This window comes from Patella vulgata, chromosome 3 (assembly GCF_932274485.2).
Source record: "Patella vulgata chromosome 3, xgPatVulg1.2, whole genome shotgun sequence".
In the NCBI taxonomy this organism is placed as follows: Eukaryota; Metazoa; Mollusca; class Gastropoda; family Patellidae; genus Patella; species Patella vulgata.
The window spans coordinates 2,116,619-2,367,642 of record NC_065881.2 but is presented as its reverse complement, the minus strand read 5'-3'; the positions used below and the strand labels follow the sequence as shown (position 1 = coordinate 2,367,642).

At 37.6% G+C, this 251,024-nt stretch overlaps 9 protein-coding genes and 6 long non-coding RNA genes across 20 annotated transcripts; 5 read left to right on the top strand and 10 right to left on the bottom strand.

The window, feature by feature from the left end:
• Positions 1-9,398: 9,398 nt before the first annotated feature.
• LOC130012188 (E3 ubiquitin-protein ligase TRIM33-like) lies at positions 9,399-103,958 on the bottom strand. The gene is made up of 2 exons (XM_056099609.1): positions 103,297-103,958; positions 9,399-11,394 (listed from the first exon to the last, which is right to left on the bottom strand). The coding sequence occupies exon 2, from the start codon at positions 11,192-11,194 to the stop codon at positions 9,707-9,709; it is 1,488 nt and encodes a 495-aa protein (XP_055955584.1). The 5' UTR covers positions 11,195-11,394; positions 103,297-103,958; the 3' UTR covers positions 9,399-9,706.
• LOC130012196 (uncharacterized) lies at positions 16,832-32,594 on the top strand. Its single transcript, XR_008787569.1, has 7 exons — positions 16,832-16,986; positions 17,241-17,311; positions 17,551-17,604; positions 17,830-17,925; positions 28,467-28,669; positions 28,889-29,011; positions 30,260-32,594. It is a non-coding gene; the product is annotated as an uncharacterized LOC130012196 (long non-coding RNA).
• On the top strand, positions 45,503-48,411 carry LOC130012194 (uncharacterized). Of its 2 annotated transcripts, XR_008787564.1 has the most exons (4): positions 45,503-45,696; positions 45,870-46,072; positions 46,291-46,413; positions 47,671-48,411. It is a non-coding gene; the product is annotated as an uncharacterized LOC130012194 (long non-coding RNA). The 2 variants fall into 2 exon arrangements; XR_008787563.1 differs by lacking the exon at positions 45,503-45,696 and having other exon boundaries at positions 45,787-46,072.
• Positions 49,233-51,520, bottom strand: LOC130012192 (uncharacterized). The gene is made up of 2 exons (XM_056099613.1): positions 50,978-51,520; positions 49,233-50,682 (listed from the first exon to the last, which is right to left on the bottom strand). The coding sequence occupies exons 1-2, from the start codon at positions 51,326-51,328 to the stop codon at positions 49,810-49,812; spliced, it is 1,224 nt and encodes a 407-aa protein (XP_055955588.1). The 5' UTR covers positions 51,329-51,520; the 3' UTR covers positions 49,233-49,809.
• LOC130012312 (zinc finger protein 667-like) lies at positions 60,636-66,632 on the bottom strand. The gene is made up of 3 exons (XM_056099923.1): positions 66,345-66,632; positions 64,342-64,731; positions 60,636-61,514 (listed from the first exon to the last, which is right to left on the bottom strand). Exons 2-3 carry the CDS (start codon positions 64,687-64,689, stop codon positions 60,636-60,638), a joined length of 1,227 nt encoding a protein of 408 aa, XP_055955898.1. The 5' UTR covers positions 64,690-64,731; positions 66,345-66,632.
• Positions 82,552-85,103, bottom strand: LOC130012189 (E3 ubiquitin-protein ligase TRIM33-like). The gene has a single exon (XM_056099610.1). The coding sequence runs from the start codon at positions 84,288-84,290 to the stop codon at positions 82,803-82,805; it is 1,488 nt and encodes a 495-aa protein (XP_055955585.1). The 5' UTR covers positions 84,291-85,103; the 3' UTR covers positions 82,552-82,802.
• Positions 89,576-237,755, top strand: LOC130012195 (uncharacterized). 4 transcript variants are annotated; one of them, XR_008787565.1, is made up of 7 exons: positions 89,576-89,986; positions 90,241-90,311; positions 90,551-90,604; positions 90,830-90,925; positions 233,909-234,111; positions 234,330-234,452; positions 235,692-237,755. It is a non-coding gene; the product is annotated as an uncharacterized LOC130012195 (long non-coding RNA). The 4 variants fall into 4 exon arrangements; XR_008787566.1 differs by lacking the exon at positions 89,576-89,986 and having other exon boundaries at positions 90,126-90,311; XR_008787568.1 differs by lacking the exons at positions 89,576-89,986; positions 90,241-90,311; positions 90,551-90,604; positions 90,830-90,925 and adding an exon at positions 223,118-223,173.
• Positions 101,598-103,271, bottom strand: LOC130012190 (E3 ubiquitin-protein ligase TRIM33-like). Its single transcript, XM_056099611.1, has one exon. The coding sequence runs from the start codon at positions 103,178-103,180 to the stop codon at positions 101,735-101,737; it is 1,446 nt and encodes a 481-aa protein (XP_055955586.1). The 5' UTR covers positions 103,181-103,271; the 3' UTR covers positions 101,598-101,734.
• Positions 112,870-115,459, bottom strand: LOC126814706 (uncharacterized). The gene is made up of 2 exons (XM_056099615.1): positions 114,767-115,459; positions 112,870-114,472 (listed from the first exon to the last, which is right to left on the bottom strand). The coding sequence occupies exons 1-2, from the start codon at positions 115,115-115,117 to the stop codon at positions 113,690-113,692; spliced, it is 1,134 nt and encodes a 377-aa protein (XP_055955590.1). The 5' UTR covers positions 115,118-115,459; the 3' UTR covers positions 112,870-113,689.
• On the bottom strand, positions 117,555-134,921 carry LOC130012193 (uncharacterized). Of its 2 annotated transcripts, XR_008787562.1 has the most exons (8): positions 134,788-134,921; positions 131,696-132,029; positions 125,553-125,718; positions 124,335-125,056; positions 122,377-122,526; positions 121,027-121,082; positions 120,189-120,405; positions 117,555-118,744 (listed from the first exon to the last, which is right to left on the bottom strand). It is a non-coding gene; the product is annotated as an uncharacterized LOC130012193 (long non-coding RNA). The 2 variants fall into 2 exon arrangements; XR_008787561.1 differs by lacking the exon at positions 125,553-125,718.
• LOC130012191 (E3 ubiquitin-protein ligase TRIM71-like) lies at positions 181,034-183,197 on the bottom strand. Its single transcript, XM_056099612.1, has one exon. It carries the CDS (start codon positions 182,606-182,608, stop codon positions 181,262-181,264), a length of 1,347 nt encoding a protein of 448 aa, XP_055955587.1. The 5' UTR covers positions 182,609-183,197; the 3' UTR covers positions 181,034-181,261.
• On the top strand, positions 183,565-192,563 carry LOC130012197 (uncharacterized). Its single transcript, XR_008787570.1, has 4 exons — positions 183,565-183,832; positions 188,675-188,745; positions 188,985-189,038; positions 189,264-192,563. It is a non-coding gene; the product is annotated as an uncharacterized LOC130012197 (long non-coding RNA).
• Positions 214,308-216,846, bottom strand: LOC126814696 (E3 ubiquitin-protein ligase Midline-1-like). The gene has a single exon (XM_050540036.2). The coding sequence runs from the start codon at positions 216,047-216,049 to the stop codon at positions 214,544-214,546; it is 1,506 nt and encodes a 501-aa protein (XP_050395993.2). The 5' UTR covers positions 216,050-216,846; the 3' UTR covers positions 214,308-214,543.
• LOC130012198 (uncharacterized) lies at positions 216,884-222,896 on the top strand. Its single transcript, XR_008787571.1, has 3 exons — positions 216,884-216,968; positions 222,533-222,603; positions 222,843-222,896. It is a non-coding gene; the product is annotated as an uncharacterized LOC130012198 (long non-coding RNA).
• An 88-nt stretch (positions 237,756-237,843) lies between the features above and the next one.
• Positions 237,844-249,655, bottom strand: LOC126814699 (uncharacterized). Its single transcript, XM_056099614.1, has 5 exons — positions 249,587-249,655; positions 246,302-247,054; positions 244,344-244,493; positions 239,070-243,047; positions 237,844-238,775 (listed from the first exon to the last, which is right to left on the bottom strand). Exons 4-5 carry the CDS (start codon positions 239,418-239,420, stop codon positions 237,903-237,905), a joined length of 1,224 nt encoding a protein of 407 aa, XP_055955589.1. The 5' UTR covers positions 239,421-243,047; positions 244,344-244,493; positions 246,302-247,054; positions 249,587-249,655; the 3' UTR covers positions 237,844-237,902.
• Between the last annotated feature and the right edge of the window lie 1,369 nt (positions 249,656-251,024).

Here is a 251,024-nt window from a genome sequence, read left to right as displayed (position 1 = left end):
AAAGCTATATGTAAATTTCGAAATCCAAAATGGCAGCATTATAAAACGGTCGATTTTAAGTTAATCAACATTTTTAGGCCGATTGTCAAATGAATATGAATTGCACGATATGTTAATCCCAAAATGACATATTGTTAACGCGCTTTAAAAATCTGGATGCAGTAGACTAGATGTAGAAAATTCTAGATACATTAAAATGTTGGCACTAGAAGGTATTTCGTGCTATGGCTTGTTTGTGGTTTAGAATATGATTTATTGTCTTGAATATAATCACAGTATTAAACAATAGATTATAATCTCCCCAACTGATTATTGTAATTCCAGAATATTGGTTGTCTTTGATTTCATAGGTGGATATCCTTACGTTATTGATTTTAGGGTTTATTGTGCTACTTGGAGGGTATGTGCAACCGTTAGCCACCTTAAATAAATTAATATAATTATAGTTTTTAATTAGACACCGTTAACCACACAATGATTTGTTAATGACAATAAATCATATAGTTTATTCAGCTTGGCATAAGACTTAACAATAAATAGATACAGTTGGTTTAACTTGAATGAAGATTATTATCTATGTTGCATATATATCACCTTCCAGTTAAATCACGTTATATATCTTATGTATTGATGTTCATATCGTCTTACGTATTTGTCAAGTAGGAGCCGGATCTCTCAACACACTTCATTAAAGTAACAGTTTGTAGACTTTTCTAGATTGAACGTGTTTGCGGAGATGAAGTTTAGGTAGAAAAAAAAGATATACCCTTAATATCACGGTGCTTACTACCACACTACTTTTCAATTCATACATCGGCGTGCACGTAAAATACATTCGATGAACGCCGCTGTCCGGGCAAAATTGTTCTCATTAGTATACTAAATATATTACAAGCTAAAATAAATATTAATAAATCATGTATTATATATCTGACATACGCCATACAGTGTGCTATGAGGGAAATTTTGCACGGACAGTGACTCTACAGCCTACTCTTATTTCCAATTCCAACTGTCAAGGGTTCTTTTACGTGCACGCCACTGTGTTCGCGGAACCTCACCTCGGTTTTTCGTCCCATCCAGAAGACTTTACGGTGTCCATTGCTAGGCCCTCCGTCTTACACCACTGACATGGGAGGACTTTCTCGATCAACGCATTGGTTAAACACGGGGCCTCCAGGTTAGCGAGTTAATGTCTTACTCACTGATCCAATGTGGCTCCCATGTGGAATGAATCAGAATTGTAACAAATGTTAATCTAAGCTATAATGTACTAGTGATGTAATTATTTATAATGGGTATAATGAACTTCTATTCAAGTGAAATGAATCAACATTAAAACACCTGCTATCATAAGACGAGTAATATAGTATTTTATGACTAAACGAGGCATCATAACATATAATTTCATTGATTAGTAGTAGAGGTCTAATGATATTGTAATGATATCAGTCAGGTATATAATACATGATTTATTAATATTTATTTTAGCTTGTAATATATTTATTCACAGAATATAATTATACATTATAATATTGATAGTATTTTATAATTTCCACACCTTTAATTTATTTTTTACTTATTCACTGTTACTATATAAGACACACAGGCAAAGTAAAATACAGTAATATACAATAATAAAAACAGGTATTTTTGATTATTTATAATATGTATAGGATAAGAGTTGAGTATGTATAAAAGATTAAAAAGTAAAATATAATATATACAAATAAAATCATTGCCTGTATCTTGCACACCTATATACAATAGAGCATACAGATTTTAAGTACATTTAGTGTCAATAAGAAAATCTGGTTTTAAATACTAATTATAGATTTCAATGTTTCAATTATTGCAATATTTGATGACTTTACGTCTAAATGAAGATTATATAGAGAAAAAGAATTACATTAAATAAATAATTTGCAGATATTTTCTAATTAAACAGGTTGGCAGTGGGATTTTGGAGTGTAGAGTTTTTTGGCTGTTGAGTACATAGTGTCTATCTGAAAATATGCTTCAAATTTTAAAATATGGCTCTTAATGTTTCAAAAGTTAATATATTTGGTGACTTCAATAGCAAATAAAGATAATGTAAGCAAGAAAATTGTTTATAATTCAGAGGTGGCTGAGAATATCTTGTGAAAAGGTTTACAATAACCAATTTCCATGGTAATTTTTTGAGATGACTGGATGAGCAAGACTAATATGATTTGTATAGTTTAGAAAGAGCTGGATAGTAGGGGCTTGTATCACTGACAAACATTGGGTGTTTATGTTAGGGGTTAAAAGATGGGTCGAATGCTTGCAGACGGCAATTCGTCTGCTATTCTAGAGAGATATTTTCATAAAGGATTTAAGTTGTCAGTTATATCAACTTTAAGGGTATCTAATTTAGTAACTTTAGATGTTATATTTGGGATTGAGTTTTTTTATTGTGATTTCTAAGTATGACAATTACCCTTTAGCCTTATTTCATATCTAAAGTTATTTCTTAAACAAAGTAGATTTGTTCTATATTAGATTGAAATAGATGAAAGACTTCGAAGCTCTTCGGAGTGGATCACGGTGGCTAGGTGGGTAAGACGCTGGCTCGCTATCCTGGAAGTCGGTTTTCGATCCCTGCATTGGCCGAGAATGTTCATCCAGATTTTCCAGCGTGGTTTCCCCTTGTCAGTAATGCAGGACAGAGGGCCTGACAAGCACGGCTGTCTAGTCATTGGCGTGCACGTAAAATATCCCTTGACAGTTGGAATTCTATATGAAAGTAGGCCGTAGTGCCGCTATCCGGGATAAATTTCCCCCATAGCACACTGTATGGCGTATGCCCGTCTTCATTAGTCGAGTTCGGAGCATTTCATTTCATTTCGAAGCTCTTCGGATAAGGTGTTAGAAGGAATATTTAGGGATGTTCTGGAATATTCAAGCATTCTCATCAATAAATTTTTCTACCTTAAAGAAATCTAATAAGGATGTTTGAAGGTTTTGATCTTATTATATTATATTAACAATATAATATTTAATTACAAGTTTTTCGGAAGAGGTGTTCGAGGGAATAATCATTGAATAGTTATCAAAGTGAGAGAGAGATGGGATTTAACGTCCACTCGACACAAACTAGGTCATTTCGGGACTAACATATGGTTGAATTTTATTTCCATAATTTCCATAACGGGGTCTTTAGCTGTGAGAGTAAACCGGAGGACCCGGAGAAAACCCACGAGGTTGGACAGGCGACCCTACCCCTTGTCACGTACAACCAGGGAATCGAAACCCCACCAGTTGACTCAATGACAGACTGTGTGATACAGCGTGCGGGTGCTAACAAGTGAGAAATAATATGAGATTCTAAATAAATTAGAAACCAAAAAGATTTCTCAGGTATGGAGATTTTGACTTTAATAGGTTCAACGATAGAAGAATTAGATGCTCTTCGGCAAAAGTGTAAAATATGAAGAGATTCAGAGTGAAATGAATTGTTTTGAAAAAATTATTAAGATTACGCAAAAGCTTTTGAATGTTTTGTCTATATTACATTCAGAGTTGAGAAATGGATTCCAAGCTCTTCAGACAGTATATCAACATACTTTTAAAAAGTAATTTTAAACTAAGTTCGGGAATACCCGACCTCGAAGTTCGAAAGATCTAAAAGTTTCGAGGTAATAAAGTGTCCCGAATAATATTTGTAATAAAAGTAAACTGAACTTCCACTTGATTGATTAAAATCAGACTGATTTAAGAATAATATACACATAAATTATTATATTCTAAAAATTAACAAAGATTTAACTCCCTTGCAATATTGACTAATGATTAGATTCCACTTAATTGATTAGATTCAGACTGCATTCAACAGAGAGAGAGAGAGAGAGAGAGAGAGAGAGAGAGAGAGAGGAATAGGGTATGGGAATTATTTATTTTTAGATATATATTTAGGATTGAGCTTGTTCAATGTGTATTCTAAATATGACAAATATATTTAAGTATGGCAACTTTCATACCTAAATACGACAAATGTATTTTAGTGTGATAAAATCAACTTTCATACCCAAAGGTTATTTCTTAAACAAAGAGACATATCATTCATCAAATCACTTTTCTCACTTTTATTTTAATGGTACAAGTCAAATAGAATTCTGTGCTGGTTAGGAGAAGTCGAGTTCAATTTCTCCATTATAATTATATTTAACAAATAGGGATGAATATTTCTCTAAATGTTGTTTGGTTATTTTTATAATACTTGCTAATGTAATATAGGTTTTATTGAAGCATTCTATGAAAATATTTAATAATATCAATATTATAATGTACCGTATCTATCATTGTCTTGCACTGATTAAATAAACAGGTGGATTGTTACACATATAATAATAAAATAAAATAAAGGAATTTAATACAATATCATTTAAAGGTACAGGTAAAATATATGTTATGACATCTTGAATAAACGAAATCAAAATAAATAAATCAGTCGTGATATAATCATATTTATTTATAACTAAACGACGCAACATACCATATAATTGATATAGGATTGAAAAATAATGGAATTCATGGCTATCGAACTTCAAAGTGGGTGATGTCGGATGTGACCCTGGGTAGTTTAAATAATCGTCCCCCGTGGGCTCACAAACCAGTAAGTCCCTCATCCTCATCCGTATTATCCCGGGTTGGTGACAAACAGTAGAACGTTAAACCCCATTTTATTGCAATTGATATGTTTAAAACAGTAGACCCTTAAACCCCATTTTATTTCAATTTATATGTTTAAAATGAATGATATGTATTATTGCAACTGTTTGTGGGTTTCTTTTAGAACGTATCTTACGATATGATAAATGAAATGGAGTTTAACGCCCTACTTCTTTGACTGGGCAAATAAAAACGGACATACGCCAAGCAGAGTGCTATGAGGGAAATGTAACCTGGACAGCAGCGCTACTGCCTATTCTAATATCGAATTCAAACTGCCAAGGGATCGTTAAAGAGCATGCCAATTTGTACATGTGACTCGTTTTTTCGTCCCATCCAAACGACTATTCGTTGATGTCCGTGATTTGTTAAGAGCTCTATCTAATATTTATCAATGGAAAGCCTCGTGTTTACCGAGAATCTGATAAAAAACAAACACGATATTACTATGGACAAGGAACTGACTATACTAATTTTATCATAACATAACCACCGATACAGGGTTCGATATCACATTTGTACGTGATAAAGTTTTGATAATGTCATCTGTTCAATCTGTTGGGTTTCATCCGAAATGAAATCTGGTTGAAAGGGACCATTCCGATTTGAAAAAAAAGTCTCAGAAATAAATGTCCGTGTTTTTATGCAATGTATTTACCTTGTCTAAAGATATTGAATCGTTTGGACGTGAACGTTAAAACCGCTTATCCGGACGCGTCCTACTGTTCTGCTACAACTGGGCATACGCCATTTGGTGCTACGGCCTACTCTAATATCGAATTCCAACTGCCAAGGTTCTTTTACGTGCACGCCAATATGTTCATGTGAGCCAGCATCTTACTCACTTAGCCACTGTGGCTCCCAGGTTTTCATACGAAACTTCCGTTTCTAGTTTAAAAAACACAAAAACAAAAACAAACTGGCAACTAAATTTTTGAATTAAATCAAACACATTACATGTTTGCTCTGTCTGCCTTGCTGTTGGGATTGCCGGATTTAGATGAAGCCCCCTCCCCACCCACCCTCACGACAACAGGAAGATCAAAGTATCTGTTAAACACTATTGACGATGGTGACGAATGTTTAAGACTACAGTCAAAATATTATACACCATGGCCCGATGACCCCACCCCTATCTTGGTCCGATGAGCCCCCCCCCTCCCCTCACCACTATCTTGGCCCGATGACCCCCATATCTTGAGGCCCTCCTATGTTTCAGCATGCCAAGCCTATAGGTAAATCTAGCACTCTCTGTTAGTTAACGAGAGAGAGAGAGAGAGAGAGAGGGGGGGCGGTGGGGGAGAGAGAGAGGGAGAAATGAGGTTTGACGTCCAATCGACACAAATTAGGTCATTTCGGGACAGTGGTTCAATATTATTTCAATAATTCTCTGGTGTGTACGGGTCTTTTGCATTGGGAGGAAACCGGAGGCCCAGAGAAAATCCACAAGGTAAGACAGGCGACCCTACTCCTACAACCGGGATATCGAAACCACGCCAGTTTATTCAATTACAGTGCGCACTAACCATTTGGGAGAATGTCCAACAAATGTCAAATTACCGGTCTTAATACGAGGTTCCAGTTATTGTGTCATACATCACTGGAAAGTGTGTTTCTATGGCTCTTTGAATCTTTGAAATGAGGTCTAACGTCCACTCGACTCAAACTAGGTCATTTCGGGACTAACATAAATGGTTTGATTTTATTTCAATAATTCGCTTGAGCGAAGGGGTCTTTAGCAATAGTAGGAAAATGGAGGATCCGGTGAAAACCCACGATCTTGGCTAGACGACTCTACTTGATCAATGGCAGGCCATCTATTAAACGCGCACGCGTTAAGCATTCGGTCAACCAACCTCCGAATATCTTTATAGTGTTCGTACTGGCTTATAAATAGGAGAGGGAACCATGGTGGTCAAGTGGGTAAGACACTGGCTCGCTAGCCTAGAGGTCGCCTGGTTTCCCCTTGAAAGTGATACAGGACCGAGGGCCTTAAAACAACCCGCGTATACATTGGCCTACACGTAAAAGATCCCTTGGCAGTTGGATTTCTTCTACGTCAATCAGGTTTAATACGTTAAACGTCATTTTATTTCAATTTATATGTTTAAAATGAATGATATGTATTATTACAACTGTTTGTGGGTTTCTTTTAGAACGTATTTTACGATATGATAAATGACATGGAGTTTAACGCCCTACTGCTTCGACTGTGAAAATGAAAACGATCATACGTCATGCACTGTGCTATAAGGGAAATTTAGCCCGAAGAGCGGCGCTACTGCCTATTCTAATATCGAATTCTTACTATCTAGCGATCTTTAAAGATCATGCCAATTTGTACATAAGATTCGTTTTTTCGTCCCATCCGAACGATTATACCAAAAACAAACTGGCAACTAAATTTTTTAATTAAATCAGACACATTACATGTTAGCTCTGTCTGTCTTTCTGTTGGCATTGCCAGATTTAGTTGAAGCCCCTCCCCATCCTCACGACAACAGGAAGATCAAAGTGACTATTAAACACTATTGAAGATATTGACGAATGTTTAGTTGATGCCCCCCCCCCCCCCTCCTCCCATACCTCATCTTGGCCCGATGACCCCCCCCCCCCCCAATCATGGCCCGATGAGCCCCCACACCACCCTCCACTCACCCATATCTTGGCCCGATGACCCTCATATCTTGAGACCCTCCTAGGTTTCATCCTGTCAAGCCCACAGGTCAATCTAGCACTGTCTGTTTGTTAGCGAGAGAGAGAGAGAGGGTGAGAGAGGGGGAGACAGAGACAGAGTGTATATTCCCATGCTCCTGTACACTATGTGCCGATACAGTGTCCAGAGATGTACGACAATTTAATCTATATGACATTTTCAGCTCTTAAGAAACATTCCTATCGGAGATAAAGCTCAAGTACCACTCTTAACATTTACACATTTTAAATCAGTGTAATAAACAGTGTTTAGCGCAATAGTAGAGTTGTCACTCTGCTTTATGCGCCACATTTTACATGGCATGAGCCTTGTTTCCCGGGGTGTGAAATTTCAGGCATCGGGTCAATGCCGACGTCTGATTGATTGGTTGATTGGAATTCGGGTGGACATGATAAAGACGGGCATGCGCCATACAGTGTACTATGAGGGACATTTTGCAGTCTTCACGTTGTCGGGCACGTAAAAGAATCCATGGCAACTGGAATTCGAAATAAAAGAAGGCCCCTCATTGCAGTCGGTGGTGATTAGTAAGACGTTAAATGTTGTCGGACACGTAAAAGAACCCATGACAGCCACGGTTGCTCAGTGGGTAGGACGTCGGCTCGCTAACCTGGAGGTCTCATATCGTTGGCCAAGAAAGTTCATCGTTTTTTTTCCGGCATATTTCCTCCTTGTCAGTGGTACGGCCACGGGGCAACATGTGTAGGCGTTCGGATAGGACGACTATACGGGGACCCGTAGACACATTGGCGGGGACCTTAAAAAAACCTTAACAATTGGAATTCGAAATAAGAGTCAGCTCCGCTATCCGGGCAAAATTTCACTTATAACACACTGTTTGTCGAATATTCCCGTCTTCATTAGCCCAGTCGGTGCAGAACAGTAGGACGTTAAACCTTATTTCATATCATTTCACTTGTCTACCTTCAACTTCACCAACTCGAGTGGATGTGTTATCATAAACTAGTTTAGAATTATAAGCGGGTGTATTTGAGGGGGGGGGGGGGCTCTATACTAATTTTGGCTTTTTAACATGTTTTTTTTATGTGTCAGAGTCTTATATAGCAGCTGTATAGTTTCTTACAGTTCATATCAGATATATATTGCTAGCTGTGTTATATAACGTGACATGACGACATCAGTACAACTTGTATGGTGGGTTATACAAGGATAGCTAGTAAGACAGAGCAATAATCTGTTAGTGATATCTACTAATTGGATAGACTAACATGCTATTACCCATGCTTAAGGTAAACAGCTACCATATTTTGGCTTGTTTTACTAATTGGATAGACTAAACCAGTATTAACCATGCTTATGGTTAATAGGTACCATATTTAGGCGACATTTCGAAGAATATTTTATATAAGAAGAACAATTCCTGATAATTACTTAACCCTTGGTACAATCTTGTAATCTCACCAATATATAGAGACTTTGCTTCACTTTTTTACATAACGATTCACAATGCAATGCACAGGGGAGAATTTAGTCCGTACAATGGCGTTTCTACCCAATTAAGTCAGCTATTAATTTAAAGTAGGTATTAATACAAATTTGTGATCAGATTTGTAACCCTCTATCCTATCTTCTAGTGAGAGGTGGTTGGGTTGCCTAATGGTTAATGCGTGCGCGTGGCATCATAAGGTCTCTCATTGAGTGAAGTGGCGTGGTTTCGATTCCCCGCTTGTTCATGACAATGAGTAGGATCGCCTGTCCAACCTCTTGGGTTTTCCCTGGGTCCACCGGTTTCCTCCCACTGGTGTACCTTTAACAGTAAACTGCTACCTCTATATTAACGGCGCACAGGTTTTTTTCTTATTGCATTAATGTAAGTTAACAGACTTCAAGATCAAGAACTGTTTTAAAAATGGTAACTACACGTTTTTCCTAACAAAGTGGAAAACAGGCTGGAAATTGTTCAACTTTCTCAGTCAAAGCCGGTGTCGAACAAGAATGGGTTGGAATGCCTGTGTTCAGTAACTTGTTTTGTTTCCCTTGACCTGTTGGTTACTACCAGTGCTTCATAATAAAACAACAATACAAAGAGTTTACAATTATTATTCTAATATGGAAAGATATTATACACGTATTTTAGCTCCATCTGGAATCATTTTTTATTATAATATGGAATGATATTATACATGTATTAAAGTTCCATCTGAAAAAAACTATCAACTACTTCTTCCAGCGATTGACCATAATTTATTCCATTTCGGATAGAAATAATGTTATCTCCCTTACACCGTAAACAAAACATTATTTAACAATCATTCAGCCATAACAGTAGTCTAATTATTAACGTCTTTTAATGTCAGTTATATTATTAATTGTTGCTTGAATTGTAAAGTTTCTATGATCATCAATAAATCCACTGCCAGGATTACTGAGTCTCTCCCAGTCAATAAGATCAGTATTCCAGTATATCAAACCACCAGGTAAAACAGTCTCATTACGTTGTTTAACTACAGATTGTCTATCATCTGTTTTATTTATAACTTTACATGTGACGTCAACTTTACATGACGTAATACTTTTATCTTCTACGTCATCCAGGTATAATCTAACAAGTAATGAAAATGATCCTAGTTTACACACACCAATACTCCATGTAAAACCTGAAACTACATGTTGTTTACCATCATACCAACCATCATAACCTTCTCTCACAGTATCCACATTAAAAACATCTTCAAACATATTCTGATGACAACTTACAACTTTACCAATCATATTCTGATGACAACTTACAATTTTACCAAGTTGATTAGTTAACAAAGTTTTATCTATCTCTCCTACTTGAAATGTTGAATATCTTACATCAGGTATATCCAATTTTCTACAACAACTTTCATCTTTTTCCTGTCTAACTTTAGGTATTCTTTGTAAAACTTGAACAACGGATGAATCTTCTAAAACATTCACTGAATATTTAACACTAGCTTTTAAATCTTCCGTTAGTCTTTTAATGTCCTCCATTAATTTCCTGAATTTGTATTCTTCCTCTTCACTAGTTTCTTGCATTTCCTTTTTAATATTTTCTCCGATTTTATGAAATTTTGAGCAGATTTTCTCAACTTGTGCATCTACTTTGTCACATTCAGTTTTTGTGCAGTTTTTGACTTCAGTTAATTTGCTATTTAAATTATCATAATGTTTCTGAAAATTAGTGATTTGTTTTTTTAATTCATCATTCAGTGATTGTAAGTCGTGTCTGATACTTTGTCTGACTTCATCCTCCTGTAAATCTAAATAATTGTGTCCATTATGATCGACCAAGAAACATTTCAAACAAACGGCTACAGTACAATCTTTACAGTATACTTTTACGGGCTCCTTTTCATGGCGCAGACAGAAATCTTTAGGATTTGTGATAGACGAAGCCGAAGCTTTTTCCTTTATTGTTTCGTGTGAAGTAGGCGCTTGATAGATCTGTGTTTCATCATATCGAGACACAACGTGGTCTTTACAAATTTTCATCTTATCATGCATGATTTTACATGATTTACATAAATATTGATCACAGTCTCGACAGAAATATTGACATGTATCTTCCGTACATACATCACATTGAGGAATATTAATTGGTTTAGGTTTAAATCGATCCAGACCTCCGTCACTAAGATTTATAAAGCTACGGCATAATGGACATTGGAACTGATCTTTAGTGGAGGTTTTGTTCACATAATCTTCTAAACAGATAAAACAAAAGGGGTGTTTACAATCGAGTACCACGCGTTGTTGAAAATCGTTCAAACAAATACTACACACTTCCTTCTCCGCCATTTTGAATAGCTGTATGTTGCACTGGTTGTATAAAATACGAGTTGAAACTGGACAAAATAACAACAAACAATTAGGCTAATATAATATACGATATCCTAGAAATCAAAAGTATTAAATTTAGCCAAATCGTCTAAATCCCATAGCAAACCACGCCTGCCATCTTCTCGCACAGTTTATCTTCCTTGGACTGTACACTGAACCTGCATAAACTTGCTATAGTTTCTTATAAATGCTCACCAAAACGTCTAAGTCACATATCTGTAGACAATACGAGTTCAAACTGGATGAAAATACAAAATCAAACAATTAGCCCAATATGGTACTTGATATCGAGACAGATGAACTAAAAATCAAAAGTATTTAATTCAACCAAAACGTCTAAATCCCATAGAAATCCACGTCTTTCATCGTCTTGCAAAGTTTGTCTTTCTTATACTGTAGACTGAACATGCGTAAACTTGCTACAGTTTCTCGGAAATTCTATTTTTATTTTCGTTTTGATATAATGACCTTCGACATTAGCCTTTGTCACCCAGACTATCACTGTGTGTATCAACTACCACGGATATTGTTAGTGTGGGTAACAGAGTCTACCACTAGCACGCCATGTCATGTTGACACTATATTTAGCGGTGTACGTCTATAATACCATCGTCTTACACAATTTATCTTCCTCGGACTGTAGACTGTACAAGTGAAAATTTGCTACAGTTTCTCGGAAATTCTATCGAAAACGTCTAAATCACATAAAAATCCACGTCTTTCATCGTCTTGCACAGTTTGTCTTCCTTATGCCGTAGACTGAACATGCGTAAACTTGCTGCAGTTTCTCGGAAATTCTATTTTTATTTTCGTTTTGATATAATGACCTTCGGCATTTGCCTTTGTCACCCAGACGATAACGGTGTACGTCAACCACCACTGATATAATATTATGAATGTATGTTATGTATGCATGTCAAGTTCAACTGATATTGTTAGCGTGGGTAACAGAGTCTACCACTATCACGCTATATCATATTGACACTATATCTAGCGGTGTACGTCTATAATTATAATATTATGAATGTATGTAGTATGAAAGTAGGTCAACTTATAGTGAGATATAATATAATGTATAATGTTTATACGTTTACACAGCTATAATTCCACGTGTTCCTCTGTATGTCTCCAACTTGGTATATTCAACAATGTAGTAATATATCAACTTGGTATCTTTAACAATGTAGTAATATATCAACTAGTTAATAAACCTCTAGATATAATATACACGGCTGGGTCCACATGGCGCTATATCCTTACTTAGAAAGTTCATCGGGACTCTCTGATTTTAGTCCCATGCTCCATCCGAACGACTAGACGGTGTTCCTGCAGGACTGACAGAGGGACACCAAGCCGGAAAATCCCGAATAGCTTTCTCAACCAACACTGGCATCAAACCCATAACCCCCTGGTTAACGAACGAGTGTCTTACTCACTGAGCCACCGCGACTCGCTTGATAATATAATACTTGACGTAATATCAAGGTTAATTTACGTCCGCTTCCATTGAGATGATACCGTAGACAATAAATCAATGTCTAAGTATTCTGATATTAACATATTGACGGTCGTGGTAGTCAACGAGTCAGGGGATTGAGTTCGAATCTCGAGGCTGGCTCGCTACCCTGGAGGTTGGGTGTTCGATCTCTGTATTGGTCGAGAAAGTTAAATTCATCCAGATTTTCCGTCGTGATTGAGGACGGAGGGCCTGACAAGGACCGCTGTCTAGTCGTTCGGAGGGTCCGAAAATCCGAGGTTCCGTGTACACATTGGCGTGTACGTAAAAGATCCCTTGACAGTTGGAATTCGATATAAGAGTAGGCCGTAGTGTCGCTGCCCGGACAGAATTTCCCTGAAAGTACACTGTATGGATATCCGTCTTCATTAGCCCATTTCGGGGCAGAACAGTAGGACGTTAAACTTCATTTCATTTCATTTCATGTCATTTCAGAAAAAAGCGGGAGTAGTGTGTTGTGTTTTTTGTGGTTAACAGTAATATCAAGATAGGCCAAAATTGATACCGGATACTAGGCGGACATTTTTTTATATTCTTACGGTGGAAAGAGCGATTACTTCCTAATGTCAAAATAAATTATTATTTCCATAATTATGTGCTGTGGTTTATTGTTTAAAATAAACTTATTTTATTACAATTGTTGATGCGGGGGGGGGGGGGGATTTGAGAACAAACAAATAATCAGTATTTTACAATGGAGAGGGAGAAGATAGGGTTAAACGTTCACTCGAAACAAACTAGGTAATTTCGGGACTAACATATACAGTGTATTTCAATTTTTTCAATAATACGCTTGCACGTAGGGCTGGGACCGGGGGACAAGGAGATAACCCAAGAGGCTGGACAGGCGACCCTACTCCTTGTCACATACAACCATCGGCCGGTCAGACAAAAAATGAAAAAAATAATTTGGTGCAATTCGTCTAATAAAACCTTTTTCTTCTGAACATTATATGGGGGGGGGGGTGTATTGAACCGGTCATGCAGCGATGATGATCATGTTGTATGTGGCCGGTAGCTTTAACGGGCCACCACGCCATCACTGGAGTTTGGAATGGGCTGGTATAATAGACTTTCTGGGCCGGGTGTGCTGGGTGTGGGCCGGAATTCGGAATCCGAAAATTTCACCGGATTCACCAGACACTTTCACCGGCAAATTTACTAATTATTAAGTCCCCTGTACCCTGTTTCTGGGGATACGTCAGAAACGTCTGCCGATCGTTTGTAACTCCAAAAACAATTTCAATTTTAAGGCCTCAGCAAAATTTGATGATAGCTAGTCTGCTTGCTGAATATGAGTGCGAGACGATTTCCTGAGACTGGTGTTAAACATTCCTTAACATTTTTATTAACTCGTTATTTACAGAGATGAAATTACAGAATTGGGATGTCGGGAATGGTCTCAAATTGCGGGAAATGGCCTCCCATTTTTCAAAATTTTCCCGGGGGAGAGCACCCGGACTCCCCCATCCGGGCTCCGCGATCAGTAAAAGGGGCCGCTCCGACACGGGACCTCGGGCCGTTTCCCGGCCCCACTCCGCCCCTGGATACAACACGCACGCGCTAACCATTCGGCCATCCAACACCCTATTTTACAGTGGGTAGCGACTAATAAAACATAATTAAGGTGAAAGAGAGAAATGGGGTTTAACGTCCACTCGTCACAAAGTAGGTCATTTCGTGACTAACACATGGTTCAATTTTATTTTAATCATTCGCTTGTGCGTAGGGGTCTTTAGCAGTGGGAGAAAACCGGGGGACCCGGAGTAAAGCCACGAGGTTGGACAGGCGACCCTACTCCTTGTCACGTACAACCGGGGAATCGAAACCCCGCCAGTTCACTCAATGACAGGCCGTATGGTACAGCGCGCGTGCTAACCATTCCGCCATCCAACCCCCCATAATTAAGGTCGAGAAAATTAAAAGAAGGTATAACAGCTGTTTTGATGTAACATCATTTACAGTTAAATATTACTTAAAATTGCGTTTTAGAGTTCGAATCACGCCATGGGCCCGAGAAGAACTCGTTCTCGCTTTTCAGGGTGGCCCCGGCGGAATTGACAAAGGAAATGTGCCTAATCCATCGGATAGGGTAAAAAGCGGCATTCCAGGCAAAGTTCACCATCGTATTGCACGCCTGGCGATTGAAAAGAAAAATACATTAACTAGTCTTAAATTGAGGAGACGTAAAACCCCATTCTAGTATTTTTATATATTGGGTGTGACTGTGATAAATACGGGGTTAAATGTACTGTCATGAACTGGCGTGGTTCCCCCGTTTTCCATTGTGCAGGACTTTGGGCCTGGCAATAGATAACACCTAGTTGTTCCGACAGTTCTTGTCTACTCAGGCGTGCAGGTATTGGAATTCCGTGTAAGAGTAAGCTGTCGCACCGCTCTCCAAGACAAGATTATTTATATATAATTATATATCAATAGGTGATGTATTTTTATTATATATTCTCACCTGGAACAATAATTGATTGTTTTATAAACTTGGACGACATTAGTCACCCTATCTATTTTACTATAAAACTGCAACAATGCAGGATAAATGGATATGGATCATCCTGTCAAGGTTTGTAAATTTGTGTAACGAAACAGCTGACCGACAGCCGACAACTCTATACGCCTATATTACGCGTGGGTGTATATAGAAAAATTGCAAATAGAAAAAAAAGTGAGGAGTCCTTCCGTATTCGTGACTGAGACATTCTCCTATTGAACACCAAAACCAAATTTAAATAAAAGAAAGATGGTCAAATTCACGCTGATATGGATTTTAGCAAATTTCATGAAATTCGGGCAATAACTCAGCCCTGTATATAGCTTTGATACGTTTTATGTGAAATCAAGGGCTATAACTCTAAGCATGTTCATAATTATGATGTCAGTAATTAGTAATTAGTAATTCTTTCCCCAGGTGATTTTAATGTTAAATCTATGACATGCCTTGGCCTATAACATTTTTTTCTAATATGCCCCGACCGGGCGTATTGAATTACCCAATAACACCCAATTAATAATACCCAATAATTCCAACTGCCAAGGCATACGTGCATGCCAATGTATACACGAGACCTCGGTTTTTCGTCCCATCCGAACGACTAGATAGCTGTCCTTGGCAGGCCCTCCGTCCTGCACCACTGACAAAGGTAAACCACATCGGAAAATCCAGATGAACCGCGACCTCCATGCTTACAAGCCAACGTCTTACTCACTTAGTAAGCTAGCACCCTTTGGCTCCCTGTTTAGAACGGAATTAGGTTAATGTCTCGATCTGCCACTTTAAGCGATTGGAATCACTTGTAAACTACAGCAAACTACTGTTCTGCTCCCACTGTGCTAACGAAAACGGGCATACGCCATACAGTGTGCTATGAGGGACACTTAGAGCGGACAGCGGCGCTGCGGCCTACTCTCAAGGAATCTTCAACGTGCACGCCACATACACGAGACTTCGGTTTTTTGTCCCATCCGAGCCATTTCGTCCCTGGTTAATTAGTATTTTGTATTATTTGATTTTTTAGGTTAATAGATGATCCAGTGCCCGCAGATGATACGTGTACAACAAAATTTACAATAAAATTCAATATAAAGTGTACAATAAAATTTCAATACATAACAATTTCATAAATATAACAAATTCAATGATTCTCTGTGGCAACAATTCCATGGCGATTCTTCCCCACACCGATATCCCGCCTGAAAAATCCTTCGTTAATGCTTTTTTGTTGTAACTGAAAAAATAAATATTTGATTGTTAATATATTTTAGTGTACAATTTACTTTGTTGTTTATTAATAAACGGGCCCGCTCTAGCGTGGAGATGTTCCGAAATGATAAAGCGAATGTGTCCCGAAAGTAAACTATATCGTGTGGACGACTTAACCAACGTATTTGGGCACACAATTGTACTTTGTAAAAATTGTATAAAAAAAATATTGTGTTCGTGAATGTGTCCAATTTAACAGCGAATTTATTATTATTATGTAACATACTAAGAACCTAACTACATTTTTTGGGCACCAACCACCACCGCCCGCCCCCCGCCCCCCAGTCAAAAATTTCCCCGTACGCCTATGTGGACGACTGCACCAACGAGTGTGGACGACTTCACCAGATTTTTCGTGTGGACGACTTTGCTCGTGGACGACTTAACTGATATTCCTCTTGCCATGCCTTCGAACCTGCACCTGCTTCTTTTTTTTCTTTTGAACATACAATTATTTCGGTGGGTGCATGGGTATTTTGTTTATACGACACAGTATGAAAGTGCCATTTAACGAAAACGAAAGATGATTAAGATGCCAAGTTATGGCAACTTAAAAGTAAATAGCACGATCTGCTTAGTCACATAATAGAGTAATTAATTTAGAAGCTTCACACAGAACGATAATTTGCCTTAAACCAGAGAATTTAGTAAGGCAGAGTAGGGTGAAGCTTGGTGATTTTATTTATATTTTCTTTTCGTTTCTTTTTGTATAGAATTGGTATATCAGATGGTTGGAGATGTTGTTGATATAGGGATGCATTCTGTTGGACCATATGATCCAGAGGTAGAGATACATGATATGGAAGGATTTTGTGGAATGTATATTGTTTATATGTGTAGCAGCAAAGGATTTAAAGTGCTGTAATTTAGGGCAGTGTAGAAATAAGTGACTGTAGGTTTCATTATTTTTCTTGCAGTATTGACATTTATAGTCATCTACGTAAATATTTCGAGTGTGGAGAATATCTTTTGTGGGAAATGCATTGTGTATTATTTTGTGCATAAATTATTTTTCTATTTCAGATAGTGTTGGACATTTATATAAATTATGCCAAACTTTTTCAAAATTTATATGAGGTAGGTGTTTGTTTATTTTTGGTTGTATGTTCTTACTATCAATGAGTGACCAGTACAAGTACAGACTTTTTCTTTAATCGATAGGTTGTAAGTAGACCAGTGACTAATAGTTGATTTAATCGTCATGATGAGGGGTAACCAGATTTTTTTCCATTTTATTGATCTCAAAACAAAAGCCCAGTAATTTAATTGTGTCTGTTTTAATGTTTATGTTTATATTTTCAGGAAATGAGTCATGGGATGGTTTACGAACACCAACATGGTGGATTTCGGTTTTATCTTAATTTAGTTGAGAGCTATATACGGAGCCAACATTTATACGTAAGGAATAAAGAATCGTGGACAACCTTGACGGATCGAACGATTATTTTTGATATTTTGAGAGAAGGATCCATTTACTTGAACTTTACTTTTCAAATTTTTAAACAGTATTGTAACCCAATTTACAATGTCATTTGGAAAATTCATATGTTTTAGTAGGGTTTTTATATAATTGTGTTCAATACGGTCAAAGGCTTTTTTCCTAATCAAACGATAAGATATAGGCATTAGTTTCATGTGTGTCTAAATAATTTAGGATTGAATCAATTAAATACAGGTTATCGAAGGTGCTTTTATTTGGTCCGGCTCCCGTTTGTGTTTTAGAGATCAATTTGTTAATAACTGTGTTCATTCATATACTTAATATTTTTGTGATGATTTTATAGTCGACACATAACAGGCTTATTGGTCTATAGTTCTTAAATAATCGGTGGTCGCCTCTATTCTTATAGACAAACAATTTATTCTTATAATTAATTATTATTATACCGGTTCTCATTGGGTTAGATAATTCACCCTGTAGATAGATGTTGTTTATTACTTCTGTCAGGTCGGTTCCTATTGTGTCAAAGAATTTGATATAGAAATCTCCTGGAATACCGTCGATGCCTGGGCTACGGTTTGATCTGAAACTTTGTAACGCCTTCAGATCTTCATCTTTAGATATGAAATGAGACAGGGAATCTCTTTCCGTGTTAGTTAGGGTATTTATGTTACTGTTTTCAATATAGGAGTTTATTAGGTTTTCGACAATGTTTTGGGTAGTATATAGTTGTTGGTAATATTGGTGAATTGTGTCTAGAATATCTTGTTCATTATCAAATACTGTATTATTTTGATTGATTAATTGTTTAATTTGCTTTTTAGCACTGTTTTTGACCTCAGCTAATTTATATATTTTAGAATATCGTAACCTTGTATTGTATTTTGTTCTATTATTTCGATTTTTGTTTGAATTTCATGCATTGAGTTAGTATTCATAGGTAGTATGGAAGTAGATCAACTTATAGTGTGATATATATTGAGACTATATTTATGTTATATATATGAATGCATATCTAGCGGTGTATTATGAATGTATGTTATATTAAAGGACGACGGATATTGTTAGTGTTGGTGACACGGGCTACTCCTAGATCTATCTTTATAATAGTATTAACATGTCACGTTTAGATTATATTTAGAGAGAAAGATAGATAGATATGGGGTTAAGTGGAGGGAAACCGCAGTTCAGGACCCGGAAAAACCCACAAGATTCGTTGACACGTATATGCGGGGAACCTACTCCATGCAGATTGACTCTATGTATATGATAGACCAGGAAAAAACCCACGAGGGTGGACAGGCTACCCTATTCTGTGTCACGTACATGCGGGGAACCGAGTCCACGCCAATTGACTCTATGATAGACGTTACTCACTGAGCCATCGCGACTCCCTTGATAATATAATACTTGACATAATACCAAGGTTAATTTACGTCCGCTTCCATTGAGTTGATACCGTAGACAATAAATCAATGTCTAAGTATTCTGATAATAACATATTGATGTCAGGGAATTAAGTTCGATTCTCGAGAAGAACCTTGAGGTTTGTCAAGCCTGAGTTTCACCTGTCAGGGGTATAACGTCCATTGGGCTGACTAGTCCTTCGGATGGTTCCTACGTGTATACATTGGCGTGCACGTAAAATACATTCGATGAAACGCCGCTGTCAGGGCAAAATTCTTCTCATTAGCATAACATCCCTTAATAACAGAATAAAAAGCTGGTAGTATTGTGTTGTGTTAACGAAATGTTAAATTACATTCCTATTTTATTTTGTGGTTATATGACTAAAACGTCAGTTATATCAAGATAAGCCAGAATATTTTAAAGATACTTCACCGAAAACAAACCGTTCGATCAAGAAATAACAACCTCTCCCTCAGTTAAACTAGCATACAATAAGCCGTCGGGTTGGCTGTTAGTGATACCCTGACATTTTTGCTCAGTTCCTGTTTTTCGCGTAATCCAGTATTTTTCTAGTAAGATTGGGCGTCTAAACTTTTCATATATATCATGTCATACTGTTACTGGGAATAACTACCTGATAAATACATATATATCATGTCATACTGTTACTGGGAATAACCACCTGATAAATACATATATATCATGTCATACTGTTACTGGGAATAACCACCTGATAAATATATTTGTGACAATGTATCTTTAATATCCTTATGGTTGAAGCCGATGTTTAGTTGAGAGATTAATCTTCCAAATATTGCGGGAGGTTGCGTGACCGAAAGGTTAACGCATGCGCGTTGGATCATAAGGTCTGCAATGAGTCAAGTGGTGTGGTTTCGATTCCCCGCTTGTACGGGACAAGAAGTAGGGCCCATCCTCTTAATTTTGCTCCCACTTCTAAAGACCCATACGCATAAGCGAATCATTTACATAAAATTGAAAAATATGTTAATAACGAAACTCTCTCTCTCTCTCTCTCTCTTTCTCTCTCTCTCTTATTAAGGTGAATAATTTCTGTACATGTTAACTATTACCTACATCCTATATTATTTATATTATATGAACTATTATAGATGGCCAATTACTACTAAACCAAGCATATCATAGTATGATGTACTATTAATATTATATGAACTATAATAGATGGCCAATTAATACTAAACCCAGCATATCATTGGTTTATAGTTGAGAATAATTAACATCAAAGTTTACTGTATTACAAGATATGATGGGAATTATTAATGTCTATAATCAGTATATTTCAAGTGAAATGAAATGAAATGGATTTTAACGTCCTACTGTTCAGCTCCGACTGGGCTAATGCAGTGTGCTATGAGATAAATTTTGTTCGGACAGAGGCTCTACGGCCTACTCTTATTTCCAATTCCAACTCTCAAGGGTTCTTTTATGTGCATGCCAATATGTACAATGGACCTCACCTTGGTGTTTCATCCCATCCAAAGGACTATACGTTGTCCTACATCACTGACAGGTTAGCGAGTTAACGTCTTACTCACTGAGCCACCGTGGCTCCCATGTGGAATGAATCAGAATTGTAACAAAGGTTAACCTAAGCTATATTGTACAAGTGATGTAATTATTTATAATGGGTATAACGAACATCTATTCAAGTGAAATGAATCAACATTAAAACACCTGCTATCATTAGACGAGTAATATAGTATTTTATGACTAAACGAAGTATCATAACATATAATTGATTGATCAATAGTAGAGGTCTAATAATATTGTAATGATATAATACATGATATACTAATGATATTGTAATTATATCAGTCAGCTATATAATACATGATATACTAATGATATTTATTTTAGCTTGTAATATATTTATTCACAGAATATAATTATACATTATAATATTTACAGTATTTTATAATTTCCACACCTTTAATTTATTTTTTTACTTATTCCCTGTTACTATATAAGACACACACAGGCAAAGTATTCGCTGTTACTATATAAGACACACACAGGCAAAGTATTCCCTGTTACTACATGTATATATGACACACAGGCAAAGTAAAATACAATAATATACAATAATTAAAACAAATTATATCAGTCAGCTATATAATACATGATATACTAATGATATTTAGTCGTTTGGACGTGAACGTCAAAACCGCTTATCCGGACGCGTCCTACTGTTCTGCTACAACTGGACTAATGATCGAATTCCAACTGCCAAGGGTCTTTTACGTGCACACCAATGTGTTCACGGAACATTGGACAACACCGGGATCAAACCCGCTACATCTATGCGAGCCAGCGTCTTTCTCACTTAGCCACTGTGGCTCCCTGGTTTTCATACGAATCTTCCGTTTCTAGTTACCCCCCCCCCCCCCAAAAAAAAATCCAAAACAAACTGGCAACTAATTTTTAAATTTAATCAGACACATTGCATGTTAGCTCTGTCTGTCTTTCTGTTGGCATTGCTGGATTTAGATGAAGCCCCTCCCCACCCCACCCTCACGACAACAGGAAGATCAAAATGTCCGTTAAACACTGTCGAGGATAGTGACGAATGTTTAAGACTACAGTCAAAATATTATACACCATGGTCCGATGACCCCCCACCCCCCATCTTGGCCGGATGACCCCCCCCACCCCTATCACATGGCCCGATGAGCCTCCCCACCCTCCACTCACCCATATCTTGGCCCGATGACCCTCATATCTTGAGACCCTCCTAGGTTTCAGCCTGCCAAGCCCACATGTGAATCTAGCACTGTCTGTTTGTTATATGATGAATGAATATAAGAGAGAGAAAAGAGAGAGGGTGAGAGAGAGAGAGAGAGGGAGTGTACATTGTGTATATTCCCATGCTCCTGTACAGGATGTGTTGATGCAATGTCGAGATTTACGACAATTTAATTTATATGTCATTTTCAGCTCTTAAGAAACATTCCTTTCGGAGATAAAGCTCAAGTACCACACTTAACATTTAACATAAAAAAATATAACAACTCTTCCAGATCCTAGTGTAATAAAGACAAGTAAAACGAAATTTTGAACTATAAATACCGAAACGAAATAGGATCTGTCTTTTACAACTCTTCCAGATCCTAGTGTAGTAAAGACAAGTAAAACGAAATTTTGAACTATAAAAAACGAAACGAAATAGGATCTGTCTTTTAAGTGGATTGTGTGTGACACTTTCAGATATCCACCATTTTGTTTATTATCAAGTTTTCGGGAATCCAAATTATTTAAAATTGATCTATGGGTACAAATCTTAAATCAGTAAAATACACAGTGTTTAAAGCCATTGTAGACTTGTCACTCTGCTTTATGTGCCACATTTTATTGGGCATGAGCTTTGTTTCCCGGGATGTGAAATTTCTGGTGTCAGGTCATTGCCAACGTCTGATTGATTGGTTGATTGGAATTCGGGTGGAAATAACATGGGATTTCGGTTGCAAAACCAAAGAATTTTTTTTTTTCGGGCTCATCATTTCTGCCCCTCCCACTCATCCGGCTCATAAACCTACACAAAATGTCGCATTTCGTTTTATTTTGGAATGAGTCATAAAGTAAGAGGGGACTGGTTGACTGAGGGTATAGTATAGTCTCGATTTACCGGTGGAAAAACTCAAAAAAAGTCGCGATCAAAATCTCCAGCTCAATTTAGAAAAGAAATGAAATGAAATGGGGGTTAACGTCCTACTGCTCTGCACCGACTGGGCTGATGAAGACGGACATGCGCCATACAGTGTACTATGAGGGCAATTGTACAGTCTTCACGTTGTCGGGCACGTAAAAGAAGCCATGATAACTGGAATTCGAAATAAAAGTAGGCCCCTCATTGCAGTCGGTGGTGATAAGTAAGACGTTAAATTTCATTTCATTTCACTTTGTCAAGTTTCAAAAGGAAGCCACGGTTGCTCAGTTGGTAGGACGTTGTCTTGCTCACCTGGAGGTCTCATTATCGTTGGCCAAGAAAGTTCATCGTTTTTTTCCGACATATTTCATCCTTGTTAGTGGTACAGACAAGTGGCAAAGTATAGTCGTTCTGATTGGACGACTATCCGAGGACCCGTGTACACATTGGCGGGGACCTTAAAGAAACCTTGACAATTGGAATTCGAAATAAGTGTCAACTCTGCTGTAGGGGCAAAATTTCACTTATAACACACTGTTTGTCGTATTTTCCCATCTTCATTATCCCAGTCGGTGCAGAACAGTAGGACGTTAAACCTTATTTCATATCATTTCACTTGTCTACCTTCAACTTCACCACCCCTGCATTGGCCGAGAACGTTCATCCAGATTTTCCGGTGTGGTTTCCCCTTGTCAGTGGCGCAGGACGGGGGGGGGGGGGGGAGTGCTGACAAGGACAGCTGTCTAGTCGTTCGGATGGGACGAAAAACCGAGGTGCCGTGTACAAATTGGCGTGCACGTAAAAGATCCCCTGGCAGTTGGAATTCGATATAAGAGTAGGCTGTAGCGCCGCTGTCTGGGCACAATTTCCCTCATATCACACTGTATGACGTATGCCCGTCTTCATTAGCTCAGTTAAGGAGCAAAACAGTAGCACGTTAAACCCCATTTCATTTCATTGTTTTTCCTGATCAAACTTGTTCAATTTGTTTTATCTGAAATAGAGAAAAAATATTTCTAAATGTTTGAAATGAAATCAAGATTAATGTCCTACTGTTCTGTTCCGACTGGGCTAATTAAAATGGGCATATGTCATACGGTGTGCTATGCAGGAAATTATGTCCGGACAGCGGCCTACTCTGATTTGGAATCAAACTGACAAGTGTTCTTTTATAGGCTCCCCATCCCCATTCTGCACCAGTGACTAGGGGGAACCCTGTGGAAAATCCATGTGAACTTTCTCGGCCAGTGTAAATCGACTGGTCTTGTCCAATATCTGCTACTGCACCACACACAAGACACAGAAATCACAATTTACAACAAATGTACACAGGCCTGCCTGGAAATAACGGTTTTACGTGTACCTGACAAAATGTCAGGCACTAATGAAAGAGTACATGTACCTGACATTTTCAACTTAGCGCCGGACATGTATTAATAATATCAATAAAAAAGACAAATCAGTGCCAGACAAAATGACAGGCATCAGAGGTTTAGTGTCTGACAAAGCCTGAATCGGTGCCTGATATTGTCAGTGACAGGTGCCTTATAGTCCAGGAGCTAATGACAAAATAATATGGTCATCAGTTACAAAAGGTTTGAACCCAAATTCGTAGCAGGTGTCCATACGAGTAAAAATCAGTTGGTCAGATCGGGCACTGGTGGGGTGTATAGCCGCAGCAGCACCTTAAAGTAGGCCTAAAATTAAGTCATAAGTTACATGGCTGAAACTTTGTAGGGACAATGGTATCCATAGTCGGAGTAAATATTTCACAAATCTAACCAAAATTTCCGGGGCTTTCCCCAAGTCAGACCACACACAATATCGCCTCGTGGGGCTAATAATATGGTCATCAGTTACATGGCTGAAACTTACCAGAAACAAAGATCCACACTTGGTAAATACAATTTTCAAAAATCTAACCAAAAATTTGGGGGCTTTCCCCAAGACAGATCGCTCTAAAGTATGTCCGACCACACCCTAAAAATGGGGCTTTTTATATGGTCACAAGTTACATGGCTGAAACTTACTGGAAACAAAGATCCATACTTGGAAAACATATTTTTCAAAAATCTAACCAAAAATGTTGGGGCTTTCCTCAAGTCAGATGGTCCTAAAGCCCACCTGGCCACGCCCTAAAAATAGGACTTTTTATATGGTCATCAGTTAAATGGCTGCAACTTACCAGAAATATTGTTCCATGCATTTAAAATTAAAAAACAGTGTAGTTTTATGGTTTATAACTTGGATCTGGCAGTTCCCATGGTAATCATTAGAACAGTTTATCTCTGTGCCACCAACAATGAACTTTTTTATCTCATAATATAAATGAGAGAGAGACAGAGAGAGAGAGAAATGAGGTTTAACATCCACTCGACACAAACTAGGTAATTTCGGGACAAACATATATGGTTTAATTTTATGTCAATAATTCGCTTGCGCGTAGGGGTCTTTAGTAGTGGGAGGAAATCTGAGGACCCGGAGAAAACCCACGAGGTTGGCGAGCGACCCTACTCCTTGTCACGTACAACTGGGGACTTGAAACCACGCCAGTTGACTCAATGACAGACCTTATGATACAACATGCACACGTTAACTGTTCGGCCATCCAGCTCCCCTGTACAGTCCCTGGACTGTAGTGATGCAGACAACAGATTTACTCAAAATGAAAAAGATAGGTTACCAGGCAACGAAAGATACGCCCACAGCAGCTAAATCATCCGGGCAGTCACATATTTTTACTTTTTTTAGTAATGAAACAATTATAATACACTAATATCCGATTAAGAGTAACAACTCATCAATTAATTATTAGAAAATCATTAAAATTTGTTTGGTTTGAATGAAGTTCTGCCCCATGCTAACGATTAGTATACGAAACATTTAATATCATGGATTTAGCTGTTCAAGTTATCAAAATTCATTGAAAATCAATATACTTGTTCATCTCAAGACCTTAAACTGAAGCCAATCCGATGATAACTTTAGCCTCTAGAAAGTCACAAGATTTTTCAAAGTGATCAAGGGTCATAACTTTGGCAGTAATTATCAGAAATGTTGAAAATCAATAGGATTCTTCGTCTCATGACCTCAAATAATGCGCGTAAATTTGAAGTCAATCCGATATCATCTTTAGCTTCTAGAGCATCTACAAGATATTTTGAAGTGATCAAGGGCCATAACTCTGGCAATAATTATCAGAAATTGCTGAAAATCAATAGGCTTCTTTGTCTCATGACCTTAAACAATGTGTATAAATTTAATGTCAATCGGATATTTACTTTGGCCTCTAGAGCGTCCATAAGCAATTGTGGACGCCGGACCGACGAATGGGCGGACGGACGGGGTGACACAATTGAATATATGACCACATTTCAATGTAGGCGTTTAAAAAACAAACTAAGAATAAGGGGGAATATTTCCCAAAAGTTATATAAAGCCAGTACGAGTCATGATCGACTATATGCTACATGAAATATTTAGGCACATTGAAGGTATTAACGGCTCTTTATAAATCATATTTCGTTTCATGTTTTTTAATAGTACAAAATTTTGTTTTCTTTTCTTTACTACACTGGAAGAGTTGTTATGTAACAGGCGTTCTAGTTGATGTGAGAAATTAGCTAATGAAACGGTCTGTTACGGCGAGTTCTTGGCGTGATCTTCACGGAACTGTGGGTAAACCCCTAGAAAGGTTAAAGCTGATTGATTAATCAATGTCTTTCATAGGGTCAAAAGCCGTTTGTATGACACCTGACATGACCTCCCAGTACAACTGGTCAGATCTTCATGTAGTGTAAGCCGATTCCTCTGCCCCCTCTCCCAAAAATCCATACGCGCATGTGAATTATTGAAATATAATTGAACCAAGTGTTAGTCCCGAAATGAACAATTATGTGAAATTTACAAAGAGCCAAATTAAATCTAAAAGGCGTATGTAGTAGTCATTTTTGGTGTATTTAAGGAAATTCATTATTAATATTAATTATGCAAAATATATGTAAACAGGGAAGGGATTGCGGGCGAATTCTGATATTTTGAAAGTGAATTCCGGTGTTTATATGTTTTTAAAAGTAAATTCCGGTGATCATCGGTGTTTTTAAGTTATTTATTATTAATATTAATGCAAAATATATGTACAGAGGTAGGCCTTGGGGTCAAATTTTGATATTTGCAAAGTGAATTCCGGTGATTTAGTATCCGCTCAAAATCTAAACAAAACAACTCGACGCAGCCAAATGTTGACAACTGCTTTGCTTCTTTCAGCTGACGGCAAAATTCGTAATTTTCAGTTACCTGCACTAGTAACACGTTAAACTTACATATCATATTTATTTTTTTTTTCTCAAAATATTTTTTTACTGTTGATTTTTTATTAACGAAATTTCCAAAAACTATACTGCAAACTGATAAACAGAAATTGACCTTTTGAACTCTAGCAAATTCAAATTTGAAACACAGAATTTCACACGAAACGAAATTTATCTATTTTTCAGTTATTTTCAATATTTTCAATATGCCCAAAAATATTCACATTTGGTTAAATGTGCCGGAAGGACATATTGCCGAAAACACTGCAACATTAAGAATATAAAATTATATTTCGTTTCGAGAAAAATTTATAGGAAGATAGGCACAAAGGGTTAAATCTAATTAATAAGGACAACTTCAAGTTTGGCAAAAGGTCACGAGATGTAAACAGGGTTAACGCTAATCTCAACCCTAACCCTTACCCTGGACCTAGCCCTAATACTTAATCTAACCCTAACCAACAATCACACGCTCTACTTATTACATCTCAGCGACATCGACGAGAATTGAGTTGACCTTAAGAATAAGATCTAGCCATGGCAAATCTAGTTTCATTTTGTTAGCACAGTTTTATTTATTTGGTCACAGACCACTAAAGATTTCCCCATTCACAATGTTAATTCTTGTATCTTAGACAGATGGAGCAAAATGTGGAAACCCCTCGATTTACTTCATTCTCAGCCAAGTTATCATTGTTTGTCCATAGGCGTACGACCTGGGGGGGGGGGGCGCCCCCCCCCCCCATTTTGGGCACCAAATGCTGGGAAAATTTGGGCACACAATTGTACTTTGTAAAAGTTGTATAAAAAATAGTGTGTTCTTCAATGTGTCCAATTTAACATCGAATTTAAATTCAGAGTGTCTATAGTTAGGCAATTAAATAGAAATCTGAAGACTCATACCCTCTATTGTTTGGAGTACAGTAAGCCACGAGTTACAGTTACATAAACAACTGTTTTTAGTTGTGTATATTACAAGTTAATAAAATTTAGTTCTCTTTTAGTAATACTATTTATAACAGCGTAAGCATTTTTCATAAATCCCGGTTTTCTCATATTCTAGTAGTAAATTTATTTTATATTTTCTATCTATCAGGAAAATGGGTACAGAAAATCTGCAGACGCCTGCAAGAATCGCATAAAGAATATGAAGCATTCTTATAAAAAAAATAAAGGACCACAACAATAAAAGTGGGAGTGGCAAGAAAACTAGCAAGTTTTTTGACGCTATGGATAAAATATTAGGAACCAGACCCGCTACCCGTCCAACACATATTCTGGAGACAAGTATTAATTCAGGTAAGCGAACATGTTATTGTTATTATATTGTCAGGAGCAAGACTAAATCGATGCGATAGTTGGCAGGCAATATAAGCCTACAAACATGGGATCAAACTCACATATACACACAAAACAAATTAAATCAAATTTTTTTGCATAATAGCCATTGGAGAATTAGTGTTTTAAAATCAAAACTTATGGAAATTATATAATGGTATTTTTTTTAATTTTTTATAGAAACACAAGATTTGGATGATTTTGATGATGATGATAATGATGAGGAACCAACAAGTGTCAATTTGGAAAATGAAGAAAATGAGCCTACAGAAACCGTCCTCCGTAAACAGCCAGAAAAAAAAGGTTCAGTTGCTATTTATTCTAAATGGTTATCAATATTTGAAAAGAGTACAACACTGGAGCTGCTTTCTGTCTAAGAACGTGGTAAACCGGTCACTAATTCCTTCTGTGATTCAATATAAATTTTAAAAAATGCTAGAATAACATCCCACTGAAAACTAGCTGTACGTATAGATGAGTGTTGTGCAGGACAAATGGTATGTTTACTGGTTATAAAGTACACGGAACATTTGATTTTGTATCCCAATCAAATTAGAAAATGAAATGAAATGGGGTTTAACGTCCTACTCTTCTGCACCTAACCTGGGCTAATTGAAGACGGGCATACGCCATACAGTGTGCTATGAGGGAAATTTTGCCCGGGCAGCGGCACTACGGCCTACTCTTATATCGAATTCCAACTGCCAAGGGATCTTTTACGTGCGCTCCAATGTGTACACTGGACCTCGGTTTTTCGTCCCATCCGAATGACTAGGCAGCTGTCCTTGTCAGGCCCTCCGTTCTGCATCACTGACAAAGGGAAACCACGCCGGAAAATCGAGATGAACTTTCTCGGCCAATGCAGGGATCGAACACCCGACCTCCAGGCTAGCGAGCCAGCGTCTTACCCACTTAGCCACGTGATCCCCCCAATCAAATTAGAAATTATAGGTGTTCAAAAAAGTCATACCTGTGACAACGCCCTTAACTACTTTATATAGCTATTATTTACCTAAAGAATTTTGTTTATGATTTTAATACATAATAAGATCGAATTCAAAATAGTGTAGCCATGAATAGGTAAAACAAAACAGAAGAGTGACTTAATAAGGTGTATACCTATATGGAAATAAAATGCAGGACTTGAAATGTTCTCTGACAGGTCTGACAGGTAGTAAGTAGGTGGACTAAATTTACTAATGTTCAGGAAATTGACTCCAGACCACAATAGGCCTACTCATTATGATGTCACATTTATTTAATTATTCCTTTACAATATGGTTATTTTTGGTACATGCCTGACCTCCAGGGACAGAACCACGCCCAATTATTGTATAAGAACTTTAACACACCATCCACACAAGTTTTCATCTATAGCATTTTGAAGTATCTACACAGAAGTACATGTGTAACGGCACCATGGTAAATATTGTGGTTGTTTTTGGATAATTAAGAGTGACAGGTTAGTTACTGAAGGGATATTTCGAGGCCCGAATTGTCAATCATTGTTCATTTATTTAAACATTAAAGAGTTATTTTATTTACTTACAGGACCAGAAAAGAAAAAAAGAAACAGAGAGGATATAATTCAACGTGTTCTGAATGAGAAAACAACCAGCTTTATAAATTATCAAAGAGAACAAGAAAGATCATATTTTGAATTCGAAGAAAAAAGAATGAGAATGGAGGCAGATTCAGAGAGACTTAGAAAAGATCAGAGACGGGAGGATTGACTTAGAGCTGAGGAACAACGACGCGAGGATAGGGAAAGAGATAGGCAACATGAATTAAGATTATGGAGTTTGTTTGCCAATCAGGGATTTCAGCAGCATCAATTTTCTCAACAACAAAATGGACATGTTCCGCAGCCACAATTTTTACAAAGAGCTAATGGACACACATATACAAATTTATAAAACCATATTATTTTCAAGACCTATCATTTTGTGCCAAAAGTTCTGCTATGTAGAGCATTTATTTTATTATTATTATTATTGTTCGATTTATATAGCGCTTCATTACATGTGAAGTGTTTCTAAGCGCATATCACAAACATATACTTCAAACACACAGAAACAATCAAAATCAGGAGAACATAATTAAACACAGCTGCCTGTTAGGCGCTATTATTCAAAGGTTCATTGATAACAGTTAATTTTTGTTTGTAGAAATACATAGTTTTATTTATCATTCCATTGTGCCAAGGCTAGAGTTTTAATAAATTAATTTCCATGTTTTAATTATTAATATCCATATCATTTAACTTAATGTATCATGAAGCTGAATCATATTATTTTCAAGATATACCATTTTGTGCCAAAATATCTGACATGTAGCGCAATTATTGTCATTGATAACAGTTTATTTTTGTTTCTACAAATACATGAATTTTATTTGTCATTCCATTTTACCATGGCTCAAGTTTTAATAAATTTATTTCCATGTTTAAATTATTAATATCCATATCATTATCAAATGTGTCATGAAGCTGATATATGTACTTGGTTGTGAAAGTTAACTGTAGTTGTAACATGTTTTATGTGATTTCAGTTTTTATGAATTTAAATTACCAGTATGAGATTAATTGTTTCAATGGCATTTAGCAATTGAACTGGGAATACACAGGACAATCCTTGTTTATATCTAAAGCAAAGTTTTGACTTGGCTTCTTATCGTTATCAAATAATGCGAAACGGTATGAGGTGGGTGTTTTCTTCTTTGTAAGTCAATTGATAAGCCCCTAATAAGAACAAAACAGTCTGTTATGTTTTCAAAAATGGTAAATTCTCTTTTATTTAATACATTAATTGAAAGACATAAATTAAAAATTGATCAATAACTTTATAGTGTAGGCTTGTACAGTGGACTCGGAATATTCCGAATTATTAGACCAATCTGGGGACCCCCGTTAAACGATTTCTGTTGAATTAACATTGGATAATCCTGCCTTCAATCAGTGGGTGTTAACCGACAAGCAATCAATTATCGGTGAGCTTAAAGTATGTGTCAGTCTTTGTTAATAAAACCTTGATAATTTTATAATTTCTTGTAAGAGAGTGCTTGGTATTTCATTTGATTTTTTCACGTCAAATACAACAACATTAAATATAAATTGCTGAGATGAAGAATCACTATCATAATAATATTTTGTTCATAACGACGCACAAGTGTTTTGTACGCACCCAAAGTAAAAACATAATAATTTTATATAATAAAGTTTCAAATGTACAGAAAGGTTTATCATATTTTTAAGTTCTGGGTATTCGAAGGTGCATTAAAATAATACTTTGGTATTCGAGGTACAATAATACTTGCGGTTTTGAGACAATTAAGTATTCCGTCATGGTGTATAATCCGGCATTGTATCGGTCCTGTACAATGTTGAAAGTGAAAGAGTCCACTGTATATTTTTAATTACATACACTTCTTCAATGATGGACAACAAAGATGACAATTGGACCTCTTATTATATAATCCAACTCTGGCTTAATGAGATGCATGGATCAAAAAATCAAGATGCCAAAAGGTGTCAATTTAAATTCTGTATCCAAATACCTTTAAATTAGTATGTGACTTAGAAATATGCTTGGAATATTTAAATTTGAATGTACCATAATATTACTTTTAAGAAAGAAGATATTGAAAATTTTGGAAACAAATTGACTCCATAGCAACCATTTGGCCAGAGCTGATCACATATATAGTTATAATAGACCCACTGTGTTATAAGATTATCAGTTATTTTTCTGTTGTATGATTTTTATTATGAAAATAAACCAATTTAGTTTGACCATTTTTTAGTTTTCTGCAAACACACAAAATGAAACAATAAAAGTAAACAAAAGATGGCATATACACATAGAAATTCTTTGTAGTGAGTGTATGTAACAGTATGGCCAATTATTACTTTCTTAATTATTTGTTTTGTAAGGTTAAATTATTCCTGGAAGTATTCAGCCAGGATATTTCTAATGTTAGTGCAGTCTGCATTAATTGCCTCTTCGTTACTTTGATTTGGCTGAGGCATTTAGTTTTCTTCCTTTGCTACATCCTCTAGCCATTCAACCCTAAATGGGTCTTTTGCTTGTTCGCATATGTTATGAAGTATGCAACAGGTCATAATAATATTGGGGACCTTGTCAACATTCATATCCAATCGCTTTAATAAGCAGCGCCAGCGACCTTTTAGGCGACCAAAGGAATTTTCTACCGTCATGCGTGAACTACTTAGCTTATAATTAAATGTCTTTTGTTTTTGGGTCAGGTATCCATTGTCTGTGTATGATACAGCGATCATAAAATGCAAAATAGCCTACCTGTCGCTCAACAGATATTGGTTCCCTCATACTTGTTACTTGTTTCTCAAGAAATGGTCTCAAAATTCTGCACAGATATTCAAATGTACATTTTGACATTCTGAAGTTTTCTAAATACTGTATATCATCATAAAAGCTGAAAATAAAATGTAAAGGAATAAGATTAGGTAAATAATTAAACTTAAAGTAGTCAATATCATCCAAAATCTGCGACATTGAAAACACAAAGTATTTGTCAATTTCAATCAACATTGATCTTGTGATCTTAACGGGGAAAAGATGGGTTTCTGATATCCAATATTTGAGACAAAACAAACATTTAACCATTGGTACACGAATTGTGTAATGCATTTCAGTGTCATTTGTAACAAGGGACTAGAAGAACGAGGCTAGACATATTCCCACAAGTCATATTCTTATCTGGAGAGCATGCACAATAAATACTATCAGTGTAGACTGGAATTACCAGTTGCTAGACATTGCCATTCGATTTAGACATCTAGAGTATTTCGACGAATATAACTAATTAGAAATTATGTGTTGCGACCCATTTAAGTGTCAATTTCTAGATCCCAAATATTAACAATTTAGCTCTTTTAAGCATGCAACTATTATTATTCGAAATTAAAAATTGTCTATATGGCACATATAATAGCACAGGCCTATTTGTGTGAAGATTGTTTTGTTTTTTTAGGTTGTTTTTTTTTTTTGGGGGGGGGGGGGGACGTTATATTTTCTATAAATATTTAATTGATGACCCCTTGGTTAATATTTGTTTTATACACCTTGTCCGTGTACATATTTGACTACATTATAATGATTATAAATTTTAAAACAATATATATGAATATATCAAACCAAACCTGTATGCGTGATTCCACCAATTGCCACTGTGATACCGTGACCATATTCTCCTGTTGGTTGGCATGAATATCACAGAAGTGACACTCATTAGCATCAGAAAGAAGTACCTTTGTTGACTCTGTCGTTGTCTAAACTGTTTAATTCTATGTCTCAAAGCATTAGTATTCATTTCTAGGAAATGTGTATAAACTATCCGAGAGTAAGAGAAACAAATTTCGCGGATTTTTTTTTCACAGGATGTTTACATATTCTACCAGGAAATGGTATGTACGCATGCATAGTTAACTCTAACCTCCGACCGAAGAGGTCAGAATAGTTAAACAGGTTTGACTTATAGTACGTGTGAACGCAACACGACGCTGTCTTAAAAACCCCGGCGATTTTGAACTGGTTTAAAAATAAGCGTCTGAACGGGGTATTAGACATGCGTGAACCGAATCCACGCCAATTGACTCTATGATAGACGTTACTCACTGAGCCACCGCGACTCCCTTGATATTATAATACTTGATATAATATCAAGGTTAATTTACGTCCGCTTCCATTGAGATGATACGGTAATCGAGTAGTTTCCTAGTAAGATTGGGCGTCTAAACTTTTCATATATCATGTCATACTGTTACTGGAAATAACCACCTGATAAATACATTTGTGACAATGTATCTTTAATATCCTTGTGGTTGAAGCGGATATTTAGTTGAGAGATTAATTTTCCAAATATTGCGGGGGGGGGGGGGGGGGGGGGGGGGGGGCGAATTGTTAACTCGTGCGCGCTGGATCATAAGATCTGTCGTTGAGTCAAGTGGCGTGATTCCCCTCTTGTACGTGACAAGAAGTAGGGTCAAACCTCGTGAGTTTTCCCCGGGTCTTGCGGTTACCTCCCACTTCTAAAGATCCCTAAGCGAATCATTTACATAAAATTAAACCATATATTAGTCCCAAAATCTCTCTCTCTCAGCCCCCCCCCCCCCCTAACCGTTTGTGCAATCTGACATTTTGGGCTGGAATAGAAGAAAAAGGAGTCCGTGGACTGTGAACGATTGGTTGGTATTCGAGTCATACCTAAGTTAGGGTATATTAGATCACTTTGAAGTTGCTGCATTCGTGGGCTGGAATAGCAAGAAAACACATTTGCGGGAAGGGGTGCTCCTTCGCCTATCGCAGACGACTGGAACTACCGTCTGTAACCGAAATGTTTTCGGGCATTTCAGATTCTGCCCTTTTAACATTCATCGACCCGTATCCCCCCACTTACTAAACCAAGCATATGATTGGTTTATATTGGAGAATAACTAACATCAAAGTTTACTGTATTACAAGCTATGATGGGAATTATTAACTTCTATAATCAGGATATTTCAAGTGAAATGAAATGAAATGGATTTTAACGTTCTACTGTTCAGCTCCGACTGGGCTAATGTAGTGTGCTGTGTGAGAAATTTTGCTTGGACAGAGGCTCTACGGCCTACTCTTATTTCAAATTCCAACTGTCAAGGGTTCTTTTACGTGCACGTCAATGTGTTCTAGAACAAGTCTGATTTGAGCATGTTCAATTTGCTGAAACCATTATTGCCAGAATTGCGAAATTGAATACAAATATAAACGACATAAAATGAAGATAATGGGGTATGAGCCGGTTCCTTTTTCTAAATGTTTGGAAGCAAACAGATCAACATCATGTAAGAAAAAATGATTACAAATCTTTGTTCTTAATATTTTTGTGATGATTTTATAGTCGACACATAACAGGCTTATTGGTCTATAGTTCTTAAGTAATCGGTGGTCGCCTCTATTCTTATAGACAAACAATTTATTCTTATAATTAATTATTATTATACCGGTTCTCATTGGGTTAGATAATTCACCCTGTAGATAGATGTTGTTTATTACTTCTGTCAGGTCGGTTCCTATTGTGTCAAAGAATTTGATATAGAAATCTCCTGGAATACCGTCGATGCCTGGGCTACGGTTTGATCTGAAACTTTGTAACGCCTTCAGATCTTCATCTTTAGATATGAAATGAGACAGGGAATCTCTTTCCGTGTTAGTTAGGGTATTTATGTTACTGTTTTCAATATAGGAGTTTATTAGGTTTTCGACAATGTTTTGGGTAGTATATAGTTGTTGGTAATATTGGTGAATTGTGTCTAGAATATCTTGTTCATTATCAAATACTGTATTATTTTGATTGATTAATTGTTTAATTTGCTTTTTAGCACTGTTTTTGACCTCAGCTAATTTATATATTTTAGAATATCGTAACCTTGTATTGTATTTTGTTCTATTATTTCGATTTTTGTTTGAATTTCATGCATTGAGTTAGTATTCATAGGTAGTATGGAAGTAGATCAACTTATAGTGTGATATATATTGAGACTATATTTATGTTATATATATGAATGCATATCTAGCACTATGCATATCTAGCGGTGTATTATGAATGTATGTTATATTAAAGGACGACGGATATTGTTAGTGTTGGTGACACGGGCTACTCCTAGATCTATCTTTATAATAGTATTAACATGTCACGTTTAGATTATATTTAGAGAGAAAGATAGATAGATATGGGGTTAAGTGGAGGGAAACCGGAAACAGGACCCGGAAAAACCCACGAGATTCGTTGACACGTATATGCGGGGAACCTACTCCATGCAGATCGACTCTATGTATATGATAGACCAGGAAAAAACCCACGAGGGTGGACAGGCTACCCTATTCTGTGTCACGTACATGCGGGGAACCGAGTCCACGCCAATTGACTCTATGATAGACGTTACTCACTGAGCCATCGCGACTCCCTTGATAATATAATACTTGACATAATACCAAGGTTAATTTACGTCCGCTTCCATTGAGTTGATACCGTAGACAATAAATCAATGTCTAAGTATTGTGATAATAACATATTGATGTCAGGGAATTAAGTTCGATTCTCGAGAAGAACCTTGAGGTTTGTCAAGCCTGAGTTTCACCTGTCAGGGGTATAACGTCTATTGGCCTGACTAGTCCTTCGGATGGTTCCTACGTGTATACATTGGCGTGCACGTAAAATACATTCGATGAAACGCCGCTGTCAGGGCAAAATTCTTCTCATCAGCATAACATCCCTTAATAACAGAATAAAAAGCCGGTAGTATTGTGTTGTGTTAACGAAATGTTAAATTACATTCCTATTTTATTTTGTGGTTATATGACTAAAACGTCAGTTATATCAAGATAAGCCAGAATATTTTAAAGATACTTCACCGAAAACAAACCGTTCGATCAAGAAATAACAACCTCTCCCTCAGTTAAACTAGCATACAATAAGCCGTCGGGTTGGCTGTTAGTGATACCCTGACATTTTTGCTCAGTTCCTGTTTTTCGCGTAATCCAGTATTTTTCTAGTAAGATTGGGCGTCTAAACTTTTCATATATATCATGTCATACTGTTACTGGGAATAACCACCTGATAAATATATTTGTGACAATGTATCTTTAATATCCTTATGGTTGAAGCCGATGTTTAGTTGAGAGATTAATCTTCCAAATATTGCGGGAGGTTGCGTGACCGAAAGGTTAACGCATGCGCGTTGGATCATAAGGTCTGCAATGAGTCAAGTGGTGTGGTTTCGATTCCCCGCTTGTACGGGACAAGAAGTAGGGCCCATCCTCTTAATTTTGCTCCCACTTCTAAAGACCCATACGCATAAGCGAATCATTTACATAAAATTGAAAAATATGTTAATAACGAAACTCTCTCTCTCTCTCTCTCTCTCTCTTTCTCTCTCTCTTATTAAGGTGAATAATTTCTGTACATGTTAACTATTACCTACATCCTATATTATATGAACTATTATAGATGGCCAATTACTACTAAACCAAGCATATCATAGTATGATGTACTATTAATATTATATGAACTATAATAGATGGCCAATTAATACTAAACACAGCATATCATTGGTTTATAGTGGAGAATAATTAACATCAAAGTTTACTGTATTACAAGATATGATGGGAATTATTAATGTCTATAATCAGTATATTTCAAGTGAAATGAAATGAAATGGATTTTAACGTCCTACTGTTCAGCTCAGACTGGGCTAATGCAGTGTGCTATGAGATAAATTTTGTTCGGACAGAGGCTCTACGGCCTACTCTTATTTCCAATTCCAACTATCAAGGGTTCTTTTATGTGCATGCCAATATGTACAATGGACCTCACCTTGGTGTTTCATCCCATCCAAAGGACTATACGTTGTCCTACATCACTGACAGGTTAGCGAGTTAACGTCTTACTCACTGAGCCAACGTGGCTCTCACGTGGAATGAATCAGAATTGTAACAAATATTAACCTGAGCTATAATGTACAAGTGATGTATTTATTTATAATGGGTATAACGAACTTCTATTCAAGTGAAATGAATCAACATTAAAACAATTACTATCATAAGACAAGTAATATAGTCATTTATGACTAAAGAAGTATCATAACAATTGATTAATCAATAGTAGAGGTCTAATTATATTGTAATGATATCAGTTGTGTTGACAACGTATTCCAATATAATACATGATATACTAATGATATTTATTTTAGATTGTAATATATTTATTCACAGGGGGGGGGGGATGGCTGAATGGATAGCTGCCCGTGCTGTATCATAAAGTCTGTCATTGAGTAAACTGGCGTGGTTTCGAATCCCCTGTTATACGTGACAAGGAGTAGGGTTGCCTGTCCAACCTCGTGGGTTTTCTCCGGGTCCTCCGGTTTCCTCCCACTGCTAAAGACCCCTACGCGCAAGCGAATTATTGAAATAAAATTAAAACCATATGTTAGTCCTGAAATGACTTAGTTTATGTCGAGTGGACATTAAACCCCATTTCTCTCTCTCTCGTATTTATTCACAGAATACAATTATACATTATAATATTTACAGTATTTTATAATTTCCACACCTTTAATTTAGTTTTTACTTATTGCTGTTACTATATATAATATACAGGCAAAGTATTCACTGTTACTATATAAGACACACAGGCAAAGTAAAATACAGTAATATACAATAATAAAAACAGGTATTTTTGATTATTTATAATATGTATAGGATAAGAGTTGAGTAAATATAAAAGATTAAAAAGTAAAATATAATATTTACAAATAAAACCTTTAGTGTCAATAAGAAAACCTGGTTTTAAATACTAATTATAAATTTCAGTGTTTCAATTATTGCAATATTTGATGACTTTACGTCTAAATGAAGATTATACAGAGAAAAAGAATTGCATTAAATAAATAATTTGCAGATATTTTCTAATAAACAGGTTGGCAGTGGGATTTTAGAGTGTAGAAGTTTTTGGCTGTTGAGTACATAGTGTCTATCTGAAAATATGCTTCAAATTTTAAAATATGGCTCTTAATGTTTCAAAAGTTACTACATTTGGTGACTTCAATAGCAAATAAAGATAATGTAAGCAAGAAAATTGTTTATAATTCAGAGTTGGCTGAGAATATCTTGTGAAAAGATTTACAATAACCAATTTCAATGTTAATTTTTTGAGATGACTTGATGAGCAAGACTAATATGATTTGTATAGTTTAGATAGAGCTGGATAATAGGGACTTGTATCACTGGTGTTTATGTTGGGGGTTAAAAGATGGGTCGAATGCTGGCAGACGGCAATTCGTCTGCTATTCTAGAGAGATATTTTCATAAAGGATTTAAGTTGTCAGTTATATCATCTTTAAGGGTATCTAATTTAGTAACTTTAGATGTTATATTTAGGATTGAGTTTGTTTACTGTGATTTCTAAGTATGACAATTACCCTTTAGGCTTATTTCAAATCTAAAGTTATTTCTTAAACAAAGTAGATTTGTTCTATATTTGATTGAAATAGATGAATGACTTCGATGCTCTTCGAAGGGGATCACGGTGGCTAGGTGGGTAAGACCCTGGCTCGCTAGCCTGGAGGTCGGTTTTCGATCCCTGCATTGGTAGAGAAAGTTCATCCAGATTGTCCAGGGTGGTTCTCCCTTGAGAGTGATGCAGGACGGAGGGCCTGACAAGCACAGCTGTCTAGTCATTGGCGTGCATGTAAAAGATCCCTTGACAGTTGGAATTCTATATGAAAAAAGACCGTAGTGCCGCTGTCTGGGCAATATTTTCCTCATATCACACTGTATGGCGCATGCCCGTCTTCATTAGTCGAGTTCGGAGCAGAACCGTAGGACCATTTCTTTCATTTCATTTCATTTCGAAGCTCTTCGGAGAAGGTGTTAGAAGGAATATTTAGGGATGTTCTGGAATATTCGAGCATTCTCAACAATAAATTTTTCAACCTTAAAGAAATCAAATACGGATGTTTGAAGCTTTTGACCTTGTTATATAATATTTAACAATATAATATTTAATTAAAAGTTCTTCGGAAGAGGTGTTCGAGGGAATAATCATTGAATAGTTATCAAAGTGAGAAAGAGAGAGAGAGAGAGAGTGAAATGGGATTTAACGTCCACTCGAAACAAACTTGGTCATTTCGGGACTAACATATGGTTCAATTTTATTTCCATAATTTCCATAAAGGGGTCTTTAGCTGTGGTAGGAACGTATCTTACGATATGATAAATGAAATGGGGTTTAACGCCCTACTGCTTCGACTGAGCAAATAAAAACGGACATACGCCAAGCAGAGTGCTATGAGGGAAATGTAACCTGGACAGCGGCGCTACTGCCTATTCTAATATCGAATTCCAACTGCCAAGGGATCTTTAAAGAGCATGCCAATTTGTACATGGGACTCGTTTTTTCGTCCCATCTAAACGACTATACGTTGATGTCCGTGATTTGTTAAGAGCTCTATCTAATATTTATCAATGGAAAGCCTCGTGTTTATTCTTTACTCAACTTTATATTCGGGATCCCAATATGCAACTAGCCGTGACTAGAATGGATGGGTGCCAAGTATCCCCCAGTAGTATAAAACTGGGCCTTAGGGTTCTTCGAAGAGCGCCACCCCAGTTACTGGTCCAAGTTCTCATAAAAACGTCCAGTCGTTCGCAAATTCTTGAAATTTGGACTTGATGAAGAGTCCGTGCAAAAATTTAATCATGGCGTTAGCCCGTCGCCATTAAATCGATTACTGCCGAAAAGAAGGGAGCTAACTGTTCTATTTAATTTTTGCATTTGAAGGAAAGTGAACTAACTATATCATAAATTTACCACCCATACAGGGTTCGATATCACATTTGTACCTGACAAAGGTTTAATAAGGTTACCTGTTCAATCTTTTGGGTTTCATCCGGAAATGAAATCGGGTTTAAAGAGACCATCCCGATTTTAACAAAGTCTCCGAAATAAAAGTCTGTGTTTGTATGCAATGTATGTACCGTGTCTCGCGATATTGAGTCGTTTGGACGTGAACGTCAAAACCGCTTATCCGGAGGCTTCCTACTGTTCTGCTACAAGTGGACTAATGACGACGGGCATACGCCATTTGGTGCTACGGCCTACTCTAGTATCGATCGAATTCCAAGGGTCTTTTACGTCCGGACAGCAGCCTACTCTGATTTAGAATCAAACTGACAAGTGTTCTTTTATAGGCTCCCCCCGTCCCCATTCTGCACCAGTGACTAGGGGGAACCCTGTGGAAAATCCATGTGAACTTTCTCGGCCAGTGTAAATCGACTGGTCTTGTCCAATATCTGCTACTGCACCACACACAAGACACAGAAATCACAATTTACAACAAATGTACACAGGCCTGCCTGGAAATAACGGTTTTACGTGTACCTGACAAAATGTCAGGCACTAATGAAAGAGTACATGTACCTGACATTTTCAACTTAGCGCCGGACATGTATTAATAATATCAATAAAAAAGACAAATCAGTGCCAGACAAAATGACAGGCATCAGAGGTTTAGTGTCTGACAAAGCCTGAATCGGTGCCTGATATTGTCAGTGACAGGTGCCTTATAGTCCAGGAGCTAATGACAAAATAATATGGTCATCAGTTACAAAAGGTTTGAACACCCAAATTCGTAGCAGGTGTCCGTACAAGTAAAAATCAGTTGGTCAGATCGGGCACTGCTGGGGCGTATAGTCACAGCAGCACCTTAAAGTAGGCCCCAGGGGGCCTAAAATTAAGTCATAAGTTACATGGCTGAAACTTTGTAGGGACAATGGTATCCATAGTCGGAGTAAATATTTCACAAATCTAACCAAAATTTCCGGGGCTTTCCCCAAGTCAGACCACACCCAATATCGCCTCGTGGGGCTAATAATATGGTCATCAGTTACATGGCTGAAACTTACCAGAAACAAAGATCCACACTTGGTAAATACAATTTTCAAAAATCTAACCAAAAATTTGGGGGCTTTCCCCAAGTCAGATCGCTCTAAAGTATGTCCGACCACACCCTAAAAATGGGGCTTTTTATATGGTCACAAGTTACATGGCTGAAAGTTACTGGAAACAAAGATCCATACTTGGAAAACATATTTTTCAAAAATCTAACCAAAAATGTTGGGGCTTTCCTCAAGTCAGATGGTCCTAAAGCCCACCTGGCCACGCCCTAAATCTGGGACTTTTTATATGGTCATCAGTTAAATGGCTGCAACTTACCAGAAATATTGTTCCATGCATGGAAAATGTATTTTTCGAAAATCTAACCATTAATGTGGGGCTTTCCCCAAGTCAGAAGGGCCTTAAAATTGCAGCTCCACCCACCCCCTCTATATAAATCATCTAAACATATTTACATTTAAAATTAAAAAACAGTGTAGTTTTATGGTTTATAACTTGGATCTGGCAGTTCCCATGGTAATCATTAGAACAGTTTATCTCTGTGCCACCAACAATGAACTTTTTTATCTCATAATATAAATGAGAGAGAGACAGAGAGAGAGAGAAATGAGGTTTAACATCCACTCGACACAAACTAGGTAATTTCGGGACAAACATATATGGTTTAATTTTATGTCAATAATTCGCTTGCGCGTAGGGGTCTTTAGTAGTGGGAGGAAATCTGAGGACCCGGAGAAAACCCACGAGGTTGGCGAGCGACCCTACTCCTTGTCACGTACAACTGGGGACTCGAAACCACGCCAGTTGACTCAATGACAGACCTTATGATACAACATGCACACGTTAACTGTTCGGCCATCCAGCTCCCCTGTACAGTCCCTGGACTGTAGTGATGCAGACAACAGATTTACTCAAAATGAAAAAGATAGGTTACCAGGCAACGAAAGATACGCCCACAGCAGCTAAATCATCCGGGCAGTCACATATTTTTACTTTTTTTAGTAATGAAACAATTATAATACACTAATATCCGATTAAGAGTAACAACTCATCAATTAATTATTAGAAAATCATTAAAATTTGTTTGGTTTGAATGAAGTTCTGCCCCATGCTAACGTTTAGTATACGAAACATTTAATATCATGGATTTAGCTGTTCAAGTTATCAAAATTCATTGAAAATCAATATACTTGTTCATTTCAAGACCTTAAACTGAAGCCAATCCGATGATAACTTTAGCCTCTAGAAAGTCACAAGATTTTTCAAAGTGATCAAGGGTCATAACTTTGGCAGTAATTATCAGAAATGTTGAAAATCAATATGATTCTTCGTCTCATGACCTCAAATAATGCGCGTAAATTTGAAGTCAATCCGATATCATCTTTAGCTTCTAGAGCATCTACAAGATATTTTGAAGTGATAAAGGGCCATAACTCTGGCAATAATTATCAGAAATTGCTGAAAATCAATAGGCTTCTTTGTCTCATGACCTTAAACAATGTGTATAAATTTAATGTCAATCGGATATTTACTTTGGCCTCTAGAGCGTCCATAAGCAATTGTGGACGCCGGACCGACGAATGGGCGGACGGACGGGGTGACACAATTGAATATATGACCACATTTCAATGTAGGCGTTTAAAAAACAAACTAAGAATAAGGGGGAATATTTCCCAAAAGTTATATAAAGCCAGTACGAGTCATGATCGACTATATGCTACATGAAATATTTAGGCACATTGAAGGTATTAACGGCTCTTTATAAATCATATTTCGTTTCATGTTTTTTAATAGTACAAAATTTTGTTTTCTTTTCTTTACTACACTGGAAGAGTTGTTATGTAACAGGCGTTCTAGTTGATGTGAGAAATTAGCTAATGAAACGGTCTGTTACGGCGAGTTCTTGGCGTGATCTTCACGGAACTGTGGGTAAACCCCTAGAAAGGTTAAAGCTGATTGATTAATCAATGTCTTTCATAGGGTCAAAAGCCGTTTGTATGACACCTGACATGACCTCCCAGTACAACTGGTCAGATCTTCATGTAGTGTAAGCCGATTCCTCTGCCCCCTCTCCAAAAAATCCATACGCGCATGTGAATTATTGAAATATAATTGAACCAAGTGTTAGTCCCGAAATGAACAATTACCGGTATGTGAAATTTACAAAGAGCCAAATTAAATCTAAAAGGCGTATGTAGTAGTCATTTTTGGTGTATTTAAGGAAATTCATTATTAATATTAATATTAATTATGCAAAATATATGTAAACAGGGAAGGGATTGCGGGCGAATTCTGATATTTGAAAGTGAATTCCGGTGTTTATATGTTTTTAAAAGTAAATTCCGGTGATCATCGGTGTTTTTAAGTTATTTATTATTAATATTAATGCAAAATATATGTACAGAGGTAGGCCTTGGGGTCAAATTTTGATATTTGCAAAGAGAATTCCGGTGATTTAGTATCCGCTCAAAATCTAAACAAAACAACTCGACGCAGCCAAATGTTGACAACTGGTTTGCTTCTTTCAGCTGACGGCAAAATTCATAATTTTCAGTTACCTGCACTAGTAACACGTTAAACTTACATATCATATTTTTTTTTTTTTCTCAAAATATTTTTTTACTGTTGATTTTTTATTAACGAAATTTCCAAAAACTCTACTGCAAACTGATAAACAGAAATTGACCTTTTGAACTCTAGCAAATTCAAATTTGAAACACAGAATTTCACACGAAACGAAATTTATCTATTTTTCAGTTATTTTCAATATTAAGTCATTGTAGTTATCTAATGTTGGCCTACCATGCCCAAAAATATTCACATTTGGTTAAATGTGCCGGAAGGACATATTGCCGAAAACACTGCAACATTAAGTATATAAAATTATATTTCGTTTCGAGTAAAATTTATAGGAAGATAGGCACAAAGGGTTAAATCTAATTAATAAGGACAACTTCAAGTTTGGCAAAAGGTCACGAGATGTAAACAGGGTTAACGCTAATCTCAACCCTAACCCTTACCCTGGACCTAGCCCTAATACTTAATCTAACCCTAACCAACAATCACACGCTCTACTTATTACATCTCAGCGACATCGACGAGAATTGAGTTGACCTTAAGAATAAGATCTAGCCATGGCAAATCTAGTTTCATTTTGTTAGCACAGTTTTATTTATTTGGTCACAGACCACTAAAGATTTCCCCATTCACAATGTTAATTCTTGTATCTTAGACAGATGGAGCAAAATGTGGAAACCCCTTGATTTACTTCATTCTCAGCCAAGTTATCATTGTTTGTCCATAGGCGTACGACCTGGGGGGGGGGGGCGCCCCCCCCTCATTTTGGGCACCAAATGCTGGGAAAATTTGGGCACACAATTGTACTTTGTAAAAGTTGTATAAAAAATAGTGTGTTCTTGAATGTGTCCAATTTAACAGCGAATTTAAATTCAGAGTGTCTATAGTTAGGCAATTAAATAGAAATCTGAAGACTCATACCCTCTATTGTTTGGAGTACAGTAAGCCACGAGTTACAGTTACATAAACAACTGTTTTTAGTTGTGTATATTACAAGTTAATAAAATTTAGTTCTTTTTTAGTAATACTATTTATAACAGCGTAAGCATTTTTCATAAATCCCGGTTTTCTCATATTCTAGTAGTAAATTTATTTTATATTTTCTATCTATCAGGAAAATGGGTACAGAAAATCTGCAGACGCCTGCAAGAATCGCATAAAGAATATGAAGCATTCTTATAAAAAAAATAAAGGACCACAACAATAAAAGTGGGAGTGGCAAGAAAACTAGCAAGTTTTTTGACGCTATGGATAAAATATTAGGAACCAGACCCGCTACCCGTCCAACACATATTCTGGAGACAAGTATTAATTCAGGTAAGCGAACATGTTATTGTTATTATATTGTCAGGAGCAAGACTAAATCGATGCGATAGTTGGCAGGCAATATAAGCCTACAAACATGGGATCAAACTCACATATACACACAAAACAAATTAAATCAAATTTTTTTGCATAATAGCCATTGGAGAATTAGTGTTTTAAAATCAAAACTTATGGAAATTATATAATGGTATTTTTTTTTTTTTATATAGAAACACAAGATTTGGATGATTTTGATGATGATGATAATGATGAGGAACCAACAAGAGTCAATTTGGAAAATGAAGAAAATGAGCCTACAGAAACCGTCCTCCGTAAACAGCCAGAAAAAAAAGGTTCAGTTGCTATTTATTCTAAATGGTTATCAATATTTGAAAAGAGTACAACACTGGAGCTGCTTTCTGTCTAAGAACGTGGTAAACCGGTCACTAATTCCTTCTGTGATTCAATATAAATTTTAAAAAATGCTAGAATAACATCCCACTGAAAACTAGCTGTATGTATAGATGAGTGTTGTGCAGGACAAATGGTATGTTTACTGGTTATAAAGTACACGGAACATTTGATTTTGTATCCCAATCAAATTAGAAAATGAAATGAAATGAGGTTTAACGTCCTACTCTTCTGCACCTAACCTGGGCTAATTGAAGACGGGCATACGCCATACAGTGTGCTATGAGGGAAATTTTGCCCGGGCAGCGGCGCTACGGCCTACTCTTATATCGAATTCCAACTGCCAAGGGATCTTTTAAGTGCACGCCAATGTGTACACTGGACCTCGGTTTTTCGTCCCATCCGAATGACTAGGCAGCTGTCCTTGTCAGGCCCTCCGTTCTGCATCACTGACAAAGGGAAACCACGCCGGAAATTCGAGATGAACTTTCTCGGCCAATGCAGGGATCGAACACCCGACCTCCAGGCTAGCGAGCCAGCGTCTTACCCACTTAGCCACGTGATCCCCCCAATCAAATTAGAAATTATAGGTGTTCAAAAAAGTCATACCTGTGACAACGCCCTTAACTACTTTATATAGCTATTATTTACCTAAAGAATTTTGTTTATGATTTTAATACATAATAAGATCGGATTCAAAATAGTGTAGCCATGAATAGGTAAAACAAAACAGAAGAGTGACTTAATAAGGTGTATACCTATATGGAAATGAAATGCAGGACTTGAAATGTTCTCTGACAGGTCTGACAGGTCTGACAGGTAGTAAGTAGGTGGACTAAATTTACTAATGTTCAGGAAATTGACTCCAGACCACAATAAGCCTACTCATTATGATGTCACATTTATTTAATTATTCCTTTACAATATGGTTATTTTTGGTACATGCCTGACCTCCAGGGACAGAACCACGCCCAATTATTGTATAAGAACTTTAACACACCATCCACACAAGTTTTCATCTATAGCATTTTGAAGTATCTACACAGAAGTACATGTGTAACGGCACCATGGTAAATATTGTGGTTGTTTTTGGATAATTAAGAGTGACAGGTTAGTTACTGAAGGGATATTTCGAGGCCCGAATTGTCAATCATTGTTCATTTATTTAAACATTAAAGAGTTATTTTATTTACTTACAGGACCAGAAAAGAAAAAAAGAAACAGAGAGGATATAATTCAACGTGTTCTGAATGAGACAACAACCAGCTTTATAAATTATCAAAGAGAACAAGAAAGATCATATTTTGAATTCGAAGAAAAAAGAATGAGAATGGAGGCAGATTCAGAGAGACTTGGAGAAGATCAGAGACGGGAGGATCGACTTAGAGCTGAGGAACAACGACGCGAGGATAGGGAAAGAGATAGGCAACATGAATTAAGATTATGGAGTTTGTTTGCCAATCAGGGATTTCAGCAGCATCAATTTTCTCAACAACAAAATGGACATGTTCCGCAGCCACAATTTTTACAAGGAGCTAATGGACACACATATACAAATTTATAAAACCATATTATTTCCAAGACCTATCATTTTGTGCCAAAAGTTCTGCTATGTAGAGCATTTATTTTCATTGATAACAGTTAATTTTTGTTTGTAGAAATACATAGTTTTATTTATCATTCCATTGTGCCAAGGCTAGAGTTTTAATAAATTAATTTCCATGTTTTAATTATTAATATCCATATCATTTAACTTAATGTATCATGAAGCTGAATCATATTATTTTCAAGATATACCATTTTGTGCCAAAATATCTGACATGTAGCGCAATTATTGTCATTGATAACAGTTTATTTTTGTTTCTACAAATACATGAATTTTATTTGTCATTCCATTTTACCATGGCTCAAGTTTTAATAAATTTATTTCCATGTTTTAATTATTAATTCAGTTTTTATGAATTTAAATTACCAGTATGAGATTAATTGTTTCAATGGCATTTAGCAATTGAACTGGGAATACACAGGACAATCCTTGTTTATATCTAAAGCAAAGTTTTGACTTGGCTTCTTATCGTTATCAAATAATGCGAAACGGTGTGAGGTGGGTGTTTTCTTCTTTGTAAGTCAATTGATAAGCCCCTAATAAGAACAAAACAGTCTGTTATGTTTTCAAAAATGGTAAATTCTCTTTTATTTAATACATTAATTGAAAGACATAAATTAAAAATTGATCAATAACTTTATAGTGTAGGCTTGTACAGTGGACTCGGAATATTCCGAATTATTAGACCAATCTGGGGACCCCCGTTAAACGATTTCTGTTGAATTAACATTGGATAATCCGGCCTTCAATCAGTGGGTGTTAACCGACAAGCAATCAATTATCGGTGAGCTTAAAGTATGTGTCAGTCTTTGTTAATAAAACCTTGATAATTTTATAATTTCTTGTAAGAGAGTGCTTGGTATTTCATTTGATTTTTTCACGTCAAATACAGCAACATTAAATATAAATTGCTGAGATGAAGAATCACTATCATTATAATATTTTGTTCATAACGACGCACAAGTGTTTTGTACGCACCCAAAGTAAACACATAATAATTTTATATAATAAAGTTTCAAATGTACAGAAAGGTTTATCATATTTTTAAGTTCTGGGTATTCGAAGGTGCATTAAAATAATACTTTGGTATTCGAGGTACAATAATACTTGCGGTTTTGAGACAATTAAGTATTCCGTCATGGTGTATAATCGGCATTGTATCGGTCCTGTACAATGTTGAAAGTGAAAGAGTCCACTGTATATTTTTAATTACATACACTTCTTCAATGATGGACAACAAAGATGACAATTGGACCTCTTATTATATAATCCAACTCTGGCTTAATGAGATGCATGGATCAAAAATCAAGATGCCAAAAGGTGTCAATTTAAATTCTGTATCCAAATACCTTTAAATTAGTATGTGACTTAGAAATATGCTTGGAATATTTAAATTTGAATGTACCATAATATTACTTTTAAGAAAGAAGATATTGAAAATTTTGGAAACAAATTGAACTCCATAGCAACCATTTGGCAAGAGCTGATCACATATATAGTTATAATAGACCCACTGTGTTATAAGATTATCAGTTATTTTTCTGTTGTATGATTTTTATTATGAAAATAAACCAATTTAGTTTGACCATTTTTTAGTTTTCTGCAAACACACAAAATGAAACAATAAAAGTAAACAAAAGATGGCATATACACATAGAAATTCTTTGTAGTGAGTGTATGTAACAGTATGGCCAATTATTACTTTCTTAATTATTTGTTTTGTAAGGTTAAATTATTCCTGGAAGTATTCAGCCAGGATATTTCTAATGTTAGTGCAGTCTGCATTGATTGCCTCTTCGTTACTTTGATTTGGCTGAGACATTTGGTTTTCTTCCTTTGCTACATCCTCTAGCCATTCAACCCTAAATGGGTCTTTTGCTTGTTCGCATATGTTATGAAGTATGCAACAGGTCATAATAATATTGGGGACCTTGTCAACATTCATATCCAATCGCTTTAATAAGCAGCGCCAGCGACCTTTTAGGCGACCAAAGGAATTTTCTACCGTCATGCGTGAACTACTTAGCTTATAATTAAATGTCTTTTGTTTTTGGGTCAGGTGACCATTGTCTGTGTATGGTTCCATTAGAAAGTTGGATAATGGATAAGCCGGATCACCTAACAAGACGATAGGCAGGCGCACATTATTGACATCAATCATCTTGCCGGCAAATAATGTCCCAGACAGCCCTTTTGCATATATTTTGGAGTTTGCATAGACTCGTGCATCATGAACACTTCCTGGCCACCCGATATTTAGGTCTGTGAATTCATAACGATCATTCACAACTGCTTGAACAATGATGGAATACCACCCTTTTCTGTTATGGAAGTCAGCATGGTTCATGCTCGGTCCTAATATAGGAATATGACTGCCATCTATTGCTCCACCTGCATTTGGAAATCCCCATTTCGACCGATACCCATTTACAACTCTATTCAGTTCTTCACCTGATGGAAATTTAATGAATTTGTCCTTGATCGAAATCAGGGACTCACAAAATATGTGTATAATTGAAGACACGGTTGACCGGCCAACCCCAAATAATGCAGCCACAGTTCTGTACTCAGCATTGGTCCCTAAAACCCATAAACTTATGCCAACCTAAAAAAAAAAGGGTTACCATACTTTAAATGGGAGGGGTAGAAGATTGTTCTCAATATTTCCAATCATTTTAGTTCAGTGATAAAATCTATTATTCAGTCTAGTATTAAATTGACAAAACTAGATTTGTTTTTTACTAAGGCCATCTACATGTACAAACAAATATCTACTTCCAATCCAAATCAGTAGGCGGCCAACATAGAAAATAATAGTATGTGTTGCATGTTCTTATATTCTCCAAGCAGAAGTGAATATCTCAACCAATACAGCGATCATAAAATGCAAAATAGCCTACCTGTCGCTCAACAGATATTGGTTCCCTCATACTTGTTACTTGTTTCTCAAGAAATGGTCTCAAAATTCTGCACAGATATTCAAATGTACATTTTGACATTCTGAAGTTTTCTAAATACTGTATATCATCATAAAAGCTGAAAATAAAATGTAAAGGAATTAGATTAGGTAAATAATTAAACTTAAAGTAGTCAATATCATCCAAAATCTGCGACATTGAAAACACAAAGTATTTGTCAATTTCAATCAACATTGATCTTGTGATCTTAACGGGGAAAAGATGGGTTTCTGATATCCAATATTTGAGACAAAACAAACATTTAACCATTGGTACACGAATTGTGTAATGCATTTCAGTGTCATTTGTAACAAGGGACTAGAAGAACGAGGCTAGACATATTCCCACAAGTCATATTCTTATCTGGAGAGCATGCACAATAAATACTATCAGTGTAGACTGGAATAACCAGTTGCTAGACATTGCCATTCGATTTAGACATCTAGAGTATTTCGACGAATATAACTAATTAGAAATTATGTGTTGCGACCCATTTAAGTGTCAATTTCTAGATCCCAAATATTAACGATTTAGCTCTTTTAAGCATGCAACTATTATTATTCGAAATTAAAAATTGTCTATATGGCACATATAATAACACAGGCCTATTTGTGTGAAGATTGTTTTTTTTTTTTTTTTTGGGGGGGGGGGGGGACGTTATATTTTCTATAAATATTTAATTGATGACCCCTTGGTTAATATTTGTTTTATACACCTTGTCCTGTACATATTTGACTACATTATAATGATTATAAATTTTAAAACAATATATATGAATATATCAAACCAAACCTGTATGCGTGATTCCACCAATTGTCACTGTGATACCGTGACTATATTCTCCTGTTGGTTGGCATGAATATCACAGAAGTGACACTCATTAGCATCAGAAAGAAGTACCTTTGTTGACTCTGTCGTTGTCTAAACTGTTTAATTCTATGTCTCAAAGCATTAGTATTCATTTCTAGGAAATGTGTATAAACTATCCGAGAGCAAGAGAAACAAATTTCGCGGATTTTTTTTTCACAGGATGTTTACATATTCTACCAGGAAATGGTATGTACGCATGCATAGTTAACTCTAACCTCCGACCGAAGAGGTCAGAATAGTTAAACAGGTTTGACTTATAGTACGTGTGAACGCAACACGACGCTGTCTTAAAAACCCCGGCGATTTTGAACTGGTTTAAAAATAAGCGTCTGAACGGGGTATTAGTCACGTACATGCGTGAACCGAATCCACGCCAATTGACTCTATGATAGACGTTACTCACTGAGCCACCGCGACTCCCTTGATATTATAATACTTGATATAATATCAAGGTTAATTTACGTCCGCTTCCATTGAGATGATACGGTAATCGAGTAGTTTCCTAGTAAGATTGGGCGTCTAAACTTTTCATATATCATGTCATACTGTTACTGGAAATAACCACCTGATAAATACATTTGTGACAATGTATCTTTAATATCCTTGTGGTTGAAGCGGATATTTAGTTGAGAGATTAATTCTCCAAATATTGCTTGGGGTTGCGTGACCGAATGGTTAACGCGAGCGCGTTAGATCATAAGGTCTGTCATTGAGTCAAATGGCATGGTTTCGATTACCCGCTTGTACGTGACAAGATGTAGTGTCCAACCTCATAAGTTTTCCCCGGGTTTTGCGGTTACCTCCCACTTCTAAAGATCCTTAAGCGAATCCTTTACATAAAATTAAACCATGTTAGTCCCGAAATCTCCCTCTTTCTCTCTCTCTCTCTCATAGGTGTACGAGCCAGGAAAACAGGTTTGCGGCAGTTAAAGTTTCAAAATTTTCTCCCGACTTTCCCGTCTCCGTGGAATGTGAATGATTTGGTATTCGAGTCATCTACCTAAGTAAGGGTACATTAGATCACTTTGAAGTTGCTGCATTCATGGGCTGGAACAGCAAGAAAACGCATTTGCGGGAATGGCCTCCTTCGCCGCTCGCAGACGACCGGAACTACTTTCTGTAAACCGAAATGTTTTCGGGCATTTCAGATTCTGCCCTTCTAACATTCATCGACCTCCCACTCCTCTCGCTGACAGGGATCCCGGACAAGTGGGATGTGACCCTGGGCGTTCTAGTTGAGTTTTTTTTAACACCGTCGACATATGATATTTCTCTAATCCATCAATTAATTAGCCTGCACGTGTACAGGTCTTTAGCACGACGGTGGCCAGTAATAAGCTGGGATCGAACCCACACCACTTGATTCAATTAAAACGGACGTTAACCTAATCGTCCCCCTATTGACTCATCCTGGGTTGGCAGTGGTGTAAGCCTTCAGACCTGGCAAGAAAAAAGGTGTAGTCATTCGGATGGTACAGAAAACTGAGGTTCCGTGCAGAACCCTTGACATAAAAGTAGGCCGTAGCGTCGTTGACTGGTTAAATTTCCCCTCATAGCGCCTTGTGTGTGGCGTATGTCCGTCTTTGTTAACCCAATCGGGGCAGAAGAGAAGGGCGGGTATTATAGACTTGATGATACTTGATATATTTGATACTTTAAAAAATGGGAGCCGCTGTGGCTCAGTTATTCGTTGACTAGGGGCAAGTGGTCCAATCCCGTTGTTGATTTCGAAAGTTCTCCGTGATTTTCCGGTGAACACTTTGACGTACATTTGACAGTTGGAATTCGATATAAGAGGAGGGCGTAGTGGCGTATGTCCGTCTTCATTAGCCCAGTTGGAGCAAACTCGTAACAGGTTAAATCTCATTTTACTCCCTTTAATTTCATGTATGCAAACTGGTACATAGAAGAGGTTGATTTATGACATCATGAATCACATCGATATTAACTGAACAAAAACAAGCATATTTGCATTTCATTAAAACAGCGATTGATTATGTTTACTTTTATATTTACTTTTATATTTACGGTCACTTTTATCATGGTCTTCAAGTCAATGAAACACACCACACCGCCTGGTTAGGTTAGGGCGCCGCGATGGAAATGTTTCAGAGACAATAAAACAGAGGTCGGATTCAATTTAAAGATAAATTTATTTTCCTCAACAACCCAGTATTTTAACTAAACAGGCCCGGATTTCCCCACCAACCCAATATTTTAACTAAACAAGCCCGGGGTTCCCTGCCAACCCAGTATATTTATTAAATAATCACGGGGTGTCCCCCACCATCCAGCACTTTAACTAAACAATCCGGTGTTTCCCCCACAAACCCAGCAATAAAAGCACTATCAATAATTGGTATTTGGAACTTGTGGTATATTCTACTGATATCTTTCCGCTACTCTTGGCCTTAAATCTCTCCACCAACTCAGCATCTTGATTAAATAAGAACGGGTTTTCCCCACCAATCTAGTATTTGAATATAATAAGCAATCAACCCAGAAAGAGCTAAATCTCTATTCTGTGGCACCCAGTAATGGACACAAATAGATCGCAACAAATAATAATGTATTATGAATATATATAACCTGATTTACATTCAATCGTTTCTATTATACTGTAATTTATAATCAGTTATGTTTGGCAAAATACGCGAAGGGTCTGAATTTAAAAGGTGATAATCTTCTACGTGGGATATATTTAGTCTCCTTCATCGAGTCCCTTAATGCAAATGGTACCCGAAGCATTCTACACGCGATTCAAGTGCCAATGTTAATATTTTCATTTTGACTGAAACATCAATCGTTTCTGTTTGCATTGTCGAAGACTGGATGATATTGAGTTAGTTAGCGACTTGACTCCTTCAATAAGCACGGGGGTTTCGTCATCCATAATTTCATCTAGATAAGCACTGTCAATGATCAGTATTCAGGACTTGTTGCCCTACACCTCGCCTTATATCTGTACGTGGTTAATTTGTTGTGAAGAGCTTGATTAATGGCCACGTTCTTGTCCTTTGACATTGCTACACAGTAATCTGAAATGATTAACATACATTATAAAATGGCCATTGTTTCAGTCTAGTTGGCTAATATGTATTAGGTATGGGCTGGGTAACCCCACACTGTAAAAAATATCCATTTTTAATGTGAGCGAATTCAGTAGTTTAGCACCTTTTTTTGTCAATTGATGACTTTTTTAGAGAAATTGTGTTAATAGTATAAATTATTTCTTCAAATTACGTGTTTTATCTATTTCAGTGGAATATTCAATATTAAACAGGAAATTTCCGTGACATTTAGGGAACAATGTTTTAATCCCTTCTATAATGGACTTAATTCTGTTATTTTACGGAATAAATGGTGGAATGACCAGGAGGTTTCGTGAATATTAGGGATATAATGTTTTATTCCCTTCTGTAATTCTGTTATCGGTACCGATAAGTAATCGTATACATATATAATCATTCCTAATAATTATCATGTTAAAGTACTCATTTCAATATATTAACCATAATATGAAGAATCATATTTTGTACCGTTTGGTATATTAATTGACATGTATATCTAATTTCCATTATTTATAAGATCTATAAAGTTTATTGTTATTCATCATACGGTAATCAGATTGTAAGTATTTTCATAAATGTGTAAAAATATGTTTTAACGCTGCATGTGTGAAAAGGTAGTATCTGGTAATCAAGCACGCTTGAATCTGGATAGTATAACCGGTTGGCCAGTGTAAGTCGGTTTGTCTCTATGACAGCGTCTACATACCTGCAAATTGATAATACCGCAAACTCACATCTGAAAGCCTCCAACCACCGTCGAGTAGCGGTTTGTGATACCTTGCTCTCGATTCTTATATTAGCGAACAGAGGTTACGTTTAAAGATTTCCTGCGATATCACTTCGGTGGAAGCGGACAGTAAATAAAGTCATTAATGCACACGTATAAAGTCAATGGTTCGTTCAATGAAATTTTTATCACCTTCATGCTCAGGAAACAAAATTTACCAAATGGAATTTATGTTAATTGAAGGAATTTCTGTAAATTAAAGGATAAATAAATACGGATAAAATTTTCATGGTAATTTTTGTTTCCGTAATTTTTTTACGTTTTTACATGGATATGTTTGTTACAGTGCAGGGTCTGAACCAACTGTCAAGCGCCTTTTTTAGCATGACACGGATTAATCCCGATTTTCTGTTAACCATTTGAGCTAGAGGCGTGTCCTTGTCAGACATCCCGGCTAGCACCATTGACAAGAGCTAGATTATGACCTTGTCAGACACACCGCCCAGCACCATTGACAAGAGCTAGATTATGACCTTGTCAGACACCCCGCCCATAGCACCATTGACAAGAGCTAGATCTTGTCCTTGTCAGACACACCACCCAGCACCATTGACAAGAAGAAACCGGAATGGAAAATTTCGAAAAATATTCTCGGCCTACACCGAGATCGAACGTGGTGTTAATATGCTGGCACCATAGTAACCATGCCACACTTTGAAAACAAAATTTTACCTCTAATGACTTGAACTACGGTTGCATCCAATGACATCAGACCAGGTTTAGGATCTTTTGATACTGAACCAAAACATAGCTCTTCTTTTGTAAACATGACGCTCAGAAGGTGACGAGTCACGGATTGTCCACTCTTTGTTTTCTCGAATAATTTCTTGACGTGGACGAGATCTGATGGATATATGAACACACCATACCCATGATAGAGTTCAATCATCTGAAACAAAATAATATAGCTATGTATACAAATAGATGTGTGGGCGGGGAGAGAGAGAGAGAGAGAGAGGGGGGGTGTCAAACCTAGGTCATTTCGTGACTAACATATGATTCAGTACTACTTCAATAATACGCTCGCGATCCCACTCCTTGTCACGTACAGGCGGGGATTCAAAACCGCGCCACGTGACTTAATGGCAGACATTATGATCCAACGCGCATGCTTTAAACCATTCGACAACCCAATCAAAGGATGACGTCACATCTGTCTAAGTGAATGGGTTCGGGGTTCCAACCCAACCGTAACCTCCAACTGTGTTGTATAGTCCTGGGATTGTAATGATACAGGCATCACTCAAAATGAAACAAAAGTGGGGGGGGGGAACTAGGGGGCGTTACTACAAATGAATTATAAATAGGCCTGCTTATTGGGGTGGGGGTGGGGGACTTTACTCAAACTGAAACAACAAATTAACAATGAATGAATTATAAATAGACTGGGGGGTGTTGCTCGTAGGGGTCTTTAGCAGTGGGAGGAAACCAGAGGACTCGGCAAAAACCCACGAGGTTGGACAGGCGACCATACTCCTTGTATTCGAAACCACGCCAGTTGACTCAATGACAGGCCTTATGATACAACGCGCACGTGCTAACCATTCGGCCATCCAACCCCCCGATTTATAAATAGGCCTGCTTACTTTATATTTCTCTGCTGCTCTTTTATTAACTCTACAGGCTCAGGGCAATACGGTGTCTGTAAAAAATATAATAACGACTCGTTAATCAGAATTTACATGTTTTAACGATAGTTTCATATTTTCTGAATAATGGTTTATATTTTCTACACAATAATACTTAGAAATTGTATTATATTTCACTTGAAAATAAAAGCTACATAATGGAAGTGTGGAGGTCTACTTGGTCGAGGCATATTACTTTCCTTGTTTTGAGGTGCCTCTACCTGTCCCAGCAAACATTCAAAATTAAAACATTTTAGTTTTGAAAACTGACTTAGAGGATTATAGGATTGTAAGGATTGTCTCCAAATGAAACGTGGTTTAACGTCCTACTGTTCTGCTACGATTGGTCTTATGAAGACTGGCATACGCCATACAGTGTAGTATGAGGGGATTTTTGCCATGACAGTGGCTCTACAGCCTACTTTTGTATCGAATTCCAACTGTCAAGGGATCTTTTATGTACACACCAATGTGTACACGGGACCGCGGCGTTTCGTCAAAATCCGACCGGCCATACGTTGTTCCGTTGTCCTGCACTACTGACGAGGAGGAACCACGCCGGAAAGACGCGATGAACTTTCTCGGCCAACACAGGGATCGAACATGGGACCCCAGATTAGCGAGCCAACGTCTTACTAAGGCACCATTGCTCCCTAAATGGTCAACAAGATTTACATCAGTGGAGCAAACCATCAGTATTGCTTTCATTCGAGACAAATCTAGCTTTAGCCAGACCATGGCTTAACAAGCTATCGGACTTGTTTCTTCATGATCGTAATAACACTACAGAATCAATGATTTTACAACTTTATTGCTAAGCTGTAATGGCTTTAAATGTTCCTCGTCCTCAATAATAATAGCTGCTAGGAATATCTGAATGAGCTTTGATCCATTTCGCTCTACACCCTAATTTATACCCTCTAATTTCTGTACGTCTTAGATAGCCTTGACGTTAATTTCCATCCCAAATATGGAATAAATCTCTTTATTTCACAGGACTAAAGGAGGAGACATTACATTATTTAGCCTACCAACCATAGGTCAATTAACAGACAGAACTTGATGGATATCTTGACAATGGTTATGATTTTACCAAAATATCACTGGGTTTTTTTATGTATAACTATCTATTCACGTTCATTAAGTACGTGTGATTTGACTCTATAGACAGAGTAAAGTAACAATTTTTCAAAGAACCAAAATTGTCTTAAGGACCAAAGTGTTACACATGTTCCAGTGCGTTTTTTAAAATTTGAGTGAAAAATCTGAATTTTGATAAAACACTGTAGGTATATATAAATGTACATACCTGTGTAGGTATTGACAGGTATATCAACATATCGACTATCTTCCAATTTATTGTTGGCTTTATCCAGCTTCGCTTCTAATTCTCTTATCTGCTTCTGAAGAACCCCACAGTGTTCACAGAAAACTGTTTTGGATGTATTTTCTTTTGAATCTGGGGAATAGTTAAAGATACATTAGTTAAGAGTTTAATAAAGAGTTGGCCATTCTTGCTATAATAATTCAAAATTAGATGATGAAAAACGAAATATTGAAATCGGGACTTAGCCTCGCTTTCCCAATTTTACATTAAATTTTTAAATGGCGAACCGTTCTAATCTAGTTAAAATCTCGAGTATCCGATGCCATCGAGAGTCGATTATGGTCTTGTTTTGTTAATAAATGTGTAATTAATAATTTAGATAACATTTTAGGCCTAAAGAAAAACCTGCAATAGACAGATTTAGCTCTTGCATAATCTATGTTTAATATGATTATTACAATGACATCATTATTAATGTGACGTCATAATGTATGTTTAGTTTAACAAATGTAGTTTAAACAATGCAAGCATTTATTCTACATTATTGCTATCTCAAAGCTGTCCAATATTTAATCAAAAAACATACATGGTTCAAATAATGTGTTAGACATTACGTTTATAGAATACAAACATTTCACTCCAATCCGATTAAAATACAGATCTATATTTCGTTTCGTTTTTGATACTTTCGACGGCCTCTACTATTCGAAGATCTGACGGTAGTGGGGGGTCGCTTTAGGGGTTATATGAGTGTCTTTTCACCCTTTACGTCAGACATTGATTAATCAATCAGCGTTGACGTTTCTATAGTGTTCCATTCACAACACGCCAAGAAGTCGCTGTAACAGGCCGGTTCATTGGCTAATTCCTCACATCAAGCAGACCACCTGTTATATAACAACTCTTCCAGATCGTAGTGTTGTGAAGACAAGTAGAACGAAATTTTGAACTATAAAAAACGAAACGAATAGGACAGTGTTTTAATCAGATTTAAAAGTATGGGTCCTTTTACATCAAAGTCGTACAAGGAAGTAATCCCATCTTAATTTTTATAACCACTGCCCTTAATGTGTCATATTATTTGGGTTTAGACATGTATTTTTGCGACGACCCATCAAGCAAATACATTTATTTGTGAACTTTTCAATACTAAGAACCATTTTCTAAACTGGTCAAGGAAATGAAATGAGTTAGTTCGCCACCGCGGTTAACCAAATAAAATGTTCTGCTCTGACAGGGCTAATGAAAACGGGTTTACGTCATGCAATGTGCTATGAAGGCAATTTTACCCGGACAGCGGCGCTACGGTCTACTCTTATATCGAATTCCAACTGCCATGGAATCTTTTACGTCCTCCAATGACAAGAGAACATTTCTCGGCCAACGCCTGGATCGAACCCGGACCTGCTTGTTAATGCTTCAGCGACTTAAATCACTGAGCCCCCGTGGCCCCGATTTATAAATGACCTGTACAAAATACAAATGAAATGAAATGGGGTTTAACGTCCTACTGTCCCGCTCCGAACTGGGCTAATGAAGACGGGCATTCGCCATACAGTGTGCTATGAGGGAAATATTGCCCGGACAGCGGGGTTAAGGCCTACTCTTATATCGAATACCAACTGTCATGGGATCTTGTACGTGCACGCCAATGTGTACACGGGACCTCAGTTTTCCGTACCATCCGAACGACTAGACGGCTGTCCTTGTCAGACCCTCATTCCTGCACCACTGACAACGGGAAACCACATCAGAACATCCTGATGAACTTTCTCGGCCACTGCAGGGATCGAACTTGCGACCTCCAGCGGCTTACCCACTTAGCCACCGCAGCTCCTAAAAGGTTTGTCTAAAGGTACAAACAATACACTGATGGAAAGGTTTAACATCGTTAGTTTCCTATAACATAGAATATACATTAAATATACATGTACCTAATGGAAGACCTAACTCTGCCTGTACATTGATATCCATGAAGTTTACAATGTTCTTCCAGGTCAAAATATTGCTCAAAGCAAATTTGACATAATGTACATTGATATAAAGTACTTGCAATAGATTCGCTTTCTTTAACATTTTGTCCTATGATAGGAGATTCTTCATATTCCATATGTATTTTACAATGTTCTTCTAAATCAGGGTATAAATCAAATTCTCTTTCACACAAGTTACACTGAAAATAATTCAAGTTATCAATTTCCTCTTCTTTAACATGTATCTTGTCGAGTTTTTCCACATCAATTTTTTTTCCTTTAACATGTTTCTTGTGAAGTTTTTCCACATCAATTTTTTCTTCTTGAACATGTCTTTTGCGGAGTTTTACCGCATTATCAATATCGTCTTTTTTAACATGTCTTTTGCGGAGTTTTACAGCATTATCAATATCTTCTTTTTTAACATGTCTTTTGCAGAGTTTTACAGCATTATCAATATCGTCTTTTTTAACATGTCTTTTGCGGAGTTTTACAGCATTATCAATATCTTCTTTTTTAACATGTCTTTTGCGGAGTTTTACAGCATTATCAATATCGTCTTTTTTAACATGTCTTTTGCGGTGTTTTACAGCATTAGCAATTTGCCCCGTTTTAACATGTCTTTTGCGGAGTTTTACAACATTAGCAATTTGCCCCGTTTTAACATGTCTTTTGCGGTGTTTTACGATACTGTCAATTTTTTCTCCTTCAACATGGATCTTCTTGTTCACGTGTAGTTCATAGTGAAGATCTAGATCACTGTACTCTTTAAAAATCTCATCACAAAAAACACAATGATGGAATGTTTTAACATTATTAGTTTCCTGAAATATACGAAGGTTATAATATCATTAGTTTCCTGAAATATGTAAGTTATAACATCATTAGTTTCCTGTAATATATAAAAGCTATAACATCATTAGTTTCCTGTAATATATAAAAGTTATAACATCACTAGTTTCCTGTAATATATAAAAGCTATAACATCATTAGTTTACTGTAATATATAAAAGTTATATTATTAGCTTCCTGTAATGTATAAAAGTTATAACATCATTAGTTTCCTGTGATAAGTTATATTATTAGTATCCTGTAATATATAAAAGTTATAACATCATTAGTTTCCTGTGATAAGTTATATTATTAGTATCCTGTAATATATAAAAGTTATAACATCATTAGTTTCCTGTGATAAGTTATATTATTAGTATCCTGTAATATATAAAAGTTATAACATCATTAGTTTCCTGTGATAAGTTATATTATAAGTATCCTGTAATATATAAAAGTTATAACATCATTAGTTTCCTGTGATAAGTTATATTATTAGTTTCCTGTAATATATAAAAGTTATAACAATGTTATGTATTGAGAGAAAGTGGTTTTAACATCCACTCAAAACAAACTAGGTCATTCCTTGAGCAGTAGGAGCGAACTGGCTGAATGGTTCATTGAGTCATGATGTGGTTTTGAATCCCTGCTTGTACGTGAAAAGGAGAAAAGTCCCCTGTGGGTCATTCCATGTCAAGTGCTAAACCCTATTTCTCTCTCTTCAGGGATCACGTGGCTAAGTGGGTAAGACGCTGGCTTGCTAGCCTGGAGGTGGGGTGTTCGATCCCTGCATTGGCCGAGAAAGTTCATCCATATTTTCCAGCGTGGTTTCCCCTTGTCAGTGATGCAGGACGGAAAGCCTGACAAGGACAGCTGTCTAGTCGTTCGGATGGGACTAAAAACCGAGGTCCCGTGTACACATTGGCATGCACATAAAAGATCCCTTGGCAGTTGGAATTCGATATAAGAGTAGGCTGTAGGGCAAAATTTCCCCTCATAGCTCACTGTATGGCGTATGCCCGTCTTCATTAGCCCAGTTTAGTAGCAGAACAGTAGGACGTTAAACCCCATTTCATTTCATTTCTCTCTCTTCGATTCTTCTACAACCTTTGTCAGTAGGATGCACTATTCCTGTACAATAATGGAAACAAGACTTTAGAGAGAGAGGGAAACTGGGTTTAATGCCCACTCGACAAAAACATATGGTTTAATTTTATTTCAATAATTCGATTCCCCGTAGGGGTCTTTAGCAGTGGGAGGAAACTGGAGGACCCGGAGAAAACCCACGAGGTTGGACAGGCGACCCTACTCCTTGTCACGTACAACTGTTGACTCAATGACAGGCATTATGATACAGCGCCCACGTGCTTACCAGGGACGTAAAAAAAATTTGGAATCCACTAGATGGGCTACTAGTCTACTGTCAGACACTAGCTCGGCATTAATTTCCACTAGTCCGTAGTTCGACAAGGTACAAGCTTTGATCTTCAATATTTGGGCGCCTGTTTTGTTTTGTTACCTGCCAACCTATGTTTTTGAATAAAGATCGTAGACTTCATTGCCTAACAATTAAGGATGTAAACGGCTACTCAGTTTTTTGTAATATATCACGGGAAATTGACGTCTATAAATTCCCACTTGAAGTTTTGTTGTATAAAGAATACGGTGCGTTATGTTATTGTAAGTACTCACTGCAAAGCATGAGACAGTCTCGACTGATTGACAAGTTAATTGTTTTACAGTATTTATTAACTTGGTCACTCTATAAACAGTCTCAAAAGGAAATCAGTTTGATGTGCTGACATAATATTAAAATAGACAGGATAGTAAAATTGTTTACATTATCACTCGAGCACGATGCTGTGTGTCGATAGGGTCAAAGTTGACGACACATGAGTTACTGGTACCATTGAGCATGCCATGTGCAACGAACACGTGTAGTAAATTCTTTGGAAATACCGGACATGTTAAATAATCAAAATTATTTTGTATTTGAAAATCCAATGGCATGCTTTCAAATATTTATGTCAAAACCAATCTTATAAAATATTATGTAGGCTTTTTTTAAAAAAAAATCAACCTGATTTCAACTGGTGAATACGTGACTTGTCAAAGAGTGCAAGGTGGAGAAAAATGTCAAGAATGAATGAATCGACGAGGTACTAAAAATGTCCATACTGCCCTAGGTTTTAGACAGAAAATCTATTGTTATAATAGAGTTTTGTGTGGAATTGGAGAAATAAATGTAGGATGTTTTTACAGTTTATTTATCTATATCTCTAGATTAATTTACAAACCAGTAAAAGGGCACTAGCCCAGGACTAGTACGGTTAAATAGATCACTAGCCTGTAAGTTAATTTTGGTAGGCCCGGGCGTCGGGGTATAGATTGTTACAAGCCTGCTTCAACTGGGCTTATGAAGACGGGCATAAGCCATACAATCTTCTATAAGGGAAGGATTGTCTGAAAAAATACTGATGAAATAAAATGGGGTTTAACGTCCTACTTTTCTGCTTCGACTGGGCTAACGATGATGGGCATATGTCATACAGTGTGCCATGAGGGCAATTTTGCCCGGACAGCAGCGCAAAAGCCTACTCTTATATCAAATTCCAACTGCCAAGGGATCTTTTATGTGTGCACCAGTGTGTACACAGGACCTCAGTCTTTTGTCCCCATCCTGCACCACTCACAAGGCGAAACCACGTCGGAAACAGCTGATGAAATTTCTCAGCCCCAAAAAAAAATATACAACAAAAAAAAAACATGAACTGCTTTTCTTTTTTTGTAGATAAGCTTACATGTAGATATCAAACATACCAGTTGATCTGGTGATCCTTTAAGGAGTTCATCTCTTGAAGCAGGAAGGGGTTGATCTGGTGAAGCAGCAAGGGGTTGATCTTGTGATCCAGGAAGGGGTTCATCACGTGATCCAGGAAGAGGTTCATCTCGTGATCTCGGAAAGAGTTCATCTCGTGATCCAGGAAAGGGTTCATCTCGTGATCCAGGAGGAGGTTGATCTTGTGATCCAGGAAGGGGTTCATTTGTTGAATCAGGAAGGTGTTCATTTGGTGAATCAGGAAGGGGCTTATCTGCAATGCTATCACGCCATTTACGCCAATGTTGTTGTAAATTTTTAATCAATTTGCTCCTTTTTCTTCTAGGCATTGTGATAGTTTTTCCTTATCAAACTTGTTCAGTTTGTTTTATCTAAAATAGAGAAAAAAATATTTCTAAATGTTTGAAATGAAATCAAGATTAATGTCCTACTGTTCTGTTCCGACTGGGATAATTAAAATGGGCATATGTCATACGGTGTGCTATGTAGGAAATTATGCCCGAATAGCGGCCTACTCTGATTTGGAATCAAACAGACAAGTGTTCTTTTATAGGCTCCCCGTCCCCATTCTGCACCAGTGACTAGGGGGAACCCTGTGGAAAATCCATGTTAACTGTCTTGCCCAGTGCAAATCGACTGATCTGTCCAATATCTGCTACTGCACCACACAACAACCGTACATGTCAGATCGAGTGAATGGATCCAGGAGGTCGGCTGTAAAAGTCCAGAGAAATGAAAGGAAATGGAGTTTTTACGTCCTACTGTTCTGCTCCTATGCTGGGTTAATGAAGACGGGCATACGACATACAGTGTGCTATGAGGGAAATTTTGCCCGGGCAGCGGCACTATCGCCTACTTCCAACTGCCAAGGGATCTTTTACATGCATTCCAATGTATACACGAGACCTCAGTTTTTCGTCCCATCCACATGACTAGACAGCTGTCCTTGTCAGGCCCTCCGTCCTGCATCACTGACAAGGGGGAACCACGCTGGAAAATCTGGATGAACTTTCTCGGCCAATGCAGGGATCGAACACCCGACATCCAAGCCAATGAGCCAGAGTCTTACCCACTTAGCCACATGATCCCTGAAAGTCCAGAGAGAGAGGAGAGAGAGACAGAGAGAGAAATGGGGTTTAACATCCACTCGACACAAACTAGGTCATTTCGGGACAAACATATGCTTAATTTTTTTCAATAATTCGCATGCACGTAGGGGTCTTTAGCAGTGGGAGGAAATCAGAGGATCCGGAGAAAACCCACAAGGTTTGACAGGTGACCCTACTCCTTGTCACGTACAACTGGGGACTCAAAACCACGCCAGTTGACTCAATGACAGACTTAATGATACAGCGCGCACGTGCTAACCACTAAGCCATCCAACCCCCCTGAAAGTGAGAGAGAGAGAGAGAGAAATGGGGTTTAACCTCAACTCGACTCAAACTAGGTCATTTCGGGACTAACATATGGTTCAATTTTATTTCAATAATTCACTTGCGCGTAGGGGGTCTTTAGCAGTGGGAGGAAACCGGAGGACCCGGAGAAACCCCACGAGGTAGGCCAGGCGACCCTACCCCTTGTCACGTACAACCGGGGAATCGAAATCCCACCAGTTGACTCAATGACAGACTGTATGATACAGCGCAGCGCGCACGTGCTAACCATTCGGCCATCCAACCCCCCCATTTTTTTTAAGTGAATTCCGGTGTTTATATGTTTTTAAAAGTGAATTCCGGTGATCATCGGTGTTTTTCAATTATTTATTATTAATATTAATGCAAAATATATGTAAAGAGGTAGGCCTTGGGGTCAAATTTTGATATTTGCAAAGTGAATTCCGGTGAATTCCAGTGATTTAGTATCCGCTCAAAATCTAAACAAAACAACTCGATGCAGCCAAATGTTGACAACTTGTTTGCTACTTTCAGCTGACAGCAAAATTCACAATTTTCAGTTACCTGTACTGCTAACACGTTAAACTTACATATCATATCCATTTTTTTTTTCTCAAAATATTTTTTTACTGTTTATTTTTTAACGAGATTTCCAAAAACTCTACTGCAAACCGATAACTGGATCTTGACCGATCTGTAGAATATCTGTCAGTGTTTATACCCACAAATCTAACCCTAACCCTTCAGAATAGTTTTAGCCACAATCCACCGTTGTTACAGCTTCAATTTGTACGTTTGACATGTAATTTATAAACCTAACCCTAACCCTCGAGAAGATATTCTCCAGATGACACAATGATCTAGTATTATTCCTTTGGCGAACTCTAGCAAATTCAAATTTGAAACACAGAATTTCACACGAAACGAAATTTATCTATTTTTCAGTTATTTTCAATATTAAGTCATTGTAGTTATCTAATGTTGGCCTACCATGCCCAAAAATATTCACATTTGGTTAAATGTGCCGGAAGGACATGGTGCCGAAAACACTGCAACATTAATTATATAAAATTATATTTCGTTTCGAGTAAAATTTATAGGAAGATAGGCACAAAGGGTTTAATCTAATTGATAAGGCCAACTTCAAGTTTGGCCAAAGGTCACGAGATGTAAACAGGGTTAACACTATAATCCCAACCCTAACCCGAACCCTGGACATAGCCCTAACCTACAATCTCGTCAACAATCACGCGCTCTACTTATTACATCCCAGCAACATCGACGAGAATTGAGTTGACCTTAAGAATAAGATCTAGCCGTGGCAAATCTAGTTTCATTTTGTTAGCACAGTTTTATTTATTTGGTCACAGACCACTAAAGATATCCCCATTGACAATGTTAATTCTCGTATCTTAGAGAGATGGAGCAACATGTGGAAACCCCTTGATTTACTTCATTCTCAGCCAAGTTATCATTGTTTGTAGTTTTGACAAGATGTATGCACAGTGTTAACCAGGGCACTGATAGTGATATAGCCTGATCGGGATTTTTAAATTAAATTTTTAAATGGGGAACCGTTTTAATCTAGTTAAAATCTCGAGTATCCAATGCCATCGAGAGTCGATTAATGGTCTTGTTTTGTTAATAAATGTCTATTCAATAGTTTATATAATATATAACATTTCACTCCTATGACATCATTATTAATGTGACGTAATAATGTATGTTTAGTTTAACAAAATGTTCTGTTTAAACAATGCGAACATTTATTCTACATTATTGCTATCTCAAAGCTGTCGAAAATTTAATCAAAAAACATACATGGTTCGAATGTGTTAGACATTACGTTTATAGAATACAAACATTTCACTCCAATCCGATTAAAATACAGATCTATATTTCGTTTCGTTTTTGATACTTTCGACAGCCTCTACTATTCGAAGATCTGACTGTAGTGCGAGGTCGTTTCAAGGGTCATACGAGCGTCTTTTCACCCTATGACGTCAGACATTGATTAATCAAGCAGCGTTGCGGTTTCTAGTGGTTTACCACAGTTCCATGCACGGAACGCTGTAACAGGCCGGTTCATTGGCTAATTCCACAAATGAAGCAGAGCGCCTGTTATATAACAACTCTTCCAGATCATAGTGTTATGAAGACAAGTAAAACGAAATTTTGAACTATAAAAAACGAAACGAATAGGACCGTGTTATAATCAGATTTAAAAGTACATGTCTGGGTCGTTTTACAAGAAAGTCATCCATGGAAGCAATCCCATCTTAATGTTTATAAGCCATGCCCTTAATGTATCATATTATTTGGGTTTGGACTTGTGTTTTTGCGACGACCCATCAAATATTGACGTATACATTTATTCATGAACTTTTCAATTCTAAGAATCATTTTCCAAACTTATCAAGGAAATGAAATGAGATTGTTCGCCACCGCGGTTAACCAAATAAAAATGTTCTGCTCTGACAGAGCTAATGAAAACGGGCATACGTCATGCAATGTGGTATGAAGCAATTTTGCCCGGACAGCGGCGCTACGGTCTACTTTAATATCTAATTGCAACTGCCATGGGATCTTTTACGTCCTGCAATGACAAGGGAAAACCACACCGGAAAATCTCGACGAACGTTCTCGACCAACACCGGGAGCGAGTCTTCTTTGTCACACTATCCGTGCTACACCACTTATAAATCCTATATGGACATTTCTCACCCAACACCGGGAGCGAGTCTTCTTTGTCACACTATCCATGCTACACCACTTATAAATCCTATATGGACATTTCTCGGTCAACACCGGGATCGAACCCGGACCTGCTGGTTAATGAGTCAGCGACTTAATCACCGAGCCCCCGGTTTATAAATGACCTGTATAAAATATAAATGAAATGAAATGAAATGGGGTTTAACGTCCTACTGTTCTGCTCTGAACTGGGCTAATGAAGACTGGCATGCGCCATACAGTGTGCTATGAGGGAAATTTTGCCCGGACAGCGGCAATACGGCCTACTCTTATATCGAATTCCAACTGTCAAGGGATCTTTTACGTGAACGCCAATGTGTACACGGGACCTCGGTTTTTCGTCCAATCCGAACGACTAGACTGCTGTCCTGCATCACTGACAAGGGGAAACCACGCCGGAAAATCTGGATGAACTTTCTCGGCCAATGCAGGGATCGAACACCCGACCTCCAGGCTAGCGAGCCAGCGTTTTTTTTTTGTAAATATGTTTATTCAATAAATATATAATCATACATTTTAATCATGGAACAGCACAAAATATTCTTAATCAATTAAAAGCATTATTTTTTTATTTTATTTTTTATTTTTATTTTTTTAAAAAAACAAGAAAAATGAAAAGAAAAGAAATACATTCCTGAATCAAAATACAAAACCATTGACACATTAACACATTGATGAAATAATACATCAATAAATCAATGGATCCATACATTAATTCATAAATTTATTTAAAGATGTTTTGGCTATTTTGATATTCAGTAATGGTAATCTAAGTCAATACGAATAGTATAATTTATAGTTTAAAATTAAATATTAATTACTTCATCGTTTTCTAATCATTTATATTAATTGGATTCAGTCGGATTAAAAACGGGTTTGTCATTAAATTGTCGCGTCAACAAAATGGCCGCAGGCGTACTTCATAGCGAGTAACATAGATCGATGGAATTTCTATATTGTATATATCTTTGTAAATACTGAGCAAAATTGAACCAACTTATAACTGATATTACAATTAGATATTTGTCTTCCACCAGCGAGCCACGGTGGCTGAGTGGGTAAGACGTTGGCTCACTGACCTGGTGGTCCCGTGTCAACACAGAGAAAGTACCCCAATGTAGTTCCTCCTTGTCAGTGGTGCAGGACTGCAGACCTGACAAGGGACAACGTATACTGGCTCGGGTGGGACGAAAAACCGAGGTCCCATGTATGTGGCGTGTACGTTAACGATCCCATAAGAATAGGCCGTGGCGCCAATGTCCGGTCTCAATATCCCTCATGAATCTGGATTATCTAGTTTAGGTAGCGTAAACAGAATTAAACCGGTAGCTGAAAGAAACGGCAGTGGCACCTGAATTAAATGGAGGTATGGTCTTAATCATCTAAATTTCACATATAAAAAATTATATAAAGTAGTTTTTAAATTTAAATCATTGAAGTCACTTTATATAGAAAATACAATTTATGATCCAATGTTCCTCTGATTTTTAAGCATTCCTGGCTGATAATGAAGTGTGCACCTTTCCGGATTTTGAACATGGCTCTACACGTGATGAGATTCCACTTGAATCGGACGAATCGGAAGAGGAATCTAAACGAGAGGAGCCTGCCTGTAGTTAGTATTTAAAAATGGAAATCATCGAAATTATATTTTCTACAGGGGCTCGCTGTGGCTAAGTGGATAAGACGCTGCCTTAACAGGTTTACAATAGCCCTTTTCAATGTTAAATTTTAAGAGCACTGGAAGAACTGGACTTATATGATGTCTTGTGATAAAAAAAACTGGAAAGTAGAGTCTTGTATAGAGAGAGAGAGAGATAGGGAGAGAGAGATGGGAGATAGATAGAGAGAGAGGGAGAGAGAGAGAGGGAGAGAGATAGAGAGAGAGAGATGGAGAGAGATAGAGAGGGAGATATGGAGGGAGAGGAGATAGAGAGAGGTGGGAGATAGAAAGTGTGTTTAACGACCACTCGACACAAACCAAGTTATTCGGGACTAACATGGTTCAATCTTATTTCAATAATTCGCTTGCGCGTAGGGCTCTTTAGCAGTGGGAGGAAACCGGAGGACCCGTAGAAAATCAACGAGGTTGGACAGGCGATCCTATTCCTTGTCACGAACAGCCGGGGAATCGAAACTACACTAGTTGACCTTATGATACAACGCACACACGCTAACAATTCGGCCACCCAAGACCATCGATGTGTGCTATGGGGGGGCAGCTTTGTCAGACAGGCGGCGATACCATCTGCTCTTAACCAATTCCAATAGTGGTGGATTCTTTTACATGCACAATGTCCTCGTTTTTTAGACCTATCCGATCGACTATACACTGTTCTGGAGCCACGTTGGCTCATTGAGTAGGACTTTGGAAGACGTTGGAAACGTACATTCTTATTTGCCAGTGGTGTATCCGACGGACCCTATTCATTGTCACGTCCGTTGTTAAAAGATACAGATTAGATTTTTTTTTATCTTTTTTTCAAAGTAAGGAGCCAGGGTAGCTAAGTGGGCGAGACGCTGGCTCGCTATCCTGTATGTCGCGTGTTCGATCCCTGCACTGGCCGAGAAAGTATGTCGGGATTTTCCTTCGTGCTTTCGCCTTGTCAGTGGTTGCAGGACCATGGCTTGACAAGGAAAACTGTCTAATCATTCGGGTGTACACATTGTCGTGTACGTAAAAGATCCTTTTGCAGTTGGAATTCGATATAAGAGTAGGCCATAGTGCCGCAGCCCGGGCAAACATTCACTTTTAGCACACTGTATGCCCGTCTTCATTATCCCGGTCGGACTGGAACAGTAGGACCTTAAACACCATTTCATTTCATTTTTTCAAAGTATGTAAATATAAATGTGCCAGAAAATTATTTAAATATTTGAAAATAGAAATGAACGTGCGTTTCAGTGATACCTAACATGATATCTAGAATTCGTATTAAGATCATACGAGACGAAGGATCGAGACTTATCGAGTAGAGCCTAGCATTACGACGGCTGTATTAACATATTCTATATCTATCTTAACACATCACTGGTTTGAACGAATCAAATAAATAGTCAGACCTTTAATTTAAAGCTATATGTAAATTTCGAAATCCAAAATGGCAGCATTATAAAACGGTCGATTTTAAGTTAATCAACATTTTTAGGCCGATTGTCAAATGAATATGAATTGCACGATATGTTAATCCCAAAATGACATATTGTTAACGCGCTTTAAAAATCTGGATGCAGTAGACTAGATGTAGAAAATTCTAGATACATTAAAATGTTGGCACTAGAAGGTATTTCGTGCTATGGCTTGTTTGTGGTTTAGAATATGATTTATTGTCTTGAATATAATCACAGTATTAAACAATAGATTATAATCTCCCCAACTGATTATTGTAATTCCAGAATATTGGTTGTCTTTGATTTCATAGGTGGATATCCTTACGTTATTGATTTTAGGGTTTATTGTGCTACTTGGAGGGTATGTGCAACCGTTAGCCACCTTAAATAAATTAATATAATTATAGTTTTTAATTAGACACCGTTAACCACACAATGATTTGTTAATGACAATAAATCATATAGTTTATTCAGCTTGGCGTAAGACTTAACAATAAATAGATACAGTTGGTTTAACTTGAATGAAGATTATTATCTATGTTGCATATATATCACCTTCCAGTTAAATCACGTTATATATCTTATGTATTGATGTTCATATCGTCTTACGTATTTGTCAAGTAGGAGCCGGATCTCTCAACACACTTCATTAAAGTAACAGTTTGTAGACTTTTCTAGATTGAACGTGTTTGCGGAGATGAAGTTTAGGTAGAAAAAAAAGATATACCCTTAATATCACGGTGCTTACTACCACACTACTTTTCAATTCATACATCGGCGTGCACGTAAAATACATTCGATGAACGCCGCTGTCCGGGCAAAATTGTTCTCATTAGTATACTAAATATATTACAAGCTAAAATAAATATTAATAAATCATGTATTATATACCTGACATACGCCATGCAGTGTGCTATGAGGGAAATTTTGCACGGACAGTGACTCTACAGCCTACTCTTATTTCCAATTCCAAATGTCAAGGGTTCTTTTACGTACACGCCACTGTGTTCGCGGAACCTCACCTCGGTTTTTCGTCCCATCCATAAGACTTTACGGTGTCCATTGCTAGGCCCTCCGTCTTACACCACTGACATGGGCGGACTTTCTCGATCAACGCATTGGTTAAACACGGGGCCTCCAGGTTAGCGAGTTAATGTCTTACTCACTGATCCAATGTGGCTCCCATGTGGAATGAATCAGAATTGTAACAAATGTTAATCTAAGCTATAATGTACTAGTGATGTAATTATTTATAATGGGTATAATGAACTTCTATTCAAGTGAAATGAATCAACATTAAAACACCTGCTATCATAAGACGAGTAATATAGTATTTTATGACTAAACGAGGTATCATAACATATAATTTGATTGATTAGTAGTAGAGGTCTAATGATATTGTAATGATATCAGTCAGGTATATAATACATGATTTATTAATATTTATTTTAGCTTGTAATATATTTATTCACAGAATATAATTATACATTATAATATTTATAGTATTTTATAATTTCCACACCTTTAATTTATTTTTTACTTATTCACTGTTACTATATAAGACACACAGGCAAAGTAAAATACAGTAATATACAATAATAAAAACAGGTATTTTTGATTATTTATAATATGTATAGGATAAGAGTTGAGTATGTATAAAAGATTAAAAAGTAAAATATAATATATACAAATAAAATCAGTGCCTGTATCTTGCACACCTATATACAATAGAGCGATACAGATTTTAAGTACATTTAGTGTCAATAAGAAAATCTGGTTTTAAATACTAAATATAAATTTCAGTGTTTCAATTATTGCAATATTTGATGACTTTACGTCTAAATGAAGATTATATAGAGAAAAAGAATTACATTAAATAAATAATTTGCAGATATTTTCTAATTAAACAGGTTGGCAGTGGGATTTTGGAGTGTAACGGTTTTTGGCTGTTGAGTACATAGTGTCTATCTGAAAATATGCTTCAAATTTTAAAATATGGCTCTTAATGTTTCAAAAGTTACTATATTTGGTGACTTCAATAGCAAATAAAGATAATGTAAGCAAGAAAATTGTTTATAATTCAGAGTTGGCTGAGAATATCTTGTGAAAAGGTTTACAATAACCAATTTCCATGGTAATTTTTTGAGATGACTGGATGAGCAAGACTAATATGATTTGTATAGTTTAGAAAGAGCTGGATAGTAGGGGCTTGTATCACTGACAAACATTGGGTGTTTATGTTAGGGGTTAAAAGATGGGTCGAATGCTTGCAGACGGCAATTCGTCTGCTATTCTAGAGAGATATTTTCATAAAGGATTTAAGTTGTCAGTTATATCAACTTTAAGGGTATTTAATTTAGTAACTTTAGATGTTATATTTAGGATTGAGTTTTTTTATTGTGATTTCTAAGTATGACAATTACCCTTTAGGCTTATTTCATATCTAAAGTTATTTCTTAAACAAAGTAGATTTGTTCTATATTAGATTGAAATAGATGAAAGACTTCGAAGCTCTTCGGAGGGGATCACGGTGGCTAGGTGGGTAAGACGCTGGCTCGCTATCCTGGAAGTCGGTTTTCGATCCCTGCATTAGCCGAGAATGTTCATCCAGATTTTCCGGCGTGGTTTCCCCTTGTCAGTAATGCAGGACAGAGGGCCTGACAAGCACAGCTGTCTAGTCATTCGGATGGGACGAAAAAACGAGGTCCCGTGTACACATTGGCGTGCACGTAAAAGATCCCTTGACAGTTGGAATTCTATATGAAAGTAGGCCGTAGTGCCGCTATCCGGGATAAATTTCCCCCATAGCACACTGTATGGCGTATGCCCGTCTTCATTAGTCGAGTTCGGAGCATTTCATTTCATTTCGAAGCTCTTCGGAGAATGTGTTAGAAGGAATATTTAGGGATGTTCTGGAATATTCAAGCATTCTCATCAATAAATTTTTCTACCTTAAAGAAATCTAATAGGGATGTTTGAAGGTTTTGATCTTATTATATTATATTTAACAATATAATATTTAATTACAAGTTCTTCGGAAGAGGTGTTCGAGGGAATAATCATTGAATAGTTATCAAAGTGAGAGAGAGATGGGATTTAACGTCCACTCGACACAAACTAGGTCATTTCGGGACTAACATATGGTTGAATTTTATTTCCATAATTTCCATAACGGGGTCTTTAGCTGTGAGAGGAAACCGGAGGACCCGGAGAAAACCCACGAGGTTGGACAGGCGACCCTACCCCTTGTCACGTACAACCGGGGAATCGAAACCCCACCAGTTGACTCAATGACAGACCGTGTGATACAGCGCGCGTGCTAACAAGTGAGAAATAATATGAGATTCTAAATAAATTAGAAACCAAAAAGATTTCTCAGGTATGGAGATTTTGACTTTAATAGGTTCAACGATAGAAGAATTAGATGCTCTTCGGCAAAAGTGTAAAATATGAAGAGATTCAGAGTGAAATGAATTGTTTTGAAAAAATTATTAAGATTACGCAAAAGCTTTTGAATGTTTTGTCTATATTACATTCAGAGTTGAGAAATGGATTCCAAGCTCTTCAGACAGTATATCAACATACTTTTAAAAAGTAATTTTAAACTAAGTTCGGGAATACCCGACCTCGAAGTTCGAAAGATCTAAAAGTTTCGAGGTAATAAAGTGTCCCGAATAATATTTGTAATAAAAGTAAACTGAACTTCCACTTGATTGATTAAATTCAGACTGATTTAAGAATAATATACACATAAATTATTATATTCTAAAAATTAACAAAGATTTAACTCCCTTGCAATATTGACTAATGATTAGATTCCACTTAATTGATTAGATTCAGACTGCATTCAACAGAGAGAGAGAGAGAGAGAGAGAGAGAGGGTATGGGAATTATTTATTTTTAGATATATTTTTAGGATTGAGCTTGTTCAATGTGTATTCTAAATATGACAAATATATTTAAGTATGGCAACTTTCATACCTAAATACGACAAATGTATTTTAGTGTGATAAAATCAACTTTCATACCCAAAGGTTATTTCTTAAACAAAGAGACATATCATTCATCCAATCACTTTTCTCACTTTTATTTTAATGGTACAAGTCAAATAGAATTCTGTGCTGGTTAGGAGAAGTCGAGTTCAATTTCTCCATTATAATTATATTTAACAAATAGGGATGAATATTTCTCTAAATGTTGTTTGGTTATTTTTATAATACTTGCTAATGTAATATAGGTTTTATTGAAGCATTCTATGAAAATATTTAATAATATCAATATTATAATGTACCGTATCTATCATTGTCTTGCACTGATTAAATAAACAGGTGGATTGTTACACATATAATAATAAAATAAAATAAAGGAATTTAATACAATATCATTTAAAGGTACAGGTAAAATATATGTTATGACATCTTGAATAAACGAAATCAAAATAAATAAATCAGTCGTGATATAATCATATTTATTTATAACTAAACGACGCAACATACCATATAATTGATATATGATTGAAAAATAATGGAATTCATGGCTATCGAACTTCAAAGTGGGTGATGTCGGATGTGACCCTGGGTAGTTTAAATAATCGTCCCCCGTGGGCTCACAAACCAGTAAGTCCCTCATCCTCATCCGTATTATCCCGGGTTGGTGACAAACAGTAGAACGTTAAACCCCATTTTATTGCAATTGATATGTTAAAAATAGTAGACCCTTAAACCCCATTTTATTTCAATTTATATGTTTAAAATGAATGATATGTATTATTGCAACTGTTTGTGGGTTTCTTTTAGAACGTATTTTACGATATGATAAATGAAATGGAGTTAAACGCCCTACTTCTTTGACTGGGCAAATAAAAACGGACATACGCCAAGCAGAGTGCTATGAGGGAAATGTAACCTGGACAGCAGCGCTACTGCCTATTCTAATATCGAATTCAAACTGCCAAGGGATCGTTAAAGAGCATGCCAATTTGTACATGGGACTCGTTTTTTCGTCCCATCCAAACGACTATTCGTTGATGTCCGTGATTTGTTAAGAGCTCTATCTAATATTTATCAATGGAAAGCCTCGTGTTTACCGAGAGTCTGATAAAAAACAAACACGATATTACTATGGACAAGGAACTGACTATACTAATTATATCATAACTTAACCACCGATACAGGGTTCGATATCACATTTGTACGTGATAAAGTTTTGATAATGTCATCTGTTCAATCTGTTGGGTTTCATCCGAAATGAAATCTGGTTTAAAGGGACCATTCCGATTTGAAACAAAAGTCTCAGAAATAAATGTCCGTGTTTTTATGCAATGTATTTACCTTGTCTAAAGATATTGAATCGTTTGGACGTGAACGTTAAAACCGCTTATCCGGACGCGTCCTACTGTTCTGCTACAACTGGGCATACGCCATTTGGTGCTACGGCCTACTCTAATATCGAATTCCAACTGCCAAGGTTCTTTTACGTGCACGCCAATATGTTCATGTGAGCCAGCATCTTACTCACTTAGCCACTGTGGCTCCCAGGTTTTCATACGAAACTTCCGTTTCTAGTTTAAAAAACACAAAAACAAAAACAAACTGGCAACTAAATTTTTGAATTAAATCAGACACATTACATGTTTGCTCTGTCTGCCTTGCTGTTGGGATTGCCGGATTTAGATGAAGCCCCCTCCCCACCCACCCTCACGACAACAGGAAGATCAAAGTATCTGTTAAACACTATTGACGATGGTGACGAATGTTTAAGACTACAGTCAAAATATTATACACCATGGCCCGATGACCCCACCCCTATCTTGGTCCGATGAGCCCCCCCCCTCCCCTCACCACTATCTTGGCCCGATGACCCCCATATCTTGAGGCCCTCCTATGTTTCAGCATGCCAAGCCTATAGGTAAATCTAGCACTCTCTGTTAGTTAACGAGAGAGAGAGAGAGAGAGAGAGAGAGAGGGGGCGGTGGGGGAGAGAGAGAGGGAGAAATGAGGTTTGACGTCCAATCGACACAAATTAGGTCATTTCGGGACAGTGGTTCAATATTATTTCAATAATTCTCTGGTGTGTACGGGTCTTTTGCATTGGGAGGAAACCGGAGGCCCAGAGAAAATCCACAAGGTAAGACAGGCGACCCTACTCCTACAACCGGGATATCGAAACCACGCCAGTTTATTCAATTACAGTGCGCACTAACCATTTGGGAGAATGTCCAACAAATGTCAAATTACCGGTCTTAATACGAGGTTCCAGTTATTGTGTCATACATCACTGGAAAGTGTGTTTCTATGGCTCTTTGAAATGAGGTCTAACGTCCACTCGACTCAAACTAGGTCATTTCGGGACTAACATAAATGGTTTGATTTTATTTCAATAATTCGCTTGAGCGAAGGGGTCTTTAGCAATAGTAGGAAAATGGAGGATCCGGTGAAAACCCACGATCTTGGCTAGACGACTCTACTTGATCAATGGCAGGCCATCTATTAAACGCGCACGCGTTAAGCATTCGGTCAACCAACCTCCGAATATCTTTATAGTGTTCGTACTGGCTTATAAATAGGAGAGGGAACCATGGTGGTCAAGTGGGTAAGACACTGGCTCGCTAGCCTAGAGGTCGCCTGGTTTCCCCTTGAAAGTGATACAGGACCGAGGGCCTTAAAACAACCCGCGTATACATTGGCCTACACGTAAAAGATCCCTTGGCAGTTGGATTTCTTCTACGTCAATCAGGTTTAATACGTTAAACGTCATTTTATTTCAATTTATATGTTTAAAATGAATGATATGTATTATTATAACTGTTTCTGGGTTTCTTTTAGAACGTATTTTACGATATGATAAATGACATGGAGTTTAACGCCCTACTGCTTCGACTGTGAAAATGAAAACGATCATACGTCATGCACTGTGCTATAAGGGAAATTTAGCCCGAAGAGCGGCGCTACTGCCTATTCTAATATCGAATTCTTACTATCTAGCGATCTTTAAAGATCATGCCAATTTGTACATAAGATTCGTTTTTTCGTCCCATCCGAACGATTATACCAAAAACAAACTGGCAACTAAATTTTTTAATTAAATCAGACACATTACATGTTAGCTCTGTCTGTCTTTCTGTTGGCATTGCCAGATTTAGTTGAAGCCCCTCCCCATCCTCACGACAACAGGAAGATCAAAGTGACTATTAAACACTATTGAAGATATTGACGAATGTTTAGTTGATGCCCCCCCCCCTCCTCCCATACCTCATCTTGGCCCGATGACCCCCCCCCCCCAATCATGGCCCGATGAGCCCCCACACCACCCTCCACTCACCCATATCTTGGCCCGATGACCCTCATATCTTGAGACCCTCCTAGGTTTCATCCTGTCAAGCCCACAGGTCAATCTAGCACTGTCTGTTTGTTAGCGAGAGAGAGAGAGAGGGTGAGAGAGGGGGAGACAGAGACAGAGTGTATATTCCCATGCTCCTGTACACTATGTGCCGATACAGTGTCCAGAGATGTACGACAATTTAATCTATATGACATTTTCAGCTCTTAAGAAACATTCCTATCGGAGATAAAGCTCAAGTACCACTCTTAACATTTACACATTTTAAATCAGTGTAATAAACAGTGTTTAGCGCAATAGTAGAGTTGTCACTCTGCTTTATGCGCCACATTTTACATGGCATGAGCCTTGTTTCCCGGGGTGTGAAATTTCAGGCATCGGGTCAATGCCGACGTCTGATTGATTGGTTGATTGGAATTCGGGTGGACATGATAAAGACGGGCATGCGCCATACAGTGTACTATGAGGGACATTTTGCAGTCTTCACGTTGTCGGGCACGTAAAAGAATCCATGGCAACTGGAATTCGAAATAAAAGATTAGTAAGACGTTAAATGTTGTCGGACACGTAAAAGAACCCATGACAGCCACGGTTGCTCAGTGGGTAGGACGTCGGCTCGCTAACCTGGAGGTCTCATATCGTTGGCCAAGAAAGTTCATCGTTTTTTTTCCGGCATATTTCCTCCTTGTCAGTGGTACGGCCACGGGGCAACATGTGTAGGCGTTCGGATAGGACGACTATACGGGGACCCGTAGACACATTGGCGGGGACCTTAAAAAAACCTTAACAATTGGAATTCGAAATAAGAGTCAGCTCCGCTATCCGGGCAAAATTTCACTTATAACACACTGTTTGTCGTATATTCCCGTCTTCATTAGCCCAGTCGGTGCAGAACAGTAGGACGTTAAACCTTATTTCATATCATTTCACTTGTCTACCTTCAACTTCACCAACTCGAGTGGATGTGTTATCATAAACTAGTTTAGAATTATAAGCGGGTGTATTTGAGGGGGGGGGGGGGCTCTATACTAATTTTGGCTTTTTAACATGTTTTTTTTATGTGTCAGAGTCTTATATAGCAGCTGTATAGTTTCTTACAGTTCATATCAGATATATACTATTCAAAAAAAGTAGGGGATATTTGATTTTGGGGGCATAATACTAAAATATGCAAATGACTACGAAAAAAGTCACTATAGAACCTAACAGAAGAAACATTTCCAGTTACATGTGACGCCCAAACGCACCAATAGCTACCGCATGGAATGCAGGTGATGCTTGGGATCATCATGGGGGTCCAACCCAAGATTTGCACGACTCTGACTTTGAATGTTACAGTCATTGTGGCATTGAATTCCAGGGTGGAAACATCAGTTTAATTGTTTTAGTGACCAGAAAACAAATTTTGATATGCGTCGGCTTACCCAAAATGAAAGGTTACGTGCCCTTGGCATGCTACAGATCGGCACAACACATGCGGTTGTGGCGCGGACGATGAATGTTTCTCAGTCTGTCATAAGCAGGCTATGGTCCAGATACCGTGATACACAATCTGTACAGGACAGACCACGCCCAGGTCGACCAAGGGCGACAACTCAAGCCCAGGATCGATTTATCCGTACCTTGGCCTTGAGAAATCGTGTCATCACAGCAAATCAGATCAGCGCTTGTCTTCAAACAGACACTGGAGTGAGAGTGAGTGGCCAGACGATTCGGAATCGACTGCATAGGGGTCACCTTCGCGCCCGACGTCCTCGCGTGATCCCTTGTTTGAGAGATCATCACATTCAGGCAATACGTCGTTGGTGTAGGGATCGTCAACACTGGGATAATCGACGCTGGAGCAATGTGATGTTTTCAGATGAGTCAAGGTTCACTGTTGATTTTTTGGACAGACGTAGGAGGGTGTGGCGTCGTCGAAACGAGCGCTTCCAAGACGTTAACGTCATCAGACATGATCGATTTGGGGGTGGTTCTGTTATGGTGTGGGGAGGCATCACTGTTGCTGGAAGAACGGCTTTACATGTTGTTGCAGGGCGTGTTACAGGCCAGTACTACCGGGACAACATCTTGGCAGTCCATGTTGTGCCGTTCGCACGACGTCATGGCCGCCGTTTCATCTTCCAGGATGACAACGCAAGATGTCACAGGGCCAGGATCGTTACAGGTTACCTCCAACAACAGAACATCACCACATTACCATGGCCAGCACTGAGTCCCGACCTCTCCCCCATCGAGCATGTCTGGGACATGCTTGGACAGAGGTTACGTCAACGTCAACAACGTCCTGCCAATGTCCAAGAACTTGCTGCTGCGTTGCAACAGGAATGGGACAATCTGGACCAAAATGACCTTAGACGTCTCATTAGGAGTATGCCACGTCGGATCAATGCTTGTTTGGCAAACAGAGGAGGATTTACCCTTTACTGACTTGGTTGTGATGCTGTGGTAACTTTGCTGTTTGACCCCGGGTATCATTTTACCCTTGTAATGGTCAGTCTGTGCCTTACTTAGTCTAACGAACATTTGGAATAAATCGATGAATGTGAACTTCATTTCATTTTGTCATTTGTTTCTTCGTCAGTTTCATTAGGTGACTTTAATAACACTTAAAAATCAAATATCCCCTACTTTTTTTGAATAGTATATATTGCTAGCTGTGTTATATAACGTGACATGACGACATCAGTACAACTTGTATGGTGGGTTATACAAGGATAGCTAGTAAGACAGAGCAATAATCTGTTAGTGATATCTACTAATTGGATAGACTAACATGCTATTACCCATGCTTAAGGTAAACAGCTACCATATTTTGGCTTGTTTTACTAATTGGATAGACTAAACCAGTATTAACCATGCTTATGGTTAATAGGTACCATATTTAGGCGACATTTCGAAGAATATTTTATATAAGAAGAACAATTCCTGATAATTACTTAACCCTTGGTACAATCTTGTAATCTCACCAATATATAGAGACTTTGCTTCACTTTTTTACATAACGATTCACAATGCAATGCACAGGGGAGAATTTAGTCCGTACAATGGCGTTTCTACCCAATTAAGTCAGCTATTAATTTAAAGTAGGTATTAATACAAATTTGTGATCAGATTTGTAACCCTCTATCCTATCTTCTAGTGAGAGGTGGTTGGGTTGCCTAATGGTTAATGCGTGCGCGTGGCATCATAAGGTCTCTCATTGAGTGAAGTGGCGTGGTTTCGATTCCCCGCTTGTTCATGACAATGAGTAGGATCGCCTGTCCAACCTCTTGGGTTTTCCCTGGGTCCACCGGTTTCCTCTCACTGGTGTACCTTTAACAGTAAACTGCTACCTCTATATTAACGGCGCACAGGTTTTTTTCTTATTGCATTAATGTAAGTTAACAGACTTCAAGATCAAGAACTGTTTTAAAAATGGTAACTACACGTTTTTCCTAACAAAGTGGAAAACAGGCTGGAAATTGTTCAACTTTCTCAGTCAAAGCCGGTGTCGAACAAGAATGGGTTGGAATGCCTGTGTTCAGTAACTTGTTTTGTTTCCCTTGACCTGTTGGTTACTACCAGTGCTTCATAATAAAACAACAATACAAAGAGTTTACAATTATTATTCTAATATGGAAAGATATTATACACGTATTTTAGCTCCATCTGGAATCATTTTTTATTATAATATGGAATGATATTATACATGTATTAAAGTTCCATCTGAAAAAAACTATCAACTACTTCTTCCAGCGATTGACCATAATTTATTCCATTTCGGATAGAAATAATGTTATCTCCCTTACACCGTAAACAAAACATTATTTAACAATAATTCAGCCATAACAGTAGTCTAATTATTAATCTATTTTAATGTCAGTTATCTTATTAATTGTTACTTGAATTGTAAAGTTTCTATGATCATCAATAAATCCACTGCCAGGATTACTGAGTCTTCTCTCCAAGTCAGTAAGATCAGTAGAACAGTCTGACCAAACACCAGGTCTAACAGTCCCATTACATTGTTTAACTACAGATTGTCTATCATCTGTTTTATTTATAAGTTTACATGTGACGTCAACTTTACATGACGTAATACTTTTATCTTCTACGTCATTCAGGTTTAATCCAAAAGAGAATAAAGATGATCCTAGTTTATACACATCAATACGCCATGTAAAACCTGAAACTACATGTTGTTTACCATAATACCAACCACCATAACCTGGCACAGTATCCACATTAAAAACATCTTCAAACATATTCTGATGACAACTTACAACTTTACCAATCATATTCTGATGACAACTTACAATTTTACCAAGTTGATTAGTTAACAAAGTTCTATCTATCTCTGCTACTTGAAATGTTGAATATCTTACATCAGGTATATCCAATTTTCTACAACAACTTTCATCTTTTTCCTGTCTAACTTTAGGTATTCTTTGTAAAACTTGAACAACGGATGAATCTTCTAAAACATTCACTGAATATTTAACACTAGCTTTTAAATCTTCCGTTAGTCTTTTAATGTCCTCCATTAATTTCCTGAATTTGTATTCTTCCTCTTCACTAGTTTCTTGCATTTCCTTTTTAATATTTTCTCCGATTTTATGAAATTCTGAGCAGATTTTCTCAACTTGTGCATCTACTTTGTCACATTCAGTTTTTGTGCAGTTTTTGACTTCAGTTAATTTGCTATTTAAATTATCATAATGTTTCTGAAAATTAGTGATTTGTTTTTTTAATTCATCATTCAGTGATTGTAAGTCGTGTCTGATACTTTGTCTGACTTCATCCTCCTGTAAATCTAAATAATTGTGTCCATTATGATCGGCCAAGAAACATTTCAAACAAACGGCTACAGTACAATCTTTACAGTATACTTTTACGGGCTCCTTTTCATGGCGCAGACAGAAATCTTTAGGATTTGGGATAGACGAAGCCGAAGCTTTTTCCTTTATTGTTTCGTGTGAAGTAGGCGCTTGATAGATCTGTGTTTCATCATATCGAGACACAACGTGGTCTTTACAAGATTTTAACTTATCATGCATGGTTTTACATGATTTACATAAATATTGATCACAGTCTCGACAGAAATATTGAGATGTATCTTCCGTACATACATCACATTGAGGAATATTAATTGGTTTAGGTTTAAATCGATCCAGACCTCCGTCACTGAGATTTATAAAAATACGGCATAATGGGCATTGGAACTGATCTTTAGTGGAGGTTTTGTTCACATAATCTTCTAAACAGATAAAACAAAAGGGGTGTGCACAATCGAGTACCACGCGTTGTTGAAATTCGTTCAAACAAATACTACACACTTCCTTCTCTGCCATTTTAAATAACTGTTTGTTGCACTGGTTGTATAAACTGGACAAAACAACAACAAACAATTAGGCTAAATATAATATATACGATATCCTAGAAATCAAAACTGCTAAATTTAGCCAAATCGTCTAACCTCGCCTGACATCTTCTCGAGCAGTTTATCTTCCTTGGACTGTACACTGAACATGCATAAACTTGATATAGTTTCTTAGAAACGTCTAAGTCACATAATTGTAGACAATACGAGTTCAAACTGGATGAAAATACAAAATCAAACAATATAATACTTGATATCGAGATAGATGAACTAAAAATCAAAAGTATTAAATTCAAACAAAACATGTAAATCACATAGAAATTCACGTCTTTCTTCGTCTTTCGCAGTTTGTTCTTCTTATGCTGTAGACTGAACATACGTAAACTTGCTACAGTTTCTTGGAAATTCTATTTTTATTTTCTTTTTAATATAATGACCTTCGACATTAGCCTTTGTCACCCAGACTATCACTGTGTGTATCAACTACCACGGATATTGTTAGTGTGGGTAACAGAGTCTACCACTAGCACGCCATGTCATGTTGACACTATATTTAGCGGTGTACGTCTATAATACCATCGTCTTACACAATTTATCTTCCTCGGACTGTAGACTGTACAAGTGAAAATGTGCTACAGTTTCTCGGAAATTCTATCGAAAACGTCTAAATCACATAAAAATCCACGTCTTTCATCGTCTTGCACAGTTTGTCTTCCTTATGCCGTAGACTGAACATGCGTAAACTTGCTGCAGTTTCTCGGAAATTCTATTTTTATTTTCGTTTTGATATAATGACCTTCGGCATTTGCCTTTGTCACCCAGACGATAACGGTGTACGTCAACCACCACTGATATAATATTATGAATGTATGTTATGTATGCATGTCAAGTTCAACTGATATTGTTAGCGTGGGTAACAGAGTCTACCACTATCACGCTATATCATATTGACACTATATCTAGCGGTGTACGTCTATAATTATAATATTATGAATGTATGTAGTATGAAAGTAGGTCAACTTATAGTGAGATATAATATAATGTATAATGTTTATACGTTTACACAGCTATAATTCCACGTGTTCCTCTGTATGTCTCCAACTTGGTATATTCAACAATGTAGTAATATATCAACTTGGTATCTTTAACAATGTAGTAATATATCAACTAGTTAATAAACCTCTAGATATAATATACACGGCTGGGTTCCACATGGCGCTATATCCTTACTTAGAAAGTTCATCGGGACTCTCCGATTTTAGTCCCATGCTCCATCCGAACGACTAGACGGTGTTCCTGCAGGACTGACAGAGGGACACCAAGCCGGAAAATCCCGAATAGCTTTCTCAACCAACACTGGCATCAAACCCATAACCCCCTGGTTAACGAACGAGTGTCTTACTCACTGAGCCACCGCGACTCGCTTGATAATATAATACTTGACGTAATATCAAGGTTAATTTACGTCCGCTTCCATTGAGATGATACCGTAGACAATAAATCAATGTCTAAGTATTCTGATATTAAAATATTGATGGTCGTGGTAGTCAACGAGTCAGGGGATTGAGTTCGAATCTCGAGGCTGGCTCGCTACCCTGGAGGTTGGGTGTTCGATCTCTGTATTGGTCGAGAAATTTAAATTCATCCAGATTTTCCGTCGTGATTCCCCCTTGTCAGTGATTGAGGACGGAGGGCCTGACAAGGACCGCTGTCTAGTCGTTCGGAGGGTCCGAAAATCCGAGGTTCCGTGTACACATTGGCGTGTACGTAAAAGATCCCTTGACAGTTGGAATTCGATATAAGAGTAGGCCGTAGTGTCGCTGCCCGGACAGAATTTCCCTGAAAGTACACTGTATGGATATCCGTCTTCATTAGCCCATTTCGGGGCAGAACAGTAGGACGTTAAACTTCATTTCATTTTTATTTCATTTCGAAACTTGAGAAGGACCTTGAGATTTGTCGATCCTGATTTTCGTCTGCCAGGGACAGCGTCCGTTAAGCTGACTAGTCCTTCGTCTGATACCGGATACTAGGCGGACATTTTTTTTATATTCTTACGGTGGAAACGGACGTTTAGTTGAGAGATTACTTCCTAATGTCAAAATAAATTATTATTTCCATAATTATGTGCTGTGGTTTATTGTTTAAAATAAACTTATTTTATTACAACTGTTGATGCCGGGGGGGGGGGGGGATTTGAGAACAAACAAATAATCAGTATTTTACAATGGAGAGGGAGAAGATAGGGTTAAACGTTCACTCGAAACAAACTAGGTAATTTCGGGACTAACATATACAGTGTATTTCAATTTTTTCAATAATACGCTTGCACGTAGGGCTGGGACCGGGGGACAAGGAGATAACCCAAGAGGCTGGACAGGCGACCCTACTCCTTGTCACATACAACCGGGGAATCGAAACCACGCCAGTTGACTCAATGACAGATCTTATGAAACACCCAGGGCTGGATTGGGCCATCGGCCGGTCAGACAAAAAATGAAAAAAATAATTTGGTGCAATTCGTCTAATAAAACCTTTTTCTTCTGAACATTATATGGGGGGGGGGGGTGTATTGAACCGGTCATGCAGCGATGATGATCATGTTGTATGTGGCCGGTAGCTTTAACGGGCCACCACGCCATCACTGGAGTTTGGAATGGGCTGGTATAATAGACTTTCTGGGCCGGGTGTGCTGGGTGTGGGCCGGAATTCGGAATCCGAAAATTTCACCGGATTCACCAGACACTTTCACCCGCAAATTTACTAATTATTAAGTCCCCTGCACCCTGTTTCTGGGGATACGTCGGAAACGTCTGCCGATCGTTTGTAACTCAAAAAAAATTTTCAATTTTAAGGCCTCAGCAAAATTTGATGATAGCTAGTCTGCTTGCTGAATATGAGTGCGAGACGATTTCCTGAGACTGGTGTTAAACATTCCTTAACATTTTTATTAACTCGTTATTTACAGAGATGAAATTACAGAATTGGGATGTCGGGAATGGTCTCAAATTGCGGGAAATGGCCTCCGATTTTTCAAAATTTTCCCGGGGGAGAGCACATGGACTCCCCCATCCGGGCTCCGCGATCAGTAAAAGGGGCCGCTCCGACACGGGACCTCGGGCCGTTTCCCGGCCCCAATCCGACCCTGGATACAACACGCACGCGCTAACCATTCGGCCATCCAACACCCTATTTTACAGTGGGTAGCGACTAATAAAACATAATTAAGGTGAGAGAGAGAGAGAAATGGGGTTTAACGTCCACTCGACACAAACTAGGTCATTTCGGGACTATCACATTGTTCAATTTTATTTCAATCATTCGCTTGTGCGTAGGGGTCTTTAGCAGCGGGAGGAAACCGGAGGACCCGGAGTAAAGCCACGAGGTTGGACAGGCGACCCTACTCCTTGTCACGTACAACCGGGGAATCGAAACCATTCGGCCATCCAACCCCCCATAATTAAGGTAGTGGAAATTAAAAGAAGGTATAACAGCTGTTTTGATGTAACATCATTTACAGTTAAATATTACTTTAAATTGCGTTTTAGAGTTCGAATCACGCTATGGGCCCGAGAAGAACTCGTTCTCGCTTTTCAGGGTGGCCTCGGCGGAATTGACAAAGGAAATGTGCCTAATCCATCGGATAATGTAAAAAGCTGCATTCCAGGCTAAGTTCCCCATCGTATTGCACGCCTGGCGATCGAAAAGAAAAATACATTAATTAGTCTTAAATTGAGAAGACGTTAAACCCCATTCCAGTATTATATATATTGGGTGTGACTGTGATAAATACGGGGTTAAATGTACTGTCATGAACTGGCGTGGTTCCCCCGTTTTCCATTATGCAGGTGTGCAGGTATTGGAATTCCGTGTAAGAGTAAGCTGTCGCGCCGCTCTCCAAGACAAGATTATTTATATATATATTCTCACCTGGTACAATAATTGATTGTTTTATAAACTTGGACGACATTAGTCACTCTATCTATTTCACTATAAAACTACAACAATGCAGGATAAATGGACAGGTATCATCCTCTCAAGGTCTGTAAATTTGTGTAACGAAACAGCTGACCGACAGCCGACAACTCTATACGCCTATATTACGCGTGGGTGTATATAGAAAAATTGCAAATAGAAAAAAAAGTGAGGAGTCCTTCCGTATTCGTGACTGAGACATTCTCCTATTGAACACCAAAACCAAATTTAAATAAAAGAAAGATGGTCAAATTCAGGCTGATATGGATTTTAGCAAATTTCATGAAATTCGGGCAATAATTCAGCCCTGAAGATAGCTTTGATACATTTTATGTGAAATCAAGGGCTATAACGCTAAGCATATTCATAATTATGATGTCAGATTAGTAATTCTTTCCTCAGTTGATTTTAATGGTAAATCTATGACATGCCTTGGCCTATAACATTTTTTCTACTATGTCCCGACCGGGCGCACCGAATTGCCCAATATCACCCAATTAATAATACCCAATAATTCCAACTGTCAAGGCATACGTGAATGCCAATGTATACACGGGACCTCGGTTTTTCGTCCCACCCAAACGACTAGGCCCTCTGTCCTGCACCACTGACAAACGTAAACCACGTCGGAAAATCCAGATGAACCGCGACCTCCATGCTTACAAGCCAACGTCTTACTCACTTAGTAAGCTAGCACCCTTTGGCTCCCTGTTTAGAACGGAATTAGGTTAATGTCTCGATCTGCCACTTTAAGCGATTGGAATCACTTGTAAACTACAGCAAACTACTGTTCTGCTCCCACTGTGCTAACGAAAACGGGCATACGCCATACAGTGTGCTATGAGGGACACTTAGAGCGGACAGCGGCGCTGCGGCCTACTCTCAAGGAATCTTCAACGTGCACGCCACATACACGAGACTTCGGTTTTTTGTCCCATCCGAGCCATTTCGTCCCTGGTTAATTAGTATTTTGTATTATTTGATTTTTTAGGTTAATAGATGATCCAGTGCCAGCAGATGATACGTGTACAACAAAATTTACAATAAAATTCAATATAAAGTGTACAATAAAATTTCAATACATAACAATTTCATAAATATAACAAATTCAATGATTCTCTGTGGCAACAATTCCATGGCGATTCTTCCCCACACGGATATCCCGCCTGAAAAATCCTTCGTTAATGCTTTTTTGTTGTAACTGAAAAAATAAATATTTGATTGTTAATATATTTTAGTGTACAATTTACTTTGTTGTTTATTAATAAACGGGCCCGCTCTAGCGTGGAGATGTTCCGAAATGATAAAGCGAATGTGTCCCGAAAGTAAACTATGTCGTGTGGACGACTTAACCAACGTATTTGGGCACACAATTGTACTTTGTAAAAATTGTATAAAAAAAATATTGTGTTCTTGAATGTGTCCAATTTAACAGCGAATTTATTATTATTATGTAACATACTAAGAACCTAACTACATTTTTTGGGCACCAACCACCACCGCCCCCCCCCCCCCCAGTCAAAAATTTCCCCGTACGCCTATGTGGACGACTGCACCAACGAGTGTGGACGACTTCACCAGATTTTTCGTGTGGACGACTTTGCTCGTGGACGACTTAACTGATATTCCTCTTGCCATGCCTTCGAACCTGCACCTGCTTCTTTTTTTTCTTTTGAACATACAATTATTTCGGTGGGTGCATGGGTATTTTGTTTATACGACACAGTATGAAAGTGCCATTTAACGAAAACGAAAGTTGATTAAGATGCCAAGTTATGGCAACTTAAAAGTAAATAGCACGATCTGCTTAGTCACATAATAGAGTAATTAATTTAGAAGCTTCACACAGAACGATAATTTGCCTTACACCAGAGAATTTAGTAAGGCAGAGTAGGGTGAAGCTTGGTGATTTTATTTATATTTTCTTTTCTTTTCTTTTTGTATAGAATTGGTATATCAGATGGTTGGAGATGTTGTTGATATAGGGATGCATTCTGTTGGACCATATGATCCAGAGGTAGAGATACATGATATGGAAGGATTTTGTGGAATGTATATTGTTTATATGTGTAGCAGCAAAGGATTTAAAGTGCTGTAATTTAGGGCAGTGTAGAAATAAGTGACTGTAGGTTTCATTATTTTTCTTGCAGTATTGACATTTATAGTCATCTACGTAAATATTTCGAGTGTGGAGAATATCTTTTGTGGGAAATGCATTGTGTATTATTTTGTGCATAAATTCTTTTTCTATTTCAGATAGTGTTGGACATTTATATAAATTATGCCAAACTTTTTCAAAATTTATATGAGGTAGGTGTTTGTTTATTTTTGGTTGTACGTTCTTACTATCAATGAGTGACCAGTACAAGTACAGACTTTTTCTTTAATCGATAGGTTGTAAGTAGACCAGTGACTAATAGTTGATTTAATCGTCATGATGAGGGGTAACCAGATTTTTTTCCATTTTATTGATCTCAAAACAAAAGCCCAGTAATTTAATTGTGTCTGTTTTAATGTTTATGTTTATATTTTCAGGAAATGAGTCATTTGATGGTTTACGAACACCAACATGGAGGAATTCGGTTTTATCTAAATTTAGTTGAGAACTAGATACGGAGCCAAAATTTATACGTAAGGAATAGAGAATCATGGATAGAGGACAACCTTGACGGATCGAACGATTATTTTTGATATTTTGAGAGAAGGATCCATTTACTTGAACTTTACTTTTCAAATTTTTAAACAGTATTGTAACCCAATTTACGATGTAATTTGGAAAATTCATGTGTTTTAGTAGGGTTTTTATATAATCGTGTTCAATACGGTCAAAGGCTTTTTTCCTAATCAAACGATAAGATATAGGCATTAGTTTCATGTGTGTCTAAATAATTTAGGATTGAATCAATTGAATACAGGTTATCGAAGATGCTTTTATTTGGTCCGGCTCCCGTTTGTGTTTTAGAGATCAATTTGTTAATAACTGTGTTCATTCATATACTTAATATTTTTGTGATGATTTTATAGTCGACACATAACAGGCTTATTGGTCTATAGTTCTTAAGTAATCGGTGGTCGCCTCTATTCTTATAGACAAACAATTTATTCTTATAATTAATTATTATTATACCGGTTCTCATTGTGTTTGATAATTCACCCTGTAGATAGACGTTGTTTATTACTTCTGTCAGGTCGGTTCCTATGGTGTCAAAGAATTTGATATAGAAATCTCCTGGAATACCATCGATGCCTGGGCTACGGTTTGATCTGAAACTTTGTAAGGCCTTAAGATCTTCATCTTTAGATATGAAATGAGACAGGGAATCTCTTTCCGTGTTAGTTAGAGTATTTATGTTACTGTTTTCAATATAGGAGTTTATTAGGTTTTCGTTAATGTTTTGGGATGTATATAGTTGTTGGTAATATTGGTGAATTGTGTCTAGAATATCTTGTTCATTATCAAATACTGTATTATTTTGATTGATTAATTGTTTAATTTGCTTTTTAGCACCGTTTTTGACCTCAGCTAATTTATATATTTTAGAATATTGTAACCTTGTATTGTATTTTGTTCTATTATTTCGATTTTTGTTTGAATTTCATGCATTGAGTTAGTATTCATAGGTAGTATGGAAGTAGATCAACTTATAGTGTGATATATATTGAGACTATATTTATGTTATATATATGAATGCATATCTAGCACTATGCATATCTAGCGGTGTATTATGAATGTATGTTATATTAAAGGACGACGGATATTGTTAGCGTTGGTGACATGGGCTACTCCTAGATCTATCTTTATAATAGTATTAACATGTCACGTTTAGATTATATTTAGAGAGAAAGATAGATAGATATGGGGTTAAGTGGAGGGAAACCGCAGTTCAGGACCCGGAAAAACCCACGAGATTCGTTGACACGTATATGCGGGGAACCTACTCCATGCAGATTGACTCTATGTATATGATAGACCAGGAAAAAACCCACGATAAATATATTTGTGACAATGTATCTTTAATATCCATGTGGTTGAAGCGGATATTTAGTTGAGAGATTAATTCTCCAAATATTGCGGGAGGTTGCGTGACCGAAAGGTTAACGCATGCGCGTTGGATCATAAGGTCTGCAATGAGTCAAGTGGTGTGGTTTCGATTCCCCGCTTGTACGGGACAAGAAGTAGGGCCCATCCTCCTAATTTTGCTCCCACTTCTAAAGACCCATACGCATAAGCGAATCATTTACATAAAATCGAAACATATGTTAAAAACGAAACTCTCTCTCTCTCTCTCTCTCTCTTATTAAGGTGAATAATTTCTGTACATGTTAACTATTACCTACATCCTATATTATTTATATTATATGAACTATTATAGATGGCCAATTACTACTAAACCAAGCATATCATAGTATGATGTACTATTAATATTATATGAACTATAATAGATAACCAATTAATACTAAACCAAGCATATCATAGTATGATGTACTATTAATATTATATGAACTATAATAGATGGCCAATTAATACTAAACCCAGCATATCATTGGTTTATAGTGGAGAATAATTAACATCAAAGTTTACTGTATTACAAGATATGATGGGAATTATTAATGTCTATAATCAGTATATTTCAAGTGAAATGAAATGAAATGGATTTTAACGTCCTACTGTTCAGCTCCAACTGGGCTAATGCAGTGTGCTATAAGAGAAATTTTGCTCTGACAGAGGCTCGACGGCCTACTCTTATTTCGAATTTCAACTCTCATGGGTTCTTTTATGTGCATGCCAATATGTACAATGGACCTCACCTTGGTGTTTCATCCCATCCAAAGGACTATACGTTGTCCTACATCACTGACAGGTTAGCCAATTAACGTCTTACTCACTGAGCCACCGTGGCTCCCATGTGGAATGAATCAGAATTGTAACAAAGGTTAACCTAAGCTATATTGTACAAGTGATGTAATTATTTATAATGGGTATAACGAACATCTATTCAAGTGAAATGAATCAACATTAAATCAACTGCTATCATTAGACGAGTAATATAGTATTTTATGACTAAACGAAGTATCATAACATATAATTGATTGATCAATAGTAGAGGTCTAATAATATTGTAATGATATCATTCAGGTATATAATACATGATATACTAATGATATTGTAATGATATCAGTCAGGTATATAATACATGATATACTAATGATATTTATTTTAGCTTGTAATATATTTATTCACAGAATATAATTATACATTATAATATTTACAGTATTTTATAATTTCCACACCTTTAATTTATTTTTTTACTTATTCCCTGTTACTATATAAGACACACACAGGCAAAGTATTCGCTGTTACTATATAAGACACACACGGGCAAAGTATTCCCTGTTACTACATGTATATATGACACACAGGCAAAGTAAAATACAATAATATATAATAATTAAAACAAATATTTTTGATTATTTATAATATGTATAGTCTAATAGTTGAGTAGATATAAAAGAGTGAACAGTAAAATTATTTATAATGTGTATAGTGTAAGAGTTGAGTATGTATAAAAGAGTAAAAAGTAAAATATGATATATATAAATAAAATCATTGCCTGTATTTTGCACACCTATAATACAATAGAGCGATACAGATTTTAAGTACATTTAGTGTCAATAAGAAAATCTGGTTTTAAATACTAATTATAAATTTCAATGTTTCAATTATTGCAATATTTGATGACTTTACGTCTAAATGAAGATTATATAGAGAAAAAGAATTACATTAAATAAATAATTTGCAGATATTTTCTAATTAAACAGGTTGGCAGTGGGATTTTGGAGTGTAGAGTTTTTTGGCTGTTGAGTACATAGTGTCTATCTGAAAATATGCTTCAAATTTTAAAATATGGCTCTTAATGTTTCAAAAGTTACTATATTTGGTGACTTCAATAGCAAATAAAGATAATGTAAGCAAGAAAATTGTTTATAATTCAGAGTTGGCTGAGAATATCTTGTGAAAAGGTTTACAATAACCAATTTCCATGTTAATTTTTTGAGATGACTGGATGAGCAAGACTAATATGATTTGTATAGTTTAGAAAGAGCTGGATAGTAGGGGCTTGTATCACTGACAAACATTGGGTGTTTATGTTAGGGGTTAAAAGATGGGTCGAATGCTTGCCGACGGCAATTCGTCTGCTATTCTAGAGAGATATTTTCATAAAGGATTTAAGTTGTCAGTTATATCAACTTTAAGGGTATTTAATTTAGTAACTTTAGATGTTATATTTAGGATTGAGTTTTTTTATTGTGATTTCTAAGTATGACAATTACCCTTTAGGCTTATTTCATATCTAAAGTTATTTCTTAAACAAAGTAGATTTGTTCTATATTAGATTGAAATAGATGAAAGACTTCGAAGCTCTTCGGAGGGGATCACGGTGGCTAGGTGGGTAAGACGCTGGCTCGCTATCCTGGAAGTCGGTTTTCGATCCCTGCATTGGCCGAGAATGTTCATCCAGATTTTCCGGTGTGGTTTCCCCTTGTCAGTAATGCAGGACAGAGGGCCTGACAAGCACAACTGTCTAGTCATTCGGATGGGACGAAAAAACGAGGTCCCGTGTACACATTGGCGTGCACGTAAAAGATCCCTTGACAGTTGGAATTATATATGAAAGTAGGCCGTAGTGCCGCTATCCGGGATAAATTTCCCCCATAGCACACTGTATGGCGTATGCCCGTCTTCATTAGTCGAGTTCGGAGCATTTCATTTCATTTCGAAGCTCTTCGGGGAAGGTGTTAGAAGGAATATTTAGGGATGTTCTGGAATATTCAAGCATTCTCATCAATAAATTTTTCTAACTTAAAGAAATCTAATAGGGATGTTTGAAGGTTTTGATCTTATTATATTATATTTAACAATATAATATTTAATTACAAGTTCTTCGGAAGAGGTGTTCGAGGGAATAATCATTGAATAGTTATCAAAGTGAGAGAGAGATGGGATTTAACGTCCACTCGACACAAACTAGGTCATTTCGGGACTAACATATGGTTGAATTTTATTTCCATAATTTCCATAACGGGGTCTTTAGCTGTGAGAGGAAACCGGAGGACCCGGAGAAAACCCACGAGGTTGGACAGGCGACCCTACCCCTTGTCACGTACAACCGGGGAATCGAAACACCACCAGTTGACTCAATGACAGACCGTGTGATACAGCGCGCGCGTGCTAACAAGTGAGAAATAATATGAGATTCTAAATAAATTAGAAACCAAAAAGATTTCTCAGGTATGGAGATTTTGACTTTAATAGGTTCAACGATAGAAGAATTAGATGCTCTTCGGCAAAAGTGTAAAATATGAAGAGATTCAGAGTGAAATGAATTGTTTTGAAAAAATTATTAAGATTACGCAAAAGCTTTTGAATGTTTTGTCTATATTACATTCAGAGTTGAGAAATGGATTCCAAGCTCTTGAGACAGTATATCAACATACTTTTAAAAAGTAATTTTAAACTAAGTTCGGGAATACCCGACCTCGAAGTTCGAAAGATCTAAAAGTTTCGAGGTAATAAAGTGTCCCGAATAATATTTGTAATAAAAGTAAACTGAACTTCCACTTGATTGATTAAGAATAATATACACATAAATTATTATATTCTAAAAATTAACAAAGATTTAACTCCCTTGCAATATTGACTAATGATTAGATTCCACTTAATTGATTAGATTCAGACTGCATTCAACAGAGAGAGAGAGAGAGAGAGAGAGAGAGAGAGAGAGGGTATGGGAATTATTTATTTTTAGATATATTTTTAGGATTGAGCTTGTTCAATGTGTATTCTAAATATGACAAATATATTTAAGTATGGCAACTTTCATACCTAAATACGACAAATGTATTTTAGTGTGATAAAATCAACTTTCATACCCAAAGGTTATTTCTTAAACAAAGAGACATATCATTCATCCAATCACTTTTCTCACTTTTATTTTAATGGTACAAGTCAAATAGAATTCTGTGCTGGTTAGGAGAAGTCGAGTTCAATTTCTCCATTATAATTATATTTAACAAATAGGGATGAATATTTCTCTAAATGTTGTTTGGTTATTTTTATAATACTTGCTAATGTAATATAGGTTTTATTGAAGCATTCTATGAAAATATTTAATAATATCAATATTATAATGTACCGTATCTATCATTGTCTTGCACTGATTAAATAAACAGGTGGATTGTTACACATATAATAATAAAATAAAATAAAGGAATTTAATACAATATCATTTAAAGGTACAGGTAAAATATATGTTATGACATCTTGAATAAACGAAATCAAAATAAATAAATCAGTCGTGATATAATCATATTTATTTATAACTAAACGACGCAACATACCATATAATTGATATATGATTGAAAAATAATGGAATTCATGGCTATCGAACTTCAAAGTGGGTGATGTCGGATGTGACCCTGGGTAGTTTAAATAATCGTCCCCCGTGGGCTCACAAACCAGTAAGTCCCTCATCCTCATCCGTATTATCCCGGGTTGGTGACAAACAGTAGAACGTTAAACCCCATTTTATTGCAATTGATATGTTTAAAACAGTAGACCCTTAAACCCCATTTTATTTCAATTTATATGTTTAAAATGAATGATATGTATTATTGCAACTGTTTGTTGGTTTCTTTTAGAACGTATTTTACGATATGATAAATGAAATGGAGTTAAACGCCCTACTTCTTTGACTGGGCAAATGAAAACGGCCATACGCCAAGCAGAGTGCTATGAGGGAAATGTAACCTGGACAGCAGCGCTACTGCCTATTCTAATATCGAATTCCAACTGCCAAGGGATCTTTAAAGAGCATGCCAATTTGTACATGGGACTCGTTTTTTCGTCCCATCTAAACGACTATACGTTGATGTCCGTGATTTGTTAAGAGCTCTATCTAATATTTATCAATGGAAAGCCTCGTGTTTACCGAGAGTCTGATAAAAAACAAACACGATATTACTATGGACAAGGAACTGACTATACTAATTATATCATAACTTAACCACCGATACAGGGTTCGATATCACATTTGTACGTGATAAAGTTTTGATAATGTCATCTGTTCAATCTGTTGGGTTTCATCCGAAATGAAATCTGGTTGAAAGGGACCATTCCGATTTGAAAAAAAAGTCTCAGAAATAAATGTCCGTGTTTTTATGCAATGTATTTACCTTGTCTAAAGATATTGAATCGTTTGGACGTGAACGTTAAAACCGCTTATCCGGACGCGTCCTGCTGTTCTGCTACAACTGGGCATACGCCATTTGGTGCTACGGCCTACTCTAATATCGAATTCCAACTGCCAAGGTTCTTTTACGTGCACGCCAATATGTTCATGTGAGCCAGCATCTTACTCACTTAGCCACTGTGGCTCCCAGGTTTTCATACGAAACTTCCGTCACAACAGGAAGATCAAAGTATCTGTTAAACACTATTGACGATGGTGACGAATGTTTAAGACTACAGTCAAAATATTATACACCATGGCCCGATGACCCCACCCCTATCTTGGTCCGATGAGCCCCCCCCCCTCCCCTCACCACTATCTTGGCCCGATGACCCCCATATCTTGAGGCCCTCCTATGTTTCAGCATGCCAAGCCTATAGGTAAATCTAGCACTCTCTGTTAGTTAACGAGAGAGAGAGAGAGAGAGGGGGGCGGTGGGGGAGAGAGAGAGGGAGAAATGAGGTTTGACGTCCAATCGACACAAATTAGGTCATTTCGGGACAGTGGTTCAATATTATTTCAATAATTCTCTGGTGTGTACGGGTCTTTTGCATTGGGAGGAAACCGGAGGCCCAGAGAAAATCCACAAGGTAAGACAGGCGACCCTACTCCTACAACCGGGATATCGAAACCACGCCAGTTTATTCAATTACAGTGCGCACTAACCATTTGGGAGAATGTCCAACAAATGTCAAATTACCGGTCTTAATACGAGGTTCCAGTTATTGTGTCATACATCACTGGAAAGTGTGTTTCTATGGCTCTTTGAATCTTTGAAATGAGGTCTAACGTCCACTCGACTCAAACTAGGTCATTTCGGGACTAACATAAATGGTTTGATTTTATTTCAATAATTCGCTTGAGCGAAGGGGTCTTTAGCAATAGTAGGAAAATGGAGGATCCGGTGAAAACCCACGATCTTGGCTAGACGACTCTACTTGATCAATGGCAGGCCATCTATTAAACGCGCACGCGTTAAGCATTCGGTCAACCAACCTCCGAATATCTTTATAGTGTTCGTACTGGCTTATAAATAGGAGAGGGAACCATGGTGGTCAAGTGGGTAAGACACTGGCTCGCTAGCCTAGAGGTCGCCTGGTTTCCCCTTGAAAGTGATACAGGACCGAGGGCCTTAAAACAACCCGCGTATACATTGGCCTACACGTAAAAGATCCCTTGGCAGTTGGATTTCTTCTACGTCAATCAGGTTTAATACGTTAAACGTCATTTTATTTCAATTTATATGTTTAAAATGAATGATATGTATTATTACAACTGTTTGTGGGTTTCTTTTAGAACGTATTTTACGATATGATAAATGACATGGAGTTTAACGCCCTACTGCTTCGACTGTGAAAATGAAAACGATCATACGTCATGCACTGTGCTATAAGGGAAATTTAGCCCGAAGAGCGGCGCTACTGCCTATTCTAATATCGAATTCTTACTATCTAGCGATCTTTAAAGATCATGCCAATTTGTACATAAGATTCGTTTTTTCGTCCCATCCGAACGATTATACCAAAAACAAACTGGCAACTAAATTTTTTAATTAAATCAGACACATTACATGTTAGCTCTGTCTGTCTTTCTGTTGGCATTGCCAGATTTAGTTGAAGCCCCTCCCCATCCTCACGACAACAGGAAGATCAAAGTGACTATTAAACACTATTGAAGATATTGACGAATGTTTAGTTGATGCCCCCCCCCCTCCTCCCATACCTCATCTTGGCCCGATGACCCCCCCCCCCCAATCATGGCCCGATGAGCCCCCACACCACCCTCCACTCACCCATATCTTGGCCCGATGACCCTCATATCTTGAGACCCTCCTAGGTTTCATCCTGTCAAGCCCACAGGTCAATCTAGCACTGTCTGTTTGTTAGCGAGAGAGAGAGAGAGGGTGAGAGAGGGGGAGACAGAGACAGAGTGTATATTCCCATGCTCCTGTACACCATGTGCCGATACAGTGTCCAGAGATGTACGACAATTTAATCTATATGACATTTTCAGCTCTTAAGAAACATTCCTATCGGAGATAAAGCTCAAGTACCACTCTTAACATTTACACATTTTAAATCAGTGTAATAAACAGTGTTTAGCGCAATAGTAGAGTTGTCACTCTGCTTTATGCGCCACATTTTACATGGCATGAGCCTTGTTTCCCGGGGTGTGAAATTTCAGGCATCGGGTCAATGCCGACGTCTGATTGATTGGTTGATTGGAATTCGGGTGGACATGATAAAGACGGGCATGCGCCATACAGTGTACTATGAGGGACATTTTGCAGTCTTCACGTTGTCGGGCACGTAAAAGAATCCATGGCAACTGGAATTCGAAATAAAAGAAGGCCCCTCATTGCAGTCGGTGGTGATTAGTAAGACGTTAAATGTTGTCGGACACGTAAAAGAACCCATGACAGCCACGGTTGCTCAGTGGGTAGGACGTCGGCTCGCTAACCTGGAGGTCTCATATCGTTGGCCAAGAAAGTTCATCGTTTTTTTTCCGGCATATTTCCTCCTTGTCAGTGGTACGGCCACGGGGCAACATGTGTAGGCGTTCGGATAGGACGACTATACGGGGACCCGTAGACACATTGGCGGGGACCTTAAAAAAACCTTAACAATTGGAATTCGAAATAAGAGTCAGCTCCGCTATCCGGGCAAAATTTCACTTATAACACACTGTTTGTCGTATATTCCCGTCTTCATTAGCCCAGTCGGTGCAGAACAGTAGGACGTTAAACCTTATTTCATATCATTTCACTTGTCTACCTTCAACTTCACCAACTCGAGTGGATGTGTTATCATAAACTAGTTTAGAATTATAAGCGGGTGTATTTGAGGGGGGGGGGGGGCTCTATACTAATTTTGGCTTTTTAACATGTTTTTTTTATGTGTCAGAGTCTTATATAGCAGCTGTATAGTTTCTTACAGTTCATATCAGATATATATTGCTAGCTGTGTTATATAACGTGACATGACGACATCAGTACAACTTGTATGGTGGGTTATACAAGGATAGCTAGTAAGACAGAGCAATAATCTGTTAGTGATATCTACTAATTGGATAGACTAACATGCTATTACCCATGCTTAAGGTAAACAGCTACCATATTTTGGCTTGTTTTACTAATTGGATAGACTAAACCAGTATTAACCATGCTTATGGTTAATAGGTACCATATTTAGGCGACATTTCGAAGAATATTTTATATAAGAAGAACAATTCCTGATAATTACTTAACCCTTGGTACAATCTTGTAATCTCACCAATATATAGAGACTTTGCTTCACTTTTTTACATAACGATTCACAATGCAATGCACAGGGGAGAATTTAGTCCGTACAATGGCGTTTCTACCCAATTAAGTCAGCTATTAATTTAAAGTAGGTATTAATACAAATTTGTGATCAGATTTGTAACCCTCTATCCTATCTTCTAGTGAGAGGTGGTTGGGTTGCCTAATGGTTAATGCGTGCGCGTGGCATCATAAGGTCTCTCATTGAGTGAAGTGGCGTGGTTTCGATTCCCCGCTTGTTCATGACAATGAGTAGGATCGCCTGTCCAACCTCTTGGGTTTTCCCTGGGTCCACCGGTTTCCTCCCACTGGTGTACCTTTAACAGTAAACTGCTACCTCTATATTAACGGCGCACAGGTTTTTTTCTTATTGCATTAATGTAAGTTAACAGACTTCAAGATCAAGAACTGTTTTAAAAATGGTAACTACACGTTTTTCCTAACAAAGTGGAAAACAGGCTGGAAATTGTTCAACTTTCTCAGTCAAAGCCGGTGTCGAACAAGAATGGGTTGGAATGCCTGTGTTCAGTAACTTGTTTTGTTTCCCTTGACCTGTTGGTTACTACCAGTGCTTCATAATAAAACAACAATACAAAGAGTTTACAATTATTATTCTAATATGGAAAGATATTATACACGTATTTTAGCTCCATCTGGAATCATTTTTTATTATAATATGGAATGATATTATACATGTATTAAAGTTCCATCTGAAAAAAAAACTATCAGCTACTTCTTCCAGCGATTGACCATAATTTATTCCATATCGGATAGAAATAATGTTATCTCCCTTACACCGTAAACAAAACATTATTTAACAATAATTCAGCCATAACAGTAGTCTAATTATTAACGTCTTTTAATGTCAGTTATGTCATTAATTGTTACTTGAATTGTAAATTTTCTATGACCATTAATAAATCCACTGCCAGGATTACTGAATCTCTCCCAGTCAATAAGATCAGAAACATAAGTATAACCACCACCAGGTACAACAGTCCTATTACATTGTTTAACTACAGATTGTCTATCATCTGTTTTATTTATAACTTTATATGTGACGTCAACTTTACATGACGTAATACTTTTATCTTCTACGTCATTCAGGTATAATCCAACAAGTAATGATGATAGTTTACACACATAGATACTCCATGTAAAACCTGAAACTACATGTTGTTTACCATAATACCAACCACCATAACCTGGCACAGTATCCACATTAAAAACATCTTCAAACATATTCTGATGACAACTTACAATTTTACCAAGTTGATTAGTTAACAAAGTTTTATCTATCTCTGCTACTTGAAATGTTGAATATCTTACATCAGGTATATCCAATTTTCTACAACAACTTTCATCTTTTTCCTGTCTAACTTTAGGTATTCTTTGTAAAACTTGAACAACGGATGAATCTTCTAAAACATTCACTGAATATTTAACACTTGCTTTTAAATCTTCTGTTAGTCTTTTAATGTCCTCCATTAATTTCCTGAATTTGTATTCTTCCTCTTCACTAGTTTCTTGCATTTCCTTTTTAATATTTTCTCCGATTTTATGAAATTCTGAGCAGATTTTCTCAACTTGTGCATCTACTTTGTCACATTCAGTTTTTGTGCAGTTTTTGACTTCAGTTAATTTGCTATTTAAATTATCATAATGTTTCTGAAAATTAGTGATTTGTTTTTTTAATTCATCATTCAGTGATTGTAAGTCGTGTCTGATACTTTGTCTGACTTCATCCTCCTGTAAATCTAAATAATTGTGTCCATTATGATCGACCAAGAAACATTTCAAACAAACGGCTACAGTACAATCTTTACAGTATACTTTTACGGGCTCCTTTTCATGGCGCAGACAGAAATCTTTAGGATTTGGGATAGACGAAGCCGAAGCTTTTTCCTTTATTGTTTCGTGTGAAGTAGGCGCTTGATAGACCTGTGTTTCATCATATCGAGACACAACGTGGTCTTTACAAATTTTCATCTTATCATGCGTGGTTTTACATGATTTACATAAATATTGATCACAGTCTCGACAGAAATATTGACATGTATCTTCCGTACATACATCACATTGAGGAATATTAATTGGTTTAGGTTTAAATCGATCCAGACCTCCGTCACTAAGATTTATAAAGCTACGGCATAATGGACATTGGAACTGATCTTTAGTGGAGGTTTTGTTCACATAATCTTCTAAACAGATAAAACAAAAGGGGTGTTTACAATCGAGTACCACGCGTTGTTGAAAATCGTTCAAACAAATACTACACACTTCCTTCTCCGCCATTTTGAATAGCTGTATGTTGCACTGGTTGTATAAAATACGAGTTGAAACTGGACAAAATAACAACAAACAATTAGGCTAATATAATATACGATATCCTAGAAATCAAAAGTATGAACCTGCATAAACTTGCTATAATTTCTTATAAATGCATAAATTGGCTACCGTTTCTTAGAAATGCTAGCCAAAAGGTCTAAGGCACATAGTTGTAGACAATACGAGTTCAAACTGGACGAAAATACAAAATCAAACAATATAATATTTGATATCGAGACAGATGAACTAAAAATCAAAAGTATTAAATTCCACCAAAACGTCTAAATCCCATAGAAATCCACGTCTTTCATCGTCTTGCAAAGTTTGTCTTTCTTATACTGTAGACTGAACATGCGTAAACTTGCTACAGTTTCTCGGAAATTCTATTTTTATTTTCGTTTTGATATAATGACCTTCGACATTAGCCTTTGTCACCCAGACTATCACTGTGTGTATCAACTACCACGGATATTGTTAGTGTGGGTAACAGAGTCTACCACTAGCACGCCATGTCATGTTGACACTATATTTAGCGGTGTACGTCTATAATACCATCGTCTTACACAATTTATCTTCCTCGGACTGTAGACTGTACAAGTGAAAATTTGCTACAGTTTCTCGGAAATTCTATCGAAAACGTCTAAATCACATAAAAATCCACGTCTTTCATCGTCTTGCACAGTTTGTCTTCCTTATGCCGTAGACTGAACATGCGTAAACTTGCTGCAGTTTCTCGGAAATTCTATTTTTATTTTCGTTTTGATATAATGACCTTCGGCATTTGCCTTTGTCACCCGGACGATAACGGTGTACGTCAACCACCACTGATATAATATTATGAATGTATGTTATGTATGCATGTCAAGTTCAACTGATATTGTTAGCGTGGGTAACAGAGTCTACCACTATCACGCTATATCATATTGACACTATATCTAGCGGTGTACGTCTATAATTATAATATTATGAATGTATGTAGTATGAAAGTAGGTCAACTTATAGTGAGATATAATATAATGTATAATGTTTATACGTTTACACAGCTATAATTCCACGTGTTCCTATGTATGTCTCCAACTTGGTATATTCAACAATGTAGTAATATATCAACTTGGTATCTTTAACAATGTAGTAATATATCAACTAGTTAATAAACCTCTAGATATAATATACACGGCTGGGTCCACATGGCGCTATATCCTTACTTAGAAAGTTCATCGAGACTCTCTGATTTTAGTCCCATGCTCCATCCGAACGACTAGACGGTGTTCCTGCAGGACTGACAGAGGGACACCAAGCCGGAAAATCCGAATAGCTTTCTCAACCAACACTGGCATCAAACCCATAACCCCCTGGTTAACGAACGAGTGTCTTACTCACTGAGCCACCGCGACTCGCTTGATAATATAATACTTGACGTAATATCAAGGTTAATTTACGTCCGCTTCCATTGAGATGATACCGTAGACAATAAATCAATGTCTAAGTATTCTGATATTAACATATTGACGGTCGTGGTAGTCAACGAGTCAGGGGATTGAGTTCGAATCTCGAGGCTGGCTCGCTACCCTGGAGGTTGGGTGTTCGATCTCTGTATTGGTCGAGAAAGTTAAATTCATCCAGATTTTCCGTCGTGATTGAGGACGGAGGGCCTGACAAGGACCGCTGTCTAGTCGTTCGGAGGGTCCGAAAATCCGAGGTTCCGTGTACACATTGGCGTGTACGTAAAAGATCCCTTTACAGTTGGAATTCGATATAAGAGTAGGCCGTAGTGTCGCTGCCCGGACAGAATTTCCCTGAAAGTACACTGTATGGATATCCGTCTTCATTAGCCCATTTCGGGGCAGAACAGTAGGACGTTAAACTTCATTTCATTTTATTTCATTTCGAATCTTGAGAAGGATTTGTCGATCCTGATTTTCGTCTGCCAGGGACAGCATCCGTTAAGCTGACTAGTCCTTCGGATGTAACGATAAACAGAGGTCCACCCGTGTATAATTTGGTGCAATTCGTCTAATAAAACCTTTTTCTTCTGAACATTATATGGGGGGGGGGGTGTATTGAACCGGTCATGCAGCGATGATGATCATGTTGTATGTGGCCGGTAGCTTTAACGGGCCACCACGCCATCACTGGAGTTTGGAATGGGCTGGTATAATAGACTTTCTGGGCCGGGTGTGCTGGGTGTGGGCCGGAATTCGGAATCCGAAAATTTCACCGGATTCACCAGACACTTTCACCGGCAAATTTACTAATTATTAAGTCCCCTGTACCCTGTTTCTGGGGATACGTCAGAAACGTCTGCCGATCGTTTGTAAATTTCAATTTTAAGGCCTCAGCAAAATTTGATGATAGCTAGTCTGCTTGCTGAATATGAGTGCTAGACGATTTCCTGAGACTGGTGTTAAACATTCCTTAACATTTTTATTAACTCGTTATTTACAGAGATGAAATTACAGAATTGGGATGTCGGGAATGGTCTCAAATTGCGGGAAATGGCCTCCCATTTTTCAAAATTTTCCCGGGGGAGAGCACCCGGACTCCCCCATCCGGGCTCCGCGATCAGTAAAAGGGGCCGCTCCGACACGGGACCTCGGGCCGTTTCCCGGCCCCAATCCGCCCCTGGATACAACACGCACGCGCTAACCATTCGGCCATCCAACACCCTATTTTACAGTGGGTAGCGACTAATAAAACATAATTAAGGTGAAAGAGAGAAATGGGGTTTAACGTCCACTCGACACAAACTAGGTCATTTCGTGACTAACACATGGTTCAATTTTATTTTAATCATTCGCTTGTGCGTAGGGGTCTTTAGCAGTGGGAGAAAACCGGGGGACCCGGAGTAAAGCCACGAGGTTGGACAGGCGACCCTACTCCTTGTCACGTACAACCGGGGAATCGAAACCCCGCCAGTTCACTCAATGACAGGCCGTATGGTACAGCGCGCGTGCTAACCATTCCGCCATCCAACCCCCCATAATTAAGGTAGAGAAAATTAAAAGAAGGTTTTGATGTAACATCATTTACAGTTAAATATTACTTTAAATTGCGTTTTAGAGTTCGAATCACGCCATGGGCCCGAGAAGAACTCGTTCTCGCTTTTCAGGGTGGCCCCGGCGGAATTGACAAAGGAAATGTGCCTAATCCATCGGATAGGGTAAAAAGCGGCATTCCAGGCAAAGTTCACCATCGTATTGCACGCCTGGCGATTGAAAAGAAAAATACATTAATTAGTCTTAAATTGAGGAGACGTTAAACCCCATTCTAGTATTATATATATTGGGTGTGACTGTGATAAATACGGGGTTAAATGTACTGTCATGAACTGGCGTGGTTCCCCCGTTTTCCATTGTGCAGGACTTTGGGCCTGGCAATAGATAACACCTAGTTGTTCCGACAGTTCTTGTCTACTCAGGCGTGCAGGTATTGGAATTCCGTGTAAGAGTAAGCTGTCGCGCCGCTCTCCAAGACAAGATTATTTATATATAATTATATATCAATAGGTGATGTATTTTTATTATATATTCTCACCTGGTACAATAATTGATTGTTTTATAAACTTGGACGACATTAGTCACCCTATCTATTTTACTATAAAACTGCAACAATGCAGGATAAATGGATATGGATCATCCTGTCAAGGTTTGTAAATTTGTGTAACGAAACAGCTGACCGACAGCCGACAACTCTATACGCCTATATTACGCGTGGGTGTATATAGAAAAATTGCAAATAGAAAAAAAAGTGAGGAGTCCTTCCGTATTCGTGACTGAGACATTCTCCTATTGAACACCAAAACCAAATTTAAATAAAAGAAAGATGGTCAAATTCACGCTGATATGGATTTTAGCAAATTTCATGAAATTCGGGCAATAACTCAGCCCTGTATATAGCTTTGATACGTTTTATGTGAAATCAAGGGCTATAACTCTAAGCATGTTCATAATTATGATGTCAGTAATTAGTAATTCTTTCCCCAGGTGATTTTAATGTTAAATCTATGACATGCCTTGGCCTATAACATTTTTTCTAATATGCCCCGACCGGGCGTATTGAATTACCCAATAACACCCAATTAATAATACCCAATAATTCCAACTGCCAAGGCATACGTGCATGCCAATGTATACACGAGACCTCGGTTTTTCGTCCCATCCGAACGACTAGATAGCTGTCCTTGGCAGGCCCTCCGTCCTGCACCACTGACAAAGGTAAACCACATCGGAAAATCCAGATGAACCGCGACCTCCATGCTTACAAGCCAACGTCTTACTCACTTAGTAAGCTAGCACCCTTTGGCTCCCTTTTTAGAACGGAATTAGGTTAATGTCTCGATCTGCCACTTTAAGCGATTGGAATCACTTGTAAACTACAGCAAACTACTGTTCTGCTCCCACTGTGCTAACGAAAACGGGCATACGCCATACAGTGTGCTATGAGGGACACTTAGAGCGGACAGCGGCGCTGCGGCCTACTCTCAAGGAATCTTCAACGTGCACGCCACATACACGAGACTTCGGTTTTTTGTCCCATCCGAGCCATTTCGTCCCTGGTTAATTAGTATTTTGTATTATTTGATTTTTTAGGTTAATAGATGATCCAGTGCCCGCAGATGATACGTGTACAACAAAATTTACAATAAAATTCAATATAAAGTGTACGATAAAATTTCAATACATAACAATTTCATAAATATAACAAATTCAATGATTCTCTGTGGCAACAATTCCATGGCGATTCTTCCCCACACGGATATCCCGCCTGAAAAATCCTTCGTTAATGCTTTTTTGTTGTAACTGAAAAAATAAATATTTGATTGTTAATATATTTTAGTGTACAATTTACTTTGTTGTTTATTAATAAACGGGCCCGCTCTAGCGTGGAGATGTTCCGAAATGATAAAGCGAATGTGTCCCGAAAGTAAACTATGTCGTGTGGACGACTTAACCAACGTATTTGGGCACACAATTGTACTTTGTAAAAATTGTATAAAAAAAATATTGTGTTCTTGAATGTGTCCAATTTAACAGCGAATTTATTATTATTATGTAACATACTAAGAACCTAACTACATTTTTTGGGCACCAACCACCACCGCCCCCCCCCCCCCCAGTCAAAAATTTCCCCGTACGCCTATGTGGATGACTGCACCAACGAGTGTGGACGACTTCACCAGATTTTTCGTGTGGACGACTTTGCTCGTGGACGACTTAACTGATATTCCTCTTGCCATGCCTTCGAACCTGCACCTGCTTCTTTTTTTTCTTTTGAACATACAATTATTTCGGTGGGTGCATGGGTATTTTGTTTATACGACACAGTATGAAAGTGCCATTTAATGAAAACGAAAGTTGATTAAGATGCCAAGTTATGGCAACTTAAAAGTAAATAGCACGATCTGCTCAGTCACATAATAGAGTAATTAATTTAGAAGCTTCACACAGAACGATAATTTGCCTTACACCAGAGTATTTAGTAAGGCAGAGTAGGGTGAAGCTTGGTGATTTTATTTATATTTTCTTTTCTTTTCTTTTTGTATAGAATTGGTATATCAGATGGTTGGAGATGTTGTTGATATAGGGATGCATTCTGTTGGACCATATGATCCAGAGGTAGAGATACATGATATGGAAGGATTTTGTGGAATGTATATTGTTTATATGTGTAGCAGCAAAGGATTTAAAGTGCTGTAATTTAGGGCAGTGTAGAAATAAGTGACTGTAGGTTTCATTATTTTTCTTGCAGTATTGACATATATAGTCATCTACGTAAATATTTGGAGTGTGGAGAATATCTTTTGTGGGAAATGCATTGTGTATTATTTTGTGCATAAATTCTTTTTCTATTTCAGATAGTGTTGGACATTTATATAAATTATGCCAAACTTTTTCAAAATTTATATGAGGTAGGTGTTTGTTTATTTTTGGTTGTACGTTCTTACTATCAATGAGTGACCAGTACAAGTACAGACTTTTTCTTTAATCGATAGGTTGTAAGTAGACCAGTGACTAATAGTTGATTTAATCGTCATGATGAGGGGTAACCAGATTTTTTTCCATTTTATTGATCTCAAAACAAAAGCCCAGTAATTTAATTGTGTCTGTTTTAATGTTTATGTTTATATTTTCAGGAAATGAGTCATGGGATGGTTTACGAACACCAACATGGTGGATTTCGGTTTTATCTTAATTTAGTTGAGAGCTATATACGGAGCCAACATCGAACGATTATTTTTGATATTTTGAGAGAAGGATCCATTTACTTGAACTTTACTTTTCAAATTTTTAAACAGTATTGTAACCCAATTTACAATGTCATTTGGAAAATTCATATGTTTTAGTAGGGTTTTTATATAATTGTGTTCAATACGGTCAAAGGCTTTTTTCCTAATCAAACGATAAGATATAGGCATTAGTTTCATGTGTGTCTAAATAATTTAGGATTGAATCAATTAAATACAGGTTATCGAAGATGCTTTTATTTGGTCCGGCTCCCGTTTGTGTTTTAGAGATCAATTTGTTAATAACTGTGTTCATTCATATACTTAATATTTTTGTGATGATTTTATAGTCGACACATAACAGGCTTATTGGTCTATAGTTCTTAAATAATCGGTGGTCGCCTCTATTCTTATAGACAAACAATTTATTCTTATAATTAATTATTATTAGTTTAAACAATATTTTATTCAATAAACTGAATTGGATTGAACAACAGGCAAGGCCTATATAAGTTCTCTCCAAACATATAAAATAGTTAACTCTTATGTTTACAATACAGTGGTGACATATGTACAGACAGTGAGTAACAAACATATATACATTTTGAAGTGTAATTTTAAGTTTTAAATGTTAAAGTTTTAAAATCTCTTGCTGTCTTTTATGTATTTTTGCACTATTTCAAATATGTTGGAATTGGTATTATCTGAAAGATTATTATTATACCGGTTCTCATTGGGTTAGATAATTCACCCTGTAGATAGATGTTGTTTATTACTTCTGTCAGGTCGGTTCCTATTGTGTCAAAGAATTTGATATAGAAATCTCCTGGAATACCGTCGATGCCTGGGCTACGGTTTGATCTGAAACTTTGTAACGCCTTCAGATCTTCATCTTTAGATATGAAATGAGACAGGGAATCTCTTTCCGTGTTAGTTAGGGTATTTATGTTACTGTTTTCAATATAGGATTTTTATTAGGTTTTCGACAATGTTTTGGGTAGTATATAGTTGTTGGTAATATTGGTGAATTGTGTCTAGAATATCTTGTTCATTATCAAATACTGTATTATTTTGATTGATTAATTGTTTAATTTGCTTTTTAGCACTGTTTTTGACCTCAGCTAATTTATATATTTTAGAATATCGTAACCTTGTATTGTATTTTGTTCTATTATTTCGATTTTTGTTTGAATTTCATGCATTGAGTTAGTATTCATAGGTAGTATGGAAGTAGATCAACTTATAGTGTGATATATATTGAGACTATATTTATGTTATATATATGAATGCATATCTAGCACTATGCATATCTAGCGGTGTATTATGAATGTATGTTATATTAAAGGACGACGGATATTGTTAGTGTTGGTGACATGGGCTACTCCTAGATCTATCTTTATAATAGTATTAACATGTCACGTTTAGATTATATTTAGAGAGAAAGATAGATAGATATGGGGTTAAGTGGAGGGAAACCGCAGTTCAGGACCCGGAAAAACCCACGAGATTCGTTGACACGTATATGCGGGGAACCTACTCCATGCAGATTGACTCTATGTATATGATAGACCAGGAAAAAACCCACGAGGGTGGACAGGCTACCCTATTCTGTGTCACGTACATGCGGGGAACCGAGTCCACGCCAATTGACTCTATGATAGACGTTACTCACTGAGCCATCGCGACTCCCTTGATAATATAATAACGCCCAATTATTGTATAAGAACTTTAACACACCATCCACACAAGTTTTCATCTATAGCATTTTGAAGTATCTACACAGAAGTACATGTGTAACGGCACCATGGTAAATATTGTGGTTGTTTTTGGATAATTAAGAGTGACAGGTTAGTTACTGAAGGGATATTTCGAGGCCCGAATTGTCAATCATTGTTCATTTATTTAAACATTAAAGAGTTATTTTATTTACTTACAGGACCAGAAAAGAAAAAAAGAAACAGAGAGGATATAATTCAACGTGTTCTGAATGAGACAACAACCAGCTTTATAAATTATCAAAGAGAACAAGAAAGATCATATTTTGAATTCGAAGAAAAAAGAATGAGAATGGAGGCAGATTCATAGAGACTTAGAGAAGATCAGAGACGGGAGGATCGACTTAGAGCTGAGGAACAACGACGCGAGGATAGGGAAAGAGATAGGCAACATGAATTAAGATTATGGAGTTTGTTTGCCAATCAGGGATTTCAGCAGCATCAATTTTCTCAACAACAAAATGGACATGTTCCGCAGCCACAATTTTTACAAGGAGCTAATGGACACATATATACAAATTTATAAAACCATATTATTTTCAAGACCTATCATTTTGTGCCAAAAGTTCTGCTATGTAGAGCATTTATTTTCATTGATAACAGTTAATTTTTGTTTGTAGAAATACATAGTTTTATTTATCATTCCATTGTGCCCAGGCTAGAGTTTTAATAAATTAATTTCCATGTTTTAATTATTAATATCCATATCATTTAACTTAATGTATCATGAAGCTGAATCATATTATTTTCAAGATATACCATTTTGTGCCAAAATATCTGACATGTAGCGCAATTATTGTCATTGATAACAGTTTATTTTTGTTTCTACAAATACATGAATTTTATTTGTCATTCCATTTTACCATGGCTCAAGTTTTAATAAATTTATTTCCATGTTTTAATTATTAATATCCATATCATTATCAAATGTGTCATGAAGCTGATATATGTACTTGGTTGTGAAAGTTAACTGTAGTTGTAACACGTTTTATGTGATTTCAGTTTTTATGAATTTAAATTACCAGTATGAGATTAATTGTTTCAATGGCATTTAGCAATTGAACTGGGAATACACAGGACAATCCTTGTTTATATCTAAAGCAAAGTTTTGACTTGGCTTCTTATCGTTATCAAATAATGCGAAACGGTATGAGGTGGGTGTTTTCTTCTTTGTAAGTCAATTGATAAGCCCCTAATAAGAACAAAACAGTTTGTTATGTTTTCAAAAATGGTAAATTCTCTTTTATTTAATACATTAATTGAAAGACATAAATTAAAAATTGATCAATAACTTTATAGTGTAGGCTTGTACAGTGGACTCGGAATATTCCGAATTATTAGACCAATCTGGGGACCCCGTTAAACGATTTCTGTTGAATTAACATTGGATAATCCGGCCTTCAATCAGTGGGTGTTAACCCACAAGCAATCAATTATCGGTGAGCTTAAAGTATGTGTCAGTCTTTGTTAATAAAATCTTGATAATTTTATAATTTCTTGTAAGAGAGTGCTTGGTATTTCATTTGATTTTTTCACGTCAAATACAGCAACATTAAATATAAATTGCCGAGATGAAGAATCACTATCATTATAATATTTTGTTCATAACGACGCACAAGTGTTTTGTACGCACCCAAAGTAAAAACATAATAATTTTATATAATAAAGTTTCAAATGTACAAAAAGGTTTATCATATTTTTAAGTTCTGGGTATTCGAAGGTGCATTAAAATAATACTTTGGTATTCGAGGTACAATAATACTTGCGGTTTTGAGACAATTAAGTATTCCGTCATGGTGTATAATCTGGCATTGTATCGGTCCTGTACAATGTTGAAAGTGAAAGAGTCCACTGTATATTTTTAATTACATACACTTCTTCAATGATGGACAACAAAGATGACAATTGGACCTCTTATTATATAATCCAACTCTGGCTTAATGAGATGCATGGATCAAAAATCAAGATGCCAAAAGGTGTCAATTTAAATTCTGTATCCAAATACCTTTAAATTAGTATGTGACTTAGAAATATGCTTGGAATATTTAAATTTGAATGTACCATAATATTACTTTTAAGAAAGAAGATATTGAAAATTTTGGAAACAAATTGAACTCCATAGCAACCATTTGGCCAGAGCTGATCACATATATAGTTATAATAGACCCACTGTGTTATAAGATTATCAGTTATTTTTCTGTTGTATGATTTTTATTATGAAAATAAACCAATTTAGTTTGACCATTTTTTAGTTTTCTGCAAACACACAAAATGAAACAATAAAAGTAAACAAAAGATGGCATATACACATAGAAATTCTTTGTAGTGAGTGTATGTAACAGTATGGCCAATTATTACTTTCTTAATTATTTGTTTTGTAAGGTTAAATTATTCCTGGAAGTATTCAGCCAGGATATTTCTAATGTTAGTGCAGTCTGCATTAATTGCCTCTTCGTTACTTTGATTTGGCTGAGGCATTTAGTTTTCTCCCTTTGCTACATCCTCTAGCCATTCAACCCTAAATGGGTCTTTTGCTTGTTCGCATATGTTATGAAGTATGCAACAGGTCATAATAATATTGGGGACCTTGTCAACATTCATATCCAATCGCTTTAATAAGCAGCGCCAGCGACCTTTTAGGCGACCAAAGGAATTTTCTACCGTCATGCGTGAACTACTTAGCTTATAATTAAATGTCTTTTGTTTTTGGGTCAGGTGTCCATTGTCTGTGTATGGTTCCATTAGAAAGTTGGATAATGGATAAGCCGGATCACCTAACAAGACGATAGGCAGGCGCACATTATTGACATCAATCATCTTGCCGGCAAATAATGTCCCAGACAGCCCTTTTGCATATATTTTGGAGTTTGCATAGACTCGTGCATCATGAACACTTCCTGGCCACCCGATATTTAGGTCTGTGAATTCATAACGATCATTCACAACTGCTTGAACAATGATGGAATACCACCCTTTTCTGTTATGGAAGTCAGCATGGTTCATGCTCGGTCCTAATATAGGAATATGACTGCCATATATTGCTCCACCTGCATTTGGAAATCCCCATTTCGACCGATACCCATTTACAACTCTATTCAGTTCTTCACCTGATGGAAATTTAATGAATTTGTCCTTGATCGAAATCAGGGACTCACAAAATATGTGTATAATTGAAGACACGGTTGACCGGCCAACCCCAAATAATGCAGCCACAGTTCTGTACTCAGCATTGGTCCCTAAAACCCATAAACTTATGCCAACCTAAAAAAAAAGGGTTACCATACTTTAAATGGGAGGGGTAGAAGATTGTTCTCAATATTTCCAATCATTTTAGTTCAGTGATAAAATCTATTATTCAGTCTAGTATTAAATTGACAAAACTAGATTTGTTTTTTACTAAGGCCATCTACATGTACAAACAAATATCTACTTCCAATCCAAATCAGTAGGCGGCCAACATAGAAAATAATAGTATGTGTTGCATGTTCTTATATTCTCCAAGCAGAAGTGAATATCTCAACCAATACAGCCATCATAAAATGCAAAATAGCCTACCTGTCGCTCAACAGATATTGGTTCCCTCATACTTGTTACTTGTTTCTCAAGAAATGGTCTCAAAATTCTGCACAGATATTCAAATGTACATTTTGACATTCTGAAGTTTTCCAAATACTGTATATCATCATAAAAGCTGAAAATAAAATGTAAAGGAATTAGATTAGGTAAATAATTAAACTTAAAGTAGTCAATATCATCCAAAATCTGCGACATTGAAAACACAAAGTATTTGTCAATTTCAATCAACATTGATCTTGTGATCTTAACGGGGAAAAGATGGGTTTCTGATATCCAATATTTGAGACAAAACAAACATTTAACCATTGGTACACGAATTGTGTAATGCATTTCAGTGTCATTTGTAACAAGGGACTAGAAGAACGAGGCTAGACATATTCCCACAAGTCATATTCTTATCTGGAGAGCATGCACAATAAATACTATCAGTGTAGACTGGAATAACCAGTTGCTAGACATTGCCATTCGATTTAGACATCTAGAGTATTTCGACGAATATAACTAATTAGAAATTATGTGTTGCGACCCATTTGTGTCAATTTCTAGATCCCAAATATTAACAATTTAGCTCTTTTAAGCATGCAACTATTATTATTCGAAATTAAAAATTGTCTATATGGCACATATAATAGCACAGGCCTATTTGTGTGAAGATTGTTTTGTTTTTTTAGGTTGTTTTTTTTTGGGGGGGGGGGGGGGGACGTTATATTTTCTATAAATATTTAATTGATGACCCCTTGGTTAATATTTGTTTTATACACCTTGTCCGTGTACATATTTGACTACATTATAATGATTATAAATTTTAAAACAATATATATGAATATATCAAACCAAACCTGTATGCGTGATTCCACCAATTGCCACTGTGATACCGTGACCATATTCTCCTGTTGGTTGGCATGAATATCACAGAAGTGACACTCATTAGCATCAGAAAGAAGTACCTTTGTTGACTCTGTCGTTGTCTAAACTGTTTAATTCTATGTCTCAAAGCATTAGTATTCATTTCTAGGAAATGTGTATAAACTATCCGAGAGTAAGAGAAACAAATTTCGCGGATTTTTTTTTCACAGGATGTTTACATATTCTACCAGGAAATGGTATGTACGCATGCATAGTTAACTCTAACCTCCGACCGAAGAGGTCAGAATAGTTAAACAGGTTTGACTTATAGTACGTGTGAACGCAACACGACGCTGTCTTGAAAACCCCGGCGATTTTGAACTGGTTTAAAAATAAGCGTCTGAACGGGGTATTAGTCACGTACATGCGTGAACCGAATCCACGCCAATTGACTCTATGATAGACGTTACTCACTGAGCCACCGCGACTCCCTTGATATTATAATACTTGATATAATATCAAGGTTAATTTACGTCCGCTTCCATTGAGATGATACGGTAATCGAGTAGTTTCCTAGTAAGATTGGGCGTCTAAACTTTTCATATATCATGTCATACTGTTACTGGAAATAACCACCTGATAAATACATTTGTGACAATGTATCTTTAATATCCTTGTGGTTGAAGCGGATATTTAGTTGAGAGATTAATTCTCCAAATATTGCTTGGGGTTGCGTGAACGAATGGTTAATGCGAGCGCGTTAGATCATAAGGTCTGTCATTGAGTCAAATGGCATGGTTTCGATTCCCCGCTTGTACGTGACAAGACGTAGTGTCCAACCTCATAAGTTTTCCCCGGGTTTTGCGGTTTCCTCCCACTTCTAAAGATCCTTAAGCGAATCCTTTACATAAAATTAAACCATGTTAGTCCCGAAATCTCCCTCTCTCTCTCTCTCTCTCATAGGTGTACCAGCCAGGAAAACGGGTTTGCGGCAGTTAAAGTTTCAAAATTTTCTCCCGACTTTCCCGTCTCCGTGGACTCTGAATGATTGGTTGGTATTCGAGTCATCTGCCTAAGTAAGGGTACATTAGATCACTTTGAAGTTGCTGCATTCATGGGCTGGAACAGCAAGAAAACGCATTTGCGGGAATGGCCTCCTTCGCCGCTCACAGACGACCGGAACTACTTTCTGTAAACCGAAATGTTTTCGGGCATTTCAGATTCTGCCCTTCTAACATTCATCGACCCCCCACGCCTCTCGCTGACAGGGATCCCGGACAAGTGGGATGTGACCCTGGGCGTTCTAGTTGAGTTTTTTTTAACACTGTCGACATATGATATTTCTCTAATCCATCAATTAATTAGCCTGCACGTGTACAGGTCTTTAGCACGACGGTGGCCAGTAATAAGCCGGGATCGAACCCACACCACTTGATTCAATTAAAGCGGACGTTAACCTAATCGTCCCCCTATTGACTCATCCTGGGTTGGCACTGGTGTAGGCCTTCAGACCTGGCAAGAAAAAAGGTGTAGTCATTCGGATGGTACAGAAAACTGAGGTCCCGTGCAGAACCCTTGACATAAAAGTAGGCCGTAGCGTCGTTGACTGGTTAAATTTCCCCTCATAGCGCCTTGTGTGTGGCGTATGTCCGTCTTTGTTAACCCAATCGGGGCAGAAGAGAAGGGCGGGTATTATAGACTTGATGATACTTGATATATTTGATACTTTAAAAAATGGGAGCCGCTGTGGCTCAGTTATTCGTTGACTAGGGGCAAGTGGTCCAATCCCGTTGTTGATTTCGAAAGTTCTCCGTGATTTTCCGGTGAACACTTTGACGTACATTTGACAGTTGGAATTCGATATAAGAGGAGGGCGTAGTGGCGTATGTCCGTCTTCATTAGCCCAGTTGGAGCAAACTCGTAACAGGTTAAATCTCATTTTACTCCCTTTAATTTCATGTATGCAAACTGGTACATAGAAGAGGTTGATTTATGACATCATGAATCACATCGATATTAACTGAACAAAAACAAGCATATTTGCATTTCATTAAAACAGCGATTGATTATGTTTACTTTTATATTTACTTTTATATTTACGGTCACTTTTATCATGGTCTTCAAGTCAATGAAACACACCACACCGCCTGGTTAGGTTAGGGCGCCGCGATGGAAATGTTTCAGAGACAATAAAACAGAGGTCGGATTCAATTTGAAGATCAATTTATTTTCCTCAACAACCCAGTATTTTAACTAAACAGGCCCGGGATTTCCCCACCAACCCAATATTTTAACTAAACAAGCCCGGGGTTCCCCGCCAACCCAGTATATTTATTAAATAATCACGGGGTATCCCCCACCATCCAGCACTTTAACTAAACAATCCGGTGTTTCCCCCACAAACCCAGCAATAAAAGCACTATCAATAATCGGTATTTGGAACTTGTGGTATATTCTACTGATATCTTTCCGCTACTCTTGGCCTTAAATCTCTCCACCAACTCAGCATCTTGATTAAATAAGAACGGGTTTTCCCCACCAATCTAGTATTTGAATATAATAAGCAATCAACCCAGAAAGAGCTAAATCTCTATTCTGTGGCACCCAGTAATGGACACAAATAGATCGCAACACATAATAATGTATTATGAATATATATAACCTGATTTACATTCAATCGTTTCTATTATACTGTAATTTATAATCAGTTATGTTTGGCAAAATACGCGAAGGGTCTGAATTTAAAAGGTGATAATCTTCTACGTGGGATATATTTAGTCTCCTTCATCGAGTCCCTTAATGCAAATGGAACCCGAAGCATTCTACACGCGATTCAAGTGCCAATGTTAATATTTTCATTTTGACTGAAACATCAATCGTTTCTGTTTGCATTGTCGAAGACTGGATGATATTGAGTTAGTTAGCGACTTGACTCCTTCAATAAGCACGGGGGTTTCGTCATCCATAATTTCATCTAGATAAGCACTGTCAATGATCAGTATTCAGGACTTGTTGCCCTACACCTCGCCTTATATCTGTACGTGGTTACTTTGTTGTGAAGAGCTTGATTAATGGCCACGTTCTTGTCCTTTGACATTGCTACACAGTAATCTGAAATGATTAACATACATTATAAAATGGCCATTGTTTCAGTCTAGTTGGCTAATATGTATTAGGTATGGGCTGGGTAACCCCACACTGTAAAAAATATCCATTTTTAATGTGAGCGAATTCAGTAGTTTAGCACCTTTTTTTGTCAATTGATGACTTTTTTGGAGAAATTGTGTTAATAGTATGAATTATTTCTTCAAATTACGTGTTTTATCTATTTCAGTGGAATATTCAATATTAAACAGGAAATTTCCGTGACATTTAGGGAACAATGTTTTATTCCCTTCTATAATGGACTTAATTCTGTTATTTTACGGAATAAATGGTGGAATGACCAGGAGGTTTCGTGAATATTAGGGATATAATGTTTTATTCCCTTCTGTAATTCTGTTATCGGTACCGATAAGTAATCGTATACATATATAATCATTCCTAATAATTATCATGTTAAAGTACTCATTTCAATATATTAACCATAATATGAAGAATCATATTTTGTACCGTTTGGTATATTAATTGACATGTATATCTAATTTCCATTATTTATAAGATCTATAAAGTTTATTGTTATTCATCATACGGTAATCAGATTGTAAGTATTTTCATAAATGTGTAAAAATATGTTTTAACGCTGCGTGTGTGAAAAGGTAGTACCTGGTAATCAAGCACGCTTGAATCTGGATAGTATAACTGGTTGGCCAGTGTAAGTCGGTTTGTCTCTATGACAGCGTCTACATACCTGCAAATTGATAATACCGCAAACTCACATCTGAAAGCCTCCAACCACCGTCGAGTAGCGGTTTGTGATACCTTGCTCTCGATTCTTATATTAGCGAACAGAGGTTACGTTTAAAGATTTCCTGCGATATCACTTCGGTGGAAGCGGACAGTAAATAAAGTCATTAATGCACACGTATAAAGTCAATGGTTCGTTCAATGAAATTTTTATCACCTTCATGCTCAGGAAACAAAATTTACCAAATGGAATTTATGTTAATTGAAGGAATTTCTGTAAATTAAAGGATAAATAAATACGGATAAAATTTTCATGGTAATTTTTGTTTCCGTAATTATTTTACGTTTTTACATGGATATGTTTGTTACAGTGCAGGGTCTAAACCAACTGTCAAGCGCCTTTTTTAGCATGACACGGATAAATCCCGATTTTCTGTTAACCATTTGAGCTAGAGGCGTGTCCTTGTCAGACATCCCGGCTAGCACCATTGACAAGAGCTAGATTATGACCTTGTCAGACACCCCGCCCATAGCACCATTGACAAGAGCTAGATCTTGTCCTTGTCAGACACACCGCCCAGCACCATTGACAAGAAGAAACCGGAATGGAAAATTTCGAAAAATATTCTCGGCCTACACCGAGATCGAACGTGGTGTTAATATGCTGGCACCATAGTAACCATGCCACACTGTGAAAACAAAATTTTACCTCTTATGGCTTGAACTACGGTTGCATCCAATGACGCCAGACCAGGTTTAGGATCTTTTGATACTGAACCGAAACATAGCTTTTCTTTTGTAAACATGACGCTCAGAAGGTGACGAGTCACGGATTGTCCACTCTTTGTTTTCTCGAATAATTTCTTGACGTGGACGAGATCTGATGGATATATGAACACACCATACCCATGACAGAGTTCAATCATCTGAAACAAAATAATATAGCTATGTATACAAATAGATGTGTGGGCGGTGGGCGGGGAGAGAGAGAGAGAGAGGGGGGGTGTCAAACCTAGGTCATTTCGTGACTAACATATGATTCAGTACTACTTCAATAATTCGCTCGCGATCCTACCCCTTGTCACGTACAGGCGGGGATTCAAAACCACTCGACAACCAAATCAAAGTATGACGTCACATCTTTATAAGTGAATGGGTTCGGGGTTCTAACCCAACCGTAACCTCCAACTGTGTTGTACAGTCCTGGGATTGTTATGATACAGACTTCACTCCAAATGAAACAACAAAACTAACAATGAATCTGAAATAGGCCAGGGGGGGAGGGGACTTTACTCAAACTGAAACAACAAAATAACAATGAAATGAATGAATTATAAATAGACTGCGGGTGTTGCTCGTAGGGGTCTTTAGCAGTGGGAGGAAACCGCAGGACCCGGAAAAAACCCACGAGGTTGGACAGGCGACCATACTCCTTGTATTTGAAACCACGCCAGTTGACTCAATGACAGGTCTTATGATACAACGCGCACATGCTAACCATTCAGTCATCCACCCCCCACCCTTGAATTATAAATAGGCCTGCTTACTTTATATTTCTCTGATGTTCTTTTATTAAATCTACCGGCTCAGGGCAATACGGTGTCTGTAAAAAATATAATAACGACTCGTTCATCAGAATTTACATGTTTTAACGATAGTTTCATATTTTCTGAATAATGGTTTATATTTCCTACACAATAATACTTAGAAATTGTATTATATTTCGCTTGAAAATAAAAGCTACATAATGGAAGTGGGGAGGTCTACTTGGTCGAGGCATATTACTTTCCTTGTTTTGAGGTGCCTCTACCTGTCCCAGCAAACATTCAAAATTTAAACATTTTAGTTTTGAAAACTGACTTAGAGGATTATAGGATTGTAAGGACTGTCTCCAAATGAAACGTGGTTTAACGTCCTACTGTTCTGCTACGATTGGTCTTATGAAGACGGGCATACGCCATACAGTGTAGTATGAGGGGATTTTTGCCTGACAGTCGCTCTACAGCCTACTCTTGTATCGAATTCCAACTGTCAAGGGATCTTTTATGTACACACCAATGTGTACACGGGACCGCTGCGTTTCGTCAAAATCCGACCGGCCATACGTTGTTCTGTTGTCCTGCACTACTGACAAGGAGGAACCACGCCGGAAAGACGCGATGAACTTTCTCGGCCAACACAGGGATCGAACATGGGACCCCAGATTAGCGAGCCAACGTCTTACTAAGGCACCATTGCTCCCTAAATGGTCAACAAGATTTACATCAGTGGAGCAAACCATCAGTATTGCTTTCATTCGAGACAAATCTAGCTTTAGCCAGACCATGGCTTAACAAGCTATCGGACTTGTTTCTTCATGATCGTAATAACACTACAGAATCAATGATTTTACAACTTTATTGCTAAGCTGTAATGGCTTTAAATGTTCCTCGTCCTCAATAATAATAGCTGCTAGGAATATCTGAATGAGCTTTGATCCATTTCGCTCTACACCCTAATTTATACCCCCTATTTCTGTACGTCTTAGATAGCCTTGACGTTAATTTCCATCCCAAATATGGAATAAATCTCTTTATTTCACAGGACTAAAGGAGGAGACATTATATTATTTAGCCTACCAACCATAGGTCAATTAACAGACAGAACTTGATGGGTATCTTGACAATGGTTATGATTTTACCAAAATATCACTGGGTTTTTTTATGTATAACTATCTATTCACGTTCATTAAGTACGTGTGATTTGACTCTATAGACAGAGTAAAGTAACAATTTTTCAAAGAACCAAAATTGTCTTAAGGACCAAAGTGTTACACATGTTCAAGGGCGTTTTTTTAAAATTTGAGTGAAAAATCTGAATTTTGATAAAACACTGTAGGTATATATAAATGTACATACCTGTGTAGGTATTGACAGGTATATCAACATATCGACTATCTTCCAATTTATTGTTGGCTTTATCCAGCTTCGCTTCTAATTCTCTTATCTGCTTCTGAAGAACCCCACAGTGTTCACAGAAAACTGTTTTGGATGTATTTTCTTTTGAATCTGGGGAATAGTTAAAGATACATTAGTTAAGAGTTTAATAAAGAGTTGGCCATTCTTGCTATAATAATTCAAAATTAGATGGTGAAAAAAGAAATATTGAAATCGGGACTTAGCCTCGCTTTCCCAATTTTACATTAAATTTTTAAATGGCGAACCGTTCTAATCTAGTTAAAATCTCGAGTATCCGATGCCATCGAGAGTCGATTATGGTCTTGTTTTGTTAATAAATGTGTAATTAATAATTTAGATAACATTTTAGGCCTAAAGAAAAACCTGCAATAGACAGATTTAGCTCTTGCATAATCTATGTTTAATATGATTATTACAATGACATCATTATTAATGTGACGTCATAATGTATGTTTAGTTTAACAAATGTAGTTTAAACAACTCCAGCATTTATTCTACATTATTGCTATCTCAAAGCTGTCGAAAATTTAATCAAAAAACATACATGGTTCAAATAATGTGTTAGACATTACGTTTATAGAATACAAACATTTCACTCCAATCCGATTAAAATACAGATCTATATTTCGTTTCGTTTTTGATACTTTCGACGGCCTCTACTATTCGAAGATCTGACGGTAGTGGGAGGTCGCTTTAGGGGTTATATGAGTGTCTTTTCACCCTTTACGTCAGACATTGATTAATCAATCAGCGTTGACGTTTCTATAGTGTTCCATTCACAACATGCCAAGAAGTCGCTGTAACAGGCCGGTTCATTGGCTAATTCCTCACATCAAGCAGACCACCTGTTATATAACAACTCTTCCAGATCGTAGTGTTGTGAAGACAAGTAGAACGAAATTTTGAACTATAAAAAACGAAACGAATAGGACCGTGTTTTAATCAGATTTAAAAGTATGTGTCTGGGTCCTTTTACATCAAAGTCGTACAAGGAAGCAATCCCATCTTAATTTTTATAACCCCTACCCTTAATGTGTCATATTATTTGGGTTTAGACTTGTATTTTTGCGACGACCCATCAAGCAAATACATTTATTTGTGAACTTTTCAATACTAAGAACCATTTTCTAAACTTGTCAAGGAAATGAAATGAGTTAGTTCGCCACCGCGGTTAACCAAATAAAATGTTCTGCTCTGACAGGGCTAATGAAAACGGGTTTACGTCATGCAATGTGCTATGAAGGCAATTTTACCCGGACAGCGGCGCTACGGTCTACTCTTATATCGAATTCCAACTGCCATGGAATCTTTTACGTCCTCCAATGACAAGAGAACATTTCTCGGCCAACGCCTGGATCGAACCCGGACCTGCTTGTTAATGCTTCAGCGACTTAAATCACCGAGCCCCCGTGGCCCCGATTTATAAATGACCTGTACAAAATACAAATGAAATGAAATGGGGTTTAACGTCCTACTGTCCCGCTCCGAACTGGGCTAATGAAGACGGGCATTCGCCATACAGTGTGCTATGAGGGAAATATTGCCCGGACAGCGGGGTTACGGCCTACTCTTATATCGAATACCAACTGTCATGGGATCTTGTACGTGCACGCCAATGTGTACACGGGACCTGAGTTTTCCGTACCATCCGAACCACTAGACGGCTGTCCTTGTCAGACCCTCATTCCTGCACCACTGACAACGGGAAACCACATCAGAACATCCTGATGAACTTTCTCGGCCACTGCAGGGATCGAACTCGCGACCTCCAGCGGCTTACCCACTTAGCCACCGCAGCTCCTAAAAGGTTTGTCTAAAGGTACAAACAATACACTGATGGAAAGGTTTAACATCGTTAGTTTCCTCTAACATAGAATATACATTAAATATACATGTACCTAATGGAAGACCTAACTCTGCCTGTACATTGATATCCATGAAGTTTACAATGTTCTTCCAGGTCAAAATATTGCTCAAAGCAAATTTGACATAATGTACATTGATATAAAGTACTTGCAATAGATTCGCTTTATTTAACATTTTGTCCTATGATAGGAGATTCTTCATATTCCATATGTATTTTACAATGTTCTTCTAAATCAGTGTATAAATCAAATTTTCTTTCACACAAGTTGCACTGAAAATAATTCAAGTTATCAATTTCCTCTTCTTTAACATGTTTCTTGTGAAGTTTTTCCACATCAATTTTTTCTTCTTGAACATGTCTTTTGCAGAGTTTTACCGCATTATCAATATCGTCTTTTTTAACATGTCTTTTGCAGAGTTTTACAGCATTATCAATATCGTCTTTTTTAACATGTCTTTTGCAGAGTTTTACAGCATTAGCAATTTGCCCCTTTTTAACATGTCTTTTGCGGTGTTTTACAACATTAGCAATTTGCCCCGTTTTAACATGTCTTTTGCGGAGTTTTACAACATTAGCAATTTGCCCCGTTTTAACATGTCTTTTGCGGTGTTTTACGATACTGTCAATTTTTTCTCCTTCAACATGGATCTTCTTGTTCACGTGTAGTTCATAGTGAAGATCTAGATCACTGTACTCTTTAAAAATCTCATCACAAAAAACACAATGATGGAATGTTTTAACATTATTAGTTTCCTGAAATATACGAAGGTTATAACATCATTAGTTTCCTGTAATATATAATAGCTATAACATCATTAGTTTACTGTAATATATAAAAGTTATAACATCATTAGTTTCCTAGGTCATTTCTTGAGCAGTAGGAGCGAACTGGCTGAATGGTTCATTGAGTCATGATGTGGTTTTGAATCCCTGCTTGTACGTGAAAAGGAGTAAAGTCCCCTATGGGTCATTCCATGTCAAGTGCTAAACCCTATTTCTCTCTCTTCAGGGATCATGTGGCTAAGTGGGTAAGACGCTGGCTCTCTAGCCTGGAGGTCGGGTGTTCGATCCCTGCATTGGCCGAGAAAGTTCATCCATATTTTCCAGCGTGGTTTCCCCATGTCAGTGATGCAGGACGGAGGGCCTGACAAGGACAGCTGTCTAGTCGTTCGGATGGGACTAAAAACCGAGGTCCCGTGTACACATTGGCATGCACATAAAAGATCCCTTGGCAGTTGGAATTCGATACAAGAGTAGGCTGTAGGGCAAAATTTCCCCTCATAGTACACTGTATGGCGTATGCCCGTCTTCATTAGCCCAGTTTAGGAGCAGAACAGTAGGACGTTAAACCCCATTTCATTTCATTTCTCTCTCTTCGATTCTTCTACAACCTTTGTCAGTAGGATGCACTATTCCTGTATAAAAATGGAAACAAGACTTTAGAGAGAGAGGGAAACTGGGTTTAATGCCCACTCGACAAAAACATATGGTTTAATTTTATTTCAATAATTCGATTCCCCGTAGGGGTCTTTAGCAGTGGGAGGAAACTGGAGGACCCGGAGAAAACCCACGAGGTTGGACAGGAGACCCTGCTCCTTGTCACGTACAACTGGCCTTTCGAAACCACGCCAGTTGACTCAATGACAGGCATTATCAGATACAGCGCCCACGTGCTTACCAGGGGCGTAAAAAAATTTTTGAATCCACTAGATGGGCTACTAGTCTACTGTCAGACACTAGCCCGGCATTAATTTCCACTAGTCCGTAGTTCGACAAGGTACGAGCTTTGATCTTCAATATTTGGGCGCCTGTTTTGTTTTGTTACCTGCCAACCTATGTTTTTGAATAAAGATCGTAGACTTCATTGCCTAACAATTAAGGATGTAAACGGCTACTCAGTTTTTTTGTAATATATCACGGGAAATTGATGTCTATAAATTCCCACTTGAAGTTTTGTTGTATACGGAATACGGTGCGTTATGTTATTGTAAGTACTCACTGCAAAGCATGAGACAGTCTCGACTGATTAACAAGTTAATTGTTTTACAGTATTTATTAACTTGGTCACTCTATAAACAGTCTCAAAAGGAAATCAGTTTGATGTGCTGATATAATATTAAAATAGACAGGATAGTAAAACTGTTTACATTATCACTCGAGCACTATGCTGTGTGTCGATAGGGTCAAAGTTGACGACACATGAGTTACTGGTACCATTGAGCATGCCATGTGCAACGAACACGTGTAGTAAATTCTTTGGAAATACCGGACATGTTAAATAATCAAAATTATTTTGTATTTGAAAATCCAATGGCATGCTTTCAAATATTTATGTCAAAACCAATCTTATAAAATATTATGTAGGCTTTTTTTTAAAAAAATCAACCTGATTTCAACTGGTGAATACGTGACTTGTCAAAGAGTGCAAGGTGGAGAAAAATGTCAAGAATGAATGAATCGACGAGGTACTAAAAATGTCCATACTGCCCTAAGTTTTATACAGAAAATCTATTGTTATAATAGAGTTTTGTGTGGAATTGGAGAAATAAATGTAGGATGTTTTTACAGTTTATTTATCTATATCTCTAGATTAATTTACAAACCAGTAAAAGGGCACTAGCCCAGGATTAGTACGGTTAAATAGATCACTAGCCTGTAAGTTAATTTTGGTAGGCCCGGGCGTCGGGATTTAGATTGTTACAAGCCTGCTTCAACTGGGCTTATGAAGACGGGCATAAGCCATACAATCTTCTATAAGGGAAGGATTGTCTGAAAAAATACTGATGAAATAAAATGGGGTTTAACTATCTACTTTTCTGCTTCGACTGGGCTAACGATGATGGGCATATGTCATACAGTGTGCCATGAGGGCAATTTTGCCCGGACAGCAGCGCAAAAGCCTACTCTTATATCAAATTCCAACTGCCAAGGGATCTTTTATGTGTGCACCAATGTGTACACAGGACCTCAGTCTTTTGTCCCCATCCTGCACCACTCACAAGGCGAAACCACGTCGGAAACAGCTGATGAAATTTCTCAGCCAAAAAAAAAAAATATACAACAAAAAAAAAACATGAACTGCTTTTCTTTTTTTGTAGATAAGCTTACATGTAGATATCAAACATACCAGTTGATCTCTTGAAGCAAGAGGGGGTTGATCTGGTGATCCCGGAAGGGGTTCATCTCGTGATCCAGGAAAGGGTTCATCTATTGATCCCGGAAGGGGTTCATCTCGTGATCCAGGAAAGTGTTCATCTTGTGATCCAGGAAGAGGTTGATCTTGTGACCCAGGAAGAGGTTCATTTGTTGAATCAGGAAGGGGTTCATTTGTTGAATCAGGAAGGGGCTTATCTGCAATGCTATCACGCCATTTACGCCAATGTTGTTGTAAATTTTTAATCAATTTGCTCCTTTTTCTTCTAGGCATTATGATAGTCTTTCCTGATCCAACTTGTTCAGTTTGTTTTATCTAAAATAGAGAAAAAAATATTTCTAAATGTTTGAAATGAAATCAAGATTAATGTCCTACTGTTCTGTTCCGACTGGGCTAATTAAAATGGGCATATGTCATACGGTGTGCTATGCAGGAAATTATGTCCGGACAGCGGCCTACTCTGATTTGGAATCAGACTGACAAGTGTCCCATTCTGCACCAGTGACTAGGGGGAACCCTGTGGAAAATCCATGTTAACTGTCTTGGCCAGTGCAAATCGACTGACCTGTCCAATATCTGCTACTGCACCACACAACAACTGTACATGTCAGATCGAGTGAATGGATCCAGGAGGTCGACCGTAAAAGTCCAGAGAAATGAAATGAAATGGGGTTTAACGTCCTACTGTTTTGCTCCTATGCTGGGCTAATGAAGACGGGCATACACTATGCAGTGTGCTATGAGGGAAATTTTGCCCGGGCAGCGGCACTATCGCCTACTTTTATATCGAATTCCAACTGCCAAGGGATCTTTTACGTGCATTCCAATGTATACACAGGACCTCGGTTTTTCGTCCCATCCGCATGACTAGACAGCCGTCCTTGTCAGGCCCTCCGTCCTGCATCACTGACAAGGGGGAACTTTCTCGGCCAATGCAGGGATTGAACACCCGACCTCCAGGCTAACGAGACAGCGTCTTACCCACGTGATCCCCGAAAGTCCAGAGAGGAGAGAGAGACACAGAGAGAGAGAATTGGGGTTTAACTTCTACTCGACACAAACTAGGTCATTTCGGGACTAACATATGGTTTAATTTTATGTCAATAATTGGCTTGCGCGTAGGGGTATTTAGCAGTGGGAGGAAATAGGAGAACACGGAGAAAACCCACGAGGTTGGCGGGCGACCCTACTCCTTGTCACGTACAACTGGGGACTCGAAACCACGCCAGCTGACTCAATGACAGACCTTATGATACAGCACGCGCACGCTAACCATTCAGCGATCCAACCCCCTAGGCAACCCACAGCAGCTAAATCATCCGGGCAGTCAACAAGTGTTGTCGCATATTTTTACATTTTTTAGTAATGAAACAATTATAATACACTAATAACCAATTAAGAGTAACAACAACTCATCAATTCATGTAATTATCAGAAAATCATTAGAATTTGATTTGTTTGTGTAAAGTTCTGCCCCATGCTAACGTTTAGTATACGAAACATTTAGCTGTTCAAGTTATCAAAATTCATTGAAAATCAATATACTTGTTCATCTCAAGACCTTAAACTGAAGCCAATCCGATGATAACTTTAGCCTCTAGATGTCACAAGATTTTTCAAAGTGATCAAGGGTCATAACTTTGGCAGTAATTATCAGAAATGTTGAAAATCAATATGATTCTTCGTCGCATGACCTCGAACACTGAGTGTAAATTTGAAGTCAATCGGATATCATCTTTAGCTTCTAGAGCATCCACAAGATATTTTGAAGTGATCAAAGGCCATAACTCTGGCAGTAATTATCAGAAATTGCTGAAAATCAATAGGCTTCTTCGTCTCATGACCTTAAACACTGTGTATAAATTTAATGTCAATCGGATATTCACTTTGGCCTCTAGAGTGTCCACAAACAATTGTGGACGCCGGACCAACGAATTGACGAATGGGGGTGACACAATTGAATATATGACTACATTTCAATGTAGGCATATAAAAAACAAACTAAAAATAAGGGGGAATATTTCCCAAAAGTTATATAAAGCCAGTACGAGTCATGATCGACTATATGCTACAAGAAATATGTAGGCACATTGAAGGTAACGGCTCTTTATAAATCCTATTTCGTTTCATGTTTTTTAATAGTACAAAATTTTGTTTTCTTTTCTTTACTACACTGGAAGAGTTGTTATGTAACAGGCGTTCTAGTTGATGTGAGAAATTAGCTAATGAAACGGTCTGTTACGGCGAGTTCTTGGCGTGATCTTCACGGAACTGTGGGTAAACCCCTAGAAACGTTAAAGCTGATTGATTAATCAATATCTTTCATAGGGTCAAAAGCCGCCCGTATGACACCTGACATGACCTCCCAGTACAACTGGTCAGATTTTCATGTAGTGTAAGCCGATTCCTCTGCCCCCTCCCCAAAAAACCCATACGCGCATGTGAATTATTGAAAGATAATTGAACCATGTGTAAGTCTCGAAATGACCATTTATGTGAAATTTACAAAGAGACAAGTTAAATCTAAAAGGCGTATGTAGTAGTCATTTTTGGTGTATTTAAGGAAATTCATTATTAATATTAATGCAAAATATATGTAAGCAGGAAGGGCTTGTGGGCGAATTCTCATATTTTGAAAGTGAGAGAGAGAGAGAGAGAGAGAGAGAGAGAGAGAATGGGGTTTAAACGTCCACTCGACACAAACTAGGTCATTTCGGGCCTAACACATGATTCAATTTTATTTCCATAATTCGCTTGCGCGTAGGGGTCTTTAGCAGTGGGAGGAAACCGGAGGACCCGGACAAAACCCATGAGGTTGGACAGGCGACCCTACTCCTTGTCACGTACAACCGGGGATTCGAAACCACGCCAGATGACTCAATGACAGACTTAATGATACAGAAAGTGAGAGAGAGAGAGAGAGAGAGAGAGAGAGAGAAATGGGGTTTAACCTCAACTCGACACAAACTAGGTCATTTCGGGACTAACACATGGTTCAATTTTATTTCAATAATTCACTTGCACGTAGGGGTCTTTAGCAGTGGGAGGAAACCGGAGGACCCGGAGAAAACCCACGAATACGGTGCGTTATGTTATTGTAAGTACTCACTGCAAAGCATGAGACAGTCTCGACTGATTAACAAGTTAATTGTTTTACAGTATTTATTAACTTGGTCACTCTATAAACAGTCTCAAAAGGAAATCAGTTTGATGTGCTGATATAATATTAAAATAGACAGGATAGTAAAACTGTTTACATTATCACTCGAGCACTATGCTGTGTGTCGATAGGGTCAAAGTTGACGACACATGAGTTACTGGTACCATTGAGCATGCCATGTGCAATGAACACGTGTAGTAAATTCTTTGGAAATACCGGACATGTTAAATAATCAAAATTATTTTGTATTTGAAAATCCAATGGCATGCTTTCAAATATTTATGTCAAAACCAATCTTATAAAATATTATGTAGGCTTTTTTTTTAAAAAATCAACCTGATTTCAACTGGTGAATACGTGACTTGTCAAAGAGTGCAAGGTGGAGAAAAATGTCAAGAATGAATGAATCGACGAGGTACTAAAAATGTCCATACTGCCCTAAGTTTTATACAGAAAATCTATTGTTATAATAGAGTTTTGTGTGGAATTGGAGAAATAAATGTAGGATGTTTTTACAGTTTATTTATCTATATCTCTAGATTAATTTACAAACCAGTAAAAGGGCACTAGCCCAGGATTAGTACGGTTAAATAGATCACTAGCCTGTAAGTTAATTTTGGTAGGCCCGGGCGTCGGGATTTAGATTGTTACAAGCCTGCTTCAACTGGGCTTATGAAGACGGGCATAAGCCATACAATCTTCTATAAGGGAAGGATTGTCTGAAAAAATACTGATGAAATAAAATGGGGTTTAACTATCTACTTTTCTGCTTCGACTGGGCTAACGATGATGGGCATATGTCATACAGTGTGCCATGAGGGCAATTTTGCCCGGACAGCAGCGCAAAAGCCTACTCTTATATCAAATTCCAACTGCCAAGGGATCTTTTATGTGTGCACCAATGTGTACACAGGACCTCAGTCTTTTGTCCCCATCCTGCACCACTCACAAGGCGAAACCACGTCGGAAACAGCTGATGAAATTTCTCAGCCAAAAAAAAAAAATATACAACAAAAAAAAAAACGTGAACTGCTTTTCTTTTTTTGTAGATAAGCTTACATGTAGATATCAAACATACCAGTTGATCTCTTGAAGCAGGACGGGGTTGATCCCGGAAGGGGTTCATCTTGTGATCCAGGAAAGGGTTCATCTATTGATCACAGAAGGGGTTCATCTCGTGATCCAGGAAAGCGTTCATCTTGTGATCCAGGAAGAGGTTGATCTTGTGATCCAGGAAGGGGTTCATTTGTTGAATCAGGAAGGGGTTCATTTGTTGAATCAGGAAGGGGCTTATCTGCAATGCTATCACGCCATTTACGCCAATGCTGTTGTAAATTTTTAATCCATTTGCTCCTTTTTCTTCTAGGCATTGTGATAGTCTTTCCTGATCCAACTTGTTCAGTTTGTTTTATCTGAAATAGAGAAAAAAATATTTCTAAATGTTTGAAATGAAATCAAGATTAATGTCCTACTGTTCTGTTCCGACTGGGCTAATTAAAATGGGCATATGTCATACGGTGTGCTATGAGGGAAATTTTGCCCGGGCAGCGGCACTATCGCCTACTTCCAACTGCCAAGGGATCTTTTACGTGCATTCCAATGTATACACGAGACCTCAGTTTTTCGTCCCATCCACATGACTAGACAGCTGTCCTTGTCAGGCCCTCCGTCCTGCATCACTGAGAAGGGGGAACCACGCTGGAAAATCTGGATGAACTTTCTCGGCCAATGCAGGGATCGAACACCCGACCTCCAGGCCAATGAGCTAGAGTCTTACCCACTTAGCCACGTGATCCCTGAAAGTCCAGAGAGAGAGAGAGGAGAGAGAGACAGAGAGAGAAATGGGGTTTAACATCCACTCGACACAAACTAGGTCATTTCGGGACTAACATATGGTTTAATTTTATAACATTAATTCGCTTGCGGTCTTTAGCGGTGTGAGAAAACCAGAGGACCCGGAGAAAACCCACATGGTTGGACAGGCGACCCTACTCCTTGTCACGTACAACCAGGGATTCGAAACCACGCCAGTTGACTCAATGAGACTTAATGATACAGCGCGCACGTGCTAACCACTAAGCCATCCAACCCCCCTGAAAGTGAGAGAGAGAGAGAGAGAAATGGGGTTTAACCTCAACTCGAATCAAACTAGGTCATTTCGGGACTAACACATGGTTCAATTTTATTTCAATAATTCACTTGCGCGTAGGGGTCTTTAGCAGTGGGAGGAAACCGGAGGACCCGGAGAAAACCCACGAGGTAGGCCAGGCGACCCTACCCCTTGTCACGTACAACCGGGGAATCGAAATCCCACCAGTTGACTCAATGACAGACTGTATGATACAGCGCAGCGCGCACGTGCTAACCATTCGGCCATCCAACCCCCCCATTTTTTTATTAAAGTGAATTCCGGTGTTTATATGTTTTTAAAAGTGAATTCCGGTGATCATCGGTGTTTTTCAATTATTTATTATTAATATTAATGCAAAATATATGTAAAGAGGTAGGCCTTGGGGTCAAATTTTGATATTTGCAAAGTGAATTCCGGTGAATTCCAGTGATTTAGTATCCGCTCAAAATCTAAACAAAACAACTCGATGCAGCCAAATGTTGACAACTTGTTTGCTTCTTTCAGCTGACAGCAAAATTCACAATTTTCAGTTACCTGCACTGCTAACACGTTAAACTTACATATCATATCCATTTTTTTTTCTCAAAATATTTTTTTACTGTTGATTTTTTAACGAGATTTCCAAAAAATCTACTGCAAACCGATAACTGGATCTTGACCGATCTGTAGAATATCTGTCAGTGTTTATACCCACAAATCTAACCCTAACCCTTCAGAATAGTTTTAGCCACAATCCACCGTTGTTACAGCTTCAATTTGTACGTTTGACATGTAATTTATAAACCTAACCCTAACCCTCGAGAAGATATTCTCCAGATGACACAATGATCTAGTAGGAGAACGCTAGATCGAGGACGGTCCTACGCATTTCTTTACCTTGGTGTAAGCGGCCCGTGCATTCAGAGTTCTTTTGTTTGACCGAGTGTTTGATTTTCCCTGCGAAATTCAATCAGATCAGATGACCAGTAATCTTAAAATGTCGGACTCGGGGCCTAAAATGCCACTGAAAAGAAATAGGTACGGTATATGCTGTTATCGCTGAATAATCCAATTTCCTTGCTCAATTAATCGACCATAGTAACGTCTCACACGTCAGATTATCTCAACGCTTCAGATTTATTATATGTTCTCGCAGCTAACGTCAACGAACTTCCAAGTTCTACCACTAGGCCTACCACCAGTGGTGCAGGGCCTGTTAATATATTAGCCTATAGGATAGGTTATTGCCGGCTTTTAATAACCGATTTTTTATTCATTGTCGACAAAATGGCGAAAATTTAACCGGTCCTTGGTTCATGGTGTATTGGTAGCCTGCATTATGACTTTTATATTAATCACACTGTCACTATCATATTAAATTTATGGAAATTGTCACCATTGGAAAGGGTGTGGAATATGCATTACTGTGGTGTTTAAATTTTGGTTCTACTCCAAATAGCAAAAAAGTTACATCATTTTGAAAATTGGAAAACCGAGTCAATAGCCTATTGACCCTTGAGTTACCTTCCCATTTATTTCTATGCTTATGTACTGAACTATAGGCCTACCAGTACATGATGTAAACATAGGAAAAATAAACATCAAATACAAAGACTTATTTATTTTACAGGCACACAGGAAATATATTGAGTCATTCCATGCCAGTAAGTTCCAGGTAATTACAACCAATACAGACCTGCAATTGTAGTTCAAACTATAGGCCTAGTAGTTATGATGATTTATCATGATTTTCAAGTTCGGCTGGGTGACCGAATGGTTGAGGATCAGAAATGAAATGGGGGTTTAACGTCCTACTGATGAAGTCCGGCATATGCTACAGTGTGCTATGGGGGAAATTTTTCCTAGGCAGCAGCACTATGGCCTACTCTTGCGTTGAATTAGACTGTCTGTCATTGAGTCCATTTGTGTGATTGCAATAAAAACCTATGCGCAAGCGAATTATTGAAATAAAATTGAACCATGTAAGTCCTAGTGGCTAGTTAGACCTCTTTTAAATTGAAATAATTTATTTGACATTATTTTTAAGTCCAAAGGTTTACCATGCAAAATGTTTGTTGGTAACAGTTGATTTTAATTTGCATGCAAATCGTGAACCACTAAAAGGAGCCGACAGAAACATTAGGTTAGTTTTCCCCTTACTGATGTAATAACATTCTCCTCCGATCTAGTATTATTCCCTTGGCGAACTCTAGCAAATTCAAATTTGAAACACAGAATTTCACACGAAACGAAATTTATCTATTTTTCAGTTATATTCAATAGTAAGTCATTGTAGTTATCTTATGTTGGCCTACCATGCCCAAAAATATTCACATTTGGTTAAATGTGCCGGAAGGACATAGTGCCGAAAACACTGCAACATTAATTATATAAAATTATATTTCGTTTCGAGTAAAATTTATAGGAAGATAGGCACAAAGGGTTAAATCTAATTGATAAGGCCAACTTCAAGTTTGGCCAAAGGTCACGAGATGTAAACAGGGTTAACACTATAATCCCAACCCTAACCCGAACCCTGGACATAGCCCTAATACTTAGTCTAACCCTAACCTACAATCTCGTCAACAATCACGCGCTCTACTTATTACATCCCAGCGACATCGACGAGAATTGAGTTGACCTTAAGAATAAGATCTAGCCGTGGCAAATCTAGTTTCATTTTGTTAGCACAGTTTTATTTATTTGGTCACAAACCACTAAAGTTTTCCCCATTGACAATGTTAATTCTCGTATCTTAGACAGATGGAGCAACATGTGGAAACCCCTTGATTTACTTCATTCTCAGCCAAGTTATCATTGTTTGTAGTTTTGACAAGATGTATGCACAGTGTTAACCAGGGCACTGATAGTGATATAGCCTGATCGGGATTTTTAAATTAAATTTTTAAATGGGGAACCGTTTTAATCTAGTTAAAATCTCGAGTATCCAATGCCATCGAGAGTCGATTAATGGTCTTGTTTTGTTAATAAATGTCTATTCAATAGTTTATATAATATATAACATTTCACTCCTATGACATCATTATTAATGTGACGTAATAATGTATGTTTAGTTTAACAAAATGTTCTGTTTAAACAATGCGAACATTTATTCTACATTATTGCTATCTCAAAGCTGTCGAAAATTTAATCAAAAAACATACATGGTTCGAATGTGTTAGACATTACGTTTATAGAATACAAACATCTCACTCCAATCCGATTAAAATACAGATCTATATTTCGTTTCGTGTTTTATACTTTCGACGGCCTCTACTATTCGAAGATCTGACTGTAGTGCGAGGTCGTTTCAAGGGTCACACGAGCGTCTTTTCACCCTATGACGTCAGACATTGATTAATCGAGCAGCGTTGCGGTTTCTAGTGCTTTACCCACAGTTCCATGCACGGAACGCCGTAACAGGCCGGTTCATTGGTTAATTCCACAAATGAAGCAGAGCGCCTGTTATATAACAACTCTTCCAGATCATAGTGTTATGAAGACAAGTAAAACGAAATTTTTAACTATAAAAAACGAAACGAATAGGACCTTGTTATAATCAGATTTAAAATTACGTGTCTGGGTCGTTTTACAACAAAGTCGTCCATGGAAGCAATCCCATCTTAATGTTTATAAGCCATGCCCTTAATATATCATATTATTTGGGTTTGGACTTGTGTTTTTGCGACGACCCATCAAATATTGACGTATACATTTATTCATGAACTTTTCAATTCTAAGAATCATTTTCCAAACTTATCAAGGAAATGAAATGAGTTTGTTTGCCACCGCGGTTAACCAAATAAAAATGTTCTGCTCTGACAGAGCTAATGAAAACGGGCATACGTCATGCAATGTGGTATGAAGCAATTTTGCCCGGACAGCGGCGCTACGGTCTACTTTAATATCTAATTGCAACTGCCATGGGATCTTTTACGTCCTGCAATGACAAGGGAAAACCACATCGGAAAATCTCGACGAACGTTCTCGACCAACACCGGGAGCGAGTCTTCTTTGTCACACTATCCGTGCTACACCACTTATAAATCCTATATGGACATTTCTCACCCAACACCGGGAGCGAGTCTTCTTTGTCACACTATCCATGCTACACCACTTATAAATCCTATATGGACATTTCTCGGTCAACACCGGGATCGAACCCGGACCTGCTGGTTAATGAGTCAGCGACTTAATCACCGAGCCCCCGTGGCCCCGGTTTATAAATGACCTGTACAAAATATAAATGAAATGAAATGAAATGGGGTTTAACGTCCTACTGTTCTGCTCTGAACTGGGCTAATGAAGACTGGCATGCGCCATACAGTGTGCTATGAGGGAAATTTTGCCCGGACAGCGGCAATACGGCCTACTCTTATATTAATTCCAACTGTCAAGGGATCTTTTACGTGAACGCCAATGTGTACACGGGACCTCGGTTTTTCGTCCAATCCGAACGACTAGACTGCTGTCCTGCATCACTGACAAGGGGAAACCACGCCGGAAAATCTGGATGAACTTTCTCGGCCAATGCAGGGATCGAACACCCGACCTCCAGACTAGCGAGCCAGCGGTTTTTTTTTGTAAATATGTTTATTCAATAAATATATAATCATACATTTTAATCATGGAACAGCACAAAATATTCTTAATCAATTAAAAGCATTATTTTTTTTTTTTATTTTATTTTTTTTTTTTTTTAAAAAAACAAGAAAAATGAAAAGAAAAGAAATACATTCCTGAATCAAAATACAAAACCATTGACACATTAACACATTGATGAAATAATACATCAATAAATCAATGGATCCATACATTAATTCATAAATATATTTAAATTAGGTTAATTACAATATGTATTAAAAGAAGGTGCCATTCAATTTGAAACTTCAATCAAGATATAATTACACAAAGTTACATAGTATGTACATATAATGTTAAAGATGTTTTGGCTATTTTGATATTCAGTAATGGTAATCTAAGTCAATACGAATAGTATAATTTATAGTTTAAAATTAAATATTAATTACTTCATCGTTTTCTAATCATTTATATTAATTAGTGTATTTAAGGTGTCACGACAATTACAAATCTTAGCTTATATTTACGAGCTGATAAGATTTTACACAGTATCTAGCAGACGAGATTTCTGCCGCCTGCGCGGCGCGTCCCAATTACTGACCTACTATACACACTCAATCTGTGTCAGCTATACAAGACTCTACTTTCCAGTTCTTTTTTAACACCATACATCATATAAGTCCAGTTCTTCCAGTGCTCTTAAAATTTAACATTGAAAAGGGGCTATTGTAAACCTGTTAAGGCAGCGTCTTATCCACTTAGCCACAGCGAGCCCCTGTAGAAAATATAATTTCGATGATTTCCATTTTTAAATACTAACTACAGGCAGGCTCCTCTCGTTTAGGTCCCTCTTCCGATTCGTCCGATTCAAGTGGAATCTCATCACGTGTAGTGCCATATGTTCAAATTCCGGAAAGGTGGACACTTAATCGTTATCAGCCAGGATTGCTAAAAAATCAGAGGAACATTGGATCATAAATTGTATTTTGTGTAGAAAGTTACTTCAATGATTTAAAATTAAAAACTACTCCATATTTTTTTATATGTGAAATTTAGATGATTAAGACCATACCTCCATTTAATTCAGGTGCCACTGCTGTTTCTTTGAGCAGTCGGTTTAATTATGTTACGCTACCTAAACTAGATAATCCAGATTCATTGCCAGTGTGCTATGAGCGACATTTAGACCGGACAGTGGCTCTACAGCCTATACTCTTATGGGATCGTTAACGTGCACGCCACATACATGGGACCTCGGTTTTTCGTCCCACCCGAGCCAGTATACGTTGTCCCTTGTCAGGTCTGCAGTCCTGCACCACTGACAAGGAGGAACTACATTGGGGTACTTTCTCTGTCAACACAGAGATAGAACACGGGACCACTAGGTCAGTGAGTCAACGTCTTACCCACTCAGCCACCGTGGCTCGCTGGTGGAAGACAAATATCTAATTGTAATATCAGTTATAAGTTGGTTCAATTTTGCTCAGTATTTATAAAGATATATACAATATAGAAACCCCATCGATCTATGTTAATCGCTATGAAGTACGCCTGCGGCCATTTTGTTGTCGCGACAATTTAATGACAAACCCGTTTTAAATCCGACTGAATCCAGTCAGGGAGATTATCCAGCGTTTGTATTATGATTTTGTTTTCTTAATTATGTGTCAAATAACGAATCTGGGTATATATCAACGTGGCTTAAACAGACATTATACAAGAGCTAAATCGGATTATTGCATGTCTTTCTTTAGGCCTGAAATGTTATATAAATTATTAATTAGACATTAATTAACTTATCCAGATCATAATCAACTCTCGATATCATCGCTATCTTGTGACCTCTAACCGACTTAGCTACTTTACCAATTAGACCCACCAGGTACTGTAGCTAGCTTACGGCTGTAAATCTTCTTGTGACCTCTAACCTTAGCTTTATCTCCTGTTCTGTAAGGTGTAGGCCTATCCACCTTCGTAGACTCGCCGATATCTTTCACAGATACTAATGAGTAGCTACCGTCGTTCTCCCACTCAACTTATCCATACACCTTGAAGAATTTTAATACTTTAAATCTCTCTGTAATAATGTTCTAAACGATTTGGACACGAAAACAGTTTTTCACTATAAACTGCTGCTTAACACCGGATTCTACAGTTGTGTGTGTGTGGGTGTGTGTGTGTGTGTGTCGTTGTTAACGTCCGCTTACACCTAGTGCGATGATGTCGCACAACTGCCTCGTTTGTTCGTTCCTGGAGTTTTACGTCTACTTCCACATCGTATACAAGATCAACTTCTATCATCTCATCTGATATCGCATACAAGATCAACTTCTATCATCTGATCTGATATCTCATACAAGATCAACTTGTAGCATCTGATCTGATATCGTATACAAGATCAACTTGTAGCATCTGATCTGATATCGTATACAAGATCAACTTGTAGCATCTGATCTGATATCGTATACAAGATCAACTTCTCGCATCTGATCTCTGTTAGATCTGATTTTATAGATGATATGTTTTGGTTGACAATATTTAATACCAAACCCGTTTTTGTTTCTAATAGATTGGAATCCAACTCAATCAGCGGTCTACCATTGAACATGAAACAATTTTATTACACGCAGCTGTACATGTATACATATACACGCCAACAAAACACATTGACATGCTGTTACAATAAATCTGTTCTGTCAAAACAAAACGTCACCTGTTGTTTTTAAAGGACTCAATAACTCGGCGTGTAATCACAAGACAGAGAACTAAAGATTTAATATCCTGTGAAGTGTGAATGCGGCTACACTCTAACCGTTAATCATGTCGTCACTATTGCATTAACTTGGGAGAGAAGGGAGTCCCTGTAATAAATATAACAGAACATGCTAAACATAAATATACCTTCCCAAATATAACATACCTTCTCGGAATATGTCATATCAGATTGATGAAGCGATCTCGCAATTCATAGCAGAACCGGGAATTGACTGTTGAGTTAGAGAGAGTCCGCTGAACTCAAATTATTTTTTGTAGTTCAACTGAATATTCGTGACTGTAATGATTGATATAGTGTAATCCTTTAGTGGCATTTAGCAATTGGAAACATAACAAAACTATACAGTTATATGGGACAACAATCACTGGTTTATTATACACAAGCACGACGTTTCGATAAGTATTCTCTTATCGTTATCAAGCACATAACGTCGTGCTTGTGTATAATAAACCAGTGATTGTTGTCCCATATAACTGTATAGTTTTGTTATGTTTCCAATTGCTAAATGCCACTAAAGGATTATATTCATCATCAGTATGGGGATGAGGCAGTTAAGTGTGTACGCCAGCTTAGTAAACTAGAAGGGAAATATATTCAAGTGTGTAACAACTTAACCTTTCTTATGAGAATGATTAGTATATATATATATATATATATATATAGACCCTCAAGTTTACTAAATGTCATTGTGCTTGATAACGATAAGAGAATACTTATCGAAACGTCGTGCTTGTGTATAATAAACCAGTGATTGTTGTCCCATATAACTGTATAGTATTGATATAGTGGTTGTAATAGGGAAGTCTTTACTATTTTACTCACTTTGTTCGTGTTTTATATAATAATTGGTACGGCATTCATTTTACATGACTGTCTTTACTTGACGTGTTTACATGTGGTTTAACGACCACTCGACACAAACCAAGTTATTCGGGACTAACATGGTTCAATCTTATTTCAATAATTCGCTTGCGCGTAGGGTTCTTTAGCAGTGGGAGGAAACCCGAGGACCCGTAGAAAATCAACGAGGTTGGACAGGCGATCCTATTCCTTGTCACGAACAGCCGGGGAATCGAAACTACACTAGTTGACCTTATGATACAACGCACACGCGCTAACAATTCGGCCACCCAAGACCATGTGTGCTATGGGGGGGGGGGGCAGCTTTGTCAGACAGGCGGCGATACCATCTGCTCTTAACCAATTCCAATAGTGGTGGATTCTTTTACATGCACAATGTCCTCGTTTTTTAGACTATACACTGTTCTGGAGCCACGTTGGCTCATTGAGTAGGACTTTGGAAGACGTTGGAAACGTACATTCTTATTTGCCAGTGGTGTATCCGACGGACCCTATTCATTGTCACGTCCGTTGTTAAAAGATACAGATTAGATTTTTTTTTATCTTTTTTTCAAAGTAAGGAGCCAGGGCAGCTAAGTGGGCGAGACGCTGGCTCGCTATCCTGTATGTCGCGTGTTCGATCCCTACACTGGCCGAGAAAGTATGTCGGTGATTTTCCTTCGTGCTTTCGCCTTGTCAGTGGTTGCAGGACCAGGGCCTGACAAGGAAAACTGTCTAATCATTCGGGTGTACACATTGTCGTGTACGTAAAAGATCCTTTTGCAGTTGGAATTCGATATAAGAGTAGGCCATAGTGTCGCAGCCCGGGCAAACATTCCCTTTTAGCACACTGTATGCCCGTCTTCATTATCCCGGTCGGACTGGAACAGTAGGACCTTAAACACCATTTCATTTCATTTTTTCAAAGTATGTAAATATAAATGTGCCAGAAAATTATTTAAATATTTGAAATAGAAATGAACGTGCGTTTCAGTGATACCTAACATGATATCTAGAATTCGTATTAAGATCATACGAGACGAAGGATCGAGACTTATCGAGTAGAGCCTAGCATTACGACGGCTGTATTAACATATTCTATATCTATTTTAACACATCACTGGTTTGAACGAATCAAATAAATAGTCAGACCTTTAATTTAAAGCTATATGTAAATTTCGAAACCCAAAATGACAGCATTATAAAACGGTCGATTTTAAGTTAATCAACATTTTTAGTCCGATTGTCAAATGAATATGAATTGCACGATATGTTAATCCCAAAATGACATATTGTTAACGCGCTTTAAAAATCTGGATGCAGTAGACTAGATGTAGAAAATTCTAGATACATTAAAATGTTGGCACTAGAAGGTATTTCGTGCTATGGCTTGTTTGTGGTTTAGAATATGATTTATTGTCTTGAATATAATCACAGTATTAAACAATAGATTATAATCTCCCCTACTGATTATTGTAATTCCAGAATGTTACGTTATTGATTTTAGGGTTTATTGTGCTACTTGGAGGGTATGTGCAACCGTTTGTCACCTTAAATAAATTAATATAATTATAGTTTTTAATTAGACACTGTTAACCACACAATGATTTGTTAATGACAATAAATCATATAGTTTATTCAGCTTGACATAAGACTTAACAATAAATATATACAGTTGGTTTAACTTGAATGAAGATTATTATCTATGTTGCATATATATCATCTGTCAGTTAAATCACGTTATATATCTTATATATTGATGTTCATATCGTCTTACCTATTTGTCAAGTAGGAGCCGGATCTCTCAACACACTTCACTAAAGTAACAGTTTGTAGACTTTTCTAGATTGAACGTGTTTGCGGAGATGAAGTTTCAGTAGAAAAAAAAAGATATACCCTTAATATCACGGTGCTTACTACCACACTACTTTTCAATTCATACATCGGCGTGCACGTAAAATACATTCGATGAACGCCGCTGTCCGGGCAAAATTGTTCTCATTAGTATACTAAATATATTACAAGCTAAAATAAATATTAATAAATCATGTATTATATACCTGACATACGCCATGCAGTGTGCTATGAAGGCAATTTTGCACGGACAGTGACTCTACAGCCTACTCTTATTTCCAATTCCAAATGTCAAGGGTTCTTTTACGTGCACGCCACTGTGTTCGCGGAACCTCACCTCGGTTTTTCGTCCCATCCATAAGACTTTACGGTGTCCATTGCTAGGCCCTCCGTCTTACACCACTGACATGGGCGGACTTTCTCGATCAACGCATTGGTTAAACACGGGGCCTCCAGGTTAGCGAGTTAATGTCTTACTCACTGATCCAATGTGGCTCCCATGTGGAATGAATCAGAATTGTAACAAATGTTAATCTAAGCTATAATGTACTAGTGATGTAATTATTTATAATGGGTATAATGAACTTCTATTCAAGTGAAATGAATCAACATTAAAACACCTGCTATCATAAGACGAGTAATATAGTATTTTATGACTAAACGAGGTATCATAACATATAATTTGATTGATTAGTAGTAGAGGTCTAATGATATTGTAATGATATCAGTCAGGTATATAATACATGATTTATTAATATTTATTTTAGCTTGTAATATATTTATTCACAGAATATAATTATACATTATAATATTTATAGTATTTTATAATTTCCACACCTTTAATTTATTTTTTACTTATTCACTGTTACTATATAAGACACACAGGCAAAGTAAAATACAGTAATATACAATAATAAAAACAGGTATTTTTGATTATTTATAATATGTATAGGATAAGAGTTGAGTATGTATAAAAGATTAAAAAGTAAAATATAATATATACAAATAAAATCATTGCCTGTATCTTGCACACCTATATACAATAGAGCATACAGATTTTAAGTACATTTAGTGTCAATAAGAAAATCTGGTTTTAAATACTAATTATAAATTTCAATGTTTCAATTATTGCAATATTTGATGACTTTACGTCTAAATGAAGATTATATAGAGAAAAAGAATTACATTAAATAAATAATTTGCAGATATTTTCTAATTAAACAGGTTGGCAGTGGGATTTTGGAGTGTAGAGTTTTTTGGCTGTTGAGTACATAGTGTCTATCTGAAAATATGCTTCAAATTTTAAAATATGGCTCTTAATGTTTCAAAAGTTACTATATTTGGTGACTTCAATAGCAAATAAAGATAATGTAAGCAAGAAAATTGTTTATAATTCAGAGTTGGCTGAGAATATCTTGTGAAAAGGTTTACAATAACCAATTTCCATGTTAATTTTTTGAGATGACTGGATGAACAAGACTAATATGATTTGTATAGTTTAGAAAGAGCTGGATAGTAGGGGCTTGTATCACTGACAAACATTGGGTGTTTATGTTAGGGGTTAAAAGATGGGTCGAATGCTTGCCGACGGCAATTCGTCTGCTATTCTAGAGATATATTTTCATAAAGGATTTAAGTTGTCAGTTATATCAACTTTAAGGGTATTTAATTTAGTAACTTTAGATGTTATATTTAGGATTGAGTTTGTTTATTGTGATTTCTAAGTATGACAATTACCCTTTAGGCTTATTTCATATCTAAAGTTATTTCTTAAACAAAGTAGATTTGTTCTATATTAGATTGAAATAGATGAAAGACTTCGAAGCTCTTCGGAGGGGATCACGGTGGCTAGGTGGGTAAGACGCTGGCTCGCTATCCTGGAAGTCGGTTTTCGATCCCTGCATTGGCCGAGAATGTTCATCCAGATTTTCCGGCGTGGTTTCCCCTTGTCAGTAATGCAGGACAGAGGGCCTGACAAGCACAGCTGTCTAGTCATTCGGATGGGACGAAAAAACGAGGTCCCGTGTACACATTGGCGTGCACGTAAAAGATCCCTTGACAGTTGGAATTGTATATGAAAGTAGGCCGTAGTGCCGCTATCCGGGATAAATTTCCCCCATAGCACACTGTATGGCGTATGCCCGTCTTCATTAGTCGAGTTGGGAGCATTTCATTTCATTTCGAAGCTCTTCGGGGAAGGTGTTAGAAGGAATATTTAGGGATGTTCTGGAATATTCAAGCATTCTCATCAATAAATTTTTCTAACTTAAAGAAATCTAATAGGGATGTTTGAAGGTTTTGATCTTATTATATTATATTTAACAAGTTCTTCGGAAGAGGTGTTCGAGGGAATAATCATTGAATAGTTATCAAAGTGAGAGAGAGAGAGAGAGATGGGATTTAACGTCCACTCGACACAAACTAGGTCATTTCGGGACTAACATATGGTTGAATTTTATTTCCATAATTTCCATAACGGGGTCTTTAGCTGTGAGAGGAAACTGGAGGACCCGGAGAAAACCCACGAGGTTGGACAGGCGACCCTACCCCTTGTCACGTACAACCGGGGAATCGAAACCCCACCAGTTGACTCAATGACAGACCGTGTGATACAGCGCGCGCGTGCTAACAAGTGAGAAATAATATGAGATTCTAAATAAATTAGAAACCAAAAAGATTTCTCAGGTATGGAGATTTTGACTTTAATAGGTTCAACGATAGAAGAATTAGATGCTCTTCGGCAAAAGTGTAAAATATGAAGAGATTCAGAGTGAAATGAATTGTTTTGAAAAAATTATTAAGATTACGCAAAAGCTTTTGAATGTTTTGTCTATATTACATTCAGAGTTGAGAAATGGATTCCAAGCTCTTCAGACAGTATATCAACATACTTTTAAAAAGTAATTTTAAACTAAGTTCGGGAATACCCGACCTCGAAGTTCGAAAGATCTAAAAGTTTCGAGGTAATAAAGTGTCCCGAATAATATTTGTAATAAAAGTAAACTGAACTTCCACTTGATTGATTAAATTCAGACTGATTTAAGAATAATATACACATAAATTATTATATTCTAAAAATTAACAAAGATTTAACTCCCTTGCAATATTGACTAATGATTAGATTCCACTTAATTGATTAGATTCAGACTGCATTCAACAGAGAGAGAGAGAGAGAGAGAGAGAGAGAGAGAGTATGGGAATTATTTATTTTTAGATATATTTTTAGGATTGAGCTTGTTCAATGTGTATTCTAAATATGACAAATATATTTAAGTATGGCAACTTTCATACCTAAATACGACAAATGTATTTTAGTGTGATAAAATCAACTTTCATACCCAAAGGTTATTTCTTAAACAAAGAGACATATCATTCATCCAATCACTTTTCTCACTTTTATTTTAATGGTACAAGTCAAATAGAATTCTGTGCTGGTTAGGAGAAGTCGATTTCAATTTCTCCATTATAATTATATTTAACAAATAGGGATGAATATTTCTCTAAATGTTGTTTGGTTATTTTTATAATACTTGCTAATGTAATATAGGTTTTATTGAAGCATTCTGTGAAAATATTTAATAATATCAATATTATAATGTACCGTATCTATCATTGTCTTGCACTGATTAAATAAACAGGTGGATTGTTACACATATAATAATAAAATAAAATAAAGGAATTTAATACAATATCATTTAAAGGTACAGGTAAAATATATGTTATGACATCTTGAATAAATGAAATCAAAATATCTGATGTTATATATATAACTAAACGACGCACCATACCATATAATTGATATACGGTTAAAGAAAGATATGAAATTCAAAGTGGGTGATGTCGGATGTGACCCTGGGCAGTCTAGATGAGTTGTTTTTAACCGTCCACATATGATATGTTTTTAATATATCATTTAGCTTGCACGTGTACGGGTTTTTAGCACGATGGTAGCCACTAATAAGCCGGGATCGAACCCACGCCATTTGTTTCAATTAAAGTGGACGTTTACATAATCGTCCCCCTTTTGACTAATCTCGGCCTTAGCCACAGTGTCTCGAGAGTAAGACGCTGGCTCACAAACCAGTAAGTCCCTCATCTTCATCTGTATTATTCCGGTTGGTGACAAACAGTAGAACGTTAAACCCCATTTTAATTCAATTTATATGTTTAAAACAGTAGAACGTTAAACGTCATTTTATTTCAATTTATATGTTTAAAATGAATGATATGTATTATTACAACTGTTTGTGGGTTTCTTTTAGAACGTATTTTACGATATGATAAATGACATGGAGTTTAACGCCCTACTGCTTCGACTGTGAAAATGAAAACGATCATACGTCATGCACTGTGCTATAAGGGAAATTTAGCCCGAAGAGCGGCGCTACTGCCTATTCTAATATCGAATTCTAACTATCTAGGGATCTTTAAAGAGCATGCCAATTTGTACATGGGACTCGTTTTTTCGTCCCATCCGAACGATTATACCAAAAACAAACTGGCAACTAATTTTTTTAATTAAATCAGACACATTACATGTTAGCTCTGTCTGTCTTTCTGTTGGCATTGCCAGATTTAGTTGAAGCCCCTCCCCACCCTCACGACAACAGGAAGATCAAAGTGACTATTAAACACTATTGAAGATATTGACGAATGTTTAGTTGATGCCCCACCCCCTCCTCCCATACCTCATCTTGGCCCGATGACCCCCCCCCCAATCATGGCCCGATGAGCCCCCACACCACCCTCCACTCACCCATATCTTGGCCCGATGACCCTCATATCGTGAGACCCTCCTAGGTTTCATCCTGTCAAGCCCACAGGTCAATCTAGCACTGTCTGTTTGTTAGCGAGAGAGAGAGGGGAGAGAGGGGGAGACAGAGACAGAGTGTATATTCCCATGCTCCTGTACACCATGTGCCGATACAGTGTCCAGAGATGTACGACAATTTAATCTATATGACATTTTCAGCTCTTAAGAAACATTCCTATCGGAGATAAAGCTCAAGTACCACTCTTAACATTTACACATTTTAAATCAGTGTAATTAACAGTGTTAAGCGCAATAGTAGAGTTGTCACTCTGCTTTATGCGCCACATTTTACATGGCATGAGCCTTGTTTCCCGGGGCGTGAAATTTCAGGCATCGGGTCAATGCCGACGTCTGATTGATTGGTTGATTGGAATTCGGGTGGACATAGCATGGGATTTCGGTTGCAAAACCAAAGGATTTTTTTTTCGGGCTCATCATTTCTGCCCCTCCCACTCATCCGGCTGATAAAGACGGGCATGCGCCATACAGTGTACTATGAGGGACATTTTGCAGTCTTCACGTTGTCGGGCACGTAAAAGAATCCATGGCAACTGGAATTCGAAATAAAAGAAGGCCCCTCATTGCAGTCGGTGGTGATTAGTAAGACGTTAAATGTTGTCGGACACGTAAAAGAACCCATGACAGTTGGAATTCGAAATAAGAGTAGACCCCTCATAGCACACTGTATGGCGTATGTCCGCATTCATTAGCCCAGTCGGTGTTGATAGGACGTTAAATTTCATTTCATTTCACTTTGTCAAGTTTCAAAAGGAAGCCACGGTTGCTCAGTGGGTAGGACGTCGGCTCGCTAACCTGGAGGTCTCATATCGTTGGCCGAGAAAGTTCATCGTTTTTTTTCCGGCATATTTCCTCCTTGTCAGTGGTACGGGCACGGGGCAACGTGTGTAGGCGTTCGGATAGGACGACTATCTGGGGACCCGTAGACACATTGGCGGGGACCTTAAAAAAACCTTAACAATTGGAATTCGAAATAAGAGTCAGCTCCGCTATCCGGGCAAAATTTCACTTATAACACACTGTTTGTCGTATATTCCCGTCTTCATTAGCCCAGTCGGTGCAGAACAGTAGGACGTTAAACCTTATTTCATATCATTTCACTTGTCTACCTTCAACTTCACCAACTCGAGTGGATGTGTTATCATAAACTAGTTTAGAATTATAAGCGGGTGTATTTGAGGGGGGGGGGGGCTCTATACTAATTTTGGCTTTTTAACATGTTTTTTTTATGTGTCAGAGTCTTATATAGCAGCTGTATAGTTTCTTACAGTTCATATCAGATATATATTGCTAGCTGTGTTATATAACGTGACATGACGACATCAGTACAACTTGTATGGTGGGTTATACAAGGATAGCTAGTAAGACAGAGCAATAATCTGTTAGTGATATCTACTAATTGGATAGACTAACATGCTATTACCCATGCTTAAGGTAAACAGCTACCATATTTAGGCTTGTTTTACTAATTGGATAGACTAAACCAGTATTAATCATGCTTATGGTTAATAGGTACCATATTTAGGCGACATTTCGAAGAATATTTAATATAAGAAGAACAATTCCTGATAATTACTTAACCCTTGGTACAATCTTGTAATCTCACCAATATATAGAGACTTTGCTTCACTTTTTTACATAACGATTCACAATGCAATGCACAGGGGAGAATTTAGTCCGTACAATGGCGTTTCTACCCAATTAAGTCAGCTATTAATTTAAAGTAGGTATTAATACAAATTTGTGATCAGATTTGTAACCCTCTATCCTATCTTCTAGTGAGAGGTGGTTGGGTTGCCTAATGGTTAATGCGTGCGTGTTGCATCATAAGGTCTATCATTGAGTGAAGTGGCGTGGTTTCGATTCCCCGCTTGTTCATGACAATGAGTAGGATCGCCTGTCCAACCTCTTGGGTTTTCCCTGGGTCCACCGGTTTCCTCCCACTGGTGTACCTTTAACAGTAAACTGCTACCTCTATATTAACGGCGCACAGGTTTTTTTCTTATTGCATTAATGTAAGTTAACAGACTTCAAGATCAATAACTGTTTTAAAAATGGTAACTACACGTTTTTCCTAACAAAGTGGAAAACAGGCTGGAAATTGTTCAACTTTCTCAGTCAAAGCCGGGGTCGAACAAGAATGGGTTGGAATGCCTGTGTTCAGTAACTTGTTTTGTTTCCCTTGACCTGTTGGTTACTACCAGTGCTTCATAATAAAACAACAATACAAAGAGTTTACAATTATTATTCTAATATGGAAAGATATTATATACATGTATTTTAGCTCCATCTGGAATCATTTTTTATTATAATATGGAATGATATTATACATGTATTAAAGTTCCATCTGAAAAAAACTATCAACTACTTCTTCCAGCGATTGACCATAATTTATTCCATTTCGGATAGAAATAATGTTATCTCCCTTACACCGTAAACAAAACATTATTTAACAATCATTCAGCCATAACAGTAGTCTAATTATTAACATCTTTTAATGTCAGTTATGTCATTAATTGTTACTTGAATTGTAAAGTTTCTATGATCATCAATAAATCCACTGCCAGGATTACTGAGTCTCTTCCAGTTAATAATATCAGTACGACAGTATATCCTACCACCACCAGGTCTAACAGTCTCATTACGTTGTTTAACTACAGATTGTCTATCATCTGTTTTATTTATAAGTTTACATGTGACGTCAACTTTACATGACGTAATACTTTTATCTTCTACGTCTTTCAGGTATAATCGAACACGTAATGATGATGATGCTTTACCCACACCAATACTCCATGTAAAACCTGAAACTACATGTCGTTTACCATATACCATATACCAACCACCATCTCCCACAGTATCCACATTAAAAACATCTTCAAACATATTCTGATGACAACTTACAACTTTACCAATCATATTCTGATGACAACTTACAATTTTACCAAGTTGATTAGTTAACAAAGTTTTATCTATCTCTGCTACTTGAAATGTTGAATATCTTACATCAGGTATATCCAATTTTCTACAACAACTTTCATCTTTTTCCTGTCTAACTTTAGGTATTCTTTGTAAAACTTGAACAACGGATGAATCTTCTAAAACATTCACTGAATATTTAACACTAGCTTTTAAATCTTCCGTTAGTCTTTTAATGTCCTCCATTAATTTCCTGAATTTGGATTCTTCCTCTTCACCAGTTTTCTGCATTTCCTTTTTAATATTTTCTCCGATTTTGTGAAATTCTGAGCAGATTTTCTCAACCTGCGCATCTACTTTGTCACATTCAGTTTTTGTGCAGTTTTTGACTTCAATTAATTTACTATTTAAATTATCATAATGTTTCTGAAAATTAGTGATCTGTTTTTCTAATTCATCATTCATTGATTTTAAATCGTGTCTGATACTTTGTCTGACTTCATCCTCCTGTAAATCTAAATAATTGTGTCCATTATGATCAGCCACGAAACATCTCCAACAAACGGCTAAGGTACAATCTTTACAGTAGAATTTTACAGTCTCTTCTTCATGGCGCAGACAGAAATCTTTAGGATTTGTGATAGACGAAGCCAAAGCTTTTTCCTTTATTGTTTCGTGTGAAGTAGGCGCTTGATAGATCTGTGTTTCGTCATATCGAGACACAACGTGGTCTTTACAAGATTTTAACTTATCATGCATGGTTTTACATGATTTACATAAATATTGATCACACTCTCGACAGAAATATTGACATGTATCTTCCGTACATACATCACATTGAGGAATATTAATTGGTTTAGGTTTAAATCGATCCAGACCTCCGTCACTGAGATTTATAAAAATACGGCATAATGGGCATTGGAACTGATCTTTAGTGGAGGTTTTGTTCACATAATCTTCTAAACAGATAAAACAAAAGGGGTGTGCACAATCGAGTACCACGCGTTGTTGAAATTCGTTCAAACAAATACTACACACTTCCTTCTCTGCCATTTTAAATAACTGTTTGTTGCACTGGTTGTATAAACTGGACAAAACAACAACAAACAATTAGGCTAAATATAATATATACGATATCCTAGAAATCAAAACTGCTAAATTTAGCCAAATCGTCTAACCTCGCCTGACATCTTCTCGAGCAGTTTATCTTCCTTGGACTGTACACTGAACCTGCATAAACTTGCTATAGTTTCTTATAAATGCATAAATTGGCTACCGTTTCTTAGAAATGCTAGCCAAAAGGTCTAAGGCACATAGTTGTAGACAATACGAGTTCAAACTGGACGAAAATACAAAATCAAACAATATAATATTTGATATCGAGACAGATGAACTAAAAATCAAAAGTATTAAATTCCACCAAAACGTCTAAATCACATAGAAATCCACATCTTTCATCGTCTTGCACAGTTTGTCTTCCTTATGCTGTAGACTGAACATGCGTAAACTTGCTGCAGTTTCTCGGAAATTCTACTACTACTTGTTAGTTGTGTTTTACGTCCGCTTCCACCGAGGTGATATCGCAGACAAGTCGGAAATTCTATTTTTATTTTCGTTTTGATATAATGACCTTCGACATTAGCCTTTGTCACCCAGACTATCACTGTGTATATCAACTATAACTGATATTGTTAGAGTGGGTAACAGAATCTACCACTAGCACGCCATGTCATATTGACACTATATTTAGCGGTGTACGTCTATAATACCATCGTCCCACACATTTTATCTTCCTCGGACTGTAGACTGTACAAGCGTAAATTTGCTACAGTTTCTCGGAAATTCTATCCAAAACGTCTAAATTACATAGAAAACCACGCCAATCATTGTCTCGCACTGTTTGTGAGTTGTTGGTTGACTGAATATGTATGGACTTGCTACAGTTTCTTAGAAATTCTATTTTTATTTTCGTTTTGATATAATGACCTTCGACATTAGCCTTTGTCACCCAGACGATAACGGTGTACGTCAACTGCAACTGATATTGTTAGAGTAGGTAATAGAGGCTATCACTATCACGCTAGATCATATTGACACTATATCTAGCGGTGCACGACTATAATATTATGAAAGTATGTTATATTAAATGACAACGGATATTGATAGAGTTGGTGTCACGTTTAGATTATATTTAGAGAGAGAGAGAGAGAGGGGGGGGGGTTGGTAGAGGAAACCCAGTATACGTTTAGATTATATTTAGAGAGAGAGAGAGAGAGAGAGGGGGGGGGGGTTGGTAGAGGAAACCCAGTATACGTTTAGATTATATTTAGAGAGAGAGAGAGAGGGGGGGGGGGGGTTGGTAGAGGAAACCCAGTATACGTTTAGATTATATTTAGAGAGAAAGATAGAGATGGGGCTGTGGAGGGAAACCGCAGCCGAGGACCCGAAAAAAACCGCGAGGTTTGACATGCGACCATATTTTTTGTGTCACGTACATGCGGGAGACCGAATCCACGCCACATGAGTATATGACAGACGTTACTCACTGAGCCACCCCCACTCCCTTGATAATATAATACTTGACATAATATCAAGGTTAATTTACGTCCGCTTCCATTGAGATGATACGGTAATCGAGTAGTTTCCTAGTAAGATTGGGCGTCTAAACTTTTCATATATCATGTCATACTGTTACTGGAAATAACCACCTGATAAATACATTTGTGACAATGTATCTTTAACATCCTTGTGGTTGAAGCGGAAATTTAGTTAGATGCGGCTGTGGAGGGAAACCGTAGCCGAGGACCCGGAAAAACCCACGAGGTTGGACTGGCGATCATATTCTTTGTCACGTACATGCGGGAGACCGAATACACGCCACGTATATGACAGACGTTACTCACTGAGCCAACGCGACTCCCTTGATAGTATAATACTTGATATAATATCAAGGTTAATTTATGTCCGCTTCCATTTAGATGATACGGTAATCCAGTATTTTTCTAGTAAGATTGGGCGTCTAAACGTTTCATATCTATCATTGTAATACAATATCATTTGGGATCTAAATTTTAATATTGTATTCTGAATTCATATTTTATTTGTAACTCAATTAAGTGACAGATTAATTGTAAGATTTAATCTATATATCAGGTGTAGGTTGTTGAAATAGTATTATGTAAGATTTAATGGATTGTACAAACATGTATACTCAGAGTGTCTATATGATATAAGATTTGGGCTTAACACGTATTGACAGCTTTTGTCTTGAGCTAAGATGTGTGAATCTTAATAATTACTTTTCATTGTTCTGATTACTAATGGTATTAACTATGGCGTGCCTTAACCGATATAAAAAGCCCAGTTTACAAGCAGGCAGGGAGGTACAGCGGAGGGGCAAGAGAGACCCGTAGAGGCTGAGAGGTCTCCCGGACCTCGGGAGAGGGTCTGCCCTCGACACCAGGAAGAGCGGTCCTGTGAGGCCGAGGGGAAGCAGCTATAGCTAGACGTATTTTTACCGAACCAAATGATGTTAATTTAATAGCAGGAAAACGAGTTTGCGGCAGTTAATTCCGTCTCCGTGGACTGTGAACGATTGGTTGGTATCTGAGTCATCTACCTAAGTTAGGGTATATTAGATCACTTTGAAGTTGCTGCATTGGTGGGCTGGAACAGCAAGAAAACACATTTGCGGGAAGGGGATTTCCTTCGCCTCTCGCAGACGACCGGAACTACCGTCTGTAAACCGAAATGTTTTCAGGCATTTCAGATTTTGCCCTTCTAACATTCATCGACTCGTACGCCCTCCCCCCACCATTTACTAAACCAAGCATATCATTGTTTTATAGTAGAGAATAACTAACATCAAAGTTTACTGTATTACAAGCTATGGTGGGAATTATCAACTTCTATAATCAGAATATTTCAAGTGGAATGAAATGAAATGGATTTTAACGTCCTACTGTACAGCTCCGACTGGGCTAATGCAGTGTGCTATAAGATAAATTTTGTTCGGACAGAGGCTCTACGGCCTACTCTTATTTCAAATTTCAACCCTCAAGGGTTCTTTTACGTCACGCCAATGTGTACGTGAAACCTCACCCCAGTTTTTCATCCCATCCAAACGACTATAGTTGTCCTACACCACTGACAAGTTAGCGAGTTAACGCCTTACTCACTGAACCAACGTGGCTTCCATGTGGAATGAATCAGAATTGTAACAAATATTAACATAACCTATATTGTACAAGTGATGTATTTATTTATAATGGGTATAATGAACTTCTATTCAAGTGAAATGAATCAACATTGAAACACCTGCTATCATAAGACGAGTAATATAGTATTTTATGACTAAACGAAGTATCATAACATATAATTAATTGATCAAAAGTAGAGGTCTAATGATATTGTAATGATATCAGTCAGATATATAATACATGATATACTAATGATATTTATTTTAGCTTGTAATATATTTATTCACAGAATATAATTATACATTATAATATTTGCAGTATTTTATAATTTCCACACCTTTAATTTATTTTTTACTTATTCACTGTTACTATATAAGACACACAGGCAAAGTAAAATACAGTAATATACAATAATAAAAACAGGTATTTTTGATTATTTATAATATGTATAGGATAAGAGTTGAGTATGTATAAAAGAGTAAAAAGTAAAATATAATATATACAAATAAAATCTTTACCTGTATTTTGGACACCTATACAATAGAGCGATACAGATTTTAAGTACATTTATTGTCAATGAGAAAACCTGGTTTTAAATACTAATTATAAATTTCAATGTTTCAGTTATTGCAATATTTGATGACTTTACGTCTAAATGAAGATTATACATAGAAAAAGAATTGCATTAAAATAATTTGCAGATATTTTCTAATAAACAGGTTTGCAGTAGGATTTTGGAGTGCAGAGGTTTTTGGCTATTGAGTACATAGTGTCTATCTGAAAATATGCTTTAAATTTTAAAATATGGCTCTTAATGTATCAAAAGTTACTATATTTGGTGACTTCAATAGCAAATAAAGATAATGTAAGCAAGAAAATCGGTTATAATTCAGAGTTGGCTGAGAATATCTTGTGAAAAGGTTTACAATAGCCAATTTCAATGTTAATTTTTTGAGATGACTTGATGAGCAAGACTAATATGATTTGTATAGTTTAGATAGAGCTGGATAATAGGGACTTGTATCACTGGTGTTTATGTTAGGGGTTAAAAGATGGGTCGAATGCTGGCAGACGGCAATTCGTCTGCTATTCTAGAGAGATATTTTCCTAAAGGATTTAAGTTGTCAGTTATATCATCATTAAGGGTATCTAATTTAGTAACTTTAGATGTTATATTTAGGATTGAGTTTTTTTATTGTGATTTCTAAGTATGACAATTACCTTTTAGGCTTATTTCATATCTAAAGTTATTTCTTAAACAAAGTAGATTTGTTCTATATTTGATTGAAATAGATGATACAAGTTCATCCAGATTGTCCGGCGTGGTTCTCCCTTGAGAGTGATGCAGGACGGAGGGCCTGACAAGCACAGCTGTCTAGTCATTGGCGTGCACGTAAAAGATCCCTTGACAGTTGGAATTCTATATGAAAAAAGGCGGTAGTGCCGCTGTCTGGGCAATATTTTCCTCATATCACACTGTATGGCGCATGCCCGTCTTCATTAGTCGAGTTCGGAGCAGAACAGTAGGACCATTTCTTTTCATTTTATTTCATTTCGAAGCTCTTCGGAGAAGGTGTTAGAAGGAATATTTAGGGATGTTCTGGAATATTCAAGCATTCTCATCAATAAATTTTTCTAACTTAAAGAAATCTAATAGGGATGTTCGAAGGTTTTGATGTTATTATATTATATTTAACAATATAATATTTAATTAGAAGTTCTTCGGAAGAGGTGTTCGAGGGAATAATTATTGAATGGTTATCAAAGTGAGAAAGAGAGAGAGAGAGAGAAATGGGATTTAACGTCCACTCGAAACAAACTTGGTCATTTCGGGACTAACATATGGTTCAATTTTATTTCCATAATCTCCATAAAGGGGTCTTTAGCTGTGGGAGGAACGTATCTTACGATATGATAAATGAAATGGGGTTTAACGCCCTACTGCTTCGACTGAGCAAATAAAAACGGCCATACGCCAAGCAGAGTGCTATGAGGGAAATGTAACCTGGACAGCAGCGCTACTGCCTATTCTAATATCGAATTCCAACTGCCAAGGGATCTTTAAAGAGCATGCCAATTTGTACATGGGACTCGTTTTTTTCGTCCCATCCGAACGACTATACGTTGATGTCCGTGATTTGTTAAGAGCTCTATCTAATATTTATCAATGGAAAGCCTCGTGTTTACCGAGAGTCTGATAAAAAAAATAAGCTTCCTATGGACAAGGAACTGAATCACCATATCCATGAAGCTACCTCGTTATTCGTTATTCAACTTTATATCCGGGATCCCAATATGCAGCTAGCCGTGACTAGAATGGATGGGTGCCAAGTATCCCCCAGTAGTATAAAACTGGGCCTTAGGGTTCTTCGAGGAGCGCCACCCCAGTTACTGGTCCAAGTTCTCGTAAAAACGTCCAGTCGTTCGCAAATTCTTGAAATTTGGACTTGATGAAGAGTCCGTGCAAAAATTCAATCATGGCTTCTGCCCGTCGCCATTAAATCGATTACTGCCGAAAAGAAGGGAGCTAACTGTTCTATTTAATTTTTGAATACAGGGTTCGATATCACATTTGTACCTGACAAAGGTTTAATAAGGTTACCTGTTCAATCTGTTGGGTTTCATCCGGAAATGAAATCGGGTTTAAAGAGACCATCCCGATTTTAACAATGTCTCCGAAATAAAAGTCTGTGTTTGTATGCAATGTATGTACCGTGTCTCGCGATATTTAGTCGTTTGGACGTGAACGTCAAAACCGCTTATCCGGACGCGTCCTACTGTTCTGCTACAACTGGACTAATGACGACGGGCATACGCCATTTGGTGCTACGGCCTACTCTAGTATCGATCGAATTCCAACTGCCAAGGGTCTTTTACGTGCACGCCAATGTGTTCACGGAACATTGGACAACACCGGGATCAAACCCGCTACATCCATACGAGCCAGCGTCTTTCTCACTTAGCCACTGTGGCTCCCCGGTTTTCATACGAATCTTCCGGTTCTAGTTTCCCCCCCCCCCCCCAAAAAAAAATCCAAAACAAACTGGCAACTAATTTCGGAGATAAAGCTCAAGTACCACACTTAACATTTAACATAAAAAAATATAACAACTCTTCCAGATCCTAGTGTAATAAAGACAAGTAAAACGAAATTTTGAACTATAAAAAACGAAACGAAATAGGATCTGTCTTTTACAACTCTTCCAGATCCTAGTGTAGTAAAGACAAGTAAAACGAAATTTTGAACTATAAAAACGAAACGAAATAGGATCTGTCTTTTAATTGGATTGTGTGTGATACTTTTCAGATATCCACCATTTTGTTTATTATCAAGTTTTCGGGAATCCAAATTATTTACAATTGATCTATGGGTACAAATCTTAAATCAGTAAAATACACAGTGTTTAAAGCCATTGTAGACTTGTCACTCTGCTTTATGTGCCACATTTTATTGGGCATGAGCTTTGTTTCCCGGGATGTGAAATTTCTGGTGTCAGGTCAATGCCAAAGTCTGATTGATTGGTTGATTGGAATTCGGGTGGACATAACATGGGATTTCGGTTGCAAAACTAAAGGATTTTTTTTTTCGGGCTCATCATTTCTGCCCCTCCCACTCATCCGGCTCATAAACCTACACAAAATGTCGCGTTTCGTTTAATTTTCCAATGAGTCATAAAGTAAGAGGGGACTGGTTGACTGAGGGTATAGTATAGTCTCGAATTAACGGTGGAAAAACTCCAAAAAAGTCGCGATCAAAATCTCCAGCTCAATATTTAGAAAAGAAATGAAATGAAATGGGGTTTAACGTCCTACTTTTCTGCTCCGACTGGGCTGATGAAGACGGGCATGCGCCATACAGTGTACTATGAGGGCAATTGTACAGTCTTCACGTTGTCGGGCACGTAAAAGAATCCATGACAACTGGAATTCGAAATAAAAGTCGGTGGTGATAAGTAAGACGTTAAATTTCATTTCATTTCACTTTGTCAAGTTTCAAAAGGACACCACGGTTGTTCAGTTGGTAGGACGTTGTCTTGCTCACCTGGAGTTCTCATTATTGTTGACCGAGAAAGTTCATCGTTTTTTTCCGGCGTATTTCCTCCTTGTCAGTGGTACAGACAAGTGGCAACGTATAGTCGTTCTGATGGGACGACTATCCGAGGACCCGTGTACACATTGGCGGTGGGACCTTAAAGAAACCTTGACAATTGGAATTCGAAATAAGAATATAATTTAAAATTCTTTCAAGCATTCCTAAAATCAATAGATTCTTTCTAAATATTCTACACTTCCGTTTCATCGACACCCGCCATCTTGGAACTATCCCGACCATGCCACAATAGCATGGTTCAGTATTTTCGGACTATGGTCCGGACTAAATGAAATTCGGATTCAGTTAGTTCGACCATAGTCAAGATGATTACCTTTAAACAATTTGCTGGTCGAAGGGAAGTAACTGCATTTAAAATCGTTTCACTGAGAAATAATAGAAGATAGTTGTTATATAATACACATTATAAATCGTTGAGAGAATACCCCCGGGTATAAATACACATGACTGAGTCCACATGGCGTTATATCCCAGCGGCGAAAGGTCATCGGGATGTTCCGGATTGGTTCCCGAGTAAATTTCTCAAACAAGACCGGGAGGAAACCCAAGGCCTCCTGGTTAGCGAACGAGTGTGACGTCATAGTCATTGATCAAAGTCTCGATCTCCTGGTGAACGAGTGTCATAGTGACTGATCAAAGCCTCGATCTCCTGGTGAACGAGTGTCATAGTCACTGATCAAAGCCTCGATCTCCTGGTGAACGAGTGTCATAGTCACTGATCAAAGCCTCGATCTACTGGTGAACGAGTGTCATAGTCATTGATCAAATCCTTGATCTCCTGGTGAACGAGTGTCATAGTCACTGATCAAAGCCTCGATCTACTGGTGAACGAGTGTCATAGTCATTGATCAAAGCCTCGATCTCCTAGTTACTACGGCTCTCTTGATAATATAATACTTGACATAATATCTAGGTTCATTTACGTCCGCTTCCATTGAGATAATATGGTAGACATTGTCTAAGTTTTCTGATAATAAAATATTGATGGACGTGGTAGTCAATGGGTCAGGGAATTGAGTTCGAATCTCGAGAAGGACATTATGATTTTTCAAAGCCCGATTTTCACTTGTCAGGGGTAGCACGTGTGAGGCGTGTACGTAAAAGAAATTCGATGAAACGCCACTGTCCGGGCAAAATTCTTCTCATTAGTATAACAACGTTGACAACAGAAAAATTCCGTAAGTATTGTGTTGTGTTGACGAAGCGTTAAATATACATTCCAATCATTTTTGTGGTTCGGTCAAGACAGATCAAAGTTAATACCAACGGGACGGACAAAAATATTTTCATATCCTCACCGTGGAAGCGGGCGTTTAGTGGAGAGATTACTCTCCCAAATGTCGCGGGGGGTTTGGGTTGTATTATTTCTATTACGTCTTGTATTCATTTTGCTGTTTATATCTTGCAATGTCTGTGTGTTTTTGTCTTGTCAACAGGTTTGTCTTATTGGTTGTAATTGTGTGTAGTATTGTCCTCCTGAACGGACTGTTATAGCCTTTAGATCAACACACGGCTTCTCGGTTGGAATTTTAGTGCATTTTCATAAAGTGTCCGATGTGCCCCCCACCCCCTTGTCAGTGGTCCATAACAGGTTACCTGACAAGGACAGCTGTCTAGTCGTTCGGATGGGAAGAAAAAACCTAGGCCCTGTGTTCACGTTGTCGGGCATTTAAAAGATTCCATGACAATAGGAATTCGAAATAAGAGTCAGTTCTGCTGTACGGGCAAAATTTCACTTATAACACACTGTTTGTCGTATATTCCCGTCTTCATTAGCCCAGTCGGTGCAGAACAGTAGGACGTTAAACCTTATTTCATATCATTTCACTTGTCTACCTTCAACTTCACCACCCCTGCATTGGCCGAGAAAGTTCATAAAGATTTTCCGGCGTGGTTTCCCCTTGTCAGTGGTGCAGGACGGTGGGGGGGGTGCTGACAAGGACAGCTGTCTAGTCGTTCGGATGGGACGAAAAACCGAGGTCCCGTGTACAAATTGGCGTGCACGTAAAAGATTTGGAATCAGACTGACAAGTGTTGTTTTTATAGGCTCCCCGTCCCCATTCTGCACCAGTGACTAGGGGGAACCCCTGCGGAAAATCCATGTGAACTTTCTGGGCCAGTGTAAATCGACTGGCCTTGTCCAATATCTGCTACTGCACCACACACAAGACACAGAAATCACAATTTACAACAAATGTACATATCAGACCAATTGAATGGATTCAGGAGGTGGGAGAAAGAGAGAGAGAGAGAGAGAGAGAGAGAGGGTTTAACGTCCACTCACTAGGTCATTTGGGGACTAACATATGGTTCCATTATATTTCAATAATTCGCTTGCACGTAGGGGTCTTTAGCAGTGGGAGGAAATCAGAGGACTCGGAGAAAACCACCGATGGTTGGCGGGCGACCCTACTCCTTGTCACGTACAACTGGGGACTCGAAACCACACCACTTGACTCAATGACAGACCTTATGATACAACACGCACACGTTAACTGTTCGGCCATCCAACTCCCCTGTACAGTCCCTGGACTGTAGTGATACAGACAACAGACTTCACTCAATATGAAAAAGATAGGTTCCTAGGCAACGAAACACACGCCCACAGCATCTAAATCGTCCGGGCAGTCAACTAGAGTTGTCGCATATTTTTACTTTTTTTAGTAATGAAACAATTATAATACACTAATATCCGATTATCAGAAAATCATTAGAATTTGTTTGGTTTGTATAAAGTTCTGCCCCATGCTAACATTTAGTATACAAAACATTTAATACCATGGATTTAGCTGTTCAAGTTATCAAAATTCATTGAAAATCAATATACATGTACTAGTTCATCTCAAGACTTTAAAATGAAGCCAATCCGATGATAACTTTAGCCTCTAGACAGTCACAAGATTTTTCAAAGTGATCAAGGGTCATAACTTCGGCAGTAATTATCAGAAATCGTTGAAAATCAATAGGATTCATCGTCTCATGACCTCAATCACTGTATAAATTTAAAGTCAATCGGATATCATCTTTAGCTTCTAGAGCATCCACAAGATATTTTGAAGTGATCAAGGGCCATAACTCTGGCAGTAATAATCAGAAATTGCTGAAAATTATTCGGCTTCTTTGTCTCATGACCTTAAACAATGTGTATAAATTTAATGTCAATCGGATATTTACTTTGGCCTCTAGAGCGTCCATAAGCAATTGTGGACGCCGCACCGACGAATGGGCGGACGGACGGGGTGACACAATTGAATATATGACCACATTTCAATGTAGGCGTTTAAAAAACAAACTAAGAATAAGGGGGAATATTTCCCAAAAGTTATATAAAGCCAGTACGAGTCATGATCGACTATATGCTACATGAAATATTTAGGCACATTGAAGGTATTAACGGCTCTTTATAAATCATATTTCGTTTCATGTTTTTTAATAGTACAAAATTTTGTTTTCTTTTCTTTACTACACTGGAAGAGTTGTTATGTAACAGGCGTTCTAGTTGATGTGAGAAATTAGCTAATGAAACGGTCTGTTACGGCGAGTTCTTGGCGTGATCTTCACGGAACTGTGGGTAAACCCCTAGAAAGGTTAAAGCTGATTGATTAATCAATGTCTTTCATAGAGTCAAAAGCCGTTTGTATGACACCTGACATGACCTCCCAGTACAACTGGTCAGATCTTCATGTAGTGTAAGCCGATTCCTCTGCCCCCTCTCCAAAAAATCCATACGCGCATGTGAATTATTGAAATATAATTGAACCAAGTGTTAGTCCCGAAATGAACAATTATGTGAAATTTACAAAGAGCCAAATTAAATCTAAAAGGCGTATGTAGTAGTCATTTTTGGTGTATTTAAGGAAATTCATTATTAATATTAATTATGCAAAATATATGTAAACAGGGAAGGGATTGCGGGCGAATTCTGATATTTTGAAAGTGAATTCCGGTGTTTATATGTTTTTAAAAGTAAATTCCGGTGATCATCGGTGTTTTTAAGTTATTTATTATTAATATTAATGCAAAATATATGTACAGAGGTAGGCCTTGGGGTCAAATTTTGATATTTGCAAAGTGAATTCCGGTGATTTAGTATCCGCTCAAAATCTAAACAAAACAACTCGACGCAGCCAAATGTTGACAACTGGTTTGCTTCTTTCAGCTGACGGCAAAATTCGTAATTTTCAGTTACCTGCACTAGTAACACGTTAAACTTACATATCATATTTATTTTTTTTTCTCAAAATATTTTTTTACTGTTGATTTTTTATTAACGAAATTTCCAAAAACTCTACTGCAAACCGATAAACAGAAATTGACCTTTTGAACTCTAGCAAATTCAAATTTGAAACACAGAATTTCACACGAAACGAAATTTATCTATTTTTCAGTTATTTTCAATATTAAGTCATTGTAGTTATCTAATGTTGGCCTACCATGCCCAAAAATATTCACATTTGGTTAAATGTGCCGGAAGGACATATTGCCGAAAACACTGCAACATTAAGTATATAAAATTATATTTCGTTTCGAGAAAAATTTATAGGAAGATAGGCACAAAGGGTTAAATCTAATTAATAAGGACAACTTCAAGTTTGGCCAAAGGTCACGAGATGTAAACAGGGTTAACGCTAATCTCAACCCTAACCCTTACCCTGGACCTAGCCCTAATACTTAATCTAACCCTAACCAACAATCACACGCTCTACTTATTACATCTCAGCGACATCGACGAGAATTGAGTTGACCTTAAGAATAAGATCTAGCCATGGCAAATCTAGTTTCATTTTGTTAGCACAGTTTTCAGACCACTAAAGATTTCCCCATTCACAATGTTAATTCTTGTATCTTAGACAGATGGAGCAAAATGTGGAAACCCCTTGATTTACTTCATTCTCAGCCAAATTATCATTGTTTGTCCATAGGCCTACGACCTGGGGGGAGGGGGGGGGGGCGCCCCCCCCCCCCCCATTTTGGGCACCAAATGCTGGGAAAATTTGGGCACACAATTGTACTTTGTAAAAGTTGTATAAAAAATAGTGTGTTCTTGAATGTGTCCAATTTAACATCGAATTTAAATTCAGAGTGTCTATAGTTAGGCAATTAAATAGAAATCTGAAGACTCATACCCTCTATTGTTTGGAGTACAGTAAGCCACGAGTTACAGTTACATAAACAACTGTTTTTATTTGTGTATATTACAAGTTAATAAAATTTAGTTCTCTTTTATTGATGATTTAGAAATTAAGAACTTATTCATCGCAAAAGAGATATTATTATTATTATGTAACATACTAAGAACCTAACTACATTTTGGGGGCACCAACCACCACCGCCCCCCCCCCCCCAGTCAAAAATTTCCCCGTACGCCTATGGTTTTGACAAGATGTATGCACAGTGATAACCAGGGCACTGATATAATCGGGGCTTAGCCTCGCTTTCCCATTTTTAAATTAAATTGTTAAATGGCGAACCGTTTTAATCAAGTTAAAATCTCGAGTATCCGATGCCATCGAGAGTCGATTATGCTCTTGATTTGTTAATAATGTCTATTCAATAGTTTATATATAATATATAACATTTCAGGCCTATGACATCATTATTAATGTGACGTCATAATGTATGTTTAGTTTAACAAATGTACTGTTTTTAAAACAATGCGAACATTTATTCTACATTATTGCTATCTCAAAGCTGTTCAAAAATGAAATGAAATGAAATGGGGTTTAACGTCCTTCTGTTTTGCTCCGAACTGGGCTAATGAAGACGGGCATACGCCATACAGTGTGCTATGAGGGAAATTTTGCCCGGACAGCGGCACTACGGCCTACTCTTATATCGAATTCCAACTGTCAAGGGATCTTTTACGTGCACGCCAATGTGTACACGGGACCTCGGTTTTCCGTCCCATCCGAACGACTAGACAGCTGTCCTTGTCAGCCCCTCCGTCCTGCATCACTGACAAGGGAGAACCACGCCGGAAAATCTGGATGAACTTTCTCGGCCAATGCAGTGATCGAACACCCGACCTCCAGGCTAGCGAGCCAGCGCCTTACCCACTTAGCCACCGTGATCCTCTCAAAGCGGTCCAATATTTAATCAAAAAACATACATGGTTCGAATGTGTTAGACATTTCGTTTATAGATTACAAACATCTCACCCCGATCCGATTAAAATACAGATCTATATTTCGTTTCGTTTTTTGTACTTTTGACGGCCTCTACCACACGAAGATCTGACTGTAGTGCGAGTTCGTTTCAGGAGTCATACGAGCGTCTTTTCACCCTATGACGTCAGGCATTGATTAATCAACCAGCGTTGACGTTTCTAGTGGTTTAACAACAGTTCCATGCACGGCGCGCCAACAAGTCACCGTAACAGGCCGGTTCATTGACTAATTCCTCACATCAGACAGAACGCCTGTTATATAACAACTCTTCCAGATTCTAGTGCTGTGAAGACAAGTAAAACGAAATTTTGAACTATAAAAAAACGGAACGAATAGGATCTGTGTTTTATCAGATTTAAAAGTACGTGTCTGGGTCCTTTTACATCAAAGTCGTCCATGGAAACAATCCCATCTTAATGTTTATAAGCCCCGCCATGTGTCATATTATTTGGGTTTGGACGACCCATCAAACATTGACGTATACATTTATTCATGAACTTTTCAATACTAATAACCAATTTGTTCGCCACCGCGATTAACCAAATAAAATGTTCTGCTCTGACTGGGCTAATGAAAACGGGCATACGTCATGCAATATGCTATAAGCAATTTTGCCGGGACAGCGGCGCTACGGTCTATTTTTATATCGAATTCAAACTGCCATGGGATCTTTTACGTCCTGCAATGACGAGGGGAAACCCCACCGGAAAATCTCGACGAACGTTCTCGACCAACACCGGGAGCGAGTCTTCTTTGTCACACTATCCATGCTACACCACTTATAAATCCTACATGGAAATTTCTCACCCAACACCGGGATCGAACCCGGACCTGCTGGTTAATGAGTCAGCGACTTAATCACCGAGCCCCTGTGGCCCCGGTTTATAAATGGTCTGTACAAAATATAATTTCGATGATTTCCATTTTTAAATACTTACTACAAGCAGACTCCTCTCGTTTAGATTCCTCTTCCGATTCGTCCGATTCAACTGAAATCTCATCGCGGAAAGGTGCACACTTCATTATCAGCCGGAATGCTTAAAAATCAGAGGAACATAGATCATCAATTGTATTTTCTGTAGAAAGTTACTTCAATGATTTCAAATTAAATGTGAAATTTATGTTAAATTTAGATGATTAAGACCATACCTCCATTTAATTCAGGTGCTACTGCCGTTTCTTTAAGCAACAGGTTTAATTATGTTACGCTACCTAAAATAGATAATCCAGATTCATTACCAGTGTGCTATGAGGGACATTTAGACCGGACAGTGGCGCTACGGCTTACTATCATGGGATCGTTAACGTATACGCCACATACACGGGACCTCGGTTTTTCGTCCCACCCGAGCCAGTATACGTTGTCCCTTGTCAGGTCTGCAGTCCTGCACCACTGACAAGGAGGAACTACATTGGGGTACTTTCTCTGTCAACGCAGAGATTGAACACGGGACCACCAGGTCAGCGAGCCAACGTCTTACCCACTCAGCCACCGTGGCTCGCTGGCGGAAGACAAATATCTAATTGTAATATCAGTTATAAGTTGGTTCAATTTTGCCCAGTATTTACAAAGATATATACAATATAGAAATTCCATCGATCTATGTTACTCGCTATATGAAGTACGCCTGCGGTCATTTTGTTGTCGCGACAATTTAATGACAAACCCGTTTTAAATCCGACTGAATCCAGTCAGGGAGAATATCCAGCGTTTGTATTATGATTTTGTTTTCTTAATTATGTGTCAAATAACGAATCTGGGTATATATCAACGTGGCTTAAACAGACATTATACAAGAGCTAAATCGGATTATTGCATGTCTTTCTTTAGGCCTGAAATGTTATATAAATTATTAATTAGACATTAATTAACTTATCCAGACCATAATCAACTCTCGATATCATCGCTAGCCTGCGATATTTAGCGGATTGGGATACAATTTTTGAAAACTAATTAAATGCAAAAATGAATAACCGAGACTCTAATTTCAAATCAGTTATGTTCGGGGAAGTCTCAATTGCATGGCAATCTCTAGTGTCTGGTTATTCCAGTCTACATAGTATTTATGGCGCATGCTCTCCAGATAAGAATATGGGTCGCCGTTTGATATGACTTGTGGAATATGTCTAGCCTCGTTCGTCGAGTCCTTTGTTAAAAATGGGCATGAAACGCATTATGGTACACGATTCGTGTACCAATGTTAAAATGATTATTTTGGATATCAGAAGCCCATCTTTTCCCGGTAAGATCACAATATCAATGTTGATTTAAATTAACAAATAATTCGTGTTTTGAAAGTTGAAGACTTTGGATGATATTGACTTATTTTGACCGTTATGGTTTAGCGCCGTTATGTCTATAAACCGACTTAGCTACTTTAACAATTAGACCCACCAGGTACTGTAGCTAGCTTACGGCTGTAAATCTTCTTGTGACCTCTAACCTTAGCTTTATCTCCTGTTCTGTAAGGTGTAGGCCTATCCACCTTCGTAGACTCGCCGATATCTTTCACAGATACTAATGAGTAGCTACCGTCGTTCTCCCACTCAACTTATCCATACACCTTGAAGAATTTTAATACTTTAAATCTCTCTGTAATAATGTGTTAAACGATTTGGACACGAAAACAGTTTTTCACTATAAACTGCTGCTTAACACCGGATTCTACTGTTGTGTGTGTGTGTGTGTGTGTGTCGTTAACGTCCGCTTACACCTAGTGCGATGATGTCGCACAACTGAATATTCGTGACTGTAATGATTGATATAGTGGTTGTAATAGGGAAGTCTTTACTATTTTACTCACTTTGTTCGTGTTGTATACTATTCAAAAAAAGTAGGGGATATTTGATTTTGGGGGCATAATACTAAAATATGCAAATGACTACGAAAAAAGTCACTATAGAACCTAACAGAAGAAACATTTCCAGTTACATGTGACGTCCAAACGCACCAATAGCTACCGCATGGAATGCAGGTGATGCTTGGGATCATCATGGGGGTCCAACCCAAGATTTGCACGACTCTGACTTTGAATGTTACAGTCATTGTGGCATTGAATTCCAGGGTGGAAACATCAGTTTAATTGTTTTAGTGACCAGAAAACAAATTTTGATATGCGTCGGCTTACCCAAAATGAAAGGTTACGTGCCCTTGGCATGCTACAGATCGGCACAACACAGGCGGTTGTGGCGCGGACGATGAATGTTTCTCAGTCTGTCATAAGCAGGCTATGGTCCAGATACCGTGATACACAATCTGTACAGGACAGACCACGCTCAGGTCGACCAAGGACGACAACTCAAGCCCAGGATCGATTTATCCGTACCTTGACCTTGAGAAATCGTGTCATCACAGCAAATCAGATCAGCGCTCGTCTTCAAACAGACACTGGTGTGAGAGTGAGTGGCCAGACGATTCGGAATCGACTGCATAGGGGTCACCTTCGCGCCCGACGTCCTCGCGTGATCCCTTGTTTGAGAGATCATCACATTCAGGCAAGACGTCGTTGGTGTAGGGATCGTCAACACTGGGATAATCGACGCTGGAGCAATGTGATGTTTTCAGATGAGTCAAGGTTCACTGTTGATTTTTTGGACAGACGAAGGAGGGTGTGGCGTCGTCGAAACGAGTGCTTCCAAGACGTTAACGTCATCAGACATGATCGATTTGGGGGTGGTTCTGTTATGGTGTGGGGAGGCATCACTGTTGCTGGAAGAACGGCTTTACATGTTGTTGCAGGGCGTGTTACAGGCCAGTACTACCGGGACAACATCTTGGCAGTCCATGTTGTGCCGTTCGCACGACGTCATGGCCGCCGTTTTATCTTCCAGGATGACAACGCAAGATGTCACAGGGCCAGGATCGTTACAGGTTACCTCCAACAACAGAACATCACCACATTACCTTGGCCAGCACTGAGTCCCGACCTCTCCCCCATCGAGCATGTCTGGGACATGCTTGGACAGAGGTTACGTCAACGTCAACAACGTCCTGCCAATGTCCAAGAACTTGCTGCTGCGTTGCAACAGGAATGGGACAATCTGGACCAAAATGACCTTAGATGTCTCATTAGGAGTATGCCACGTCGGATCAATGCTTGTTTGGCAAACAGAGGAGGATTTACCCGTTACTGACTTGGTTGTGATGCTGTGGTAACTTTGCTGTTTGACCCCGGGTATCATTTTACCCTTATAATGGTCAGTCTGTGCCTTACTTAGTCTAACGATCATTTGGAATAAATCGATGAATGTGAACTTCATTTCATTTTGTCATTTGTTTCTTCGTCAGTTTCATTAGGTGACTTTAATAACACTTAAAAATCAAATATCCCCTACTTTTTTTGAATAGTATATATAAATAATTGGTACGGCATTCATTTTACATGACTGTCTTTACTTGACGTGTTTACATGTAATGAACAATGTTTGTAATATGAGAGAGAGAGATGGAGGGAGAGAGAGAGAGAGAGAGATGTGGTTTAACGACCACTCGACACAAACCAAGTTAATCGGGACTAACATGGTTCATTCTTATTTCAATAATTCGCTTGCGCGTAGGGCTCTTTAGCAGTGGGAGGAAACCGGAGGACCCGTAGAAAATCAACGAGGTTGGACAGGCGATCTTATTCCTTGTCACGAACAGCCGGGGAATCGAAACTACACTAGTTGACCTTATGATACAACGCACACGCGCTAACAATTCGGCCACCCAAGACCATCGATGTGTGCTATGGCGGGGGGGGGGCAGCTTTGTCAGACAGGCGGCGATACCATCTGCTCTTAACCAATTCCAATAGTGGTGGATTCTTTTACGTGCACAATGTCCTCGTTTTTTAGACCTATCCGATCGACTATACACTGTTCTGGAGCCACGTTGGCTTATTGAGTAGGACTTTGGAAGACGTTGGAAACGTACATTCTTATTTGCCAGTGGTGTATCCGACGGACCCTATTCATTGTCACGTCCGTTGTTAAAAGATACAGATTAGATTTTTTTTTCAAAGTAAGGAGCCAGGGTAGCTAAGTGGGCGAGACGCTGGCTCGCTATCCTGTATGTCGCGTGTTCGATCCCTGTACTGGCCGAGAAAGTATGTCGGGATTTTCCTTCGTGCTTTCGCCTTGTCAGTGGTTGCAGGACCAGGGCCTGACAAGGAAAACTGTCTAATCATTCGGGTGTACACATTGTCGTGTACGTAAAAGATCCTTTTGCAGTTGGAATTCGATATAAGAGTAGGCCATAGTGTCGCAGCCCAGGCAAACATTCCCTTTTAGCACACTGTATGCCCGTCTTCATTATCCCGGTCGGACTGGAACAGTAGGACCTTAAACACCATTTCATTTCATTTTTTCAAAGTATGTAAATATAAATGTGCCCGAAAATTATTTAAATATTTGAAAATAGAAATGAACGTGCGTTTCAGTGATACCTAACATGATATCTAGAATTCGTATTAAAATTCGTATTAAGATCATGTACGAGACGAAGGATCGAGACTTATCGAGTAGAGCCTAGCATTACGGCGGCTGTATTAACATATTCTATATCTATCTTAACACATCACTGGTATGAACGAATCAAATAAATAGTCAGACCATTAATTTAAAGCTATATGTAAATTTCGAAATCCAAAATGGCAGCATTATAAAACGGTCGATTTTAAGTTAATCAACATTTTTAGGCCGATTGTCAAATGAATATGAATTGCACGATATGTTAATCCCAAAATGACATATTGTTAACGCGCTTTAAAAATCTGGATGCAGTAGACTAGATGAATCATTTACATAAAATTAAACAATATGTTAGTCAGTCTCTCTCTCTCTCTCTCTCTCTCTCTCTCTAATTATACTAATGAACCGTTACATTTAACGATTGACTATAATCATTTATTTTATGATCAGTAGTGGAATACCGCGTTTTATCAGTGAAATAAAAGTGTTATTCCACTGGCTAGCAGTAGTCCATGTTGTTTTTACCTAAAATGATTGTAAAATCATAAAATAAATAGAACATTTGTCGTTTTGTCGTGAATAACATATTTTATTTCATCTCTAAGCAAGAAAACGTTTATATTTTCACTCATGCTACGCATTCGTGAAAATATAAGTTTTCTTGCTTCTCGATGAAATAAAATATGTTATTCACTCTAAAACGACAAATATCCTCTATGTATTATTGATATTTGAACTTTATTAAAGTCAATAATTACTGTACATGTTTACTATTACCTACATCCTATATTATTAATATTATATGAACTATAATAGATGGCCAATTAATACTAAACCAAGCATATCATAGTTTGATATACTATTAATATTATATGAACTATAATAGATGGCCAATTAATACTAAACCCAGCATATCATAGTATGATGTACTATTAATATTATATTAACTATAATAGATGGCCAATTAATACTAAACCAAGCATGTCATAGTATAATGTACTATTAATGTTATATGAACTATAATAGATAACCAATTAATACTAAACCAAGCATATCATAGTATGATGTACTATTAATATTATATGAACTATAATAGATAACCACGCTAGCCTGGAGGTCGGGTGTTCGATCCCTGCATTGGCCGAGAAAGTTCATCCAGATTTTCCGGAGTGGTTCTACCTTGTCAGTGATGCAGGACGGAGTGGCTGACAAGGAAAGCTGTCTAGTCATTCGGATGGGACGAAAAACCGAGGTCCCGTGTACACATTGGCGTGCACGTAAAAGATCCCTTGGCAGTTGGAATTCGATATAAGAGTAGGCCGTAGTGCCGCTGTCCGGGCAAAATTTCCCTCATAGCACACTCTATGGCGTATGCCCGTCTTCATCAGCCCAGGTTAGGAGCAGAACAGTAGGACGATAAACTCCATTTCATTTCATTTCATTTCAATAGATAACCAATTAGTACTAAACCAAGCATATCATTGGTTTATAGTGGGGGATAACCAACATCAAAGTTTACTGTATTACAAGCTATGATGGGAATTGTCAACTTCTATAATCAGGATATTTCAAGTGGAATGAAATGAAATGGATTTTAACGTCCTACTGTTCTGATCCGATTGGGCTAATGAAGACAGACATACGCCATACAGTGTGCTATGAGGGACATTTTGCACGGACAGTGACTCTACGGCCTACTCTTATTTCCAATTCCAACTGTCAAGGGTTCTTTTACGTACACGGCACTGTGTTCGCGGAACCTCACCTCGGTTTTTCGTCTCATCCATAAGACTTTACGGTGTCCATTGCTAGGCCCTCCGTCTTACACCACTGATGTGGGCGGACTTTCTCGATCAACGCATTGGTTAAACACTACTTTTCAATTCATATATCGGCGTGCACGAAAAATACATTCGATGAACGCCGCTGTCCGGGCAAAATTGTTCTCATTAGTATACTAAATATATTACAAGCTAAAATAAATATTAATAAATCATGTATTATATACCTGACATACGCCATACAGTGTGCTATGAGGGAAATTTTGCACGGACAGTGACTCTACAGCCTACTCTTATTTCCAATTCCAACTGTCAAGGGTTCTTTTACGTACACGCCACTGTGTTCGCGGAACCTCACCTCGGTTTTTCGTCCCATCCATAAGACTTTACGGTGTCCATTGCTAGGCCCTCCGTCTTACACCACTGACATGGGCGGACTTTCTCGATCAACGCATTGGTTAAACATGGGGCCTCCAGGTTAGCGAGTTAATGTCTTACTCACTGATCCAATGTGGCTCCCATGTGGAATGAATCACAATTGTAACAAATGTTAATCTAAGCTATAATGTACTAGTGATGTAATTATTTATAATGGGTATAATGAACTTCTATTCAAGTGAAATGAATCAACATTAAAACACCTGCTATCATAAGACGAGTAATATAGTATTTTATGACTAAACGAGGTATCATAACATATAATTTGATTGATTAGTAGTAGATGTCTAATGATATTGTAATGATATCAGTCAGGTATATAATACATGATTTATTAATATTTATTTTAGCTTGTAATATATTTATTCACAGAATATAATTATACATTATAATATTTATAGTATTTTATAATTTCCACACCTTTAATTTATTTTTTACTTATTCACTGTTACTATATAAGACACACAGGCAAAGTAAAATACAGTAATATACAATAATAAAAACAGGTATTTTTGATTATTTATAATATGTATAGGATAAGAGTTGAGTATGTATAAAAGATTAAAAAGTAAAATATAATATATACAAATAAAATCAGTGCCTGTATCTTGCACACCTATATACAATAGAGCGATACAGATTTTAAGTACATTTAGTGTCAATAAGAAAATCTGGTTTTAAATACTAATTATAAATTTCAGTGTTTCAATTATTGCAATATTTGATGACTTTACGTCTAAATGAAGATTATATAGAGAAAAAGAATTACATTAAATAAATAATTTGCAGATATTTTCTAATTAAACAGGTTGGCAGTGGGATTTTGGAGTGTAAAGGTTTTTGGCTGTTGAGTACATAGTGTCTATCTGAAAATATGCTTCAAATTTTAAAATATGGCTCTTAATGTTTCAAAAGTTACTATATTTGGTGACTTCAATAGCAAATAAAGATAATGTAAGCAAGAAAATTGTTTATAATTCAGAGTTGGCTGAGAATATCTTGTGAAAAGGTTTACAATAACCAATTTCCATGGTAATTTTTGAGATGACTGGATGAGCAAGACTAATATGATTTGTATAGTTTAGAAAGAGCTGGATAGTAGGGGCTTGTATCACTGACAAACATTGGGTGTTTATGTTAGGGGTTAAAAGATGGGTCGAATGCTTGCAGACGGCAATTCGTCTGCTATTCTATAGAGATATTTAATAAAGGATTTAAGTTGTCAGTTATATCAACTTTAAGGGTATTTAATTTAGTAACTTTAGATGTTATATTTAGGATTGAGTTTTTTTATTGTGATTTCTAAGTATGACAATTACCCTTTAGGCTTATTTCATATCTAAAGTTATTTCTTAAACAAAGTAGATTTGTTCTATATTAGATTGAAATAGATGAAAGACTTCGAAGCTCTTCGGAGGGGATCACGGTGGCTAGGTGGGTAAGACGCTGGCTCGCTATCCTGGAAGTCGGTTTTCGATCCCTGCATTGGCCGAGAATATTCATCCAGATTTTCCGGCGTGGTTTCCCCTTGTCAGTAATGCAGGACAGAGGGCCTGACAAGCACAGCTGTCTAGTCATTCGGATGGGACGAAAAAACGAGGTCCCGTGTACACATTGGCGTGCACGTAAAAGATCCCTTGACAGTTGGAATTCTATATGAAAGTAGGCCGTAGTGCCGCTATCCGGGATAAATTTCCCCCATAGCACACTGTATGGCGTATGCCCGTCTTCATTAGTCGAGTTCGGAGCATTTCATTTCATTTCGAAGCTCTTCGGGGAAGGTGTTAGAAGGAATATTTAGGGATGTTCTGGAATATTCAAGCATTCTCATCAATAAATTTTGTAACTTAAAGAAATCTAATAGGGATGTTTGAAGGTTTTGATCTTATTATATTATATTTAACAATATAATATTTAATTACAAGTTCTTCGGAAGAGGTGTTCGAGGGAATAATCATTGAATAGTTATCAAAGTGAGAGAGAGAGAGAGAGAGATGGGATTTAACGTCCACTCGACACAAACTAGGTCATTTCGGGACTAACATATGGTTGAATTTTATTTCCATAATTTCCATAACGGGGTCTTTAGCTGTGAGAGGAAACCGGAGGACCCGGAGAAAACCCACGAGGTTGGACAGGCGACCCTACCCCTTGTCACGTACAACCGGGGAATCGAAACCCCACCAGTTGACTCAATGACAGACCGTGTGATACAGCGCGCGCGTGCTAACAAGTGAGAAATAATATGAGATTCTAAATAAATTAGAAACCAAAAAGATTTCTCAGGTATGGAGATTTTGACTTTAATAGGTTCAACGATAGAAGAATTAGATGCTCTTCGGCAAAAGTGTAAAATATGAAGAGATTCAGAGTGAAATGAATTGTTTTGAAAAAATTATTAAGATTACGCAAAAGCTTTTGAATGTTTTGTCTATATTACATTCAGAGTTGAGAAATGGATTCCAAGCTCTTCAGACAGTATATCAACATACTTTTAAAAAGTAATTTTAAACTAAGTTCGGGAATACCCGACCTCGAAGTTCGAAAGATCTAAAAGTTTCGAGGTAATAAAGTGTCCCGAATAATATTTGTAATAAAAGTAAACTGAACTTCCACTTGATTGATTAAATTCAGACTGATTTAAGAATAATATACACATAAATTATTATATTCTAAAAATTAACAAAGATTTAACTCCCTTGCAATATTGACTAATGATTAGATTCCACTTAATTGATTAGATTCAGACTGCATTCAACAGAGAGAGAGAGAGAGAGAGAGAGGGTATGGGAATTATTTATTTTTAGATATATTTTTAGGATTGAGCTTGTTCAATGTGTATTCTAAATATGACAAATATATTTAAGTATGGCAACTTTCATACCTAAATACGTCAAATGTATTTTAGTGTGATAAAATCAACTTTCATACCCAAAGGTTATTTCTTAAACAAAGAGACATATCATTCATCCAATCACTTTTCTCATTTTTATTTTAATGGTACAAGTCAAATAGAATTCTGTGCTGGTTAGGAGAAGTCGAGTTCAATTTCTCCATTATAATTATATTTAACAAATAGGGATGAATATTTCTCTAAATGTTGTTTGGTTATTTTTATAATACTTGCTAATGTAATATAGGTTTTATTGAAGCATTCTATGAAAATATTTAATAATATCAATATTATAATGTACCGTATCTATCATTGTCTTGCACTGATTAAATAAACAGGTGGATTGTTACACATATAATAATAAAATAAAATAAAGGAATTTAATACAATATCATTTAAAGGTACAGGTAAAATATATGTTATGACATCTTGAATAAACGAAATCAAAATAAATAAATCAGTCGTGATATAATCATATTTATTTATAACTAAACGACGCAACATACCATATAATTGATATAGGATTGAAAAATAATGGAATTCATGGCTATCGAACTTCAAAGTGGGTGATGTCGGATGTGACCCTGGGTAGTTTAAATAATCGTCCCCCGTGGGCTCACAAACCAGTAAGTCCCTCATCCTCATCCGTATTATCCCGGGTTGGTGACAAACAGTAGAACGTTAAACCCCATTTTATTGCAATTGATATGTTTAAAACAGTAGACCCTTAAACCCCATTTTATTTCAATTTATATGTTTAAAATGAATGATATGTATTATTGCAACTGTTTGTGGGTTTCTTTTAGAACGTATCTTACGATATGATAAATGAAATGGAGTTTAACGCCCTACTTCTTTGACTGGGCAAATAAAAACGGACATACGCCAAGCAGAGTGCTATGAGGGAAATGTAACCTGGACAGCAGCGCTACTGCCTATTCTAATATCGAATTCAAACTGCCAAGGGATCGTTAAAGAGCATGCCAATTTGTACATGTGACTCGTTTTTTCGTCCCATCCAAACGACTATTCGTTGATGTCCGTGATTTGTTAAGAGCTCTATCTAATATTTATCAATGGAAAGCCTCGTGTTTACCGAGAATCTGATAAAAAACAAACACGATATTACTATGGACAAGGAACTGACTATACTAATTTTATCATAACTTAACCACCGATACAGGGTTCGATATCACATTTGTACGTGATAAAGTTTTGATAATGTCATCTGTTCAATCTGTTGGGTTTCATCCGAAATGAAATCTGGTTGAAAGGGACCATTCCGATTTGAAAAAAAAGTCTCAGAAATAAATGTCCGTGTTTTTATGCAATGTATTTACCTTGTCTAAAGATATTGAATCGTTTGGACGTGAACGTTAAAACCGCTTATCCGGACGCGTCCTACTGTTCTGCTACAACTGGGCATACGCCATTTGGTGCTACGGCCTACTCTAATATCGAATTCCAACTGCCAAGGTTCTTTTACGTGCACGCCAATATGTTCATGTGAGCCAGCATCTTACTCACTTAGCCACTGTGGCTCCCAGGTTTTCATACGAAACTTCCGTTTCTAGTTTAAAAAACACAAAAACAAAAACAAACTGGCAACTAAATTTTTGAATTAAATCAGACACATTACATGTTTGCTCTGTCTGCCTTGCTGTTGGGATTGCCGGATTTAGATGAAGCCCCCTCCCCACCCACCCTCACGACAACAGGAAGATCAAAGTATCTGTTAAACACTATTGACGATGGTGACGAATGTTTAAGACTACAGTCAAAATATTATACACCATGGCCCGATGACCCCACCCCTATCTTGGTCCGATGAGCCCCCCCCCCCTCCCCTCACCACTATCTTGGCCCGATGACCCCCATATCTTGAGGCCCTCCTATGTTTCAGCATGCCAAGCCTATAGGTAAATCTAGCACTCTCTGTTAGTTAACGAGAGAGAGAGAGAGAGAGAGAGGGGGCGGTGGGGGAGAGAGAGAGGGAGAAATGAGGTTTGACGTCCAATCGACACAAATTAGGTCATTTCGGGACAGTGGTTCAATATTATTTCAATAATTCTCTGGTGTGTACGGGTCTTTTGCATTGGGAGGAAACCGGAGGCCCAGAGAAAATCCACAAGGTAAGACAGGCGACCCTACTCCTACAACCGGGATATCGAAACCACGCCAGTTTATTCAATTACAGTGCGCACTAACCATTTGGGAGAATGTCCAACAAATGTCAAATTACCGGTCTTAATACGAGGTTCCAGTTATTGTGTCATACATCACTGGAAAGTGTGTTTCTATGGCTCTTTGAATCTTTGAAATGAGGTCTAACGTCCACTCGACTCAAACTAGGTCATTTCGGGACTAACATAAATGGTTTGATTTTATTTCAATAATTCGCTTGAGCGAAGGGGTCTTTAGCAATAGTAGGAAAATGGAGGATCCGGTGAAAACCCACGATCTTGGCTAGACGACTCTACTTGATCAATGGCAGGCCATCTATTAAACGCGCACGCGTTAAGCATTCGGTCAACCAACCTCCGAATATCTTTATAGTGTTCGTACGGGCTTATAAATAGGAGAGGGAACCATGGTGGTCAAGTGGGTAAGACACTGGCTCGCTAGCCTAGAGGTCGCCTGGTTTCCCCTTGAAAGTGATACAGGACCGAGGGCCTTAAAACAACCCGCGTATACATTGGCCTACACGTAAAAGATCCCTTGGCAGTTGGATTTCTTCTACGTCAATCAGGTTTAATACGTTAAACGTCATTTTATTTCAATTTATATGTTTAAAATGAATGATATGTATTATTACAACTGTTTGTGGGTTTCTTTTAGAACGTATTTTACGATATGATAAATGACATGGAGTTTAACGCCCTACTGCTTCGACTGTGAAAATGAAAACGATCATACGTCATGCACTGTGCTATAAGGGAAATTTAGCCCGAAGAGCGGCGCTACTGCCTATTCTAATATCGAATTCTTACTATCTAGCGATCTTTAAAGATCATGCCAATTTGTACATAAGATTCGTTTTTTCGTCCCATCCGAACGATTATACCAAAAACAAACTGGCAACTAAATTTTTTAATTAAATCAGACACATTACATGTTAGCTCTGTCTGTCTTTCTGTTGGCATTGCCAGATTTAGTTGAAGCCCCTCCCCATCCTCACGACAACAGGAAGATCAAAGTGACTATTAAACACTATTGAAGATATTGACGAATGTTTAGTTGATGCCCCCCCCCCCTCCTCCCATACCTCATCTTGGCCCGATGACCCCCCCCCCCCCAATCATGGCCCGATGAGCCCCCACACCACCCTCCACTCACCCATATCTTGGCCCGATGACCCTCATATCTTGAGACCCTCCTAGGTTTCATCCTGTCAAGCCCACAGGTCAATCTAGCACTGTCTGTTTGTTAGCGAGAGAGAGAGAGAGGGTGAGAGAGGGGGAGACAGAGACAGAGTGTATATTCCCATGCTCCTGTACACTATGTGCCGATACAGTGTCCAGAGATGTACGACAATTTAATCTATATGACAGTTTCAGCTCTTAAGAAACATTCCTATCGGAGATAAAGCTCAAGTACCACTCTTAACATTTACACATTTTAAATCAGTGTAATAAACAGTGTTTAGCGCAATAGTAGAGTTGTCACTCTGCTTTATGCGCCACATTTTACATGGCATGAGCCTTGTTTCCCGGGGTGTGAAATTTCAGGCATCGGGTCAATGCCGACGTCTGATTGATTGGTTGATTGGAATTCGGGTGGACATGATAAAGACGGGCATGCGCCATACAGTGTACTATGAGGGACATTTTGCAGTCTTCACGTTGTCGGGCACGTAAAAGAATCCATGGCAACTGGAATTCGAAATAAAAGAAGGCCCCTCATTGCAGTCGGTGGTGATTAGTAAGACGTTAAATGTTGTCGGACACGTAAAAGAACCCATGACAGCCACGGTTGCTCAGTGGGTAGGACGTCGGCTCGCTAACCTGGAGGTCTCATATCGTTGGCCAAGAAAGTTCATCGTTTTTTTTCCGGCATATTTCCTCCTTGTCAGTGGTACGGCCACGGGGCAACATGTGTAGGCGTTCGGATAGGACGACTATACGGGGACCCGTAGACACATTGGCGGGGACCTTAAAAAAACCTTAACAATTGGAATTCGAAATAAGAGTCAGCTCCGCTATCCGGGCAAAATTTCACTTATAACACACTGTTTGTCGTATATTCCCGTCTTCATTAGCCCAGTCGGTGCAGAACAGTAGGACGTTAAACCTTATTTCATATCATTTCACTTGTCTACCTTCAACTTCACCAACTCGAGTGGATGTGTTATCATAAACTAGTTTAGAATTATAAGCGGGTGTATTTGAGGGGGGGGGGGGGGCTCTATACTAATTTTGGCTTTTTAACATGTTTTTTTTATGTGTCAGAGTCTTATATAGCAGCTGTATAGTTTCTTACAGTTCATATCAGATATATATTGCTAGCTGTGTTATATAACGTGACATGACGACATCAGTACAACTTGTATGGTGGGTTATACAAGGATAGCTAGTAAGACAGAGCAATAATCTGTTAGTGATATCTACTAATTGGATAGACTAACATGCTATTACCCATGCTTAAGGTAAACAGCTACCATATTTTGGCTTGTTTTACTAATTGGATAGACTAAACCAGTATTAACCATGCTTATGGTTAATAGGTACCATATTTAGGCGACATTTCGAAGAATATTTTATATAAGAAGAACAATTCCTGATAATTACTTAACCCTTGGTACAATCTTGTAATCTCACCAATATATAGAGACTTTGCTTCACTTTTTTACATAACGATTCACAATGCAATGCACAGGGGAGAATTTAGTCCGTACAATGGCGTTTCTACCCAAATAAGTCAGCTATTAATTTAAAGTAGGTATTAATACAAATTTGTGATCAGATTTGTAACCCTCTATCCTATCTTCTAGTGAGAGGTGGTTGGGTTGCCTAATGGTTAATGCGTGCGCGTGGCATCATAAGGTCTCTCATTGAGTGAAGTGGCGTGGTTTCGATTCCCTGCTTGTTCATGACAATGAGTAGGATCGCCTGTCCAACCTCTTGGGTTTTCCCTGGGTCCACCGGTTTCCTCCCACTGGTGTACCTTTAACAGTAAACTGCTACCTCTATATTAACGGCGCACAGGTTTTTTTCTTATTGCATTAATGTAAGTTAACAGACTTCAAGATCAAGAACTGTTTTAAAAATGGTAACTACACGTTTTTCCTAACAAAGTGGAAAACAGGCTGGAAATTGTTCAACTTTCTCAGTCAAAGCCGGTGTCGAACAAGAATGGGTTGGAATGCCTGTTTTCAGTAACTTGTTTTGTTTCCCTTGACCTGTTGGTTACTACCAGTGCTTCATAATAAAACAACAATACAAAGAGTTTACAATTATTATTCTAATATGGAAAGATATTATACACGTATTTTAGCTCCATCTGGAATCATTTTTTATTATAATATGGAATGATATTATACATGTATTAAAGTTCCATCTGAAAAAAACTATCAACTACTTCTTCCAGCGATTGACCATAATTTATTCCATTTCGGATAGAAATAATGTTATCTCCCTTACACCGTAAACAAAACATTATTTAACAATAATTCAGCCATAACAGTAGTCTAATTATTAACGTCTTTTAATGTCAGTTATGTCATTAATTGTTACTTGAATTGTAAAGTTTCTATGATCATCAATAAATCCACTGCCAGGATTACTGAGTCTCTTCCAGTCAATAATAGGAGTAACATAAGTACTACCACCAGGTACAACAGTCCAATTACATTGTTTAACTACAGATTGTCTATCATCTGTTTTATTTATAAGTTTATATGTGACGTCAACTTTACATGACGTAATACTTTTATCTTCTACGTCATTCAGGTTTAATACAAAAGAGAATAAAGATGATCCTAGTTTATCCACACCAATACGCCATGTAAAACCTGAAACTACATGTCGTTTACCATACACACCACCATAACCTGGCACAGTATCCACATTAAAAACAACTTCAAACATATTCTGATGACAACTTACAACTTTACCAATCATATTCTGATGACAACTTACAATTTTACCAAGTTGATTAGTTAACAAAGTTTTATCTATCTCTGCTACTTGAAATGTTGAATATCTTACATCAGGTATATCCAATTTTCTACAACAACTTTCATCTTTTTCCTGTCTAACTTTAGGTATTCTTTGTAAAACTTGAACAACGGATGAATCTTCTAAAACATTCACTGAATATTTAACACTAGCTTTTAAATCTTCTGTTAGTCTTTTAATGTCCTCCATTAATTTCCTGAATTTGGATTCTTCCTCTTCACCAGTTTTCTGCATTTCCTTTTTAATATTTTCTCCGATTTTGTGAAATTCTGAGCAGATTTTCTCAACCTGCGCATCTACTTTGTCACATTCAGTTTTTGTGCAGTTTTTGACTTCAATTAATTTACTATTTAAATTATCATAATGTTTCTGAAAATTAGTGATTTGTTTTTCTAATTCATCATTCATTGATTTTAAATCGTGTCTGATACTTTGTCTGACTTCATCCTCCTGTAAATCTAAACATTTATGTCCATTATGATCGGCCACGAAACATTTCCAACAAACGGCTACAGTACAATCTTTACAGTATACGTTTACGGTCTCCTTTTCATGGCGCAGACAGAAATCTTTAGGATTTGTGATAGACGAAGCCGAAGCTTTTTCCTTTATTGTTTCGTGTGAAGTAGGCGCTTGATAGATCTGTGTTTCATCATATCGAGACACAACGTGGTCTTTACAAGATTTTAACTTATCATGCGTGGTTTTACATGATTTACATAAATATTGATCACAGTCTCGACAGAAATATTGAGATGTATCTTCCGTACATACATCACATTGAGGAATATTAATTGGTTTAGGTTTAAATCGATCCAGACCTCCGTCACTGAGATTTATAAAAAAATACGGCATAATGGGCATTGGAACTGATCTTTAGTGGAGGTTTTGTTCACATAATCTTCTAAACAGATAAAACAAAAGGGGTGTGCACAATCGAGTACCACGCGTTGTTGAAATTCGTTCAAACAAATACTACACACTTCCTTCTCTGCCATTTTAAATAACTGTTTGTTGCACTGGTTGTATAAACTGGACAAAACAACAACAAACAATTAGGCTAAATATAATATATACGATATCCTAGAAATCAAAACTGCTAAATTTAGCCAAATCGTCTAACCTCGCCTGACATCTTCTCGAGCAGTTTATCTTCCTTGGACTGTACACTGAACATGCATAAACTTGATATAGTTTCTTAGAAACGTCTAAGTCACATAATTGTAGACAATACGAGTTCAAACTGGATGAAAATACAAAATCAAACAATATAATACTTGATATCGAGATAGATGAACTAAAAATCAAAAGTATTAAATTCAAACAAAACATGTAAATCACATAGAAATTCACGTCTTTCTTCGTCTTTCGCAGTTTGTTCTTCTTATGCTGTAGACTGAACATACGTAAACTTGCTACAGTTTCTTGGAAATTCTATTTTTATTTTCTTTTTAATATAATGACCTTCGACATTAGCCTTTGTCACCCAGGCTATAACTGTTGTATATCTACTACCACTGATATTGTTAGCGTGTGGGTAACAGAGGCTACCACTGTCACGCTATATGCTGTAGACTGAACATGCGTAAACTTGCCACAGTTTCTCGGAAATTCTATTTTTATTTTCGTATTGATATAATGACCTTCGACATTAGCCTTTGTCACCCAGACTATCACTGTGTGTATCAACTACCACGGATATTGTTAGTGTGGGTAACAGAGTCTACCACTAGCACGCCATGTCATGTTGACACTATATTTAGCGGTGTACGTCTATAATACCATCGTCTTACACAATGTATCTTCCTCGGACTAGACTGTACAAGCGTAAATTTGCTATAGTTTCTCGGAAATTCTATCGAAAACGTCTAAATCACATAGAAATCCACGTCTTTCATCGTCTTGCACAGTTTGTCTTTCTTATGCCGTAGACTGAACATGCGTAAACTTGCTGCAGTTTCTCGGAAATTCTATTTTCGTTTTGATATAATGACCTTCGACATTTGCCTTTGTCACCCAGACGATAACGGTGTACGTCAACTACCACTGATATTGTTAGAGTAGGTAATAGAGGCTATCGCTATCACGGTAGGTCATATTGACACTATATCTAGCGGTGTACGTCTATAATATTATGAATGTATGTTATGTATGTCAAGTACAAGTGATATTGTTAGCGTGGGTAACAGAGGCTACCACTATCACGCTATATCATATTGACACTATATCTAGCGGTCTACGTCCATAATTATAATATTATGACTATATGTAGTATGAAAGTAGGTCAACTTATAGTGAGATATATTATAATGCTTATACGTTTACACAGCTATACTTTCACGTGTTTCTCTGTATGTCTCCAACTTGGTATCTTCAACAATGTAGTAATCATCAACTAGTTAATAAACCTCTAGATATAATATACACGACTGGGTACACATGGCGATATATCCCTGCTTAGAAAGTTCATCGGGACTCTCCGATTTTAGTACCATGCCCCATCCCAACGAGTAGACGGTGTTCCTGTAGGACTGACAGAGGGAAATCAAGCCGGAAAATCCAGAATAGGTTTCTCAACTAACACTGGGATCAAACCCATAACCCCCTGGTTAACGAACGAGTGTCTTACTTACTGAGCCACCGCGACTCGCTTGATAATATAATACTTTGGAGGGTCCAAAAATCCGAGGTTCCGTGTACACATTGGCGTGTACGTAAAGATTCCTTGACAGTTGGAATTCGATATAAGAGGTCCACCCGTGTATACATTGGCGTGCTCTTAAAAGAAATTCGATGAAATGCCCATGACCCGACAAGATTCTTCTCTTTAGTATCACACCCTTGACAACAGAAAAAAGCGGGCGTGGTTCTCCCTTGTCAGTGATGCAGGACGGAGGGGCTGACAAGGAAAGCTGTCTAGTCGTTCGGATGGGACGAAAAACCGAGGTCCCGTGTACACATTGGCGTGCACGTAAAAGATCCCTTAACAGTTGGAATTCGATATAAGAGTAGGCCTTAGTGCCGCTGTCCGGGCAAAATTTCCCTCATAGCACACTGTATGGCGTATGCCCGTCTTCATTAGCCCAGGTTAGGAGCAGAACAGTAGGACGTTAAACCCCATTTCATTTCATTTCATTTCAGAAAAAAGCGGGAGTAGTGTGTTGTGTTTTTTGTGGTTATCAGTAATATCAAGATAGGCCAAAATTGATACCGGATACTAGGCGGACATTTTTTTTTATATTCTTACGGTGGAAAGAGCGATTACTTCCTAATGTCAAAATAAATTATTATTTCCATAATTATGTGCTGTGGTTTATTGTTTAAAATAAACTTATTTTATTACAACTGTTGGTGCGGGGGGGGGGGGGGGTTTGAGAACAAACAAATAATCAGTATTTTACAATGGAGAGGGAGAAGATAGGGTTAAACGTTCACTCGAAACAAACTAGGTAATTTCGGGACTAACATATACAGTGTATTTCAATTTTTTCAATAATACGCTTGCACGTAGGGCTGGGACCGGGGGACAAGGAGATAACCCAAGAGGCTGGACAGGCGACCCTACTCCTTGTCACATACAACCGGGGAATCGAAACCACGCCAGTTGACTCAATGACAGATCTTATGAAACACCCAGGGCTGGATTGGGCCATCGGCCGGTCAGACAAAAAATGAAAAAAATAATTTGGTGCAATTCGTCTAAAAAACCTTTTTCTTCTGAACATTATATGGGGGGGGGGGGTGTATTGAACCGGTCATGCAGCGATGATGATCATGTTGTATGTGGCCGGTAGCTTTAACGGGCCACCACCCCATCACTGGAGTTTGGAATGGGCTGGTATAATAGACTTTCTGGGCCGGGTGTGCTGGGTGTGGGCCGGAATTCGAATCCGAAAATTTCACCGGATTCATCAGACACTTTCACCGGCAAATTTACTAATTATTAAGTCCCCTGCACCCTGTTTCTGGGGATACGTCAGAAACGTGGATACAACACGCACGCGCTAACCATTCGGCCATCCAACACCCTATTTTACAGTGGGTAGCGACTAATAAAACATAATTAAGGTGAAAGAGAGAAATGGGGTTTAACGTCCACTCGACACAAACTAGGTCATTTCGGGACTAACAGATGGTTCAATTTTATTTTAATCATTCGCTTGTGCGTAGGGGTCTTTAGCAGTGGGAGAAAACCGGGGGACCCGGAGTAAAGCTACGAGGTTGGACAGGCGACCCTACTCCTTGTCACGTACAACCGGGGAATCGAAACCCCGCCAGTTCACTCAATGACAGGCCGTATGGTACAGCGCGCGTGCTAACCATTCGGCCATCCAACCCCCCCATAATTAAGGTAGAGAAAATTAAAAGAAGGTATAACAGCTGTTTTGATGTAACATCATTTACAGTTAAATATTACTTTAAATTGCGTTTTAGAGTTCGAATCACGCAATGGGCCCGAGAAGAACTCGTTCTCGCTTTTCAGGGTGGCCCCGGCGGAATTGACAAAGGAAATGTGCCTAATCCATCGGATAGGGTAAAAAGCGGCATTCCAGGCAAAGTTCACCATCGTATTGCACGCCTGGCGATTGAAAAGAAAAATACATTAATTAGTCTTAAATTGAGGAGACGTTAAACCCCATTCTAGTATTATATATATTGGGTGTGACTGTGATAAATACGGGGTTAAATGTACTGTCATGAACTGGCGTGGTTCCCCCGTTTTCCATTGTGCAGGACTTTGGGCCTGGCAATAGATAACACCTAGTTGTTCCGACAGTTCTTGTCTACTCAGGCGTGCAGGTATTGGAATTCCGTGTAAGAGTAAGCTGTCGCGCCGCTCTCCAAGACAAGATTATTTATATATAATTATATATCAATAGGTGATGTATTTTTATTATATATTCTCACCTGGTACAATAATTGATTGTTTTATAAACTTGGACGACATTAGTCACCCTATCTATTTTACTATAAAACTGCAACAATGCAGGATAAATGGATATGGATCATCCTGTCAAGGTTTGTAAATTTGTGTAACGAAACAGCTGACCGACAGCCGACAACTCTATACGCCTATATTACGCGTGGGTGTATATAGAAAAATTGCAAATAGAAAAAAAAGTGAGGAGTCCTTCCGTATTCGTGACTGAGACATTCTCCTATTGAACACCAAAACCAAATTTAAATAAAAGAAAGATGGTCAAATTCACGCTGATATGGATTTTAGCAAATTTCATGAAATTCGGGCAATAACTCAGCCCTGTATATAGCTTTGATACGTTTTATGTGAAATCAAGGGCTATAACTCTAAGCATGTTCATAATTATGATGTCAGTAATTAGTAATTAGTAATTCTTTCCCCAGGTGATTTTAATGTTAAATCTATGACATGCCTTGGCCTATAACATTTTTTCTAATATGCCCCGACCGGGCGTATTGAATTACACAATAACACCCAATTAATAATACCCAATAATTCCAACTGCCAAGGCATACGTGCATGCCAATGTATACACGAGACCTCGGTTTTTCGTCCCATCCGAACGACTAGATAGCTGTCCTTGGCAGGCCCTCCGTCCTGCACCACTGACAAAGGTAAACCACATCGGAAAATCCAGATGAACCGCGACCTCCATGCTTACAAGCCAACGTCTTACTCACTTAGTAAGCTAGCACCCTTTGGCTCCCTGTTTAGAACGGAATTAGGTTAATGTCTCGATCTGCCACTTTAAGCGATTGGAATCACTTGTAAACTACAGCAAACTACTGTTCTGATCCCACTGTGCTAACGAAAACGGGCATACGCCATACAGTGTGCTATGAGGGACACTTAGAGCGGACAGCGGCGCTGCGGCCTACTCTCAAGGAATCTTCAACGTGCACGCCACATACACGAGACTTCGGTTTTTTGTCCCATCCGAGCCATTTCGTCCCTGGTTAATTAGTATTTTGTATTATTTGATTTTTTAGGTTAATAGATGATCCAGTGCCCGCAGATGATACGTGTACAACAAAATTTACAATAAAATTTAATATAAAGTGTACAATAAAATTTCAATACATAACAATTTCACAAATATAACAAATTCAATGATTCTCTGTGGCAACAATTCCATGGCGATTCTTCCCCACACGGATATCCCGCCTGAAAAATCCTTCGTTAATGCTTTTTTGTTGTAACTGAAAAAATAAATATTTGATTGTTAATATATTTTAGTGTACAATTTACTTTGTTGTTTATTAATAAACGGGCCCGCTCTAGCGTGGAGATGTTCCGAAATGATAAAGCGAATGTGTCCCGAAAGTAAACTATGTCGTGTGGACGACTTAACCAACGTATTTGGGCACACAATTGTACTTTGTAAAAATTGTATAAAAAAAATATTGTGTTCTTGAATGTGTCCAATTTAACAGCGAATTTATTATTATTATGTAACATACTAAGAACCTAACTACATTTTTTGGGCACCAACCACCACCGCCCGCCCCCCCCCCCCCCCAGTCAAAAATTTCCCCGTACGCCTATGTGGACGACTGCACCAACGAGTGTGGACGACTTCACCAGATTTTTCGTGTGGACGACTTTGCTCGTGGACGACTTAACTGATATTCCTCTTGCCATGCCTTCGAACCTGCACCTGCTTCTTTTTTTTCTTTTGAACATACAATTATTTCGGTGGGTGCATGGGTATTTTGTTTATACGACACAGTATGAAAGTGCCATTTAACGAAAACGAAAGATGATTAAGATGCCAAGTTATGGCAACTTAAAAGTAAATAGCACGATCTGCTTAGTCACATAATAGAGTAATTAATTTAGAAGCTTCACACAGAACGATAATTTGCCTTACACCAGAGAATTTAGTAAGGCAGAGTAGGGTGAAGCTTGGTGATTTTATTTATATTTTCTTTTCTTTTCTTTTTGTATAGAATTGGTATATCAGATGGTTGGAGATGTTGTTGATATAGGGATGCATTCTGTTGGACCATATGATCCAGAGGTAGAGATACATGATATGGAAGTATTTTGTGGAATGTATATTGTTTATATGTGTAGTATCAAAGGATTTAAAGTGCTGTAATTTAGGGCAGTGTAGAAATAAGTGACTGTAGGTTTCATTATTTTTCTTGCAGTATTGACATTTATAGTCATCTACGTAAATATTTCGAGTGTGGAGAATATCTTTTGTGGGAAATGCATTGTGTATTATTTTGTGCATAAATTCTTTTTCTATTTCAGATAGTGTTGGACATTTATATAAATTATGCCAAACTTTTTCAAAATTTATATGAGGTAGGTGTTTGTTTATTTTTGGTTGTACGTTCTTACTATCAATGAGTGACCAGTACAAGTACAGACTTTTTCTTTAATCGATAGGTTGTAAGTAGACCAGTGACTAATAGTTGATTTAATCGTCATGATGAGGGGTAACCATATTTTTTTCCATTTTATTGATCTCAAAACAAAAGCCCAGTAATTTAATTGTGTCTGTTTTAATGTTTATGTTTATATTTTCAGGAAATGAGTCATGGGATGGTTTACGAACACCAACATGGTGGATTTCGGTTTTATCTTAATTTAGTTGAGAGCTATATACGGAGCCAACATTTATACGTAAGGAATAAAGAATCGTGGACAACCTTGACGGATCGAACGATTATTTTTGATATTTTGAGAGAAGGATCCATTTACTTGAACTTTACTTTTCAAATTTTTAAACAGTATTGTAACCCAATTTACAATGTCATTTGGAAAATTCATATGTTTTAGTAGGGTTTTTATATAATTGTGTTCAATACGGTCAAAGGCTTTTTTCCTAATCAAACGATAAGATATAGGCATTAGTTTCATGTGTGTCTAAATAATTTAGGATTGAATCAATTAAATACAGGTTATCGAAGGTGCTTTTATTTGGTCCGGCTCCCGTTTGTGTTTTAGAGATCAATTTGTTAATAACTGTGTTCATTCATATACTTAATATTTTTGTGATGATTTTATAGTCGACACATAACAGGCTTATTGGTCTATAGTTCTTAAGTAATCGGTGGTCGCCTCTATTCTTATAGACAAACAATTTATTCTTATAATTAATTATTATTATACCGGTTCTCATTGGGTTAGATAATTCACCCTGTTGATAGATGTTGTTTATTACTTCTGTCAGGTCGGTTCCTATGGTGTCAAAGAATTTGATATAGAAATCTCCTGGAATACCGTCGATGCCTGGGCTACGGTTTGATCTGAAACTTTGTAAGGCCTTAAGATCTTCATCTTTAGATATGAAATGAGACAGGGAATCTCTTTCCGTGTTAGTTAGAGTATTTATGTTACTGTTTTCAATATAGGAGTTTATTAGGTTTTCGTCAATGTATATAGTTGTTGGTAATATTGGTGAATTGTGTCTAGAATATCTTGTTCATTATCAAATACTGTATTATTTTGATTGATTAATTGTTTAATTTGCTTTTTAGCACCGTTTTTGACCTCAGCTAATTTATATATTTTAGAATATCGTAACCTTGTATTGTATTTTGTTCTATTATTTCGATTTTTGTTTGAATTTCATGCATTGAGTTAGTATTCATAGGTAGTATGGAAGTAGATCAACTTATAGTGTGATATATATTGAGACTATATTTATGTTATATATATGAATGCATATCTAGCACTATGCATATCTAGCGGTGTATTATGAATGTATGTTATATTAAAGGACGACGGATATTGTTAGTGTTGGTGACACGGGCTACTCCTAGATCTATCTTTATAATAGTATTAACATGTCACGTTTAGATTATATTTAGAGAGAAAGATAGATAGATATGGGGTTAAGTGGAGGGAAACCGCAGTTCAGGACCCGGAAAAACCCACGAGATTCGTTGACACGTATATGCGGGGAACCTACTCCATGCAGATTGACTCTATGTATATGATAGACCAGGAAAAAACCCACGAGGGTGGACAGGCTACCCTATTCTGTGTCACGTACATGCGGGGAACCGAGTCCACGCCAATTGACTCTATGATAGACGTTACTCACTGAGCCATCGCGACTCCCTTGATAATATAATACTTGACATAATACCAAGGTTAATTTACGTCCGCTTCCATTGAGTTGATACCGTAGACAATAAATCAATGTCTAAGTATTCTGATAATAACATATTGATGTCAGGGAATTAAGTTCGATTCTCGAGAAGAACCTTGAGGTTTGTCAAGCCTGAGTTTCACCTGTCAGGGGTATAACGTCCATTGGGCTGACTAGTCCTTCGGATGGTTCCTACGTGTATACATTGGCGTGCACGTAAAATACATTCGATGAAACGCCGCTGTCAGGGCAAAATTCTTCTCATTAGCATAACATCCCTTAATAACAGAATAAAAAGCCGGTAGTATTGTGTTGTGTTAACGAAATGTTAAATTACATTCCTATTTTATTTTGTGGTTATATGACTAAAACGTCAGTTATATCAAGATAAGCCAGAATATTTTAAAGATACTTCACCGTATACAAACCGTTCGATCAAGAAATAACAACCTCTCCCTCAGTTAAACTAGCATACAATAAGCCGTCGTGTTGGCTCCCTCAGTTAAACTAGCATACAATGAGCCGTCGGGTTGGCAGTTAGTGATACCCTGGCATTTTTGTACAGTTCCTGTTTTTCGCGTAATCCAGTATTTTTCTAGTAAGATTGGGCGTCTAAGCTTTTCATATATATCATGTCATACTTTTACTGGGAATAACCACCTGATAAATATATTTGTGACAATGTATCTTTAATATCCATGTGGTTGAAGCGGATATTTAGTTGAGAGATTAATTCTCCAAATATTGCGGGAGGTTGCGTGACCGAAAGGTTAACGCATGCGCGTTGGATCATAAGGTCTGCAATGAGTCAAGTGGTGTGGTTTCGATTCCCCGCTTGTACGGGACAAGAAGTAGGGCCCATCCTCTTAATTTTGCTCCCACTTCTAAAGACCCATACGCATAAGCGAATCATTTACATAAAATTGAAAAATATGTTAATAACGAAACTCTCTCTCTCTCTCTCTCTCTTTCTCTCTCTCTTATTAAGGTGAATAATTTCTGTACATGTTAACTATTACCTACATCCTATATTATTTATATTATATGAACTATTATAGATGGCCAATTACTACTAAACCAAGCATATCATAGTATGATGTACTATTAATATTATATGAACTATAATAGATGGCCAATTAATACTAAACCCAGCATATCATTGGTTTATAGTGGAGAATAATTAACATCAAAGTTTACTGTATTACAAGATATGATGGGAATTATTAATGTCTATAATCAGTATATTTCAAGTGAAATGAAATGAAATGGATTTTAACGTCCTACTGTTCAGCTCAGACTGGGCTAATGCAGTGTGCTATGAGATAAATTTTGTTCGGACAGAGGCTCTACGGCCTACTCTTATTTCCAATTCCAACTCTCAAGGGTTCTTTTATGTGCATGCCAATATGTACAATGGACCTCACCTTGGTGTTTCATCCCATCCAAAGGACTATACGTTGTCCTACATCACTGACAGGTTAGCGAGTTAACGTCTTACTCACTGAGCCACCGTGGCTCCCATGTGGAATGAATCAGAATTGTAACAAAGGTTAACCTAAGCTATATTGTACAAGTGATGTAATTATTTATAATGGGTATAACGAACATCTATTCAAGTGAAATGAATCAACATTAAAACACCTGCTATCATTAGACGAGTAATATAGTATTTTATGACTAAACGAAGTGTCATAACATATAATTGATTGATCAATAGTAGAGGTCTAATAATATTGTAATGATATAATACATGATATACTAATGATATTGTAATTATATCAGTCAGCTATATAATACATGATATACTAATGATATTTATTTTAGCTTGTAATATATTTATTCACAGAATATAATTATACATTATAATATTTACAGTATTTTATAATTTCCACACCTTTAATTTATTTTTTTACTTATTCCCTGTTACTATATAAAACACACACAGGCAAAGTATTCGCTGTTACTATATAAGACACACACGGGCAAAGTATTCCCTGTTACTACATGTATATATGACACACAGGCAAAGTAAAATACAATAATATACAATAATTAAAACAAATATTTTTGATTATTTATAATATGTATAGTCTAATAGTTGAGTAGATATAAAAGAGTGAACAGTAAAATTATTTATAATGTGTATAGTGTAAGAGTTGAGTATGTATAAAAGAGTAAAAAGTAAAATATGATATATATAAATAAAATCATTGCCTGTATTTTGCACACCTATATACAATAGAGCGATACAGATTTTAAGTACATTTAGTGTCAATGAGAAAACCTGGTTTTAAATACTAATTATAAATTTCCATGTTTCAATTATTGCAATATTTGATGACTTTATAATTCAGAGGTGGCTGAGAATATCTTGTGAAAAGGTTTACAATAACCAATTTCCATGGTAATTTTTTGAGATGACTGGATGAGCACGACTAATATGATTTGTATAGTTTAGAAAGAGCTGCATAGTAGGGGCTTGTATCACTGACAAACATTGGGTGTTTATGTTAGGGGTTAAAAGAATATCTTGTGAAAAGGTTTACAATAGCCAATTTCAATGTTAATTTTTTGAGATGACTTGATGAGCAAGACTAAAATGATTTGTATAGTTTAGATAGTGCTGGATAATAGGGACTTGTATCACTGGTGTTTATGTTGGGGGTTAAAAGATGGGTCGAATGCTGGCAGACGGCAATTCGTCTGCTATTCTAGAGAGATATTTTCATAAACGATTTAAGTTGTCAATTATATCATCATTAAGGGTATCTAATTTAGTAACTTTAGATGTTATATTTAGGATTGAGTTTGTTTATTGTGATTTCTAAGTATGACAATTATCTTTTAGGCTTATTTCAAATCTAAAGTTATTTCTTAAACAAAGTAGATTTGTTCTATATTTGATTGAAATAGATGAATGACTTCGAAGCTCTTCGAAGGGGATCACGGTGGCTAGGTGGGTAAGACGCTGGCTCGCTAGTCTGGAGGTCGGTTTTCGATCCCTGCATTGGTAGAGAAAGTTCATCCAGATTGTCCGGTGTGGTTCTCCTTTGAGAGTGATGCAGGACAGAGGGCCTGACAAGCACAGCTGTCTAGTCATTGGCGTGCACGTAAAAGATCCCTTGACAGTTGGAATTCTATATGAAAAAAGACCGTAGTGCCGCTGTCTGGGCAATATTTTCCTCATATCACACTGTATGGCGCATGCCCGTCTTCATTAGTCAAGTTCGGATTTATGTCCACTCGAAACAAACTTGGTCATTTCGGGACTAACATATGATTCAATTTTATTTCCATAATCTCCATAAAGGGGTCTTTAGCTGTGGGAGGAACGTATCTTACGATATGATAAATGAAATGGGGTTTAACGCCCTACTGCTTCGACTGAGCAAATGAAAACGGCCATACGCCATGCAGAGTGCTATGAGGGAAATGTAACCTGGACAGCAGCGCTACGGCCTATTCTAATATCGAATTCCAACTGCCAAGGGATCTTTAAAGAGCATGCCAATTTGTACATGGGACTCGTTTTTTTCGTCCCATCCGAACGTCTATACGTTGATGTCCGTGATTTGTTAAGAGCTCTATCTAATATTTATCAATGGAAAGCCTCGTGTTTACCGAGAGTCTGATAAAAAAAATAAGCTTCCTATGGACAAGGAACTGAATCACCATATCCATGAAGCTACCTCGTTATTCGTTACTCAACTTTATATTCGGGATCCCAATATGCAACTAGCCGTGACTAGAATGGATGGGTGCCAAGTATCCCCCAGTAGTATAAAACTGGGCCTTAGGGTTCTTCGAAGAGCGCCACCCCAGTTACTGGTCCAAGTTCTCATAAAAACGTCCAGTCGTTCGCAAATTCTTGAAATTTGGACATGATGAAGAGTCCGTGCAAAAATTCAATCATGGCTTATGCCCGTCGCCATTAAATCGATTACTGCCGAAAAGAAGGGAGCTAACTGTTCTATTTAATTTTTGCATTTGAAGGAAAGTGAACTAACTATATCATAAATTTACCACCCATACAGGGTTCGATATCACATTTGTACCTGACAAAGGTTTACCTGTTCAATCTTTTGGGTTTCATCCGGAAATGAAATCGGGTTTAAAGAGACCATCCCGATTTTAACAAAGTCTCCGAAATAAAAGTCTGTGTTTGTATGCAATGTATGTACCGTGTCTCGCGATATTGAGTCGTTTGGACGTGAACGTCAAAACCGCTTATCCGGACGCGTCCTACTGTTCTGCTACAACTGGACTAATGACGACGGGCATACGCCATTTGGTGCTACGGCCTACTCTAGTATCGATCGAATTCCAACTGCCAAGGGTCTTTTACGTGCACGCCAATGAGTTCACGGGACATTGGACAACACCGGGATCAAACCCGCTACATCCATGCGAGCCAGCGTCTTTCTCACTTAGCCACTGTGGCTCCCCGGTTTTCATACGAATCTTCCGTTTCTAGTTTTCCCCCCCAAAAAATCCAAAACAAACTGGCAACTAAATTTTTGAATTAAATCAGACACATTACATGTTAGCTCTGTCTGTCTTTCTGTTGGCATTGCCAGGTTTAGATGAAGCCCCCCTCCCCACCCCCACCCTCACGACAACAGGAAGATCAAAGTGTCTGTTAAACACTATTGAGGATAGTGTCGAATGTTTAAGACTAGAGTTAAAATATTATACACCATGGCCCGATGCCCCGCCCCCCGTCCAACCTCTTGGCCCGATGACCCCCGACCCCTATCATGGCCCGATGAGCCTTCCCACCCTCCACTCACCCATATCGAGCCGATGACCCTCATATCTTGAGACCCTCGTAGGTTTCAGCCTGCCAAGCCCACATGTGAATCTAGCACTGTCTGTTTGTTAACCAGAGAGAGAGAGAGAGAGAGAGAGAGAGTATATTCCCATGCTCCTGTACACTATGTGTTGATGTGTTGATGCAATGTCGAGAGATTTACCACAATTTAATTTATATGACATTTTCAGCTCTTAAGAAACATTCCTTTCGGAGATAAAGCTCAAGTACCACACTTAACATTTAAAATAAAAAAATATAACAACTCTTCCAGATCCTAGTGTAGTAAAGACAAGTAAAACAAAATTTTGAACTATAAAAAATGAAACGAAATAGGATCTGTCTTTTAAGTGGATTGTGTGTGACACTTTCAGATATCCACCATTTTGTTTATTATCAAGTTTTCGGGAATCCAAATTATTTAAAATTGATCTATGGGTACAAATCTTAAATCAGTAAAATACACAGTGTTTAAAGCCATTGTAGACTTGTCACTCTGCTTTATGCGCCACATTTTATTGGGCATGAGCTTTGTTTCCCGGGATGTGAAATTTCTGGTGTCAGGTCAATGCCAACGTCTGATTGATTGGTTGATTGGAATTCGGGTGGAAATAACATGGGATTTCGGTTGCAAAACCAAAGGATTTTTTTTTTTCGGGTTCATCATTTCTGCCCCTCCCACTCATCCGGCTCATAAACCTACACAAAATGTCGCGTTTCGTTTTATTTTGGAATGAGTCATAAAGTAAGAGGGGACTGGTTGACTGAGGGTATAGTATAGTCTCAATTTACCGGTGGAAAAACTCAAAAAAAGTCGCGATCAAAATCTCCAGCTCAATATTTAGAAAAGAAATGAAATGAAATGGGGTTTAACGTCCTACTTTTCTTCTCCGACTGGGCTGATAAAGACGGGCATGCGCCATACAGTGTACTATGAGGGACATTTTGCAGTCTTCACGTTGTCGGGCACGTAAAAGAATCCATGGCAACTGGAATTCGAAATAAAAGTAGGCCCCTCATTGCAGTCGGTGGTGATAAGTAAGACGTTAAATTTCATTTCATTTCACTTTGTCAAGTTTCAAAAGGACACCACGGTTGTTCAGTTGGTAGGACGTTGTCTTGGTTACCTGGAGGTCTCATTATTGTTGACCGAGAAAGTTCATCGTTTTTTTCCGACGTATTTCCTCCTTGTCAGTGGTACAGACAAGTGGCAACGTATAGTCGTTCTGATTGGACGACTATCCGAGGACCCGTGTACACATTGGCGGGGACCTTAAAGAAACCTTGACAATTGGAATTCGAAATAAGTGTCAACTCCGCTGTACGGGCAAAATTTCACTTATAACACACTGTTTGTCGTATATCCCCATCTTCATTATCCCAGTCGGTGCAGAACAGTAGGACGTTAAACCTTATTTCATATCATTTCACTTGTCTACCTTCAACTTCACCACCCCTGCATTGGCCGAGAACATTCATCCAGATTTTCCGGTGTGGTTTCCCCTTGTCAGTGGCGCAGGACGGGGGGAGGGGGGGGAGTGCTGACAAGGACAGCTGTCTAGTCGTTCGGATGGGACGAAAAACCGAGGTGCCGTGTACAAATTGGCGTGCACGTAAAAGATCCCCTGGCAGTTGGAATTCGATATAAGAGTAGGCTGTAGCGCCGCTGTCTGGGCACAATTTCCCTCATATCACACTGTATGACGTATGCCGTCTTCATTAGCTCAGTTAAGGAGCAAAACAGTAGCACGTTAAACCCCATTTCATTTCATTGTTTTTCCTGATCAAACTTGTTCAATTTGTTTTATCTGAAATAGAGAAAAAATATTTCTAAACGTTCGAAACGAAATCAAGATTAATGTCCTACTGTTCTGTTCCGACTGGGCTAATTAAAATGGGCATATGTCATACGGTGTGCTATGCAGGAAATTATGTCCGGACAGCGGCCTACTCTGATTTGGAATCAAACTGACAAGTGTTCTTTTATAGGCTCCCCCCGTCCCCATTCTGCACCAGTGACTAGGGGAAACCCTGTGGAAAATCCATGTGAACTTTCTCGGCCAGTGTAAATCGACTGGTCTTGTCCAATATCTGCTACTGCACCACACACAAGACACAGAAATCACAATTTACAACAAATGTACACAGGCCTGCCTGGAAATAACGGTTTTACGTGTACCTGACAAAATGTCAGGCACTAATGAAAGAGTACATGTACCTGACATTTTCAACTTAGCGCCGGACATGTATTAATAATATCAATAAAAAAGACAAATCAGTGCCAGACAAAATGACAGGCATCAGAGGTTTAGTGTCTGACAAAGCCTGAATCGGTGCCTGATATTGTCAGTGACAGGTGCCTTATAGTCCAGGAGCTAATGACAAAATAATATGGTCATCAGTTACAAAAGGTTTGAACACCCAAATTCGTAGCAGGTGTCCGTACGAGTAAAAATCAGTTGGTCAGATCGGGCACTGGCGGGGCGTATAGCCGCAGCAGCACCTTAAAGTAGGCCTAAAATTAAGTCATAAGTTACATGGCTGAAACTTTGTAGGGACAATGGTATCCATAGTCGGAGTAAATATTTCACAAATCTAACCAAAATTTCCGGGGCTTTCCCCAAGTCAGACCACACCCAATATCGCCTCGTGGGGCTAATAATATGGTCATCAGTTACATGGCTGAAACTTACCAGAAACAAAGATCCACACTTGGTAAATACAATTTTCAAAAATCTAACCAAAAATTTGGGGGCTTTCCCCAAGTCAGATCGCTCTAAAGTATGTCCGACCACACCCTAAAAATGGGGCTTTTTATATGGTCACAAGTTACATGGCTGAAACTTACTGGAAACAAAGATCCATACTTGGAAAACATATTTTTCAAAAATCTAACCAAAAATGTTGGGGCTTTCCTCAAGTCAGATGGTCCTAAAGCCCACCTGGCCACGCCCTAAAAATGGGACTTTTTATATGGTCATCAGTTAAATGGCTGCAACTTACCAGAAATATTGTTCCATGCATGGAAAATGTATTTTTCGAAAATCTAACCATTAATGTGGGGCTTTCCCCAAGTCAGAAGGGCCTTAAAATTGCAGCTCCACCCACCCCCTCTATATAAATCATCTAAACATATTTACATTTAAAATTAAAAAACAGTGTAGTTTTATGGTTTATAACTTGGATCTGGCAGTTCCCATGGTAATCATTAGAACAGTTTATCTCTGTGCCACCAACAATGAACTTTTTTATCTCATAATATAAATGAGAGAGAGACAGAGAGAGAGAGAAATGAGGTTTAACATCCACTCGACACAAACTAGGTAATTTCGGGACAAACATATATGGTTTAATTTTATGTCAATAATTCGCTTGCGCGTAGGGGTCTTTAGTAGTGGGAGGAAATCTGAGGACCCGGAGAAAACCCACGAGGTTGGCGAGCGACCCTACTCCTTGTCACGTACAACTGGGGACTCGAAACCACGCCAGTTGACTCAATGACAGACCTTATGATACAACACGCACACGTTAACTGTTCGGCCATCCAGCTCCCCTGTACAGTCCCTGGACTGTAGTGATGCAGACAACAGATTTACTCAAAATGAAAAAGATAGGTTACCAGGCAAGGAAAGATACGCCCACAGCAGCTAAATCATCCGGGCAGTCACATATTTTTACTTTTTTTAGTAATGAAACAATTATAATACACTAATATCCGATTAAGAGTAACAACTCATCAATTAATTATTAGAAAATCATTAAAATTTGTTTGGTTTGAATGAAGTTCTGCCCCATGCTAACGTTTAGTATACGAAACATTTAATATCATGGATTTAGCTGTTCAAGTTATCAAAATTCATTGAAAATCAATATACTTGTTCATCTCAAGACCTTAAACTGAAGCCAATCCGATGATAACTTTAGCCTCTAGAAAGTCACAAGATTTTTCAAAGTGATCAAGGGTCATAACTTTGGCAGTAATTATCAGAAATGTTGAAAATCAATAGGATTCTTCGTCTCATGACCTCAAATAATGCGCGTAAATTTGAAGTCAATCCGATATCATCTTTAGCTTCTAGAGCATCTACAAGATATTTTGAAGTGATCAAGGGCCATAACTCTGGCAATAATTATCAGAAATTGCTGAAAATCAATAGGCTTCTTTGTCTCATGACCTTAAACAATGTGTATAAATTTAATGTCAATCGGATATTTACTTTGGCCTCTAGAGCGTCCATAAGCAATTGTGGACGCCGGACCGACGAATGGGCGGACGGACGGGGTGACACAATTGAATATATGACCACATTTCAATGTAGGCGTTTAAAAAACAAACTAAGAATAAGGGGGAATATTTCCCAAAAGTTATATAAAGCCAGTTCGAGTCATGATCGACTATATGCTACATGAAATATTTAGGCACATTGAAGGTATTAACGGTTCTTTATAAATCATATTTCGTTTCATGTTTTTTAATAGTACAAAATTTTGTTTTCTTTTCTTTACTACACTGGAAGAGTTGTTATGTAACAGGCGTTCTAGTTGATGTGAGAAATAAGCTAATGAAACGGTCTGTTACGGCGAGTTCTTGGCGTGATCTTCACGGAACTGTGGGTAAACCCCTAGAAAGGTTAAAGCTGATTGATTAATCAATGTCTTTCATAGGGTCAAAAGCCGTTTGTATGAAACCTGACATGACCTCCCAGTACAACTGGTCAGATCTTCATGTAGTGTAAGCCGATTCCTCTGCCCCCTCTCCAAAAAATCCATACGCGCATGTGAATTATTGAAATATAATTGAACCAAGTGTTAGTCCCGAAATGAACAATTATGTGAAATTTACAAAGAGCCAAATTAAATCTAAAAGGCGTATGTAGTAGTCATTTTTGGTGTATTTAAGGAAATTCATTATTAATATTAATTATGCAAAATATATGTAAACAGGGAAGGGATTGCGGGCGAATTCTGATATTTTGAAAGTGAATTCCGGTGTTTATATGTTTTTAAAAGTAAATTCCGGTGATCATCGGTGTTTTTAAGTTATTTATTATTAATATTAATGCAAAATATATGTACAGAGGTAGGCCTTGGGGTCAAATTTTGATATTTGCAAAGTGAATTCCGGTGATTTAGTATCCGCTCAAAATCTAAACAAAACAACTCGACGCAGCCAAATGTTGACAACTGCTTTGCTTCTTTCAGCTGACGGCAAAATTCGTAATTTTCAGTTACCTGCACTAGTAACACGTTAAACTTACATATCATATTTATTTTTTTTTTCTCAAAATATTTTTTTACTGTTGATTTTTTATTAACGAAATTTCCAAAAACTCTACTGCAAACTGATAAACAGAAATTGACCTTTTGAACTCTAGCAAATTCAAATTTGAAACACAGAATTTCACACGAAACGAAATTTATCTATTTTTCAGTTATTTTCAATATTAAGTCATTGTAGTTATCTAATGTTGGCCTACCATGCCCAAAAATATTCACATTTGGTTAAATGTGCCGGAAGGACATATTGCCGAAAACACTGCAACATTAAGTATATAAAATTATATTTCGTTTCGAGTAAAATTTATAGGAAGATAGGCACAAAGGGTTAAATCTAATTAATAAGGACAACTTCAAGTTTGGCAAAAGGTCACGAGATGTAAACAGGGTTAACGCTAATCTCAACCCTAACCCTTACCCTGGACCTAGCCCTAATACTTAATCTAACCCTAACCAACAATCACACGCTCTACTTATTACATCTCAGCGACATCGACGAGAATTGAGTTGACCTTAAGAATAAGATCTAGCCATGGCAAATCTAGTTTCATTTTGTTAGCACAGTTTTATTTATTTGGTCACAGACCACTAAAGATTTCCCCATTGACAATGTTAATTCTCGTATCTTAGACAGATGGAGCAACACGTGGAAACCCCTTGATTTACTTCATTCTCAGCCAAGTTATCATTGTTTGTAGTTTTGACAAGATGTATGCAGTGTTAACCAGGGCACTGATATATAGTGATATTGTTGAAAGGGGTCAAATGCCGGGGCTAAAATGACCACACACAAGGGTTCATTCCTTGAAAATTCTTTATTAGCTATAAAAAGAAACCCTGCAAATATACAAGTAATATAATAAATACAATGCATAAAAAAAACAGTATTAAAGCATGGTTTAAAAGTAATAATAACGATAATATAAAATCATATGTATAATATACAAAGTCATGTAACTCTTCTCTTAAGTGACTTAAACTATGAAATACAGATATACTCGTAAAAGTATGAAATATACTTATTATCGCAGCGTAAATAATAATAATACTAATTAATACTAATAATTAGATCTTGAGAATAAAACTAATATTGCTTACCCTAAAGAGGGGTTTTATAATTACTACCAATTGGTATAAAGGTGAAATACCTTTAAACGTTGGAACACTGTAAATGAAATATAAATGTGATGTAAATGACTGTAAGTGTATATCTAAAGTGAAATACTTTAAATAATGTTTTAACTATATAATGATGTAATCTTTCCCCATTTCAAACTATCAACTTATACTTTAAAGAAATTCAACATGGCTGCCACTTTAAAACAAAGACTAATTCCATAGATATAATTATAAACATACCTGATAAATAAACTGTCAAACCACTATTGAAGAAGCTTCAATATTTACATCTAGCAACACTTGTATACTAATAAATACGCAATACCAGTTAACAACCTTTATATAACTAAGGAGAGGAAAAGTGTCTTCCTTTGCATATAAAAACTATAGGACGAATGTCTCCAAGGAAACTTTCATACAACAACTCACTAGACAAATAGGAAAGGTTAAAGTTGAAGATATGGTGAGTGGAACTCACTACAGACCAGGTACAGAGTGGATAGTATAGAATAGGTTTAAAGGGATAGTACAACCACTATTAGTTTATATTAAGTGCAGATTAAAATGACTAAAAACCAACTATATATATTAAAAATATCACTCTGTCACATACTCCCCTGCTAACTAAAAATGTTGTCCTCAACATTAATCAAAATAAAACTTATAACTATTTCGGAAATATTTCTGGAAAAATTCTCTGGCACAGTGTTGGTAACATCTCCAAAACTATACGTAGTCTGTCTGGTGGCAAAGACATGAAGTCAGCTGGAAGTAACGATCTTGCCAGCTCCGCACGTCTTTGAAAATCTGGAACAAGCTGCTGTTGATGCGCCAGCACATATTCAGCCTGCCAACTTGGTGGTTTTCGTTGTCTCGTAGACCTACGTGATTCAGGAACAGATGGTATAACTAACGGTGGCAGTGGTTCTTCAACTGATGGATCATCACCGGAAACTGGTGTCACTTGGCCCTCTTCTACACCATCTTGAAGGACTTCTTCAAGCTCCGGAACGATAACATCTTCCCTTTCTGTGTCATCAGCTGTGGAGCTAGCCTGAGGCAGGAAGTCTGTCTCAACCACAAGATACACAGGTTCTTCATCTTCTTCACTGTCACTGTTCCCTTTATCGTCTTCATTGTTGGTTTTAATTGAAACATTACCTCTGGTCTTCCTTGGTTTAGCTACTGGATGTTTCAATGATGCTGTTGGAGATATGCATTCTGGTATGGCGCTAATTGGTAAAAGATGGTTCCTGTGGAGAGTACGTACACGCTTTCCACCATCTTCACTTTTAACCTTGTAAACAGGAATATCCAGATTCGGTTGGCTCAGCACTTTGTAGGCGATGTCTTCCCATTTATCCGAAATCTTGTGCCTTCCCTCTTTGAACGCTAATCGTCGTACCAACACACGATCACCAGGTTCTATCTTGATGTTTCTGGCTCTGTTGTTATACTGCCGCTGTTGAGTTTCCTGGCCTTTGTTAACTTCTGCAGAAGCTGTCTTGTATGCATATTCAAGCTTATCTTTCAAGTCATCCACATAGGTGTTATAGGATTTACCCTCATCGTCATTATTGACAAGTCCAAGTATGACATCAATCGCTAGGGTTGGTTTACGGCCAAACATCAGTTCAAAAGGAGAGTATCCGGTAGCTGAATGCCTAGTGGAGTTGTACGCATGTACAAGTGGTGCGACATAGGTCTTCCAATCTCTCTTTTGTTCTGGTTGCATCGTTCCTAGCATATTGAGTAGTGTTCTGTTGAATCTTTCACACTGTCCATTGCCTTGGGGATGATAGGGTGTGGTTCTTGATTTATCCATACCTGTTAGTTGACACAATTCTTTGATGATCTTTCCTTCGAATTGTTGACCTTGATCACTGTGAATTCTTTGGGGAATGCCATAGTGAACAATAAAACCATCAAAAAACGCTTTCGCTGTTGTTTTTGCTGTGGTGTTACGTACAGGAAAGGCTTGAACATATCTGGTAAAATGATCTGTAACTACTAAGATGTTGTCGTATCCTCCTTTGGACTCTTCAATACACACATAGTCCATGCACACTAACTCTAATGGTTGACTGGATGTGATGTTCACTAGAGGACATGTTGTTGCTGTTGCCTTTCTCCTAAGACATCTTGGACACTGTTGGATGTATTCTTCAATGTCGGTTGTCATTCTAGGCCAATAAAATCTGTCTTTCGCCAAACTAACAGTACGATCTCTTCCTTGATGTCCAAGATGATCGTGTACTCCTTGGAGTGCTTCACCTCTGTATGCTCTGGGAAGAACAAGCTGCAGCCTCTCTTGATCTTTGTATACCGTCCGTCGAAAAAGAGTTCCGGATCTAAGGACGAAGTGTCCATATTCCCTCTGCAGACCTGCTTCTTCAGGACATGTAGGCTTTCGGCTTGGTCTTATATTCTTCTCTGTGTCATTTAAAACAAACTTTAGCAAAGGATCTTCAAGCTGCTTTTGTCTCCAAGTCTTGGTGTCAACCATTGGCGAAGAATTCTTGATGGCATCCGGAATCACTTGTTGGGACATACTGATGGAATGAATGTACCCACTGGCAGTTTCGATATCTTTCAATGCTCCTATAATCTCTTCGTTCACCTCAATAAATCTATCTTTTTCCGCGCTGTTGGTATCTCCTAATCTACTTAGGGCATCGACATCTCCACTTTTCTTGCCAGGTCTGTATTTGATGGAAAAATTGTAGTTGGTAAGTGCTGCTAACCAGCGATGGCCTGTGGCATCTAACTTAGCTGTGGTAAGAATGTAAGTTAAGGGGTTGTTATCTGTAAACACAGTAAAGCTGTTGCTGTAAAGATACTGATGGAATTTTTCTGTGACAGCCCACTTTAAAGCCAAAAACTCCAGTTTATGCGCAGGATAGTTCCTCTCGGCTTTAGATAGTCCTCTACTGGCATAACAGATGACTCGTTGCTTATCGTCCTGTTCCTGATAAAGCACAGCGCCTAATCCTTGCCCACTAGCATCAAATTAAATTTTTAAATGGGGAACCGTTTTAATCTAGTTAAAATCTCGAGTATCCGGTGCCATCGAGAGTCGATTATGGTCTTGTTTTGTTAATAAATGTCTAATTAATGGTTTATATATGATATATAACATTTCAGGCCTATGACATCATTATTAAAGGAGAATAGTGGTGCCAGTCATTATCACATATGTGATAGAACTGGTTAAACACATTCCAAATATAATTTTAACAGAGATCACTGCTACGATAGCTGAGTAATACAGGATTCGCGAATCGGAAGTGACGAACGCCAAAGGAAAACACGGGACATACCTCTATATAACTGGCTGAAGTGCCGACTGATAACAGATACATGAGCGAATTTCTGCTCACTATAATAATTCCTTCGAAGACCAAAAGTTGTTATATGGGACTGTAAGAGTATATCTGACAATTCAATACAGTAATTATGAATGTCATTAGATAAGAAAACACGAGAAAAATAGAAATAATCCGTACATTCCCTTGTTTATATTCATTCTATAGGGGAGAGCGGGGCTAGTTCGCACCATTTTTAATGAAACCAACATATCTCGATAACTTTTGAAGCTACGTTACCGTAGACTAGTGATTCCCAACCAGTGTGCCGCGGCACACAGGTGTGCCGTGAGATCTTCCTATGTGTGCCGTTTAGTTTGAGCCATACTATGTGTCTATGACTAGTCTGTGGCTACAGTTGTATGCCGTCTATGATTTGCCATTTTTTTTATTTTGCAAAAAAATCAAATATTTTTCATATATATTAAGTCGGGTGTGTCGCTGTTTTTTCATGTGTTTCAAGGTGTGCCGTTGGCACAAAAAGATTGAGAACCACTGCCGCAGACCATATTAGATTAAAGACAGTGGAGTTGGCTAATTTACGGCATACATTAAATAGTTTTATTGACAGGCGTATACAAGCAATTTCATCTCAAAGTCACCATGTCCGAATGGGCGAACATCAAGCCTCGGCTGTATGACAGTAAGTGATATGTACCTACGCCTATACAATTGCGATGCGGCACCGGTTTACTTATGCCCCCGTCAGACCGGGGTGGCGTCCTTACTGCGCTGCTGCGACCGTACGGCGACCAGAAAATGCACAAGGTCGCCGGCAAACGTGAAAACAACGCGCGAAAATGTCCCCAAAAACTACAAACTTGAAAAAAAGTCGTATATTCTCATAGTTTTACAGTTTAGATCGCAGAACCTTGGCGTTTGCTTTGATACATTAGAGGGATGAGAGAGAGAGAGAGAGATGGAGAGAGAGAGATAGAGAGAGAGATGGAGAGATAGAGAGAGGGGGGAGATAGAGAGAGAGAGATGGAGTGAGGGAGAGAGAGATGGAGAGATAGAGAGAGGGGAGATAGAGAGAGAGATAGAGAGAGGGGGAGATAGAGAGAGAGAGAGATGGAGAGAGAGAGAGAGATAGAGAGAGGGAGAGAGAGAGAGGGAGAGAGAGAGATGGAGAGAGATGGAGAGAGATAGAGAGAGAGGGAGAGAGAGAGAGATGGAGAGAGATAGAGAGTGTGTTTAACGACCACTCGACACAAACCAAGTTATTCGGGACTAACATGGTTCAATCTTATATCAATAATTCGCTTGCGCGTAGGGCTCTTTAGCAGTGGGAGGAAACCGGAGGAAACCGGAGGAACCGTAGAAAATCAACGAGGTTGGACAGGCGATCCTATTCCTTGTCACGAACAGCCGGGGAATCGAAACTACACTAGTTGACCTTATGATACAACGCACACGCGCTAACAATTCGGCCACCCAAGACCATCGATGTGTGCTATGGGGGGGCAGCTTTGTCAGACAGGCGGCGATACCATCTGCTCTTAACCAATTCCAATAGTGGTGGATTCTTTTACATGCACAATGTTCTCGTTTTTTAGACCTATCCGATCGACTATACACTGTTCTGGAGCCACGTTGGCTCATTGAGTAGGACTTTGGAAGACGTTGGAAACGTACATTCTTATTTGCCAGTGGTGTATCCGACGGACCCTATTCATTGTCATGTCCGTTGTTAAAAGATACAGATTAGATTTTTTTTTATCTTTTTTTCAAAGTAAGGAGCCAGGGTGGCTAAGTGGGCGAGACGCTGGCTCGCTATCCTGTATGTCGCGTGTTCGATCCCTGCACTGGCCGAGAAAGTATGTCGGGATTTTCCTTCGTGCTTTCGCCTTGTCAGTGGTTGCAGGACCAGGGCCTGACAAGGAAAACTGTCTAATCATTCGGATGTACACATTGTCGTGTACGTAAAAGATCCTTTTGCAGTTGGAATTCGATATTAGAGTAGGCCATAGTGCCGCAGCCCGGGCAAACATTCCCTTTTAGCACACTGTATGCCCGTCTTCATTATCCCGGTCGGACTGGAACAGTAGGACCTTAAACACCATTTCATTTCATTTTTTCAAAGTATGTAAATATAAATGTGCCAGAAAATTATTTAAATATTTGAAAATAGAAATGAACGTGCGTTTCAGTGATACCTAACATGATATCTAGAATTCGTATTAAGATCATACGAGACGAAGGTTCGAGACTTATCGAGTAGAGCCTAGCATTACGACGGCTGTATTAACATATTCTATATCTATCTTAACACATCACTGGTTTGAACGAATCAAATAAATAGTCAGACCTTTAATTTAAAGCTATATGTAAATTTCGAAATCCAAAATGGCAGCATTATAAAACGGTCGATTTTAAGTTAATCAACATTTTTAGGCCGATTGTCAAATGAATATGAATTGCACGATATGTTAATCCCAAAATGACATATTGTTAACGCGCTTTAAAAATCTGGATGCAGTAGACTAGATGTAGAAAATTCTAGATACATTAAAATGTTGGCACTAGAAGGTATTTCGTGCTATGGCTTGTTTGTGGTTTAGAATATGATTTATTGTCTTGAATATAATCACAGTATTAAACAATAGATTATAATCTCCCCTACTGAGTATTGTAATTACAGAATGTTTGATTGTCTTTGATTTCATAGGTCGATATCCTTACGTTATTGATTTTAGGGTTTATTGTGCTACTTAGAGGGTATGTGCAACCGTTAGCCACCTTAAATAAATTAATATAATTATAGTTTTTAATTAGACACTGTTAACCACACAATGATTTGTTAATGACAATAAATCATATAGTTTATTCAGCTTGACATAAGACTTAACAATAAATATATACAGTTGGTTTAACTTGAATGAAGATTATTATCTATGTTGCATATATATCACCTGTCAGTTAAATCACGTTATATATCTTATGTATTGATGTTCATATCGTCTTACGTATTTGTCAAGTAGGAGCCGGATCTCTCAACACACTTCACTAAAGTAACAGTTTGTAGACTTTTCTAGATTGAACGTGTTTGCGGAGATGAAGTTTCAGTAGAAAAAAAAAGATATACCCTTAATATCACGGTGCTTACTACCACACTACTTTTCAATTCATACATCGGCGTGCACGTAAAATACATTCGATGAACGCCGCTGTCCGGGCAAAATTGTTCTCATTAGTATACTACCCTTGACAACAGAAAAAAACCCATGTTGTGTTGACGAAGCATTAAAATCCATTTCGATCTGTATTTGTGGTATAAGACTAACACGTCAGTTATATCAAGATAGGCCAAAGTTGATACTAGCCCGACGAACAAAATATTTTAAAGATACTTCCCCGTATACAAACCGTTCGATCAAGAAATAACAACCCCTCCCTCAGTTAAACTAGCATACAATAATACGTTGGATAAGCCGTCGGGTTGCCAGTTAGTGATACCCTGACATTTTTGCCATTTTGGGCTTCTAAATTTTTCATATATACCAAATTTGTCAGAAATTCATTTGTGACAAGTGGATGTTTAGTTGAGAGATTAATAATCCAAATATTGCGGGAGGTGGCGTGACCGAATGGTTAACGCATACGCGTTGGATCATAAGGTCTGTCATTGAGTCAAGTGGCGTGGTTTCCATTCCCCTCTTGTACATGACTTTTCCCCCGGGTCTTGCGGTTACCTCCCAATAGTCATTCGGATGGGACGAAAAAACGAGGCCCCGTGTACACATTGGCGTGCACGTAAAAGATCCCTTGACAGTTGGAATTCTATATGAAAGTAGGCCGTAGTGCCGCTATCCGGGATAAATTTCCCCCATAGCACACTGTATGGCGTATGCCCGTCTTCATTAGTCGAGTTCGGAGCATTTCATTTCATTTCGAAGCTCTTCGGATAAGGCGTTAGAAGGAATATTTAGGGGTGTTCTGGAATATTCAAGCATTCTCATCAATAAATATTTCGACCTTAAAGAAATCAAATAGGGATGTTTGAAGGTTTTGACCTTATTATATAATATTTAACAATATAATATTTAATTACAAGTTCTTCGGAAGAGGTGTTCGAGGGAATAATCATTGAATAGTTATCAAAGTGAGAGAGAGATGGGATTTAACGTCCACTCGACACAAACTAGGTCATTTCGGGACTAACATATGGTTGAATTTTATTTCCATAATTTCCATAACATGGTCTTTAGCTGTGAGAGGAAACCGGAGGACCCGGAGAAAACCCACGAGGTTGGACAGGCGACCCTACCCCTTGTCACGTACAACCGGGGAATCGAAACCCCACCAGTTGACTCAATGACAGACCGTGTGATACAGCGCGCGCGTGCTAACAAGTGAGAAATAATATGAGATTCTAAATAAATTAGAAACCAAAAAGATTTCTCAGGTATGGAGATTTTGACTTTAATAGGTTCAACGATAGAAGAATTAGATGCTCTTCGGCAAAAGTGTAAAATATGAAGAGATTCAGAGTGAAATGAATTGTTTTGAAAAAATTATTAAGATTACGCAAAAGCTTTTGAATGTTTTGTCTATATTACATTCAGAGTTGAGAAATGGATTCCAAGCTCTTGAGACAGTATATCAACATACTTTTAAAAAGTAATTTTAAACTAAGTTCGGGAATACCCGACCTCGAAGTTCGAAAGATCTAAAAGTTTCGAGGTAATAAAGTGTCCCGAATAATATTTGTAATAAAAGTAAACTGAACTTCCACTTGATTGATTAAATTCAGACTGATTTAAGAATAATATACACATAAATTATTATATTCTAAAAATTAACAAAGATTTAACTCCCTTGCAATATTGACTAATGATTAGATTCCACTTAATTGATTAGATTCAGACTGCATTCAACTTCAACAGAGAGAGAGAGAGAGAGAGAGAGAGAGAGGAATAGGGTATAGGAATTATTTATTTTTAGATATATTTTTAGGATTGAGCTTGTTCAATGTGTATTCTAAATATGACAAATATATTTAAGTATGGCAACTTTCATACCTAAATACGACAAATGTATTTTAGTGTGATAAAATCAACTTTCATACCCAAAGGTTATTTCTTAAACAAAGAGACATATCATTCATCAAATCACTTTTCTCACTTTTATTTTAATGGTACAAGTCAAATAGAATTCTGTGCTGGTTAGGAGAAGTCGAGTTCAATTTCTCCATTATAATTATATTTAACAAATAGGGATGAATATTTCTCTAAATGTTGTTTGGTTATTTTTATAATACTTGCTAATGTAATATAGGTTTTATTGAAGCATTCTATGAAAATATTTAATAATATCAATATTATAATGTACCGTATCTATCATTGTCTTGCACTGATTAAATAAATAGGTGGATTGTTACACATATAATAATAAAATAAAATAAAGGAATTTAATACAATATCATTTAAAGGTACAGGTAAAATATATGTTATGACATCTTGAATAAATGAAATCAAAATATCTGATGTTATATATATAACTAAACGACGCACCATACCATATAATTGATATACGGTTAAAGAAAGATATGAAATTCAAAGTGGGTGATGTCGGATGTGACCCTGGGCAGTCTAGATGAGTTGTTTTTAACCGTCCACATATGATATGTTTTTAATATATCATTTAGCTTGCACGTGTACGGGTTTTTAGCACGATGGTAGCCACTATATATATAATAAGCCGGGATCGAACCCACGCCATTTGATTCAATTAAAGTGGACGTTTACATAATCGTCCCCCTTTTGACTAATCTCGGGCTTAGCCACAGTGTCTCGAGAGTAAGACGCTGGCTCACAAACCAGTAAGTCCCTCATCTTCATCTGTATTATTCCGGTTGGTGACAAACAGTAGAACGTTAAACCCCATTTTAATTCAATTTATATGTTTAAAACAGTAGAACGTTAAACGTCATTTTATTTCAATTTATATGTTTAAAATGAATGATATGTATTATTACAACTGTTTGTGGGTTTCTTTTAGAACGTATTTTACGATATGATAAATGACATGGAGTTTAACGCCCTACTGCTTCGACTGTGAAAATGAAAACGATCATACGTCATGCACTGTGCTATAAGGGAAATTTAGCCCGAAGAGCGGCGCTACTGCCTATTCTAATATCGAATTCTAACTATCTAGGGATCTTTAAAGAGCATGCCAATTTGTACATGGGACTCGTTTTTTCGTCCCATCCGAACGATTATACCAAAAACAAACTGGCAACTAAATTTTTTAATTAAATCAGACACATTACATGTTAGCTCTGTCTGTCTTTCAGTTGGCATTGCCAGATTTAGTTGAAGCCCCTCCCCACCCTCACGACAACAGGAAGATCAAAGTGACTATTAAACACTATTGAAGATATTGACGAATGTTTAGTTGATGCCCCCCCTCCTCCCATACCTCATCTTGGCCCGATGACCCCCCCCCCCAAATCATGGCCCGATGAGCCCCCACACCACCCTCCACTCACCCATATCTTGGCCCGATGACCCTCATATCTTGAGACCCTCCTAGGTTTCATCCTGTCAAGCCCACAGGTCAATCTAGCACTGTCTGTTTGTTAGCGAGAGAGAGAGAGAGAGAGGGTGAGAGAGGGGGAGACAGAGACAAGAGTGTATATTCCCATGCTCCTGTACACCATGTGCCGATACAGTGTCCAGAGATGTACGACAATTTAATCTATATGACATTTTCAGCTCTTAAGAAACATTCCTATCGGAGATAAAGCTCAAGTACCACTCTTAACATTTACACATTTTAAATCAGTGTAATAAACAGTGTTTAGCGCAATAGTAGAGTTGTCACTCTGCTTTATGCGCCACATTTTACATGGCATGAGCCTTGTTTCCCGGGGTGTGAAATTTCAGGCATCGGGTCAATGCCGACGTCTGATTGATTGGAATTCGGGTGGACATAGCATGGGATTTCGGTTGCAAAACCAAAGGATTTTTTTTTCGGGCGCATCATTTCTGCCCCTCCCACTCATCCGGCTCATAAACCTACGCAAAATGTCGCGTTTCGTTTAATTTTCCAATGAGTCATAAAGTAAGAGGGGACTGGTTGACTGAGCGTATAGTATAGTCTCGAATTACCGGTGGAAAAACTCCAAAAAAGTCGCGATCAAAATCTCCAGCTCAATATTTAGAAAAGAAAAGAAATGAAATGGGGTTTAACGTCCTACTTTTCTTCTCCGACTGGGCTGATAAAGACGGGCATGCGCCATACAGTGTACTATGAGGGACATTTTGCAGTCTTCACGTTGTCGGGCACGTAAAAGAATCCATGGCAACTGGAATTCGAAATAAAAGAAGGCCCCTCATTGCAGTCGGTGGTGATTAGTAAGACGTTAAATGTTGTCGGACACGTAAAAGAACCCATGACAGCCACGGTTGCTCAGTGGGTAGGACGTCGGCTCGCTAACCTGGAGGTCTCATATCGTTGGCCAAGAAAGTTCATCGTTTTTTTTCCGGCATATTTCCTCCTTGTCAGTGGTACGGGCACGGGGCAACGTGTGTAGGCGTTCGGATAGGACGACTATCCGGGGACCCGTAGACACATTGGCGGGGACCTTAAAAAAAACCTTAACAATTGGAATTCGAAATAAGAGTCAGCTCCGCTATCCGGGCAAAATTTCACTTATAACACACTGTTTGTCGTATATTCCCGTCTTCATTAGCCCAGTCGGTGCAGAACAGTAGGACGTTAAACCTTATTTCATATCATTTCACTTGTCTACCTTCAACTTCACCAACTCGAGTGGATGTGTTATCATAAACTAGTTTAGAATTATAAGCGGGTGTATTTGACGGGGGGGGGGGGGGGGCTCTATACTAATTTTGGCTTTTTAACATGTTTTTTTTATGTGTCAGAGTCTTATATAGCAGCTGTATAGTTTCTTACAGTTCATATCAGATATATATTGCTAGCTGTGTTATATAACGTGACATGACGACATCAGTACAACTTGTATGGTGGGTTATACAAGGATAGCTAGTAAGACAGAGCAATAATCTGTTAGTGATATCTACTAATTGGATAGACTAACATGCTATTACCCATGCTTAAGGTAAACAGCTACCATATTTTGGCTTGTTTTACTAATTGGATAGACTAAACCAGTATTAACCATGCTTATGGTTAATAGGTACCATATTTAGGCGACATTTCGAAGAATATTTTATATAAGAAGAACAATTCCTGATAATTACTTAACCCTTGGTACAATCTTGTAATCTCACCAATATATAGAGACTTTGCTTCACTTTTTTACATAACGATTCACAATGCAATGCACAGGGGAGAATTTAGTCCGTACAATGGCGTTTCTACCCAATTAAGTCAGCTATTAATTTAAAGCAGGTATTAATACAAATTTGTGATCAGATTTGTAACCCTCTATCCTATCTTCTATTGAGAGGTGGTTGGGTTGCCTAATGGTTAATGCGTGCGCGTTGCATCATAAGGTCTATCATTGAGTGAAGTGGCGTGGTTTCGATTCCCCGCTTGTTCACGACAATGAGTAGGATCGCCTGTCCAACCTCTTGGGTTTTCCCTGGGTCCACCGGTTTCCTCCCACTGGTGTACCTTTAACAGTAAACTGCTACCTCTATATTAACGGCGCACAGGTTTTTTTCTTATTGCATTAATGTAAGTTAACAGACTTCAAGATCAAGAACTGTTTTAAAAATGGTAACTACACGTTTTTCCTAACAAAGTGGAAAACAGGCTGGAAATTGTTCAACTTTCTCAGTCAAAGCCGGTGTCGAACAAGAATGGGTTGGAATGCCTGTTTTCAGTAACTTGTTTTGTTTCCCTTGACCTGTTGGTTACTACCAGTGCTTCATAATAAAACAACAATACAAAGAGTTTACAATTATTATTCTAATATGGAAAGATATTATATACATGTATTTTAGCTCCATCTGGAATCATTTTTTATTATAATATGGAATGATATTATACATGTATTAAAGTTCCATCTGAAAAAAACTATCAACTACTTCTTCCAGCGATTGACCATAATTTATTCCATTTCGGATAGAAATAATGTTATCTCCCTTACACCGTAAACAAAACATTATTTAACAATAATTCAGCCATAACAGTAGTCTAATTATTAACGTCTTTTAATGTCAGTTATGTCATTAATTGTTACTTGAATTGTAAAGTTTCTATTATCATCAATAAATCCACTGACAGGATTACTGAGTCTCTTCCAGTCAATAAGATCAGTACGACAGTGTATAGAGTTAATAATATCAGCACGACAGTATGTCCTACCAAGTCTAACAGTCTCATTACGTTGTTTAACTACAGATTGTCTATCATCTGTTTTATTTATAACTTTACATGTGACGTCAACTTTAAATGACGTAATACTTTTATCTTCTACGTCATTCAGGTTTAATCCAACATATAATGATGATCCTGGTTTATACACATCAATATCCCATGTAAAACCTGAAACTACATGTCGTTTACCTTTATACCAACCACCATCTCCCACAGTATCCACATTAAAAACATCTTCAAACATATTCTGATGACAACTTACAACTTTACCAATCATATTCTGATGACAACTTACAATTTTACCAAGTTGATTAGTTAACAAAGTTTTATCTATCTCTGCTACTTGAAATGTTGAATATCTTACATCAGGTATATCCAATTTTCTACAACAACTTTCATCTTTCTCCTGTCTAACTTTAGGTATTCTTTGTAAAACTTGAACAACGGATGAATCTTCTAAAACATTCACTGAATATTTAACACTTGCTTTTAAATCTTCTGTTAGTCTTTTAATGTCCTCCATCAATTTCCTGAATTTGGATTCTTCCTCTTCACTAGCTTTCTGCATTTTCTTTTTAATATTTTCTCCGATTTTGTGAAATTCTGAGCAGATTTTCTCAACCTGTGCATCTATTTTGTCACATTCAGTTTTCGTGCAGGTTTTGACTTCAATTAACCTGCTATTTAGATTATCATAATGTTTCTGAAAATTAGTGATTTGTTTTTCTAATTCATCATTCATTGATTTTAAATCGTGTCTGATACTTTGTCTGACTTCATCCTCCTGTAAATCTAAACATTTATGTCCATTATGATCGGCCACGAAACATTTCCAACAAACGGCTACAGTACAATCTTTACAGTATACGTTTACGGTCTCCTTTTCATGGCGCAGACAGAAATCTTTAGGATTTGTGATAGACGAAGCCGAAGCTTTTTCCTTTATTGTTTCGTGTGAAGTAGGCGCTTGATAGATCTGTGTTTCATCATATCGAGACACAACGTGGTCTTTACAAGATTTTAACTTATCATGCATGGTTTTACATGATTTACATAAATATTGATCACACTCTCGACAGAAATATTGACATGTATCTTCCGTACATACATCACATTGAGGAATATTAATTGGTTTAGGTTTAAATCGATCCAGACCTCCGTCACTGAGATTTATAAAACTACGGCATAATGGGCATTGGAACTGATCTTTAGTGGAGGTTTTGTTCACATAATCTTCTAAACAGATAAAACAAAAGGGGTGTGCACAATCGAGTACCACGCGTTGTTGAAATTCGTTCAAACAAATACTACACACTTCCTTCTCTGCCATTTTAAATAACTGTTTGTTGCACTGGTTGTATAAACTGGACAAAACAACAACAAACAATTAGGCTAAATATAATATATACGATATCCTAGAAATCAAAACTGCTAAATTTAGCCAAATCGTCTAACCTCGCCTGACATCTTCTCGAGCAGTTTATCTTCCTTGGACTGTACACTGAACATGCATAAACTTGATATAGTTTCTTAGAAACGTCTAAGTCACATAATTGTAGACAATACGAGTTCAAACTGGATGAAAATACAAAATCAAACAATATAATACTTGATATCGAGATAGATGAACTAAAAATCAAAAGTATTAAATTCAAACAAAACATGTAAATCACATAGAAATTCACGTCTTTCTTCGTCTTTCGCAGTTTGTTCTTCTTATGCTGTAGACTGAACATACGTAAACTTGCTACAGTTTCTTGGAAATTCTATTTTTATTTTCTTTTTAATATAATGACCTTCGACATTAGCCTTTGTCACCCAGACTATCACTGTGTGTATCAACTACCACGGATATTGTTAGTGTGGGTAACAGAGTCTACCACTAGCACGCCATGTCATGTTGACACTATATTTAGCGGTGTACGTCTATAATACCATCGTCTTACACAATTTATCTTCCTCGGACTGTAGACTGTACAAGTGAAAATGTGCTACAGTTTCTCGGAAATTCTATCGAAAACGTCTAAATCACATAAAAATCCACGTCTTTCATCGTCTTGCACAGTTTGTCTTCCTTATGCCGTAGACTGAACATGCGTAAACTTGCTGCAGTTTCTCGGAAATTCTATTTTTATTTTCGTTTTGATATAATGACCTTCGGCATTTGCCTTTGTCACCCAGACGATAACGGTGTACGTCAACTACCACTGATATTGTTAGAGTAGGTAATAGAGGCTATCGCTATCACGGTAGGTCATATTGACACTATATCTAGCGGTGTACGTCTATAATATTATGAATGTATGTTATGTATGTCAAGTACAAGTGATATTGTTAGCGTTGGTAACAGAGGCTACCACTATCACGCTATATCATATTGACACTATATCTAGCGATCTACGTCCATAATTATAAATAGGGGGGTTGGGATGACCTGGTGGTCTAGAGTGCCACGCTTCGACCTCTAGTTGGCCGGTCACCTCTGGCTTGCGGCTGTGGTTTCGATCCCAGGTGTGAGCGTATGTGGCTTGGAGATAGGGGCGCCTTCTCAACCTCGTGGGTTTACTCCGGGTACTCCGGTTTCCTCCCACAGGAAAGACCCCTGCGCGTGCGCTAAGATCATTAAAATGAACTTGTCTGCGATATCACCTTCGGTGGAAGCGGACGTTAAACGCTAAGAACAACAACAACAACAACATAATTCTAATATTATGACTATATGTAGTATGAAAGTAGGTCAACTTATAGTGAGATATATTATAATGCTTATACTTTTACACAGCTATACTTTCACGTGTTTCTCTGTATGTCTCCAACTTGGTATCTTCAACAATGTAGTAAGCATCAACTAGTTAATAAACCTCTAGATATAATATACACGACTGGGTACACATGGCGATATATCCCTGCTTAGAAAGTTCATCGGGACTCTCCGATTTTAGTACCATGCCCCATCCCAACGAGTAGACGGTGTTCCTGTAGGACTGACAGAGGGAAACCAAGCCGGAAAATCCAGAATAGGTTTCTCAACTAACACTGGGATCAAACCCATAACCCCCTGGTTAACGAACGAGTGTCTTACTTACTGAGCCACCGCGACTCGCTTGATAATATAATACTTGACATAATATCAAGGTTAATTTACGTCCGCTTCCATTGAGAAGATACCGTAGACAATAAATCAAGGTGTAAGTAATCTGATATTAACATATTGATGGTTCGCTAATCTGGAGGTTCGGTGTTCGATCTCTGTATTGGTTCATCTAGATTTTCCGGCGTGATTTCCCCTTGTCAGTGATTGAGGACGGAGGGCCTGACACGGACCGCTGTCTAGTCGTTCGGAGGGTCCGAAAATCCGAGGTTCCGTGTACACATTGGCGTGTACGTAAAAGATCCCTTGACAGTTGGAATTCGATATAAGAGTAGGCCGTAGTGTCGCTGCCCGGACAGAATTTCCCTGAAAGTACACTGTATGGATATCCGTCTTCATTAGCCCATTTCGGGGCAGAACAGTAGGACGTTAAACTTCAATTCATTTTTATTTCATTTCGAATCTTGAGAAGGACCTTGAGATTTGTCGATCCTGATTTTCGTCTGCCAGGGACAGCGTCCGTTAAGCTGACTAGTCCTTCGGATGTGACGATAAACAGAGGTCCACCCGTGTATACATTGGCGTGCTCTTAAAAGAAATTCGATGAAATGCCCATGACCCGACAAGATTCTTCTCTTTAGTATCACACCCTTGACAACAGAAAAAAGCGGGCGTGGTTCTCCCTTGTCAGTGATGCAGGACGGAGGGGCTGACAAGGAAAGCTGTCTAGTCGTTCAGATGGGACGAAAAACCGAGGTCCCGTGTACACATTGGCGTGCACGTAAAAGATCCCTTGGCAGTTGGAATTCGATATAAGAGTAGGCCGTAGTGCCGCTGTCCGGGCAAAATTTCCCTCATAGCATACTGTATGGCGTATGCCCGTCTTCATTAGCCCAGGTTAGGAGCAGAACAGTAGGACGTTAAACCCCATTTCATTTCATTTCATGTCATTTCAGAAAAAAGCGGGAGTAGTGTGTTGTGTTTTTTGTGGTTATCAGTAATATCAAGATAGGCCAAAATTGATACCGGATACTAGGCGGACATTTTTTTATATTCTTACGGTGGAAAGAGCGATTACTTCCTAATGTCAAAATAAATTATTATTTCCATAATTATGTGCTGTGGTTTATTGTTTAAATTAAACTTATTTTATTACAACTGTTGATGCGGGGGGGGGGGGGGGGGGGATTTGAGAACAAACAAATAATCAGTATTTTACAATGGAGAGGGAGAAGATAGGGTTAAACGTTCACTCGAAACAAACTAGGTAATTTCGGGACTAACATATACAGTGTATTTCAATTTTTTCAATAATACGCTTGCACGTAGGACTGGGACCGGGGGACAAGGAGATAACCCAAGAGGCTGGACAGGCGACCCTACTCCTTGTCACATACAACCGGGGAATCGAAACCACGCCAGTTGACTCAATGACAGATCTTATGAAACACCCAGGGCTGGATTGGGCCATCGGCCGGTCAGACAAAAAATGAAAAAAATAATTTGGTGCAATTCGTCTAATAAAACCTTTTTCTTCTGAACATTATATGGGGGGGGGGGGGGGTGTATTGAACCGGTCATGCAGCGATGATGATCATGTTGTATGTGGCCGGTAGCTTTAACGGGCCGCCACGACATCACTGGAGTTTGGAATGGGCTGGTATAATAGACTTTCTGGGCCGGGTGTGCTGGGTGTGGGCCGGAATTCGGAATCCGAAAATTTCACCGGATTCACCAGACACTTTCACCGGCAAATTTACTAATTATTAAGTCTCCGGACTCCCCCATCCGGGCTCCGCGATCAGTAAAAGGGGCCGCTCCGACACGGGATACAACACGCACGCGCTAACCATTCGGCCATCCAACACCCTATTTTACAGTGGGTAGCGACTAATAAAACATAATTAAGGTGAAAGAGAGAAATGGGGTTTAACGTCCACTCGACACAAACTAGGTCATTTCGTGACTAACACATGGTTCAATTTTATTTTAATCATTCGCTTGTGCGTAGGGGTCTTTAGCAGTGGGAGAAAACCGGGGGACCCGGAGTAAAGCCACGAGGTTGGACAGGCGACCCTACTCCTTGTCACGTACAACCGGGGAATCGAAACCCCGCCAGTTCACTCAATGACAGGCCGTATGGTACAGCGCGCGTGCTAACCATTCCGCCATCCAACCCCCCATAATTAAGGTAGAGAAAATTAAAAGAAGGTTTTGATGTAACATCATTTACAGTTAAATATTACTTTAAATTGCGTTTTAGAGTTCGAATCACGCCATGGGCCCGAGAAGAACTCGTTCTCGCTTTTCAGGGTGGCCCCGGCGGAATTGACAAAGGAAATGTGCCTAATCCATCGGATAGGGTAAAAAGCGGCATTCCAGGCAAAGTTCACCATCGTATTGCACGCCTGGCGATTGAAAAGAAAAATACATTAATTAGTCTTAAATTGAGGAGACGTTAAACCCCATTCTAGTATTATATATATTGGGTGTGACTGTGATAAATACGGGGTTAAATGTACTGTCATGAACTGGCGTGGTTCCCCCGTTTTCCATTGTGCAGGACTTTGGGCCTGGCAATAGATAACACCTAGTTGTTCCGACAGTTCTTGTCTACTCAGGCGTGCAGGTATTGGAATTCCGTGTAAGAGTAAGCTGTCGCGCCGCTCTCCAAGACAAGATTATTTATATATAATTATATATCAATAGGTGATGTATTTTTATTATATATTCTCACCTGGTACAATAATTGATTGTTTTATAAACTTGGACGACATTAGTCACCCTATCTATTTTACTATAAAACTGCAACAATGCAGGATAAATGGATATGGATCATCCTGTCAAGGTTTGTAAATTTGTGTAACGAAACAGCTGACCGACAGCCGACAACTCTATACGCCTATATTACGCGTGGGTGTATATAGAAAAATTGCAAATAGAAAAAAAAGTGATGAGTCCTTCCGTATTCGTGACTGAGACATTCTCATATTGAACACCAAAACCAAATTTAAAAAAAAGAAAGATGGTCAAATTCACGCTGATATGGATTTGAGCAAATTTCATGAAATTCGGGCAATAACTCAGCCCTGTATATAGCTTTGATACGTTTTATGTGAAATCAAGGGCTATAACTCTAAGCATGTTCATAATTATGATGTCAGTAATTAGTAATTAGTAATTATTTCCCCAGGTGATTTTAATGTTAAATCTATGACATGCCTTGGCCTATAACTTTTTTTCTAATATGCCCCGACCGGGCGTATTGAATTACCCAATAACACCCAATTAATAATACCCAATAATTCCAACTGCCAAGGCATACGTGCATGCCAATGTATACACGAGACCTCGGTTTTTCGTCCCATCCGAACGACTAGATAGCTGTCCTTGGCAGGCCCTCCGTCCTGCACCACTGACAAAGGTAAACCACATCGGAAAATCCAGATGAACCGCGACCTCCATGCTTACAAGCCAACGTCTTACTCACTTAGTAAGCTAGCACCCTTTGGCTCCCTGTTTAGAACGGAATTAGGTTAATGTCTCGATCTGCCACTTTAAGCGATTGGAATCACTTGTAAACTACAGCAAACTACTGTTCTGCTCCCACTGTGCTAACGAAAACGGGCATACGCCATACAGTGTGCTATGAGGGACACTTAGAGCGGACAGCGGCGCTGCGGCCTACTCTCAAGGAATCTTCAACGTGCACGCCACATACACGAGACTTCGGTTTTTTGTCCCATCCGAGCCATTTCGTCCCTGGTTAATTAGTATTTTGTATTATTTGATTTTTTAGGTTAATAGATGATCCAGTGCCCGCAGATGATACGTGTACAACAAAATTTACAATAAAATTCAATATAAAGTGTACAATAAAATTTCAATACATAACAATTTCATAAATATAACAAATTCAATGATTCTCTGTGGCAACAATTCCATGGCGATTCTTCCCCACACGGATATCCCGCCTGAAAAAATAAATATTTGATTGTTAATATATTTTAGTGTACAATTTACTTTGTTGTTTATTAATAAACGGGCCCGCTCTAGCGTGGAGATGTTCCGAAATGATAAAGCGAATGTGTCCCGAAAGTAAACTATGTCGTGTGGACGACTTAACCAACGTATTTGGGCACACAATTGTACTTTGTAAAAATTGTATAAAAAAAATATTGTGTTCTTGAATGTGTCCAATTTAACAGCGAATTTATTATTATTATGTAACATACTAAGAACCTAACTACATTTTTTGGGCACCAACCACCACCGCCCGCCCCCCCCCCCCCAGTCAAAAATTTCCCCGTACGCCTATGTGGACGACTGCACCAACGAGTGTGGACGACTTCACCAGATTTTTCGTGTGGACGACTTTGCTCGTGGACGACTTAACTGATATTCCTCTTGCCATGCCTTCGAACCTGCACCTGCTTCTTTTTTTTCTTTTGAACATACAATTATTTCGGTGGGTGCATGGGTATTTTGTTTATACGACACAGTATGAAAGTGCCATTTAACGAAAACGAAAGATGATTAAGATGCCAAGTTATGGCAACTTAAAAGTAAATAGCACGATCTGCTTAGTCACATAATAGAGTAATTAATTTAGAAGCTTCACACAGAACGATAATTTGCCTTACACCAGAGAATTTAGTAAGGCAGAGTAGGGTGAAGCTTGGTGATTTTATTTATATTTTCTTTTCTTTTCTTTTTGTATAGAATTGGTATATCAGATGGTTGGAGATGTTGTTGATATAGGGATGCATTCTGTTGGACCATATGATCCAGAGGTAGAGATACATGATATAGAAGTATTTTGTGGAATGTATATTGTTTATATGTGTAGCAGCAAAGGATTTAAAGTGCTGTAATTTAGGGCAGTGTAGAAATAAGTGACTGTAGGTTTCATTATTTTTCTTGCAGTATTGACATATATAGTCATCTACGTAAATATTTCGAGTGTGGAGAATATCTTTTGTGGGAAATGCATTGTGTATTATTTTGTGCATAAATTCTTTTTCTATTTCAGATAGTGTTGGACATTTATATAAATTATGCCAAACTTTTTCAAAATTTATATGAGGTAGGTGTTTGTTTATTTTTGGTTGTACGTTCTTACTATCAATAAGTGACCAGTACAAGTACAGACTTTTTCTTTAATCGATAGGTTGTAAGTAGACCAGTGACTAATATTTTATTGATCTCAGAACAAAAGCCCAGTAATTTAATTGTGTCTGTTTTAATGTTTATGTTTATATTTTCAGGAAATGAGTCATGGGATGGTTTACGAACACCAACATGGTAGATTTCGGTTTTATCTTAATTTAGTTGAGAGCTATATACGGAGCCAACATTTATACGTAAGGAATAAAGAATCGTGGACAACCTTGACGGATTGAACGATTATTTTTGATATTTTGAGAGAAGGATCCATTTACTTGAACTTTACTTTTCAAATTTTTAAACAGTATTGTAACCCAATTTACAATGTCATTTGGAAAATTCATATGTTTTTGTAGGGTTTTTATATAATTGTGTTCAATACGGTCAAAGGCTTTTTTCCTAATCAAACGATAAGATATAGGCATTAGTTTCATGTGTGTCTAAATAATTTAGGATTGAATCAATTAAATACAGGTTATCGAAGGTGCTTTTATTTGGTCCGGCTCCCGTTTGTGTTTTAGAGATCAATTTGTTAATAACTGTGTTCATTCATATACTTAATATTTTTGTGATGATTTTATAGTCGACACATAACAGGCTTATTGGTCTATAGTTCTTAAATAATCGGTGGTCGCCTCTATTCTTATAGACAAACAATTTATTCTTATAATTAATTATTATTATACCGGTTCTCATTGGGTTAGATAATTCACCCTGTAGATAGATGTTGTTTATTACTTCTGTCAGGTCGGTTCCTATTGTGTCAAAGAATTTGATATAGAAATCTCCTGGAATACCGTCGATGCCTGGGCTACGGTTTGATCTGAAACTTTGTAACGCCTTCAGATCTTCATCTTTAGATATGAAATGAGACAGGGAATCTCTTTCCGTGTTAGTTAGGGTATTTATGTTACTGTTTTCAATATAGGAGTTTATTAGGTTTTCGACAATGTTTTGGGTAGTATATAGTTGTTGGTAATATTGGTGAATTGTGTCTAGAATATCTTGTTCATTATCAAATACTGTATTATTTTGATTGATTAATTGTTTAATTTGCTTTTTAGCACTGTTTTTGACCTCAGCTAATTTATATATTTTAGAATATCGTAACCTTGTATTGTATTTTGTTCTATTATTTCGATTTTTGTTTGAATTTCATGCATTGAGTTAGTATTCATAGGTAGTATGGAAGTAGATCAACTTATAGTGTGATATATATTGAGACTATATTTATGTTATATATATGAATGCATATCTAGCACTATGCATATCTAGCGGTGTATTATGAATGTATGTTATATTAAAGGACGACGGATATTGTTAGTGTTGGTGACACGGGCTACTCCTAGATCTATCTTTATAATAGTATTAACATGTCACGTTTAGATTATATTTAGAGAGAAAGATAGATAGATATGGGGTTAAGTGGAGGGAAACCGCAGTTCAGGACCCGGAAAAACCCACGAGATTCGTTGACACGTATATGCGGGGAACCTACTCCATGCAGATTGACTCTATGTATATGATAGACCAGGAAAAAACCCACGAGGGTTGACAGGCTACCCTATTCTGTGTCACGTACATGCAGGGAACCGAGTCCACGCCAATTGACTCTATGATAGACGTTACTCACTGAGCCATCGCGACTCCCTTGATCATATAATACTTGACATAATACCAAGGTTAATTTACGTCCGCTTCCATTGAGTTGATACCGTAGACAATAAATCAATGTCTAAGTATTCTGATAATAACATATTGATGTCAGGGAATTAAGTTCGATTCTCGAGAAGAACCTTGAGGTTTGTCAAGCCTGAGTTTCACCTGTCAGGGGTATAACGTCTATTGGGCTGACTAGTCCTTCGGATGGTTCCTACGTGTATACATTGGCGTGCACGTAAAATACATTCGATAAAACGCCGCTGTCAGGGCAAAATTCTTCTCATTAGCATAACATCCCTTAATAACAGAATAAAAAGCCGGTAGTATTGTGTTGTGTTAACGAAATGTTAAATTACATTCCTATTTTATTTTGTGGTTATATGACTAAAACGTCAGTTATATCAAGATAAGCCAGAATATTTTAAAGATACTTCACCGTATACAAACCGTTCGATCAAGAAATAACAACCTCTCCCTCAGTTAAACTAGCATACAATAAGCCGTCGTGTTGGCTCCCTCAGTTAAACTAGCATACAATGAGCCGTCGGGTTGGCAGTTAGTGATACCCTGACATTTTTGTACAGTTCCTGTTTTTCGCGTAATCCAGTATTTTTCTAGTAAGATTGGGCGTCTAAGCTTTTCATATATATCATGTCATACTTTTACTGGGAATAACCACCTGATAAATATATTTGTGACAATGTCTCTTTAATATCCATGTGGTTGAAGCGGATATTTAGTTGAGAGATTAATTCTCCAAATATTGCGGGAGGTTGCGTGACTGAAAGGTTAACGCATGCGCGTTGGATCATAAGGTCTGCAATGAGTCAAGTGGTGTGGTTTCGATTCCCCGCTTGTACGGGACAAGAAGTAGGGCCCATCCTCTTAATTTTGCTCCCACTTCTAAAGACCCATACGCATAAGCGAATCATTTACATAAAATTGAAACATATGTTAATAACGAAACTCTCTCTCTCTCTCTCTCTCTTTCTCTCTCTCTTATTAAGGTGAATAATTTCTGTACATGTTAACTATTACCTACATCCTATATTATTTATATTATATGAACTATTATAGATGGCCAATTACTACTAAACCAAGCATATCATAGTATGATGTACTATTAATATTATATGAACTATAATAGATGGCCAATTAATACTAAACCCAGCATATCATTGGTTTATAGTGGAGAATAATTAACATCAAAGTTTACTGTATTACAAGATATGATGGGAATTATTAATGTCTATAATCAGTATATTTCAAGTGAAATGAAATGAAATGGATTTTAACGTCCTACTGTTCAGCTCCGACTGGGCTAATGCAGTGTGCTATGAGATAAATTTTGTTCGGACAGAGGCTCTACGGCCTACTCTTATTTCCAATTTCAACTCTCAAGGGTTCTTTTATGTGCACGCCAATATGTACAATGGACCTCACCTTGGTGTTTCATCCCATCCAAAGGACTATACGTTGTCCTACATCACTGACAGGTTAGCGAGTTAACGTCTTACTCACTGAGCCACCGTGGCTCCCATGTGGAATGAATCAGAATTGTAACAAAGGTTAACCTAAGCTATATTGTACAAGTGATGTAATTATTTATAATGGGTATAATGAACTTCTATTCAAGTGAAATGAATCAACATTAAAACACCTGCTATCATTAGACGAGTAATATAGTATTTTATGACTAAACGAAGTATCATAACATATAATTGATTGATCAATAGTAGAGGTCTAATGATATCGTAATGATATCAGTCAGCTATATAATACATGATATACTAATGATATTTATTTTAGCTTGTAATATATTTATTCACAGAATATAATTATACATTATAATATTTACAGTATTTTATAATTTCCACACCTTTAATTTATTTTTTTACTTATTCCCTGTTACTATATAAGACACACACAGGCAAAGTATTCGCTGTTACTATATAAGACACACACGGGCAAAGTATTCCCTGTTACTACATGTATATATGACACACAGGCAAAGTAAAATACAATAATATACAATAATTAAAACAAATATTTTTGATTATTTATAATATGTATAGTCTAATAGTTGAGTAGATATAAAAGAGTGAACAGTAAAATTATTTATAATGTGTATAGTGTAAGAGTTGAGTATGTATAAAAGAGTAAAAAGTAAAATATGATATATATAAATAAAATCATTGCCTGTATCTTACACACCTATATACAATAGAGCGATACAGATTTTAAGTACATTTAGTGTCAATGAGAAAACCTGGTTTTAAATACTAATTATAAATTTCCATGTTTCAATTATTGCAATATTTGATGACTTTACGTCTAAGAGAAAATGAATTGCATTAAATAAATAATTTGCAGATATTTTCTAATAAACAGGTTGGCAGTGGGATTTTGGAGTGTAGAGGTTTTTGGCTGTTGAGTACATAGTGTCTATCTGAAAATATGCTTCAAATTTTAAAATATGGCTATTAATGTTTCAAAAGTTACTATATTTGGTGACTTCAATAGCAAATAAAGATAATGTAAGCAAGAAAATTGGTTATAATTCAGAGTTGGCTGAGAATATCTTGTGAAAAGGTTTACAATAGCCAATTTCAATGTTAATTTTTTGAGATGACTTGATGAGCAAGACTAAAATGATTTGTATAGTTTAGATAGAGCTGGATAATAGGGACTTGTATCACTGGTGTTTATGTTGGGGGTTAAAAGATGGGTCGAATGCTGGCAGACGGCAATTCGTCTGCTATTCTAGAGAGATATTTTCATAAACGATTTAAGTTATCAATTATATCATCATTAAGGGTATCTAATTTAGTAACTTTAGATGTTATATTTAGGATTGAGTTTGTTTATTGTGATTTCTAAATATGACAATTATCTTTTAGGCTTATTTCAAATCTAAAGTTATTTCTTAAACAAAGTAGATTTGTTCTATATTTGATTGAGAGTGATGCAGGACAGAGGGCCTGACAAGCACAGCTGTCTAGTCATTGGCGTGCACGTAAAAGATCCCTTGACAGTTGGAATTCTATATGAAAAAAGACCGTAGTGCCGCTGTCTGGGCAATATTTTCCTCATATCACACTGTATGGCGCATGCCCGTCTTCATTAGTCGAGTTCGGAGCAGAACAGTAGGACCATTTCTTTTCATTTCATTTCATTTCGAAGCTCTTCGGAGAAGGTGTTAGAAGGAATATTTAGGGATGTTCTGGAATATTCGAGCATTCTCAACAATAAATTTTTCAACCTTAAAGAAATCAAATACGGATGTTTGAAGCTTTTGACCTTGTTATATAATATTTAACAATATAACATTTAATTAAAAGTTCTTCGGAAGAGGTGTTCAAGAATCATTGAATAGTTATCAAAGTGAGAAAGAGAGAGAGAGAGAGAGTGAAATGGGATTTAACGTCCACTCGAAACAAACTTGGTCATTTCGGGACTAACATATGGTTCAATTTTATTTCCATAATTTCCATAAAGGGGTCTTTAGCTGTGGGAGGAACGTATCTTATGATATGATAAATGAAATGGAGTTTAACGCCCTACTTCTTTGACTGGGCAAATAAAAACGGACATACGCCAAGCAGAGTGCTATGAGGGAAATGTAACCTGGACAGCAGCGCTACTGCCTATTCTAATATCGAATTCCAACTGCCAAGGGATCGTTAAAGAACATGCCAATTTGTACATAGGACTCGTTTTTTTTGTCCCATCCGAACGACTATACGTTGATGTCCGTGATTTGTTAAGAGCTCTATCTAATATTTATCAATGGAAAGCCTCGTGTTTACCGAGAGTCTGATAAAAAAAATAAGCTTCCTATGGACAAGGAACTGAATCACCATATCCATGAAGCTACCTCGTTATTCGTTACTCAACTTTATATTCGGGATCCCAATATGCAACTAGCCGTGACTAGAATGGATGGGTGCCAAGTATCCCCCAGTAGTATAAAACTGGGCCTCAGGGTTCTTCGAAGAGCGCCACCCCAGTTACTGGTCCAAGTTCTCATAAAAACGTCCAGTCGTTCGCAAATTCTTGAAATTTGGACTTGATGAAGAGTCTGTGCAAAAATTCAATCATGGCTTATGCCCGTCGCCATTAAATCGATTACTGCCGAAAAGAAGGGAGCTAACTGTTCTATTTAATTTTTGCATTTGAAGGAAAGTGAACTAACTATATCATAAATTTACCACCCATACAGGGTTCGATATCACATTTGTACCTGACAAAGGTTTAATAAGGTTACCTGTTCAATCTTTTGGGTTTCATCCGGAAATGAAATCGGGTTTAAAGAGACCATCCCGATTTTAACAAAGTCTCCGAAATAAAAGTCTGTGTTTGTATGCAATGTATGTACCGTGTCTCGCGATATTGAGTCGTTTGGACGTGAACGTCAAAACCGCTTATCCGGACGCGTCCTACTGTTCTGCTACAACTGGACTAATGACGACGGGCATACACCATTTGGTGCTACGGCCTACTCTAGTATCGATCGAATTCCAACTGCCAAGGGTCTTTTACGTGCACGCCAATGTGTTCACGGGACATTGGAAAACACCGGGATCAAACCCGCTACATCCATGCGAGCCAGCGTCTTTCTCACTTAGCCACTGTGGCTCCCCGGTTTTCATACGAATCTTCCGTTTCTAGTTTTCCCCCCCAAAAAATCCAAAACAAACTGGCAACTAAATTTTTGAATTAAATCAGACACATTACATGTTAGCTCTGTCTGTCTTTCTGTTGGCATTGCCTGGTTTAGATGAAGCCCCCCTCCCCACCCCCACCCTCACGACAACAGGAAGATCAAAGTGTCTGTTAAACACTATTGGGAATCCAAATTATTTACAATTGATCTATGGGTACAAATCTTAAATCAGTAAAATACACAGTGTTTAAAGCCATTGTAGACTTGTCACTCTGCTTTATGCGCCACATTTTATTGGGCATGAGCTTTGTTTCCCGGGATGTGAAATTTCTGGTGTCAGGTCAATGCCAACGTCTGATTGATTGGTTGATTGGAATTCGGGTGGAAATAACATGGGATTTCGGTTGCAAAACCAAAGGATTTTTTTTTTTCGGGCTCATCATTTCTGCCCCTCCCACTCATCCGGCTCATAAACCTACACAAAATGTCGCGTTTCGTTTTATTTTGGAATGAGTCATAAAGTAAGAAGGGACTGGTTGACTGAGGGTATAGTATAGTCTCGATTTACCGGTGGAAAAACTCAAAAAAAGTCGCGATCAAAATCTCCAGCTCAATATTTAGAAAAGAAATGAAATGAAATGGGGGTTAACGTCCTACTGTTCTGCCCCGACTGGGCTAATGAAGACGGACATGCGCCATACAGTGTACTATGAGGGCAATTGTACAGTCTTCACGTTGTCGGGCACGTAAAAGAAGCCATGACAACTGGAATTCGAAATAAAAGTAGGCCCCTCATTGCAGTCGGTGGTGATAAGTAAGACGTTAAATTTCATTTCATTTCACTTTGTCAAGTTTCAAAAGGACACCACTGTTGCTCAGTTGGTAGGACGTTGTCTTGCTCACCTGGAGGTCTCATTATTGTTGACCGAGAAAGTTCATCGTTTTTTCCGACGTATTTCCTCCTTGTCAGTGGTACAGACAAGTGGCAACGTATAGTCGTTCTGATTAGATGACTATCCGAGGACCCGTGTACACATTGGCGGGGACCTTAAAGAAACCTTGACAATTGGAATTCGAAATAAGTGTCAACTCCGCTGTACGGGCAAAATTTCACTTATAACACACTGTTTGTCGTATATCCCCATCTTCATTATCCCAGTCGGTGCAGAACAGTAGGACGTTAAACCTTATTTCATATCATTTCACTTGTCTACCTTGAACTTCACCACCCCTGCATTGGCCGAGAACGTTCATCCAGATTTTCCGGCGTGGTTTCCCCTTGTCAGTGGCGCAGGACGGGGGGGGGGGGGGAGTGCTGACAAGGACAGCTGTCTAGTCGTTCGGATGGGACGAAAAACCGAGGTGCCGTGTACAAATTGGCGTGCACGTAAAAGATCCCCTGGCAGTTGGAATTCGATATAAGAGTAGGCTGTAGCGCCGCTGTCTGGGCACAATTTCCCTCATATCACACTGTATGACGTATGCCCGTCTTCATTAGCTCAGTTAAGGAGCAAAACAGTAGCATGTAAAACCCCATTTCATTTCATTGTTTTTCCTGATCAAACTTGTTCAATTTGTTTTATCTGAAATAGAGAAAAAATATTTCTAAATGTTTGAAACGAAATCAAGATTAATGTCCTACTGTTCTGTTCCGACTGGGCTAATTAAAATGGGCATATGTCATACGGTGTGCTATGTAGGAAATTATGTCCGGACAGCGGCCTACTCTGATTTGGAATCAAACTGACAAGTGTTCTTTTATAGGCTCCCCCCGTCCCCATTCTGCACCAGTGACTAGGGGAAAACCCACGAGGTTGGCGAGCGACCCTACTCCTTGTCACGTACAACTGGGGACTCGAAACCACGCCAGTTGACTCAATGACAGACCTTATGATACAACACGCACACGTTAACTGTTCGGCCATCCAGCTCCCCTGTACAGTCCCTGGACTGTAGTGATGCAGACAACAGATTTACTCAAAATGAAAAAGATAGGTTACCAGGCAATGAAAGATACGCCCACAGCAGCTAAATCATCCGGGCAGTCACATATTTTTACTTTTTTTAGTAATGAAACAATTATAATACACTAATATCCGATTAAGAGTAACAACTCATCAATTAATTATTAGAAAATCATTAAAATTTGTTTGGTTTGAATGAAGTTCTGCCCCATGCTAACGTTTAGTATACGAAACATTTAATATCATGGATTTAGCTGTTCAAGTTATCAAAATTCATTGAAAATCAATATACTTGTTCATCTCAAGACCTTAAACTGAAGCCAATCCGATGATAACTTTAGCCTCTAGACAGTCACAAGATTTTTCAAAGTGAACAAGGGTCATAACTTTGGCAGTAATTATCAGAAATGTTGAAAATCAATAGGATTCTTCGTCTCATGACCTCAAATAATCAAGGGCCATAACTCTGGCAATAATTATCAGAAATTGCTGAAAATCAATAGGCTTCTTTGTCTCATGACCTTAAACAATGTGTATAAATTTAATGTCAATCGGATATTTACTTTGGCCTCTAGAGCGTCCATAAGCAATTGTGGACGCCGGACCGACGAATGGGCGGACGGACGGGGTGACACAATTGAATATATGACCACATTTCAATGTAGGCGTTTAAAAAACAAACTAAGAATAAGGGGGAATATTTCCCAAAAGTTATATAAAGCCAGTACGAGTCATGATCGACTATATGCTACATGAAATATTTAGGCACATTGAAGGTAACGGCTCTTTATAAATCATATTTCGTTTCATGTTTTTTAATAGTACAAAATTTTGTTTTCTTTTCTTTACTACACTGGAAGAGTTGTTATGTAACAGGCGTTCTAGTTGATGTGAGAAATTAGCTAATGAAACGGTCTGTTACGGCGAGTTCTTGGCGTGATCTTCACGGAACTGTGGGTAAACCCCTAGAAAGGTTAAAGCTGATTGATTAATCAATGTCTTTCATAGGGTCAAAAGCCGTTTGTATGACACCTGACATGACCTCCCAGTACAACTGGTCAGATCTTCATGTAGTGTAAGCCGATTCCTCTGCCCCCTCTCCAAAAAATCCATACGCGCATGTGAATTATTGAAATATAATTGAACCAAGTGTTAGTCCCGAAATGAACAATTATGTGAAATTTACAAAGAGCCAAATTAAATCTAAAAGGCGTATGTAGTAGTCATTTTTGGTGTATTTAAGGAAATTCATTATTAATATTAATTATGCAAAATATATGTAAACAGGGAAGGGATTGCGGGCGAATTCTGATATTTTGAAAGTGAATTCCGGTGTTTATATGTTTTTAAAAGTAAATTCCGGTGATCATCGGTGTTTTTAAGTTATTTATTATTAATATTAATGCAAAATATATGTACAGAGGTAGGCCTTGGGGTCAAATTTTGATATTTGCAAAGTGAATTCCGGTGATTTAGTATCCGCTCAAAATCTAAACAAAACAACTCGACGCAGCCAAATGTTGACAACTGGTTTGCTTCTTTCAGCTGACGGCAAAATTCGTAATTTTCAGTTACCTGCATTAGTAACACGTTAAACTTACATATCATATTTATTTTTTTTTCTCAAAATATTTTTTTACTGTTGATTTTTTATTAACGAAATTTCCAAAAACTCTACTGCAAACCGATAAACAGAAATTGACCTTTTGAACTCTAGCAAATTCAAATTTGAAACACAGAATTTCACACGAAACGAAATTTATCTATTTTTCAGTTATTTTCAATATTAAGTCATTGTAGTTATCTAATGTTGGCCTACCATGCCCAAAAATATTCACATTTGGTTAAATGTGCCGGAAGGACATATTGCCGAAAACACTGCAACATTAAGTATATAAAATTATATTTCGTTTCGAGAAAAATTTATAGGAAGATAGGCACAAAGGGTTAATCTCAACCCTAACCCTTACCCTGGACCTAGCCCTAATACTTAATCTAACCCTAACCAACAATCACACGCTCTACTTATTACATCTCAGCGACATCGACAAGAATTGAGTTGACCTTAAGAATAAGATCTAGCCATGGCAAATCTAGTTTCATTTTGTTAGCACAGTTTTATTTATTTGGTCACAGACCACTAAAGATTTCCCCATTCACAATGTTAATTCTTGTATCTTAGACAGATGGAGCAAAATGTGGAAACCCCTTGATTTACTTCATTCTCAGCCAAGTTATCATTGTTTGTCCATAGGCGTACGACCTGGGGGGGGGGGCGCCCCCCCCTCATTTTGGGCACCAAATGCTGGGAAAATTTGGGCACACAATTGTACTTTGTAAAAGTTGTATAAAAAATAGTGTGTTCTTGAATGTGTCCAATTTAACAGCGAATTTAAATTCAGAGTGTCTATAGTTAGGCAATTAAATAGAAATCTGAAGACTCATACCCTCTATTGTTTGGAGTACAGTAAGCCACGAGTTACAGTTACATAAACAACTGTTTTTAGTTGTGTATATTACAAGTTAATAAAATTTAGTTCTTTTTTAGTAATACTATTTATAACAGCGTAAGCATTTTTCATAAATCCCGGTTTTCTCATATTCTAGTAGTAAATTTATTTTATATTTTCTATCTATCAGGAAAATGGGTACAGAAAATCTGCAGACGCCTGCAAGAATCGCATAAAGAATATGAAGCATTCTTATAAAAAAAATAAAGGACCACAACAATAAAAGTGGGAGTGGCAAGAAAACTAGCAAGTTTTTTGACGCTATGGATAAAATATTAGGAACCAGACCCGCTACCCGTCCAACACATATTCTGGAGACAAGTATTAATTCAGGTAAGCGAACATGTTATTGTTATTATATTGTCAGGAGCAAGACTAAATCGATGCGATAGTTGGCAGGCAATATAAGCCTACAAACATGGGATCAAACTCACATATACACACAAAACAAATTAAATCAAATTTTTTTGCATAATAGCCATTGGAGAATTAGTGTTTTAAAATCAAAACTTATGGAAATTATATAATGGTATTTTTTTTTTTTTTTATAGAAACACAAGATTTGGATGATTTTGATGATGATGATAATGATGAGGAACCAACAAGAGTCAATTTGGAATATGAAGAAAATGAGCCTACAGAAACCGTCCTCCGTAAACAGCCAGAAAAAAAAGGTTCAGTTGCTATTTATTCTAAATGGTTATCAATATTTGAAAAGAGTACAACACTGGAGCTGCTTTCTGTCTAAGAACGTGGTAAACCGGTCACTAATTCCTTCTGTGATTCAATATAAATTTTAAAAAATGCTAGAATAACATCCCACTGAAAACTAGCTGTACGTATAGATGAGTGTTGTGCAGGACAAATGGTATGTTTACTGGTTATAAAGTACACGGAACATTTGATTTTGTATCCCAATCAAATTAGAAAATGAAATGAAATGGGGTTTAACGTCCTACTCTTCTGCACCTAACCTGGGCTAATTGAAGACGGGCATACGCCATACAGTGTGCTATGAGGGAAATTTTGCCCGGGCAGCGGTGCTACGGCCTACTCTTATATCGAATTCCAACTGCCAAGGGATCTTTTAAGTGCACGCCAATGTGTACACTGGACCTCGGTTTTTCGTCCCATCCGAATGACTAGGCAGCTGTCCTTGTCAGGCCCTCCGTTCTGCATCACTGACAAAGGGAAACCACGCCGGAAAATCGAGATGAACTTTCTCGGCCAATGCAGGGATCGAACACCCGACCTCCAGGCTAGCGAGCCAGCGTCTTACCCACTTAGCCACGTGATCCCCCCAATCAAATTAGAAATTATAGGTGTTCAAAAAAGTCATACCTGTGACAACGCCCTTAACTACTTTATATAGCTATTATTTACCTAAAGAATTTTGTTTATGATTTTAATACATAATAAGATCGAATTCAAAATAGTGTAGCCATGAATAGGTAAAACAAAACAGAAGAGTGACTTAATAAGGTGTATACCTATATGGAAATAAAATGCAGGACTTGAAATGTTCTCTGACAGGTAGTAAGTAGGTGGACTAAATTTACTAATGTTCAGGAAATTGACTCCAGACCACAATAGGCCTACTCATTATGATGTCACATTTATTTAATTATTCCTTTACAATATGGTTATTTTTGGTACATGCCTGACCTCCCGGGACAGAACCACGCCCAATTATTGTATAAGAACTTTAACACACCATCCACACAAGTTTTCATCTATTGCATTTTGAAGTATCTACACAGAAGTACATGTGTAACGGCACCATGGTAAATATTGTGGTTGTTTTTGGATAATTAAGAGTGACAGGTTAGTTACTGAAGGGATATTTCGAGGCCCGAATTGTCAATCATTGTTCATTTATTTAAACATTAAAGAGTTATTTTATTTACTTACAGGACCAGAAAAGAAAAAAAGAAACAGAGAGGATATAATTCAACGTGTTCTGAATGAGACAACAACCAGCTTTATAAATTATCAAAGAGAACAAGAAAGATCATATTTTGAATTCGAAGAAAAAAGAATGAGAATGGAGGCAGATTCAGAGAGACTTAGAAAAGAGCAGAGACGGGAGGATCGACTTAGAGCTGAGGAACAACGACGCGAGGATAGGGAAAGAGATAGGCAACATGAATTAAAATTATGGAGTTTGTTTGCCAATCAGGGATTTCAGCAGCATCAATTTTCTCAACAACAAAATGGACATGTTCCGCAGCCACAATTTTTACAAGGAGCTAATGGACACACATATACAAATTTATAAAACCATATTATTTTCAAGACCTATCATTTTGTGCCAAAAGTTCTGCTATGTAGAGCATTTATTTTCATTGATAACAGTTAATTTTTGTTTGTAGAAATACATAGTTTTATTTATCATTCCATTGTGCCAAGGCTAGAGTTTTAATAAATTAATTTCCATGTTTTAATTATTAATATCCATATCATTTAACTTAATGTATCATGAAGCTGAATCATATTATTTTCAAGATATACCATTTTGTGCCAAAATATCTGACATGTAGCGCAATTATTGTCATTGATAACAGTTTATTTTTGTTTCTACAAATACATGAATTTTATTTGTCATTCCATTTTACCATGGCTCAAGTTTTAATAAATTTATTTCCATGTTTTAATTATTAATATCCATATCATTATCAAATGTGTCATGAAGCTGATATATGTACTTGGTTGTGAAAGTTAACTGTAGTTGTAACACGTTTTATGTGATTTCAGTTTTTATGAATTTAAATTACCAGTATGAGATTAATTGTTTCAATGGCATTTAGCAATTGAACTGGGAATACACAGGACAATCCTTGTTTATATCTAAAGCAAAGTTTTGACTTGGCTTCTTATCGTTATCAAATAATGCGAAACGGTATGAGGTGGGTGTTTTCTTCTTTGTAAGTCAATTGATAAGCCCCTAATAAGAACAAAACAGTCTGTTATGTTTTCAAAAATGGTAAATTCTCTTTTATTTAATACATTAATTGAAAGACATAAATTAAAAATTGATCAATAACTTTATAGTGTAGGCTTGTACAGTGGACTCGGAATATTCCGAATTATTAGACCAATCTGGGGACCCCCGTTAAACGATTTCTGTTGAATTAACATTGGATAATCCGGCCTTCAATCAGTGGGTGTTAACAGACAAGCAATCAATTATCGGTGAGCTTAAAGTATGTGTCAGTCTTTGTTAATAAAACCTTGATAATTTTATAATTTCTTGTAAGAGAGTGCTTGGTATTTCATTTGATTTTTTCACGTCAAATACAGCAACATTAAATATAAATTGCTGAGATGAAGAATCACTATCATAATAATATTTTGTTCATAACGACGCACAAGTGTTTTGTACGCACCCAAAGTAAAAACATAATAATTTTATATAATAAAGTTTCAAATGTACAGAAAGGTTTATCATATTTTTAAGTTCTGGGTATTCGAAGGTGGATTAAAATAATACTTTGGTATTCGAGGTACAATAATACTTGCGGTTTTGAGACAATTAAGTATTCCGTCATGGTGTATAATCCGGCATTGTATCGGTCCTGTACAATGTTGAAAGTGAAAGAGTCCACTGTATATTTTTAATTACATACACTTCTTCAATGATGGACAACAAAGATGACAATTGGACCTCTTATTATATAATCCAACTCTGGCTTAATGAGATGCATGGATCAAAAATCAAGATGCCAAAAGGTGTCAATTTAAATTCTGTATCCAAATACCTTTAAATTAGTATTTGGAATATTTAAATTTGAATGTACCATAATATTACTTTTAAGAAAGAAGATATTGAAAATTTTGGAAACAAATTGAACTCCATAGCAACCATTTGGCCAGAGCTGATCACATATATAGTTATAATAGACCCACTGTGTTATAAGATTATCAGTTATTTTTCTGTTGTATGATTTTTATTATGAAAATAAACCAATTTAGTTTGACCATTTTTTAGTTTTCTGCAAACACACAAAATGAAACAATAAAAGTAAACAAAAGATGGCATATACACATAGAAATTCTTTGTAGTGAGTGTATGTAACAGTATGGTCAATTATTACTTTCTTAATTATTTGTTTTGTAAGGTTAAATTATTCCTGGAAGTATTCAGCCAGGATATTTCTAATGTTAGTGCAGTCTGCATTGATTGCCTCTTCGTTACTTTGATTTGGCTGAGACATTTGGTTTTCTTCCTTTGCTACATCCTCTAGCCATTCAACCCTAAATGGGTATTTTGCTTGTTCGCATATGTTATGAAGTATGCAACAGGTCATAATAATATTGGGGACCTTGTCAACATTCATATCCAATCGCTTTAATAAGCAGCGCCAGCGACCTTTTAGGCGACCAAAGGAATTTTCTACCGTCATGCGTGAACTACTTAGCTTATAATTAAATGTCTTTTGTTTTGGGGTCAGGTGTCCATTGTCTGTGTATGGTTCCATTAGAAAGTTGGATAATGGATAAGCCGGATCACCTAACAAGACGATAGGCAGGCGCACATTATTGACATCAATCATCTTGCCGGCAAATAATGTCCCAGACAGCCCTTTTGCATATATTTTGGAGTTTGCATAGACTCGTGCATCATGAACACTTCCTGGCCACCCGATATTTAGGTCTGTGAATTCATAACGATCATTCACAACTGCTTGAACAATGATGGAATACCACCCTTTTCTGTTATGGAAGTCAGCATGGTTCATGCTCGGTCCTAATATAGGAATATGACTGCCATCTATTGCTCCACCTGCATTTGGAAATCCCCATTTCGACCGATACCCATTTACAACTCTATTCAGTTCTTCACCTGATGGAAATTTAATGAATTTGTCCTTGATCGAAATCAGGGACTCACAAAATATGTGTATAATTGAAGACACGGTTGACCGGCCAACCCCAAATAATGCAGCAACAGTTCTGTACTCAGCATTGGTCCCTAAAACCCATAAACTTATGCCAACCTAAAAAAAAAGGGTTACCATACTTTAAATGGGAGGGGTAGAAGATTGTTCTCAATATTTCCAATCATTTTAGTTCAGTGATAAAATCTATTATTCAGTCTAGTATTAAATTGACAAAACTAGATTTGTTTTTTACTAAGGCCATCTACATGTACAAACAAATATCTACTTCCAATCCAAATCAGTAGGCGGCCAACATAGAAAATAATAGTATGTGTTGCATGTTCTTATATTCTCCAAGCAGAAGTGAATATCTCAACCAATACAGCGATCATAAAATGCAAAATAGCCTACCTGTCGCTCAACAGATATTGGTTCCCTCATACTTGTTACTTGTTTCTCAAGAAATGGTCTCAAAATTCTGCACAGATATTCAAATGTACATTTTGACATTCTGAAGTTTTCCAAATACTGTATATCATCATAAAAGCTGAAAATAAAATGTAAAGGAATTAGATTAGGTAAATAATTAAACTTAAAGTAGTCAATATCATCCAAAATCTGCGACATTGAAAACACAAAGTATTTGTCAATTTCAATCAACATTGATCTTGTGATCTTAACGGGGAAAAGATGGGTTTCTGATATCCAATATTTGAGACAAAACAAACATTTAACCATTGGTACACGAATTGTGTAATGCATTTCAGTGTCATTTGTAACAAGGGACTAGAAGAACGAGGCTAGACATATTCCCACAAGTCATATTCTTATCTGGAGAGCATGCACAATAAATACTATCAGTGTAGACTGGAATAACCAGTTGCTAGACATTGCCATTCGATTTAGACATCTAGAGTATTTCGACGAATATAACTAATTAGAAATTATGTGTTGCGACCCATTTGTGTCAATTTCTAGATCCCAAATATTAACAATTTAGCTCTTTTAAGCATGCAACTATTATTATTCGAAATTAAAAATTGTCTATATGGCACATATAATAGCACAGGCCTATTTGTGTGGAGATTGTTTTTTTTTTTTAGGTTGTTTTTTTTTTTTTGGGGGGGGGGGGGACGTTATATTTTCTATAAATATTTAATTGATGACCCCTTGGTTAATATTTGTTTTATACACCTTGTCCGTGTACATATTTGACTACATTATAATGATTATAAATTTTAAAACAATATATATGAATATATCAAACCAAACCTGTATGCGTGATTCCACCAATTGCCACTGTGATACCGTGACCATATTCTCCTGTTGGTTGGCATGAATATCACAGAAGTGACACTCATTAGCATCAGAAAGAAGTACCTTTGTTGACTCTGTCGTTGTCTAAACTGTTTAATTCTATGTCTCAAAGCATTAGTATTCATTTCTAGGAAATGTGTATAAACTATCCGAGAGTAAGAGAAACAAATTTCGCGGATTTTTTTTTCACAGGATGTTTACATATTCTACCAGGAAATGGTATGTACGCATGCATAGTTAACTCTAACCTCCGACCGAAGAGGTCAGAATAGTTAAACAGGTTTGACTTATAGTACGTGTGAACGCAACACGACGCTGTCTTGAAAACCCCGGCGATTTTGAACTGGTTTAAAAATAAGCGTCTGAACGGGGTATTAGTCACGTACATGCGTGAACCGAATCCACGCCAATTGACTCTATGATAGACGTTACTCACTGAGCCACCGCGACTCCCTTGATATTATAATACTTGATATAATATCAAGGTTAATTTACGTCCGCTTCCATTGAGATGATACGGTAATCGAGTAGTTTCCTAGTAAGATTGGGCGTCTAAACTTTTCATATATCATGTCATACTGTTACTGGAAATAACCACCTGATAAATACATTTGTGACAATGTATCTTTAATATCCTTGTGGTTGAAGCGGATATTTAGTTGAGAGATTAATTCTCCAAATATTGCTTGGGGTTGCGTGACCGAATGGTTAACGCGAGCGCGTTAGATCATAAGGTCTGTCATTGAGTCAAATGGCATGGTTTCGATTACCCGCTTGTACGTGACAAGACGTAGTGTCCAACCTCATAAGTTTTCCCCGGGTTTTGCGGTTACCTCCCACTTCTAAAGATCCTTAAGCGAATCCTTTACATAAAATTAAACCATGTTAGTCCCGAAATCTCCCTCTTTCTCTCTCTCTCTCTCTCTCTCTCATAGGTGTACGAGACAGGAAAACGGGTTTGCGGCAGTTAAAGTTTCAAAATTTTCTCCCGACTTTCCCGTCTCCGTGGAATGTGAATGATTTGGTATTCGAGTCATCTACCTAAGTAAGGGTACATTAGATCACTTTGAAGTTGCTGCATTCATGGGCTGGAACAGCAAGAAAACGCATTTGCGGGAATGGCCTCCTTCGCCGCTCGCAGACGACCGGAACTACTTTCTGTAAACCGAAATGTTTTCGGGCATTTCAGATTCTGCCCTTCTAACATTCATCGACCCCCCACGCCTCTCGCTGACAGGGATCCCGGACAAGTGGGATGTGACCCTGGGCGTTCTAGTTGAGTTTTTTTTAACACCGTCGACATATGATATTTCTCTAATCCATCAATTAATTAGCCTGCACGTGTACAGGTCTTTAGCACAACGGTGGCCAGTAATAAGCCGGGATCGAACCCACACCACTTGATTCAATTAAAACGGACGTTAACCTAATCGTCCCCCTATTGACTCATCCTGGGTTGGCAGTGGTGTAAGCCTTCAGACCTGGCAAGAAAAAAGGTGTAGTCATTCGGATGGTACAGAAAACTGAGGTCCCGTGCAGAACCCTTGACATAAAAGTAGGCCGTAGCGTCGTTGACTGCTTAAATTTCCCCTCATAGCGCCTTGTGTGTGGCGTATGTCCGTCTTTGTTAACCCAATCGGGGCAGAAGAGAAGGGCGGGTATTATAGACTTGATGATACTTGATATATTTGATACTTTAAAAAATGGGAGCCGCCGTGGCCGTGGCTCAGTTATTCGTTGACTAGGGGCAAGTGGTCCAATCCCGTTGTTGATTTCGAAAGTTCTCTGTGATTTTCCGGTGAACACTTTGACGTACATTTGACAGTTGGAATTCGATATAAGAGGAGGGCGTAGCGGCGTATGTCCGTCTTCATTAGCCCAGTTGGAGCAAACTCGTAACAGGTTAAATCTCATTTTACTCCCTTTTATTTCATGTATGCAAACTGGTACATAGAAGAGGTTGATTTATGACATCATGAATCACATCGATATTAACTGAACAAAAACAAGCATATTTGCATTTCATTAAAACAGCGATTGATTATATTTACTTTTATATTTACGGTCACTTTCATCATGGTCTTCAAGTCAATGAAACACGCCACACCGCCTGGTTAGGTTAGGGCGCCACGGTGGAAATGTTTCAGAGACAATAAAACAGAGGTCGGATTCAATTTAAAGATAAATTTATTTTCCTCAACAACCCAGTATTTTAACTAAATAAGCCCGGTGTTACCCCTCACCAACCCAGTATTTTAACTAAAGAGGCCCGGTGTTTCCCCACCATCCAGTATTTCAACTAAACAAGCTCGGAGTTTCCTCACCATCCAGCACTTTAACTAAACAGGCCCGGTGTTTCCCCCACCAACCCAGTATATTAATTAAATAATCACGGGGTTTCCCCCACCATCCAGCACTTTAACTAAACAAGCCCGGTGTTTCCCCCACCAACCCAGAATATTAACTAAACAAGCCCGGTGTTTCCCCCACCAACCCAGTATATTAATTAAATAATCATGGGGTTTCCACCCACCATCCAGCACTTTAACTAAACAATCCGGTGTTTCCCCCCCAAACCCAGCAATAAAAGCACTATCAATAATCGGTATTTGGAACTGTGGTATATTCTACTGTGTTGTATAGTCCTGGGATTGTAATGATACAGGTATCACTCAAAATGAAACAAAGGTGGGGGGGGGGGAACTAGGGGGCGTTACTACAAATGAATTATAAATAGGCCTGCTTATTGGGGTGGGGGTGGGGGACTTTACTCAAACTGAAACAACAAATTAACAATGAATGAATTATAAATAGACTGGGGGGTGTTGCTCGTAGGGGTCTTTAGCAGTGGGAGGAAACCAGAGGACTCGGCAAAAACCCACGAGGTTGGACAGGCGACCATACTCCTTGTATTCGAAACCACGCCAGTTGACTCAATGACAGGCCTTATGATACAGCACGCACGTGCTAACCATTCGGCCATCCAACCCCCCGATTTATAAATAGGCCTGCTTACTTTATATTTCTCTGCTGCTCTTTTATAAACTCTACAGGCTCAGGGCAATACGGTGTCTGTAAAAAATATAATAACGACTCGTTCATCAGAATTTACATGTTTTAACCATATTTTCATATTTTCTGAATAATGGTTTATATTTTCTACACAATAATACTTAGAAATTGTATTATATTTCACTTGAAAATAAAAGCTACATAATGGAAGTGGGGAGGTCTACTTGGTCGAGGCATATTACTTTCCTTGTTTTGAGGTGCCTCTACCTGTCCCAGCAAACATTCAAAATTTAAACATTTTAGTTTTGAAAACTGACTTAGAGGATTATAGGATTGTAAGGATTGTCTCCAAATGAAACGTGGTTTAACGTCCTACTGTTCTGTTACGATTGGTCTTATGAAGACGGGCATACGCCATACAGTGTAGTATGAGGGGATTTTTGCCTGACAGTGGCTCTACAGCCTACTCTTGTATCGAATTCCAACTGTCAAGGGATCTTTTATGTACACACCAATGTGTACACGGGACCGCGGCGTTTCGTCAAAATCCGACCGGCCATACGTTGTTCTGTTGTCCTGCACTACTGACAAGGAGGAACCACGCCGGAAAGACGCGATGAACTTTCTCGGCCAACACAGGGATCGAACATGGGACCCCAGATTAGCGAGCCAACGTCTTACTAAGGCACCATTGCTCCCTAAATGGTCAACAAGATTTACATCAGTGGAGCAAACCATCAGTATTGCTTTCATTCGAGACAAATCTAGCTTTAGCCAGACCATGGCTTAACAAGCTATCGGACTTGTTTCTTCATGATCGTAATAACACTACAGAATCAATGATTTTACAACTTTATTGCTAAGCTGTAATGGCTTTAAATGTTTCTCGTCCTCAATAATAATAGCTGCTAGGAATATCTGAATGAGCTTTGATCCATTTCGCTCTACACCCTAATTTATACCCCCTAATTTCTGTACGTCTTAGATAGCCTTGACGTTAATTTCCATCCCAAATATGGAATAAATCTCTTTATTTCACAGGACTAAAGGAGGAGACATTACATTATTTAGCCTACCAACCATAGGTCAATTAACAGACAGAACTTGATGGATATCTTGACAATGGTTATGATTTTACCAAAATATCACTGTTTTTTTTTTATGTATAACTATCTATTCACGTTCATTAAGTACGTGTGATTTGACTCTATAGACAGAGTAAAGTAACAATTTTTCAAAGAACCAAAATTGTCTTAAGGACCAAAGTGTTACACATGTTCAAGGGCGTTTTTTTAAAATTTGAGTGAAAAATCTGAATTTTGATAAAACACTGTAGGTATATATAAATGTACATACCTGTGTAGGTATTGACAGGTATATCAACATATCGACTATCTTCCAATTTATTGTTGGCTTTATCCAGCTTTGCTTCTAATTCTCTTATCTGCTTCTGAAGAACCCCACAGTGTTCACAGAAAACTGTTTTGGATGTATTTTCTTTTGAATCTGGGGAATAGTTAAAGATACATTAGTTAAGAGTTTTAATAAAGAGTTGGCCATTCTTGCTATAATAATTCAAAATTAGATGATGAAAAAAGAAATATTGAAATCGGGACTTAGCCTCGCTTTCCCAATTTTACATTAAATTTTTAAATGGCGAACCGTTCTAATCTAGTTAAAATCTCGAGTATCCGATGCCATCGAGAGTCGATTATGGTCTTGTTTTGTTAATAAATGTGTAATTAATAATTTAGATAACATTTTAGACCTAAAGAAAAACCTGCAATAGACAGATTTAGCTCTTGCATAATCTATGTTTAATATGATTATTACAATGACATCATTATTAATGTGACGTCATAATGTATGTTTAGTTTAACAAATGTAGTTTAAACAATGCAAGCATTTATTCTACATTATTGCTATCTCAAAGCTGTCCAATATTTAATCAAAACACATACATGGTTCAAATAATGTGTTAGACATTACGTTTATAGAATACAAACATTTCACTCCAATCCGATTAAAATACAGATCTATATTTCGTTTCGTTTTTGATACTTTCGACGGCCTCTACTATTCGAAGATCTGACGGTAGTGGGAGGTCGCTTTAGGGGTTATATGAGTGTCTTTTCACCCTTTACGTCAGACATTGATTAATCAATCAGCGTTGACGTTTCTATAGTGTTCCATTCACAACACGCCAAGAAGTCGCTTTAACAGGCCGGTTCATTGGCTAATTCCTCACATCAAGCAGACCACCTGTTATATAACAACTCTTCCAGATCGTAGTGTTGTGAAGACAAGTAGAACGAAATTTTGAACTATAAAAAACGAAACGAATAGGACCGTGTTTTAATCAGATTTAAAAGTATGTGTCTGGGTCCTTTTACATCAAAGTCGTACAAGGAAGCAATCCCATCTTAATTTTTATAACCCCTGCCCTTAATGTGTCATATTATTTGGGTTTAGACTTGTATTTTTGCGACGACCCATCAAGCAAATACATTTATTTGTGACTTTTCAATACTAAGAACCATTTTCTAAACTTGTCAAGGAAATGAAATGAGTTAGTTCGCCACCGTGGTTAACCAAATAAAATGTTCTGCTCTGACAGGGCTAATGAAAACGGGTTTACGTCATGCAATGTGCTATGAAGGCAATTTTACCCGAACAGCGGCGCTACGGTCTACTCTTATATCGAATTCCAACTGCCATGGAATCTATTACATCCTCCAATGACAAGAGAACATTTCTCGGCCAACGCCTGGATCGAACCCGGACCTGCTTGTTAATGCTTCAGCGACTTAAATCACCGAGCCCCCGTGGCCCCGATTTATAAATGACCTGTACAAAATACAAATGAAATGAAATGGGGTTTAACGTCCTACTGTCCCGCTCCGAACTGGGCTAATGAAGACGGGCATTCGCCATACAGTGTGCTATGAGGGAAATATTGCCCGGACAGCGGGGTTACGGCCTACTCTTATATCGAATACCAATTGTCATGGGATCTTGTACGTGCACGCCAATGTGTACACGGGACCTCAGTTTTCCGTACCATCCGAACGACTAGACGGCTGTCCTTGTCAGACCCTCATTCCTGCACCACTGACAACGGGAAACCACATCAGAACATCCTGATGAACTTTCTCGGCCACTGCAGGGATCGAACTCGCGACCTCCAGCGGCTTACCCACTTAGCCACCGCAGCTCCTAAAATGTTTGTCTAAAGGTAGAAACAATACACTGATGGAAAGGTTTAACATCGTTAGTTTCCTATGACATAGAATATACATTAAATATACATGTACCTAATGGAAGACCTAACTCTGCCTGTACATTGATATCCATGAAGTTTACAATGTTCTTCCAGGTCAAAATATTGCTCAAAGCAAATTTGACATAATGTACATTGATATAAAGTAATTGCAATAGATTCGCTTTCTTTAACATTTTGTCCTATGATAGGAGATTCTTCATATTCCATATGTATTTTACAATGTTCTTCTAAATCAGGGTATAAATCAAATTTTCTTTCACACAAGTTACACTGAAAATAATTCAAGTTATCAATTTCCTCTTCTTTAACATGTTTCTTGTGAAGTTTTACAACATCAATTTTTTCTTCTTGAACATGTCTTTTGCGGAGTTTTACCGCATTATCAATATCGTCTTTTTTAACATGTCTTTTGCGGAGTTTTACAGCATTATCAATATCGTCTTTTTTAACATGTCTTTTGCGGAGTTTTACAGCATTATCAATATCGTCTTTTTTAACATGTCTTTTGCGGAGTTTTACAGCATTATCAATATCTTTTGCGGTGTTTTACAACATTAGCAATTTGCCCCGTTTTAACATGTCTTTTGCGGAGTTTTACAACATTAGCAATTTGCCCCGTTTTAACATGTCTTTTGCGGTGTTTTACGATACTGTCAATTTTTTCTCCTTCAACATGGATCTTCTTGTTCACGTGTAGTTCATAGTGAAGATCTAGATCACTGTACTCTTTAAAAATCTCATCACAAAAAACACAATGATGGAATGTTTTAACATTATTAGTTTCCTGAAATATACGAAGGTTATAATATCATTAGTTTCCTGAAATATGTAAGTTATAACATCATTAGTTTCCTGTAATATATAAAAGCTATAACATCATTAGTTTCCTGTAATATATAAAAGTTATAACATCATTAGTTTCCTGTGATAAGTTATATTATTAGTTTCCTGTAATATATAAAAGTTATAACATCATTAGTTTCCTGTGATAAGTTATATTATTAGTTTCCTGTAATATATAAAAGTTATAACATCATTAGTTTCCTGTGATAAGTTATATTATTAGTTTCCTGTAATATATAAAAGTTATAACATCATTAGTTTCCTGTGATAAGTTATATTATTAGTTTCCTGTAATATATAAAAGTTATAACAATGTTATGTATTGAGAGAAAGTGGTTTTAACATCCACTCAAAACAAACTAGGTCATTTCTTGAGCAGTAGGAGCGAACTGGCTGAATGGTTCATTGAGTCATGATGTGGTTTTGAATCCCTGCTTGTACGTGAAAAGGAGTAAAGTCCCCTGTGGGTCATTCCATGTCAAGTGCTAAACCCTATTTCTCTCTCTTCAGGGATCACGTGGCTAAGTGGGTAAGACGCTGGCTCGCTAGCCTGGAGGTCGGGTGTTCGATCCCTGCATTGGCCGAGAAAGTTCATCCATATTTTCCAGCGTGGTTTCCCCTTGTCAGTGATGCAGGACGGAGGGCCTGACAAGGACAGCTGTATATTCATTCGGATGGGACTAAAAACCGAGGTCCCGTGTACACATTGGCATGCACATAAAAGATCCCTTGGCAGTTGGAATTCGATATAAGAGTAGGCTGTAGTGCAAAATTTCCCCTCATAGTACACTGTAGGGCGTATGCCCGTCTTCATTAGCCCAGTTTAGGAGCAGAACAGTAGGACGTTAAACCCCATTTCATTTCATTTCTCTCTCTTCGATTCTTCTACAACCTTTGTCAGTAGGATGCACTATTCCTGTACAATAATGGAAACAAGACTTTAGAGAGAGAGGGAAACTGGGTTTAATGCCCACTCGACAAAAACATATGGTTTAATTTTATTTCAATAATTCGATTCCCTGTAGGGGTCTTTAGCAGTGGGAGGAAACTTGAGGACCCGTAGAAAACCCACGAGGTTGGACAGGCGACCCTACTCCTTGTCACGTACAACTTGCCTTTCGAAACCACGCCAGTTGACTCAATGACAGGCATTATGATACAGCGCCCACGTGCTTACCAGGGGCGTAAAAAAATTTTTGAATCCACTAGATGGGCTAGTAGTCTACTGTCAGACACTAGCCCGGCATTAATTTCCACTGGTCCGTAGTTCGACAAGGTACAAGCTTTGATCTTCAATATTTGGGCGCCTGTTTTGTTTTGTTACCTGCCAACCTATGGTTTTGAATAAAGATCGTAGACTTCATTGCCTAACAATTAAGGATGTAAACGGCTACTCAGTTTTTTGTAATATATCACGGGAAATTGACGTCTATAAATTCCCACTTGAAGTTTTGTTGTATACGGAATACGGTGCGTTATGTTATTGTAAGTACTCACTGCAAAGCATGAGACAGTCTCGACTGATTGACAAGTTAATTGTTTTACAGTATTTACTGGTACCATTGAGCATGCCATGTGCAACGAACACGTGTAGTAAATTCTTTGGAAATACCGGACATGTTAAATAATCAAAATTATTTTGTATTTGAAAATCCAATGGCATGCTTTCAAATATTTATGTCAAAACCAATCTTATAAAATATTATGTAGGCTTTTTTTTAAAAAAAATCAACCTGATTTCAACTGGTGAATACGTGACTTGTCAAAGAGTGCAAGGTGGAGAAAAATGTCAAGAATGAATGAATCGACGAGGTACTAAAAATGTCCATACTGCCCTAAGTTTTATACAGAAAATCTATTGTTATAATAGAGTTTTGTGTGGAATTGGAGAAATAAATGTAGGATGTTTTTACAGTTTATTTATCTATATCTCTAGATTAATTTACAAACCAGTAAAAGGGCACTAGCCCAGGACTAGTACGGTTAAATAGATCACTAGCCTGTAAGTTAATTTTGGTAGGCCCGGGCGTCGGGGTATAGATTGTTACAAGCCTGCTTCAACTGGGCTTATGAAGACGGGCATAAGCCATACAATCTTCTATAAGGGAAGGATTGTCTGAAAAAATACTGATGAAATAAAATGGGGTTTAACGTCCTACTTTTCTGCTTCGACTGGGCTAACGATGATGGGCATATGTCATACAGTGTGCCATGAGGGCAATTTTGCCCGGACAGCAGCGCAAAAGCCTACTCTTATATCAAATTCCAACTGCCAAGGGATCTTTTATGTGTGCACCAATGTGTACACAGGACCTCAGTCTTTTGTCCCCATCCTGCACCACTCACAAGGCGAAACCACGTCGGAAACAGCTGATGAAATTTCTCAGCCAAAAAAAAAAATATACAACAAAAAAAAAACATGAACTGCTTTTCTTTTTTTGTAGATAAGCTTACATGTAGATATCAAACATACCAGTTGATCTCATGAAGCAGGACTGGGTTGATCCGGTGATCCCGGAAGGGGTTCATCTCGTGATCCAGGAAGGGGTTCATCTCGTGATCCAGGAAAGCGTTCATCTCGTGATCCAGGAAGAGGTTGATCTTGTGATCCAGGAAGGGGTTCATTTGTTGAATCAGGAAGGGGTTCATTTGGTGAATCAAGTAGGGACTTATCTGCAATGCTATCACGCCATTTACGCCAATGTTGTTGTAAATTTTTAATCCATTTCCTCCTTTTTCTTCTAGGCATTGTGATAGTCTTTCCTGATCCAACTTGTTCAGTTTGTTTTATCTAAAATAGAGAAAAAAATATTTCTAAATGTTTGAAATGAAATCAAGATTAATGTCCTACTGGAATCAAACTGACAAGTGTCCCATTCTGCACCAGTGACTAGGGGGAACCCTGTGGAAAATCCATGTTAACTGTCTTGGCCAGTGCAAATCGACTGACCTGTCCAATATCTGCTACTGCACCACACAACAACTGTACATATCAGATCAAGTGAATGGATCCAGGAGGTCGGCCGTAAAAGTCCAGAGAAATGAAAGTAAATGGAGTTTTTACGTCCTACTGTTCTGCTCTTATGCTGGGTTAATGAAGACGGGCATACGCCATACAGTGTGCTATGAGGGAAATTTTGCCCGGGCAGCAGCACTATCGCCTACTTCCAACTGCCAAGGGATCTTTTACGTGCATTCCAATGTATACACAAGACCTCAGTTTTTCGTCCCATCCACATGACTAGACAGCTGTCCTTGTCAGGCCCTCCATCCTGCATCACTGACAAGGGGGAACCACGCTGGAAAATCTGGATGAACTTTCTCGGCCAATGCAGGGATCGAACACCCGACCTCCAGGCCAATGAGCCAGAGTCTTACCCACTTAGCCACGTGATCCCTGAAAGTCCAGAGAGAGAGAGGAGAGAGAGACACAGAGAGAAATGGGGTTTAACATCCACTCGACACAAACTAGGTCATTTCGGGACTAACATATGGTTTAATTTTATTTCATTAATTCGCTTGCGGTCTTTAGCAGTGGGAGAAAACCAGAGGACCCGGAGAAAACCCACGAGGTTGGACAGGCGACCCTACTCCTTGTCACGTACAACCAGGGATTCGAAACCACGCCAGTTGACTCAATGACAGACTTAATGATACAGCGCGCACGTGCTAACCACTAAGCCATCCAACCCCCCTGAAAGTGAGAGAGAGAGAGAGAGAGAGAAATGGGGTTTAACCTCAACTCGACTCAAACTAGGTCATTTCGGGACTAACACATGGTTCAATTTTATTTCAATAATTCACTTGCGCGTAGGGGTCTTTAGCAGTGGGAGGAAACCGGAGGACCCGGAGAAACCCCACAAGGTAGGCCAGGCGACCCTACCCCTTGTCATGTACAACCGGGGAATCGA

What these genes read in the sequence shown, in the direction of transcription:
- LOC130012188 (XM_056099609.1), bottom strand. Translation starts at nt 11,194, where the DNA reads ATGGCGGAGAAGGAAGTGTGTAGTATTTGTTTGAACGATTTTCAACAA.
- LOC130012192 (XM_056099613.1), bottom strand. Translation starts at nt 51,328, where the DNA reads ATGCATTACACAATTCGTGTACCAATGGTTAAATGTTTGTTTTGTCTC. An exon ending in CAATATCTGTTGAGCGACAG is followed by an intron (nt 50,683 to 50,977) that starts GTAGGCTATTTT and finishes TTTTTTTTTTAG; the next exon opens with GTTGGCATAAGTTTATGGGT.
- LOC130012190 (XM_056099611.1), bottom strand. Translation starts at nt 103,180, where the DNA reads ATGGCGGAGAAGGAAGTGTGTAGTATTTGTTTGAACGATTTTCAACAA.
- LOC126814706 (XM_056099615.1), bottom strand. Translation starts at nt 115,117, where the DNA reads ATGCATTACACAATTCGTGTACCAATGGTTAAATGTTTGTTTTGTCTC. An exon ending in CAATATCTGTTGAGCGACAG is followed by an intron (nt 114,473 to 114,766) that starts GTAGGCTATTTT and finishes CTTTTTTTTTAG; the next exon opens with GTTGGCATAAGTTTATGGGT.
- LOC126814696 (XM_050540036.2), bottom strand. Translation starts at nt 216,049, where the DNA reads ATGGCAGAGAAGGAAGTGTGTAGTATTTGTTTGAACGAATTTCAACAA.
- LOC130012191 (XM_056099612.1), bottom strand. Translation starts at nt 182,608, where the DNA reads ATGCCCATTATGCCGTATTTTTTTATAAATCTCAGTGACGGAGGTCTG.
- LOC126814699 (XM_056099614.1), bottom strand. Translation starts at nt 239,420, where the DNA reads ATGCATTACACAATTCGTGTACCAATGGTTAAATGTTTGTTTTGTCTC. An exon ending in CAATATCTGTTGAGCGACAG is followed by an intron (nt 238,776 to 239,069) that starts GTAGGCTATTTT and finishes CTTTTTTTTTAG; the next exon opens with GTTGGCATAAGTTTATGGGT.
- LOC130012312 (XM_056099923.1), bottom strand. Translation starts at nt 64,689, where the DNA reads ATGCCTAGAAGAAAAAGGAGCAAATTGATTAAAAATTTACAACAACAT. An exon ending in AAGGATCACCAGATCAACTG is followed by an intron (nt 61,515 to 64,341) that starts GTATGTTTGATA and finishes CGTATATTTCAG; the next exon opens with GAAACTAATAATGTTAAAAC.
- LOC130012189 (XM_056099610.1), bottom strand. Translation starts at nt 84,290, where the DNA reads ATGGCAGAGAAGGAAGTGTGTAGTATTTGTTTGAACGAATTTCAACAA.